This window comes from Triturus cristatus, chromosome 5_2 (genome assembly GCF_964204655.1).
Source record: "Triturus cristatus chromosome 5_2, aTriCri1.1, whole genome shotgun sequence".
NCBI lineage: Eukaryota > Metazoa > Chordata > Amphibia > Caudata > Salamandridae > Triturus > Triturus cristatus.
The window spans coordinates 475688862-475977219 of NC_140588.1; the positions used below are offsets into that span (position 1 = coordinate 475688862).

Sequence of the window (288358 nt, forward strand, 5' to 3'; positions counted from 1 at the left end):
TAAGTTTGAAATTCCCTGCAATTCTCTCTTTATTGAGTAGACCCTAAAATCTGCACTATGATAAGTAGGCGGGGTTAAATTATGCTAATTATGTTGGTTAGGCCGAGCGGGCGGAGCTTTGGGGCAGTGGGTGTGGTCAATTTTCAAGTAAGTAATTGATAGCTAGATCCTCGGGCTACATTGTCCCCACCAGCGGACTGCCCAGTGTGGCAGCCCAAGCGCCTTACTGAACTGCCTCCACCGACACCGATGCAGCCGGAGGCCTCGCCGTGGCCCCGGACCGCCTACCAGCAATAGCGCCGTCAGCTGGCGGGATCTGGACAGCGGTCTCCTTCCAGCATGCCTCAGGGGGGCATCCACACTCTGGTGGAACCCTAGACCGGACTCCACAGGATGGGGAAGGATATTTCACGTGCCCCGGCCGAATCTCAAATAGCACAGCTACCTCGAGTCGGGCCCCATCTTGGCCTCGTCCCCCATATTGTTATAATCTGATAAAATAAATCGTCTTTATATATTTTCTCTACGTCATATTTAAACTGTAGGCTCCGCTAAACGTATTGCTCTTCAAGGGAACAAGAATGCAGGTGCACTTCGCCGTGCGTCAGTGACTAGGGCAGCCCTCGAATTTCAAATTAATATCAATGGCGCAGGCGTTTACCTTGAAGGTGGGCTTCAGTTTACGTCTCCAGGTGTCATGAGCTTTCTGCGAGCGACCATAAATGCACCCACACAGAAAGGGCAAGAGTGTGGTGATTTGAAAAGACTAGCCAAGAAAACAATTTCATTGACCCTTCAGTGACTTCACGGCAGCCCAAACAAATCGACGCGGGGAATGAATAATTAATATCCTACCAGTAAAACTAATCTTAATTGATTGAGGTGCTGAAGGGGAAACATGTGCAGCACCCGTCAATCCAGTCAAGACATCAAGTGCAAACACTGGGTGATCGTAGTACAACTTTCTCGTGTCTGTGGGCTTCTTTTCCTCCCCACAGTAATTGATTTATATAGGGATGAGGTACAGTAAGTAGAATTGCCCCATGTAGTCTCTTTCAGCAAAAAATCAGGCAGCAATACAGCAGGTCCTCTGCAAGCAACTTTTTTAAAGCCTCTCTTGTGCGATCTTTAATTGCACCCTGGAGAGGAACACTGGTTGCTGCTAAAATAACACACAATCTATCAGTTACCTTTGCGTTTTCGATGCTAGATTTGCTCGTATGTTTCAAAAACGTGAAACTGCATAAATACATCTTGGACAAATTAGAAGGAAGTCTTAGCCCCCTTCCGGCGAGGGAAAGAAAAACAGGATAAAAGACTGGAAAAGTTTATGTTCTGACACTTTTGGAAATCCAGCATATGCGAGAGGGGAAAGAGGAAAAAAAGTCAGACTACAGCACAAGAAAGACTGCCTTTGCAGTTTGTGCATCACTAACATTTTTCAGTTTCTTTTTTTTTCATTCGCACGAGCTGCAAAATCGAAATTGAGTGGGAGGGCCATTTCTCTTCTTTATTGCAGACATCAAAAAGAACGACTGAACTTCGGGATGGGAGCTGATGAGAAATTTAGTGATGTCGACATGGGATTAAAACCAATAGAGATGATGTCACCCTGGCTGAGAAGGGGAAAAAAAGGTGAATGATGCATCCCCCGAAGAAATGGATTGACCCCACGTCACTTTTGGCTCTGGTATAAAAGTCTTCCTGCAGTTTCCATGGCTGTCTGCAATCAGATCGCTCCTAAAAGACCGAGCAACAAAAAAGTTCCTTGTGATGAACACAAGGGCGAGGCGTCCTCTTAGTCTGCTTGTCGTCTTTCAGACTGAGTGACAGTTCGCAGCATCAAACAGCAACCAGCCACATCTCTAGAACAAGCAACAGAGTTCCCACCTGCAGTTTTGTTGTTTTTGTTTTTGGAACAGAGCAGACCTGGAAGGTTTGAGCAGGCTGAGCGTTTCAAAGATGCTGACAGCATTCGCCACAGTGGTCCTGTGGATCAGGTTTGACCTGGGAGTGCATGCTGCTGCTTGCGAGGCCATTCGGATCCCGATGTGCAGGAACATGCCATGGAACATCACCCGGATGCCCAACCACCTGCATCACAGCACGCAGGAGAATGCCATCCTGGCGATTGAGCAGTACGAAGAGCTGGTGAACATCAACTGTAGCCCAGTGCTCGGTTTCTTCCTCTGTGCAATGTACTCACCCATCTGTACCCTGGAGTTCCTGCACGACCCCATCAAGCCCTGTAAATCCTTGTGCCAGAGGGCAAGGGATGGGTGTGAGCCCCTCATGAAAAGATACAACCACGTGTGGCCTGAGAGCTTGGCTTGTGATGATCTGCCGGTGTATGACCGGGGTGTATGCATATCACCGGAAGCCATAGTGACCGACCTCCCTGAAGGTAAGTGAATGCAAAGAGTGTGCATCAGTAGGTGCATGTGAGGGCGCTCTGTACAAGTGTAGTAGTCTTTATACTTAATTGCAGTCAGTAGAATAAGAATTGTTTCTGCAGAAGTCATTGATATGTCTCAGTAGTCCACTTCAAGGAGTTGCACTATTTCAAAGCAAAACGAGTTCCTTAAAAGAGCACAGTTACTCCTCAAAGTCTAAATACAAACAGATCAAAATTTCTAAAGTACCCAAGGATGTGCCGATTTATTTTTTAGTCATTTCGAAAATCTCACACGAGTGCATTCAAGTGAGGGAGGTGAATGTAAAGAGGTGGCCAAACAAATGACTTTTTTCCCAATGATAAATGAAGAAACAGATGTTTGAGAATCTCAAACATGCATATTTCTGCCACCTGTTCTTCGGCAGTAAAAGCAACCGGGGTTGCATTTTCCAGCCAGGCATTAGTTCCAAAGTGAAGCGCCAAACTATATACTTGCAAAAATCGTGTTGTGCCACAGCAACTAAGCTGCACTCCTGAATCAAAGTGTGGCATGCTGACTACCACGTGAAGGTTTACGGTAACAGGGCAGTTGTTTATATTTTGTGATCTGCTTTGCTTGCATTCTGTTGCTTAACACACTCTAGCGTGTTACACAAGGGTACAGAGAGATAAAGTGACAACCACAGCGGTCAGTGCAAGATTTATTACAGAAACTGCTGAATTCAGCCACGCCGGTATAAGAATTTAGGGTCAGATTTACAAGCCCCTTGCGCCACTTTTGCGTCACTTTTCCCGCGTTAAAAGTGTCGCAAAAGTGGCGCAAGGGGTTTGTAAATAAGCCCCTTAGTCTCTTCTGGGCGTCACTTTAATGAGATACCATGGCATTTTCAGTGCGTGAAAACATCAGTAGCACTACACTGTGGGGCAATCAAAGATTTCAATGCACTTGGCTTATTCCTTAGAACCTAGTATAACAACATTGTTTCAGGGTCGGTATGGATTTTCATGAACTTTCCCTTATGATTTGAATTTGCCTTAGTCCTCTTTACAATATTGACGAGTTGTTGTTTTTTGTTTTAGATGCGAAGGTTTCGAATTTCACCGATGAACTGATGGTCCAGGAGGGACCCCATGAGAGTGACTGCAAGAACGCAAACCCCGGTAAACCGCGCACCATATGCTTGCTGCATGGTAATGTTCCATGCGTGTGCACACACCTGCTGACCTCAAGAGAGAGTCTGACTGCCTCTTTTCTTTTTCATTCCCTGTTAAGATCGGTGCAGATGTAAAAAGACAAAACCTTCGCTAACAACCTACCTGGCAAGAAACTACAATTATGGTAAGTGTTCACCTTTTCAGATAATCTAATCTTTCGGCGTTTAAAGGATTGTTTTTTTAACCGTTTTTGAAGACAAGATTTCAGGACTCTTCCTCAAGAATTGTAGGGACAGGAACATTATACCTACTCAGTTGTGGGGAGAGAGAAAATACTGTTCACGAATTCATGGTCTGCACACATCTGAACACTTAACATGTCTCAAGTTCATGAACCGTGAGAGCCAATGAAGCCTCTCACTGTTCTGAGATCGATTAGTAATTACTACTTTGCTGGATATTAGTAACATAGGTAATGTATTGTGTAATTTGCATACGGGATTCCAAAGTCTGGGTAACCTCATGGTGTCAGATTTAAATGCCCTTAGAGATATTACAGCCTTTTATCCTAGTGATAACGATAACAATTTAAAACAAGAGCACAAATGAACAGACCAGAGAATATCAGATATGTGCAAATTATGGCATTTATGCTGTAATGACTAAGGAAACTGTGACAGTGCTAATGTATGCCAGATGCTGGATACCATCTGTTCCTGTGCAACATAGTGCATGTATTGCTGAAGCATTCCAATCCATATTGTAGTTGCTTACATTTCCTTCTTTGTTTAAATTTTAAATATAACCTAGATCCACTCTGATATTTTCCTAGCTGCCATATTAGACGTGACCATCCTCTGTACAGAATGAATGAGTTGTAGATCAATTCTTTTACGGGAAGTAAATCTCCCTGAGGCATGAAGTCCTAGATATAGATTCAGTATGTAGGCACCATAACCATTTGCGCATGTCCTTCTGCCTACTGCTAACAAGATATCCCAAATTCTTCTTCTGGAAAAGAGGATGGCAGCAGTATCACTTGAATGGTCACACAAGCTGAAAAATCAATTAGGATGTAATGCGAATGCCTAGTTATGTTCAAATGTGTGTTCTTAATGATTGTACATCAAGGGAAAATTAGTATATCATGTCAAGCTCAAATACACTCATTTTTCTAGCAGAGCTCTCAGTAAAACATATCTGGGGTAAATCTTGCAGCTGTAGTTTCAATTTTAAATTTCAAATGGAACTTTTGAGGACAACTTCCACTGGAAAGCTCGGGTGTGTGTGTGTGTGTGTGTGGTGTGCAGGTATTCATGTATATTCAATGAAAAAGAAAATGTAAATGTTAAAGTAACATTATAGTTCTTGTTGAAATAAGAACAAACGGTTAAAAACCAAAAAAGACTGAAAAGCGCCAGTTATAGTTTAGTCAAATAATTTAAACTTGCTCCCCAATCATGCACTGCTTTTTGTTGATTACATCACAAATAACATCATTAATAATACTGCTATTCACATTACTCCATAAACACTTAAATCATTTAAAAAAGAGAAAGTTTAGTGAAAATGAGCGCACCTGAAGTGAGTTACAGAGGCATGTTTTAAAGTAAGTGAGGCTTAAAGCCAAAGCATGTTGCAAATATCTGTCAGAGAAGGTAAAGCATCTGTTGAGAATAGACTATCCACAAGTGGTTTTTGGGCACATGCCCAAGTTAAATATTTGGAATACTGCGTTACAGCCAAATGTATGTACCAAGGAATTTAATAAGGAATAGATTTGTATTTTCAGAATTTTGCAGAAGATTTGGATGCACTGCTGATTGTTGAATAATGTAAAATGTAGGGGTGGACCTCCAAGAGGTGGTTTAACCCATACTGGGTTTGTTAACATGGCTCTAAGGTTGTATGCCATTGTGCTTATCTAAAGATGGTTGTCCATAGTGCATAAGTGAAGGTGTTTTATTAGAGGCAAATGCATACCTGTCAATCAACCTCTTGACTTAAAATTGCAGATCATGTGAAGCGTTTAAGACGTGATCCTGTTACTGTTAAGATGAATAGAGTAAAACTCTTTTTTGTTTGTTTCAAGTCCCCGGGTGGGCTAGGTCCCGGGGGCAATTCTTAATTATGGTGTGAGGGCCCGTGGGGGCCCCCACAGCCCGGGAACCACCACCTCCTGGGGCTTTGTTTATCAAATGCGGGGGGCACGCGGACCCCCCGCTGCCCCGGGGACCGACACCTCCCTGGGGCATTCCTAATCATGTGCGGGGGGCCTCGCGGGTCCCTCTAAGTCCCAGGGACCGCCACCCCCGGGGCTTAAATGTATGTAAATAAGTGTGTGGGGGAGCTCCTTCCCCCCCACACTGCCCCGGGGACCACCACCTCCCCGGGGCTTAGAAATGTAGGGAGGAGGGCCGTGCGGCCCCCCTCCTGGAGCCCTTGATGGCCCTGGGGACCGCCACTCCCCAGGGCTGGCTCCTGCAATGTCCCGGGGTGCCCATCCCCGGGACATTGCTGTTTGCTATGGCAGGGCAGGAGTACGGCTCCCGCCCTGTCATAGCAAATTCTGTTTTGCTTCGTTGAAGCAAGAGCAGGAAACGTGCTCTCGCTTCAACGAAGCAAAGCAGAATTGCTTTTTGGCAAAGGGAGCTGCATGTTAGCAGCTCCCATTGCCCAAAAGCAATGCTAACTCTCGCAGGAGGCGAGGAGCTGGCAGGGACCATGGGGGCATTGGGGCTCCCCCAACGGTCCCCAACTTGAGGGCCAACCCAGGGGGATGGGGTCCCCGGGGCCAGAAGTGGCCCAGGAGGCGGGGGGGGCACGTGGCCCCCCTCCATTTAATGGAAAAAAAATGGCCGGACCCCTGGGGATGGGGTCCCAGGGACCAAAATTGACCTGGGGAGGGAGACCCCGCTCCTCATATACAAATAAATAAAAAAATGGCCAAGCCCCGGGGGATGGGGTCCCTGGGGCCTATAGTGGCCCAGGGAAGGGGGGCTATGCGGCCCCCCTTCCCTATAAATATATTAAAAAAAGGAGGCCCCCTTAAAAAATGGGTCAGGCCTGGGGGATGGGGTCCCCAGGGCCCCAAAAATACTAAATGAAGGGGGGCCACACAGCCCCCGTAAAATATATTTAAAAAAGCTGGCATTTCTCCGGAGCACCACACCCTCCCTGCACCACTCTGCAAACGCGCCGCCCCCTGGCCCGTTCTAAGTTGGGGAATTAAGTCCCTTTGAATACTGAGGGTCCCTGGGGGCCAACTAGCCCACCAGGTACCTCCAGTAAGCTCCACACAGCTGGATTGCAGAGAGGTGGTCCGAGGCCACGCCCCTTTTTACACCACTCTGCAAACACGCCTCTTTGCGCACTGCTGGTGGGGCGATGAGGTCCTCTTGTGTCCTGAGGACCTCAGGACACAAGTGGACTTCACCCCCCGAGCAGCAGTGCGCCAGGAGCCACGTTTGCAGAGTGGTGTAAAAGGGGGTGTGGCCTCAGACCACTCTCAGCAATCTAGGTGTGTGGCGCTTACTGGAGGTTCCTGGTGGGCCAGGGACCCTCAGGAATGAAGGGGACTTAGAACGTGCCAGGAGGCGCGTTTGCAGAGTGGTGGGGAAAGGGGACGTGGCCTTTGTCCACCTCTCAGCAATCCCACTGTGTGGGGCTTACTGGACGTAAGAGGTAGGCTAGTTGGCCCCTAAAGGACTCCCAGCAGTCCCCAGCCAAGAGCACACGGGGAGCGCATTTGCAGAGTGGTGGGCAAAGGGGGTATGGCCTGCTATGATAATTTAGCAATCCTGCTGTTTGGGACTTACTGGAGGTAATAGGAGGGGTAGTTGGCCCCCAAGGATGTCCTTGGGGGGCAACTATCCTTCTTGTTACCTCCAGTAAGTCCCACACAGTGGGATTGTTAAGACGCCTTCGGAGGCCATGCTCCCCTTTCTCCACCACTCTGCAAATGCACCACCTGGCAGACTACGGGATTGGGGATAAAGTCCAATTTACTCCTCAGGGACTTTGGGGGCCAAGAAGCCCTCCTGGTACCTCCTGTAAGTCCTACGCAGCGAAATTCCTGAGTGCTGGTCGGCGGCCCAGCAGACTTTCTCCATCACTCTGTAAACGCGATTACTAGTTAAAGACGTGTTTGCAATGTAATAGGTTTCACATTTGTGAGAATTAGAGCTATTAGCATTGTAAATGTAAACGTTTTTTACTAATTTTTTTTGGAGTGGAGTGGGTGTATGTTGTGTGTGGTGGAATTATGTGGTATTGTTAGATCTGGGGGTCTCTAGTTGGCAGAGGTAAGTACCTTAGACCAAATAGGGACCCTTGTTTCTTAGTCAGGGTACAGGGACATACTGTAGATAACCCCTGCTCACCCTCTAGGTAGCTTGGCTCGAGCAGACAGGCTTATCCCCAAGGTAATGTGTTAAGTATTTGCAAGTAACAACCACAATGACCCCCCAGTACACCACAAATGCAGACCACACAGGTGAGTATATTAAAAATATAGCTTTATCTAGTTTCAGCAATAAAAATCAACTACCATAGCATTGCACATTAGTTTCCGGTTCTCTTCAGCTTTCTCTGGTTGCTAGGAAAATAAAAAGATAGTCTCTAGTCTCTTGTGTGAATTAGTATTCAAAAAGAATAAGTTTGTAGGCTCTCAGTACTTAAAACACGTTTCTCCATCTGTGCCCTGCGCTTATAACCGAAGCGCTCCTCTCAGGCTGCTCTTCTCGTTTGTAATCACAAGATTGCACCATGGGCGGCAGTCCCGGGCCCCAGGCGCTATGCGGGACGTTCGGGGATTGAGATGTGACTTAAAAATGCCCCTACAGTTAACGAGGTTCCCGGCAAGGTTCCTCCTCCTGGCACAGACTCACCAGGATGCGGGCAGGGGCGCGATGACTCGGCGCTTCGGAGCAACTTTTCCGGTGCAGGGTTTCTGCAGCTCTCAAGCGATGGGCCAATCAGGTCGCGGATCCCTCGACGAGCCCCCAGTGACGATGTCAGATGCTACCGGGAGTCAGCCACTCGCAGCGCGGCTCCTCCGGCCAAGCCCCCACCAGCAACCAATCAGGTCGCGGCCTCCTCGCTTCTTTCTCCGCGGCTTTGCGGGGCGGGGAAAAGCAGCTCTTGATCGATTTCGGGCCCCCAGGCCGCGGCGGTGAAGTGCGGGCAGGGGTATTTTAAGGTGCCCCTTGTCAGCAGGTCGATCGAGACGCCGCCAAGCCTCACAGCAGCTCAGTTAGCACTGGGGACGGCCACAATCTTTTGGCCACAGCAATACACGTGCCGATGAGCACGTCGGTCTTCTCAACGCGGCAGCCGGTTTCAGGCAAAGATCAGCGCGGCGCTCTCAAGCGAAGCAGAGAGCAGCCAGCGCACTTCACGGGGCAGATGTTTAAAAACAGCCCACGATCTCTGCGGTACACAGCAGCCCAGGGGGACACAGCAGAGTCTTGAAGTCTTGGCAACCTTTCTGTCCCTGGGTTGCAAAACAGGAGGCCAGCTCTTCTCGGGCCCTTGGAGATTCAAAGTTGAAGACACAGCACACAGCAAAGTCTTGTTAGGTCAAGTAGGCAGGGTCACAGCACACAGCAAGGTCCCTTCTCCTCCTCAGCTTCAGTTGCACAGCAGAACAGGTCAGCCCTTAGAGCACACAGCAAGGCAATCTTCCTTCAGGCCTTCAGCGGTCCGTCTTCCAGCAGAGGTTCCTCTTGATTGTAGAATCTGCTTTTCTGTTGTCAGGGGTCCTTTACTTATACCCCTAAAAGTCTTTGAAGTCTTTGTGCAAGTGGGTCCTGAGCCCGGTCTGATCCAGTTCTGGGTGTTGCTGGAGCACTTTGTTTTCCTGGCTTCTTCTTTCCTTTCAGAGTGAGGGGCAGAGTCGTCAGCCACCCAGCAGGAGGTGGAGCCAGCATTGTGGCAGGCAGGCACAGCCCTATTCACTCCCAGGTGCTTTCTCCTCCCTTCACTCTACTTGCAAATGCAGTCAGTCAGCAAGGGGCTGACTCATCCAACCTCCTGGGGGCTCCCCAGCCCCTGTCACTCTCAAACCAGACAGTCAATCCACAAGCATGCCCAGGCACACAGAAGGGTCAGACAAGAGAACAGCTACTCTCTAAAAAGTACTGTTCTCCAACTCAGGATTTAAAAACAACCTCTCCTAAAAGATGTGTTATTAAATGCTGAGCTCAGGGATATCAAACACTCATGTCTTATCTTGTTCCTATGAGAAGATAGTCTGATGGCCATTGGCACCAGCCTCCCCCATGTTAGCCTATGGAGCAAGATAATCTTGCAGCAGTGAACACACAAAATGGCCGCTGTTCACTACCAGAGCATGGTACCTGCACTAGTACATGCTCTACCTTTTACATACACTGCACCCTGCCCAGGGGGGTACCTTGGGCCTTCCATAGGGATGACTGATGTGCACGAAAAGGGAAGGGTTAGGCCTGGCCAGTGTGGACACTGGCCAGGAGGACATGGCAGTCCAGGGACTGCAGGCAGGCCTGCGGTGGCAGGCCTGAGACACCATTTTAGGGCTGCTCATGTGGGTAGCGCAACCAGCGCTGCAGGCCCACTAGTAGCATCTGTCATCACCAGCCCTGGCACACATAGTGCACTTTACTAGGGACTTCATGGTGATACAAATATGCCAATCAGGTATATCCAATCAATATGCTATTTTACACAGGGAGCATATGCACTTTAGCACTGATCAGCAGTGGTAAAGTGCCCAGAGTCCTATTGCCAACAACCACAGGTCAGAAAAACTAGAGGAGGAAGAAGCAAAAAGTTTGGGGATAACCCTGCAAAAAGGGCCAGTTCCAACACAACCCCCTTCCAGCGTAAAGCCAGGGTAGACCAAGCGATACCTCAATGGGATTCCCTGCTTAGGGCGATAGAACACGGAAACTGGCCCAAACAGCAGGGCATTATTCCTGTTCTACGCCTTCCTGAACCCGGTTGGATCTCTTCATCCGTACTCTCAGGGTCCACCAAGCCAATCCATGTGGAACCCTTCTCTTCACCTGTGGACACCACCTGTGCAGCACTTAGCCTTAACTGGCTCACAGGTGTGTCCCAACAGACAGACAGCAGGTCGCAGTGACCACTGACAGTGGTCAGGGATGAGACCCAGGCCTTATGCCTCTCAGGGCCCTCAAACTCCTGCGGCGTCAGAGGGTGGGGGGCAGTAGCCCCAGGTGCTTGGCACCCTTTGTCCACTTCCTTCCCTGTCAGGTCGGGTCTGACAACCTGGCACTGACCCACCAGCCCCGGGCCTGTATCCGGTGGCTGGACAGGAGGCTGGGGTGGGCCTTTCCATACCCGGTCCTCCTCTTCCTTGGGGCTCTGTACCCCCCCAACTGGAGCGGTACCCCCTTCTAGAATAGTCAGGGCACCTGGGGCAGGTGTCCTGCAACATTCGCCCACCAGTTCAGGGGTTCTATCCCGCAACTGGGATTCCAGGTCAGGGGGGACACCCCGGACCTGGCCCTCCAACCTATGGTCTAAACCCTTCAGGTGAACCGGGGTCAGAGGCGAGGGCTTCCTCCCTCTGCACCCCCTTCCAGAATGCTGCACCCTCCCCACTGGAGTGGTACCCCTGGAAGCCAAACCGGTCAGGACACTGCTTACAGATGTCCTTCCCTCCAGGTCAGGCAGATCCTGAACCTGGCCTCCCAACCCAGGGACTAAACCCTGCGGCTGCACACCTGCCTGGAATGCCAGGACTTCTGGGGACTCACACAGTATCTCCCCGAGGGTGACACATGACTCATGTGTCTCGTGACAGTCTGCCTGGCGCAGGTCTCCCGGCCCCTGTCCGCCTGACAGTGCATGAAGAACCCCCAGGACAGAAGTGGTGTCCCCATGGTCACTCCTAGGGGACTCAGCCCTTCTGGCTGGTCCCTGACCCACTGGTTCTCCCACTGGGGAACACATACCCTCTCACCCCTCAGTCTGGACTTCTGCACCCTCCCAACTGGAGCGGTACCGCCAGACACCAGAACCACTGGAGCTCTGTTTACAGAGGCTCCAGGTCCTCCTGACACTAGGAGATCCTCCTCAAATGGCCTACTAGCACTGTCTAGGCCCCCAACCTGGTGTTCCCTTAAGGAACCCTCCAGGCCCTGAGACTGGGTTTCGGGCACCTGGGGACCCACAGTCCCACACTCACCCCTTCTCCACTGAGACAGGACGTGAGCCCCTACACCCTCCCACTTCATTGGGACCTAACTGGGCTACATAGAACCTCTTCCACCTCACAGGTCTGGAAGATATCTGCGCCACTGCTTTTGGGATCACTCCCCAATGCCTCTTCAGACCCTCTGGCATCCAACCAAAGGTCTACCTCCAACGCAAGCTCTCTGGAACCAGAGAACTCACACTCCACCGGGTGTTGGCATAGCTCTGGAAAACAGGGACTTAAATTATGCTCTCCAACAAATGAATCATACAGCCCCCCACAGTTGTTAACCAAGCTACCTTTTGCCTCACCCTCCAGTGCCTCGCACAAGTACCCCACACCACTCTCCTGAGATTGGCAAGACAGTATCTGACTGTCTCTGTCACACAACTCACACTCTTCTGGGCGGTCTTCACACTCACACACCAAGGTGTCTACCATGGGGGAACCCCTCTCCCTGTACCTCTCATCTAGGGTCAGTAGAGTGTCCCTTTCACCACTAGGAATATGGTCCCCTGTGCCAGTTCCCCAATCTACTTCAGGGACACTGCACCCCACTGGAACTACATCATAAACCTGAACCCCCTGGTGTATGTCAACCCCCTCCTTCAAGTCAGGTGCCACATCTCTGGGTGTTTGTACCTTTCTCTCAGCACTAGAAACCACAATCTTGCTGCCACCATCTGAGCTGGACTCCACCTCCAACTCAGCAAAGCTCACTTCTTGAGCTACCCATTTTCCCTCTTCAGCTGAGACCCTCATGGCCTCAAGCCTCTCGAGCTCCAAATCAAGCTCCCTCATCCTCAACTCATGAGCCAACTGGAGTTTTCTCTCTTCCAAAGCGAGAGCATTCCTCCTCTCCTCCGCCTTCTGTTCACTGTCAAGGCGCAGTTTCCTCTCTTCTGCTTGAGATTTGAGCTTAAAAAGTTCAATCTCATGGGCCCTAATCCTCTGATTTTCCTCCAGCTCCTCTGGAGAAAGGCCCCTACTGGAATGGGTGCTGCCTGCCCTAGAAGGAGGCACATTTACTGGCAAATCATTGGATCCAAATCCATGCTCCTGTGTACCATCCTCTCCAGTAGCATCTTCTGTTACAACATTTTTGGCCTCCCACCAGGCCCTTAGAGCTTTCTGTAGCTCTTCCTTGTTAGCGCTGCCCTTCATTGGGCATCCAAGCTGCTTGCAGAATTGCTTCAGCTGCTCCTTTTTGTATGTTAGCAACTCCTTTACTTCAAATTGCAATTCCACCTCCTCGCCTACTCCCTTCAGAGACATGATGCTTCCTAGGTCTTCCAAAAATAGGTTTTAATTTTGTGCAATATGTAGCTGCTGACTAGACTAGTGATGTACAAAGAATCACTGCAGGTCAAGTGCAAATTCTGGTTCTAATCCGCACCGCTGACCACCAATGTTAGATCTGGGGGTCTCTAGTTGGCAGAGGTAAGTACCTTAGACCAAATAGGGACCCTTGCTTCTTAGTCAGGGTACAGGGACACACTGTAGATAACCCCTGCTCACCCTCTAGGTAGCTTGGCTCGAGCAGACAGGATTATCCCCAAGGCAATGTGTTAAGTATTTGCAAGTAACAACCACAATGACCCCCCAGTACACCACAAATGCAGACCACACAGGTGAGTATATTAAAAATATAGCTTTATCTAGTTTCAGCAATAAAAATCGACTACCATAGCATTGCACATTAGTTTCCGGTTCTCTTCAGCTTTCTCTGGTTGCTAGAAAAATAAAAAGATAGTCTCTAGTCTCTTGTGTGAATTAGTATTCAAAAAGAATAAGTTTGTAGGCTCTCAGTACTTAAAACACGTTTCTCCAGCTGTGCCCTGCGCTTATAACCGAAGCGCTCCTCTCAGGCTGCTCTTCTCGTTTGTAATCACAAGATTGCACCATGGGAGGCAGTCCCCGGGCCCCACGCGCTATGTGGGACGTTCAGGGATTGAGATGTGACTTAAAAATGCCCCTACAGTTAATGAGGTTCCCGGCAAGGTTCCTCCTCCCGGCACAGACTCACCAGGATGCGGGCAGGGGCGCGATGACTCGGCGCTTCGGAGCAACTTTTCCGGTGCAGGGTTTCTGCAGCTCTCGGGCGATGGGCCAATCAGGTCGCGGCTCCCTCGACGAGCCCCCAGTGACGATGTCAGATGCTACCGGGAGTCAGCCACTCACAGCGCGGCTCCTCCGGCCAAGCCCCCACCAGCAACCAATCAGGTCGCGCCCTCCTCGCTTCTTTCTCCGCGGCTTTGCGGGGTGGGGAAAAGCAGCTCTTGATCGATTTTGGGCCCCCAGGCCGCGGCGGTGAATTGTGGGCAGGGGTATTTTAAGGCGCCCCGTGTCAGCGGGTCGATCGAGACGCCGCCAAGCCTCACAGCAGCTCAGTTAGCACTGGGGACGCCCACAATCTTTTGGCCACAGCAATGCACGTGCCGATGAGCACGTCGGTCTTCTCAACGCGGCAGCCGGTTTCAGGCAAAGATCAGCGCGGCGCTCTCAAGCGAAGCAGAGAGCAGCCAGCGCACTTCACGGGGCAGATGTTTAAAAACAGCCCACGATCTCTGCGGTACACAGCAGCCCAGGGGGACACAGCAGAGTCTTGAAGTCTTGGCAACCATTCTGTCCCTGGGTTGCAAAACAGGAGGCCAGCTCTTCTCGGACCCTTGGAGATTCAAAGTTGAAGACACAGCACACAGCAAAGTCTTGTTAGGTCAAGTAGGCAGGGTCACAGCACACAGCAAGGTCCCTTCTCCTCCTCAGCTTCAGTTGCACAGCAGAACAGGTCAGCCCTTAGAGCCCACAGCAAGGCAATCTTCCTTCAGTCCTTCAGCGGTCCGTCTTCCAGCAGAGGTTCCTCTTGATTGTAGAATCTGCTTTTCTGTTGTCAGGGGTCCTTTACTTATACCCCTAAAAGTCTTTTAAGTCTTTGTGCAAGTGGGTCATGAGCCCGGTCTGATACAGTTCTGGGTGTTGCTGGAGCACTTTGTTTTCCTGGCTTCTTCTTTCCTTTCAGAGTGAGGGGCAGAGTCGTCAGCCACCCAGCAGGAGGTGGAGCCAGCATTGTGGCAGGCAGGCACAGCCCTATTCACTCCCAGGTGCTATCTCCTCCCTCCACTCTACTTGCAAATGCAGTCAGTCAGCAAGGGGCTGACTCATCCAACCTCCTGGGGGCTCCCCAGCCCCTGTCACTCTCAAACCAGACAGTCAATCCACAAGCATGCCCAGGCACACAGAAGGGTCAGACAAGAGAACAGCTACTCTCTAAAAAGTACTGTTCTCCAACTCAGGATTTAAAAACAACCTCTCTTAAAAGATGTGTTATTAAATGCTGAGCTCAGGGATATCAAACACTCATGTCTTATCTTGTTCCTATGAGAAGATAGGCTGATTGCCATTGGCACCAGCCTCCCCCATGTTAGCCTATGGAGCAAGATAACCTTGCTGCAGTGAACACACAAAATGGCCGCTGTTCACTACCAGAGCATGGTACCTGCACTAGTACATGCTCTACCTTTTACATACACTGCACCCTGCCCAGGGGGGTTCCTTGGGCCTTCCATAGGGATGACTGATGTGCACCGAAAGGGAAGGGTTAGGCCCAGCCAGTGTGGACACTGGCCAGGAGGACATGGCAGTCCAGGGACTGCAGGCAGGCCTGCGGTGGCAGGCCTGAGACACCATTTTAGGGCTACTCATGTGGGTGGCGCAACCAGCGCTGCAGGCCCACTAGTAGCATCTGTCATCACCAGCCCTGGCACACATAGTGCACTTTACTAGGTACTTCATGGTGATACAACTATGCCAATCAGGTATATCCAATCAATATGATATTTTACACAGGGAGCATATGCACTTTAGCACTGATCTGCAGTGGTAAAGTGCCCAGAGTCCTATTGCTAACAACCACAGGTCAGAAAAACTAGAGGAGGAAGAAGCAAAAAGTTTGGGGATAACCTTGCAAAAAGGGCCAGTTCCAACAGGTATGTTGTGCAGTGAAATTATGTGGATAGAAAAAATTTGGTATTTAGTGTATAGGAATCATGTAGAGTGGGAATATGAGTTATGGAGAGTAATTATGTGGTATGGTAGTCTTTGTTGTGGAGTGGTAATGTCAGGTTTAGTCTTCCTCGTTTCCATAGAAGCTCATCTATGAACTCAGTGAGACAAAAAAAGAAGGAATCTTTGAGGAGCACTTGTGGACCTAGTCAGAGGTATGACCAGGGCCACTGGAATTATGCAACTGTTTGGCTGCACCGACTTTCGCACAGATATACATTTTCTGCATTAGCCACATAATTCATCATCTCCTCCCTAATCTGCAGATTTGAACAAAAAACCATTGTTTCTAGCTCAAACGGCTCAAACGTTACCAAAAATGCAGCGACAAGTGTTACAGCGTGGTGGAAGGCCCTTTGCAAACCTAGAATGCTCACCTGTTACTTGTTGCTAAATATGGGTGTTAAATTAGTACTAATGGTGTGTAAGCCACTCTTGCTTCCTTCTGGGCCTCTCTTGCCTCTTTCTGCATTTCTGTTGCTTCTTTCTGTACATTTCTTTCTTATTCTGCACTTCTCTTGCCTCTTTCTGCAAATCTCTTCTACTTTCTGAACCTCTCTTCCCTCTTTCTGCACGTCTGTTTCCTCTTTCTGCACCTCATTTGCTTCTTTCTGTACCCCTCTTGCCTCTTTCTGTACTCTTATTCCCTCTTTCTGCACCTCTTGTGCCTTTTTCTGTACCCCTCTTACGCTTTTCTGCCCCCTTTATGCCTCTTTCTGCACTTCTGTTCCTTCTTTCTGCACTTCTTTTGTTTCTTTCTGCACCTGTCCTGCTTCTTTCTGCACCCTTCTTGCCTCTCTCTCCACCCCTCTTCCCTCTTTCTGCACCTCTATTGCCACTTTCTGCAGTTCTCTTACCTCCTTCTGCACTTCACTTGCCTCTTTCTGTAACTCTTGCCACTTTCTGCACATCTCTTGCCTCTTTCTGTACCTCACTTGCTTCTTTATTCACCCCTTTTGCCTCTTTCTGCACCACTCTTCCCTTTCTGTACCTCTGTTCCTTCCTTCTTCACCTGTCTTGTCACCTTTCTGCACCATTCGTGCCTCTTTTAGCACCTCTGTTGCTTCTTTCTGCAGTTCTTTTCCTCTTTCTGCACCCCTCCTGCCTCTTTCTGTACCCCTCTTGCCTCTTTGTGCACCTCTCCTACCCCTTTCTGCAAACCTCTTGCCTCTTTTTCCATCTCTGTTGGTTCTTTTTGCACCTCTTCTGCTTCATTCTGCACTTCAATTGCCTCTTTCTGTACCCTTCCTGCCTCTTTCTGCACCTCTGTTGGTTATTTCTGCACTGCTCTGGCTTTTTCCTGTACCTCTGTTCCAAATTTCTGCACCCCTCTTCCCTCTTTCTGCACCTCTCTTGCCTCAGTCTGCCCACCTGTTCCCTCTTTCTGCACCCCTTTTGTCTGTGTCTGCAACTCTCTTGCCTCTTTCTGCAGTTCTCTTGCCTCCTTCTCCACCTCACTTGCCTCTTTTTGCACCTCTGTTGCAAATTACTGCACCCTGCTTGCCTCTTTCTGCACCCCTTTTACCTGTTTCTGCACCTCTCTTGCCTCTGTCTGCACCTCTGTTTCCTCTTTCTGTACCTCTTTTGCCTGTTTCTGCAACTCCCTTGCCTCTTTTTGTAGTTCTCTTGCCTCCTTCTGCACCTCTTGCTTCATTCTGCACTTTACATGCTTCTTTCTGTACCTGTCTTGCTCCTTTCTTTGCCCCTGTTGTCTCTTTATGTACCTCTTTTGCCTGTTTCTGCATCTCACTTGCCTCTTTCTGCACTTTTCTTGCTTCTTTCTACACCTCTGTTGCTTCTTTCAGCAATTCTCTTGCCTCTTTCTGCACTTCTCTTGCCTGTTTCTGCACCCCTCTTGCCTCTTTCTGCACCCGTCTTCCCTCTTTGTCCAAATTTCTTGCCTCTTTCTCCACCTCTCTTCCCTCTTTGTGCACCACTCTTGCCTCTTTCAGCACCTCTGTTGCTTCTATATGCACTTCTCTTCCTTCTTTCTGCACCCCTCCTGCCTCTTTCTGTACCTCTCTTGCCTCTTTGTGCACCTCTCCTACCTTTTTTGCACCCCTCCTATCTTTTTCTGCACCCCTCTTGCCTCTTTTTGCACCTCTGTTGGTTCTTTCTGCGCTGCTCTATCTTCTTTCTGCATATCACTTGCCTCCTTCTGCACCTTTCTTGCTTCTTTCTACAGCTCTTTTGCTTATTTCATCAATTCTCTTGCCTCTTTCTGCACTTCTCTTCCTTCTTTCTGCACCCCTCCTGTCTATTTCTGCACCTCTCTTGCCTCTTTCTACACTTCACTTGCTTCTTTCTGCACCTCTCTTGCCTCTTTCGGCACCTCTGTTGCTTCTTTCTGCACTTCTCTTGCCTCTTTCGGCACCTCTGAGTTAGAGGTAGTTTTAATCCCCCTGCCCTATTATGTACTAGGGCCTTACAGGGGAGGTCATGCCAATCACAGGTGAACCCCAACCCACAGTGTACCCTAATGTATGTAGGTGTTTTCACTGTATTCTAAGTGTCTTTCAGCATAGCGCTGGCTCTGAGACTGGTTAGTCAGAGTCAGTTACCACCAGTACCAGTCAGCAAATAGTTGGATGATTTTGCAACAAGGCCTCTTTCTGCACCTCTGTTGTTTCTTTCTGCATATCTCTTGCTTCTTTCTGCACTTTTCTTCGTCTTTTTGGACTTCTGTTGCCTCTTTCTGTATTTCTCTTGCTTCTTTCTGCACCTTTCTTCCTCTTTCTGTACATGTCCTACCTCTGTAGGCATAGTTAGAAATTAGCATTTAAAAAACCTTTGAAATTCACTGAAAACAACATAGGTTTCAGGGACGTTATAGTTAGAAATTAGCATTTAAAAAACCTTTGAAATTCACTGAAAACTTCAGGGACGTTATAGTTTGAAATTAGCATTTAAAACACCTTTGAAATTCACTGAAAAAAACATAGGTTTCAGGGACGTTATAGTTAGAAATTAGCATTTAAAAAACCTTTGAAATTCACTGAAAACTTCAGGGACGTTATAGTTTGAAATTAGCATTTAAAAAACCTTAGAAATGCACTGAAAAAACCATAGGTTTCAGGGACATTATAGTTAGAAATTATCATTTAAAAAACATTTGAAATTCACTGAAAAAAACCATAGGTTTCAAGGACATTATAGTTATAAATCAGCATTTAAAAAAGCATAGAAATTCACTGAAAAAAACACAGGTTTTAGGGACGTTATAGTTAGTTGGACATTTTACTCATACAAAACCAGAGAAATTCGGCCGTTATAATAAGTTGAGCTAAGTATAACTCGCGCCCCCGCAATGCACCGCTGATGACATCACATATTACATCACTCATGACATGGTCAGTGACAACACTGATGACATCACAGATGACATCTCAAATGACATCACTGATGACATCATCTACGTGATCCTCTGATGCACCTCCTCACAACCTAATATAACCTTTGATACACACACTCTAAAATACAGACTGCCATTCTCGAAACCATAGACACACCAATACCAGTTACTACATACCCACTGATTCCTAGGTCTACACACACATCCACTCACTCACCCATACAGTCACTCATACATGCAGTCACTCATCAATACAGCCACTATCATATGCACTCATATACCTATACACTCACATACCACCACTCACCCATAGAGTTACTTACACAGCTAGTTAGTCATGCAAATAATTAATTACACTCCCATTTACTCACCTATACAGTTATACACACACCACCTCACTTATTAACTCAGATACTAACACATACTTACTCTCTTATACAATCACTGACAAAAGCACACACTCATCCACACATCCACTCTCACAATCACTCACTCTCACATATAGTCATTTGTATACTCTAACACTCACATATACTGCCTTTCACATATGTAGTTACTCACACATGCACCACTGAGACATCCATTCACTCACCAACACAGCCATACACACACTCACCCACCCATACACCTTTTGAACCCATACACCCAGTAATTCACCCACGCACATATCCATGCAGTGAGTCACACACACCCCACCCACCCACACAGACACTCAGGCACCCATACAGATACTCAGACAAGCAATCAATAACCCATTTAGACACTCATGTAGCTACTCACCGACCTATGTAACTGCTTACACACCAACAGACAGACTGATACAGACATTCACACAGTTTAGTCACTAACCCATGCATTCAGTAATACACGTTTAATCACTCACTTATACAGTCAGTCATGCACCTACTAAATCATCCATTCAGGCAGTCATACACCCACTCATTCTTCAATACACCTTGGTCTATATATATATAAAACATATTTAAACTTTACAGAAACACACAGTCACTGGATGATGTCATCAGTGATGTCATTTGAGATGTCATGAGTGATGTCATCAGTGATGTCACTGACCATGTCATGAGTGATGTAATATGTGATGTCAGCTGTGCATTGCGGATGGCGCGAGGTATACTTAGCTCAACTAACTATCACGGCCGAATTTCTCTGGTTTTGTACGAGTGAAATGTCCAACTAACTATAACGTCCCTGAAGCCTGTGGTTTTTTTCAGTGAATATATATATATATATATATATATATATATATATATATATATATATATATATATATATATATGTATATTATCTACTGGCGGTCGCCAGTAGATAGTTATAGTTAGGACCGTGTTTCCATAGGAAATCCGCAACATTCTATTTGGAATAACTTTGGCGCCGGTCGACGAATCCTTGCGAAATTTTCAAAACTAATGGGGCGCTATGTTCCGCTCCTACCCTGAAAGTCTCGGGGGGGTTCGTCAAGCGGGGGCTGAGAAAAAAGGGGTGTCCCAAAACGCGTTTTCCCCATGCATTTTTCCATAGGACCTTTAGACACAGCTACAGCCCGAACGGCTGAACAGAATTACTTGAAATTTGGCAGAGAGGTAGTCCTCAGGTCGAGGATGTGCCTTTTGTAGGTCTGGTGTAAATCTGTTCAGTAGGTCCTGAGAAAATAGCATTTAAATCAATATATATATCTGTAAGCGCGCTCCGTGCGCTTACCGTAAGCTTACCGTACGCGTACGGTGCCGTGCGCGAGCTCAATTCTGATTGGTGGTTACATGACTGTAAACATTCGAATCGGTCGAAATCAGGAAGTGTCGGCCGCCATTTTCTGTCTCTCGCACTGAGAAACAAAGGTGGGGAACGTGAAACGGGGGCAACGAAGAGAGTTGCAGACCCCCTAGTGTTTGTCAGGGGGTCCAAGAAGGACCCAAAAGTACGAAAAATAAATTTAATAATTTTAAAAAAAAATCGCGGGGTACGCGTACGGTAAGCTTACCGTACGCGCACGGCAAAAAAAATAAAAAAATAAAAATAAAGAAGTAACAATCACATTTATTAAATAAATTAAAGGACCCACAAGGGAGAAAAAACAAATGTTACTGCGTAAAAAAAGGCGAGGCGCGCACGGCATGGACTGCGCAAAGTGGGTGCTCGGTGCGCGAAGCACACCGAGCGCCCACAGCGCGCGCAGGGTCCGCGAAGCGCACCGCGCGCGCAGGGTGTGCGCATAGTGAAAAACCGGGAAAAAAAATAAAAAATAAATACATAACTTAGCATTTAAAAAACCGTACAAATTCACTGAAAAAACCATAGGTTTCACACACGTTATAGTTAGGAATTATCATTTACAAAACCTTGCAAATTCACTTAAAAAACCATAGGTTTCACACATGTTATAGTTAGCTGTACATTTCACTCGTAAAAAAACAATGAAATTCCACGTTATAGTTAGATCAGGTAACTATAACTTGCGCGACCGCAATCCACAATGTGTAATTTCAGATGTCATCATTGATGTCATGAGTGATGTCACTGACCATGTCATGAGTGATGTACTATGTGACGTCATCAGCAGTTTATTGTGGGCGCGCAAGTTATAGTTACCTGATCTAACTATAACGTGGAATTTCATTAGTTTTATACGAGTGAAATGTACAGCTAACTATAACATGTGTGAAACCTATGGTTTTATAAGTGAATATATATATATATATATATATATATATATATATATATATATATATATATATATTCAAACACGTTTACCGCCCAAAAGGTTACTTCACTCCACACGGCAGGTGTCACAGCTCATGATGGCGGTCCCATGCACCAAATAGAACCAGCAGTCCAAAAAATAACGCAGCGCACTCAGTCTCTTTGAAGTTTAAAATATTTATTTTTCCATGCCCCTCGAAAGAGGAAGAAGGACTGACAAATCCATTTCAGCCACCTGGCCTTCGTCTGTGTTAGTGGCAGCCCGTGGCATCGAGCCTTTTAACAATAATTAATTTCATTGGATCGCACTAGTCATTGAGATAGTAAAAGGACCAAAATTAAACAGGGCATACAAACACAGATGCGGCCATCTTAGACTGCCTTATAATTGACATATTCCTATTTACAAGTGGAGAGATTTATGACTCATGTAAGTACCGATATATTTACATTTGATTAAGGACAAGATATACATCATAATTTCATGTTGTCCCTTATTACCATCAATTTTCAGCACAAAACATTAAACATTATTAACTTTGATGTTGACCAGTTGTAACACTATATTGGAATATTTGATTTCAATTAGGTGTATAAGTTATCCTGCTCAGTGTTGCCCTATTGGGCCTGGTGTCACATCCAATAGTGCCGTTTTCATAACCTTATTGTTATTCAAACATGTTTAATCTGCATGTCAATCATGCCCTGCATGGGCTATTTCATTATCTGAATTCCCCTTATACTGTGTTCGAAATATCTACAATGTGAATGGGGAATGGTTACTACTTAACCAATGAAGGACCATAATTTTTCTTCGGTATTGAGGCCCCAAGGTGTACGAGTTCTTAGTTCGACTATGTATCTAGCGTCCAGCTGTCTGACGAGGTTAACTCTGTGTGGGCAAGTTGTTGGACCACGGAGTGTAAGAGAACACGGGACACATAGAAAAGTGGATTTTAAGGCTTTTTATTTGGCTCTTCTTGGTCCTTCGTTTTAAATTCTCTGGGCAATATGAAGCCAATAATAACTGTAACAAACAAAACATAGGGGTACTCTACTATTCTTCCCGATTCCTTCCTTTGTGCCTTGGGGTCTTGTCACAACAGGTTCTCTGGGCGTCTGTCTCCTCTCTTTGGCCCGGGGTACGGGAAAAAAAGGAGAAATACAAGCCGGGGTTACTGTTGGGTTTGTTTGGCCTTCTGCTGTGTGCGCCCACCACCGTTCTTGTGAAGTGGGGGGGGGAAGTGAGGGTATCCCACAGTACATGAATCAAAAACAACTCACACGTGAACAAATTCCCCGTGCTACCCCACCAAAATGATCTCCTCCCTGGTACTTGCCGTAGGCCACGACCCGTGTCCAGGGCCATGGCGGTGGGACCCGGGCGTTCTCTCCCTCCTTCGGGCCGCCAGGCTCTAGTGCAGTGTATACCAAATTCTCTTGTTCTATGGGTCTTCTGATTCCTTTCTCCTCGTCATCGTCTTGCTCGCCGCTCTTCTACGTCATCTCCGTCTCCGCACTCCTCTCTTCTGTACTCTCGCCGCCTTCCCTCACGTGCTCGATGCCTTTTCTTCTGTCCTCCGCGGGTGACGTCAGCTGCTTCACCTTGACATTCTGTGCTGCCACTAGACCGCTTGGGTCTTTTGGCGTGTGTAGCGCGTCCCAACCGCCTGCCGGCCACTTCCGGTCTGTTTCTCCGCTGTACTCCTCACACTCTGTCTCCCCCTCTTTCTGTTAGAAGAACCTGATCTAAACAGAAGTAGCGTAATTTGTCTCCTCTCGATAATGAAATTCAATGAAATGCCTGGCTACGGGATACGAGGCATATTTGTTGGTGATTGCCCGTGTGTTCTCCAGCACTTGCTTTTTGGCCAGATGAATGGTGCTGCCAATGTACTGGAGACCATACGGACACACCAAACAGTATACAACGCAGCTGGAGTTACAGTTAAGCAATTTGTTAATACACCGCTTGGCCTTCTTTCCTGGGACTATATAGTCCTTCACCTTGGAACTGTTTTTACAAGCCTTGCAACTAGTACAAAGAAAAAATCCTGTAATTGACATTCTCTTATTTGCAGGTTTCTCCATGAAATGGCTATGAACTAGAATGTCTTTCAAAGAAGCATTTTTCTTATATGTAATAACGCGTCTGTCAGATATTAAGTGCCCGATTACACTGTCAGTTTGAAGAATCCCCCAATTATTTTGGACCAGACCCCTGATCTTTGATGATTCTGCTGAGAAACCAAGAATTAAACTGACTGTCGCAATGTTTTCCTCTGCGCTCGAACTATTGACAGATCTCTTAGTCAATAATTCCTGTCTATCTGTGGAATGTACCTTCTCCATGGCACACTTCAAAATTGTCTGTTGGTACCCCCTAGCCCTGAATCTTGCAAGGGATTCTTTTTCAGCTTCTTCATAATTCCCAGGGAGTGAACAATTCCATTTTAGCCTCAACAGTTCCCCATAAGGGATGCTGTTGATCAGACAGCGCGGATGTTGGCTCTGTGAATGCAAAACTGTATTACCTGAAGTCGGTTTCCTATAGAGTTTGGTGTAGAGTTTGTCATCCGACTTAAAAACTAACAGATGTAAAAAAGCAATTTCCTCACTGTTAATGTTGCCAGTAAATTTAAGATTTAAATCATTGCTGTTCAGATGTCGGATGTATTCTTCTGCTTCAGTGAGTGTTCCTCTCCACACAATGAAGAGATTATCGATATATCTCGCCCAAAGCGCTATTTTCTCTACCCATTCTCCACAGTCATCCGCTCAGGCCAAGTGCTTCTCCCACCAGCCCACAAAAAGATTTGCGTAGCTGGGGGCGAAGCACGTGCCCATGGTGGTGACTTGTGTTTGCCGGCATAACTGGCCAGCAAATAAAAAGATGTTATTATTTAAACAAAACCTCACAATTTTGAGCATCATTTTGCTATGTGTTTGGAATTTCAAAGGTCTCATTTTTATCCACGATTCAAGAGCAGACAAACCCTGGGAATTTAGGATAACTTATACACCTAATTGAAATCAAATATTCCAATATAGTGTTACAGCTGGTCAACCTCAGAGTTAATAATGTTTAATGTTTTGTGCTGAAAATTGATGCTAATAAGGGACAACATGAAATTATGATGTATATCTTGCCCCTAATCAAATGTAAATATATTGATACTTACATGAGTCATAAATCTCTCCACTTGTAAATAGGAATATGTGAATTATAAGGCAGTCTAAGATGTCCGACATCTGTTTTGGTATTCACTGTTTAATTTTGGTCCTTTTACTATCTCGATGACTAGTGCGATCCAATGAAATTAATTATTGTTAAAAGGCTCGATGCCATGGGCCGCCACTGACACAGACGAAGGCCAGGTGGCTGAAACGTGTTTGTCAGTTCTTCCTTTTTCGAGTGACATGAAAAAAAAAATCATTTAAACTTCAAAGGGCCTGAGTTTGCAGTGTTGTTTTTTGGACTGCTGGTGATATACATATATATACATATTTTTTTTCCACTGTAAAAATCAATTTGAATATTCCAGTGACAACATTAACAGCTAGATGAATATATCAGTGACAACATTAACATTTTGAACTAAAAAACACAACATCACCTGTTATAGTTAGCAGAGCTAACTATAACTTGCTCCCCCGCCATGCACTGCTTACGACCTCACCTATTAAATCACTCATGACATGTTCTATGATATCATTTATGAACTCACTGATGACAACTCAAATGACAGTAATGACAACATCCAATGAGTTTGTTATTTTGTTTTATAGTCTGTGTAGTGGCGGGCAAGTGCTATATTACTTCTCTACCTAATTTTGTACAGCCTGTATCTAGCTCATGGGTGTAAGTGTCTACAAAACACATTTGCTCCTAATGCATCATTTATGTGAAAAGGTATTGAACACTTGATCAATATTTGTATTCAAGAGTAACTATAAGTGGAGATGACTTGTTTCAGTATGCTCCACACAGGTGTTTTGGGTCTGCAGAAAAAGTTTCCAACAGGATAAATATTTTGCATACTAGATACTGAGTATTGTAAGCAGCCTTGTGTGAGGACAGGCACAGACCTATTCATGCGTCAGTGATAACTCTTCCCACCACTCTAGCTCAGGAAGGCCCATCAGCCTGGTAATGGGCCATCAAGATATGCAAAGCACACCTCAGCTTCCTTTGTGGGACTGTGTAGAGTGAATACACAAGAGCCCAACTGCCAGCCAACCCAGACATGTATTCTACAGAAAGGCAGAGGCACAGAATGGTTAAGCAAGCAAATACTCACTTTCTAAAAGTAGCATTTTTAAACATGCAAATAAAATAGAAACTTTACCAAAAGATGTATTTTTAAATTGTGAATTCAGAGACCCCACCAGAGGTCCAACCACCCTATTACGAGTTTGGCAGTCGGACCACCACAGGACTGCTGCTACCGCCTGGAATCCACAATCCCTGGTGGTCTTGAAGCGGTCTGAGGCCCATAATATGCTGACATTGCCGCTGCTGCACCACCAAGCAGATTTTGAGTTTCCTCACTGCCACAGTTTACAGAGCCCCATGTTGCCTCAGGACCAGGGGTGCATGTATGGGGGCACATTTGTACCTCCTATATGCATGCACCCACAGTTCCTACAGGGCATGGACTTAACAGTGCCGAAGCATGCCGCCGCATTGGCACTGCTGCTAGAGCACCTCCAGCCCAGAAGTAAAATCGTAATGCAGCAGTCAGGATGCCACCAGCTTGAATGAATTCTCCCGACAGCCGTAATGGCGTTCCAGTAGTTGTACTGTCAAACTCGTAATCGGGACCTTAGTTTCTCTGGGAAAACCTTGAAGGATCTAAATGAATGACCCTTTATTGAATTTCTTGTTGAACAATATGTGTGTTTTATTGTTCTCCTATGCATAAACTCAATAAAATTGGTTTATCAAAAGAAATCTTTTAAAAGTGATGTTTTGACATGCGTATGTTGGATTTTTGTCATTTTGGTCTTATTATTTTGAAGAGTGGGTCGTCAGCTCCACTCCGCCAGCGGAGTTCACAGAGTTTTTCCACTCTTCTTGGAGCATGAAGTTGTGAAAAAAAACTCTGCCCACCCCTACTTATTTCTTCTTCAAGGGTACTTAGGCTGTCTGACTTGATGGAAACATTGCTGGTAAACGCCTATATTCTTTATTTTAAATGTAAAAGGTACTGACTGCACTCGGACATCCCAGTTACCTGTGCACAAATGGTAACAGACCTCCAGATGACATCCAATTCCGTACTTTACTTCTGATGAGTTCCATGCTTTTGACCGTGTTTATAAAATTGAGGTTTTGGTGGAACACAGTTTCGCAAAGCTTCTACATGGTTTGTGAATTTAAGGCTTCTGTGACTTACTTTATAACATGGGCGGACTGTGCAAAATGCAGGGCAGTCAAATAGCATTAGACAACTTAGACAGGGGCATGTTCAGAGTCCATAGCAAATCAGCACCCTCGTAATTCTCTGCATCTCACTATGATTGGCTGAGGTACTCTTGATGTTTATATAACTAGCAATACCTCCCACTCACATTTGACTCTGATGATACATTCGACCGCATGATTGGTTGGTAATATGGGACCCGGTATTGCCCATGTTATTGGATTATTGACATACGCTAAAAGATATGGCGGGTAGAGCAAAGATGGTTTTACAGAACAGCAGGCAGGCGTCTTGGAGGAGCCCAGGATGACAAGGAAAATTAAATGTGAGTAGTGTTGCAGTTTGATTCTATCTTTATTCAGCCCCGTGTCCAATTCCAAAGTAAAACAAAATGCATTTGTAAAGACAGCAGGTCTACTTTGATTGTGCAAACGGAGCTATGCACACAGGCACCCTATTTTCTATTTCATATATTTGCAGTGCTTATGCAGCCCAGCAAACTTGAGAAATAAAAAGAGAGTACATATATGTGAGCCAGATGGAGATATTGCATGGAGATGCAGAACTAAAACTTATTTGAATGTGCAAGCCTGGCCATGGGTCGGTGTATGGTTGTGCCTGTCTGGTTTTGTGGTACCTGCTTATGAACAGACTTGTAGCTTTGTGGGGTTAACAACAGCTGCTTAGACGTGTATAAGAGCTACAGATCACAAGTTCAAATCCATGTGGGGTGCACAATGTTGTTCACACTCCCGAGGTCGAATCAATGAGTATATTGACTTGTCTTAGGTGATGAATTGAAAAAACCTCGAATATATAGGTGAAAAGACAAAAAAGAACACACATCCACTCAAAGGAATCCAATCCAGTAGCATGCTATCTGTCCATAAATGCATAGTGTGACGTCAGAAGGTGCTTTATACATGCACGAGCAGGGCGCGGCGATCTAATTAGGGGCAGGCCGGACCTCCATGGAATTCCACAGAGGTTTTATGCAATTCCACGGAATTCTGGTAGTGCAACTCCACAAACTCCACACACCCCTGGTTAGATTTAGATAAATAATGGCTATTTTTCTAAATTGGTGTGGACTCCTTTTGTAGTATTTTCACTGTATTACTGTGTGTGGGTATAAATACTTTACACATTGCCTTTGAAATAAACCTGACTGCTCGTGTCAGGCTACCAAGGGGGTGAGCAAGGGTTATCTTAGCTGTGTGACTCCCTTACCCTGACTAGAGTGAGGGTCACTACTTGGACAGGGTGCAAACTACTGCCAACTTGAGACCCCATTTCTAACATTACTTTTACACAGATTAATGGTAGTCAGTTTAGGGACTGAGAAAGGTTGTCCTTGCTTGGACTCGAACTTTACAGAGGAAAATAGATGTTAGTGGCGAGCATTTTAACTGACTGAGTGATGCTGCTGGCTGACAATAAGCAAAGTCGGATTTTATTGGCTTTGATAATAAGCAAATATGGGATTATTTCAGCTAAGAAGACACTTCTGTAAAGAACAAATGAAACCTTACCGGTCTAACGGTCTTTTTTTTTCATCGGTGCATTTTGGGAACATTGGTTATTCCATAATGATACGGGCAAGCACGCGTTTTTGTTTTGTTATATCTCTTACGATAATTAAATAAACGTTTATTTCTAGATTAATGATAATGGAGCTACAAATAACAGAGAGCTATAATTACATTTAGGGATTACAAAGACTAATAAACTATGTTTTATTTCATACAGATATGTACTGTATAACATAATTCATTTTGTTATCCCAGATGATCTTGTTTCATTTGTAAAGGCGCATTTCTGAATGTAGAGCCAATTTCAAAGGCACATTTCTCTATCCAGTTTATCCTCCGGATATCCCAATGTCCTGTGTATTATCTAACTAGGGTCATGCCCTTCCCACATGCATTGTTCCCGAAGTGAACTATCATCATAGTAGGAATGCGGGAGAAATGTGACTTTTTTAAGTTCAGATTTGTATGCAAATGGTAGGCATACTGATATTAACTTAACTGCGAAGTTGGCCATTTCTACACATCACCTAGAAGATGCCATACAGGTGCACGTATTTTACTTTCCCATCCATGCTTTTCAATGTTGCTTCAAACACCCAGCTCTCTGCATTTTACACTTTGAAATGACTTGATTCAATCATATTATCAGTATTAATCATGTCCGGTCATGTGTATTCATGTATTGTGACTTATTGTGTTGATACGTTAAGCTCCTTTAGAACAGCTTTCCTGATAGCTAAACGACCGCCAATGTGCCCCTTCACCATTGCACTAAGATAAAGTCTCTGGGATTTCTCTCTTCCAAAAACAGGAAGGACAGTGCTGCTTTGGCCATGAGTATACAAGGACATTGATGGCCAGACATCATAATCGTGCCACTTGGCAGTGTCAGTACTCCCTTTATTTCACTTTTATGTACGCCTTAAGGCAGGGCGTTGTCTGCTTGCAGTAGCGTAGCAAGGATGCCATGGGTCCGGATGCAAGCAAGGAAAATGGTCCATTTCACTTCTGTTGGGGTGGTAAAATGCAGCAATAATCAGGGCTCAAAGGTTCCTTGGGAGCCGTGGGCACCGGTGCTATTGCACCTGCTATACAAATGATAGAAGTTTGTCCCTCCACAAGAACTGCTTGAAATAAAATGTGAAACGTGCATGGACTCCACTAAACCGACACGAAGGGTGAAGCTGAATTGACACCATGTGCTCCTTAACACTACCGATGACATCATAAGAAATGACATTGCATGTCCATTTCATTCCCCTTCTAATGGTATCACAGGTCGTGATACACCATGTCATTTGATGCTGATCACATCACGGGAAGCGACATTACTGCAGTAAAGAAGCCTACAATAAGGTGCAATAGTGTAACAGCAATTAAATCGGATGAAAGTCTATGATAGGGACCACCCATGAATATACTCTAATACGTGAGGCATGAAGCCATGATAAGCTAGCAGTGCTTCAGTCACATACCTTAGAACAGTAACCCGAACTTCAAAGCACCTCATTACAGCCTCAAATTCCAAGGCAAACGTTCAGATTGAAATACACAATCTTTATTTCTTAGTTACAGCGTCAAATGCTAAGCACAGTCACAAATGTCCAGACACAACATCTTCTTCCCAAGTACCGCCTCACCCATCAGGCACAACTTTATCTGAGTTGCAGGTGAATAGAGCGGCTGAGATCTTAAGAGTCCAATTCACTAAGGTTGACTTACACTTTTGTGTATGTTTACTACTTTTCGGTATTCACAAAGGTAAACTTAGACCAAAAGTCTAACTTTACTATTTTTCGGTATTCACAGAGGTAAGTAACTACTAGTAAAGTTAGACGACTTCAAGCATCAGTAGCATGTAAAAGAATTAAATGTTCATTGTGGAATAAAAATGTATAATTTTTTACGTTGCAGTGACATTAGAAATTATCTTTAATCAAACATTAGATAGAAACGTGTTTTATTGTACACTTATTTAAAATCATTACAAACATTTAATTTTCACTACAAATTGCATAGCTGATAGATAAATAAATAGCAAGAAAATAGAAAAACAAGTTGGGCACAGCAAAAATGTCCTTAGTGCATGTAGCTTCTTACAAACACACGCTATATAGCATAATAATTCAGGGATGAACAGCATAGTCTGTACAGACGATACTATCTGCATTGCCGCTCAATCTCTCGTACCAATAGGCTTTCTGGGGTATCAGACTGAATCTTAGCCTGATAAGTTGCCATTTCTATTTATTTGCCAATGTTTGTATTAGATAAATTGGTTAATTCAGGGGAGTCATACGAATTGACTACCAATTCGCCATGCAACTTTTTGGCAAGGTTCTTCATTCTAAATATGTGGATATGATTTTAGCTTGCTTCACCAACAGACTTGTACAATCTAGTAAGTGGAAGAGTTGATGATAACAGTTGCATTGGGCTTTTTTCAGCCAGGAGTCTAGACTATCTTTAGAGGGGATCGCCCAGAAAGACAACTGGCATCAATTTACAATGAACTACCTTTGTCAGCGAAGTTATGTCTACACAGGTCATTTGAAAAGCAAAAGTCAGAATTTGGGCTGAGCTGTTTTGGGCTTTCACATGCGCCGTGGATCGACCTCTTTCATCTATCCAAACTCCTAGATATTTGTAGGACACAAACGACTCCAGTTTTTCTTTGTTTATGAACAATGAGCCATTTTTATTTAATTATGCAACCAAAAATAATGATTTAAGTTTTTAAGAGATTAATTTGGATGTTGTTTATTTCGCAGTAGCGGACAAGAGCCTCCAAAGATTTCTGCAACCCAATGGCCGTCTGATCTAATGAGACAGTATCATCCTGATACTGTGAAATGTGGATTTTAGTATCAATTAGCGGTGGTGGAACTGCTCTTGTTGAATCGAGTATAGGTTTTAAGTCAGCTAAATGTAGATAAAATTGATGAGCCGCTAGAATGCAGCCTTATTTTAATCCTTTAGTATTATTATTATTATTATTTGGAGTTTTATACCGCGCACGGTTACCCTTGGGCATCCCAGCGCTGTCAATAGATCGGAGCAGCACCCAGCGCATGTCATCTCAAACCGGGAACAAGTGAGTTTTTAATAGTTTGCGGAAACGCAGAGTGTTGGTAGTAGGAAGCATGGTCCAACATGGCTCATCTTGCTGTTACCTTGATCTTTACCCAGGTATCAGAGTATAAGTTTATAAAGGCATTTAATAGGGGCGATGGACTTCCCCACTTAGCCAGTTTAGCCCAGAGATTGCCTCTGACAACAATATTGAATGCTGTGAGTAAATGCAGTGTATAACGATTTCCCCTTGGTCTCCATTGTTTGCTCTACCAATGTGGTTATACATAACGGATGTTCCTCGATGTTATAACCTTTCTGAAACACAGTTTTAAAATAAGGAATTTATTGCTTTTCCATAGCCCATTCAGCAAGCTCCTCATTTACAATTTGAGCAAAAACATGTGCCTTCTACATCCAGTGTTAATGATCTCTGTGATGATTAATGGGTGTAGGCCACATGAGGGTCGTTTGGCATTCTGCGATTTAATAAATGTAGTCCCATATCTTTATTGCATTGGCAGTGGCTGTCCCATGATGATCCTTTTCTTGGAACTAGGTTAACTTAGGCAATATTTTCCTGTAGAAGGTATCCTAATCATGACATGATGAGCCATTTAAAAGAGGTTTGCTTTGAAATCCCGGGCTATTAGCCAAATTGCGTATACTTACTTAATTTTTATTGATCACATTTTTTACATCAGAGTTGCTATACTATCTGTTCTTATATAGGTGATGGGATTTATATTAACACTGCCAACTATCTGGAGAGGGGGGTCTCACCTTATTGATTTTTGAGATCACTTCAATTTTCGTCAAAGATGTAACCCCCACATCGTGAGTCAATTATTCAGGTATCAACCACTAGTTCATACCCAACTTAGATCGAGACACTACCTGATGTATGACCGCCCTTTAAGGACTTCTTAGCAGGAGAAGAAAATTCTGTAAAATCGGACCATGGGCAGAATCCAAAAAACCTTGTCCCCTGTTGACATATATTATCCTTTCTCCTCAAATATGAATCCACTGTACCGTGAGCACACTCGTACAGGTGCCACTCAGAGCACATCCTGACAGTTAATAGCTATCCTATTGTTTGCACAAGTAACTTCAGTGTGCGCATTAACCTCTCCCATTGCTGGCGGCTTGAATGCATTGGTTTCAATGTCACTTGAGGTCAGTGTATCTGAGCCAGTGAAAGATTAATGATATTACCCCTTTTGAGAATTTCCATTTTGCCACAGGATTGTAATCAGGATATATGGTGATTTTATTATTGTCTAGCTTGCCCCTCCTAGTGGACATCATAGTTTATGTTTCTATGGCCTCGAAATCCACACGACCATCAGATTTGTGGGATGTTTTTTTTGGGCTGGTTGGATTTAATTTTGTAGTATTTTACTTCCAATCACATTCCCCTGGCCCATAATCTTTTCTCTCACATACTTATGAGGGGGTTGTTTGAGTACTTTATGACCGCTTACTGAGTGGGACATATTCAAGTATGGGTTCCAAGGATTGTCATCGATTAATACTTATACATTTCTCAGTTTAGAAGAAAATATGTCTCTCCAGCTGTTACTAATTGGAAGTCTTTGATAAAATTGTGAAATTATGGAGTGATACTGAGTGTAAAGGGAAGAGTAATTGGTGATGTTCTTTTAAATTGTTGATCAAAAGGCTTTAACTGATGACATTTTGAATTTGTAATGCTCATGGCTACTCAAAAGTATCCTTGTGCTAAGGTAAATGCAGGTCAGGTGCACCCTGTTATAAGCTAAACAAGTAGGTTTTTAACACTTCTGGAATTAAGTCTCATCTGGGATAGTTCTGAGTTGCAATGGGAGCTGATTCTAGATCATGGTAACTAGGACAGAGAAGGCGGAGCCGTTAGTCTCTTACTTTTGAAGGGTGAAACCACTAACAGATGTGCATCTCCTCAGCTCAAGGTCCTTGAAGGACAATATTCTCGGATCCTGTCACTGAGGTATTTAGGTCTTGTTTCATGGAAGGCTCAGTGTGCAATAGTTTTTTTTGTGACTTTTTTTATTGATTTTTGGCTTTGCAGAATATAACATACATCAACATCTCATGATTATTTCAACATCTCATGATTATATTCCACAGTACAACGTCACTTTGAGTCCGTTTCTCAACATATATCAATATAACAATGGGTAAATCTACAAATAGTGAAAGGGGGAGTATGGACATCCTGAATATATCGAGCATTTTACAAAAGCTGAATGTGGCCGGTGTCTTGCAGCCTATCTGAAGGAGTCAGTGAGGTGTAGAGGGAGATGAGGTTCAGCTGCCAGTGGCATCCTGTTCAAGAGTATGTAGATATTTATGCTGGGGTTGCCAGAAATCGACAGGGCGTGATGCCTGAGGTTGAAGGGTAGCGTAGTCCATGCTAACGCTGTCACAGTGTGACATGTATTTGAGGCAGGTAGCAGGGGAGGGGGATATTCCCTTGCCCCAATGTATTGCTATCTCACATTTCGCCATCAATAGGGCCATTGAGGCGAGTCTGTGTGCTGATCGGGGAAGGTCGGCAGTGTGCCCCCTGAGTGCCATTGCTGGTTCCGGTTGTAGCGCAATATTTAGTATTTTAGTGATGTGCGAGTAGATAGAGATCCAATATGTGGAAATAATGGGGCATATCCATGTATGGTGGGCAAAGTCCGCCTCAGTAGCCTGTCATTTGGGGCAACATGGTGCTCTACTGGAATCATACTTGGCGATGTCCAATGGGTTGAGGTAAGTTCTACATAGAAACTTGAAATGTAATAGTTTGTGTCTATAGTTAATCGAGATTTTTTGATTTGAGTGCAGCAATAGGACCACATTTTGTCAGTTACGGTCGTGCCGAGTGTGATACCAGCAATGCGAATACTGGCACTGGGCTACCAGATAGGATATCTGTAGGTCCGGCACTCCCAGGCCGCCACGTTCATATGGTAATGTCAGAGCAACCCAGTGCACACGGAGGTGGCAGTCTGCCCAGATTAATCAGAGGCGATGACTGCGTAGGGTTCAGAAAAAGGAAATTGGGAGCGGTATTGGGATATTTAGGAAGAGATATGGAAATTGGGGGATCACAATCATTTTAATGATTGCTACCCGGGCAGCCAGTGTGAGTTTCAGCTTAATCCATCTCTACACTTGAACCTCCAGGTTCGCTATCGCAGCCCATAATTTATTTGCAGTATTTGGTGTTTGTCCCTGTGTAATTGAATACCAAGGTATCTGGTATGTCCCTCCATCCATTTGAGAGGATGCCCAGTCGCTACTGGTTGGGTAGAACTTGTGAGTGGGAAAAGTTCAGACTTGGCCCAGTTAATCTGCAGGCATGGGATGTTACTGAATCTCACTATGTCCTCCACCAGGGGAGAGAGATTATCGGCGGGGTGCCTTATGAAAAGAAGGATGTCGTCAGTGTATAACGAGACTAGCAAAGGCCCCCACTCGAGTTGCTGCCCTCGATGAAGATGTCTAGCCTGTATTCAAAATACCAAGAGTCCATTCATTGCAATAATGAAAAGTAGGGGGATAGTGGACATCCCTGCCTTGTTCCTCTGGTAATAGGGAGGGTTCAGTTAATGAGCCATTGATTCGTATGTGAGCCAGTGGCTCAGAGTACAGCAACATAATCATATCCAGGAAGGAAGGGGGTGTCCCGAGCGTCTTCAATACTGCAGTCAAGAACAGCCATTCCAGAGAGTCGAAAGCCTTTTCGGCATTTAGGAGGGGTACTGCTGCTGGTATGGTCGGCGATATCCTGTAAAGAACCGCGAACAGTGTATGGAGGTTGAGGGAAGTCGATCTATGGGGTACAAAACCAGACTGCGCTGGCAAGATTAGTTGTTCCATTAAAAGGGCCAGCCTAGTTGTCAGGGCCTTGGCGAATATTTTGTTACTGAGATTAAGGAGTGAGATGTGCTTATAAGAGGCGTAGAGAGTGGGGTGTTTACCAGGTTTTAATAACAGTGTAAGCACTGCTTCTCGCAAAGTGGGTGGCAGCAGACCAATAGACAAGGCTTCATTATACAATGTTAGCAGCTGCAGGGCTAGGTACTCTTTAAAGGCCTCATAGAAAGCACCTGTGAGGCCATCAAGCCCAGTTGCCTAAGAGCCATCAAGTGCATCTATGGCTTCCTTAATTTCGTCACGTGTGATGGGTTCGCCGAGGTACTGCCACTGGCTGTCCTCCAGCCAGACCATTGCTATCTCCTCTAAACGTGAAGAGAGTTTTGGGGGTGGGGGGTCCGAGACGTGGGATGTGTATAAGCGCTTATAATAGTCTAGGAATGTAGTCTTTCCTACTTCGGTACCGAGCATGCGCATGTCTGTATCTGTTTGAACTTCTGTTATGTAGTCTGCTGCTTGGTTGGGACGTAGCATTCTGGCCAGCGTGCATCCAGGTCTTTCTCCCTCCCCATACTGATGTGCTCTATCGTAATTCCCTACATATAGAGTCACCCAGTCAGCTAGTGCATGGAATTATGTCATTAGTAGTGCCCGACGGTGGAGTCTTAGATCCCCATCCATCTCTGCCATTGTGTCCAGACCCCTTAACTCCAACTCAGTGCGTTTAATTTGCCGGCGTATGTCACGCAGTTTGCCGCATTATTTGGAAATGCTTACTCCACAAATGTAGGCCTCAAATGCCTCCCAGAGTGTGGCTTGTGTAGTAACAGTGCCAGAGTTGATTGTGAAGCATTCTACTACTGCCTCCAGCATTTCTCCCTTCAATACCTGATCATGGAGAGCGTCACAAGGGAATCGCCTGCGTTTATTTTGCTTCGTAGGCATACGGAATATGGAGGTGCAGTAGGACAGGGCTGTGATCGGAGAAGGTGCAAGGTAACACTGTGACCTTAAAAGTCCAATGTAGGATATTGGCCGGTAAGAGCCAGTAGTCCAGCCTTGTCCAAACTGCATGTGGTGATGAAAAGAAGGTAAAGCTTGGGTCAGAGGGGCGATGAGAATACCAGGAATCGCGCAGCACATACGTGTCGGAGAAGCGTCTTGGCCTTCGGCTTGTCACTGGGGCGTACACTGGAGGAATCTAGTTGTGGACATTGGATCAAGTTGAAGTCGTCTCACATTATTATCTGGTCGACATCAGCATGACCCATGTGATTATATATGTTTTGAAAAAAGGTTGGGTCGTCCATAGTGGGCCCATACACATCTATCAATAGGACCTGCTTATCGGCAAATAGACCGTGAAGTACAACATATCAGATGTCTGGGTCAGAGTGGGCTGTGTATAAGTGAAAAGGAATGCTTTTATGTATGCCACTGAAGTATGAGCTGTATGAGGAAAAGTAGAGGTGCGTGCCCCAGGACTTGCAAATGCGAGGCTAGAGCCATGGCCTGCAGGAAAGCTATTTTGACACCGTGTCTGCTCAGGTATGCCAAAACTTGTTTGCCCTTGTGTAGATTATTTATGCCACAAATATTCCAGGTAATGCAGGATGTCCATTGATTTAGCTAAGTCATGTGCCAGAGTGGAAACTAGATTGGGGACATAGTATATGCATGATTATAATATGGGACGTAGGTGTTGGTAGGGTTATTTGTGGCGTCGCATGACCATGAGATGGGGATAGGAAAAAAACATTTAAACATCATCCATTCCAAAACATACAGATACACCCCTTCCTCCTCTCACACTAGATACCTGAACATCCAGTGAATCCCAACTATAGAAACTAACAACTAAAAACCTTCAAACTTGTAGTTATCGTGTACACCAATGGGGCGCTGAGGTGACCCAGCAGGCAGTGGCCAGTTTGAAGCAAAAGTAGGAAGCAGAATAGAAAAAGATTCTTTTGTATGGTCAATTACAAGTGGTAATAATAAAGGAGGGGCAAGTGTCTTTGTAGGTAAAGTCTTTTTCCAGCGTTCATGCTCCCCGAGCACGTATCACCTGTGCTGGTATGATTATTCAATACTGACCAACGTTAATATTTCCTGGACGTTCTATGGCAGAGTAGGTATGCTCAGCCATCAGTCCAGCACTGGGGAGCCTCGCGGATGGGTAGCAGTGTCATTTGGTAGTTTCTTGTAGAAGTTAGCAATGTCCGTGGGGGATTCGGAGATCTTGGGCTTCCCATTGTATTCAATTTTCAGACGGCCCGAATATAGCATTGCATATCGTATGTTCAGCTTGGCAGAGTGTTCTTCAAGTCACCAAACTTGCGTCTAGCCTCCTGCACTGCGGGGGTAAAATCTGGATAGATAGAGATAGCAGATCCCTGGTACTGTAGCTCACCACGTTCCCAGGCCAGGCGCATGGCGGTGTCCCTATCTTTGTAGTTAAGGAGCCACGCAATAAGGAAGCGGGGCGGGGCTCCGGAAGTGGGTCAGGGACCCTCAGTGTGCAAAAGTTAGTTCTTTAAAAGTGATTCTATTGCTCACTTCGGTACAGAGACACAGAGGACCATTTCATAAATTTGAACAGAAGACTGACTGCGGAGTTCTGTACTCCTTGGAGCAAATGTATTAGATATTCCGGTAGGCTCAAATAAAGAGCGTTAGAATAATACAACTTGGATAAAATTTGTGCCTGGACCACTGATCCAATTATCAATAATATCATCAATGTGAGGAACAGGTTAAAATAATGGTGAATGCAGGGAATCTTTAAAGATGAAACGTCTAAATTATTACAGATAACTGTATATTTAGGGATTTTCTTGTTTGCTTAAAGTCCCCCCATATCTGAATTGTTTAATGTATATTTGTCATTTTTTGTATATATATGTATGAGAGTTGTGATGCATCAGAAAACATAATGGTAATGAAATATATATCAAATCCTTTGCATACTGAAATGATTTAACATCCTTTACATACTGAAATGTTTTACTTCTGTGGGCAGCAAGTAGAAACCGTACAGAATGTAGTCATGAAGCCCAATTACGTTTTTTCAAAATCAGTTTTTGCGGGATCCTGCTGCTCCTGTAAATAAAGAGAAAGCAAATGTAGGCATCCTATTCTCCCAAATAAAATGTTCAAGATGAAAGTCTAACTTATTAAAAAAGGAATTTAGGAATATAGAAAGGAAGATGCAAAACTAGGTACATTATCTTCAGGAGAATGGCCATTTTAATATAATTCATCAGTCCTGTTAATGAAATAGAACGTTTCGGATTGGAGTATAATAGCTGTTTAATCTCTGCACGTTTTCTTAAGATAATTAACTAAGAGTTACCTGCATTTTTTAGGATAATGACACCAACATTTTCAACCTTTTCTGAGCTAATAGCTGCCCAGTTATTTACCATTTCAATATTCCATGCCAAGAAGCATAAAGTTGCATCAACACTAGATGGCATTAATATTCAGCAACCTAAACATTTAGGGCCTTATTCCGAGTCTGGCGGTCCGAGGACCACCAGACACATGGCAATGCAGCAGTGGCGATCCGACTGCCCAATTACAACTTTGAAGGTCGGACCGCCATTGCAACCCCACAAGTGAGTGATACCATTGTGTTTATTAGTGTATAAGGAATTAGTGCAGGGTCAGATTGGTAAAGTGGGCAATCGGGCAATGGCCGAGAAGCCAGTATCAGAGTTCAGCTGTGGGCTGCTTTTTTGGGCAGCCTGCGGGGGTCGATTTGTGCGGTGTCTGCATTGTTTGTTGCTCGGATGCCACCAGTGGCCCAGTGGGTGCCTGAGTGACCTATCTGGAGGCAGATGGGCCTCCATTACCTCCCTTTTACCAATGGTGCAGAGGTGTCACTCCCCCTTCTCTCGCTGGGCTGGCCCATTAATGTATGCAGATTGAACCGGGGCAGGGGGCCTTAGCAGAAGTGGCCTCACTTGTATTCAGGTGTGTTTCACCAGTGTAAACTAATCTGTGCATTTGTTTGTATCTATGTGACGTTAAGAAAACATGCCTCTGTCAGAAACCCCCCCACTTCTTTTCAAGAAACTTTGCGGAAGCAGTGTTTTGCGGAAAGGCAATCGGCAAATGTTGGCCACTTTTTTTTGCGTGCCTGGGCCTATTTATGATCCCAATCCAACCCTGAATTAGTGTAAATAATTCCCACACTTTCTAAAGAAGCATTTTTACCTACCCCGAGGCCTAGCGCTCATGAAAAAATTCACCATCAGTAAGCGGTTGCCCAGTGCCTTTCAAATTTAGTGCAATAGGATGTTTGGTAAGCCTGGGCAAAGCACTACGCTAAGTTTGCGCTACTACGCACTACGCGAATTGCACGTAGCACAGTGCAAAAAACCGTAGCGTAATGCAGCGGTCATGTTTTGCTTGCTCGCGGTCCTCAACGTCAAGTTGGCAACCGCGAGCAAGCAAAATGACATCCCGGCGAGACTTTTTCCTCATTCGCGATCAGCAACATCAAGTTGCCGATCGCAAGCGTGGAAAATAAACCTCCCGGTGAGATTCTCAACACGGGGAGGTCAGGTTTCTCATTGCGAGTGGTCGCGTATGCTCGTGACCGCTCGCGATGAGAAACTACCAGTCCGAGTTGAGAAAGCTGCCGCTCGAGTAAAAATCTACTCGAGTGGCAGAAAACTACAGCTCGCACTGTGCAAGATGTCGTTTTCAATGATTGCACAGTGCCGGATGCTTGTCCGCACTGTGCAATCATTGAAAACGGCATCTTGCACAGTGCGAACAGGGTACTACGCAGTTCGTGAAGTGCTACGCGTAGCTCGCATAGTGCGAAGTGCACTTTGCGTAGCTACGCGTAGCGCTACTTCGCGAGCTACGCCCAGGGTTAATGTTTGGTACATTTTCAGCATGAGTTGGACCATGCCCCTTTAAATGAAGACACAGTAAATAATTGTATTTCTGATCTACTTCTGCCAGAAGACTAGGCCCACCTTACCTGGGCGAGGGAATGTGCTACAGGATCCTCAGTAGTCTTTATACTGACACTGCTTTGTTGATGGAACAGGAGCCGTACGGCTGGCATGACTCACAGGTGTGGGGCTGGAGGGAAAGGTCACGCGGGAGTTCGGGCAGGGGGTAAATTAAAAATAAAATATACTTACCTTCCCGGGTCCCGCGCCGTTTCTGCTCCTCAACTGCTTTCCAGCAGAAGCAGGAAGCAGGCAACCTCCCTCCCCTCCCCCAAGCCAATCACAACTCTGCATGGCAGCGTTGTGATTGGTCGGGCCGCCAACCAGCCAGGCATCTATGGGGAGGCCATTTCCTCCATGTAGGCTGCATGCAGCCTAAATGGAGGAAAGGCAGAGTGCACATGACTTGTTTGGTCAGCCCCAGAGGGCTGTCCAAACAGTCAGCGCCCTCAGGAGTGGGCAAAGACTCCTCCCCTGCTCTAGAGCAGGACCGCCCACCCCCACCAAACACTTCTGCTTTCTCGCAGTGCGAGAAGCAGAAACATAAAATGGTAGTTTTACTATTTTATGTTTCTGCTTCTCGCACTGTGAGAAAGCAGTGGGGCGATGCTCCTCCGCCCTAGTGGAGGAGCCGCCCCTGAACACGAGACAGTGGACTATAACATCTTGCTCGAATCGAGTGAAACACTTCTTCCTCTGCCTCGTTGTTGTTTGAATTCTCCGTTGGGCACGTGTTCTCCCCACAGGCTGTTTATTCATGAATGTTTCCCTTATCTAATAGACTGCCAAGGACAGCGTTCACCTAATTGGCAAAAAATGTGTCATCACCACCACATAGGAAAACAAAATAATACTACCGTGCATCATGAAAATATCTACCCAATCCACTTTTGCTCTTCTCAGGGCAACTAGTCCTCAACAACAGCTGGTGAATTTGCAAACGAGAGGAACTATAATTGGGCTGCTTTCTGTCCCTAGGAGCCCATAGAGGCTGCATGTGGATAGGAAATGAACCAGATAATTAATTTAAACAAGCAAGGTAGCACGGTGGACAAACCAATTCAATGAAAAGGGAAATAACATAAATCACAGTATTACAGACCAAGCATTGGTAATTGCATTAGGTTTCGCCTATGTGGTTAATAATAAGCAGTTTTTTGTTGTACGTTGTAGCTAGCTGAGTAGTTGTACAATATACGTTACAGAAAGTCTGTTAAAGTGTAATGACTTTTTATGTACAAAAAGGCAATATATTGTGCTGTTGCTAGTGGTATAGTGCGGGTAAGTAATAGCAACATTTTTAAAAATGACATAAAAGAGGGATATATTAGAATTAATTGATGTAATAGCAATATTATGTGTTATCATGCCCCCAGTGCCTGCAAGCTAACTGCATTTGTGACTGCTTGTTTAGTAGTAAAATATAGCAATATTTGGCGTTTAGATGAGTTATGCAACTGCACCTGCTGCACCATTGAAATCATGACTCTATTGCCTGTAAGGTAACTGCACTTGTGACTGCCTATTTAGTGGTAAAAAATTGCAATATTTGGTGTTTAGATCTTTGTGCCCGGTGTCACTGCACCTGCTGCACCATTGCAATCATGACCCGAGTGCCTGCAAGCTAACTGCACCTCTGACTGCTTATTTAGTAGTTAAATATAGCATTATTTGGTGTTTAGTGGAGTGCCTAGAGCTTTTGATCCTGTTGCTACTATACCTGTTGCACCATTCAAATCATGACCCTATTGCCTGCCATATAAATTAACTTTTGGCTGTCTTGTTTAGTAGTACAATTTAGCAATAATCTGGGTTTAGTGGGGTCACTAGAGCTTCTGACCCCAGAGCCAATGCACCTGCTGCACCATTCAAATCATGACCCTGTTGTCTATAAGGTAATTGCACTTGTGGTTGCCTATTTAGGAATGAAATTTGGCAATGTTAGGTGTTTAGTGGGATGCCTGGAGCTTTTGGACCTGGCGCCACTGCACCTGCTGTACTATTGAAATCATGACAATAGCGCTTGTATGAAAACTGTACTTATGACTGCCTGTTTAGTGGTATAATATAACAATATTTGGTGTTTAGTGGAGTTCTGACAACTTTTGGAATCAGTGACACTGCACCTGCTGCACCATTCAAATAATGACCCAGCTACCGGCAAAATACCTGCACTTGTGACTGCCTGTTTAGTAGTAATAAATAGCAATCTTTGGTGTTTAGTGGAGTTATGACAACTTTTGGCTCCGCTGCCACTTCACCTGCTGCACATTCAGATCAAGCCCCCTTCAGTTGCATGATAACTGCAATTGTGACTGCTGTTTAGTTGTAAATTATAGCAATATTAGGTGTTTTGAGGAGTTCTGACAACTTTTTGGCCCAGTGTTGCTGCTGTACCATTCAAATTACGAACCTAGTGCCTGAAAGATTACTGCACTTTTGACTGCCTGTTTAGTTGTAAAATATAGCAATAATCATTGTTTAGTGGGGTGCCTGGAGCTTTTGGACCCGGTGTCACTGCACCTGCTGCACCATTCAAATATTGTCCCTGTTGCCTGCAAGATAACTGCACTTGGGACTGCCTGTTTAGTTGTAAAATACAGCAATATGTGGTGTTTAGTGGAGTTATGACAACTTTTTGCCCCAGTGCCACTGCACCTGCTGCACCATTTAAATCAAGCCCCTTTTAACTGCAAGGTAACTGCAATTTTGACTACCTGTATAGTAGTAAAATATTGCAATATTAGTTGTTTAGAGGAGTCCTGACTATGGAATTGGCCTTGGACCCTCATCGTGAAAATCCTAAACTACGGTTACATAGACTTTATCCTGCAACACACCAGAAATGCTGTGAAACTGCGATTTGAAAACTAAACTCTACAACAAGAATATTTCCAAACTATACTCAAAAGGTTCAAAGACTTAATAAATGCTATGAACCTTTAAAGCAAAACTCCTGAGCAGTGAAACTTAAATACATGTTATTGTTCCCATCAAAGTTTTTTTATTAAAAAAAAATGTTATTGCAATTTTCAGGTAAACAATGCTACATTACCAAACAAAAGATAGCAGATGTGCGTTGCAGGGAATACATCAACCGACATATAAGTCAAACACAAAGAGAAAAGTACGCTTGCAGGGAGGAGGGGTTACGTTCCCCTGGGTTCTCCATCTTAATAATGGGAGTAGTTTTCAAGAGTTCCAAATGTCCTGAATGGGAAGACCCCTAATCCATTGAAACAAGGGATTTGGTTTAGGAAGGTGGACTGAGCTAGAAGAAATCTTGTTTTAATAAAATTCCCAATGCATTTGTATTTTGTAGAATCTGTTTAATGTTGTTCTTGCAAAGGCAGGAAAAATGTGCACAAGGACAGCCAAAACGTGTTTCGCCCACAATGGCGTGCAGGCCTGTGTCTTTTTCAAGGCATAATGACTGTTTTAGAGACTAGTAAAGCACTCAAATGGCGCGTTTGTGGTACTGTAGTTTTGGTAATGTAGGTTTTCATTCAAAGTAAGGGCTGAAGACCCAAAGCATGAGCACTAGATGTATTGAAGTGTTGACTGTGGGTTGTAATTTTGAGGTCGGTTGGGCAAAATGTAAGATTGCTGTTGTCGGGACACCACTCCGTTCAGTATACTGCTGCTGTCAACACTTCAATATGTCAAGTGCTCATGCTGTGGGTCTTGAGCCCTTACTTTGAAAGAGAACCTATGTTACTAAAAATACCAGTACAATACCACAAGCACGCCTTTCGAGTGCTTTACTATCCTCTAAAACAGTTCTTACACGTTAAAAAAAACCCCAGGTCTGTACATGATTGAGGGCGAAATACGTGTCAACAGTCCTTGTGCACATTTGTTCCTGCCTTTGAAAGAACAACATTAAAGAGATACTACATAATTCTAATCAGTGACCTATAATTCTTTTTCTATTGGGAATTTCATTAAACCAGAAGATTTCTTTCAACTCTGTCCACTTTCCTAAAACAAACAGAAAAGTATGGAAACCGCGGATGTTCAATGTCAGGGTGTAGCTGAAGCAGCAGCACGCAGCGGTAATCCATTGGATTTTCAAAGAGCTGAAGGCACAATAACAAATAGAAACTCAGGATCCATCGGCCAGTTCCGCATTGCACACTTCAAGAAATCAGGTATGAATCCTTCTCAGGACCACGCCAGCACCAGATCAGACAACAGAAGCAGGATCAAGCGACAACCGGGACACACTAGAATCTGATGATGGGGCCCCAGAAATCTCCTCCTCAACTAGAATGTGTCCCTGGGCATCTACTCTGGGCAGGCCCCTAGAATCTTGTCCCAGGCAGGCAAAATTGGCACCCTACACCTGGCCTCCTCTTCCTGATCGCCTCCCTCTAACAGTCCGGCCACTTGGACAGCTCCTTCCCTCATCTATACAGGTCAGAGTCACCAACAGATTTCAAGCTCATCGTCAACTGCCTATGGGCAAGTATAAGTGCTAAGTCCGCAAACCTGTCTGTCACTTTTTGGGACATATTTTGATTATAAAAGGCCAATGAGCACAACTGTGGGGAGCAATCACATGGTCTGCCTGTAGCTCAACTGATATTTTGCAAGACTGTGTCCCAATATGGAGCTAGCACCGGGCATGCCAAGCGATATGGTAGAAACCTGCATAATCTGCATGGAATTGGGGGCATACTGATGAAGCTCCAGGGAACATGGCGTGGATAAGCCTAGGTGTGAGGTATGCCCAGTGCAAGAAATAAAACTGGATCAGTTTAAACCTAGTATTACGAGGCACTGTGGGGGCAAAGGCCAGGGCTCCTTTCCAGGCTGAATCATCAAATGTATGCCCCAGATCTACCCCCCCAGCACTGGTACAACTGGGACAGATTCACCTGGGCTCCTTGCAGCAGTGTCCTATAGAAAAGTATGACCGCCTTTGTTCTCCTCGTCATGAGGAATAAATAGCGAAGGCCTTTATGTTCTGGGGACTCTGCTGAACCCATCCTCCACCAAGCACAAACTTTGCCCAGCAGGGCCCCATGAAAGAGGAAATGCCCCTCTGGGACGTCATATGTCTCCCTCAGGTCCAGAAAGGAGCTAGCTTCACTCCCCATGAACGGGAACCCATTACAGTAAACCCTGCTTCATTCCACAGCTGCAGGCCAGCCCAACCTCCCGGGTGCTGCCTGTTCCACGCAATCATCAAGGAGAGCTTGCACGTGTATGGAACTCTGGTTGGTACAAGTCCTCTGCATGCATTCTTCCACATGTATATCGCCGTCCTAACTTACACATTCCTGACGGGGTGCATAGAATCAGTCTGGCACCATCCCAACGGTTATGCTGTCCACAAACGTGCAGTTCCTACCATAGGGGGAAACTAGACAACACTAGTAAATCTGATGGGAGGTGTTCCCGCACATCCAGGATGTACATCAACTGGCGGATAGTAGGCATGGTGCTACCGGTAGGAAGGAACCCTGTGTGATCCGTTTGTATCAGATTACCAACATACAGCAAGATCCTATTATCTAAGATCTTACTCTGGATTTTATAATCAGCGTCAACCATAGAGAGGGGGTGGTAGGAGTCAACTAGCACCGGGTCCTTGTTCTTCTTGGGTAAAGATACAATTGTAGCCTCTTGCAGGGAGTGCGGGAGCAGTCCCTGCTTCTTCGCTCCATTAACTTTCACTTATTTAGGGGCAAGGGCAGCAGAATAGATGCCATAAAACTCTATTTGCAGTCAATCTGACCCGGGGACATTATCCTGAGCCATCTCCTTAATTGTGCTCGTACCTCCTGAATGGTAATATCAGCACCCAGATGCTCTGCCACAATGGGGTCTAAGACCGAAGGAGAGTTATCAGCAATGTATCACAAAATATCTGCCTCATTAACCTCAGTGCCCATAGAATATAGCGCACAGTAGTACTGTGTGACTGCAGCATTGATTTCCTCCTGCGTGAATATGTCCTGACTGACCGAGTTACGAATTTTGAGGTTGGTGTGCCCCCTGGTCTCCTCCTGGAGGAGCCAGGCTATCATGCTCCCCGACTTATCTCTCTCAGCGTGAGCCCTTGGAATATAGTTGTATTGCCACACGTGCTCCACCAAACAATTTCTCTTTTTCAGCAAGTACCCATTCCCTGCCCTCTGATGTCTCTCCCAGTTCTGGGGACAGACTATTCAAAACTACCGCTTTCTCCCTGATATCCGCATGTAGTTGGTTGCACACTCCTAGCTTACTGGAGATACAATAGGCCCATTCAACCACCTTCAGGGCCTCCCATTCGCCCCCCCACGACGACGCTCACCCCAGGCTTGCCAGCCAAAAGTTGGTAATCATCTTGTAATCATCTCCCCAAGCGCAGCCCAGGAAGCCGGGTTGTCAATCAGGGTCGGTTCTAGCCACCATGTTGGGACACAAGATCTCATTGGCAAAAGCCTTCAAGTGCGTACTAAAGGGCAGTGATCGGAATAGGTTCTCAGTAGATACTCTGCAGCCATCATCCGTTCATACATTACATCAAAACGGAGCACCCCATCCAAGCGAAACTCCAAATCATGTATGCCAGACCAAAAAGAGTAAACACAGACCCAGAGTACCACGCCCTGCAGCAATCGATAAGACCTCACTGCAGAACCCCTACATGAAATGCTCCCACCACTTTATGCGCAGACTTTGAGTGCAACGGGGAATAGGACCTGGCACAGTGAGATCCACCATGCAGTTGATGTCCCCCCCAACTATCTTCAAGTAAGGCAGTGCTGCCGCCTGAGGGGCTTTCAGCTAGTCAAAAAGGAGGGTTGGTCCGTATTTGGGGCATAAACGTTAAGTAGAGTGACATCTCTGCCATCTAACCAACCCAACACCAGGACTAATGGCCCTCAGGGTCAATGACCACCATATGCACTTGGAAGGTCACCCTGTGTCTGATCCCTCACAAATGCAGAGTAAGCAGTACAGTGTAATTGTCCTTTCTGCCTCTTGTGGAAGGTCCTGCCCTCAGAATCCGACAGACGTTTCTCCTGTAGAAACTCAACCTGCGTCCCCCCTCTTTTTTAAGTAAGCCAGAATGTTGTAGTGCTTGGAGGGTATGGGCAGGATCCGGACATTCCAGGTAATCAATTGGATCCAGTCAGCCACTGAAGTGTGCATACATGGAGCTCAATGCACCACGGCACACGCCACCAGGCACACACTCCAAGGTCAATGGCCAACCACACAGCGCAGTCACACTCACCGGACACATACAAAAAGAAAAAAACAAAAGAAACAGTCAAGAAAGAACAACAAAACTCACACAACCCCCACCCCATACTGTGATATGGGTACTTCCTGTCAAAACAGTATTAGGTGATAAGCCTACAAACTAAAGCCCATACAAGGAGGCTAAACAAGTCCATAACAGAAAGTTCAGTTGGGGAAGGAGTCGTGCCAGCCTAGACTCAAGCAAGCTGTGAGTCAATAAAAAGGTCACATGTATTACCAACCCCCTGTACTCACCCAGCTCCCCAAGCCAAACAGTGAGACACAGTAGCACACGTGAGGATATAATACAGCCACCACAGCACAGTACCACCAACGAGGCCTAGGCCTCACAGTACGCAGCCTCCATCCAAGCGAGGGTGAAATGATGTCATCAGCCATGCCAGTAGTGACACCTGAGAGGTTATTCTCAAGCCCAGGCACTTTCAAGCCCACCAAGCTTGAGGTGGACCCCCTGCGGACAATGTTTCAGGACATGACAAGCATCCACCAGATGTCAAGGAGTCCGCAGTCTCCACCACCCTCGTCTGCTCCTTGGCCTCCTGCTTTCTGGTAGGTCAGTTTGTCCCCCTTCTACAGGACGGTCCATATTCAGCATCTCGGGTCATAGGGTTTAGACTGAGCCTCCAAGGCAGACACCTGCTCTGACATCTTCTTAGAGTCTTCACGAAGGAGGCCCAGTTCGACCGCTATAGAGTCATTCTTACACTCCAGTCACTCTCCAGTGGTGTCAATTGCAGCCATTAGTTTATAATTGTTTTTGTCTAAGTGGGAGGCATCCCCACCTGCTGTGTCCTGCTTGATACCCTCCTGGGAGGCACCCACCAAAGCATCATCCTTAAGTCTTCGGGTGCGACCAATGGCGAAGGCAAGCAAGGAAAAGCAAGACGCCTCCAAGATCAACAACCAGGGTTACCAGTGGCATGCTCAGAAGTAAGTCCAGGCCGAGTACTCCGCTCCACCTGCAGAGTTGGCAGAGTTTTACCAACTCCGCGCTCTGCTGGGAACGCAAAGTTGCGGCAAAACTCCGACTCCGTGGCGAAGCAGAGTACGCCCCTCAGCCCAAGCGCCCCCTGCAAATTTATTTTTAAAAACCCACTTGTCTTCTCCTCTGTAGGAACAAGGCAGGACAGCAACCCTCCTCACTGGCGGGGCATAGTATAATGGATTCCACAGAGGGAGTACCTCAAGACTCCCAGCAATCCTCACAGTAAACAAAGAATCAGCCAGTGGTCCTTGAGGGTAGACCTGAGTGTCCCGGGTGATCCTCCAAAGCCCAACAGCATGTCCTCAGGCCCCCAATATCTCCAGAGGCAGCCGGCAATGCTGCTGTTCTGCAGGGCTGCTGCTTTAGGCATCGACTGAACACACCTCCTAGTGGCTCAGGGGGTGCTCTGGCAGTCACTAGGCCCCCGCGGTGCACTTGTGTCAGCCAGGGGCAGCCGCTGACAGTACACCCCATGAGCCCCACCCCTGCAATCAAAGGGCCAAGGGCGGCGTCCCACTTCCTCCTCGCCGGTTGGGGCACAGGGGAAATCTCTTCTGCAGAGGATGCCGTGGCTTCATCCTGCTGCATGCCCTCCTCCCATAGCAGGCACGATGACGAGCGCTGCAGGCACCACTCCTTGGGCCCCCATCTTGTTGCTGCCCTGGAGCCTGGGAGCTTCCCATGATCGTTCTTTTCAGCCCCATGTGGGTCTCACTCACCTGTGACCCTCACCAAAGGTGTCTGCAGTTCGGGAGCACCAGGGCTGGCATCTAATGCTAGGAGTGGAGCTTTCATTTCGTTAAATGCATTGTTGGTCTTCAAATTCAACATTAAATCTTTACCATTTCACTCCCTGCTGATTCCTTTTATATCTACAGAATTTATTAGTCAACAACATCAGCATTTTGCACAAAGAGATTGCCACTAATGGTCTCAAGATAAAAGTCACTAGTCCATTACCTAGATTACCCATCCAGCTGCTACCAGTTGACAATCCCTTCCCTATCATTTCCCAGGTACCATCAGATTTTAATTCTTTCAGATCTTTGTTTAAATCAGTAATCTTTTTTATCTAGTTTTCTAAATCTCTGCTCTTATTTGGTACGTAGGTGCAGCATTATTGAACCTTTAACAACCATAGACTCCACCCTCCTACGTGAGAAGGAGTTTAGGGAAAGTCAATTTTGCATCACCATCGATATTATACAGATCAATTCAGTATCTACAACAGAAAAACCAGTTGTACTGGTAGCTAATTTATCAAATATGGTAGAAAGTTTCCTAATTTTATGTGAGTTTAGTGCTACTCCTACAGAAGGTATTAAGGCTTCAAAAATATCACCCACTATCTCACTTACACTTGCACCTTTATTCGTTCCTCCGTTTCGCTCTTTAAATCCATACCATACCATCCTCTCCGTAGTTTATGAAAAGTATTCTTCCTACAAATATAATACAGTCTAAGAAAGATAGGATCGACTCCTTCTAGGTATCTTCCCCAGTTTTCATAAGCATCAAATGTATGTTCACATTAGCTAATACCTACAACATTTTATGTTAATATTTGACATTTTTGCTATATATACAAAGCCAGTTGCCAGTCTAAAGCTAATGTAGCCATTCCTTCTATTACCTTATGTTCTTTTTCTGGTAAATTCCAAGGAGCTAGTTTTGCAGGTGCAGTTGTTTTATTTGTCATATTATCTCGTCTTCTATCTACTAAATCTATGTATTTCTTTTCAGCTCTCCCTAATTTACATATTATGTTCTGTGTATGTGCACAAGCCATGTCCAAAGATTGAGTTGGTCTAAATAGATAGCCCATAGTCTCAACTAATGAATATCCAGGATGTGGATTTAAGTGTTTTAGCACAGGAAGTCCCGATAAGATCAGATCATTATTCGAATAATAATATTATAAATGATCAATTCCAGAAAATAAACTGGTTAATACACTGCAAGAAATTCCATATGCTAACGGTAAACTATGATATGTAACACCTTCAGCAACTGATGGAGGTAATTGCATACATACGTAGAAATCCTTAGCATCCATTGTGTCAATGTATTGATTCAATAATCTAGTATATACATTTAGTGAAAGATCATTTTTGGGGAAAATCAAGATGCAAAGTTTTGTCATTTAAAGAAATTGAATCAGTGCTATTAGTTTTCGCAGTTTTGAAGGAAGTTGTGAGCTTAGGATTTTCTATGGGTACATAATGTGGCAGGTTTAAAATATTAAGCAATAAGTACCCCCAGGCAGAGGTTCTGTGAGTGGCGACTGCGGGTGTGCCAGGAGAAGATGTGTGGCAGAGAAGGAAGGAGCCCATCACATTAGGAGCAATATTACTCCTAATGTGTGGCGGACCAGTCACCTATTGAAAGCAAAATACAAGAAGTAGTGCCGAAGCAATGGCTAAAAAATATCCGCTGCGTTAGTAAACAGTAGTTGGCCGGTGCTCTCTGGGAGGGGTTAAATCACAGAAAGGGCATTACGTATGCATGCCCTTGACATTAGGGGATCCTCCAAAATGGAGTGACGATGGTGGCAGCAAATGGGAAGGCTATGGGTGAGCTGAAGCCCAGTCTGTAGATATAGCATGTCTCGGTTCGAGACAGCGCATGCACTCCGTCTAGAGCTGAGACCTTAAAAGAGTGTTTTTAACAGGAGGCCAATGAGGTCACGTCTAAGAAAAAAGGTGCAGTGCAGACAAGGGTAAATGAGGGAGGCAAATTTAGTTGAATGTATAGTCCATTTGACCTGTTGTGTCGTAAGCGGAATCAGGCTTGGCAGGGCTGCCCCCAAAGAAGTTGAGAAGGGCACACTAGTGCGCGTTGCGGGGAGAAATTAAGATAAACACTCTTGATCTAATCAAAGAAGTACCTAGAAATTTCAGAGCAGATGTCCTGGGATGAGATGGTGGAGTAAGAATAGGGAGTGGTAAATTATTTTACAGTGGTGAAAATTTCAGAGTTGGTGTTTCCTGGATCCGGGAAGTCAGGGAAAAGCGTCTGGTTTGTCTTAGGTACTTGTGATGATTACGGACCGCTGACTTAAAGGTCCATTTATCATAAATATTATGTAATCTATGCCAGCACTGTTCAAGTTGTATGCATTAGTGTTTAAGCTGCCTGAGGTCCTCTGTATACCAACAAGTGTGGGGGCGGGGGTAGGTTGTGATGGCTCATTGACGTACAAACTTTAAGACAATCAAAAAGAGAATGGAGTTTCAGTGAAGAACTCAAATATACCATTCGAGACCTTCGCAATAGGAATACAATTTCCTGTTTGACTTTTCCTTGTTCCAAATGTTTCCCTCCATAATTCCTATTTCTCTCTGTTTTTATTTTTTGTTTCCACGTTTTTTCAGTGTCTTTGCAGTATGGATATTTATTTATACCTCTCATTACGAAATGTCTTGTAAATGTTGGTTTTATATCTGTGCTATTGTGCTTTTATCTTTTTAACAGTTTAATAATACCCACAAATCCCGGAAATACCGGAAGTTCATACATCTTTGGTGAACTGCACGTAGTACCCCCCTGCCCTCTTCGCAGCCCATCCGATGTTTATACCTCCATTTTCTTTTTGGTACCGCATTATTTCAGGGTAATTTCATAAGCGGGTGAGACAGAAAATGTTGTCAATTGTTTGTGTCAACATTCCAAACTCTTTTCCCCATTCTTTTGAATACACACTGAGTGAAGCAGACAAATACAGGGTTTTCGAGAAATCATCAAATAAGTACACCATAGCGGAGAAATGTTACAACGTGGAGGGAAAGATTAATCTGGAAAATGTATACACTGCCAGCTTGCCTTCTTGTAGAAAATGAGTTATGTTTATGATTGCGGAGAAGTGGAAAAGGGTAAGCAGAAGAAAGTGACTGCCAGCGACATGAAAAAGAAGGGGAGGGATGCTGACAAATGACTGGCTTCATCGAGTATGTATAAATTATGAGACAATAAAAGAATGAAGAGAAAGGGAAGGGTTGATGAGTGTTCCCAGGCCATGTTGCAAATTGTTCAGAATTGAAGCTTAGATGCAGTTTATTTTGGGTTCATGCAAAGCCTGAACTAGAATGTTAATGTAATCAGAAATCCTAAGAAGGATTAGTGGCTGGATTTACAAGTGCAAGGCATAAACAAAAGGTGACCTTTAAAGTCATGCATCAGTTTATTCCAGCATGATCTTATCCCAATTCTCTCGCAAGGGGTTAGGATTGAGATGTTGAAGCCGTGGTTATCCTTTTTTTTTTTGTTAAATGTTATTGGTATTTTCAGTTACGTTAATGATGCACTTGCATATGCAACAACAGACATTTGCAATCTTCCAACAGTATATCATCATAAAGCCACTTCAACCATGCTTCTACAGATCTTCTGTATAGATGCAAACTGTTACCCTTTAAATGTGTTCATAGCTGCAAAGAGGGGGAACAGAGAAGCTTTTCACTGGAGAGGCATTTTTCTCCACTGAAGTAATTCCCAGGGCTATATCCAGTACACTGTTTAATCGCCATCTATTTAATATATGTGGGTGTTTTTGTGGACAGTATACATTTTGGCATGTGAACCATGCAGCTATCCATCCTTGTAGCAAAGCACTCAAGTCCAGCAGGGGCTGTATCACTCTGCTTCAGAGTAAAGTCCCTCTAGGCAAGGATAATGCCTATATGAAGGAAAGCTTGGGTGTAATTATTTGCAGTTAGGTCAGAAATGATATTAAGCAAGGCTGTTTTGAGGGCAATGTAAAGTAGCCAACCAATTACTTTTGATAGGGATTTGTCTCAATCCTTCCAGTAGGGGTGAAGCTCATTACACATTCCTTCTCAACATTCACGTCAGACATGCAGGAGAGGAGTCTTTCCCTAACCACCAGAGTGTGTGATGGGACAGGTATGTGGGTGCAGATATTTACATTGGATTAGTATAAATTGGATTGCAATTGCGGTTTCTTGTGTCACCAGTGCCTCCCTCCAATCATCATCAGATGGGGGTCTCAAGTCTGGCTCCCAAGCCACTCTAACAGCAGAGAAACGGTTGTGTTATTCACCAGAGATCAGTGGAGCTACATAATCATAAGCCTACCTGTTTCGCACATCAGCAGTTTAGCTTTTAGGGAAGTGAAGTCTGGGAGATGCTTAAAGGTATGGGTATGGGGGAAGAGGACTTGACAAAACTGTAGGTAGTGAAAGAATTGGTCCTTGTGTAAGGCAGATTCTGTTTGGAGATATGGATGCGTAGAGGGTCATATGGAAGTCTGGACCACAACATCTATGAGTTTTGTGCTATCAAAGTTGTCCCCACCCTAAAAACTCTGTAAGGTCATCACTTTGCCAAACATGGTTTCTAACCACACTGGATTCTCCTTTGTAAATCTACCCTTCCATTTATTTGCCCACAGGGTTTCGTGCCACTCTTTCAATTTTATGTCTGTAGCCTGTTACAGTTTAGCTGGAATGCACCCCCTATATAGTATGGAACGTAGAAGGTGTGACTCTTCCATAAACCACCTCTCATATGCAAATACAGGGTCATAGTGGGTCCCAAAGTACCAGTTTCACTAACAGTTGTGAGGCACAGCAATATGATACCATGTCTGCATGGTCCAGGTCATCTTCAAAGGGGGACTTGAAAGTCCATATGATCATTGATACGCTAGTTTCACAGAAATCTTCACACCAGGCCAGGGCAATGAGAGGAGCAGCAAAATCATGGGAGATAGTGTGGGTGTAATTTATTTAAATGTTTGAGGACAGCAATCTTTTTAACATTGTCAATTTAGTCAATTCATCGTAGTGGTGGGGCAACACTCAAGGCGAGGTTACCCTCACAAATTTGTGAAAAAACAGTGATTTGTGCTCTCTAACCTTTTCCCACAACCTTTTCCCACACTGGAATTAGTTTGAGATTTTCTTCTGTTAAGGAGAGAAGGAAATTACCTCTAAGGGTGGGAAGCAGAGTAGAATACCCTTACATTTCATTCATGTGTAGGGGAAGGAGTTTCTGCTTGGGGAAAATATTTTTCCCATGGACAAAAAAGCTAAGGACAAAAAGTATGCCATTTAACATCGATGCTGGCTGTCTACGATGTGGAGAGGAAGCCTTGTTACTTTTCCAGGACTACACCTGGAAAGCTAGAAACCTGGAAAGTTTTTGTGAAAGTACATGCATATCTGGCCATTGTGTCACGTGTTACTTTGTGAATCTGGTCAAGAGCCTGTAACTTGAAGAGTCCCATTGTTAGGTGCTGCAATGGGTGTTTGGTTATAAGAGAGTAAGCACATTTTGTATTCTTTACTTCCATGTGCAAAGATTTGTTCTGTTGCCTACGATGAGACTGTATATCTTTTATTACCAACTAAGGGCCTGATTACAATGGTGGCAGACGGACCACCAACAGGTTGTCGGTAACGGTCCGACTGCCGACAGCCCTTCGGTCCAACTGCTGTATTCTGATACTGGCAGTTGGCCCCTAAGCTGTCGGATGCAAGACTGCTGGCTCCGCCAGGATCATAGAGCCCAACGGGGCAGCGGTCAGAGCAGCGTCCCTGAATGGCGGTGGTGCCGAAGAAGGCACTTCCGTAGGGACTACAATATCCCTTTCCGACAGCCTTATCATGGCAGGATTCCCGCCATGAAAAGGTTGTCGGAAAGGGACAGGGGCCCCTGTCATAGGCCACTGAAAGTGTCCCTGGAGGCACATGTAGTACCCTCACTCACCTCCGTGCACTTTGTTTCATGCATAATATGGTGCATGGCACACAGTGCACGGATATGCAGGAGGTGCTGCATGACGTCGGCATGTGCTGCTGCCCTTTACGACAGCATACCCCCGGTGAGTTTCCGACCGCCAGCCCAGAGGTTGAACTTCCCGTATGCTTGTTGGCGGTTTCCTGACCTCCACAATAGCGGCTGGTGGTCCGACTATATGATGCCCTAACTTATTTCAGTGGTAGGGACATTTTAACTCATTTCTTACCCTGTGATAGCTGAAGCTGGAACTCGGTGGGTCTGCTGCTTTGTATAATGGAGTAAAGAAGAGTTCACACTGTTCTTTTTTATATGACAACACTGTATAAATTGTATATGTAGGGAGGAGCGATGCTATATATAGTTTCATTCTGTATTTCCGTTTGGGATCTTTAGATACTTCTCTGTAGAAAACTATATGGTAGTAGTTGGCAAAGCACCTTAATTTTTATGATTATTTTCCATTATTATTAATACTCATCTTATCTACAGGATTTACAATGATTAATGGGTGATTTGTTTTAAGCTTTATTTGCATGTATTTATCATGGTGACCAGTAGTAAGAATGTTACCTTTGAATGATTACTGTGGCTGCATGGATACACTGTTGTGTATTTTTTCAGAGCTCTTTGAAGTGGCTGTAGCATGGTAATATAAAATAGTAAAAACAAGCAAACTAACATCCTAACAACTGAAGAATTGGAGGTAATTGACACATTTAACTCCAGCACAGCAGGCTTAATTTGCATTATGCCTAAATTAGACTGTATACACACATGTAAGGAATGCCTTTGAAGTCTGCAATTTTTCAATCCTCTTCAGAGACTGTGGTGATCATAGATTTCCCCCCAGATTTAGATGAGAGGATATTAAGCAAGAACACATTCAAATCAGCCAGCAAGAGGAGCCTTACACCCCAGAAAGAAAATAAATTGCACCCAGCTATTGTATTTTGGAACCATAAACTCATTTAGAATGGTACTTTCTAAAGGGCTATTGGTCTATTATATATGAACAAAATTTTTTTTTTTGCTGTGAAACAGAGAGACTGAAGCATTCACCAGTGCCTGTTAACTTACACAACTGTCAATAACTCTCTCTCTCTCTGCCAAACCCCAACTCCCAACCTGCCTCTTCTCCTTAGGGACTATTCACCAAAGCCCTCTAGTAAAACTATGTTACCTGCTCACTACCTTTGAGTCAGAGATATCTGCTAATGACTTCCTTATACCATGAGCGAAGGAGAGTGGTAGGAAAATGGGGCTGTTTATTACAAAATGGATGGAGTAAAGGGAACGTTAAGGAGGGGTTTAAGGAGGCACATGCAGATACTAAAACACACCCACCAAACAGTAAGCCACTTGCTGTCCACCAGTGATACTACTGATCAAAAATACTCCAGCTAAACCTTGAAGTAGGTCATACAACACACACCGGCAATCACTGATATTGCAATGCTCTCTCACAGAAATATAATAGGAAAATAAAGCAAAAATATTTTTATTTCCTCAAAAAAATAGTTACTTTTTTTTTCTAAATAAAATGTAACGTAGTCACACAACAGTAAATATGACTGCAAATAGTGAAAAACACATATTGCCAAAAGGCTTCAATAACAATCCACACACCTGCTAATCAAGGGGAGTGAACAGTCAGGATTCCAACACAGCCATGAACAGTTGAAACACTGTACAACATCAACAAATCACACATAAACTGCGTAGATAGAAAGGCAGGACGCAAAAAAAAATGTCATCATGTTGTTAAGTATCTTTGTCACCTTGCCTGTCATTTTGAGAAAAAAATACTTGATGAGATTTCAGGTGATTTACAGGCAGAGGATCAGTATATTTGGGACGCTCAAAGGAGCATTTGTTGCTAGATATCACTTCTCTCCAGATGCGATCCATGACATTGTTGTAGACTGAGAGTAGGAGCTCAATTTATCTGAAGTCTCTCCCAGGTCTTCCCTGCACAGATACTGGCTGCACTGCATTTCTTAGCGACTGGATCTTTCCAGAGGTTCAGTGGGGAAACAATGGGCCTCTAACAGCTAATTGAATTATGGTGTTTGTGATAGGTGCTGATATGCATCTCCAGCAGAGTGCAACAGGTACTGAGATGCATCACAAGCAGAGTAGTTTATGACTGTGCTGTAGTCACTGGAGGACAGGTAACAGCTGGTAAGTAAATTCTCTGCCATTGCCCACTTTCCTAGGGTAATAAAAGCGCCATTCATTGCACCCATATGGTACTTCAGCTACACCACCACAGAGAATACCATTTCCACAACAAACACCACTGGCACTCCTTCAATGTGCAAGCTGTCTGTGATGCCAGGTGCTGCTTCATTGTTGTGTATTTCCTGAGGTGAATTCAACATCTATATTTTCTGAGTGGTTGCTCTTGTGTGTCAGTTTGTTGCTGGGGGTTTTGGCGCAATGGGATCACAAACACAGCCCCTCATCATTTCGATCCATTATAAACATATACATGAGAGTAACATTGAAAGCATGCAGAGATGGAGTTTTCAAGATAACTACTTTATAAGGAATATTACATGTTTTTGTTGACAGTGATGGTGGGTATGCCCTCTCTTGCTAACTCGTCATCCCCCTGTGTCCAACCACACAGCCTTAACAGAGGACACATATGTACGTGAGCCTTCATTGAGTGTACTGTTGATAATCCTCAAATGGCGCTTGATATGTCAAGACCATACAGGAGGGAGGAGGGTGCTCCAGTACTCCCCAGAAGTAGTGTGCAAGATTATTATAACCTTTTGTGAGTTGCAAAACATTGGCATGTGAGGGGGCGTAACTGATGATCTTATCCCCTGCACAGTAGCCCCATCCAGGCTCCAGGGTTGGGACACAGAACAGAGATCAGGGTCTGCAGTTGCTTGTCCAACTAGTGGCCTTACCTTTCTCCTGGGCTGCTAGTTTAGTTGCTGCATCATTATGGTTAGATAGTGTTGAGTAAATGATGAATGATGGGTACCATCTTTATACATCTTCCTGAGGCACCACTGTTGATACACAATGATGTCATCTCCAGACTTGCAAGTCTCAATACAATATAATTCCACTAACTTATCACTCACTTGTTCATCCAGATATTCCCTCTTTCAACTACATTCATTATTTACACAAACATGCAAGCATGACTCATAACACTTCGAATGCAGTGCCTGCACAATTATACATAATGTATGTATGATGGCATCCCCACATCCTCATACTCTCTTACATTTACTTAGATCTTGTTGTAAATCCACCTTTTCTGCTTCGTCACTCCAGTTTTTGGCTTTTGCTGGGTACTACATTTTTGCTGGCTTTAGGACTCTGGGGACTTTAATCCTGCTAACCAGTAAGTAGTCAAGTGTATGTGCTCCCCTTTCAAACTTGGTTGAATTGGCATACTCCAAACTGGCATATATAACTTGCCTGTAAATCCCTAGTGCATGGGGTAAAAGGGCACTTAGGGTCTGGAAGTTTAATTAAACTTATTTAAAATACTAATAGTGTATCTCGGGGAATAGAAATAACTAGAAAGAAATTAAACAGCTATTTGTAACAGGTATTAAAAATCAAATTTAACGGTGAAGTAGGATTGTTAATAAATGCTAAGGAAAAGTGACTTTCACAAAGTTACCGTTTACCTGCCTACACTGTCCCAAACCTGATTACCATAAGTTTCTACCAGCTATCAGCCTCTGCTGTGCTTTGAATAGGTCTGATAAAGGTGTAATGCCTCCCAAGAGCAGAGATGACTCCTCTGAAATCCACAAAAGATGGAGGGTAGGGGCTGTAGGTGTCTCTTTTGACACTACATTGCCAAATTCTGCTTGACAGGTTCATTCAGCCACATGTAATACTTGGCGCACATTTGAAAGGGCGAGAACAGGATGCCAAGACAATTCTTGTGGATCCACTGTCTGGTTGCTGGAGGACCCTGCTTTTGTCCCACCAGATTTCTGTGTCTTGGTTTGTTGTGAGTACAGAGCCTAACTCAAACTGGATTTTAATATTTTAGTGTCAGATGTGGGAGGATACCAGGATTATAGTAGTACGCTCCCCACACATCCCCCAGCCCTCAGAGACTAGGATTAGTGTGGTCGAGAACTTTTGCCATCTTGAAAATTATCTGACATGTGTCATTTTAGCCTGTTTTCTGTAAGGCAAACAGGAACTACTGAAATTAGGTAGTGTTGGCCATGGGAACTTTACCCCCATAGCTTAGGGAATGCCCATGAGTCACCCTCACCTCCAGCTGGTTCCAAGCACCTCCAGGCACCCACTTCAAAACACTCTCTGGACTTGCGGAAGATCAGAAGAGGACTGAACCTGCTGTCAATGAAATGAGAGGAGTCATGGAGGGTTGGTTCTGCTCTTTCCTGTACAAAGGACACAGAAGTGGACTTCAAGGATTAGTTAAGTGACCTCCTTTGTGGCTGCATGAAAACAACAAGCTGCATTTTCTGGTAGTACCCGCTGACCAGTGGCAACTGGACCTGGATGAACCCTGCTGTTGCCTCTGTCTGAGTCTCTATCGGCCTGATTACGATGGCAGTCGGTCAGTCCGCCGCCCACTATTGCAGAATTCAGGAGACTGCCCAACAAGCAGGAGGCAGTCCGTCTGCCTCATTTTGATATGGCCGCCCGCTGTTGGTCGGAAAGTGCTCCGTATCACGGCTACTTATGCTGAGGCCAAGGAAAAGGGCTGCAGCACAAGCCGCCATGGTACGGAGCACTTTCTGCACATTCATGGTCTGTATGCCATGCACCATGCAGTGCATAGCACACGGTGCATGAATGTGAGAGGGGGCACTACATGTGCCCCCAGGTCCACTTTACTGTAGCCAATGACAGACGGGGGCCCTGTTTGGACTCCTCATATCCCTTTCTGACAGCCTTTTCATGCCGGTTTTACCACCATGAAAAGACTGTCAGAAAGGGATATTGTAATCCCGACGGTGATGCCTCCCTTGGCACCACTGTCATTCAGGGATACGACTCTAACCGCTGCCCCGTTTGGATCTCTGATTCTGTTGGAGGCGGCGGTCTCTCTTCCGACCGCTGTGGGTCCGACCACCAGAATTGTAATCCGGAGGTTCGACTGAAGGGCCGTTGGACCGCCACCGATGGCCTGTCGGTGGCAGTTCAACTGCCACTGTAATCAGGCCCTAAGTGCCTTCCTTAAGGTCCTGGGAGGCTAGAGAAGTGTACTCCTGTGGTGTACTGAGACTTAAAAAATATGTTGGATGGTAAAATCTTTGACCAGGACAAACATGGTTGATGTATCAATCCAACGCTCCATTACAGTCAGCCTTCATTTGTGCCTAGGTCCCTGTCTACTTCAACCATTTAATATATTTGGTGCTTTGTACTTTTTGGTGCTGTTTCTACTTAAAACTTAAAAACAAAATCTTTCTTGTTCCCCGTATTGTAATTTTGTAATTTAAGTGTTATTTTGTTTATTACATTTTACTCTATTTTTCTAATTCCGTTTTGGATTTTTATATTTTTCATTTGACCTTATTACTGTTTTGGTACTGCATAAATGCTTTACTCATTGCCCTAATTTAAGCATGTCTGTTCTGTGCCATGGCTACCAGGGAGTTGAGCTCAGGCTAATTTAGTGACTTTTAGGGCTCACTCTGAAAAGTGTTGTGATTATTCCTGGAGGTGGTGTAGTCTCCAGCTCCAAATAATAATCCAATTTCTTACAGATATTATATAAATTCATGAACTTAATTGTTTTCTTGTAGCACTAGAGACACTTTCACAACACAGATATATTTTACCCTTCATGTTCAGTATATTTGTACCCGGTCGTGGATTTCTCAAACTCTACTCTTTAGATGGAGAACTCCAGTTGCAATGAAGTTCACTACCAACCATGACAAACATGATATGAAATGGAGGAATAGGAATTAAATAATTCCTGAGCCACCCAAAGACGCCCCATACAATCCTCCTTCCTGCTGTTGCTTTTGATACAGAAATATCCACATTGCTGAGAGTTGAGAAGGCCCTTAGTTTTTCCCAAGAGGAATTGGAGATCAACTGGGATGAGATCTTCAGAAGTATTCTCAGCTTTATAGGGGACATGAAACCCAGCTATGTAAAGCACCAAAGATAGACATCTGGCAGGACATCATCATGCACTGCAGAGGAGTGGTTGTGCACATCCAATGAGTCATAGAGTGACACAAGTGCTGATCGTGCTGAGATACTAGGCAAGATTGAAATCAGAGGGTGTGTTGAGGGTATCCTCCCAGCCCCAAATGTGGTACCCCTGGCTCTTTGCGCTGCAAAGAAGGCTCCCGAGTGAAGGACGGCTGACCTTACAAGCTCATTAGGAAGACCCACAACCAGCAGCAGTCAATTGGTAAGCCTGAGGATTTAAAACGTAACTTGTCGTCTGAAGGTCTTGTAGTTTCATGCCTGATATTTAACTTGTTCCGCCCATGTTTTCCGTATTATATGTTGTTGAATAAAATGTGTAGTTTAATGATTGTTTTTAATGTCAATAATTGTACCTCTTATGTATTTTCATTTTACTAAATAATTAAAATTAATAGAATATTATGTTAAAACACATACAACTTTTTTTAAAGAAATTTGCTTCTTTAAATTAAAAATGTACCTCAACATTGTGATATGCCTTTCTTTAGTGTAATGAGTGACTTCTTAATGTTAAATGCACACAACACATGTAATCTAGGTACATCATAATACGTCAGACACATATCGTAGTCTACAATTCACAACTTCAATTTTTTCATAGTTACACACATAAAAAGGCCATTGAAATGTACATGCATTGTATGATTACAAGTATTAGCTGTCACATGTCCACATAATGCCCATACATGCTGTACCATTCAATAATATTTTTTCCTGGCCTTCAAATCATGCATATGTTTCTTTTTGCTATCATAAGAGAATGTTTGGACCAGAACGCCTTGCTACATGTAGGCATCCTATATGCTACAACGACATTACTTATTCTATATGATAGATAATTGATATTGTATAATTTTTAATTATTATGCACGTTTGGGTACTGTGCTACTCCTTGTTCATAATCTTGGTAAGTGATAATGGTGTATTTAGGTTTGTCATTCTTTGTAATGTTTAATGCACTAATGTTGAAATATGGTTTTAGTTACATGAAGTAGTGGACATATGCGCTCATGAGTTTTTTATTTTCTTACATTTCCTTTTCAGTGGACAGCTAAGGGTAAAGTGGGGTACTTCAGGACCAGGGTGAAGGAGGAGTACCCCAGCAGCTAGGCATGATTGGGTAGATGATACCATCTCTCTTTCCTGGGGAGTGATTTCTTTTTAGTCTAAGAAACCCCTGAGTATGTGACCATGGCTGCTTTCCAGTAGGCCGTGAGCCAGCTGATTGCTGGTCGCAAGCAATCAAAGCTCACTGAGAGACACGTTGACCAGCTTCAACAGCTCTGCACTTTGCTGGAGTACAGCCATTTCTTTCATTCTGTTTCCCAACCATTCCTACCGGTGTTATTTCCACAAGTATGTCATGCCCCTCTGTCGCCTAAACTACCTTGTGCATCCTGATTCTCAAGCGCTGTCCTGTCCTTCCACAACCCTGCATCCCTGTTCCTGAGGAGGACCTGAAAGTGGTCTAGCCTGATGAATATGATGGGCAGCAAATTTGTCCATCAACTGAAGATAGGTTGGGCGATTGCCTTTGAGTTCATTTTGTTCTTTTACTTTGTATTTGAACTTTAGTTTAGGACTTTTTAAATTTCTTGGGACTATATATATATTTTTAAGTTGCCCACCCCCTCCAGGTTAAATGTACATCAACGTGTTTGTTCTTTCTCTCTTTCCCATGGACAGTTGACTTTACCCTAAAAAAGAAAGTAACATTCATTCTGAAGGATACTTATAACCACAGATTGCTCATGTTTAGAATATCCCCAGGTGCTAGGATGGATCTAGGTACTTTAATTAGTAATCCTCCCATGTTATGGTAGCTGGTGTTGTGAGGCTTTGTGGTGGCTCCTCACCATCCTGAAAGTGACAGATATATATCCACCAAAAATTCAGTTATTAACGCAAATATAGTTCTAGCTCATACGTGAGATCCCACAGAAATTTTCCAGTTATTGTTCCCAGCACAAACTTTGCTTGTGTCACTGCCTTGCACTGTGTATGACATCACTCATGACATCTTTAATGACATCACGTGGCATCATTGATAAAATCTAATTGAAGGCGTAAGCTGCCCACAAGGCCCCTGGTTTAGATGGCCTCCCGCTGGAATTTTGCCAGGCCTTCGCGTCCCAATTGGTCCCCCAGCTGGAGTCGCAATTCCAGGAAGTCCTAGATGGGGGTGCTTTACCCCAATCCATGTGCGAATCCGTCATTGTGTCCCTTCTTAAGCCAGACAGGGACCCTCACCGGCTGGGCTCCTATCGCCCATAGCCTTACTGCCGGCATACTATAAAATCTACGGGAAAATCCTGGCAGATAGCTACGCCACGGTCCTTCCGCAGCTGATCCACCCGGATCAGAAATGGCTTCATTCCGGGCAGACATACCTCTTACAATATCCGGCGGCTGTTGCACGTGCAGGACCAGACACGTGATCGATTCCCCGGGCAGCGTGTCTGGTGTTGGACCTCGAAAAAGCTTTTGACAACCTCTTGTGGGCCTACTTATTTCGGGTCCTGCAACTCATGGGCATAGGACCCCGGCTACTAGCCTACACTAAGCTCATTTACTCTGCACCCAGCTCCAGAGCGAGGCTCCCTTATTTCTGCCTCATTTCCAGTCCGTCGAGGCACCAGGCAAGGTTGCCCACTCTCCCCCTTACTTTTTGCCATGGCAATGGAGCCTTTGGCGACCCTCCTCCGTGCCGCGGGCGAGGAGTGGGGTATCCCAATCGACAATTCCACCCATGAAGTGTCGCTATACACTTATGACGTGCTCATTTATGTCCGGGATATTACGGCGGATTTGTCCCCTATACTACGCATCTTACAAGATTTCGAGGAAGTGGCGGGGCTCAAAGTCAACTGGCCCAAATCCACTGTATATCCCTTGGTACAGGCCATGCCCCAATGTCAGTTACGAATGGGTAACGTGGACATCTCATGGAGCCCCCAAGCGGTCCATTACCTAGGAGTTCGACTATACCATACACCGCAGGACATATACGAGGGTAACTACCGAAAGCTGATGGCTAGCATTCGATCCTCTGTCCGCTTTTGGAAAGATCTCCCACTGGCAGTCACAGGGAAGATAGTGGTCGCAAAAATTATCCTCGTGCCGCGCCTGCTATACTTCTTCTCTAATCTTCCGGTGGTCCCCCCACGATCCCTATTTCATGAGCTAGACACCCTGATGGGGATCCTTCTCTGGGGCTCCGGCCGCAGGCGTATTGCTCTTGCAAAACTGCAATTGCCCCTTGACCAAGGTGGACTACTGGCCCCATCCTTTGAGGCGTACTTTTTGACAGCCCAGTTGTAATGGGTGTCCCGCTGGATGGCGGGCCGGGCGCCAAGGGAACTGATCACCACGACGGGGCACATTCAGAACCCTACTATCCATCGTATGCTGCTACCAGGGGCAGCACCGCTGCCGACTAAGCCGCTTCAGGTGGCGACTGCGCACGCCTATCTGGCACGCATTCATAGAATGAATCGGGCTGCACCTCCGTCCTCCCCGCTTCTACCGCTAGTGGGATTCCCCAAGGGCCGGGTACACTACACAGAGAGAATGCTGCACATATGAACTAACTCTGCCTTAACAGAAGTAGGGGCGTTGTATTTCGTGGGGCAATTGCAGACTTTTGAGGCGCTTGTCAACGACTTTGAACTTCCCAGGGGACAGTTCCTACTGCATAGACAGCTCCTAGAAGACTGCTGCAAGCAGTGGCACATGATTGACACGGAACCCCCCACACATCCGGTGATCCATGCGATCCTGCAGATGGGGCCAGGGTGACGCTTAATAACCTGGATATATAAAGCCATACGAACTCTTAAACAACCCACGCTTGCACCCCTCAGAGAACAATGGGAAACCGACTTTCGCAGACCACTGCATGACAGAGAATGGACTAGGGCCCTTGAACATACCAAAAAAGTATCCCGCAACTACCGCTTCAAGAACAATTGCACATTCTGCATAGGGCTTACCTCACTCCCGAAAAATTACAGAAGTATTTCCCAGACAGCTCCTTTGTCTGCCCCAGATGCCTGGAGCCCAATGCCTCATTTTTACACATGTTATGGGATTGTCCATCACTTCACAGTTACTGGCACACGATCCACATTGCCCTTCGAATGGTCACGGGGTTACAGGTTCCTATTTACATGGGAGGCTAGCGCCCTGGGTATTCATGGGCGACACAAACACACAAAAGTGGAGAGGCAATTTGCTTCCTTGGTGCTCCTCCTGGCCAAACGGTGCAGCACTATGCACTGGAAGGCATCGGGGGGCCCTCCCCTGGCGACATGGGTGGGCACGGTCAAAAAGTTGGGTACGGCGGAAGAAGGACTACTCCGAGCGGAGGAAGTCCAGGGACTTCGCAAACACCCAATTTCCATGCCCTGGGCCATGCTATTACATTCCTTTGTGCAAGAAACAATAACAGAAGCGGGACCGCGGACGATCGGTTCCCCCGGGGCTACCATGGCCCGTGAGACTGCCCGGGGAGACGTACAGGGGGTCCGGGCACCTGACAGGTCGTAACTGCAGGCCACGTCTGATTCTTCACCATGTCCTCTCATGGGCAGTGATCAATGATCCCGACTCCCTCTTCCACCCCCACACCTGCGTTCATCCAGCATGACACCTTGCAATGGTATAGCTCTCAGGCGAAATACTAAAATTAAAAGTAATTATCATCTGCGACACAGTGCACCCCAGTTTTATATATCCCCAGTTTGTTCATGGTTAACATACGGCTGACATCCCATAACTCCTATGATAAAGTACAAGGGGGGAACAGACACACCCCACAACATCGGCAAGGCGCAGCGACCACCATGCAAGTTGGTTAGCTATACTTCGACACAGGCCTCTTAGGGCTGTCGCCAGCTCAAAGACTGAGTGGGGGGCCTACATACTCTAGGTCTACACGCTCTACTGCCAACATAGGGCACGATTGTGCGATCTTGCTTGTAAGTCAATATCAACTGCATTAACAGATGTGTTGTATGTACGATTACATAAATGCCAATAAAAAGGTTTTAAAAAAGAATTCATAACATCTTATATGACATCATCACCGGCATCACTAATAACTGATAAAATTGATGTGCTGAAGACTAACCCGTCTCTACCATCCATATGATAGGGTACTGGTTGGAGCAGAAGAGGGAGTGATGTCTGGTGGTGTATGGTCAGACAACAAAGTGAAAGCCGACATGATATTTATAAACGCATTAGAGGATTATTAAATGACTTTATATATGTCTTTGATGAGTGCATTGTGTCTCTACATTAATAATAAAGTTATAATAATGTCAGTTTTGTGTTATGACAAAGGCATGCAAATGTCTAGAGTGTGTTTTGCCATTGATAACCATGTCACATACTTGTGGGGGTTGTCGAAATTATTTGAGATAAGGGTATCCAGCTTCTTTAATACTGAGAGCTACTTTTGCATAGTAGCAATAATTCAGAGCTGCTACTAAAATTGTTTAGATTGTTTTTTTTTTTTTATAATTGTCGCCACGTGTTATGCAACTGTTTTTATTGTTTTGTATGTGACCACTGCTGATGATATTGTGCATTATACATGCTTAACTAAAATATCAATAAACAAACAAAAAACGAAATATATATATATACAAAACATATACATCAACATAAGCACATATGTACAAAAGACAAATACATTAAATTATAACAGAAGCAACAACTGACACTACTATACAAAAAATTAAAATGTGAGAAAGAGTTGATATGATGGCGAACAATCCAAAGGCTGGCGGTCGATGAAAACATGACGCGCGTTTTGGCGTGTAATCCTTCGTCAGTGGAACCGTCTAAAATTTCTCTATATTCCTCAACAGGAACAGTGGTCATCGATTGAGAGCACCGAGTTTATGAGTCTTTAAATGCGAGGTCACCACACGGGATCTTTTCTTTTTTTTAAATTCTTTTTATTGTTTTTCAAAGCAGACAGTTTTATTCCAAACAGTAATGTGAGCACAATACAGTATACCAGTAGCATGAGTGTTTCATCAGTCGCAATAGCAGTGGACCATCATGAAATATACATTACATCATCACATTCTAGGGGCGACATATCAGGCTGTGCGCGTCCCCCCCTACCCCCCCATGGGCCCCTCTCCCTCTCATCATGCTAGCCATCTCTATCCGCTCTTGCAGGCATGACAGTCTGCATGCGGTTCAGCAATCTGTATGCGTATGACGTAAGTGGTGCCAATAATCACCCCATGGGATCTCCCTCCAGTGACCTCCCCACGCAAGCATGTGCATACTAGGCCAATACCTCCCCTCTCCCCCATAGTTCGCTACTCTATGTCAGTTCTCCCAATTCCATACATATCCCTAGGTGGGGGCTCACGCCCCCCGAAACCGGGCGCTCACTCGGGAAGCAACATTGTGGTTGTGGGGGGGAATCCCCCACGATATCCCATGCGCCCCTACCTATAGTGCAAGTAGAATCTTAGGAAGAACCTTCCGCGTCCGAGGATGCGGTCCTCTGCCTATCTGACAATAGGTAGCACGTCAGGGGGGCCCATATCTCCCTAGGTCTTGAGGCTCTGGGCAGCATCTCGGCATATATGGCCAATCTTTCCTGACAGGTCACCAGGTCCGCAATCCATGTCTTAAACTGAGGTGCCCGCCCCCTACCCCAGCGACAAGCCACCCTTTGCTTGGCCATAAGCAGGGCAAGGGCAACATACTTACGGTGCACCGCCTGTATAGGCTTAACGTAGCTAAGTAGTGCCATCAATGGTGTAGGGTCAATGCGTGTGTTCGTCATCAGCGCCAATGCGGCAAAAACTTCCCTCCAGTACTCATGTACTTCAGGGCATTCCCACGCTATATGGAAAAAGTCCGCCCCTAGCGCACGACATCTATCACACCTATCCGTGTCCCGCAACTTAAATCTATGCATCTTGACTGGAGTGTAGTATAATCTATGGAGAAACTTATAGTGGAGTATGCGGAGCCTCCTACTGGCTGAAACCCTCTCCGTTTGCAAGCAGCAATATTCCCATTGCTCATCCGTCAGAGCTACCTGCAATTCGTCGCTCCAGTGTCCCCGGGAGGACGTGTCTGGTAGTACCCTCTGCTCATGCACCATCCTATATATCTGGGAGACCAGGCGCTTATTTGAGGCGGTTTTCAGCATTGAGTGGAGCGGGGCTGTTGCCTACGGTTCCGACGGGAATTCCGGAACCACGGATCGTATCCCGAGGCGCAGTCGTATGTATAGAAAGACATCCAGCGGCGTCTGTTGTATACCCTGAAATATATGCTCAAGAGTCCGAAAGCGCCCATTATGAAAGAGATCTCCCCAATTGACAATCTTGGTGCGCCTTTGAAAATGCGGAAAGATGGTCTCCTGGAGCAGAGGTATTCGCGGGTGATAACTAAGTGGCAACAGCGGGGAGTAGAGCAACGCCACACCCAACAAGCATCCTATGCGCTGCCAGGCCCTTGCCGTGCAAGTGATTGCGGTCGGATCCCTATGTCTGGGCATGACCGGCTCGTGTATCACTCCTTCCAGTGGCGTGGGATGTGCAAGCCAGTGCTCAGCCGCCACCTGCGGCATGTACCTCGGCTGCTTCACCCAGAACCATGCATAGTGTGCCTGCGCACTGAAATAATAGAGTTCAAAATTTGGTATGCCGAACCCACCTTGCACATATGGTCTTATAAGTATCTTCCATTGTAGCCTTGGCTGTTTCCCTCCCCACATGAGTCGCGCCAGCTCTGATCTCAATGTTTTGAAAAAGTGAGCCCCAGGATAATACGGTATGTTTAAAAACAAATAGAGCAATTGCGGTAGTATTATCATTTTAATTAGGGAGGCCCTCCCTGCCATGGAGAGGGGAAGCGCTATCCAGCGACTGACATCCTCCGATATGCGGGTCATAGCCGTCCCATAATTTAAGCACATGAGCTCCTCCCTGTCATTGGTGACTCGAATACCCAGATATCTCAGCTCCTCCTCGCACCACTCTAAAGGGTAGTCCAGTGAAAATCTTGTCGTCGCCGCCGTCAGCGGAAACACGCAAGACTTCCCCCAGTTAATCTGTATCCCTGAGAGCACCCCGAATGTTATAAATTCCCTCAGTACCGTATTCAAGTTTTGCTGCGGGTCCCGTATATACAGTGTAATATCATCTGCGTACACTGATATGAGAATCTGCCGCATATTGCACCGCAGAGCCCTGTCATTATGGTGCTGTCTCAGTTTTGCCGCTAGTGGCTCCACCGCCAATGCGAACAGTAAAGGTGATAGGGGGCACCCCTGTCGGGTGCCCCTAGTAATATGAAAGGTAGGGGATGCGCACCCATTGATAAGTGCCCTGGCCACTGGCCCATTGTACAGCAACTTTATCCAAGATAAAAAAAGGGGGGGAAAGCCCATCCGCAACATAACTCCAAACATATAATCCCATTCGATGGAATCAAATGCCTTAGTGGCGTCTAAGAATACTGCAGCTAAAGGCAATTCAGGTGACACATTATGTAAGATGGCAAATAGCGTTCTCAGGTTGTGCGAGGTGGCTCTTCCGGGCACAAAACCCGACTGGTCTGGGAGGATCAAATTCTCCATAAGCAGGCTACGACGTGCACAGATAAGTTTAGCCAGAATTTTGGCATCACAGTTGAGGAGAGAAAGCGGCCGATATGAGTCGCAATGTTGGGGTGGCTTCCCCGGCTTCAGAAGAGAGACAATAACGGCCTCCCTCATGGAAGCGGGTAAACTGCCCACCTCGAGGGATTCCTCGTATACCTCTCGCAGTATAGGGGCCATTAGGTCTATGTATGTTTTGTAAAATTCTATCGGAAAGCCATCCGACCCCGCGGCCTTCCCAGACTGCATACTCATGATGGCGTCCTTTACCTCATCCAGCTCGAATGGTGCACACAGAAATTCACGCTGTCTATCACTTAGCCAGCCAAGCGCCACATCCCCCAGAAAGCCGTCCAGGTCCAAGTTACCCCTCCCACTGGTGGTATACAATTTTTGATAATGCTGCACAAACGTCTCCCTGATTTGGTCCGAGTCCCAGTAGGTTGTACCGTCTATATCCTCAAGCTCCATAATGTAGCCAGAGTATCGGGACTTTCCCACCATCTGCGCCAAGGCCCTACCGGGTCTGTCCCCCTTTCCGTAACAGCGCGCCACCCAATATTTACCCCGGAACCGAGTCTCCCTCAGCGTTGCGTCCATATATTCCAAGAGCGTTTCTCGAAACCTGAGCTGGAAGTCACTGCTTGGGTCTAAGGCTCACTGCATTTCCAAGGACCGAAGCTTCCCCTCCAATTTGCTCAACGTGTTTGATATGTCCTTCAACACCCCGGCTCCCTTCGCGATACAGAAACCGCGGAGTGTGGCCTTGAGTGCCTCCCATATAGTCTCCACGCTGTCCACGGAGTCCTTGTTATGAACAAAAAACTCCTTTATCCCATCCCGCAGCTCAGCCTGGAACACAACATCCAGCAATATGGAAGCGTGCATGCGCCAAGCCCCGTGTGGTACGCTAAATGCCGACGAGGCTAATGTGAGCTTGACAGGGGCATGATCCGAGTAGGTACGGGCCAAATGTTGGACCTGTACTATTGCTGAAGCCACACCCCTAGACAATAGCCAATAGTCCAGTCGCGCCCAGGACGCGGCCTGTGTTGCGTAGTGTGTCCCCTCCCTGCCATGCGGATGGGTGTGTCGCCAGGCATCAACTAATTGATAGGTTTCTATGGTGTCTTGAATGACCACCCTCGCCTTAGTGTAATGATGTGGTAAAGGATGTGACCTATCCAGACTGGGATCATACGCTACATTAAAGTCCCCACCCCATATTATGTGACTGGAGCCTATGTCATATATCTTTGCCCATAGTGTAATAAAGAAGTCAGGGGCATCCACATTGGGACCATAACAACAGGCCAGTGTGACCGAAGCCGTGCCCAAACGCCCCCATGCCAGACAGTATCGCCCCTGTGGGTCACAAAAAGCTCCAGCCAATTGAAACGGCACCTGTCGTTTAATAAGAATTGCCGCCCCTCTTGCATACGTGGAATAGGAGGAGAAAATCCTATGCTCCGCCCACCTACTCGCAAAGTTGCATGGGCGCTGGGGAGCGAGATGCGTCTCCTGCAGCATGGCAATGTGTACCCCGTGCCTGTCTAAATATGCTAATATTTGTCTCTTCTTCCTGGGGTCCCCCATGCCTCTGATGTTCCATGTGATGACATTTAATCCTCCAAGACCACTGCATGTCATGTATCAAGACATTCGTTCCCAACCGGGACCGTGATCATTACAAAATCAGCCATGCTCTGTTCCATATAAATCCTCAATCCCTGAGATCGTATTACATGCCCACATTCCAAAACATCAAATAAAATCTCGAAGCTCTCCAGATGGAAGCTATACATGAAGCTCAACATTCGAATAACCCACCAGAACCAACCGCTGCCCTCCCCCTCCCACTGAAGCAACCCCAACCTGCCAGTAATCAACCCCCTCCCACCCCTCCCCAAATCCCCCACACACTAACAAACAACCCTTACATCCCCACATGCATCCTGCAATGAACTTTACCCGGGGTACACCCTCAGGGGGACGTTGCCAGAGGGCAGCACATGTACCTCCCCCCCGCCGAGCCCCTCGCTGGCTCCCATTCCAGGCTCAAGCAGGAGGGGGGGGTGCCCAGTGCATCTTTAATAGTGCTCAAGAAAGATAATCCCCGCCCTAAGAGCAGGGAAAAAGCATATTCATGTCTCTGCCGGAGATGCCACACTCCAGTGTAGCTTACGTGTCGCTGTCTGCGTGGGATACAGATATGTCCCAGAGACTGCTGACCTCCCTATGCCTCTCCCGCTCCAGATTGCGTGGAGCGCTGTTGCGGCTCGCCACTTCCTTCCACACGATTTCCTCGTTTGAGTCTCTTAAGGAAGTACTCCACCTGCTGTGGTTTAGTGAAAAACTGTTGTTTCCCTTGGTGAGTTACTCGGAGCCGAGCTGGATAGAGTAACGCATAATCGATCTGTGCACTTCGCAATTTGGCCTTCACCGCCATAAACTTGCGTCGCTCCTCCTGAACCAACGGCGTAAAATCCGAGAAGATGGTAAATGTATTCCCTTCAAAAGATAGCGGTTGCTTGTTTCTCGCTGCCCTTAGCGCTACATCTCTGTCTCTGTAGTTCAGTAGGCGCGCTATGATGGGTCTCGGTACGCCGCCGGGCGGGGGACGAGGCCCCAGGGCCCGATGAGCGCGCTCCACAATGAACTGACTGGAAAAGGACTCAGCTCCAAAGCAAAGGCCAACATTTTCTCTACATACTCCTCCATTTTCCCTATATTGGTGGATTCGGGAATACCCATTACGGGAATATTGTTGCGCCTACTGCGCGCTTTCAAGTTCTCACTTTTTGCAGCAATGATTTTGAGAAGCTTGTCCATTTGGGCCAGCTCCGTCGTGTGGCTGACCATTGTGTCCTCTGCATCGGAGATGCGCCGTTCCGCTTCCTTTAACCGGTCGTCATGCCCCTCCAATTTGTGTGCTATGGCATCCATCCGAGTTGACATCCTGTCCACCTTGTCAACAATGGTGGCGAATCCCTGCCGCACCTCTTGCAATATACTTTGCACATCCGAATTCGAGGCCGCAGCCCCCCCCCCCCCTGGGCCACCTCCCCCCCGTAAGCGCCGCGGTCATCCGGCAACACCCGGGGAGGTTTCTTCGCCGCCTCGAAATTCAGCTTGGGCTGCTTGTTGTCTGATTTGCCCATGTCCGCGAGGGGCGCTTAGCTTCTGCTACGTGCCAACCTCCGTCTGCCAGGCCCAGTGGAAGACAGCCCGTCACACCACTGGGCCCTCACCTCCACGTCTCTCACACCACCCGGTCCGCAAATGCCAGCTTCCAATTACTTTGTGCGCAACTCTCAGTGCCAGGGATGGGCACGGGCCTCTGGGCACTCCGCCTCCCCCGGGCTACACCTTCAGCCTCCTCCTTCGGTCAAGTGCGGCCAGTGGAGCATCTGCCACCTCCTCCCTTGCCGGACAATCCTGGTCCTCTGCAGCGCTCCAGACAAAGGCACCGACAGCCAGGCGATGCCCACAAGTTCAGCTGAATGCAGAGGGCCCCCAGGGCGAAATCCCCGAAGTCCAGTGCTGAAGCAGCACACACGCCGTGCCTCGGTGTAGATACAGCGGGCCCCTCTGTCCCGCCCGCCGCGCTCCACTTCCCTGGTTTCAGGCTCAGCAGGCTCCAAGGTGAATGAATGAGGGGGGCGCCGCAAGCTCCACCGCCGCACCACTTCTGTTACAGGATGTCCCTGACGGCCCCACTCACCGCCGTTACGTGGCTCCTCACACGGGGGGCAACGTCCCCCCCCAGACCTCTCATCGATGCCAGTGTCTCGCTACCGCTGCCACCGGCACGAGCCACAGACGTAGGCAGTGCCCACTCGCCGTCGGGCCGCGGTCGAATCCCGGCAGGCCTCCGGGCTCCGTCTTCTCCCAGCACCACCGGCAATCACTCCGCCCACCTGTCCGACTCCACCGAGTCGCAGGCCGATTCCTCACCCACCGATGCCACAGCCGGCGAGCGGGACACGTCTCAGGTACGCTGCCACTCGTCGCCCGCAGTGTTCCCTGGCGCCGGCCTAGTCTCCTCGTGGGCAGCAGCGGCCTCGCGTTGCCAGCGAGGCCGCTCTGGGGTTCCACAGCACTTCGTCCGCTCGCACGGGCTGAAGTTCACAAGGTCCGCGCTGGGGCACCATCCACCACACAGCTCCACAAGTCGCAGCGAGTCTGCAGACAGTACCAACCCATCGATGGCATGAGTTTCCAGGCAATCGGATAACTTCTTGTGCAGGATAAATGGTAAATAAGGCACCGGGCCGCCAGAGCCTCACATATGTGCGGCCATCTTGGTTGCGCGCCCTCTAGCGCCCCCTAAAATTGTTTAAATTGTTACCTCACGAGACATAGTCATCAGGTTATTTTTTGTAAGTTCGCGCACTTCAGCCTTTGCAGCCCACATTTGAGGTACTCTACTTTTCCTTCTCAGACCTGAGCTTACACAGCTCTTGGGCTCGCTTCACCAGGGATTTTGCTGCATGGTGATTGGTTATATTGCAAGCTTCATGCTGTCAGTCACATCGTAGGTGTGTTTGAGCATGTGACTTTAGGATTAGTTGGGCTAGCTGCCACTTCTAGTGTCTACAGTATACTGGTGCTCACTCCTGCTCAATGCAGAAGGTAGCAGGTCTAAGTTTCATATCCTCGGAATTATGTATTAGACTGTGCTCCATGCCAAGATCCACCTACTGGCGAGCTACCGGTAACTCCTAAGCTACCTGCTGAATACCCTTGGCATGCTTACGCATGACCTGAATGTTGCCCTGCCACAGAGAATATTATTGATGCACCTAAAATGGGAACTATGTAAAACAAAATTAGATTGTGTAATGATTTTTTTAATCAATTTACACTATCAGAGGAGGGTCAAAGCTGGTGTGAGTGAGATATATCCCTATCTGTTAGAGGTGAGAAGGTAGTGACATGAGCTAGGAGTTGTAGTGGAAATATTAAGGGATTTACGTTCTTATGTGGCCTACATTGGGGATTCCGGGAACCAGGCAGGCCACATAGTAGGTCAGGGTACATGGTGGATAGGATACATTCATTAAGGGTGGTGAGATTGAGACTGGATCCTGGTCAGACTCCAGGACCCTGTATTTTGAAAAACATCTCCTTCACCCATCTCCCCTTGCCCAGCCACATTTTTTTCAGCTACGCACACCTTTCTACAAAGCATTGACAGAGTCTTTCAACTCCTCCTACATGGCCATCTTCTCTTCCCCACTGAGGGTGTATGGAGAGAGGCCATGTAGTTCCCTTCAATGATAAACAACAAAAGTATCAACAAGGTCTGTCTCCTTCTCCGTGAAGTTTCTTTTCCTCTTGAGTTTGTAAGTTGTATCACAGAGGTAGTGGTAGGTCTCTGGTAATATGCATTGTAATGCTATCCAAGGACAAGAGGGCGGAGCCTAAGGTGTAGGCTGTACAAATGCTTGTATGATTAATGTTTGTGAGGTGGGTGTGACTTCGGGCAGGTGAATGCGTGTTTCTCTATATTTTTCAATTGAGAGTTTTCCATATCAGAGGCAAAGGTCTCTATCTCCATTGTGAAGATCTCCCCTATAGGCGTACTGCAAAATAAGATTGTAAAGTTTCTAACAATAACTTCTTCACAGTTGTGAATTCATTTCAAAGAGTCTCCACCTCTCTTGTAAATCTGATTGATTGGCAGATATTACCATCTAGACAGCTGAATACTATCCAGGCAGAGATCTCAGAGTGGACACACACATACATCTAGATATGCAGAGATATCCACCTATAGATTTACCTTTCTTGATGAATAAATCCGCATGTGTTTTTTTGAAAGTTTTATCAGTTCGTACCTGAGAAAGGTTTCTCTGAGATCGCAAAAGCCTAAGCAAGGATGTTTTATAGATTTACCTTTCTTGGTGTATAAATCTGCATGTTTTTTTTGCAAGTTTTATCAGTTCGTACCTGAGAAAGGTTTCTCTGAAATCGCAAAAGCCTAAGCAAGTATGTTTATTATAAAAATATTTCTTGCTATCGTTTTTCTTGATATTGTGCAATGAATCGTCCGTCACCCCAGAGCCATATGTTATCCCTCACCAACAAGAACTTGAAACTTGCATTTCTTGTAAGCGGAGAGAAGTAACAAGTTGTGCTTTAGAAGCTGACGGGAATATTTTGGTATTGCATCTTTTTATAACATTCTGACGGCTAAAAGAATTCCAACTTAGAAACTGGTTGCTCTAAGTTTGGTACACTAATAGCATTGTTACAAAACTTAAGGATGGACTTTTGCACCTAGTACCCTTAGATATTAAGGAGACTGAATTTACTAGAGGCAAATACCACTAACTTCTCCATGAAACTGTTAGCATTTAAGGAGGTTTGTAGTCATTAGGGGCAGCATTGGAAGCATAATTGGATTTCGTCCTGTTGGTTTTGTTTTATGATTTAAAAGTATATTATACTCATTGAATATCTGTTTGTTCTTCTGTATATCAACTATTTAAGTATATTATTGACCATTCAAATCTCGTATAAATGGACAGCAATTAATTTGTAAATCAGGCCCGCAAAATGAAAGCCTTTTTTAAAATGTAGTTCCTTTATTACACCTGAAAGTTGCTACTTGAGTAACCAACTCAATCAATCAAGTAACTTTATTCGGTTACTTTAGAAAAATGACCATAAAGGCACAATACAATTCATAATAAAAAAATAATTTCAATGCCACATAAATATATAATTCCTATTCACATAATAATTGATTTCCGAAAGTTAAAAACATTTTTTTAAAAAGCAATAACAGATGCAATAACAAATTCATTTTCTAAGAGTTGCAAAGCTATAAATGCAGGTCGACACTGTTTAAGTCCATAATTCTTTAGAACAGGGATGATCCATCTCCTTCTTGGTATAAGATAAAATGTACAGAAAAACATAATATGAATGGTTGATTGAGCGGAAGAATCGTCACATGGGCATTTACACAGGACTCTAGCCCAATCGTTAACTTCGGGAAAACTTTGAGATCTATATAAAATGTTCATTCTAAAAGGTACTAGCAGAAAACGGTCATAGTCATTATGTAATAAAGATATATACGGCTGAATGGTTGGAGTCAGTAGAGTTAGATGGTGAGTTTGAACCGTAGATTTACTCAATTCAGTAGTGGCTCTAATTTCGCCCAAAAAACTCATACAAATTGCTTTGAGAGCTTTTCTTGATACAGTACACATTAATGTGGGCTCAGTAAAATATTCAGAATATCCTAATTTTAAAAGAAACATTTTCACGTATTTCAACCATCTTATTTGTCTAACACCATCAATCCTTAGTGCATCTACCAGTATATAACGATTAAAACCAGTTTCTTCTGACGTCCAGATTCTGTGCCAAAGGAGGACAGATTGAATCTTAATAGTGTCCTCCAGAAATGGCATACCCAATTCTTGATGACAGATGTAATTTGAGGTACTTTCTGGTAAAGCCAGGAGGAACTTGATGAATCTATTTTCAGTGATCTGCAGTATATTAACATCAGCGTAGCCCCATATACCTGCTCCATAGATAGCTATGGCTACACATTTAGCCCTATAGATATATAAGAGTTCTGTCGGTGGGCGTCTTCCTAATTTACGACTAAAATTAGCTAATGCCATTAAAGACTTAATAAACAACAGGCGTCTAGTTTTAATTGCCTCCAACCCTAATCCTGTCCTGTCGAAAAGTATTCCCAAATATGAAAATGTTTTTGTGCACTCTATTGGCCTCGAGTGTAAGTAGAGAGGTTTTATCCTTTTATTTGATCTGCATCCACTATTCATTGTAAAAGTTTTAGAGCAGTTGATCGTAAGCCCTAAATTTGACATAAAATTACTAAAAGAGTTAGCAATCCTTTGGAGACCAAGTGATGTGCGGGCCATTAAAACCGCATCATCTGCATAAAGGAGTGCAGGGATAGGACGCTTCACTGCCTTTGGTAAGTCCCTACAATACTTAATTAAAACAGATTCCAATTTATTTATATAAAGGGTGAAGAGAAATGGGGCAAGGACACAGCCTTGTCTCACACCTCTCCTCACCCTAAAGTGACTCGTGCATTCTCCGCCTAGCCCATAACGGACCTTAGCCTTTGCCCCTGAGTAGAGCTGTCTTAAAAATGCAATTATTAAAGCATCCACTCCAAAATCTTCTAAAATAGACCACAGCTTATCGTGAATAACGCAGTCAAAAGCAGCTGTTAGGTCAACAAAAATCATAAAAAAATTTCCCCATTTCACCCTGGTATATTTATCCATTAAGATGTGTAAATTAAGGCCCTATTCAACTGTACCGAGTCCCTTACGGAACCTGTACTGGAGATCACTTATAACATCCTCTTCCTCAGCCCATACCTGCATTCTGTCTAAAAGAACCTGCCCAATGATCTTAACTGTTGAATCCAGCAGTGAGATCAGGTGGTAGCAGGCAGGATTCATTCTGTCACCCTTTTTAAAAATAGGGACAATTATGGATTCGTACCAAGTTGGTAAGAAACCGCATGTGCTACATGCATTAAAAACCTGTGTTAAAAGAGGTCCCCATAAAACAACATTTGACTTAAAAAGATCGACAGGAATACCATCGGGCCCAGGGGCCTTGCCACCCAGACTTGAATTAATTGCCGCAGTAACCTCACTAAGTTTAAAATCTAGTGGAATATCTTTTGAATTATCATCCATGTTATTTATAGTTCCCTGGGCAACCAATACCGAGTTATTATATAGCTTTGAGTAATGTTGTATCCACTCTATTTCAGTGATGGCAATTTCAATGGTTGCTATGTCATTATCAACTAGGAAGGGTGCATTAACAGCTATCCAAAAGGCAGAAGAATCACGAATTTCAGAAGCGTCGTGCAATGCACGCCATGCTTCCTCTTTTAATGCAGTCTTTCTTGCTTTAAGTGCAAGGTTAAAATTTCTTCTGACCTCTCTGATATGATCCTTATTTTTCACTGTGGCATTAGCAGCAAGTTTGAGTTGGGAATATGCCTTTGTACAAGCAGTGTCAAACCAACCTTGTTTAGTAATAGATTTCATCTTTGCTTCTACAAAGAGTGACTTTTATATGTAGTTAGAAATGGCCAAGAAGTTTTCCATAATTTCTTGTCTGGGTGAACTTTCATCCAGACACAAAAGAAACATATTTTTACAATTCAACACAATTTTTGTAATAAATTCCTCTGTATCCACGCTAGCCCATCTAAGTGCGTATCCTTTTTGCCTACTCAACTCAACATTGTCTACAATATTGACATCGTTGGTACTGGCAATAAAGCCCTGTCTATACAACATCACATCTACACTTAGAAGGAAATGATCACTAAGCGCCATCTCGTGAGTCTTAACATTTTTAAAATATTAAGAATATCTACTTGAAGAGATTATAAAATCTATTGTCGAAAATGTGCATCGGCCATGCAAAGTAGAGGTAAAAGGAACCATAGGCAAACACAAAGGATTAACCAACCCTAAATCAAACATAAACATAATTTCATTAAGAAAATCACCATACGGTGTATGGGGGAAATGAGCAAAGCTGGCATTTTTCCCAAAAGTCCAAACCACAAACATCTTGATCAGAATATTTACATATTGAAGAATTGAAATCCCACCCCAGACCACGAGAACCTCCGTCTTTAAACACATATGTACGTTGTGTAGATGGTGGCTTAGAGATTTCAAAATTTCTTTAATCATCTCATTATTATAAAAATTCAATATGACCAGGCAAAAAGTACCATCTATGTGTAAGCTGAATATTTGGTAATGAGGTTCAGTTATGATTGCCTCAATTTTCCCGATGTTCAAATAGTTTGAGATGTATGTACATAGCCCCCCTTTAGCTCTACCATGTGGAGATGTAATAGCTGGGGTGTGAAAAGTTTTATATCCGCTTATGTGGATAGGATCTATCACCCACGTTTCTTGTAAGCTAATGATATTAAAATTTCTCACAAACTCAATCCATATGTTGTTAGTCACCTTAGATTTTAATCCTGCTACATTCCAGAACATTAGCTGGCACGTGTCACCCTGTTCTTTTCCACGGTCCTTACTCCTCCCGGTCGCAAAGTCGTTTAAGTCAATTTGCTGAGTAGGGAAAACAATAGATTCCAGCATGCTGTTATGTGCCATATGATTTTCAGACTCTGCACTTTCTATCATAATGGAGCCATGTTGAATAATTTGATTATTATTATTATACAATGATCCCTGTGTTCCCTGTGGACATGTAATATACGACATACCCACACTACTAGTTGTTACAAAGTAACCAACTCTGCTTTCCAGTATAACTTATTTGTAGCTCAAATGTAGCACTGGATCCGACATGAAGTCTGGAAGTATTTTTAAAGGTTGTTTAGAAGTTAGATGTCCAAACCTTGCTGCTGTTAGCGATTAGGGACCAAACAGTTCTTATCATGGTTTTGGTGAACATTAGGTGACTTGTGAGTTGTATTTTGTTCTCTGCCTTTTATCCAAAAATTGATGTTTAGAGGAAGTGGGCTCTAAAGACTTGGGAACAGTATTTTCAGTTTTTCATCATCGCGCTTCAATGATAAACAGCGACGTTTGTTTATAATATAGTTACCTGTGCATTAAATGAAGTGTATTCATTTTTCTGTTTTTAGGTTTTGTGGCTACTTTGTCTTCCAGTGTCATTTCCTACATTGTTTAGTGTCTGTGCCTAAAGGGATGTTTCCTTGGTTGGAGCAAAATGATGATAAAGAGATGACCACTTTTAGAAATTTGAAAATAATTTCAGCAGATATTGTAACTTGAATCCAAACAATGCTCTAGATTTTCAGGAGGAAGCTAGCGAGTGGCTCACTACAAATATGTTGCATATACTGCAGTGTGATAAAGAGCTACAATCTTGTTTGTTTAGATCCTGATTGTATTTTTAGGGTGGATTATATAAAGTGCAGAACATTTGACGATTTGCTTCAGTGATAGGCACACTCAAACTTTCTCGTTTGTGAATACAAACTAGCTAGAAATACCAACACTACAGAATATTTATCCACTGATTCAGTCATGTTGGATGGTGCTCCAAAATGTGAGGTCCAGCAATATTTGAATCTCTGCTGCTGGTCTGTGGTTGTTTATAATTAGGACTCCCGGTTTTATGGTATTATTTTTTTAACATTTCCATATTTATTTTTTGGCCATTTGTTCTGTATTTATCCATATTTCTTTTGTGTTTTAAATGATAGACGCGCACTCATACTTTGATGTCCGTCGTGTTTTAGCTATTTAAGTTGCCAAATATTACATAGCAGTACATCCACTGGCAAATATTAGCATTATTCCACAAATGTATGTTGACACATGCAGTTATTTAAAGAAATTTCATCTTGTTTTTAATTTTCCATGCTGTCCATCTGCTCAGCTGTTGGGCTATAATCCATGAAAGACAGCACGAAGAGTCACTTAAAAGAAACACATGTTCTGTATTTATTCACTTTAAAAAATAAGTGCAGACAGAAAACTCATTGTTTTTTGTCTGTATTTATCTGTAAAAATCTGTAAAAATCAGTAAAAACTGAAAACAGGGAGCATTATTTATAATACCTTATTGATATGAAAAGCTGTTGGCCATAAGATCGATCAGAGTTCTGGAATTAAGGTTATCATAGTAGACTAAAACTGACCAAATATGAGAGGCTCCAAGTTTTGGCGAGTCAGAAGTTGCACCTGCATGTTAGCTGGGAGTGTACCAGTCCATATATACAAATCATGATGAGGCAGGATTTGATTTGCGACCTACTTGGGTCATATGGACAAGCCATCTGGGAAGCTCTAGTCTCTGAAGAAATTAGCCTTAATAGGCAGGACAGGAGGAAAACCTAGACGACCGAGAAGCAGAAGAAGGTTTGCAGGCCCATGGATGTAATACAAAATTCTGCACATTGTGTACAGATTTAGATCAGAGGTGTCCAACTTTGCTCGAGTAGGGCCAGAACAAAGCCAACATTTCAGGACATTCATGTATAATAAATGCAAATACAAAAATTACATAGTGGGTGGTTATCTTGAAAATATGTCCTGGATCCAACCCTTCTGGGACAAAGTTGGATACCCCTGCTGTTAGACCTGTCAGCCTGAGCGTCGTTTTTACCCAAACTTTTTGCCTTACACCTCTTTATTTTTCTGATCTTGTTTTTGTTGGCCTTAGGACACTGCACTTTACCACTGCTAACCAGTGCTTAAGTGTGTGTGCTCACCCCTTAAAACATTCCCAGTTGTCATATTTAATATACTTATAAGTCCCTATTTAAAATGGTACTACGTGTACCAAGGGCCTGTAAATTAAATGCTACTAGTGGGACTGCAGCACTGGTTGTGCCACTCACTCACTTAAGTACCCTTGCAAACCTTCTCTCGGGCCTGCCATTGCCGCCTGTGTGTGCAGTTTTAAACTGCCATTTCGACCTGGTAAAATCAACCTTTTGTAAAGCTTAAACCTTAATTTTTAATACATATAAGTCCCCCCTAGTGTAGGCCCTAAAAAGCCCATAGGCAGTAGCAGCTGGTGTGCCATTGGAGTGGCGAGGTGGGGGTGGGATGGACAAAAGAAACAGTAAAACAAAAGTAAAAAGAAAAATACTTACCTGCCGCATCGCGCCCGCCATAACGCCGCTCTTTTGTTTCTTCCTCGCTGCAGCACAGGCTCCCAGCCTACCCTGCGACCAATTCTGAAGCTGCTCTCATGCATGAGGAGCAGCATCAGGATTGGTCTGAGCGCCCTCGATTTACGCTCCCACGGAGACTGGGAGCCTGTGACTGCTGTCTCCAACCCAGCAATGCAGCTGTGATTGGTGAGAGCTTCACTGTGCATGATGCTTTGGCCAGTCGGAAACGGCCGGCCAAACCATTATGCCCACTAAATCACAGTGCTCACCACCCTCCCTCCTGCTTGCCCCACGATGGTCCAGCCCCCAAGCCTCATTCAATGGAATAAAAATAAAATGATAACAAACACGTTTTATTATCGTTTTATTTTTCAAATATTATGGCTGGCGGGGGGGTGATGCTCCTCCACTATAGCAGAGGAGCTGCAACTGCCCGACACATCCTTGACAAATGCCCACCCATCGCAAGCCCCTCGATGATGGCAGCCTCGAGGGCGATGCAGAACTCCACATCAGAAGAACCCGTAGCTTCTTTGGAACCAGCTGGTGCACCACGCATCCTCGACACAAGACTTACCATCACAAGCCCCCTCTTCGGAGGCCTTCTTGATGATGATGCAGTACCTCACATCACAGCCTCGCAGCTCACTAGAAAGGCCTCTGCGCGATATATCTCTGACCCGGACCTCCCATTGACTCTGCTTCACAAAGCATCCTCATTGTGGGACCTCGCATCACTCTGCAACCAGGTTTTACACTCTTCTTCTTATGCGGCCCTAGCTGGGTCCCTGTAGGTGGCCTGTGCTCCATCATGGTCAGCCTGAACTTGTGAGTTTGCCCCGGTCCTGTGGGGTGAGATAACCAACATTGGAGCTTTGTGTTTTTTAGTACTATATTCACTGAAATCTTTAACATTGCATATCTCAGGTTCCACTGATTGGACTTTTGGCATTTTGGTCTTGTTTTATTTATTAAAATTGACTTTATTTTTCTAATTTGATGTAGAATTATTCTTGTGTTGTTCTGTCACTTTTTTACTGTTTGAAGTACTGCATAAATACTTTACACATTTCTTCTAAGTTAAGCCTGACTGCTCTGTACCAAGCTACCAGAGAGTTGAGCACAGGTTCATTTGGGGTTTGCTTGTGACTTCACCTAGATAACGATTGTGGTTTCTGCTTGTGTAGGGTTTCACCCCCTTCAACCAGTAAACCAATTTCTTACACTGGTGTTCAGCATTGAGTATTTGGACTTGGGTTTATGCAGTGACATACAGTAATCTTGGTTACACTACCATCCCAGATAAATAATTTAAGACCAATTTGAGGTTTTTAAATTCTCATTGATTGGTTCTTTTGCTTTTTCCAAATCTACTTTCATGGCTACCTGACTGTCCATCACCATGTCTGCAGTAATGGAATTCAAGCTGGCCAACTTGAAAAATTACACTGTGATTGAGCTCAACCAGTTCTGCAAGGAAATTGAAATCTGCATCAAGAAGGGTATCAAGAAGTTGGAGCTTCAGAAAGCTCTGAGGGCCTGGTGGGAGGTTCACCAGTTGCCAACAGCAACCAAGGGGCATTATGAGATTTTTTTTTATTTAATGCCTTTTTATATAGCGCAGACTTTACCCGAAGGTGTCAGAGCGCTGTACAATAGAACTAGTTACGTTACATGAGAGAAATATTACAAAATAGAACGTTGCAAAAATAAACAGGAGACCAGAAGAGGTAGGGTAAAACCATAGAAGGCAAGAACACAATATCAAACACAGCAAGCAAGGGTGAGGAATGTACAAGAAAAAATATTACAAATTTACAATGATGAACGAACTTCCTAGAGGGGTCTGAGAATTAAGTTATTAGTTCTGAAAGTGTCTTTGGAAGAGAAGAGATTTGAGGTCAGCTTTGAAGATTTGGGTAGAGGTGGTGGCTCGGAGCAATGGAGGAAATGAGTTCCAGATTCTCACCGCATTACCTGAGAACGATTGAGCCATTGATCTTTCCCTTTTGAAGGAGGGGGGCTCAAACAGAAACTTTTCCGCATTCCGAGAAGGTCTCGAGCCTCCAAACAGAGAAGGATGCTCGAGATCAGGACCTGGTTTATCAGCCTTGAAATGCAGCCTTCAGGGGAGGGGAATGACTCAACTCCTGAGTTGGAACTCCCTACCAGAGCAGGGAGCAGTGTATCTTCAGATGGCCTATACCAGAGGAGCTGGCAGATAGGAGAGCAGAGAGTGAGTTCAGGCTACAGTGGCACAATTCAAGATGGAGAAAAAAAACTGGCCCTGGAGAAGAAAAGATTGGCTCAGAGATAAGCCTCGGAGTGCTGGGCCGTAAAGGCAAACAAACAAGAGCCCAGCAGCAATGCTGGCAGCACATATAGTGTCTGAAGGAGACGTGAAGGTCTGCATCCCTAAAGTACTGGTGCCCAATTATGTGGTGGGAGATGACAAAGATAAATGGTTTTCTGCTTATGAGGTGACCCTGAGGGTACAAACGATCCCAGAGGAGCATTGAGGGAGGGGTAATCTTGTGGAAACATATGCCTCTAGTTGGGAGGTACTTCGGGGTGGTCTTTCCCCAAACTTTTTGCCTTACTCCTCCATATATTTTGAGCTCATTTTTGTTGGCCTTATGGCTAACCAATGCTGAAGTACATGTACTCACTCCTTAAAACTTTCTAACATTGGCTTATCCTCAAATGGCATAATTAGTTTACTTTTAGGTCCCTAGTGAAGTGTTACTACATGTACTAAAGGCCTGTAAGTTAAATTCTACTTGTGGGCCTGCAACACATGTTGTGCCACCCTCTTATGTAGCCTTTCAAACCTGTCTCAGGCCTGCCATTGCAGCCTGTGTGTACAGTTTTAAACTGCTGTTTCGACCTGGCAAACTCAACCTTTTGCCTGGCCTTAACCTTCCTCTTTAATAAATATATGTCACCCCTAGGGTGCTCCCTAAACAGTTCACAGGGCAGGATGCAATGTATTTAAAAAGCATGAGATGTGTCAGCGAATAGATGGCTGAAAATTGCCTTAAGTTGAACTCAAATAAAACAGAGGTTCTACTTTTTGGCAAAGACACAACATTTTCGTCCTCAGAATGGCGGCCATCTGAATTAGGTACTGTTCCCATCCCAATCAGCAAGGCCAAAAACCTTGGAGTTATTATGGATTCCACCCTAAACTTCTCCCAGCATGTAAAAAAGCTTACTGCTTCCATATATTACACTATGAAAATTCTGAGGAAAGTGCTCCCATTTATTCCAACAAATCTGCAGAAAACGGTGGTGTCAGCCCTGGTGTTATCGAAACTCGATTACTGTAACGGGCTACTGGTTGGAGTAAATAAATCGGTAATGGCTAAGCTGCAGGTACTTCAGAATTCCGCTGCGAGATAGCTTTTTGGACTAGCCAAATACTCGTTGGCTAAACACAGTCTCAGCACTCTGCATTGGCTACCAATGGAAAAGCGCATCAGGTTTAAAGCCTTATGTATTGCCTTTAAGGCACTACAAAATTCAGGACCCAGTTACCTGATAAAGGGCTTCAAATGGCATATCCCAGCATGCACACTTCGGTTGGCTTCACTGAAGTTGGTGATAGAGCCTACTTTCCGTCTCCAAAGATGGGGTGGTAAAAGCTTCATGAGTATCACTACAAGATGGTGGAATAAGCTACCTTTTTATTTAAAGAATGATCTATTGTCCTTTAGGAAGGGACTTAAGACATGGCTCTTTACTCTGTAAATCTGTCCAAGGATAGGAAATTAATCATTTCAGTGTGCTCTTTGTGCCCATTCTGCAAGCGCCTAGACGCCCTCGGGTAGTAGTGCGCTATATAAATATATAAATGAATAAATAAGACGGTACTCCCTAAACAGTTCACAGGGCAGGGTGCAATGTATTTAAAAAGTAAGACGTACTTTTAAGTTTTCCATGTCCTGATAGTGAAAATCTCTTACATTTGATTTTCACTATTGCAAGGCCTACCTCTCCCATAGGATAAAATTGGAGTTACCCTATCACATTCAATAAGGATATCTTCCAAATGGGAACAGGTAAACAATTCATGTTTGGTCTCTTTGGAATTGTAATGAAAAAGCCTCTTTGATGGTAAAGTCGGATTTTGAATTACAATTTTGGAAATGCCACTTTTAGAAAGTTACAAATGCAAAAAGAACGATTGATGGACAGAATGCTGCACAATGTCAAACATTCACCCCAGTACAGAGATCTGGGCCTAAAGCTATAGTTTTTTGCTCCCCATGCCATTTCAGTTCAGACCCAGGCATATGCAAATCAGTCTTAACCCTGTTCCCCATGGGACAAGTCCAGCCCGAACTGCCAGGCCAGGTCCTCCCTGGACTGGAAACAAGCATCCTGGGACCGGTTTTGAGCATCATCCCACATCAGCCAGGCTAGCTTGACTCCAGTGGCATGGGGAGCACGGGACCCACGTCTGGGCATATCACGTCCCACTCGGGTGACATATGCAAAAACAATTGATGGACAGAATGCTGCACAATGTCAGACATTCACCCCAGTACAGAGATCTGGGCCTAAATCCATCTTTTGTTTGCTCCCCATGCCATTCCAGTTCAGACCCAGCCATGTGCAAATCAGTCTTGATCCTGTTCCCCATGGGAACAGTCCAGCCCAAATGTCCAGGCCAGGACCTCCCTGGACTAGAAGCAACCATCCTAGGACCAGTTTTGGGGAATCACCCCTCATCAGCCAGGCTAGCTTGACTCCAGTGGCATGAAGAGCACAGGACTCACGTCTAGGCATACTCGTCCCACTCTGGTGACAAATGCAAAAACCATTGATGGACAGAATGGTGCACAATGTCAAACATTCACCCCAGTACAGAGGTCTGGGCCTAAAGCCATCATTTCTTTGCTTCCCATGCCATTCCAGTTCCGACCCAGCCATATCCAAATCCATCTTGACCTTGTTCCCCATGGAAACAGTCCAGCCCGAACTGCCAGGCCAGGTCCTCCCTGGACTGGAAACAAGTATCCTAGGACCGGTTTCGGGGCATCGTCCCTCTTCAGCCAGGCTGGCTTGACTCCAGTGGCATGGAGAACACAGAACCCACGTCTGGGCTTACCCGTCTCACTCGGGGTGACAAATGCAAAAAAAACAATTGATGGACAGAATGCTGCACAATGTCAGTCATTCATCCCAGTACAGCGATCTGGGCCTAAATCCATCGTTTTTTTTAAAGTTAGCATTTTCCTCCCTTAACCATTTAGGCCCACATGCATGACGGAAACATTTTGTTAGTTCCTAATTGCGACATTTTGCAACTTGTAATGAGGAACTCACAAAATACGAGGTACAACAGTGTCTCAAACACTGTTTTCAATTGACATGACTCATCAATATTCATTAGGCAGGTCGCAATTTGTGACCCACTGGGAATGGACTGTAATGACAGAGATTGTGGCCTGCTGGGATCAGCAGATCACCATGTCTGTGATTGCTTTTTAAATAAAGCAATTTCTGTTATTGAAATGCAGCCAGTTTTCCTTAAAGAAAAACGAGATGCATTTTCAAAATATAAATGAAAAGCTACCATTTCTTTTTTTAATTGTTGGCAGTGGCCCGTTCTCCTTTAACAACCACTAAAATGTGTCGTACATGTGGCCCTATGTGCCTGCAGCCTGTCTCTTGGTCACATGACTAGGTGTAGTTGGCAGTTGGTCTTTGTGTATTCCTTCCAGACAGCCACACAATACAGAAGTTAGGAGTGCCTGGATGGGGGGGGGGGGGGGGCGAAGCTGGGCACAGCCCCACTTGCACCTGAATATGCTTTGTTCTGGCTTCACACAAAGGACTGCATATCCCCTGCGACTAGTCTTGATAGTCTTGAGCCAGGCTGGGGGCGACTGCAAATCTGAGCACTTCAGAGGGAAGCCTCTGGAAATTTCTCCCATTTCAAAGAAGGCACCTTGTAAAAATATTGGACCTCAGACACCAACTCTTCAGTACAGTTGTGGACCTGTTGACGACTCTGCCAGGAAGAAGGACTACTGTGCTGCTGAAAGGACTGCCATTCCACTGAAAGGACTGCCACGCTGCTGGACTGCTGCCCTTAAGGACTGCTTCCATGCTGTGCTAACCTGCTGTCATCTTGCCTGGGTGAGAAGAACTGGTACCAGCAAACTGTACCCAGGACCACCAGAGTGACTCCAAGGGCAAGTCTCTTGTAACCAGCACCAGGACTCCTCAATTGTGAGTCCTACTCTGCCAAGTGGTGCCACCCTGGTTCTGGACCATTGGAAGTGGTCCTGAAGGTGCTCTGCCAGCTCATCTGTAGACCCAGCAGAATCGAACAATCTTGTCTGCTGCATGGCGCAACCCCGGGCAGAACTGACGCATCGCCTCCACTGTATGGACTTTCCCGGAGCCAGGACTTTGCATCGCCCCTGCAACCTCATCGGAGCCACCTTTGCATGATGCACCCTCGACACACTCCTCGAATTGCAAGCCCCTCATCGATGGTGGCATCGAGGATGACGCAGGACTCCTCAGCACAAGCCCCGCAACTCCTTCGGAAACAACTGGTGCACGTGCATCCTCAACACAGGAGTTCGCATCACATGCTCCCTCATTGATGGCCTCCTTGACGACGATGCAGGACCTTGCATCGTAGCCTTGCAGCTTGCTGGAGCTGACACTGCACGACGCATCTCCAACCAGGACCTTGCATTGCCTCGACTGCGTGACGAATACTTGCCGCTGGACCTTGCACCACAGCCAGAATGTAAGGCACTGTTGTTTAGCGGACCTAGCTGGGTCCCTGTAGCTCGCCTGCACCATGGTCGGCCTGAACATTTGACTTTGTCCCACTCCAGCATGGCCAAATAAGCACAGTTGGCACTTAGTGCTTTTTAACACTATATTCACGGAAATCTTTAAAATTGGAGGTCTGTTCATTTGGTCTTATTGTATTTATTAAAATGTACTCCATGTTTCTAATTTGGTGTGTGGTTATATTTGTGTTGTGTTTTCACTTTATTACTGTTTGAAGTTCTGCATAAAGACTTTACACATTGCCTCTAAGTTAAGCCTGACTGCTCTGTGCAATGCTACCAGAGACCTGAGCACAGGTTAATTTGGGGTTCAGTCGTGACTTCACTCTGACAAAGACAGTTTCTGGTTGAGTAGGGTTTCACCCCCTTCCAACAGTAACTCAATTTCTTGCACCTGCTATAAATTGTAAGAGTGCATTGTTATTTGATTATAAAATACAACTTTCCTGGCTGTTTTCACTAAATGTGATGTTTCATCCCCATTTAACAGCTTTTTTGTATTTTTTAGAGCTGGGAGTTGGAATATAATTCTTGATAATATATCTTAAATGCATAATTCATGTCCTTTTTCTGAGGGGAAATGTTCCATCTGGGATTTTTTTAAACTTTATTGAAATGTTTTCAACTGTAATTGTATTAAACTACAGTACAGCGATCAACTAATTATAGAAGAGCCAAGTATCATATTCTATGTAGAAAATTTAAAAAAACACATCTTACTGCAATGTGTAGAGTTCATTTACCATTTTAGCTGTCATTCACATTTGCCAATATCAGCTAGCATAAGTATAGAGTTGCCAGAGGTAATCTCAAGGGTTATTGGTATAATATGGGTCGAAACCCACTCCATATTTAGTATGGCAATTATCTTAAAGAATTTAAAACTGCAGACCAGAGGGCTACAAACATGTTTGCTCTGAGCCCCACTAAGTAAAATGTTTTGAAGTCGGGCCCTCCTCTAAAACGCTATGAGAGGCAGGCAGAGCTCAAGGGGTGGATCATATGAGATAATTCCAAGGATACGTTTTCTGTATCTCAGAGTCACACTAAATGTCAGACATAGAAAAGAACACAGGCATCATACAAAAACAGAAATTGATCAAAAAGTGCAGCTCACCATACTTGGAGTGTTCTGAGTGTCTCACCCTCCCCGGCCCCAGTACAATTCCACCTACAGCACTAATGATAGCTGGGGCCCTTAGTATCAGGCTGTGTCCTCTGCCTCTTTACTTTTTGCCTCACCATGCCTGACCATCACTGTAATCTTGAAACAGACATTCTGTCTCCTTCAGAAAAAATTAGCTTCCAGAGTTTGTCCCCTCTGTGCAGCAAGGGTGCCTTCAGCCCTAATGCTAGCAAGGAAAATGGTCCCCAATACCCCTTTTGTAAGGACAGTCATAGTTGTGATGCAGTGGGCCCCTCACACCCCTGTGTTCCAGTGCCATGGGACTTACATCACTAATGGTGCCTACTGCTGTGGGAAGCAGGTGGTCTCCCCAGCTCTTTGTTAAATACATGAGTCTCCATTCTGCCGCACCCACCTCGCCATCTCTCTGTGGCCTAAACTGTGTGTCTCGTTTGCTTATATTTTCTCCTTTCTTGGGCCATTGGGCTGAGCACAAAGCAACACTGGCACAGCACAGGTGCACTGTGCCCTAATGCAGGCAAGGAAGGACAGTAAAACAGACAGACATACGTGATGTTTCATTGGCCCCTCACACACCTGAGCCCTGGTGCCACTGTACTTGCAGCACCAGTGATACAGCCCTGCTGTCCCTTCTGCCCACTCCACTGACCATCACTCTTAGAGCTGAGGCCAAAGCATGCTATCTGCGCCTCTGAGTAAAATAAAATATAAGCCCCAGTCTGACCCCCTCCCCCCCCCTCCTGTTGCTTCGGCCCTGTTCATCAAGGGTGACCCGTGTTCTAATGCTAGCAAGGAAAATCAGCCCCCATTCCCCTGTTTGCTAGAGAGAGACGCATTTGAGGTGTGGCCCTTCATACCCCTGGCCCTAGTGCCCCTGCACCTGCTGCACTAATGGTAGAGATGGCCCTTTAAATATCCCCGTCCCATCTCTCACCCCCTTCCCTTGGACACCTCACTAAGGAAACTGTCTATGTTTATTAGTAAACAAAAAAATAGCCTCTTGAAAGCGCCCCTGCCTCAGGGCCATCTCTGTCATTCTTTCCAAGGATCTCCTTTGCTCTTTCTCCTGGGCCATTGCTCTGGGGCCCTGAGATCCAGACAATCAAGACTCTGTATCTGAAACCAACCTTGCTGGCCTCCTCCCTGCCACCTCCTTAACTCACCTGAAAGGACATCTTCATGTAGACTGAACTCGAAGTAGGCTGGATCTACGAGAACGATGTACCCACGATTTAATAATACTACAGAAAGAGTTGCCATTAAAAAACAACCGTTCCTAGACAGTGACTGCTGACCTTGAAGTGCCTCTTGTTAAAAGCGATGGGGTGGCTTTTGGGGGTCTCCTGCGCTTTGAACCTGAGGTAAGGACAGGCCTTCTCTCCAGGGTAGCTGCTACTTGAAAGAAAAATTAAAGGGGCGGAATTGGTTAATCAACAAATATAAAAGCTGCTTGGGAGCCAGAATAAGCTTGATTTGAAGATTCATGGTGACAACGAAGATCCATGGTGACAACGATTTATTATTTGTGCGACGTAATGCAGGGGCTGTTTTCGCTATGTTCTGGAGTGGGTCCTTTTAATGGACTGTAAAGGTGGAAAATGTATCCAAAATATCCCATGAAATAAAGAGGAGGATTGACTTTAATCCAGGAAGAGGTTTATTTAATATCCCAGCAGATCACGGAGTACCGCTGTTCCCGTCAATGTTCAACAGCTGAATTAATATTAAACTGTTGTATGTTTCACCGAGCAGCCGCATCACGAGAGATGCACCTTCAAACATAAACATGTTTGAAGATACACTCTCGAGCAGCGTTACAACAACGTGGAATACAGAACCATGTTACAGTAATAAGCATAAAAGAAACACTACAATAAACATGACGTGTATAACAATGAAAGAATATGAGTAACTCCTTTACATGGACATTTCTAAAAAAGGTCTGCCTAAGGTACAGATTATGTATTAAGAAAATATGTATTCGGAAAACAGTAAATCATTTAGACGCAGCATTTAGCATACTGTATGTAATATAATTTTCAGATGATATCTTACACATTCACACTGTTTTGAGTAATTGACTTGGACCTCGTAGCACTATAAATAAAGCAGTCTCACTATCCTTCACGACCGCAACCAAGATTCAGTTGGCATTCCGCTGGTCTCACGTGGAAATCTGCGGTGATCACATTAAATATCCGAGGCTTCATAATGTAAAAAGTGCATTTCCCTCTGATTAGTTTAATTCACATTTATTTTTCATTTAAGGTGTGTGCATTATTTTATACGCAGGTACATGAAGAAAAAACATTAGTTAACGAATATTTTCTTTTTCTTAGCCATCTATTAGCCTCTGACACCGAACACAGTTCCCATACTTTTTTATGCACCCCAACCACTGCACATAACCAAAGACAGTCTGGAAAAACGCCAAATAATCCCAGGTCTCAAAGAGCTCCATTAATATCTTCAGTGCTCTCTTTCACTTTGCACCTGGCTAGGGCGGGACAATCCCAAGGCAGCAAGGTGTATAAATCCCTCTCTGTCTAGAGCGCTGACCATAAAATCCAGGCTAGCGGGGGCATCCACCTTGTTCAATAAAACTGGGGTATGGTCATTCTGTTTATGGGTTTAAAATGCAACAACTTGTGTTTGTAATTCATTAATATCAGACTAACCTGGGAACAACAGAATTTCCAGATTATGTCTTCTATAATAATAATAGAAATAATAATTTGTTCACATAGGGGCCAAGTCTGGAAGAAACGGTTGTGTCTTTACTCGGCTTGTGAAGGACTGTAATTATTTCCTATCTTGTACATTGAGAGAAGTTATCTCTTCTTGCTTATCGCAGCAATATTTGGCGACAACGATTAAGGCCTATATTTGCCCTATCTGCTCTTGGGATGGGGAAGCTGTTGAATACACGCAAGGCGAAGGCTTCTCGCATTCAGGCTAAAGAGGCACGGAATGCCGCCAAATTATTAAATAAGGGGTGCCTCGGTGATGGCAAGGCAAAGGAGAGAAGTCATAGTGCGGGAAGTTCGGAAGAGCTCGAGGAATCTATCTGTGAGACTCTTTCTCCATCCCTATCTCCATCTCCATCTCCAGCTTTGAAAGCTTCTCACTGCACAGAAATTGCAGGGTCCTCGTTTCTCAAGGATGGGTCATCTACGCAGGCGAGCCCAGTGGAGGGGCTTAAAGGTACTAAATCATTTCCTCTCTTTGAAAAGAAAAATGTCGCATCTGCCCAAGTTTCTCCTGCTATTTCTCCTTCAATTATTCACCCTCCTAATTCTTTGCCTAAATCTAACTTAGGGGCACCCCTTATGTTATCTATGCCTTCTACGCCTTCGTCTAGAGACAATCCCTCCGCACATTCCCCAACAATTACGGCGGGTGTTTCGACTCCGGGAGGGATGGCTACTGGGACCCCATCTATTGATAAGTCTCTAATTCCCCCCGCTAAATTTGTCTCTAATGTCTCTAATGGGGACCATCTCAGTCCTTTGCTTGATTTAGATACTGAGACCGTGGGGGAGATTAAGATGACAGTCAAGGACATGTTAAATTTAATCCTCGACGAGGTTAGAGAGCTGAAGAGGTTTCAGAGATCTGAGCTTGCTTTAATCCATCAACGTCTGGATAAAATGGAGGATCTCTTTTCCGCATTTCCCGCTCGATTGCAAGAAGCCGAAACCCGCATTTCTAGTTTGGAGGATCAAATGATCAAGGTCAAACAGGACACAAATCAGCTCTCCCTCACTTCACGTGCTCTTGAATCTAAATTGGACGATTTAGAGAACTATAATCGTCGATCTAACCTACGCATAGTGGGGGTTCCGGAGGGTCTTGAAGGGCCCAGCACGCTGCAGTGGGTCACCTCTTTTTTGAAATCTAAAGTCATCCCTAATCATGAGGGCGACCTGACTATTACACGAGCACATCGCGTTCCCGCTCAGCCTTTCCCAAATTCTTCTCTTCCTCGAACAATTCTATTGAATTTCTCGGACACACGGATTAAGGAGACTATTCTTTCAACGGCAACTCAGAAAAGACAATTTTCTGTCAATGAAACCGTGAAGTGTCGCATTTTTTCAGACATGTCTGCGTCTGCTGCTCGCAGAAGAAAAGAGTTTGTCCAGATGCTACAGTTATTCAAAGCTAAAGGAGCTCAAGCCACGATAGCGCAGCAATCCAAACTCAAAGTTTTAGTGAAAGGCAAATTCTTTATGTTGTCTGATATCGCAGCAGCTCAGGAATTACTCCGGGACATCTCCAGCTCTTCATGAGGCTAAATTTGGGGAAAATTTGGGAAATCTATGGACTTTAAGGACTCTGCTTCTGTGGGGTCTTTTTTTTTTTTTTTTTTTTTTTCCCTAAATATAGACTGATAGTTGTGACGGCTGTGCTCAGATGGAGAAACTGTCTTGTTTTCTTCCTGTTGGCTTTTGAGTAGTTGTGACGGTTGTGCTTAGATGGTGAAACCCTGTCTTGTTTTCTTCCTGTTGGTTTTTTTTTTTTTTTTTTCTGAGTAGGGTGAGGGAGGATCAGTTGCACAGGATGGAGTGCGGAATCCAGGGGGTCCAGGGGGTGCAAGATGTCACCCGATTGGCAGGGGGTGGGAACCATTGGTCTGCGTGGGCTGGGGAATCCTGGCCAGTGGTGGGGGTGGGGGGGCCATTGGAGGGTGGGGTTTGGGGGGGTGGTGGGGGTGTTGTTGGGGGTGCTCGGGAAATGGGTAAAGTAAAAATAATGAAGTCTTTAGTGCTATGTTTATTATTAACTATTCTATGCCTGATAGGTGATTCTTTGTTTACAAAAGATAAAATGAGAGATTCCTCCAGAAAATATGTAATCTATCTAAATACTGAGTAGCGACTGTTTGAAAATTATTTCTTTCAATGTGAACGGCTTAAATAACAAAAAGAAACTACGGGCCATAGAGCTATGGATTAAGTCGGAAAATCCTTCGGTAATATTGCTGCAGGAGACTCATATCCCAAATGTAAAATTGGATCAATTCTCTATGTTTAAAAAATGGGCCTCATATCGTGGTTTCTCCTCATTTTCAGAGGCTCAGCGAGGGGTTGCCATATTTCTGAATAAGAATATTTATCCTGAGATCATACAAACAAATGAGGATGGCTCAGGACGTTGGTGCTGGGCCTCCTGTAGAATAAAAAACAGATTGAGACCTATTACATTCGTCAGTTTATACGCTCCGGTAGACGATTGCTCCTCAGTTTATGAGGATCTATTTCAATCTTTACTGATGGTGGTAGGAGATATCATTATTGGAGGAGATTTTAATCTAATTATGAACTTAAGGCTGGATAAGACCACGCAATCTAGGAAACAAGTCAAACCTAAATCATTGAAAGTTATTCTTAATTATAAAAAAACTTTAGACCTTTGTGATCCATGGCGCACTGAATACCCGTTAAAAAAAGAATACACATGTTGGTCAGGCAGGTTTAAGTCTTTTTCGCGGATTGACTTTTTTCTAGCCTCTAGACAGCTTAATATGTTGAATCAAAGGCCTATCCATAATGGGTTCTCAGATCATGCAATGTTGGTTATTAACTTTGCTTTGGATCCAAACTTAAAGACTCCTAAGCGTTGGGTATTCAACAAAACATACTTGAATGATGAAATGTGGGTAACGTCTTTGAAAACAGAGATCAATGATTTTGTATCTCGTAATGCCAATTCGGCCCCGATTAATATTATCTGGGATGCTATGAAAGCCTTTATTCGCGGTATAATTATAAGTAAAGATGCAGCAGTATTTAAAGCAATTAAAAGTAAAAAAGAGGCGCTGGAACAAAGAATACAAGCTTTAAACAAATTAAGACAGGCGAACTCATCCAATACGATCTCACATCAATTAGATGAAGCCAAAAGGGCATTAAGTGCACATTATTATGCTCAAAGCGAGGAGATTTTTCGCAGACATTCTCAAAAAATATACGAAGACAGTAATTTTACTGGGAAGTTTCTAGCTTGGCAGGTGAGAGAACAAGTAGCGGCTAATTTGATTAGAGGATTAAGATGCCCAGCGACTCAAATAGATACATTAGACTCGATTGGGGTAGGGAAGATAATGCTCGCTCACTATAATAGAATCTATAGTCAGCAACATAATATTGATCAAATAAAACTATCGGATTTTTTAGAAAATTGTGCATTGCCCTGCCTTTCTCAAACCGATCAGGAAGCATTGTTATGTCCTTTCTCATTGGAAGAGGTAGAATTGGTGGTTAAAAACCTACCAAATGGGAAGGCTTCTGGCCCAGACGGATTGCCAGCGGAATTTTTTAAAATGTTTTTTTGCACTTTTTCAAATATTTTTTTGCTATTATTAAATTCGATGTTGGAAGGAGGCCCGATCCCGGACTCTTTTAGAGAAGGAACGGTGGTGAGTTTTCTGAAGAAGGGGAAGGATGCTAAAGATCCAAACTCGTACCGACCAATTACCTTACTAAACACAGATTATAAAATCGTTACTAAATTAATATCAATGCGCATGAATCAAATCTCAACAGAATTGATCCACCCGGATCAGAACGGTTTTATTCCAGGAAGGCAACTGTTTACAAACACACATTATTTAGTTGATGCCTTAGATTATTTTGAGACACGAGGGATCCCAGCATTGATTTTGTTATTAGATGCAGAAAAAGCTTTTGATTTGGAGGTTTGGGAGACACTTTTTATTATTTTAAGGCACTTTGGTATTCCGCATAAAATTGTAAATTTAATTCGAAATCTGTATACTATGGCCAAAGCAAATATTATTATAAATATGGTAATGGTCGGCACTGTTTTCGTTAAGAGAGGTACGAGACAGGGATGCCCCTTATCCCCAGTCTTGTTTGCGTTCTTTATTGAGCCCCTTGCGGCTGCAATAAGGAACTGTGTTAATATCTCTCCCCCAATTCCTTCAATAAGTAAGATCAAACTTTATGCGGATGATATTATGTTATTAATTAAACCTGAGCTTCATTCGCAAGTTAAGATGCTTCAGATCTTCGAAGAGTTCGAAGCCTTAGGGGGTTACCGGATCAACAAAAAGAAAACAGAGATTATGATTTGTGGGAATAGAGATCCAGAAATACATCCCGATCTAAAGTGTTGCATTAATTAATACTAAACCCAAAAGATATCTCGGGGTCTATTTCTCACAGTCAGTTAAGGATTTATATATGCTTAACTTTTATCCCCTTCTTTTAAAGATCCGCTTAATGTTTACACGTTGGAATTCCTTGCCACTATCAATCCTGGGTCGGGTTGCCCTGATAAAAATGTCTATTCTTCCGTTATTTAATTTTTTGTTTTCTACTATTCCTTGTTTTTTATCAGGAACGTATTTTTCCAAGATTGAATCTATGTTCTCTGCATTCGTATGGGCAAAGAAGCCTCCTCGTATAGCAATTAATACTCTCTATGCGGATTTAGATCAAGGAGGACTTTCTCTGCCAAATATTAGAGATTATTATAATGCTTATTTTATACAGTATCTGTCGAGATTTAGGAATCAAACTCAAGGTCAAAACTTGTTTATTAATTGTTTCTTCGACTTAATTTGTTTTGAAAATGAGCTACCCCCTCCCCCGCAGATTTTTAAATCTCCCAAATTAGTTCGCTATAAAATTCTCTTATGGTTTCTTAAAACACGTACTGTTATGTTTAATAGATATTCACTCCCACTATTTAATGCAACAACTCCACTGTCCAGTATTTTTCCACTGATGGGTATTAAAGGTGGATCTGATATAGCGGACAATCGGGCCAGAGTAGGATTTAGTAAAGTAACTGATTTTTTTAAAAATGGAGGCTGGATAACTCCTAGAGAGATGGCAAGTCTTGTTCAGACAAATTTTTTGTTGGTTTTGTCATATAATACTATTTTTAAATTTTTGGGCCAACTTGATATTGAACAGCTTAATCAACCAACGCAATTGGTTAAAGATCTCCTTATAAATGAGTGTATAAAGAGACCAGGGGAATGGAAACGTTGCTTAGCATATAGTAGGGAAACGGATTTAAGTCAAAAAGTAATTAAAAAATGGAAGGAACAAGAAAACCATGTACTATCTATGAATACTTGGAAGACTATTAACCATTTTAATTTTAATATACTTCGGGGAGCTAATTGGCGAAGAATGTTATTTTTGGGGAAATGGTTATTATATCGTACTCCTGCTGCTATTTCCAAAATGTATTCAAACTATCCTTCAAACTGTTTCAGATGTACACAACACATATCCGCCAACTGGTCTCATGTAATGGCTCATTGTACCAATATAAGGGAATTTTGGGACGATATTTTTGTGTTCTGCCAGATTTATTTTAAAATTACGCTCCCTTTTAATGAAAAACTGATACTATATGGTTTTGATTCAGATCTTAAAATATCCGCCCAATTGACTAAACTACTGTATATAGCAACGGCAGTTGCAAGATCTTTACTACTGCAAAACTGGCGGTCAAAACAGATTCCAAGTAAATTAGAGTGGATACAGAAAATGAGGAGAGTAAGAAAGAGTGAACAAATTTATGCTCTGCGGGTGGGAGGAGGGAGAAAATTTGATAAAATTTGGGGTTCTTTTTTTGATTCGGACTGATGGTTATTTAGTGGATGATGCTTAACTTTATTATTTGAGAATCCTTTATGCTGAAGCTGTCTTTTATGGTGTTTGATACTGTATATGTTTGACCAGCAGTCTTTATTGTCACTAAAGTACTTCAATAAAAATAAAAATTTAATAAAAAAAAAAAAAAGAGAGAAGTTATCTTGACTCAAACACCTTAGTATGTACTTTTAATAGATGGGGGCCAGTATGTCTCTGTATTATTTATTAAAATTCTGTATTTTGACCATCAGACGCCGGGGACTTCCCTCCAGGGAAACTTTCTATAGCTTTGATAATTTCAGGTCCAGTAATTGGAGTGAACAGTGGCTCACCCCTCACTCAGGCAAGTGCTACACCATTAAGATAATCAGAAAAAGCTTCTGGTGTAAGTGCAGCCATTGAGGCTTATAGTAATGTATAGTATGTAACACATTTATTAGGAATTTCCTCCCTTATGGATAACCTTTCGCCCTCTTGGGTATTAGGAACTGCAGCCATCAGGGGTGTTGGGATGTTCTTCTAGGCGGCTGAGCAAGAGTCTTCCCAGGTCACTCCCCTTCCCCCATATAGCTTTGTCTGGGCGTATTTGCAAAGATATATTACTTCATGCACTCTATCTTCTAGCAATAATTTAATGATCTTTCTTATTATGTTATGGTGAGACATGCCTATAAGTTGTTTTTCTAAAGTAGTAATTTCAGACTCATATCTTATATCCCTCAACACATCAGCATGAGTAGCTATTGTCACCCCCTCACATGGACTTTAAAAGCCTCCCACACACAGTATATAGTGATCTACACAGTCTAGATTATTGTCAAAGAATGCAGTGATCAGTTTTCTCATTCCCATCTCTAAACCCCCTGTCATGTATTATCATTGTGAGTCGCCAATCAACAATATATGGCAGTGTCACTGCCACAGTGGGATCCAATTTTATAGGTGAGTGGTCAAAAAATGTGCATGGTGCGTATGTCATGGGCTTTTTAAACAGCAGTGCTCTAAACAGTTCCTAATATGTGGAGCACACTTCTCTTCTCCTTTACCCTTGGTCGTTTCAGCTGTTTTTGTAATGCAGGAAATTATGTCATATGAAGACTGTGCACATACTCAAGGTCAGAAATGCGTTGCTCAGGTTCGTCCTATCCTATTTGCTTGCCTGTCCAGGATTTCTTTCAGTTGGTCGAGCCTCAGCATCATGGTGTCAATATTTGATCTGTTGTTTTGAGTTTATTCTTAAGGACCATCAGTATGCCTTTCATGTCCACCTTGGAAGTGCTGGTTCTGTTTGCGTATGGTCAGGATTAGTTATTTCCAAATTCTTGCCACCCCTCATGGATTACTGCCTTCAAAAATGAGTTTTGTCTGTTTGGCATCGCTTTTACTCATTTTGTATGCTCATCAAGAGGCGCCACTTCTTTGTGATATATTATCACCTCAGTGGTAGAGGGCCTAGGTTACCTGCCACTAACAGGCCTCATCGCATTTGCAATCTCATTGGTTGTGCATAACGTTCATCATGTTTTAGGAAGTTGTCCTCCACCGTATCTGTCCAACATATTGACATACCTGAGGGAGCTATTCTTGCCCACTGCTAAGTGAGGCAGCAGCTCATATAAGGATGGTCTTGATTAGAGGAAGTTCAAAAATTACCTTAAATAGCATTAACATGCCCATCATCCTGAGGTTGAATTCAGTTTAGCATTTACAGGTAGCAGATAAAGTGTCAGTATCCCATGTTGCCTGCATCATGTGGTCAGCCTGGTGTGCTTCTTTGGTATTTTCATAGTTACTGCTCTACATTGGAGTCTGAAATACAGTGGGGCCCAATTGCCAGACAGGATTGCTGAGAAGGCCTCACATGCCTACCATTTTCGGACCACACGCAGTCTTAGAAAAGAGCGACTGCCTCTATTTAGGTCCTCTACTCCCCAGCCACCACAGTGGAAGCCACGAATACCTAACAGCTTCTGTTCTCGGGTCGCTGTGGTAGTACCGCTGATCTCACAGGCTGCTGACCTCAATTCCGCTCCTCTGCCCATGCCGCTCAGGATTTTGGTTACCAGCCAAGAAGCGCAACATCAGCAGTGCGTTCTTTGGACATCCAGGCTCACAGGACCCTTCATTCGGGCATTCTCTAAAAATGGAACAGGAGCTGAAGGCTTAGGTTGGTTATCTTGGTTGGGGATCTGATGCACCCCCACCCATCTGATGTTTAACCGAAAACATTTTTATCTGTGTGTCTCTGATCCCTAGCCAAGCAAGAAGCCTGCCACGTGTCCCATGTCCCATGTTGTCCCTATCTGTTCCCTATCATTTACTTTACCTAGTTCATTTAAATTAAGATCCACCCCTCTTACATTTCTCCCAATATCTATACCTCCAGTTCCTTTTTATTTCCACATAGGTTTTGTCAGTTAGTTAGTTTCTGATAGAAACGTTAGTATTCTTGTTAATGATACATATTCTGCAGTCTCCTCTGTCGCTGCATCCACACTCTTGGTATGTTCCAAACCCACAGCCCTTCTGAGAGAACATGTCCACTTTTAGTTTCTTTCGGACAGGTTTAGTGCATCTGACTACCCTCATGCCTGTTTGCAGTATTTCTATGTGTGATCTCCAAATAGTAATTAAGAAATAGGTAAAGGGAAAGCATGGCTAATGGAACAGCCATACCTTGATTAATGTAGTTGTGGCATCAAGGGATAGAGATGATACCCTTTTGTCCCAGGGCATAGATGAATAAGAGGCCTTTGACAGAGGACAACGTGTTTTTTACGTAGCATGTCGAATAGGTTTGTTTTTCCTAAGTTGTTTTGTAAGCTTATTAGGACTGTACTTCAGATGTTGTTATGTGGGAATTACAAATGGATGCACATCGAATTCCTGGCTTTTGAGAAGAGCGGTACATCAGAGATTTTTGATTTGACCCCTAGCCATTAGTTTCTGCTGTCCACTGAAACTTGAATATTAAGGGGGTGGAAGTTTAGGGGTATACTTTTAAGGATTGTTTTATATATATGTGATTTGTTCAGTGCTTAATTTGTAAAATATTAAGTGCCGGGGCTCTGACCAGGAGGCCACTGCAGCTTGCACCAGCCATCGCCCCTGTCATCGCTGCCAAATCAACTACTAACCATCTCTCTAGCATGTAAATGCGACAGTTCAGATAATTTCAGGTCCCCAAAGCTAAAGGAATGGCTGGGGAGGCAGGTATTACCACCGGAAACCAATTAAGTGCTGGTGCTCAGCACCGGAAAGCACCAGCTCAAATTAAGCACTGGATTTGTTTTGTTAGACCTTCGAGCATATATAGAAGTATTTTTAGCCCTGACTGAGGAGGTTGACAATTTTTTTGAAGTACAGAATTAATATGAAGAAAACTGAAGAATTTCCAGTTTGAAGATTTGTTTTTAGGCTAGTGGTAATGTAACCACATCTCTGTTTTTTTTCTTACCCATGCTCTGTTTTGCTTTGTTCTCTTCCTATGCTCTAATGTTTTATGAGGCTTATTCCCCCTCCAGCTTCCACAGTTAGCCGATGGAAAGCTAACTTCTTTCAGATCTATGTAGCTTCTTATTTTGCTAATCTTTATTATAATGATTACTAGGCCTGACATCCTTGGCATTGTAGTACCTCGACTTTTCGCCTCCACTCCCCTATTTTTGCTAAACTTGTTTTTGTTGGTTTTAGGCTCTGTGCACTTTACCCCACTAAGCAGTAATAAAATATTTGTACTCTCTGCCTTAAACATGGAAAAATTGGCATACACCTAATTGGTACATTTAATTTACAGAGTCCCTAGTATATGGTACTACCTGTACACATGGCCTGTAAATTAAATGCTACAAGTAAGCTGCAGCACTCATTCTGCCACCCACTAACGTAGCACTGTAAAACGTATCTCAGGCCTGCCACTGCAGCCTGTATTGCAGTTTGTAAACAGCCATTTCAACCTGGCAAAATAAACCTTTTTGCCTGAACGAAACCTTCTTTTTCAATGCTTATAACTCACCAGAGTCAAAGCTCATAGGGCAGGGTGCACGGTAAATAGGACATGTGTACTTACGTTTTACATGTCCTGACGGGGAAAAACTCCTAAAGTTGTTTTACACTGTAGCAAGGCTATTTTTCCCATAGACTAACACTGGGCTACCTTATTACACTTAATAAGCAATAACATTACTTTGGGAACAGATAGAGAAATAATTCTTCCACTCATTTGAATGGTAATTTTAAATCGTCTTTAATGGTAAAGTTGGATTTTAAGTTACTATTCTGAACATGGCTCTTCTAGAAAGTTGTTTTTATTCCTGGCTATAACTAAATGTGTCTTTCTGCCAGTGTCCAGGGTATCATGACTGTGAATGACTCTCCTGTGGTGTGGTGTGTACTCCTTCCGTGCATGGGGGGCAAAAGAGGCCTGCGTGTAGAGTGAGTGGGTCTTTCTGATAGGATGGCTTGGGAATTTTCCCAGCCCTGATTACTCTTCAAAGCACACTGCCTGCAGCACACACAAAGGAACCTGTCATCATGCCTGCCCATGCCTTTGTCACCCAAGTCATCTTGGAGCCAAACCCTTTGAAGAGGGGAGTACTGGCTAGAACTAGTTTGGGAGAAGTCCAGGGGTTACTCCCCACACAAGGTTTGGCACCGGGAATTAAACTGGCACCCTAAGAACCACTCATCAGAACACGCCTGGGCTTGTAGAATATTCAGAAGAAGGACAGCTGTGCTGTATGAAGGAAGAAGATTGGGCCTGCTTGCTTGAACCAGGATCCCCAGAACTTACTCCAATTGCTGACCTCCTGTTTGAGAAGCTGACCAGCACCAACTGAACCTGCCTAAGCCCTGCTGCTGAACTCTGCTGGAGTGAGTCCTGATCCCCAAGAAGCGCCCCCCAGGTCCTGCACCCATGGCTGACATCAGTCTGTATGCCTCCTGCTTCAAAACCAAGGTCCAGGTGAAAATCTGAAAGTTTGGGGCTCTTCTCATCCACGAGCAGCCTCCACCCATTACCAACAATCGCAGTGTTTCCCATCAACAGGAACGTCGGTCAGCGACCTGTTCATCATGCCATACAGCAAACGCCCGCGTCTCCTGCCAACGTGCAACTCCAGCGACGACCTGTACCTTGTGCCGACAGCGATCTTATTGCAGCTCCCGCTAACTTGTAGCTCCGGTTGATGCTCCTCTCGTGGACTTGGACTTTAAGCAGGTAAACTCTTTACTCAGCCGTTCAGATTAAAATGGTTTTAGGCCGTTCAGATTAAAACGGTCTAAACATCATATGGTGGTTTTAAACGAGTAGGGACACTAAAAATTAAAGGCAGGAGCAATGTGTTGCTGTAAATCAGTTTTAGCTTTATAGGAGCCTCCTTTGTATAACAGGGATCTTTAGGTTTCAATCTTTGGTTTGATTTTTCTTCCCTTGTTACACCCTTTTCTTTGTGATACACATTTGGGAGTTTGGTTACGTTGCCTTTTGTATCAAGAAAGCACCAATGATGACACAGTGAGCTAACTGGTGACTATCTACCAGTAGCTCCCCTGGTGTAGGTTACGTGAGGCGCTTTCTTGTTCACTTCACTTTTTTGTACCCGCTTAGTTGTCAAAGTTCTGTGGGTTCCCAGCCTGCACTGATTGGTTTTAATATACTAAATATGACATATATGGGGGGGTATATGACTAGACAGCAAACCCTGTCCCACCAAGATAAGAAATGGTGCGACTTTCCCTTACAGGTTAAAACTTTCTATATGTAATCTGTAACCAGGACTATGTTTATTGACAAACTCTTCACTGGGACAAACCTGGTCCCTCTATCTGACCTGTCCTCATTTGAGCCGGTACAGCCTGTTCAGATACCAGCGAGTGCCGCTTTGTGCTTTTTGATGCTTTTTTCACCTGGAAATTCATAACTTCGGTTCTACTTATTGGATTTTTGTCGCTTTGGTGTTATTTTATTTATTTCATTTTCTCTGTTTGCTAAATTAATTTGGGAATTTTCTTGTGTTGTGTTTTTACATTATTACTTTACACAGTGCCTCTAAGTTACGTCTCACTGCTTATGTGCCAGCCTACCAGAGGGTTAAACACAGGCTTATTTAGAGACTTTTTTCGTGGTTCACCCTGGAAAGAAGTGTGCTTAGTTTTTGAGTGGAAATCTCAACTCCCCCTGCACCTATCAACTTATAACCGAATTTCTTACACTGGTGTTTCAGTTCAGGAGACTACAACTTTAATCTTTCATCTCAGTAGTGCTTTGGCTAATCGAGGTTATAGCTATGGCTATCTCGTGTTCCTCATTCAAAGTTAGAACTGTCTTAACTGTTTCTATATTCCTTTACAGTAGACTGGATTACAGAACCTCTATTTTAATTTGAAATCCTGTAGCAGGACTTTTTACCCCCGGTACCCATCTGAGATCAACCTTGTTCTATGTCTGATCTGGTACTTCAATTATGGCTTCTTCATTTATGGGACCTCACCCATAAATATCTGTGAAATAAATATAACCAATTCTTAGGCATACATTCTGTGTGCAGGGTGAAGCACTCAATCTCAGAATTTGCGGTACAAGGCAACTTGTTTGGGTGGGATGGGTCCAAAGGCTTGGTCCTGTGCTCGTGCTCTGTGCAGCTGCTATGGATGGGACAGAGGTTGAACAGAAGGCTGGGGACTGCTTAAGGTCGTAGGCCAATCACAGCTCATTTGTTGGGCACGGGTGCTGAGCTTAGGTCCTTCCAGAAGACTTGGCATAGAGGCATCCATGCACAGCCTCCTATCATGTGCAGGTGGTATGGGTAGCCAACACCAAAACCTGTTGTGCAATGATTTTGGTCCCGGACTGGCATAAGGGCCAAGCCTTGCAACTAGTGGGTGCTGCACATGGCTGAAGGCCTTTCACAGAGCTGCTTTTAGTGGGGCATAAGATGTGAGTAGATCCTGGCCATAATTCAAGCTTTCCTCTGAGAAGTTGCTGTGCAAAGCAGATGAAGGAGGAACGTGGGCCTTATTCAACGCCTGGTTGTAGGCCACTGCTCATAACCAAAGGCTGTGTGCAGCTAGTTTGGGTAAAATGGGCATGATACAGGACCTGGCTAAAGGCCAGGCACTACATTCAGAGGCCCCTAAACAGGGCCATGTGCAACTGTTTTTAGGTCTCGCCTGACCCAGCGCATGCGCTGGTCTGGCGAGACTTTTTGAGAGGGCTCCAAAAAGTGCTACCAGGCCAGCCTAGAGCTACAGTGCATGTGTGCGGGTGCGCGCGCCGCGCTTGACCGCAATTACTTTCACTTTCGCGGCTGCACGGCTGCTTTGATGTTTGATCGCATAGCCAATAGGTTTCTCTTTTGGGACCTTATAAGTATTTAGTTATGCAAATGTTGCATGGGTAAACACTTATAAGGGCCCAAAGGCGATAGCCAATGCTTGTTATTTTTGATCTTCAGTCAGTGAGGTGCCCCGGCCCTGAACTGTCGGGTGCGTATTTTTGTGCCAAGCCATCATTTTCCTTTGACTAGAAGAGTGTTTAGGGAGTTCCGTCAAGTATGAAAAAGAATCTGTCGTTTAGGAACAGTGCATCTTTAGAAGAGACACTCGGCGGGGCTAGGAAGCTTTCAAATTTGAACTTCACTGTATACGCTTTAAAGTCGGGCATTATATCTGCCTCCCACTTCGCACTGTACGTTAAAACATGTCATCTTATTTAAATATGAAATGTTGAGTAATATTGTTACATTTCCCATCCCCAGGACAGCATTCGGGTCCCTATCGACGCTCTCTGTTGACTTCTTCTGGCTGAGTACACAAAATGTGTAGTTAGAGTGTAGTGCCACTGTGAGTGCAAGAAGATAATGTAATATTTGACATACATTTCAAAGGTAATTCACATTTAATTTCAGATTACTAAAGTTATTCTAGGCAGAATGGGTCCTCCCTGCGACAGACAGACGAGGGATGGCCTGCTGTTTCATTTTACAACCCTTATTTAGGTCTCGCTGAGCCCAGTGCATGCGCTTGCTCGAAGAGACATTTTGTATGTGCGCTTTTTCAAGTGCTGCTTGCTGGCCTAGCGCTTGTGTGCACGTCAGCGTGCACGCGCGCAGCCGCCATGCGCTAGACCGGCCAGCAGCACTCAGGAACGCCTTTAGCGCGTCATCGCGATCACTTTTGCTTTCACAGCGATCGTGATCGCGATGACTTTCGTGGCCAATGCTTGCATCCTTGTTTTTTGGGAAAGCATTGGCTGCGCGCGCACACAACTCCCTTTTCTCCTGCCGCGCGCGCGGCCAATGCTTGTTTTTTATCTATCTTCAAATGCAAAATTTCCTCGAGGGGCATTTGAAAGGCTGCAGGGAGCAGGTGGCTGGAACTGGCCTGTAAGTTTCGGATTCGTGTTGACTTAGTCCAAGTTGAACTCTGTCCTGATGGGATGTCCACAAATACAGGCTTTCCTGTACCACACTCTGCATCCCAGACTCTAATTGAAATAGTTTTTGTTGGGAATGTACAGTTTCTCCTCAGTCCCTGCGAATTTAGGGAACGTTATGTATTAGTCTGACACCTCTAAATAATCCTGCAACGTGTTCCGGTGGGCATTGTAACGCCAAACTTGCACTTCAGCACACACATCAAGTTGCAGGCGAAAATGCCAACGCCGCCCTAGTGTGAAACACTGTTTTTAACAGACTAATTATTTCTGACCTATGCCATATATCCCACCGTTTAGATGCTTGATCTACTTTACATTTACCACTTTTCTGCTGTGGTTCCTGTTAAACTCCTTAAAGTGGTGCTGGAAAACATTTACAGGCATGCATTGTGAATGCGATGACATCAGACATGGCAACATAATGACGAGACGATTACGCCCAGCCAGCGCTTCTTCGGCAGCTGCTCGTCGTGTTTCATGCAGACCGGTGGCCTTGTGTGTTTGAATGAGTTTTCAGCTGGCACCTTAAAATTGCACCTACACGCATCTTTGCAGGACAACTTGACAAGGACGCAGAAATTGCTTTGAGCGCTACAAGCTCGTGTATTATCGTGCTTGGACTATGAGGAATAAGACCAGGGACATCACGAGCATGCAGTGGCACACAGGTTCAGATCTAGCTTCTTTTATGGTCTCAAATAACAGTTAAGAATTGGTGGCGTACCGTTAAACAGCGATTCCTTAGCAGTGGTGTTTTTGTTTAAACGAGTAGGTTTAATACCTACGCAACCTGTCAAAATAGATTTGTTTAGCGAAAAATAGTTTATTACTCCGTGTCTTGTGCTGTCACTTGGTTGTTAACAGTATTTTTTGTTGGAGAACCATCCCATGTCTTGATTTCAAGCCATACAGAAATACCCGTGGCAAACATAACATGCATTGGCATAGCCAATAGGTCTCGCTTTTGGGACCTTATAAGTGTTTAGCCATGCAACAGTTGATGATGTTCCACCAAGGATATTGTGCTGCATAACTAAATACTTATAAGGTCCCAAGTGCGAGACCTATTGGCTATGCCAATGCTTGTTTTAGTATGGGAATTTGTGGACTGCATACCCACTATGGTGATCTCTGCCCTATCCAACTCCTTTTACTTGCCCACTCTTAGCCAAGAGAGAGGGTTTTCTCAGAGCAGGGCCAGGGGGCGTAACTACAATTGGTGCAGCAGATGCCGTGCACCGGGCCCAGAGCTCTGAGGGGCCCACTGAACCCTGATGATTGCTGTATTTTTGATCCCCAACAGCAGTCAAAGGAGCATTTTCCTTGCTTACACCAGGGCCCCTGGCATCCAAGCGAAGCTACTGAGCAGGGCAAAGACAGGTTGCTCTCAGATACTGCAGCATTTGACAACCTAGCCTGACCACCTGATACTTTGAGGGGAGAGGAAAGCTATGCCAGTGGCTTCAGGAGTAATGAACTTTCAGTATCTTATTATGTCTCTTGTCTCGTGGTTTTCGGAAAACATTGTCAAGCACTTTACCTTCCTGAGGTGCTCCAGCTTGCAGCAGATAAATGACTAACTAGCATTTTAAGTTATTTCACTATGTCAGACATGTTGCATAAATTATGTCAAAGATCTCTTTCTGAATCACTGTTGATTGACAATAGGCACGCATTTTTGTAAATTGGTACCTGATTGTCTATGCTTTTCTCCGCAGTTATCCATGCAAAAGTGAAAAGTGTGAGCAGGAGCAACTGCAACGAAATAGTCACAGTGGTTGATGTGAAAGAGACTCTCAAGTCCTCAACAACAATCCCTCGTACCCAAGTTCCACTTTATACCAATTCCTCCTGCCAGTGTCCTCAACTCTTCCCGAATCAAGATGTCCTCATTATGTGTTATGAGTGGCGCTCCAGGTAAGTGGCAGTGATTGAAAACATATCTTAAAAGGAATAGCTTGGTCATTTAAGCTAAGTACGCTCTGTATGGCAGAGACAATGGAGGGGCTAAGCAGACTAGAATATCAAGAAAAATAGTTTCCTGTGAAGTGAAATAGAACATGCTATGTTTTGACAACGAGATTCAGTCAGCCAGCGAGCATGGTATTGTAGACTACATGGAGGTCATTTCTAATGTTGTTTGCCTCTGGTCAAGTGCGGTAATGTACACTGACAGAAACAAAAGGTGAGCAATGGTCGTGGTCTGCAGTATGCTTGCCTTAACAGAGTAGCAGTGTGCAGACATATTTTGAATTTCAGTATGTAAGATTGCCCAAAAGGCAGGAATGGTATGCTGCTGTGCTTTTGGGAGAAAATTTAATTAACAGTTATACGAAGGGAGAGTGGAAAAGTGTAATATACTTCGTACTTCCAAAAATTGTCATAAATAAATAAAACGATATAACCTCCCTGACGGAATGGAGAAGTCCGCTATATAGGATCAATTTATATAGATCCCTGCGTTTTGCTGTCACTTGAAATTTCTATTCAGTGGGAGGCATAACTCTCTGCCACTAAGGAGCCACGCTTCATCATCGCGTCCAATATACGCATTACAAGAAAAAAGGTACACGTTGCCAAGCGTGCTCCAGTTACAGTAGCTCCTATGGAGATGCATTTACTCGTGGATTAATTATTCCCGGCAGTTGAATACTATGAATCCTAGGAGGTGGGACCCTGATGTAAATGGAGCAAAATTACCTGAAGGTGAACTGAGGAATTTATTGTTGTTCCCTGCGGTAACGTTAAGAACATGAAAAAGTGTAAGGACATTAAGGGTTTCTATTGTCCCTAATGTCCAGAGGTCATTATGTTTCTGCCAATTACTCTGCTGTCCCTAATGTCAAGAGGTCAATATGTTTCTGCCAATTACTCATGCCCCATGCGGGTCAATGGTATTCATCAGGACTGGTGGGGGGTTAGGGAGTAAAACGTTCTTCTTACATTGACGCTTTATCTATAATGTGTATGCAAAGTGATGTGGAAAAAGTGTAATCAAGGTTATTACCCTAAACCAAGTAAAATCCTTGTATATGAATCCTAGATTTGCCAAAACGCTGTCCCTAGAAGAGGGAGTCTAGGTAACCTTCTGAGAATGGCTTTCTTTTGGTCGATTTCCCAAGGCTAATTTCTACCGGGCTGTCACTAAAATTGTTGTGATTTAGACAAATTGTTATACTTTTAACGAGATATGTAAATTCTGTGCAGCAGGTCTGTGCTCAGTTTCACTTGTATCCTACAGTTGTCGACATGGAGCCATCAGGGTGTATTGCAATAATTTCCAAAAGGTATATTTGCCCTGAGAAGTTAACTAATATACGCACACCCTGGTATCTGTACCTAGGCACATGTTTGATAGTTGGTATGTTTCTTAAAATCCAACTATTGCTCTACTAGGTGGAAATTGTTTTAATAGTGCGTTGTAGGACATTCTTTTTCCATTTGCAGTTTATTTTTTTACATAATAGCTAGACTAGATTAAATTAAATCAAATAGATGATGTGCAGAGAGTAGCATTTTATGAGCTGTATCCAGGTTGTTCTAAGTTCATATGAAATGCGTTTGTTTTTACGTTATGTGTTGAAAATGTCAGTGTTTTAACTGTTATGGCATAAATTGCTGAACAATTAACGTATTTGAATGTTTAAACCCTCTGAGTAATTGCACCAAGGGCAAGATATACGGCCATTCCATTTTGCGAATCGCAACTTGCTATTTTTTGCAACTTGCAATTTGCGACTCTCAAAATAGAATGTGCAACAGTGTCTGAGACACTGTTTGCGATTCCCAAATGGGTTACAAGGGACCTGCCTCATTAATAATCATGAGGCAGGTCGCAAATTGCGACGAATTAGGAACGGCCGGCACTAACGGGGATGGTAGCCTGCTGGGGTCAGCAGACCACCATGTCTGTGACTGCTTTTTCAATAAAGCAGTTTTTTTTAAAATGCAACCTGTTTTCCTTAAAGGAAAATGGGATGCGTTTCAAAAAGAAAAATTAAGCGTTGGAAACATAAAAATTAAACGTTTATTTAAAAAAAATATTTTTGCTGCCCAACACAAAGGGGAAGTGCGACTGGTTTACCACCTACTTGAAATAGGTGGTAACTGTGATTCTTTTGTGACCGCATTTGTAGTCGCAAAACAATTGTACATACCAGTGAGACTCGCTATTAGGAAGAGATGCCCTTGGCACGCCCCTCCATAATAGCGACTCGCAAACCCTAGTTTGCGAGTCGGTAATTTGTATTTGTATTTGTCATTTGTAAAGCGCTACTTTTGATCAGGAAGGTAATAGGTTACAGACTCGCAAAATAGGATTTGAATATACCACAACCCTTTCCGACGGTCGCAAACGGGTTGATTTTCCACTTGTGACCGCTAAAACGGGTCATACATCTCGCCCCTAGTATGGAGGCTCCGCATCTGCAGTGATCCACAGTTTATATTTGTATCAAGTAGGCAAGAAGAAGAATTGTACCTTGAGCTAGGAAAACTGTGGGACCAAAAACATGTGAAACACAGATGCAGTCGGCAGAGAGCAGTGTCAAAATGCAGTTATTTAATTTATTCGGGAAAAAGCATACACTACTCTGCTAAGCTCTCTGTCTTTCGATGGTTTTGTAAGTATATTGGAGACACCAATATTAGCATTGTTGTAGGCCTTCAGACAATCGCACACTGCAGGTTTATCTGTGACCTCAAGCAAATATGCATGAAGCCAAGAATCATAAATGATCCAGAGAAGCCCGAACTGGTGGAAAATAAATTTACTCTAAAACTGTTGAAAGGCTTCCTCATTGTCAGCTAAGCAGAGTTGTGGATTTTTCCGTTCAACAGAAAACAGCACCTGATGGGACTGTAAGGTGGTTTTGGCTTGGTGCCTGGCTAGGTAGTTGGCCTGATTGTGATCCCTTTTTTCTTTCTGTTTCCCGTGTTCGCCGCGTCACCCCCTCGCTGCCCGTTTCCCGCCGCCGCGTCCCAGTAGCTCCGCCCCCTTGCACCGCATTGGCCGCCCCGCTCCCACCTCCCAGCTGCTCCTCCCTCCCTCTTCCACTCATATGGAGGCCGTGCAGCGGCCGCGCCGCTGGCGTGCCGAAGGCGCGCCTAAGGCAAGCCCGTCTGCGCCCGTCCGCGCCTGGACCACGCCCAGCGCCAGACCCCCTAGCCCCCGCAGATGCCAGCCCACCCGCCAGACCTACAACGCCGCCACTCTCATCGCACTCAACACCGGCCGGATCCCCCGCTGCTGCCGAGCCGCCCCAAGACGCACCCACGGACCCTTCACCTGCCAATCCTGCAAGTTCTCCTGCATCCAGACCCGTACTGCACCTGCCAAGCAAAGCACCAGCAGCAACCACCTGAAGTGCATCCTGCTCAACACCCGCTCCGTCCACAGACACGCCGTGGAACTCTGGAACCTGCTCGACACCACATCTCCAGACGTCGCCTTCCTCACGGAAACATGGATGAACGCCTCCTCAGCGCCCGACATCGCCATCGCCATCCCGGACGGATACAAGATCACCCAGAGGGACCGCGCCAACCAGACAGGAGGAGGCATCGCCATCGTCCACAAGAACACCATCCGCATCACGACCAACTCCGACGACACCCTCACAGCCGCCGAACATCTTCACTTCCAGATTCACACCGACCCCAAGACCACACTCAGAGTCACCCTCATCTACAGACCCCCAGGACCCCGCACACAATTCAGCGAAGACATCGCAGACTTCATCAGCCCACACGCCCTCCCCTCCGCTGACTACATCCTCCTAGGGGACCTCAACTTCCACCTGGAGAACAACAGCGACAACAACACCACCACCCTGCTGGACAACCTCACCAACCTCGGACTCAAGCAACTGGTGAACACCCCCAACCACTACGCCGGAAACACGCTTGACCCAGTCTTCTCCTCCAGCGAGTACATATCCTTTAGCCACTCCACCGGACTCCACTGGACAGACCACAGCTGCGTCCACTTCAGCTTCAGAAGAACCACGACTCACCACCACCAGCAACAGGCTCCCCGCAGGAGCTGGAACAAGATCACCACCGACCAGCTCTCCACAGCACTGAGCCAGAACCCTCCCGCCAGCTCAACGGACCCCAACCATGCAGCCAACAACCTCACACAGTGGATCACCAACTGCGCTAACGACCTCGCACCTCTGAAAAACCATCCCAACAGGCCCAAAAGCAAGACAGCCCCCTGGTTCAACAACGACCTCAAGAACTCCAAGAAGACCTGCCGCACCCTCAAGAAAGCCTGGCGAAAAAACCTGACTACAGACAACATGAACGCCCTCAAGCACGCCTCCCGCAAACACCACCAGCTGATCCACACCACCAAGAGGACAGCATTCAAGGAACGACTAGACAACAACGCACACAACAGCAAGGAACTCTTCAGCATCGTCAAAGAGCTCTCCAACCCCAGCGCCGGAAACAACGACATCACTCCCTCACAAGACCTCTGCGACTCACTCGCCTCGTTCTTTCACCGCAAGATCGCCGACATACACAACAGCTTCGGCGCACAGACCACGCACCCAACCACCGAACCGACGCTCCCCACCACCACCCTCCGCGCCTGGACCCCGGTCAGCACCGAAGACACCATCCACACGATGAACACCATCCACTCCGGATCACCAACCGACCCATGCCCCCACCACGTCTTCAACAAGGCCGACTCCGTCATCGCACCCCAACTCCGGGACATCATCAACTGCTCCTTCAACACCGCCACCTTCCCGGAGAGCTGGAAGCATGCCGAACTCAGCGCCCTCCTGAAGAAACCATCAGCAGACCCCACCGACCTCAAGAACTACCGCCCCATCTCGCTCCTCCCGTTTCCTGCCAAAGTTATCGAGAAGACTGTCAACAGACAGCTTGCCGCCTTCCTCGAGATGAACGGATCCCTCGACCACTCGCAGTCCGGCTTCCGAGCCAACCACAGCACCGAGACCACCTTCATCGCAGCCACTGACGACATCCGAGCCCTGCTCGCCAACGGGGAAACAGCGGCCCTCATCCTCCTGGACCTCTCCGCAGCGTTCGACACGGTCTGCCACCGCACCCTAGTGCAGCGCCTCAGCGACATCGGAATCCAAGAGAAGGCACTGGAGTGGATCATCTCGTTCCTCGCCGGAAGAACCCAGAGAGTCCGCCTCCCCCCGTTCAGATCCGAGGCCACCGAAGTCATCTGCGGCGTACCACAAGGATCATCATTCAGCCCCACACTCTTCAACGTCTACATGAGCCCCCTCGCAGCCATCGCACGCCAACACAACCTCAACATCATCTCCTACGCCGACGATACCCAGCTGATCCTCTCCCTCACCAACGACCCAGCCACCGCCAGAACCAACCTACACGAAGGGATAAAAGACGTAGCCGAGTGGATGATGAACAGCCGCCTGAAACTGAACTCAGACAAGACGGAAGTCCTCATCCTTGGACCATCACCCTCTGCCTGGGACGACTCCTGGTGGCCCCCTGCCCTGGGCAGCGCACCTAAACCAACGGACCACGCACGCAACCTGGGCTTCATCCTGGACTCCTCCCTCTCGATGACCAGACAAGTCAATGCCGTCTCATCATCATACTTCAACATCCTACACATGCTCCGAAAGATCTTCCGATGGATCCCCACAGAAACCAGGAAGACGGTCACCCAGGCACTCGTCACCAGCCGTTTGGACTACAGTAACACCCTCTACACCGGAACCACAGCCAAACTACAGAAAAGACTCCAACGCATCCTAAACGCCTCCGCACGACTCATCCTGGACATCCCCCAACACAGCCACATCTCCGGACACCTGAAAGACCTGCACTGGCTCCCCTTCAGCAAGAGAATCACGTTCCGACTCCTCACCCACGCACACAAAGCCCTCCACGACCTGGGCCCCAGGTACCTCAACAACCGCCTGACCTTCTACACTCCCACCCGCCAGCTTCGATCGTCCAGCCACGCCCTCGCCGCCGTTCCACGCATTCGAAGAGCCACCATGGGAGGAAGATCCTTCTCCTACCTGGCAGCCAAGACATGGAACTCCCTCCCATCCACCTCCGTCTTACCCAAGACCACCTCTCCTTCAGGAAGCATCTCAAGGCCTGGCTGTTCGAGCAGTAGCGGACCCCCCTTTCCCTAGCGCCTTGAGACCCTCCGGGTGAGTAGCGCGCTTTACAAATTTCTTGATTGATTGATTAATTGAACAGATTGGGCAATTGCAGAAATGTCGCCTGGATGCGTCGGTTGAAGGATAATGCTTTATTACAGTGAGCATAAGTATACCATGTCCGACAGGCTTCTCAGGTTAGCAGCCACTCCTGACTGCCGCTCGGAGTCTAACTTATGCTTCCCAACACTCTGTATCCCAGCACTTCTCATTGCGGCTCCAGTTCATGTTGCTGCCCGGGCTGACCTTGGCGAAGGGATGAAAAGGGAACGCTCCTGCTGTTCATTGCACCTGTCAGCTTTCTGATCCTGCTGCCTGGCTACTGGTCTGGCTTGTAATTCAGAATGCAAGAAGCCAGGCCTATTGACTTTGATAAATTCTCCCGAATTAAGACAGTTGTACACCGACGCTCTAGCTCTCTACAAACGGGAGATCTGATCAGCCAAATATAAATAATATTGGCTATGGATCATTCAAGCCTCTAAAACAACTAGGGCACAGTTCCGATTTATAGATGTTCTTTCAGCCCCTGGGGCAAAATAGACTGAGTCCCCACTTTAACAACATCTTCGTGTGAGTCCCTATTAAATATTTTCATTGATAAAATCACCAAATTCAGGGACGTAATAAGGAAAGACACTGTGGTTCAACATGGTTCTAGTGGTGCATCCGACTCTGACATACCCCACAGTTCTCCTTTAGGGAATACTCAGCGGCTGAAGTTCTGCAGCTTATTGCCTGCTCAAAACCGGCTCTCTCAAACATAGCTCATATTTTGAAACAATTTACTCCACTCAGCACTTCATTGTTCAACCTTTTTTCGCTTAATCTCGGTAGGCTGTCAGGTGATTGGAAAACAGCCATGATTCACATTTCTCCTAAAAACGCCTCTGTTTTCCTCTTGGAATCCTAATGCTTTCCGTCCTATTTCTCTCTTACCATTCCCTGCAGAAGTGTCAGAAAAAGCTTTTGTTTAATGTCCGCAGCCCTCCTTTCACGCTGGGTTGGGCATTGCCGATTTTAAGCGTTATTATTGAGTGGCTAATTTGCTCCTTATTAGCCACTGTTTATTTTTTTGGTTTAAATTTCTTTTATTGATTTTGTACACGGAAAGAACAGACGAGCCATTGTGTTCCACAATCATCTGGTTGCAACCCGGCATAGCACTGTCGCATATATCAGGCGTGGACAAGTAACAAAAGAGAGAACAAACCCCCCTCCTCCCCTTCTCCTCCTCTAAAGAAGGTCGACTGAACAAAAGAAAGGGCAGTTTGTCGGGTCAGTGGTCGGTCCCCATAGTTTAGTGGAGATGGGAGCAGTAGAGGCAGGCTTCGATGGAGAATCCGCCAATCTCAGCAGTCAAAGGTATTTGGGACAGGTGAGTTCTGTAAATTCGGAGGTTAATAGTGCAAGGAAGGGCGCCCACAGGTCGTGGAAGGAAGCCCCTGGGTTAGTTAAGGAGAGAGAAATCTTCTCCATTCCTAGAATGGACCACAGTTTATGAAGCCATCCTAAGCGCGTAGAGACTGTCGTAGAACCCCAGTGTGTCAGGATATTCTGGACCGCCATCCCCAGTGTTAGAGCTATTTGTTTGCCTCTCCTAGATGTAAGTGGGAAAGAGATAGCATTGGGAAGTCCCAGGAGGGTGTACACCGGGAATCTTGGGACCTGAGTATCAAAGTGGGAATCAACCTCATCTAAGATTTGTTGCCAGTAAGTCCCCAGGGCGGGGCAGTCCCAGAGTAAGTGTGTGAGGGTGCCCTGCGAGCCCCAGGCTCGCCAGCACAACTGGCTGCACGAGGGGTTACCCTTGTGGAGTCGCACCGGAGTTAAGTACCAATAAGTGGGGTCTCTATTCAGCCGCCGCTCCCTTCACGGACGAAGTACGTTGGGCTTTCCCTCCTCTGCCACATCGCCCCTGGTTGCCTGAAGCTGTGTGTCTCCCCTGCAGCCGCTGGCCGACATCGCGCGGCCGTCGCAGGGGGAGACTACAGCTCCCAGAGGGCTCAGCGTTTCACCAGCTGCCTGCAATCTTCGCGCCCGGAGGCGCTTAAGTGAAGGCTCACCCCTCCGCGTCGCGGGACGCGCGCGGGTGTCGCCGGGCTGAGCCCGGGCAGAGGGCGGGCCGTCTGTGGCCGTCAGGGGCCAAAGGAGGCCGGGCTGGGCCACCCCCCTAACTCTGGGTCTGAAATTACCATCGAACGGATCTCTCGTGGAGATTGCTATCAACTGTGTTTGCTACTTTGAAGGTAAATGGGAGTACTGCCACGCTCGTTTTGCTTCTAAGGATTGTGACGATATCTTCAGCAGTATTTGTGTGCACCACTGCTTAAACTGGTTGTTTTTGTTCCTTGGTCCGGCTAGCTTGCCTCTATGGCTAAAAATATTTTCAAAGTTGTGGCCAAGGGGGGCGTGGGGACCCTGGATGCCTTTTTGAAGAAAGCTGAAACTGTTGTTGCCAGAGAAATTGCAAGTGTTGAGAGGAGGCTTTCTCTGGAACCAGTACTATCGTCTAACCATGGATCGCAATTGAATACCCTTATTGATGACATTGATGTGAGCTTGCCTAGTTGTCCATCTATTGTAGAGCCTGCACTAGAAGTGAGAGATATTGTTGTTCCTTTTGTAGTAGATTGTGCTGATGGTCCTCCTCTCTCACCCCGAACCACTCGCTCTGGACAATCTCGAGTATCAATGTCCGCCACTACTAATTTAAAAAATGGTAAAAGAAAAGCGACCAAGGGTCCAAATGGAACGCGTCAAAAAGTAAAACAATCTAGGACTGTAAAGTCTGCTATTGAGTTAGTTCCACAGGATTCCACATTGGCCCCTTTGGCTCAGGGGAATAAGACGCTTGGGGCAGGTGCGAACGTTGCTCAGGTTTCTGTTGTTTCTGCTGGTTTTAATTTGATTGAAATTTTAAAACTCATGGATGAGCAATTGAAGGTTTCTCTGTCCCCGGTTTTGAATAGACTTGATAAAATTGAGAACAGACTTACTTCGATTGAGCGCCACATAGCTGGTCAGGAAACAATTTTAGCAAATCGTAATTTACTGGAGAGACCCACCTTAGCAGGAGCTATTTCCAGAGTATCCGACCTAGCTGATTCCATGATACTTACCACTGTAGGTGTTACTAACCAATCTGCAGTGGCTGCTGATCCACCTGGGGGTGTTAACTTGAGTTCTCGGGATGTCCCAAGGAGAGTAAGCTTGCCCCCCACACAGGTAATCAAAGAATATCCTTTGCACTTGCCACCGGAGGCTTGTCCGTATACTGTCATTTTGGCAAATGTCCCTCCATCTACTGATGGAAAGGAAGAAAATTGGTCCTGTTTGAGGAACAAAGCCCTACATTTTTTAGCTGAAAAGACAGTTTTGGGGAGCCACCTTTTTGAGTGTTTTAAAATGGTAAGAAGGGTTCCCTGGGTGGGGAAGTTAAATAAGACACTTAAGGGCGACTGTGTAGTCGTGAGTTTTAGCTCCCTGGATTTGGTAGCTAACATTTTTAGGCAGGCAGGAACGTCTAGATTACATGATGAATATGTGAACATCCTCCCATTGGGGTTCTTCTATCCACCTCACTTACAGAGACGGGGCGGGAATAGTGGTTACAACGCCCAACCTGTTCCTGCGATCAGAACACTGGCCTTGAGTAACAGATATGAGGTCCTTAGTTCTCTGGACACAAATGACTGACTTCATGTAGCGCACAGCCAGTCTTTGGACATTGAAGCCAGTGGGGTGTGTATGGAAGATGAGGGAAGTGCGATGCCTGTCAATGATAATACCGTTTCTTATGGTCCGGGTGTTAGTCCCGTTACCCAAATGAATTACCGGGTTAATGGTATCAATCGCCCAAAAATTACGTTCACTCAAGATGAACAGGTTAATGCTCCCGTTGGCACGCTTAATTATGTGCCTGAAAGGGCTTTTGCTAGGGAGGAGATAGCGGACTCCTCCTCCCAACCTTCGGTTATGGGTAATAGTGTGGCTAATGTATTAGCAAATAGGGTTATTGCCTTGTCATGGAATATAGCTGGGTTGAGAGCAAAAAGAGAGGATACATGTTGGAAGTCATTTCTCTCTTCCTTCCATATAATTGCTTTACAAGAGACGTGGGAGGCCAGAGATTCCTTTTACTTGGATGGGTTCCAGTCTTTTATTAAATATGCTGTGCCTTCTTCCTCGGGGAGACCCAGTGGTGGTCTCTTGTTATTATTTAGTCTTAAGCTATTGTATAGCACAGAACTTGTTAAGACTAGTTCACCCAATATATTGGCGGTTAAAGTTGTAGGTGTCAACCTTCCATCAATGTTAGTTGTGAACTTTTATAATTCATTTACGAGGATGGACGAATTGGAGCACTTAAAGGTCTTATTCACCTTTTTAGAGGATTTCGATGCAAATAATGTTACCCCTTATTATTTGTTATTGTTTGGCGATTTTAATATTCATTTAAGACAATCCAATTGTTTTGGAAATTTTAAGCAGGCTTATTGCCCGCAGGAGGAAGCCCACTTTGATCTTTCAAAAGGTGGGATGTTTCTAGACAGTATTGTATCTGCTCTTAATTTATTTGTGCCAACGCAGAACTTAGTATCTCCTGTGCCTACATTCACTGGGCAGGGTCACAACAGCATTATTGATCATATACTAATTTCCTGTACTATGAAGGGACTGGTAGGACCATTTTGTGTCACTGCAAACGTCCTTAGTGACCACAATCCATTATCTTTGGAATTAAATATTAATGATGTCTTTAGGCCTAATCATATGTCTACAATCTCTAATTCAAACATAGTCCCTATTAAACAGGGAACTCGTTTGAGATGGGACGTTATTACCCCTAGTGATTTTTTCGAGAAACTTTATCACAGTAATTTGGAGGATTTTAATATTTGCCTAGCGATAGAATCTAAACCAGGGGATATTCTTGGTGCCTTTGAGCGAATAACCAACCAGATTATGGATAATCTAACTCTCGTTGGGAAACCAAGACCTAAGAAGCATAAAATCTGGTTTGATCAGGCATGTAGTAGCGCGCACTCTATTCTCTTACTGGCCTTAAAAGATGGCGCTAAAGATATCAGCAGGATTGTGGAGGCAAGAAGATCCTTCAAGAAAACACTAAAGGCAAGGAAAACTTGTCTGAAAAATTTGGCGTGGGAAGAATTGTCAGACGCTAGTCTCTTAAAAAGTAGTTCCCAATTTTGGAAAGTAATTAACAGCCCACTTTTTAATGAAATGGAAAATATTATTAATGACTGTCTTATTGCCCCAGATAAATGGGTGTCTCATTTTAGTGGGCTTTATTCTGAGATTCCTGACCAGAATCCTGTAAATTTTGGGGATACTAATCTGTCATCGAAAATTAATTTTACTGAGGCTGAAGTTCAGGACGCCATTGAATCAATGGCAAAGGGTAAAGCACCCGGCCCCGATGGTGTCCCTGCAGATTTGTACAAGGCAGATTCAAATTACTGGGCGAAACTTCTAACCTTAGTTTTTAACGCGGTAGCAAAGGAGGGTGTCCCCCGTTCTTGGGGTAAGGCCGTGATAGTACCAATATTTAAAAAAGGTGCTAGAGAGGATCCGGCATGTTATCGGCCTATTTCTCTTCTCGATTCTGCGATGAAAATAATGGGTAAAGTTGTCCTAGCACGGTTAACATCATGGCTGGAGGACAACTCCATTATTTCGGACCTACAGTATGGTTTCAGAAAGGGAAGGAGCACGGTAGGTCAATGCCTTAATTTGCATCTCATCATTGGGAAGTATACGATTGCGAAGCAGGGGGTCTTACACTTAGCATTCATGGACCTATCTACTGCTTTTGATTTGGTTAATCGTCAAAAACTATGGGCATCCCTGGCAACTATGGGTCTTGACCCTGTGCTGATTTCCTTTTTAGCACTTATACATGAAGATACTACTGCGGCGGTCCGTTACAATAAGGACGGGAATCTAACTGATGCCTGGCAGGTGAAGCGTGGGGTAAGACAGGGGTGCATTCTTGCCCCCCTGCTTTTCTCACTTTATATTAATAACCTGGGGGAAGTTTTGTCTTCATCTTGTAAAGACATCCCAAGAGTAGGTACTAAGTTGATTCCCGCTTTGTTGTATGCGGATGACACGGTCTTATTGGCTAGAACTGCAAGAGGCCTTCAAGCCCTTTTAAATGGTTTTAACGATTTTATGGTCTCCTTGGACTTAGTAATTAATTTTAAAAAATCCCACTCAATGACAATAGGAGATGGAGCTGCTAAAAAGGTTAAATTCTTCTGCAATCAGCAGGAGCTAACAAAAGTCCAGACCTTTCCATATTTGGGGGTCACTTTTGATGACCGAGGATCATGGGTCGCGCAACGCGCACAGAAACAGAATATTCTCGCTAGGGCAACAGGAGCATTGTTGGGTTTTGCAAAACGGCTGGGATGCAAGCCCTTGCCCGCGATTTTGAAGATATATAACGCTAAGTGCGTGCCTATGGCCCTGTATGGTAGTGAGGTCTGGGGCTATGCGTCGGCAGTGGAGATTCAATTAATTGAGAATGCCTTTTTTCGGAAACTTTTGTCATTGCCTGTTTCTACTTCAATCTTTAATATCCATGAAGATTTGGGGGCTGAGTATCTAGTGGATCAGATTTCCGTTGCCCCATTAATGGGTTGGTTAAGGGTTTGGGCGCAGCATCCACCAACCCTAAACCAGCTCATTATACAAGATTGTCTGGTCCTTGACAAAGCCATGTGTATTCCTTGGCTAAGATATATCAAATCTAAGATGGAGACTCTTGGCTGCTTAGAATTATTTGAGAGACCATGTGAGCTGTCTAAATTGGAAATAAAAGACTTAAAGTCGCAGTTCATGTGCAGGGCAAAGTTGCAGAGAGAAGGCGAGGAAGTGTGTAAACCGTCTGTTAGGAGATTTGTCATGTTAAGTATGGGCAATGAGATCCAGCCATACTTGACTTATATAAATAACCCTTTTCATCTATTTTTATTGATTAGGTTTAAACATGACATGTTACCTTGGCTCCTAGCACACCCGAAGTTTTTTTTTAAAGAGGGCACTTTGGGCCCCTGTCCCTGTGATAACGCCTCCGAACAAAATACGCTGCATATGATTTTTTACTGTAAATTTTACACTCTGTTACGTAAGAAATTTATTTGCCCCATTCTTAAGAACTATCACTTTGACCAAGTAAGGCCCGCCTTGGTATTTCTGCAAATGCTGGGCTCTCCTCTTGTCTGTTTTGGAGTTGCCAGCTATCTTTCAGGGGCAATTAGAAGTAGAAATCGAATGTAGTTTAATATATTTTAGCTCTATTTTTTAGCATGTTTGACAGTCCGAGACCGGGCCTTTTTATCCCTTTCTCTTGAAATCATGAAATAGTTTTATAAATTTTGGCCTGCCTTACTTTTTAATGTTCACATTCGCCAATTATTTGTTTAAACTTATTTTTATGTATATTTGTGCACTGTGTATTGTTTGAAATTCCTTTGTTAATTCTTTTTACATGTAACTATTTGCAAATGAAATTTTGTGTATGCTTTGATGGTTTTAATTATTAACCGAATAAAGCTATTGTTGACTGACTGACTGAGTCCCCACTTTAACAACATCTTCGTGTGAGTCCCTATTAAATATTTTCATTGATAAAATCACCAAATTCAGGGACGTAATAAGGAAAGACACTGTGGTTCAACATGGTTCTAGTGGTGCATCCGACTCTGACATACCCCACAGTTCTCCTTTAGGGAATACTCAGCGGCTGAAGTTCTGCAGCTTATTGCCTGCTCAAAACCGGCTCTCTCAAACATAGCTCATATTTTGAAACAATTTACTCCACTCAGCACTTCATTGTTCAACCTTTTTTCGCTTAATCTCGGTAGGCTGTCAGGTGATTGGAAAACAGCCATGATTCACATTTCTCCTAAAAACGCCTCTGTTTTCCTCTTGGAATCCTAATGCTTTCCGTCCTATTTCTCTCTTACCATTCCCTGCAGAAGTGTCAGAAAAAGCTTTTGTTTAATGTCCGCAGCCCTCCTTTCATGCTGGGTTGGGCATTGCCGATTTTAAGCGTTATTATTGAGTGGCTAATTTGCTCCTTATTAGCCACTGTTTATTTTTTTGGTTTAAATTTCTTTTATTGATTTTGTACACGGAAAGAACAGACGAGCCATTGTGTTCCACAATCATCTGGTTGCAACCCGGCATAGCACTGTCGCATATATCAGGCGTGGACAAGTAACAAAAGAGAGAACAAACCCCCCTCCTCCCCTTCTCCTCCTCTAAAGAAGGTCGACTGAACAAAAGAAAGGGCAGTTTGTCGGGTCAGTGGTCGGTCCCCATAGTTTAGTGGAGATGGGAGCAGTAGAGGCAGGCTTCGATGGAGAATCCGCCAATCTCAGCAGTCAAAGGTATTTGGGACAGGTGAGTTCTGTAAATTCGGAGGTTAATAGTGCAAGGAAGGGCGCCCACAGGTCGTGGAAGGAAGCCCCTGGGTTAGTTAAGGAGAGAGAAATCTTCTCCATTCCTAGAATGGACCACAGTTTATGAAGCCATCCTAAGCGCGTAGAGACTGTCGTAGAACCCCAGTGTGTCAGGATATTCTGGACCGCCATCCCCAGTGTTAGAGCTATTTGTTTGCCTCTCCTAGATGTAAGTGGGAAAGAGATAGCATTGGGAAGTCCCAGGAGGGTGTACACCGGGAATCTTGGGACCTGAGTATCAAAGTGGGAATCAACCTCATCTAAGATTTGTTGCCAGTAAGTCCCCAGGGCGGGGCAGTCCCAGAGTAAGTGTGTGAGGGTGCCCTGCGAGCCCCAGGCTCGCCAGCACAACTGGCTGCACGAGGGGTTACCCTTGTGGAGTCGCACCGGAGTTAAGTACCAATAAGTGGGTAGCTTAGTGGCCGTTTAGATAGATGCAACATTGTGGGCATACGTCGGGCCCGGTAGTAAATATCCCTCCATTCTTTCTGTGTGAGTTCCCTACCCAACTCACCCTTCCAGCGCAACTGGCCCGGGGATTTCCCAGTGTCGAAGGTGTGTTGAGTGAATTTATATAGGTCTGAGGTTAGTCGTACGTCGCTATGTCGGGTAATTAACCACTTCTCAAACGGCGTAAGCAATCTCTCTGCACCCCCTCTCACCTCTTTCTGGAGTATCCAATGTCTAATTTGTAGATATCAGTAGCGCTCCGTCTTGGAAAGGCCATGATCTGTACTAAACTCGGCGAATGGGCGCGGGCCAGAAAGGTCAAAGGAATGCCCTATGGAGCGGCTATCTTCGGTCATCCAGTGGTGAAATTCCCCATAATCTAGGCCAGGTGAAAAGTCTGGATAGTGGACAATGGGCGTAATAGGAGATGGGACGGTCGTGAGACCCCTGGTGGTAGCTGTCTTGTCCCAAGCCGACATTATGGGCCAGGTTACCTCTGAGAGATATAGGTTGCGAGGGCATCCCTTGCGTGAAAGGAAGGGGACTCCCCACAGTGGCTGGGATGCTAGGGACCTATCCATAAACAACCAGTGTTTCTCGGACTCGGGACGCAACCATTCCACTAGTGGTCGTAACTGAGCTGCCCGCCAATATGCCGAAAGGTCGGTAACACCCAGACCCCCATCCACCGGGTCCCTGTATGTGAGGTCGCGATGCATCCGGGCCCTCTGATCTCGCCAGATGAAGCGTTCTATGTCCCGTTGTATTGCCCGTAGAACTCCGGACGGGGGCATCAGAAGAAGGGTGTGGAATAGGTAAAGAATATGGGGCAGTAGTACCATCTTCACCGCCGCAAAACGGCCCAACCACGAGAGGGAGTGGGGTCTCCATCTGCGTAGGGAATCCCGGACGTGTTTCAAAAGTGTCGTGTAGTTCGACTGTCTAGTGGCAGAGATGGTGGGAGCCACCCGAAGGCGTAAGTAAGTAATAGAGTCATGTACCCATTGAATCTGAAAATCGCGCTGTAGGAGCTCCAGCGTCTCGGGCTCTAATGACAAATTAAGAGCTTGTGACTTGTGCACATTGATCTGAAAGCCCGAGGCGAGTGCAAACTGGGCCAGTTCATCTAAGAACGCCGGCAAAGATTCCAAGGTCACCACTACGTCATCAGCATATAGACAGAGTTTATGTTCCGCGTTGCCGAAGCGCGCGCCTTTAATGAAGGGATCGTCACGGACCTTTTGAGCTAGAGGCTCCATATAGGAGCTGCAGAGACGAGTATCTTGCCCTGGTTTCGGGATCACTGTTATTAAAGCCTCTAACATTGAAGGCAGAAAGGAAGAGGTCGGCGACGACCCAACCAAGTTAAAAACGCGTACTAAAAGCGGGGCCAGTGTCCTACAGAGCTTTTTATAAAAACCGTAGGTGAACCCATCGGGTCTGGGCGATTTGTTAAGTTTCAGATGAGCGATCGCCGAAATGACCTCCTCCAGTCGGATAGGGGCTTCTAGGTCAGCTGTCTGGGACGGTAGTAGTTTGGTTGTGGCTACCCCATGAAGGTATCGAGCCAGTTCAGTCTCAGGTAGAGTTTGAGCCATGTTGCGTAAAAGTGTCGGAAGGCCCCCACAATCTCAGTGACCTCCCTACAGTCTCCCCCCCAAGGCTCCTGTACCTCAGCGACTCTATGAGCCTGCCTTTGCGCTCGGAGTCGGTTAGTGAGAAGGCGTCCACAGCGGTCTCCACCTACATAAAATGCATGCTTAAGGTGCAGGGCCGCATATTCAGATCGGTCCACATCCAACCCTGCTAACTGTGCCCGGGCCACTTTTAGAAGCTTCCAGTCTCTAGGAGTGCCAGTCCGCTGATGAATACGTTCCAACTCCGTGACCTCGCTCATCAAGCGGTCTCGCTTTTCCAATCTATCCCTGTTGTCAGCGGACGCTATGCCAATGAAGACTCCTCTGATCACCGCCTTCATCGCCTCCCATAAGGTCTTCAAGGTATCTTATCGTTTGTAGCTAAATAGTCGGCTATGCTCTCCTGGATTTGTTGCACTACGGAGGGACGCTGAAGCATAGTTTCCCGAAGGCGCCAAAAGCGGCGGGTGGGACGCCGCGGGGTAGGGTCAGTGTAAGACGTAGCGCGGAGTGGTCAGATAGGGGGCAGAGGAGGATCTCCACGTCGTGAACCTGTTGTGTGAGGGTGTCCGAAGTAAAGAAATAATCAATTCAGTTGTACGTCTTATGGGGGAGGGAGTAAAATGTAAATGCCCTAGTGGTAGGATGTCAGTGTCTCCAGATGCCGGTAAGGCCCGGCTCAGCCAGTAGTCGCTTGCCCGAATTGGACAGGGTCCCCGTTTGGCCCCATCGCTGCCCAGAGCGGTAAAGGTTGCCATCTAGCACTATATTAAAGTACCCTCCTAACTAACGTTTTGTGGGCAAGCCCGTAAGTTCCTGAATTACCGTCTTAAGAAAGCCTTCTTGTCCACTGTTGGGAACATAAACCGAAGCCACAGAGAATGTGTGTTTGTCCAGGATAAAGGTGTGAGCCAAGAACCTCCCCTTGATTTCAGCCTGTTTGCTACCAACGTGCCCCAGAAATTTAGAAGATACCAAGATGGCTACCCCAGCAGTTTTAGAAGTGGCGGAGGAGAACATCTGGTGGGGAAATACCTTCGACCTCAGTCAGTGGGTATCGGCAGGGAGCAGGTGTGTTTCCTGAAGTAGGCAAATATGGGCATCTGAGCGCTCCAGTTAGGACAGAAGGGCTCGGCGCTTAATGGGATTATTCAGCCCTTTCACATTCAGGGACACAATATGGATTTCAGGAGCCAAAGGAATGTGGACTCAGACTCCCCAAGCTGGACGGCGCTGCCCCTGTAGGGAAGGAAGGCATGATGGGATAGCGTGATGTAGCCCCCAACAAGAAAAAATAACCCCAAACAAAGAACATGAAAAGGGAACAATTATGTAAAAAGTTCACAAGTGTCCCAGGCGAATCGCCCGTGGTGAGACGTGGGATGGATAGTAGGCACCCCCGCCACCCCTCCCCCCCCAGACCTGGCCCTAACAGCCAGAAAACAAAAGTCGGCACCTTAAAGGTTGTGGATCAGTCTGAGGTGTTGGAGTCCTCCGACAGGGTCTGAAGAACTGCTGAGCGTTCTTTGGCCATCTCTTCTGGATCTGGGCGCGAGCTCAGTGGCACACTGCCGACCCTCTGCCAGCGGTGATTGTCAGCACGGCGGATGGAAGCAGCAAGTTTCTCTGGTCCGGAGAGGTCAGCCTCCGGCAGTCGAAGGAGAGCTGTCGCTTCCTCCAGGGAACGCAACTGGCAGAGTCTATCCTCCCATTTGATGATGAGGTGAAATGGGTGCCCTCAGGAGTAGGCGATGTCCTTGGAACATAGAAATGCTGTAATGGGGCGAAAGTCGCGTTGTTTCTGTAAAGTGGAGGTCGCCAAGTCCTGGAAGAGTAGAGGCCTACAAGAGCGAAACTCAATGGGGTGGTGGGACCGTGCTTCGGCAGGATACGCTCCTTGAGCTTGAAATTGTGGACGCATGTCAGGATGTCGGGTGGGGGGGCTGTTGGTGATCATTTGAGGCCCACCCGATGCGTCCGGTCAAGTCGGATCTCTTGGTCTGTTTGACCTGCCAGAATGTGGCAGAATAGATCCACGACAAAGGCCTCAATGTGCTGCTCTTCTGCCCCCTGAGGAACCGCCCGAATCCGTATATTATTGCGACGAGAACGGTTCTCCAGATCCTCTGCATGTGATTTAAGGTCCAGTTGCTGGTCTCGCAGCCGGAGCACCTCCTGTTGGAGCCTGGACACCTCTTCATCTCTGGCTGCTGTCTGGTTCTCTAGGTCGTCCACGTGCTCCCCCACAGAATCGATGTCTTTGCGCATCTCGCGGAGTTTGACAGTAAGGTCTTTCTTCATAGTGTGGAACTCTCTAATGAGGTCTGCGAAGAGCGATTCCAAGATGCTACGGTTGACCGGTTTGCCGTGCTCCTCCAATTCCCTCCGCTCAGCGCCCCCTCCGGTGCACGGCATCATCTCCGGTCCACCAGTCCCTGCCTTAAGCAACAAGTCTTTAATAGATCTGTCCTTGCGGACCCTGGCAGCGGCCTTTGTAAGCACCTCCACTCCCAGCCTGTAGTTAAGGGGTCCCAGGCAGGGACAGTGCACGGCGATGAGAGCAGTATGGAAGGCCTCAAAGCTCAGCCCGCAAGAGAGTCCTAACCATCCAGAGCCACCCTGCGAAGATGGAGCGCAGTGCAGGCTGTAGTCCCTGAGTGTTACGTCACACGTGGCGAATCTCGCGGTGGAGGCCCCCCTCGCTCGGCGCCTGCTGTCAATGTCCGGAGTCGGAGTACACCCACGTCTGTGGTGATATCCCCAGGGGTGGTGAGACAGTGTTGAGGCCTTGTTCAACAAGCGTGCCCTCCGATAATTGCCCCCCTCCTGGGCCAATGTTGGTGGGGGTCTCGGGGCATGCGGGCAGGGTAGGGCACCCAGGCGGCACACCACTGAATCTGCTAGGCCCACACTCACCGCGTACCACTCGCCTTCACAGGGCTTCCCAGTCTGTGCTCCCAGGGCCCAGCACTGTTATATGGCTCCTCCAGCCACCCACTCGTCGTCAGCCAGGCCTCACGTGTTGCTGGTGAATGTCCTCTCAGGCAGTTAGGCCTCACTTCACTCGGGAGCCGGCTCCAGCCCCCGTTGCCCTTCTCCGCTGCTGCAAAAGGTTCAATCACCAACCAGTGGAGAGGCCAGGGCCCAAGATAGCGTAGGCAGCCGCCACAGCCGCAACGGTAGCTGTATTCCGGGGTCCACCGGCAGCCGCCAATTGCCGGATTGCGGCGTCAAAGGTCACTGCCGCTACTGGGTCTTCCAAGCTGCCGGAGCTTGCACCACCTCGCTCTGACAGGTATGTTGCTCCGTTATGTGTGGCGCCATCGTGCTCTGAACTCGCCAAGTCCCTAATGCCACCAGCACTCAGGAGGCGAGCTCCGCCCGCCGCGCTGCACTGTGCGGCCCGGGCCTTCTAACGCGGCTTCGCCGTCCGGCCTCCAATGCTGCCGTTTCGGGTCTCCGCTTCCTCCAGGAGTCCAAATGTGCCTGGGTGGTGTCCGGACCCCAGGAAGGTCCGTGGATGTGTACTGGGTCGTGCTGGTCAACGCTGTATGGCAGGAAGGAGCGGCGAGTAGCTGCGTCCTACTCAACCGCCATCTTGGCCACGCCCGCGACTGTTTTTTTAAAGACAGAAGTGACCTAACATTCAGGCTCGAAATTGAGGTATTTTAAAAATATGGCCTACTATATCAAATAGACAGTAGGAAACCTACAAACACACTATTCCCCATAAATAGAATCCCTGTTGAACGCTTGCATAGTGCCTTGAAGTGGATCAAATGTGAAGGTACCCTTTTGATTGAAACACCCCTTTAACATAGCAAGTTGCTTGCCTGTACAACACGACTAGAAGGCCTCACATCCTGCTTGGGATTTCACGACTGTGGAATGTCTGGGAATCTACCCACATTAAATGCTTTGAACAAGTTTTGTCAAAGTGTATGCTTCATAAATCTGAATTAATCCGCTATTTACAGTTGTGCCTTGCGTGTAAAACTAGGATGTTCCCTGTCTTGATGGCCAAGACCTTAGTCTCCATGATAATTGTAGAGTAACTGGAAAAGAAAGGCATTTCACAACTATTCAAGTCCCTTGCAGTAAATTCTCCCAAACAAAAAAGGATTTCCATATTCATTTACTGCTGTAAATTCTCCTTGTTCTCACTATCTGAAGGTTAAAACCAATTGATAGCGCTGTTTCACTCTATAGGGACCACCAGCTAACCTAAACGGTTTGTTTGATTACTGACAAAAAGAATGGAAACCTCTACACAGCAAATTTCACAGTCACAGTAAACAATACTGTCTAGCTGGCTTTCAAGCACATTACTTAAAGAGTCTTAAAAATTAGTATAATCTCGTGAGGCTATGTAAGGCAACCATCACGTGCTGTTTAAATTATTTAAATGGATCAGATCTAATCAGAGTATTGAAACACAATTCAATCCCCATGCTCACCATAACTAAGTTGTTGGCCACATTTTTAAACTTCAACAATTACTTTTATTTCCAATGGTCTTTTCACTTAGCAAATAATAGTTTTCCTACAAAAAACGTATGCACTCATATATATGTCTCAAAGCATTAGAATCGGGCAGTGGTGTAGCTTAGTCAGTGAGATTCAGGTGGGGTGAATCACAAGTTTCCTAACTAAAAATGCAGTAGGAATAATGTGTCAGGTGACCGTATTGACTGTTCCCATGAGGGCTAATACATTTTTTGCATCAGGTGGACCTCTGGGGCTGATTTAGAGTTTGCCGGACAGCTACTCCATTGCAATGGTGACAAATACCTTGTCTGCCAAGCCCAAGGATGCCCGTCCGATTTTGAGTCCAGTGCACTGCAAGTTTTATGCCTAGGGAGGCCAATTTATTCCGTCAACGTAAAACTTCCTTCAACAGTCCGACGGAGTAGGTGCCATCAGCAGTAAGCCATCTGACCTATGTAGCATGGACAGTCAGAAAGCTTTTTTCTAATTATCCCTCACCGCCAGGATACAACTGGTATGTCCTGGCAGTGAGGAACTGTTATTATTCAAGCACAAACTCCAGTTGGAATTTGTTTTTGAGAACGTAAAAACTTTGGAAAAGTTTGATGGTAAGCAGTCATGTTTGAAAGAGCCTTTCCTTAAATGTTTCCTATTCTGACAGGAACCTAAATTCTAAATTTGGAGGGTGGAGTAAAGGCAGTAAAGTATTCTGCCACCCTGTCTTACTTTACTCTGTCTGCTAACTCCTAAATCAGGCCCTCTGTCTACAGTGGCACGGTGGGCGAAAAACAAAGGTTTGGGATGCTACCCCCGAAAGAGTGCCAGTTAGACTACTTGTAAGCATTCATCCCATGTTTTGGGTGTTGAATTGCCAGTAGTATTTCTGAAAACCTGAGACTGGCATAGCTTTCCATGCCTACTACTGCCAATGTTTGTGAATTCAAAAAGTAGTACATATGCATGTTTCTATGGGTGCTGTTTTGCTACTTTTTAGGTCTCGCTGAGGCCAGCGCATGCGCTGGCTCGGAGAGACATTTTGTAGTTGGATTTTTAAAGTGCTGCCTGTGGCCTAAAGCTTGAGTGCACGTGAGCGTGCACGCGCGCAGCCGCCAATCATTGCTGCGCGCGCACCACTCACTTGCACTCAAGCTTTAGGCCACAGGCAGTGTGCTCTCGCCGTCCGTCAACCATCCGCTTCCTTATCCGTTAACCACCTCCGCTTTATCTGTATCACGTCCATCTTTAACTTTCATTTCAGAACCCCCACTTCTACCCTCCCCCCCCCCTTCCCCCGCCGATCGCGTCTCGCGGCCGCTCGCACGCCAATGCTTGTTTCCTTTGCCAGCCCACTGACTAGTCTGACTTCCGTTGCCGTCAGCCAGGACAGTGGATAAGAGACGGATGCAAAACGTTGCAGAGCGCGTTTGCTTTCATACTCACAGTGTTCATTGCAGTCCCTCGTGTTTTGTGCTCCATCATGGCATGCTTCTCGTTTCTATATTTCCAAGCAAACCCCCACTTCTACCCTCCCCCCCCCCCCCCGCCGATCGCGTCTCGCGGCCGCTCGCACGCCAATGCTTGTTTCCTTTGCCAGCCCACTGACTAGTCTGACTTCCGTTGCCGTCAGCCAGGACAGTGGATAAGAGACGGATGCAAAACGTTGCAGAGCGCGTTTGCTTTCATACTCACAGTGTTCATTGCAGTCCCTCGTGTTTTGTGCTCCATCATGGCATGCTTCTCGTTTCTATATTTCCAAGCACCATAGTTTTGTCTTGAAACCATCCCGTTTCAGCCATTTACATCCGAACTGAGGCTGAGCCTGTAGGCGTGTCCACCGTTTCCCATTCAGAAGCTTCTTGGATTAAAAAGGCAATTTTACCCAGAGATAGTTTAAGCATTATTTCACCAACTAGACTCATATAGCTCAACGATGTTCATCAATCACAGACACGATTTCGGCAAGTTCGGCCAGAGAAAAATGCATACCATCAGGCATTCGAGCCCATCACACTCGACCTTTTTGGTTTTTAGGGCCACTTGGGTTGTATCCTCCATCCAGGAATAATGATGACACAACCTTATGTCCTGCACAAATTTGTATGTACAGTATTTCTTTTCAGAATACTTGTGTAAGCACAATACATTAGGTGCCAGGAGTGGCCATTCCCTTAACTCCGTGTCAGTTCCTCCTCGGTGACATTCTCTTTTCTTTCTCAACAGATACATATTAAAAAAAAAATCCTGGCTCACGATTCACCTAGCTGATATTATTGAAGCAGCCGAAACCCTGTATTTCCCTGTATTTCCAAAGCCTTCTAATTTGTCCAGCATTCTTTTATTCCGCAACGGAACAAGAGACAAACACAACCTTCGTTCCCTTCAGCACCCCCTCCCAGCTCCTTCCCAAAATGTAGGGTTGTGTTTGTGTACCCACCCTACCTCTCTACCCATTGGGCGGCATGTCTCGACTCCAGACTCTCATACCAACCGCCTTACTCTAGGGACTGACTCCCCCGACAGGAAACTTTAAACGTGCAGTACTCGTTTTCATCCAAGCAGATCTCACTGCATCTGAATGCTGTCACTCGGAGCACACCAAGGCTTTGTTCTTGTGCTTTGTAGGCCCAAAGGCAGATCTGTTTTCTAGGCACTGCACTGCCACAGCAGTGTCTGTGAAGCTCCCTCTTTGCCACCACTGAGACACATCTTACTGCAACGAGCAACATGCAGAGCACGTGTATATTAGAACAAACCTACTCAGTTTTCCTCACTCGAGGGCACTTTTGAGACTACTGAAGCCTGTTGATTTGCTGAGTTAGGAAAGCAGAGAAACGCCCTTTAAAGTACTGTAGAAACGATACTGTCAATAGTTCATCCACACTGCCCTAAATATTCAGTACTGATTTATTTGCTTTAAAATGAATCCTCCCTCAAAGGAGATTCTGAAGATATTTTGTTAGTGCCATGTATGCGATTCTTTAGTGTATATTACTTTTTTCGATTTTGTGGCCTTGCGTTCAAACCCAGCAGTTTGCAGGGTTAGTTGGCACATTTGTTTTGTTTTTAATCATTGCATTCCTAGAAAAGCTTAGGGCTTTTTGCTGTGTGTTGCGGCTGAACTCCTTCACCTACTTCTTAAAAGATCACATTTCTTGAACCAGATTGGTAGAAAAATGCAGAAGGTAATTGCAGTCAAACTTCTACATGCTTGGGTTGATATGCATTAGTGCACCTGCCTAAGGGTAGTGGATTTTTCCAAGGCTACTCAAACTTGCAAGGCTTGGATATTTCTTCTTCTTAATCCGTTTTCTTGTGGACCGCAACATGCATGTACATGGAATATATACAGCAATAGCATGTGTCTGTGAGCATATGGCACCTTGTATATTGTGCGATTGCTGTGTGTGATGCACATGAAAGTGTACCTTTTCAGGAGAAGCTTGTGGTGTTTTCAATGTAGTTCTTCAGAAAGAATGGACAACACCTACCACCTCCCCCACCCCGACAGAATTCTGATATTTCTTGTGACCTTAACATTAGTGTGGTGCCGGTCTCAACAAATTCAGGAGAGCAACTGACTGCCGCCTCCTCATAATTTCCCACTCATCTGACGGGCAGGTGCCATTGACAAACCAATCTCCACTCACTAGTTGAGAGTGTAGCGTGAATACCACTCCCACCATATCCCCTCTCAGAGTATGGCAGCAGGGGGAGTGCCACTTCCTACACCATACACTACTCAGATAGGTATAAGAGGGGTGAGTCTATTCTCACAGCTTCTTCTTTTACTCATTAGCAGGTAAATATGGCAGGTTTTACATCCATACTGTACCCCATTCTGCAACGTGTGCCTCTCCCAAACCATTGTTAGCTCGGCAACGGGTCCAGTACTTCTTCACAGCCCACCACTGAAGATCCGGTTGAGTGCCACTCAAGATGCAGGAAAGAGCCCCTTCCACACTAACTCCCTTCCAAAAACGCAAGAGAGGCTCAGACATTATTATATAAAAGTAGAATACATTGAAGGTGCTGGGCGCTGATAACACACCTCTAGTTTTTGCCTACTCACTCCCCGAAAGGAATTTTTAGAGTTTATAGAATTTGTGCAACCATGATGAATAGGGTAGCTAAGGGGATCCTGGCTTGGGATTGTCGAGTTCAGGTCTATTTTGCCACGTTTTCAGGGCAGATGACTGGCACCCATTGTCCTTGCCCTTTTATTGTTAGGGCACCCTCCTGGGTGGATGGGGCATTATGCTAATCAGTGGACAAGCAGTGTTATAAAGTGGCTATGGTTAAAGGGCAGATCTAGTAAGTCGTGTTACTAGGGCATGGCATTGGCCTCACCTCACTCTGGCTGTGCTTCCCCTTGCTGGCTAGAAGGTCAGATATTTCATCTATGAGCTGATGGCAGTGCAATCTGATTTTATCGCAATCCTTCCTCCTAAGGCAAGGTCAGTATTTATGTTGAAACCACAGTGGATGGATAAGGATTGAAAGCAAAAGAGAACAAGCATTTGCAATCCACGTGATTCTGTGCCTTTTTTTCTTCTGTCCCCTTCGCTGCCCCCGTGATTCTGTGCCTTTTTCTCCTTTTGTCCCCTTCACTGCCCCCGTGATTCTGTGCCTTTCTCCTTCTGTCCCCTTTGCTGCCCCGTAACACAAACACACACACAACCACACACACAAACACACAAGCACACAACCACACACAACCAAACACACACAACCACACACACACAACCAAACACACACAACCACACACACACAACCAACCACACACACACACACACACCCACAACCACACCCAACCACACTCAGTGCTCGCTTCCACCAGGCACATACCACTAGCCGCCAGTGCACGCTTTCACAAGGCACACACACCACCAGCCGGCAGTGCACGCTTCCACCAGGCACACACACCAACAGCCGGCAGTGCACACTTCCACCAGGCACACACACCACCAGCCATCAGTGCACAATTTCTACCGACACACACACCACCAGCCATCAAGGCACACATCAATTGTTAGCGCGTACACAATTAACTATTGTAGCAATCCTAGTATGGCACACTTTACTTTTCAACATATTCTACTAAAGCGCAGCATGCCACCATTGCTACAAAAATAAATACACATTTTTTTGGCCTACAATTTATAGACTTTGGTTGCAATTGGTGTTGCAAGATTTCGCAATGCCAATAGCTCAAACTTAATTAATGCGAGACCTAGTGCATTGCAAATGCTTGTTTGGTAAGGAGCAATGCAGAGCACCAAGCAAAGTTGCTGCAATGCGTCACCTGAATGGAACAGAATAGCGTCATATCATCAAAGAAATTGTGCAATTCTCTCTGTGTGCTGCTGCATCAAAGCAGGCACCTTGTGTCACAGTGCAAGGGTGTTTTCGTAAGGATAGTTTTTTTTAACAGGAAGTGGTACCTTCCTGCACAGAACTATCCTTTGAGACTTTTTCATGTTTGTATGTGTGTTACAGAATTCAGCACACATGTAAAGAGGAAATAATGCCTCAGGCAGGATCACCAATTTGGCACAAACCCATGTCTACAACTCTTTGTATTTACAGGTTTGAATTAAGGTCCATGGAATGCCTACCTGACGCAAAGTAACTCAAGGCAGCGCAATGCGCTGCATTACTTTTTCTTACAAAGTCACACAAATCAATAGTTGTGTAGTTTTGTAAATACCAAAAAGGATTTTGCCTTGAGCTGTGTCAAAAAAGTGATGCAACCCAGACACAAAATCTGTAAATTTGGCCCTATGTAAATATGGGTTTGCGTCAAAATCCTTGGGTGTATGCACGTGAATCCCTAGCACAACCCATGGAATGCAATGGAATGAGCTGTGTTGTGTTACTTTTTCTTAAAAAGGATTTTATTTTTGGCTTGCCTCAAACAAGTGATACCACCGCAACGCTAAATCTTTGTGAATCTGGACCCAAAGATATATACGTTCCTGATCCAAAAAATAAACATGTTAAAAACACATAGTCAAATCAGGATAACATGAAAAAACAACTCAGCCAAAGCAGACCCAACTCAGGGTCCCCAGACCTAACTGCCAATAAAAGAATGTATTTATCAGGGGTGTTACACCCCCAGGAAGGAATGCCCCTGCATTTGGAACTACAGCGCAGCGCTCACTAAAGAATTCAAAACCAAACTATGAAAACTGTGTTTCATGACCACATGCAGCTGGCTGCTCCCATCAACCAAACTAGCACTCTGGGAAGCAAATAGCTTTTGTACTGTTCCAGGATTGCTGAATGCCTAGTGATTCAAGACCTAATTACCACCATGTGTCCACATAGACTGTGTCTAGAATGTAAATTATCATAATGGAATAGCCTAAACTAACGGCTACCACATCAGGTTGTTGCAAGTCCATTCAACTCCTATAGAAGTGTTCTGTCTGAGTGCAACTTCCTTAACCCCTTTCCTTGCGGGGATAATTCCCCCGCGGCGCGGGGGGCGGCGGCGGCGCTGTGCTTGTGACGAGCCCAGCTCGTCATGAGGCACAGTGGAGCTGTGCTCATGACGAGCTGAGCTCGTCACGACTCCGCCCACTGATTGATTCTCCCACACAGGCGGGGAATCAATCGCGCATGAGTGGAGCGCGACCGTTATGACGAGCCCAGCTCGTCATGAGCACAGCTCCACTGTGCCTCATGACGAGAAGGGGTTAATATACCATGCTGGTTATTTAAGTGCTATGCAAAACATTCATCATATTAACAAACGCCTTTTTCCGTATTCCAAAAAGTGGTAGGCTGTTTGTGAGCTATATATACACCCATTCCTTTAAAATACTGCACCTTACGTTTATTAAGGATGTAAGAGGAAGCTCACGCCATATTGTGCAGTTACACATAGTTCTACATGTTTGTTCATAACCAAGTAATTCCAAACAGTTCACTTAATTATCACAAGATAATTTGGACAATAATTATAGTTAAAACACCAGTGATGATGTCAGCATATCTTCTAAATAAGCCACCTTCTTAAGCTAATATAAGGCGATGATAATGGCTGCAATGCAATATTTATGATTATAATTTATCAAGTATTTTCTACCACTGTAAAAAATACATACCATACCAATTTTACAAAATACACATATAATCAACATTTTTTATTAATGGGGAAACAGATCTCAAAAACAGTTGTATTATCGGAGCAATTTTGAGCCTTTTATCGTACAGCAATAGCGCACCATTGTACAATTCAATTCGGACCACAATTAACTGTATCAAGTTTCCACATCCACTTATTTTCCTTAAATGCTAAAAAGTTGGCAAATGTTTGGCCCCACTATGATCCCCGAGAAAGAATCCTGCATGAATGGGTGCCATTAGAAACAGGTACTCTTCGCTTCTCCGTGGTGCCTCTCGCCAAATAATCTGCTGGTTGGGCAGTCCTCGACTGAAGTTAAATAAAATGACAGGTGTAATTTTCCTTTGTATCTAGGAGGGTGTTCTTGTCCCTGGGTAGAGGATTCATTGTGGGGGTGCTCCTTCTGAGCTCTCGTATCCTGATTGACGTCTGGTCTTGTGGTCTCATTACATCCAGCCGCCCTGAATCATGGTTAGCTAATCGCCCCTATGCTCTGAACCAGCCCCTATTTAGAAAATCTTGTGCATTTGACCTTTTGGCCTATACCTTACTAATTTAGAATACTTCCATCTTCCACAAGGTGTAATCTGCATACAGGGAGGCTAATATATGACTGTATTCCTGACATAGCCTCTTCCAAGGAAGCACTCCTGTCTTCTCTTTCCCTTCTCCGTTTCCCCCTTTTTTCTCTGGTGAGGCATTTGAGTTCTCAATTCCTTCAGGGAAGGTAGGGTGTCTTAGTGGATCTACATCCTTGGTCAAGGGTAGACAGTTCCCTTGCAGCTAGACCTAAGAAAAAAAGGAAAACATAGCTGCCTTCAAGAGGAGGTGGACTGCACCTTCCAGGAAAACTGATTTGGTCCCCATGAAGAAAGCTCAACTGTATAGCTGGATCTGAATGAGGGCAGCTTGGTAGGCTGAAACTGGCCAAGTAACATGAGGTAGCCTCAGCACAGCTTCCCAGGAAAAGTAAGAACAAGTGGTTGGAGGTGCTGCTCTTTATGTTCCAGTACGGGGAAGGTGAAGCTTTCATGATCCCCAATCCATCATGGGCCCATAGGGTGCTAATACCAACCCTTTCTCTACAACGGGGGAGGGGAGGGAACCAAGAGACAGTCAGTCTTCACATTCCCAGTATGGGGTCCCTCTCCACTAGAAGAGATTCTGCTGATTTTGAAACTGTGTAAACCATGGTTTAACCCTTCAGTTTTTCAAAGTTTACACAGAGTAAACATGCTGACAAATAGACAATGCTACTAATGTCACCCTGGATAGTTGTGGTTTTCCACAGTCCCCAATGGTGCTCAACCACTGCAAAATATTTGCTGCAACTGATAGAAACAGAGATAGATGGAGGCACCTGGACCTTTTGGCACCTCCTTGTGCACTTGCAACTGGCCACCTATTTTCTGTTGGTCCCCACCATAAGTCAGAGTGCCCTTAACTGATCTCTGGATAATAATAACTGTGCTCTAGCCATCTGGACATTTATAGGAGCACCCAAGACTTATTCTTGAGGATTTTAATCTTGTTTCTGTGGTAAGGTTTTGAGATAGTCATTTTTTAATTGTTGCATAAAGGGTTATTTAGGATGCCTCCTTTTATCTAATAGAATATTTAAGCTTCAGTTTTATATAAACTAGTCCCCATTTGCTTCTTTTCTTTTACCAGGAAACATTTCCTATTACTCCTTTTTTTCCTTATTTGGATATATTGCTTATTAGAACCTTTCTTCCAAATAGGTCACATGTTGTTAATCTAAACCTCTATATTTTGTTGCAAGAGTTTTTAATGTGAGCCACTGAACTTCCACTGTGTTAGACCTGTGAGCCTTAGGGTGATCTTTCCCTAAACCTTTTGCCATCCTCCTCCATTTTTGCTGATCTCGTTTTCCTGGTCTTAGGACTCTAGGCACTTAACGAACTCTAACCAGTGCTCAAGTGCATGTGCTCACTCCTTAAAACATGGTAACATTGGTTTATCCCCAATTGGCATATTTAATTTACTTAAAAGTCCCTAGTAAAGTGATACTATGTGTACCCAGGGCCTGTAAATTAAATGCTACTAGTGGGACTTCAGCACTGGTTGTAGCACCCTCCTAAGTAGCCCTTCAAACATGTTTCAGGGCTGCCATTGCAGCCTGTGTGTGCAGTTATGAGCTGTCATTCCTACCTGGCAAAATAAACCTTTGTCAAGGCCCAAACCTTCCTTTTTAATACATAAAAGCCATCGCTAAAGTAGGTCCCAAACAGCTCAGGGGCCAGGCTGCAGTGTATTTAAAAAGTAGGACATGTACTTTGTAGTTTTACTTGTCCTGCGAGTTGAAAACTCTTACATTTGTTGTAAGGTCTACCTCTCCCATAGGATAACATTGTAGTTACCTTATTACCTTTAACAAGCTGTAATTTCTAATTGGTAACAGGTTTGGTGCCTTTGGAATTGTAATTAAAAATCCTATTTCATGGAGAATTCGCATTTTTGATTAGAACTTTGAAAATGCCACATTTTGAAAGTTTGGAGCATACGGACTAACAAGGGATACAATTCAGTAAACACAATCTTATCTATGTTCAGTCTTCGGGTATCTGTCCCCATAGATCACAATATCAAATCCAACACGGGTTAATTAAATTCATAAAAATAGTGATCTCACCAAAAGAAAAAAAATCAATTCATTACAAGAAAACAAGCGCATACTGTATAAGTGTTAAGAAACAAAATGTATTCAATAGATGAAATTTCTTAAGAGTACATGTTTTAAGATTCCAATTAATCTTGCAATACACAATCCAGGGATTATACACATCAAAGATTAATCTCTATAAAGTCCATTTAAATTTTTATCAATCCTTCGCACATGATTAATCAATGTGATGATGTGGATCCAGAGATTGTCATTGAATAGAGTTGGACTTGGGATCTGTGTTTCTGTCTCAATGTACAGAGTCTGCGAGACCATCCTCAGGACAATCAAAAAGGAATTGTAACGAAGACCCCATAAGAACTAAAATGTATTCAAACAGATGCATGGAGTTAAAAATAGCAGTACGCGCCAGAATCTAAACTAAATATCACTATGATGTCAAAATGCGCGAGTGCCAAATGCTGCTACAGAACAGGGGGAATGGGAGAAGAGGGGGAGAGGCACTTTGTACAGCACTCTGATACCCGCAAGAGTCATTTTCGCCCTTTATAAAATATTTAAAATAAAAAATAGGGGGCGAGGGGATGGAGGGATAGGGACAGAGCGAAAGGAAAGAAGGGGAACAGGGAAACAGTGAAAGTGCTCTAGGACACTCTTAAAAATCCCGATATGTACTTTTAAGGAAAACTAATGTACTCCAAGAGCACCAAATGAACTGACTTCATAGAGTAAATAAAGGATTCTTATGGTTAGCAATAACAAGAAATTGAAGTCAGTCCGTGAACCAAGAAATACTCTCATTCCAAGTTCCCACCAGACACCTTCGCTCCCCCCAACTGGCCCTGGCCACCATCCCATGGATCCACAAGACCAAAACCGAAGGTAGATCTTTCTCCCACCTCGCCTCCAAGAGCTGGAACACCCTGCCTCTCCACCGCAGGCAATCCCTGTTGCTGACTCAATTCAGGAAAATCTCAACACCTGGCTCTTTGACTGAAAACCTGCGCCCAGACAGATCAGCAGCACCCCCTGCACCTTGAGACCCTCACAGTGAGTAGTTACGTTATATAAACCCCTGATTGATTGATTGATTTATTGATTGATTGATTGATTGATTGATTGATTGAATCATTGTCCCAGAATTATTTGAAACCCACAAGACAAAATTAAGGTAAAAAAAAGGAGCTTACCTAAACTTATAGATTGTTATAGGTTGAGCCATTCAGCATATAAATCAAGCCGAAAATGTTGCAAAAAACGATATAATCAAGAACTACTTACTGCATCACTCTGTAAAGAAACAGTGGCTAAAACAAAAGTACTATGGAGACAAAGTATCCTTACCTTAGCAGAGTAAATCAATGCATGCGGCATCTCCTGCGCATAGTTCGAGTGAAATGGCGCATGAAAAATTGCTTCCGTATGAATATGATTTGGCGTCTGACCAATTAAAAAAAACTTGAACATTATAGTGGGGCAGTCATATTCCTTGAGGCCCAGTGGGATACCTCTGCATCTTCCTAATTTATCTTTGGTGGCCATCTTAGTCTGGTTTAGGATAACATACAATTATATATAACGATAACGAGTATTTAAAAAAAAAACAAGCTTGTGAGTTAAACACCGATCTTGAATTTGATAACCCGGCACTTGGTGCTCTTGAACTATGATATCACGTGTAATGCTTAACTTAGATCGTGGTGCATACTGCTATTTTCAGCTCCATGCATTCCGTTTGAATACAGTTTAGTTCTTATGGAGTCTTCGTTACAATTTCTTTAATTAGATTGTTGTGAGGAAGGTCTTGCGGACTCTTTACATTTGAGACCAAAACCTTGATGCCAAGTCCCACTCTAGCCAATAACAACTTCCTAATCCACATCATCACACTGATTCATCATATGTGAAGGACAGATAATAATTTAGGTGGGCTTTGCAGCTATTAATCTGTTTTGCAAGATTAATGTTGATATGGAACCTTAAGACCTGTACCTTTAAGAAATGTCATCTATTGAATACAATTTTTTTTTATATCTCCTCACTAGTATGCACTTGTTTTCTTGTCTTTAGTTGATTTTCGTTATTTTCATGGGTTTAATTAACCCATGTTTGATTCAATACTGTGACCGGTTGGGACAGATAACTGAAAATTGAAGATAGATAAGATTGTGTTTACTGAATTGATTCTCTTGTTAGCTTGTTACCTTCCACAATAGTCTGCAGCCATGTTCACAAGGGTTTATTGGGTTGCCCTCTTTTTATACCTCAGCATTTAGTACTTGCATCCTGTCTCTGGGTCACATGACTGGGTGTAGTTGGCAGTTGGTGTTTGTGTATTCCTCCTAGACAGCCACACACAATAGAGAGCTCAGTGTGTGCCTGGATGGGCCATATCTGGCAGGATGGGAGGTTGAAGCTAGGCACAGCCCCACTTACGCCCGAATTAGCTGCGTCCTGTCTTCACACTAAGGATTGCATACCCCTGTAGTTAGTCTGGAGCCAGGGCAGGAGAGGCAGGAAACCTGTGCACTTCAAAGGGAAACCTCTTGAAGCTTCTCCCACATCAAAGGAGGCACAAGGTATAAATATTGGACCTCAGACACCACCACTTCATTACACTTCTGGACCTGTGGAATACTCTGCCAGGATGAAGTACTGCTGCAAGGGCTGCCACTGTACGGGACTGCTACTCTGAATTACTGCCTGCTCTGCTGTTCTGCCCTCCTGATGAGTGAGAAGGACTGGACTTGCAACCTGTACCCCCTGAGTGAGTCCAAGCGCCAAGAGTCTTGTAACTAGCACCTGAACTCTGCAACTGTGAGTCCTACCTTGCCAAGTGGTGCCACCTCAGTCCTGGACCCGTGGAAGTGGGCGTAAAGAGGTCTGCCAGCCCATCTGTGGATCCAGCAGAACCCACACATCTCCTTTTCTGCATGGCACAACCCTGAGCAGAACTGACCCATAGCTTCTACTGCATGGACTTGTTGGTGCCATGACTCTGCAGCGCTACCGAAATGCTCCATTAACCGATGCATCTCCTCCGCTGCGCAACGCATTCTTGACGCCATACTCCACATTGCAAGCCCTCGTCAACTGGATCCTTGATGACACAGGGTCTTGCATCTCAGGCCCGCAGCTCATCAGAAACAATGCATCGCCTCGTCTGCGTAACGCATCCTTGATGCTTCACTTCACATGACAAGCCCTGGTCGACAGAATCCCCAACGACCAAGTAGGACCTTGCATTGCAGTCTTGCAGCTTCTCGGACCCAACACATTGCCTGGACAGAGCAACACATCCTCAACGCAGGACTTTTCAACACTCTACAACAAGGATATAAAGTACTCTTGTTCAGTGGGCCTAACTGGGCCTCTCTTGCTGGTCAATGCTACATCATGGTTGGCCTGAACTTGTGACATTGTCCTGGTCTGGTGAGATCAGATATTCACAGTTGGCGCTTTGTACTTTTTGTCGTTGTTTTCACCTAAATCTTTGAAATTGCATATCTGCGGTTCTACTGATTGGATTATTGCCATTTTGGTCTTGTTTTCTTAATTAAAATTCACTCAATCGTTATAAACTGGTGTAGCAGAGTTTATATGGTGTGTGTTCACTTTGATACTGTTTGAAGTGTTGCACAAATACTTTACACTTTGCTTCTGAGCTAACCCTGACTGGTCTGTGCCAAGCTATCAGAGGGGTGAGCACAGGCTAATTTAGGGTTTACTTGTGACTTCACACTGACAAAGTTACTGCTTGAGTAGAGTTATACCCCCTCAGTCAGTAACCCAATTTCTGACACACTGTATTTTAATCGGTGTATTCAAAGCTTCTTCCTCAAATTTGATAATTTAGAGTCATTGGTATACTTCTTCTGCGCCCCTTATGATTCATCTTATGATAATCTTGTCACTTTCTGTGGCTTCATCATCCTTTGCAAAATCTTGAAAACTGAGAGAATTTCAGGAATTCTAGATACCGCTCCTTTGTTTATGTATTTCACCCACTAATACGATGATTAGGTGCTTTTCATAGCCCTCACCTTTATTATTGCTAAAGAAGGTAATACATTTATATTGTCCATGTTTAGCTATGTGATTTTACATCTAAGGTTGTGTAGCTTTTAAAATTTTAATTTACAGCAATAGCTTTGATGCTCTCCATTATTTGCAAAAGAGATGTCAACCAGACATTATGGAATAATCGACCTATACTAAGCATGTGTTTTTTCTTGGGCAAAACTGTTCACATGTAATGTTTCAACATTCCAACCTCTCCTTGTGCTTTCATCTCACATTCTCTTGTTTCTTACTATATTTAAGATGTGTTTACAAGACAGTTACCAATCATGTTACTCCTCAAATTCAATACTGATACCAATATTGTATGAATTGCCAGCATTATAGTAGGCACTGTTGCATTTTGGACTGACAGTAGCTTGTTTTACTGAAGAGTTTACAAGTTCTCCACCTGTAGTTCATTGTATAGCAGGAGTCAATATCATACCAACCTTTAGTAATGGTTTGTCAGAGAAGGACAAAAATGACTATAACTTTCAGCTTTATGATTCTCATTTATGCTACTTCTTTCTAATGCGGCCGGCAGTTTGGGGTTCTGAGATAGCTTAGATTGCTGTGCTTCATTTAGGAGTGATTGGAGTAGCAGAAGAGTTCCATATGGGGATACATATGTCAAAACATGGCTATATTTTTGTATTCTTTACATAATTATTGGATTTCCATGGTATAGTAGGAGTGTTATTCAATGACTTTTTTTTAATAAAGAATTATTTCCCATCTTGCATGGTGACCAAATAGTGAATAATTCTGGCATATATCCGCACTTATTTCTAACTTAATGCTACACACTAGGTTGTATGCTTCAGCAACTGGTACACTTTTTTCTTCACAGCGCCATTTTCCATAGATACCACATTTCCTTTTCATGAGATAATTTGATGCACTACTTTTTACGAATGTACTTATGCTAAATTTGTTCCTCGAAAAATTCAATGAAGAGTTATTTATAAAATGTAAAGAATGTCGGTGCATAATCTGCTTGCTAAAAGGCAAATTTGCTTTATTTGGTGGTTGAACACAGACTCTGTTAATCTTTCAGTGCAAAATATAGTTCCCTTCACTCGCTCTTCTCTACCTTGCAAATCCATTTTGAAATCAACGCAATACCCATATAGGAACAAAACATGTGTCTTCTTAAAATACATACACCTTTTCTGATGGACAGCTTTGTAGGAATCTTCCTCCCTTTTTCTTGATTAGCAAGTCATGCAGCGCTTATGTCCTTCATCAGTGGTCCTTTCCCAACAGCACTATACAGTTTTTATGTTGGTCCGAAACAGGGTTTTAGCTCATTCGGTTGATGTGGGCGCTTGTGAAGAAGAGTGTTATATGGCGTGATTCAAATTGCTGTGCGAGTCAGGAATTAATGTCTGACTTGTGGTGCAGCAGGGACAGTTATGCCCTGGTCCACGATTTTCTATTTTTCATTTCAGTGTGCAGGGCAGCCAGAGGCAGAGGAGGAATGAAGTCTCACTTTCAATGTTGTTCTGCCTAGTGGCGCTTCTGTGTGTGAGCACCACAGAGGGTTTAACTTATATGCGTACCGACCCTTCTTTCCAGGACCTGATTTTAACCATTTGTTGTTTTTTTCTGAATTGCACAGTTACATGTTTTAATACTTAAATTGTGCTTCCTTCAGTGGTGACCATATTGGAATATTGTTTTTTCTTTTAATGAAAATTCATTCAAAGATGGCCACCACCTGTGATTACAAACAAATACAAGTGTAGTCTCTTATGCAACAAAATAAAATGTTTTCTCCATTAATAATCATTCACATTCGTACTCTGCATGCCCTTTAGGACAATATTTGTGACTATTATTTTCAATTTCAGGTTGATGCTTCTTGAAAATTGTTTGGTTGAAAAATGGAAAGAACAGCTATACAGAAGGTTTAAGGTAAGTCTGAGAATTTCTTACATTTATAGGAAATATATATAACAACATATAAAATTCATGCTGCGTTTTATGGAGGTGCAGATATAAGCAATTAGCATCACAAGTGTGCATGGTGCCTCATATGATGGTTGACAACCCATTTTTGGTAGTGCTAAAATAAATAGTTGTCCACTATGAGCACTAACACATCTTCCCAGTGATTGAAAATGGCTATGCAGAAATTTCTTGATCCAGTCTGGAATGGGGTAAGGTAAGGAATCTGCAGGACTTTATATCCATTACAAGCATCTCTTTCTTGTTTTTAGTTCTGGATTCGTGAATGCCTCGCAATATTCATGCATATTAAGTGTTTTGGAAATATAATAACTGGAATACATCAGAGTGTACTATGTGGAATTACAGACTTTATCATTGGCTGAGTGAGAGGTGGATGCAAGCGCTCTGTTTCAGGAGTAGTTTAGCTTTCTCACCACAATAAGGGATTTATTTAGGATCTAATGTACAAAGACTACATTTACAAAAGTGGTCACAAGTTGCACCCCAACTTTTTGCAAATGCCATTTCATTTGCAAACTGAACTACGTACTAGTATGTCCCTTCACAAATTACTTAATTGCAGAGGTTTGGAGAACAATTTATCTCGCTAAAAATCCATGTGAACCAGGGCAACTTTAAAAAAAAGTTTTCCACTTTGAAAAACTTTAGTGAAAACATGCAGTGGTCCCCTGGGTGTACAGTGTTTCTGTCTCACTGTCATGCCATTGGCTATATGGTGTCTCATTCAGCCTACAAGTGAGTGCTAAAAATTCAGCCCATGAGACATTCAGAGGACTATTATACATCCTAAAAGTACAATGAATCATCACACTCGGATTGATTACGATGGTCTGAGTCTTTCCGACTTACATCATTGGTTTTGAATCCGACAGCCTTATTACGTTGAAGGCCGCTAGGTTTGAAACCGGCCGGTTGGACGACTGGCTTCTGACGGGATCAAGGAGCCAGCCGGCCAGTCGGAGGCTGCTCATTATCCCCTATGTATGGCCAGAGCCAGACTGGCTGTTGCGGGCACCAGGCGTTTCCCCGGTGGGCCGGTAGGGTGGGGGCCGTTTTTGGGCCCCTGGGGACCGTTTTTGTTACCGAAGGTCAGCAATATTGGCCCCCTGTAAAAAAATCAGCTGAAAACAGCCCTAGCAAACATCTTGGCCGCACCACCCCGGCCACCCCAGGGGCGCTGGCCGAGCAGTTTGCCAGGCCCGGTTTCTCTTCCCAGTCAGGCCCTGTGTACGGCATTATTATGACGATTTCCAACATGCTTTAGATTCCGGGCTTTCCTACATGAAAAGCCTGTCGGGAAGTGACTTTGGGGGCCCCTAGCAGGACCCCCTTGCCACAGTGGCCTTCGATTGTAAGCCTGAAGGGCACCTATGGTGTCCCCCGTTAATCCCTGCACCGCGTGGCAGGCACAGTCAGGTGTCTGCAGGCGGTGCAGAGATTAACAAAGCACCCAAGCTCCATCCGGTTTACTGCCGCAGCACAAGCTCCCATAGAGATATGGGTCTGTGCGACCGCACCATGTGTGGTCGCATCCAGATAATGCAGTCAGTCGGACCCGATTCTGCAACGTCTGCCCAACATCATAATGAGGGTCTCAGTCTTTTATCTCACGTATAGATTCTAAGCACAAAGCAAAACTTGTTTTCACTGAAGCACATAAAATGCATTTATTGTATATATTTCTCAGCATTCAAGGGCAAACCTGACTCAAAAAAATGACCTCTTCAATATTGCCTATTTTGTGTAGACAAGAATGTCTGACCTCACAATTGAAGATTTCACAAAAAACAACACACTCTGTCTAGATTTTTAGGTGACCATCTTAGGAACAGCCTTCCCAACTGCTGGGGAGCTTAATCAAAATACAATTAGGACCCGATTCTGATGCGGTTTGGAAAGCTTCCCGACTGAATTGGTTTGGAAATGGTTTCCGACACACTCGGATCGGGAGAGTCCAACCGACCGAGTACGATGCATCCGGATGCTTCCAGATATGATTTAGTTGGACTGCCATTGACTTCAATGGGAGCATATGTTCCTAACCGCATGGTAATTGGGCCCTCGGTAGGGAAGACACGTTCCCGATCCGATGTGGAAGGAGCAAATGCTGTTAGGAGGCCTTCCTAACCGCATCGTAATCGGGCCCTAGGTGGGAATGCATTCCTAACCGCATCAGAATCAGGCCCTAAGTGTTACATTTTGACAAACTATTATGATTATTTTAACCACTCTGGTTCAGGAGTGAAAAAAAGCCGAAATGTATCTCTTGCAGCATTAAATTATACCACAGCTATAGAGTGCCAAGTTCACCTTTTCCTTCAAACTATTTATTGATATACAATCAGAGGGATCGTACATGTCTCTCAGTTATTCACTTTTTGTTAACCAAATCTGATACAGGATGTTATGGTTCATCCAGGCCTTATATCAGTTAGCATCTAATAATTAATGTTAAGGTAGAAATTAACAGTTCACATTGCAACTCCCTTATTACCTAGCACAAATGGCAAAAATATGAAAAATAATGGAAAGGACCAGCAGCCAGACACCAAAGTGCACTTTCTTTAGTTAGCCTTGCACATGTGATCAGGCATTATGCTGTCACTTGCGGGGCAAGTGATCCAGCGCAAAATCGGGTAACGGGGAAACAACCCGTACCAATATCCTCCCTGCATCACAGACCCAACATCACACTAGCTCATTCACACATGCAGTCATTGGTGGGGCCCATAACACCAACACTCACACGTTACTTCCACACTGGTCTGCACACACAGGAGGGATGAGTGATTCAAGCGCCGGACATGTCGCGTCGATGCGATCAGCAGCGGCGTCGAGACGGGGTCGCTTGGAGCTGGAGCCGAACTCACTACTCACTGGCGTCGATACCGGCGTCAAGACGCGGTCACTTGGAGCTGGAGCCGAACTCACTACTCACTGGCGTCGCTACTGGCGTCCATCCGGCCCGGCGGCCGGCGTCGAAGGCTCGGAACACTGGAGCCGTTACTCACGATGTCGAGTTGGATTCGGCGGCGTCGGCGACGTCGAGACTGCAGATTTTCCCTGTGCACTGGAAATAACACTTTCCAGCTACCAGCAATTCAGTAGAGGGTGAAGTCATTTGGCCCTGTGACTTCAACAGGAGGCTGGCACTCTTCCAGCCCTTGGAGATTTTCTTGCAAGCTTGAGAGTACACACCAAGTTCCTCTCTCCTTGTCCCTTGGCAAAAATAAAGAAGCAGCTTCAGGTTCCCCCCAGCAAACAGCACACTGGCAGAAGGGGGAGGCAAGTCCTTGGATCAGCAGGCTTCTTGTCCTTGGTAGAGGTTTTCTTGTCAGAAGTGATCTAAGTTCTTTGGTTCAGGGGTCCTTTTTTTATACCCCTTTTCTGCTTTGTTCCCTTTGTCCAAGCAGGGAAATTCCCCCCATCCTAGGTTTGTTGTGGGTGTTGCCAGGCCGAGGCACCTGGCATATTCATTGAGCAGGGCAGGGTCATCAGCCGCCCAGCAGGAGGTGGAGCCAGTATTGTCACTGGCAGGAGCAGGGCTATCAGTCGCCCGGCAGGAGGTTGAGCCAGCATTGTGTCAGGCAGGGCAGGCTATCAGGGACTACTCTTCCCCCACTCTAAGTGTAGATGCCTCATTCACCCCATACTGACTCATTCAGACCTCTGGAGCCACCCAGCCCCGCCCTGACACACACACCAAACCAGCAGAGACCGGTGGATAGTTGGACAAGAAAATAGCCACTTTCTAAAAGGGCTATTTTCAAACACAGAATTTAAAAACCATCCATCCTAAAGGGTGTGTTATTAAATTCTGAGTTCAGGGACACTAAACTCGACCTGCTACCATGCTCCCTGGGTCAGATAGATAATAATGGAGTTAATAATCCGTCTGCCCATTCTGGCCTATGGGAGGCAGGTAGCCCTTCAATAGTGAAAAATGAAAATGGCTGTAATTCCCTATTAGGTCATGCCACACACAACAGGGCATGACCTACCTTTTACCAACAATGCACCCAGCCCTAGGGCCTACCATGGAGGTGTCTGCAATGTGGCAAAGTGAAGGTTTTAGAGACTGGCAAGTAGGTTTCCTTGCCAAGTCGACATGGCAGTCAGGGACTGCACGCAGGCTCTGCGATGGCAGGCCTGGGACACATTTTATAAGCTGCTTCTGTGGGTGGCACAACCAGTGCTGCAAGCCCACCAGCAGCAGTTAACTTACATGCCCTTGGCACACGCGGTGCACTAGACTAGGGTCTGAACAGTAAGTCAACCAAGCCAATCATGGTAACACCAATCAATGTATTAATTTAACATAGGGAGCACTTGCACTGTGGCACTGATCAGCAGTGGCACAGTGCCCAAAGCAATATTCCAGCAAAAACATCGTAAACAGAGGAGGTCACCAGAAAAAAATGGAGGAGGGACTCATGCCAATGATGCCAGGTCTAACATTAATATACATGCAAACTCGTTTAATAATATTATAGTTAATAGATGCGCCTTTGACAAAACTGAACTTTATTGAGCACCAAGCACTTTTACATCAATCCCTGCCCCTGGAGTATTGCACGAAGCACTTTTTGCTTGCTCCCTTGGATCCTGTTGGCGAGGGGAGGGGCACACAGAGGCTCGTCGTGGATGAGGCCGGGCCGGGCTAATCCCCTGATCTGACGACCCCGGGACTTGCCGCCGCTCTTGTCACGAAGGAAGTACGTTGGGTATTCCCTCTTCTGCCACTTCACCCCTGGTTGCCTGAAGCTGTGTGTCTCCCCTGCAGCCGCTGGTCGACATCGCGCGGCCGTCGCAGGGGGAGACTACAGCTCCCAGAGGGCTCAGCGTTTCATCAGCTGCCTGCAATCTTCGCGCCCGGAGGCGCTTAAGTGAAGGTTCATCCCTCGGTGGAGCGGGTCTCTATCCAGCCGCCGCTCTTGTCACGAAGGAAGTACGTTGGGTATTCCCTCTTCTGCCACTTCGCCCCTGGTTGCCTGAAGCTGTGTGTCTCCCCTGCAGCCGCTGGTCGACATCGCGCGGCCGTCGCAGGGGGAGACTACAGCTCCCAGAGGGCTCAGCGTTTCATCAGCTGCCTGCAATCTTCGCGCCCGGAGGCGCTTAAGTGAAGGTTCATCCCTCCGCGTCGCGGGACGCGCGCGGGCGGTGCCGGGCTAAGCCCGGGCAAAGGGCGGGCCGTCTGTGGCCGTCAGGGGCCAAAGGAGGCCGGGCCGGGCCATACCTCTTTCTTCTGAAACACAACCAGCCCAGGAGGATGCCCTCACCAGGACTTTGCAAATTTACTGCCAGGGAAGGGGGCTGCAACGCAGGGACGTTGGACAAGTACTTCAAACCTACCAAAGAAGATGTAGGTAAGGAAAACTCTTTGGAGAAACGCAGGGCCGAGCGGCGGCGCTCCATTGATTCCATGAAGAATACGCCCCTACCAGAAATCATCCCGTATCCCATTACCCAAGAGGATGGCACGCCCCCACTTAGTCTAAAACCTCTGACCCCTGAGGACTTCCCTCTCTTATTGCGGGACATCCCCACTTCCCCTGAGTTGGCCCCTGGAAAACATCTAGATACAACCCCTTCTGGGACTTCTACTACCCCTGTCAACCTGGTTACTCAAACCCCACCTCCGCAGGCAGCTAAGAAAAGCAAGCCTAAACAAAGAGTTGAGGTAGAGTTGCACAGGCCCCCACCGAGTAAACGCAGTAAAAAGTCAATGGGGGGCAGGGGGAAAGCCAAACCGTCACATCTAGATTTTGGCAAAAAACACACACTTGTACCCCAACCTGGGAGGGATAATAAGACCGTCCCTACTGCTCCTCTCTCAAAGGCCCCTAGTCCCATTAGAGCTACTATCCCAAACGTCTCAGTGGCTGACACACTTAACCCTTTTACATCTATAGGGAGCCTAGAATCGCTACTGCGTTCTCTTCTGCAGCCCATTAGCGATAGTTTGATAAAAGTGGAGAGCAGGCTCACTTCATTGGAAACATCTCTTACTAATCTGAACACCTTAGTTAGTAAGCAATCCAATAACACGGGACCTTATCCCCCCGCAGGAAACCTTACTAAAAAAGGAAGTACGAAGGGCAATAACAAAGTTTCCCCCCAGAGTGCGACTACTGCCCCTCCTTTGCAACCATTAATGGCTGTCTTAGACCAGGCACCGCGCTGCAATGCATCTAATAGGCCCATACAGACAATGCACTCTGCCCCCCAAAGTTCCCATTCGGGGACTATTGATGGCAACCTAGAAGTTGGTGGTATCCCTCTACCTTCCCCGGGTCGGCCGGCTCCAAGTCCACGGAGACCAGACTTGCCGCCAGAGGCTAATAGTCTAACGGTGGTCCTAGCAGGCGTCCCCCGCTTAAGACTAGGGGAGAACGAAGATTACCAATCACTAAAATACAAGGTCATTAAATGGCTAAATTGGAATCGACCCTTACCGTCTCATTTTAATAATGAGATTATTATGGTAAGAAGGGTCCCCTGGTTAGGTAAAACTAGGAAATCAATTATAGGGGACTGTATCCTGACAAGCTTTAAGGACCCGGGCACTGTGCGGCACATTTGCAAAGGAATAAATAGGTCACTGGATTCTACTATCCAGACCATGCCAGTATCCTTTTTTTTCCCCCCTACCCATATACATTACACTCCGACACAAGATGAGTGGGTGAGGGTGGAACAGAGACATAGACAAAAGGATCATGTACATCGTCCAAGTTTTCAAGTGCAGGACAGGCCCTACTTCCATTTTAATCGCTTTAATTGCCTGAACAGTTTGGATGGGGTTGATTGACTTTCTAGTCACAAGCCAATGGCTTTGGATTGCGGTGTTTGCAGTTCCCCCAAGCTACCTACCTTGACTGCTGTTAAATTGCATGGGCCACTGAACAATCTGGCGGTCTTGGACAATTTATTGGCCCATAATGTTCCCAATGCCTTTGGAACTCCGATCAACCCATCACTGGTGGAGAATGTCTACAATGGACCTTTTGATTTACCGGCCCCCACTGTTAGTAGTACGTTAGAACCCCCGATTTCAGTGGAGCCCGGAATTTCATTTCTTAATTCTCCTGGTCCGGCACCTAACACCACTGGATTTTTGAGGCTAATCTGTTGGAATATCGCTGGCCTCGCTAACAAACTGGAGGACTCGGACTGGGCAAATTACATCGAGTCGGGGGACATATGTATGTTCCAGGAGACTTGGGCCAGAGAGGAACATGGCCATCAAGGCTACATGTCATTCTCCATTCCAGCGAGATGGGAGGGCAAAGGCCGGCCGTCAGGAGGGCTCACGACTTGGGTTGCATCCCATCTGGGTTGTGTGGCAACTCGGATGCCGACCAACTCTGAGGACATCCTTGCAATTTCTCTATTATGGCCCAACCAAGTTAAACTGATGTTTATTAACATTTATTCCAGGCCAATGGGGAATGTAAAGGAATCGCCGACCATAGATGAACTCTCCAATTTTCTAACTGACCTATCGAGTGACTCATATTATGTTGTGGGAGGGGATTTTAATTCTCACTTTGAGCCACTCCCTGGTCTATTGGATGGGTTATCATCTGATGAAGAAGTTAAATGGGCAGTCCCTATGGTGGAAGCCCCACCTCCAAAGGCGTGGACCCCTTTAGCGGTGCAAATCACAGCCCTCACCCTGAAGTTTGGACTCAGAGCTTGTAATGGGCGAATAAAATCTGACATACCCAGTAAAACCACCTTCAACAGGCTGGGAAGAGAGTCCCGCCTGGATTATGTCTTGGCTCAAATAGTGAAGTGGCCGACAATCCAGGACTTCAGGGTGATGGAAAGGTCTGATAGTGACCATAATGCACTTGAGCTCGACCTTGTCCATCCCGGCCCCCAAGCTCCTCTGAATAATGTGGTAGAAAATACCCCTGTACTTCTCCTTGACAACAACCGCAGAAGGATCAGGTGGGAGCACTTGGCCACGAGCAAGAATAAACTCCCTAGGCTCTATGATGGGATAATTCCCATTTTGGAAACTGTGGGTTGCTTGGACGCCGAACCATACAATAAAGACTCCCAGGGTAAATTATTCAAAGCCCATGAGGAACTTATAAAAGCTGCGGCACCCCATCTCACTTGTAGCCCGCGAGAGGCAAAAGGGGGGCGTCCAGGAAAAACACTATGGTACAACCTGGCCTGTAGAAGGGCAAAAACAGAGCTCCTCAAACTAATCAAGGAGGGTCTTGGTGGGGATACTCTAAAACAAAGCAGGCGAGTATATAAGAAACTCACTGCCCATGCTAAGGCAGAATGGGAGGAAGAACAGTGGGAAAAACTCACTAAGGCACTAGCAACCCAAGACCATCGGTTGTTCTGGAGGATTGTGAATGGGGGATCGGGGAACTTAAAATCGGCACTAGAGCCCAATATTGCTCCTGGGGTATGGCAGGCCCACTTTCAGACTCTATATAGCCCTGACTCGGAAGAATCCCCTGTTGCTGAAGCGGTAGGCCTCCCGGACTATCAAGGGGAGCTGATAACGCTCGGTGAAGTGATTGCTGCCATTTCAGGACTTGCCCCTGGAAAGGCGCCGGGACTGGACGGACTACCAGGGGATATGTTTAAGCAGGAACCTGTTGTATGGGCCCCTTATCTTACCGCCCTCTTCAATGGAGTTATCGGTGGTATGGAGATCCCTAGCACTTGGCTGGGGGCTGAGGTGGTCCCCATCTTTAAAAAGGGCTCACCTCTCCTCCCAGCCAACTATAGACCAATCAGCTTGATAGACGTGACGCAGAAGCTGTTTGGGAGGGTGATGTTGAATAGGCTACAGGACTGGATTGAGGAGGTGGGAGCCCTTAGCCCCTACCAGGCGGGATTCAGGAGGGGGGTATCCACAGTGGACCAGGTTTTTAGATTGAATCTGGTCTACTGGCGGGTAGCGACAATCGAGGGCGGTAGTTTGTACACAATTTTTGTGGACCTACGGGCCGCTTTTGATTTGGTGCCCAGGGGGAAACTTTGGAGCATCTTGGCAGAGATGGGCGTCCCCCCGGACATCCTCTTGATCTTACAGAGATTGCATCACAATAACTATGCCCGAGTGAGGTGTGGGAGGGCGGGGGAACTGACCGATAGATTCCCCGTTGACAGGGGGGTAAGGCAGGGCTGTGTATTGGCACCGACCCTGTTCTGCCTCTTTGTCAACGGGGTAATCGCCCATTTGAATGCCACTGAATACACTGACGCCCCGAAATTGAATGGCAGCAGGGTGCCCGCAATTATGTTTGCGGACGACACCCTGCTGCTATCCAAAACCCCCATGGGTATTCAGAGGATTCTTGACTCCTTCGTGGCCTTCTGTAACGATAGGGGGCTCGAAATTAATGCGGCAAAAACCAAATATATGGTTCTGAACCCGAGGCAAAAACTCCGCCCAAATCCGCAATTGGGAGCTGGACGGCTGGAGAGAGTGACTACCTTTGAATACCTTGGTGTGACTATCAACGAGACCATGACTTGGGGATCCCACCAGAGCAGGGCAAGCCTCAAACTCACGCAGATCACTGGGGGTATTGCTCGTATGATGAATGGTTCATCATATCGTCCATTGGGGGCATTGATCCAGATATATAAAGCACAGGCTCGGGGAGCAATAATGTATGGGGCGGAAATTTGGGGCCACACGTCTTCTAAGAGTCTGTCATTGGTGGAAAACAAGTTTATTAGACAGATAGCCGCACTCCCTCCCAGTACTCCGCTCCTCCCCCTGAGGCTAGATCTGGGCCTACGACCATTAGCTGACGAAATAAGCCTGAGACCTCTAGCACTCTGGCGTAGGCTGTGGAGCAGTACTGATCTCGTAGAATATAGGGCGGAATTGGCTGAACTTTTGAAAGAACCAATGGCGCTCAGTATTCCCTGGGTCAAAAACATCCAAGCCATTTGTGTGGGAATAGGGCTCCCCGACCTATGGAATGACCCGGCGAGAGCCGCACCGAAAATATCCAAAAGGTCCCTGGCTAAGGTTTACCATGAATATAAACTAGACAGGACTCAAGCTACCCAGGCAGAAGGGTCCCTAGCTTCTGTGTTCATGCAGAGCAAGGATGTCTACAGACTGGAGAGGGTGCTGGATCCCATCTCCCCCGTACTCACCAGGAAGCTGTTTCTCCAATGGAGATACGGCACATTGCCGTTCAGATTTTTAACAAGTACCTGGTCATCGGGTCCCACCCTAAAGCAGTGTCCGGCTTGTGACGCCATGGAAGAAACTGATTTGCACGTGGTTTTCTTCTGCCCTGCCTATAAAATAGCACGAAAATACTGGCTCCTCCCGTTGATAAGGAATATGGGTTGTAGGGAATACGCACCAATGTACAGAATCTTAAAAACTGATCTCTCTGGCCCAATTGTTTTCGCACTAGCAAAATTTTTGACCAATGTTTGGCACACGCGCAACCGGATCTTAAAGACGTTAGGACCCCTATAAATGTTTTTACCTCTCACCAGAGATTGAATATGTATATTCTTCTCTTGATCGTTTTCACTTTGATAACTGCTGTTTAATAACTTTTTATCTTTAATTCTGAATTATTTATGTATTTTATGCTTGTATATATTTTACCTGTGCTTTTATGGTCATCTGACCGAAATAAAGCTATCAAAGAAGAAGTTAATAGATTATATAATTAGTATTTTCATGCAGAATAGAGGAGGTATACAACATTTTGCACTACCCGCTCCATCACAAGAGAGCCAATGGATGAAGTGGTATGCATTCTGTATGCTGTGCTGTGACAAAGCAGAAGATACATTTCCTAACTATCGAAACAGAAAGTTTCAGTTCTTTTAAGGACACGGAGGCAAAGATTAGGCTTTACTTTCTCCACTTGTATTCACCAGTAGCCATTAACTTCATGGAGATTTAACAGTAAACCACATTTCCCTTACGATCTTGGCAAAGAAACAAAATAGTCCATCCAATCAGGATGCTGCACATCCATATAACATTCACTGGAGACTCTCTATCCTCCTCTTTCGTTTCGTTCATGAGAAAAACAAACATAGTGTAAGGTTTTCTGTTTTCAGGTGACAAGGATTCAAATATCAACCAGCAATATGGAAATATCAACTTAAACATGTCTAACAAGATGAACAAACCATAATAAATTATAATATGCATAATTTACATGGCTTTAAATGAGCCAAAGCATATTGGACTCTCATATCTCGTTGGTGGGTATGCTAACCTTGTTGGGAAAATGGGTGGGCTAATCCTCACACCATGTCCTTAATAGAATTGAAACTTTCTGCTACGATAGCTAGGGCATTTTTCATTCTATGTCAGGACCGGGAGGTGAGGATTAGGCTAGTTTAAAACATTTCCACCTCTAAAGTTGCCAGATTTGAGACTGGTATAAAGTAGCATCTTTTAAAAGTAGAATCTGATTCCCAATCTGCTGCACCGAGTACGTCCTATAATCTAGCTCTCAAAGAAAAGGCTTTAAATTCCATGGTCCCTCTCACCGAATGAGCCCCGAACCGGGAAATATCCATACCAGCCTCTTGCATAGTCCATCTGGCCCATCTGGCAATAGCAGGGGAAGAAATTGCTTTATGTGGTTTAGTGAGAGCAATCAACAACTGTCTATCTCCTTGAGGGTGAAGGTCCTCTGTCATAGTCTCATACATCTTTATTGCCTTAACAGCACATAGTTTTGGAACATTCGGAAATGCTGGGTTTGACACAATCTTCAAATTAGTTTTTGTTCTTCAAGCAAAATGAAAAATTACCCCTTCTGGGGGTTTCACCCTACCCGTTACATCCAGAGCCTGCACTTCTGAGACTCTTCAGCAGGAGATCAGGCACAATAAGGTGGCTAACTTTGACAACATTTGTTTCCTCGACAAGTATTTATTTGAGGGCCACGACATGAAAAGGCCTAAAACCTTGTTTACGTCCCACAACATGGAATATCTGGGTTCAGGTAGAACAGATAACCTAACACCCCACAGGAGTTTGCAGACCAAAAGGTGTTCCCCAACTGGATGTCTGTCTATCAGCAGATGGCCCACTGAAATAGCCGATTGAAATATATTGATTGACCTGTAGGCCAGAGCCACCAGGAAATTCAAGACGTGGACAACATCCTGCCCAAGGGATCAAATTAGACCAGGCAGAACGATATAATTTATTTGGGCTATCTGCCTAGGCTTTGGCGAGTAAAGAGGCAGCCTCTCGTGAAATGACTGGGACTTTTCAGCTGTCCTGGTAATTCTCCAGGCCATGAGATAAAGAGAACCCACTAGGACCAGGTGATGAGGATTCCCTTGGGGATCCCGGAGGAGATCCAGAACTAGGAGTAGAGGGATTGGAAAATCCCAAGAAAGTTCCATCAGGGCTGGAAACCAGACTTGAGACCTCCAGATCACAGTGATCACCGCCAGATCCACCCACTGTCTCCAAACTTGTGTGGCTTATCTAATTATCATCACAAATGGATCGAAACGCATACCCCATCTCCATGTTCCAATCCTGGAGAAACGCATTGGTTGACTGCAAGTTGGGGTCCAGTCGCCAACTGCAATATCTATCCAGTTGGAAATCCAGCCAAGAAGCAAACACATCTATGGACAAAGGGCCCAACCTGTCCTAGATCTGCTGAAACAGTCGCAGGGGTAGTTTCCACAGACTGACACCCTTCCAGTTGCGGGAATGCCAATCTGCCACTTAATTGGACCTCCCTGGAAGATGTTCTGCTGATACCGAGATCTGGTTGGCCAGACAATAATTCCAAAATGTTCAGAGCCAGATCCAAAAGGGTTTTTAACCTTGTTCCCCCAGGTGGTTGACATAGCGAACCACCACCACATTGTCCCTATTGAGAAGACACAACATTTAACCTTGCCTTTGGTCTAGCATATTACTGCAAAAGAACCTGCCATTAGTTCAAGACAGTTTATGTAGTGGGCCTGTTCTGTGGAAGACCATTTTCCACCTATTGAGTATTCTCCGCATCGTGCTCCCCAACCCGATCTGCTTGCATCCAATACTATCACGAGGTCAGGATGGGAGCCAAAGATTGCTCGGCCATTACAGGCTTCCATATGGGAAAACCACCACTGCAGCCCCATCTTTCGCCTCCGCTGAGAGGGGACGAGATTGGGAATATATAAGACCCCGCTGAAGATGGGAAATCTTCAGGCATTGGAACGCCTGATAGTCAAGGGGGCCTGGGAAGATGGCCTGTATGAGGATGAGAGTAGCCCCACGATTCATGTTAACTGACGCAGTGATATCAATGGTCTCGACAGTGTTGTCCTGAGCTTTTCTTTTATCTAGGTCAGTTTGTGAGATGGGAGACAGAGGGTAGCTTTGATAGAGTCTATTATGAACCCCAGGAACTGCAGAGATTGGGATGGGGAGGAGGAAGACTTCTTCTCGTTGACCACAAACTCGAGACATTCCAGCAGGTCAATATTATCTGCAAGTGCTCAGCTGGACATACTGGGCATTGATTCATTTTTAGGTCTCTCCTGACCCAGCGCATGCGCTGGTCTGGCGAGACTTATTGAGAGGGCTCCCAAAAGTGCTACCAGGCCAGCCTAGAGCTACAATGCATGTGCGCGGGCGCGCGTGCCACGTTTTACCGCGATTGCTTTCACTTTCGCGGCCGCTTTGCATAGCCAATAGGTCTCGCTTTTGGGACCTTATAAGTATTTAGTTATGCAACTGTTGCATGGCTAAACACTTAGAAGGTCCCAAAGGCAAGACCTATTGGCTATGCCAATGCTTGTTTATTTTATTTTTTTAAATTCATTTTAACAAGAGTAGCATTTACCATATACAAGATATAAGGTTCCACAAGCATTAACTCGGCAGTAAGGTAAGGTCACATTTTTAGTATGCTATATATGTCCGGACTGCTGCAATATATATCGTTACAAATCATTAGTACATGATATTCCATAGCAGTTCCAATAGTAGAGCTGGACATTTATATCTGCACAGATGTGACATTGATCAAGTCAATAACAGTAGTGGAACATATATAGATTAATACCAACTCAATCCTGTCCTCCCCCACCCATAAGATCCCCCCCCTTCCCTCCCTCTCCCTCCAGACATGGCACATAAGCCATGCAGATCCAATAACAGCAGTATCTAGTTACATCAGGGCTATCAACTACAACATGTTTACACAGTCCTATGGATAGCTGTAAGGTCTATGGTAAACATTGTATAATTACAGGTAATGTCTCAGCTTCCTCTTGTGTATTGTACTTGGGTGGCCTTCACGTAGTGACATTCAGTTCGCTCGCAGTGGAGTCATCATCAGAGTCTAGCTCTGATGTTTTCAGCAATAATGTAAGCTCTTCCCAGGCTCTTGCAGCCTTTAGTGTTTTTCCGCTATGTGAGTGGCTTGCTGCTTGCAGTCTAGCAGTACCCTCGCACTCCACCCATCTAATAAAAACTGCCCTCCACCTTTGAAAGCTCGGGCCCCTCTTTGCCTTCCAGTGTGCTGAAATCTCCTGTTTAGCTAAAACAAGCCCCAGGTCAAGGAACGTGCTGGTTACCTTAGTTTTGGAGGTGTGAGTGAACCAGTGAACCAAACAAGTGCCCGGTGCCAGGTCAATATGCCTCTCAGTAATATCCCTAAGCAGTTCTAGTACATCCTCCCAGTACGTCATTAGATTGGTACAGTCCCAGAGCATATGCCTAAAATCTGCTCCTTCTTTGGCACGTCGGGGCACTGTGCCGTGGTCACTTTAAAGTATTTGTTGTTTTTGCTGGAGTCAGGTATGCCCTGTGTAGTATGAAAAATTAGACCAGCTGAAATCTAGCGTTCCTAGTGCATTTCCAATTCAGCCCATTCCTTCTCAGATATCTCACCACCCAAATCCTCCTCCCATTTCTGTTTCAAGACCACTAGAGGGACAAGTCTCTCCTGTGTCATTCGACGATATAAACACGTAACTGCCTTTATTGTGCCTGCCGCCAGTACTATGTATTGGCAGACCATGGAGGTGTTTGACTCAGAGAGCCCCTCCCCCCAGTATTTTTGTATGGCCGATATTAGAGCCGAATGGATCAGATAGTCCACCCGGGGCAAGTCATACCGGTCTCTCAAAGTCTCAAAAGACAACAGGGCATTGTCTTCAAATAAATCTCCTATCGCTGTCAGGCCCAAGTCATACAGGGCATTGATTCATGATAAGGATATTGTCTAGGTAGACGATCAGACACACCCTGAGCTCTCAAGTATTTGATCATGGGTTTCAACATCTTGGTGAAACCCCCTAGAGCAGAAGATAGACTGAAAGGTTCAGTGACTAAACATCCAGGGACAGAATATAGACTGCCCAAAATATCGACTCCAAAATATCGAGGGACAGAATATCGAATGCCTATCTACCAACAGGTAAGTACTAAAATATTGAGTACAAAATATAGAATGTTAAAATATAGTTAACTAAAATATCAAATTTTTTAAATGTAATAAAAATACTATAAAAGTAATTAAATAATAAACACAATTAAATAAAACATAGTTAAAATAAGGTAAACAAGCTTAAAATGTAAAAATAAATGTAATGTACACATTTAAAAAAATATATATATATTTACTTAATATTATTATAAAATAATTATTAATCTTAATTATAAAATATTTAGAACATTATTAAAAATATATTGACATATCTATATAAATAAACATATTATCTAAATATAAAAATAAATAATATATGATAATTACAATATTTAAAGTAATAATTTTTATGTTAATTAATAATGAGTGCAACAGTAAGGAAAGCGTTGGATAGCGTAGGGGTAAAAATTACTATTCCCACTCCAGGAAGTGCAACAGTAGAGAAAACGTTGGATAGCGGGAGGGTAAAAATTACTATTACCACTCCAGAGACTGCAACAGTAGGGAAAGCGTTGGATAGCGTAGAGGTAAAATTTACTATTCCCACTCCAGTGAGTGCAACAGTAGGGAAAGCGTTGGATAGCGTAGAGGTAAAAATTACAATTCCCATCACAGAGAGTGCAACAGTAGGGAAAGCGTTGGATAGCATAGGGGTAAAATTTACTATTCCCACTCCAGTGAGTGCAACAGTAGGGAAAGCATTGGATAGCGTAGGGGTAAGAATTACTATTCCCACTCCAGAGAGTGCAACAGTAGAGAAAACATTGGATAACGGGATGGTAAAAATTACTATTACCACTCCAGACAGTGCAACAGTAGGGAAAGCGTTGGATAGCGTAGGGGTAAAAAATACTATTCCCACTCCAGAGAGTGCAACAGTAGGGAAAGCGTTGGATAGCGGGAGGGTAAACATTTCTATTCCCACTCCAGAGAGTGCAACAGTAGGGAAAGCGATGGATAGCGTAGAGGTAAAAATTACTATTCCCACTCCAGTGAGTGCAACAGTAGGGAAAGCGTTGGATAGCGTAGGGGTACAAATTACTATTCCCCCGCCAGAGAATGCAACAGTAGGGAAAGTAATGATTTAATATGTAAATAAAAATAAATTAATTATCATTACCAATTTAAAATTAATTAAATTTAATTACCAATTAATAATTAATTAACAATTAATTAATTGTCAATACATATAAATAAAAATAAATATTTACTTAATTACAATTAAATTACTTCCCACCCTATTCCCCTATAAACCCACAACCCGCTACAGAACTAAAACGCAAAATTAAATTAAAAATAATTATGAATTCATAAAAACTAATATTTAATTTACTATAATTAAATTACTTCCCACCCTCTAAACCCACAACCCGCTACGGAATTAAATTACGCAAAAATTAAATAACATAACATTCATTATTTTAAAAATATTAAACATACATTACAAAAATAATATATATTTTTAACACATGTACTAACATACATAACACAAAAAAATCGATATTATGGAAAACAATATTTTAAATTCAATATTACAATATTACAGCAATCGATATTTCTTACCTTAATTTCGATATTCTGACCTACTATATTTTGGTAATTTGATATTCTGTCCACTCTATATTTTAACTTTTATATTCTGGGCAGTCGATATTTCTGAATCTATATTTAGGGTGTTCACCAGACTGAAAGGAAAGGAAGTAAACTCTAATATTTGTGACTTCCATTGGATCTTAAAAAAATGTCTGTGAGGTGGAATGATGGATATTGCTATGTAGGCGTCCTTAAAGCCCAGGCTGTCCATCCAATCGGCTATCGGCAAAATAGCTCTATGGAGATGTATGCCCTCCATCTTGAAGTGACGGTAAATGAGCCACTCATTGAATTCTTTTAGATTGATAACTGGGAGCTGGCCTCCGACCCTCTTTTTCACCAGGAAAAGGTTGCTGAGGAAACCTATAGGATGTAAGGCAGTTGGAACAATTGCGCCCTTCTCCAAAACCTACACCATTTCCTGCTCCACTAACTTTGATTGTTCCTGAGAAAAAATCTGGGGTTTTGGTCTTTGTGGTTGAGAGGGAACAATGTACATTTCTATCTGAAACCCTTTTATGGTCTGGAGAACCCACGCAACTGAGGAAAGAGCCTCTCAATTTTGCAAAAAATATTCCAACCGGCCCCCAAGCTTTAACCTCTTGGAGTTCTGTACGCTCACCGTGGGAATTGTTGTAGGCGGCATTATATCTGGAACTGCCTCTCGCACCCTGGCGATAGGAATAGGTCCTCGTTGGGTCTAAGTTGCCAAATTTTGAGGAGTCCTGCCATTGTTCACGACAGGAATTTGCACCTCTAGCGGATAGATGATGAAAATTGCAGCCGGTCAAGCGCCCCCACCACGACCATCTCCGGCAAAAACACTGGGTGTAAAAATTAGGCCTGGGTGGTAAATTCCGTTCCGCTCGCGGAATTTGGGTAATTTCGCACTCTGCGGAGAACGCGGAATTGCCAAAAATACCGCAATCCGTGGCTTTGCAGAATTTATTGCTTGTTCGCGCTTTCAAAATGCGTGTTCACGAGATATTTCTCCCAAGCATGCAAACAGCATTCGCGAACAGGAAAAAAGCATTGCAAACGGGCGGAACAAGCAATTCTGCGTGTTTGCGGAACTCTGCGTGCTCGCGGAGACTTTTTACCGTTTCGCAGAGCTTTGCGAATCGCGACTATGCAAATTCTGCCCACCCCTAGTAAAAATTATTTTAATGGACGTTTGGGCCTTGTCAAAGAAGTTGAATGTATTTACAAGCTTGCCCAGATTCCGAATAAATGGGTCCCCAAAGGGATTTCCTTGGTCTATAGGATCTGTCTCCGAAGTAGATAGCTCCCCCAATTTCAGGTCTATTTTGATCAGGAGCGATCTACACTGCTCTGTTGACATTGTACAGTTGCCATTCCCAAGGGAAATTATGGCTCTTTGAGCCCAGCTATACAGGCCCTCTGAGGAGACTAGGGATCCAGATGCCTTAGCATCTTCAGCCATATCCAATATCTTGGCTAGGGGTTCCTGCCACGTCAAGAAGGTTGTCCTGGCATGAGCGCCATGAACGATCTATGCCCTTTTTGGGGACACAGGCAAATTTCATGAGAAAAGTGGCCATCTTGGTATCTATCTCGGGAGTGAGGGACACTTTACCCTCCAAAGAGGGCCACGGGCATTCGGCCCGGAGGCAGCTCCTTACCTCCTTGTCTAGGGGTTTTTGCAATCTGCCTGCAATATAAGAGGCCACCTTGGGCACTGGGCACCATTTCACAGAGCACGGATGTAAAAGGTCATTCGGGTCTAACATATTCGACTCATGGTCCGCCTTAGAATTGCTCTCAGATTGATAGGGTTTGCTGGCTGGGAGCCAGGCCCTGGAAGGGTTCTCATCCTCGTCAGAGGTGTTGGTAGAGTCATCTCCATCTCCAGGGTCAGTGGTGGGATGGTGAAAGGGGAATCCCTCAGGGTACCAAGGATCTGCGTGTCAGTAGGGAGGGGTTGTGAATCCATAATGACCTTTTTAAGGAGTGCAAAGGCACTAAGATCAACCCATGGGTCGTCTGCATGCTTGTGCTTACTGTCTGGGTTGGGTGTAGCTAGCTGCCCCAGAGGTTTTGGGGCCAGGGACCTAGAAGTGTCTTCCCTCTGCTCAAGGGGTCTTTGTCATTTCCCCCGCAGATGCATAATTTTCCCCTCTAAGGGCACCACAACCTGTGAAACAGCCTTAAATATAGAGACATACATGATCTGACAAAACTGATGGTCAGTGGTGAGGTAAGTCACGTCCTCCTCCTCCTCCATATACTCCTCAGAGTCTTCAAAACCCTCTATACGGATGATTAATTCTATAGTATAGGGAGCAGGTGATAGCTAAGGCAAGCTCTGTGACAATTGACTAAAATTCCCCAAGGGAATTGACAAATGTAGGCACCCTGAAGGACCTGGGACCAACGCCCTGTATAAAGGGTTTATCTGCCGCCTAGGACATGTCCCAATTAATTCTTCAATCGAGGTCGTTCTTAACCGCACGGCAGGTGTTATTCTCCAGGTGTTGGCTCTGTGAGAAATGTCAATAATCTTGAAAAAATCAGCCCCCAAAATAGATTGCAGCCAGACGTGCTTTACTCTGGTAGCCAACAAGTAAAATTGATGTTCCAGCCGCTGGGAGGTTGGTCTAAATGGCCACGTAGGAGTGAGAATGTTTCCAGAGCCGCAACGTGAAATGAAAGGCAAATTAGCACATGTAAACACACTGAAAGAAAGCAGCATGTGTTCCAGCTGGAACTGTTATCTTCCACACTTGGTGCAGCAGCAAAACTACAGCATTAAAGCAGTAATTTAAAGAGACAGTCAAAAGCAGCGAAGAAAGAGGAGGGTAGAGAGTCTCCACTGAATGTTATATGGATGTGCAGTTTCCTAATTGGATAGACTGTTTTGTTTCTTTCCAAGGACTTATGGGAAATGGGGTTTACTTTACTGTTAAATCTTCATGAAATTAATGGCTGCTGGTGAATAAAAGCGAAGAAAGTAAAGCCAGATGTAATACTGGAGGATCCTCGAACTCACCGAGATCTTGTGCAGGATTGTGATTGGCTGCCAACCCTGTAAACCAGGAAGTGTTGGCAGCCATCTTGTGACTCGGTTGAACCGAGCCACAGGAAAAAACATTTAAAAAAAAGAAAAGGGGGCAGGGGGGCAAAACAGCTCCAGCACTTCGTTAGTAATTAGCCCCTGGGTGGGCCAGGTCCCGGGGCAGTTTTTATAGTAAAGCAGGGGGTGCCAGTTGCAGCACCCCTGCACCCCAGTGACTGCCACCTCCCCACGGCAAACATATGTAAGCTGATGCGAGGGCCTGCATGGCCCCCCGCAGCAGGCCCCTGTAAGTCCTCCTCCGCAGCCTCGGCGACCGCCACCTCCCTGGGGCTAATAATGTATTAATGAGGGGGACCCACTAGGGCCCCCGCAGTCCTAGGGAGTACCACCTCCCGGGGCAATGAATGATAAATAAAAATGAGGGGAGCCACGTGGCCTCCCCGCAGTCCCGGGGACCGCCACCTCTTGAGGAAATCACTAATAATAATGTCAGGGCCCGCTAGGCCCCCCCAGCCCTGGTGATCACCACCATACTGGGCTTAAATTATATATATGCATGGGGTCCATTGTGGATCCCCCCCCAGGGATCACATGGGGTTGAAAATGGCCCAGGGAAGGGGGGCCCTGTAGCTCCCCTCCATAAAAAACAGCTCCTTCACCATCACTCTGCAAACGCGGCTCCTGGCGCTTTGGTGGTTGTGGGATAAAGTCCCCTTAAATGCTGAGGGTCCTTGGGTTCCAGGAATCTCTTCTATTACCTCCAGTAAGTCCCAGACAGTGGGATTGCTAGGAGGACTTGGAGGTCATGCCCCCTTTGTTCACCACTGTGCAACTGTGCCTCCTGGTGCTGCTGGTTGGAGAAGATGTCCACTTTAGTCCTGAGACCCTCAGGATTTAAGTTCCAGGAGGCATGTTTGCAGAGTGGTGGAGAAAGGGGGCGTGGCCTCTGATGACCTCTCTGCAGTCCAGCTGTGTGGTTCTTAATGGGAGTAACAGGAGGGGTAGTTGGACCCTAAGGACCCTCAAAAGCCTGGGGCACTTCATCCGCCTACTAGTAGTGCATCAGCAGGCGCGTTTGAAGAGTGGTGGAGAAAGTGGTCGTGGCCTCCAACAACTTTTCAGTAATCCTGCTGTGTGGGACTTACTGGAGGTAACAGTGGCGTAGTTGGCCCCCAAGGATGTCCATGGGGACCAACTACCCCTCCTGTTGCCTCCAGTAAGTCCCACAGAGTGGGATTGCTAAGAGGTGTTTGGAGGCCACATCCCTCTTTCCACCACTCTGCAAACGCAGCTCCTGGCACACTGCTGGTTGGGGGATGAAGTCTACTCTTGAGGGACCTTAGGAGCAAAGAAACCTTCTTGGTACCTTCTGTAAGTCCTACACAGCGGGATTCCTGAGAGCTAGTTAGAAGCCCACCCCCTTTCTCCACCACTCTACAAACACGACTACTATTTGAAAAAACCCATAGAAATTTACTTTAAAAAAAACGAAGGTTACAGGGATGTTATAGTTAGTAGTTAGGAATTAGCATTTGCCCCCCCCCTTCAATGCACTGCTCATGATCTCACATTTTACTTCATTGTTGACATCTCAAATGACATCACTCATGGTGTCATTCATGACTTCATCCACAGAATCACTGATGCACCCAGTCATACCCCTATAGAACCTTTCATAGGCCCACTCCCATACAACCATTCACAAACCCATACCAGTATACACACACCATCTCAATGATTCATAGATCTACACACACATCCACTCACTCACCCATAAAGTCACTCATATACCCCATCACTCACCTATACTGCCTTTCACATGCCCAGTTACTCACCTATATACCACTGACCCATCCACTTACTCACCCACACAGCCATAAACACTCACTGACCCATACAGCCCCTCACACATACTCACTAACCCTTACAGCCACTGACTCACCCACTCACTCATCTATACAGGCAGTCACACACCCCCTCACCCACCTACACAGACACTCAGACAACCATACAGGTACTCAGACAACCAATCCCTCACTAAAACAGCCACTCATGTACCCACTCACACACCCATACACCCACTTAGACACCAACTGACTGACTGAAACAGACATTCACACAACCAATCACACCCATACATTCACTAAGACACCTAATCACTCAAGTCAAGTCAAGTCAAAGTAAGCTTTATTCGAAAACACATCGTGTATCATAAAAGCTGCATGAAACAACATCTCTGATTTAAAAATATCTAGTTAAAATAGAAGAACAGGCCGCTAAAATGGAGAAGTAATAAACACAAAGAATAAAAACAGCCATAGTCCTCCCCAGCAGATGGTAGAATACCTACAGCTGCTTCCTATGCCTTAACACAGCCAATAGGTATTGTGACAACACAGCACATATGTACAGACTCTGTAGCATTTGCAGATAGGTAAAAGCTGGGCGACATTGTACAAATCCAAGTTGTTTTAATAACAGCTTAATAAGACAATTTTGCAGCTCTGTATAAAACAAACAAAAAAACTGAATATGTATGGTACTGTGCTTGGAAACATTGTCAAATGGGCATGGCGGAAAATTAGAAGCCCAATTATTAGTGCTTGGAAAAGTCGATAGATGGTAAAAACTATCCAACCTAAACCTAGTCAGGACGAATCTGTCCCGATGATTAATAACGTAAGATAGGTAAGGTTGCATATCATAACTAGTCAAAATTAGCTGGTTTTTCCACACAGAGGGATTCATGATCTCAGAAGATAGCCTCAATTCCTCTAGTAAGGAGGAGCATTTTAGTTTTAGGGCTTTTCTTTGGTTATAGATATTAAGCTCTGGGTGGTCAAAATGTTCAAGGTGACCTATGTCGGCCAAAAAGTCTTGCACGTATCTCAGCCAAGGGATTTTCAATGCCAAAGAAGATTTTAGACAGTCCTCTATTATAGAGTGACTAAGCGTAGCATGTTCCGAGGACCAGATCTTGTGCCAGAGCAAAACTGGCTGATCCTTAATCAAATCGGTCAGGTGTGCAACTCCCAGTTCGGAGGCCACACATATGTAGAACCTCTTTTTGGGAGGGCAAGAAGATTCTTTAGAAAAGCATTTTCTACATGCTGTAATAGTTCGCATAACCCCAAATCTCAGATCCGTATGTGGCGGTTGGTCTACATTTGGCATTATATACGTGCAGCATTTCCCTCGGCTGCTTTATACTCAGTGCCCTGGCAAATTCTAACAGAGCTCAGGTACTCTTAACAAATTGGAGCCTCCTTGATTTGATTGCATTAGACCAGCTCCCGTCTTTACTAAATAAAATACCTAGATAGGAAAATGTGGGTGTTAAAAGTATCTTTGGGCCCTCTATAAAAATGTCTCTACAGTATGAGGACCTCTTCCCAAGCTTCGTAATAAAAGTTTTACTAATGGTTATTTTTAAACCCAGACCCTGCAGGAACTGGATACATTTGTCTAATACTCGCTGTAAACCTAATGGAGTATGGGCCATTAGTACCGCGTCATCGGCATATAGCAATGCCGTAATTGGGCGCTGTCCTATTTGGGCTAGATCCATACACTTAGTTGCAAGGGTGTCGCTAAGACTATTAAGATAAAGATTGAATAAGAATGGGGCTAACACACAGCCTTGCCGTATGCCTCTTTCTATCGTTCTATCGGAAATGATGGACTACATTCACCTTGCAGACCATAACGCACTCTGCCCGAGCCCGTGCAGATAAATCTCTAAGGAAAATAACAATAGAGTGATCTTCTCCCATGCTAACCATCCCCAACCATAGTTTCTCATGAACCATGAAATCAAATGCAGAGGTTAAATCAATAAATGCTAAAAACAAACTCCCTTCTTTAATGAGCACATATTTTCCAATGAGTAAGTTTAAATTGATAGCCTGTGCATTAGTCCCCAAACCAGTGCGGAATCCATACTGCAAGTCAGAGATAACACTGTTGGAATCTGCCCAGTCCTGCAATCTGCCTAATAGAATATGTCCTGACACTTTAATTAGTGAGTACAGCAGAGAAATCTGTCTATACTGTGCTGGCCTGTTGCGATTGCATTTCTTAAATATGGGGACTATCAGAGACTCGGACCAGGTCTGTAAAAAACCTTTGCTGCGACAGCCCCTAAAAAGTAGAGTTTATAGGGGGACCCAAAGATGTTAGATTTGAATACATCGATAGGGATAGGGATCCCATCTGGGCCCGGTGCTTTACCAACTCTACTCTCTTTTAAAGCCATAACTACCTCATCAAAGGAAAAATCAGGGTAAGTCTGCCCAAGTACAGGAGAAGAAGAATGGGAAACAATACAAATAGAGATAGAACTAGTGGGTGGGGCGGTAGAAGTAACCTCCTGTTTAGAATACAAAGTAGTGAAATGATTAGGCCATTCAGATTCTGTAATGGCAATCTCAATTCGAGGACTATCAACTGTGTTAAAAAAAGGAGGATGAATAATACGCCAGAAAGATGTATTGTCGTTTGACAAGCTGGCCTCAAGTGGCTGCTTCCAAGGTACCTCCTTCAAGGTCTTTTTGTGATGTTTAATCGAAGTCTGTAGGGGAGCCTGCGCTCCTACACTTCCTGGGTGGACCTAGGTTGATTACCTAGTGCTAACTTTAGATTTCTCAAGGCCTTCGAGCAGGTAGTATCGAACCAGCCAGGTTTCCCAGGTCCGGTTTCAATCCTATACGCAGTAAGACCTTCAATAATAAAAATGTTTATTTGCTCGAAGGTTCCAATAAATCTGCGTTTTCGTTTAAACAGGTATCGAAAGCTGTCTTCTGTTTGGTAAGTAATTGTTCTAGACAGCTGCTAGGGTTAACCAAAGACCATCTTAAGGCATACCCATTATGCCGTTAGATCACAATGTTCACCATAGTAGGCAGACATGGAGTATCCCTCCGTTGGGAAAGCAGATTGATGTTGAAAACAACACTCTGTGGAAAGTGGTCACTGATTACAGAATCATGGATGGAAAAATCTAGAATCAGCTCAGAATAAGGTAAGGGAAACAACACAAAATCAATAACGCTGTACAAGCCTCTACCGTTAAGGTGGACTTTACTTCAATTGGTGGGTTAGTCAACTCATTACAGAAGGACAAGTTAAACTTAAAAAGTAGATCATTTAACAGGTCTTCATATTCAGTATGTAAAAAACGAGTAACATCACCATTATAAATTGCAGGTAGCCCACAAAACTTATTAGATGGTTGGCGACAAGTACGTAAATGAAAATCGCCACCCCACAGAACAATAGGATCTCTACACCCAGTAGGAAAAGCTGATTCCAAGTCAATGTCTAGTTGGCGAAGGGCAATAAGGGTGCATTACTATAAAAATTTACTATGACCAGGGTAGCATGTTGAATAATTTGAATTGAAATAATATGATAATACACTCTGGACACAACCCCTACTGTATTTTGTAGAGGCATCTTATTGGATACATAGATACATAGGCCCCCTTTAGGTCTCCCACAGGTCGAGGCAATTGCTGGGTTATGAAATGCTTTAAAACCGTTAAGGTGTTTTGGGTCCACAACCCATTTTTCCTGGGCACAAAAAACATGAAACCTAGCCACAAACTCAAATCACTCGGTCATAGTACATTTAGACCGTAACCCAGCTACATTCCAAAAGAGCACAGAAATTGCACAGTCAGTGCCAGCAACCTGGGGAAGTAATGACTGATTGACATTAAAAGCCTTCTTAACATTAGTATGAGGGGGAAGGACAATCACCATCAGTACCAGGCAAACATCCAAATTGTGCTCAGGTAAATTAGATCTCCCATGCTGAGTGCCCTAGCTTATGGATGGAGAATCAGTCAGTCAATCCACTGTGTTAAGGGTAGTCAGACACTCAAACCTATTGTGAGTTGTAAAAGAAGGTAAGGGGGCAGTAAACTGGGTGTGGTTAAATCGAGCTGGCTGTTGGAAGTGGGTACCTAATCACTCACTTATACAGTCAGTTACACAGCCACTGATTCATCAATACAGACACGCATTCACTGATACACCTTGGTATCTATATTTAACACTGATAAAAAATGTTTTGATAAACACTCACAGTCACTAGATGATGTCCTCAGTGATGTAATTTGAGATGTCGTGAGTGATGTCACTGACCATGTCCTGAGTGATGTAATATGTGAGGTCAGAATCCGTGAATTACAGGGTCGCAAGTTATTTTTCCAAATGGGAAGAGATAACCAGATGTTTGGTGTCTCTGGAAACAAACTTTAAAATCCTAACTCATGGTGAAGTCAGGTTTTAAATTCCAATCTGAAAATGCCAGTTTTAGAAAGGTGGCATTTTCCTGCCTTACTAATTTAGTGCCTGTAGCCTGTCTCTGGTCACATCACTGAGTGTAGATGTCAGATGGGCTTTGTGTATTTCTCCGATATACCCACACACAATAGGGAGCTTAGGTGTGCCTGGATGGGCCATCACTGGCAGTATGGGAGGGAGAAGTTGGGCACAGCACCACCTACACTTGAATAGGCTGAGTCCTGCCTCCACACAAAGGGTTGCATACCCCCTGTAGTTAGTCTGGGGCCAGGACAGGGAAGGCAGAATGCCTGGAGACTACAGAGGGAAACCTCTATGACTTAATCTTCCACCCAAGTGTGGGTTTTTTCAATGAGGTGGATGTGCTACTAAATAGATGTTGTTGTTTCATTTTAACCAGTATACTGTTATTTTAATGTACCGGGGATTCCCAGCCTGACAACGGGAAATGATTCAAGCATGTTAATATATAAATATACCAATGTTGGATAACTGGAGTTACAGGTAAGCAACCAATTTCATATACACTTTGATTTATTTGGAAAACATGAGGCTGGTGAGACAGCTAAGCTGTCTCCAGCCAAGAACTTATCTTTAAGAGGTGGTAAGGATGAAAATATTGCTGAATAACTTATACATTGGTCTTGCCTCATTTTATATGTTATTGGTTGCATTATTTATGAATTGACAGACTTGTGTAACTATTCTTATTGCTGATCTGACATTGCAAACTGAATTGAACTGAAAAACCCCTCAACCAAACCTTTTTAGGTGCATCACCTAGAACCTGGAATCATATGCCTCAGTCTGAGGCGGTTTGTCCCATTATATATTTCTTTAACCTCTTCAGTGCCCATGACGAGATAGTCTCGTCATGGAGCACGGTTGCGCTGTGCCCATGACGAGACTATCTCGTCATGAACCCCACCCACTAGTGCAACGCCCGGCACAGGAGGGGGAAAGGGCGTGGCACTGAAGGGGTTAAGAGAGGAATGATCAAATGATTACATTATCGCTAAAACAATCCCTTTTACTAACAGTTCAGTGTTCCCTAAACACAAATTACTAACTTCTTCAAGTGCACAGGTCTGTTCACACTAAAACTAAACTCTTTATATAAAATGCAGGTGTTTAAATATTTAAATCAGTGAATACACTTGACTCACCTGTGAAGCTCATCTGATTAGCATTTTTTCTTTGATTAAAACATTTATGTGTTCCTGATTCAATTCCAACCTAAAATCTTATATGAAATGACAATCTTAGGTCTATTTTAAATCTGAGGTTGGGATTGTACATATTCATAAATTCTGTATTGTTTGTTTTTCTTGAAGTTTATATTTTCGTGCCCAACCCAAAAGTAAGCAGCTCTGATGTTGGCTTGACCCAGTTTGCGCTACATACAACTTCACATAATAAGTAAATAAAAATCTAGCGGCCTCTCAGCATTCGGAGTGGTCTGGGTGCTCTCGGGTTCTCTGTTCTCCTCACTCGCATGACTCTTGCTCTCATTACCAAGGATGGTTCTATTGAGATCTTTGACTTCAGGCGGATTATTTTCCTGAAAGTCACTTTCTACTGCTTCTTTGGATGACACCTGCTGAATGGGGGCATCTACCTTCCTGAACCATGAGGTGTTTCTCCCGACTCTTGCTGCCCTTGTTTGCTGTGACCATGGTGCTGTCAACTCTTAGTAGTGGCCACACTCCTGGTTCAAAAGGTGTCTGGAATTTCCCCATGGCCTGCAGTCCCTAATGATGACTCTGTCTCTTGGCAAGATCAGCCCAGATTTTGCCCACTGTTGCTGGCCATTGCGCATGGTGTTCTCTGTGTGCTGAGCTTGAGTCATTTGGGGGTCATAGAGTGTTTAGGTCTACCTGGGCACACTGGTCGGGTGTCTTGCCTGGAACCATTGAACATCAGATTCTAAGGAGGTGGGTGGTGCATTGCAGGAACTTCTGGAGGATAAGTTCAGGGTTTGCTCTCTCAGCCACCGCAATCCTAAGCGCCTTGTTTAGGATGCGCATAAATCTTTCAGCCTCGCCGATCACCTGAAACCATTGTGGCGTGACACAGCGGTGATGTTCCTAGGTGACTTAGTAAGTCATTGAACTCTGTTCCCTGGAACGGTGGTCTGTTGTCAGTTTTGACTTCTGGTTGGCAGGCAAAACATTGCGAAGACTGTTTCCAGGACAGGTGCAACATTAATAAACGCTGTTGACTCGATTCCTTCGACAATGGGTTATTTGGAATATCCGGACCATCATGATTCTTCCATCTTGAAAACTCCCAAATTCGAGACTCATTTTGTACCATGGCAGTTTACAGGGTTCCTCTGTGATGATAGGCGCCTGGGCTTCTTGAGAGGTCATGAGTGGGAACATGGGGCTGACATACAATCGCATCCACTGTGACCTCAAGGTTAGGGAACCACACGTTTTTTTCTCGCATGCAGGACTTCAGCTGCACCGTTCCTTGGTGCCCACCGTGGGCCAATAGTGTTACTTGACGCTGTAAACTGGCTGGTATCACTAGCTGGTGGCTTCTCAGCAGGATGCCTGCTTGAGTGCTGCTAAACCTTTTGTGCACCCTCCACGTCTTGGTCAACCTATCTTTGACCTGCCCTACCCGGTCATTGGCATCACGCAGGAAGGTCTGCCAGGAGCCATTCTGCATGGCATCTTTCACTCTAATGCGTACTGCTTAATCCTTCATTGCTTCCTTGATGTCATGGAGGCTAAGCGCTCTTGGGCAAACTTTCTGTGAGACCATGTTAATGTACGTCTCTATGGCATCCCCACTGTTGGTTCCATGTTCAGGCACTTGGGTAGGGTGGTGTGAGAGGAAATCCGTGGGATTTTTGGAGCCGGGCATTACTTCCATGCAATAGGGTTGTATTGCAACTAGATGGCCCACCCTCCGATGTACATGGAAGATGGGGTGCTGAGCAACGAAAGAGCAGAACTGAGTGGTTAATGCTCTGTAACCACTTTGAATGGCCTGCTGCACAGATATAAGTGGAAATGCCTGCATGCCCACTTCATTGTCAAAGCCTCTGTCAGTGTCTGGTTGGGGTCAGCACCTTGCTGGCGAATGCTAGCGGAGCCCACCTTCCGGGTTCCACCTTGTGGGTGAGGACTGCTCCCCAGCCCACTGGACTTGCATCAACGAGCAGTTATGTTTGCTTCATGGGGTCAAAATAGGCCATGGTGATCTTGTTCCGGAGAGCATCCTTCACCCTTTGGAATGCGTCTTTTTTTTTTTTGACCCCTAGCCAGCATTTACTTTGGTCAGGCCCCTTAGCGGTTCGGCGATGGTCGCAAGGTTTGGAATGAAGAAGCACAGTATGTGGCCATGCCCAGGAAACTGTGCATATCGGAAATGGTAGTCGATGCAGGAGCCTGCTTTATGGCTTGTGACTTTCATGAGTTGACTTGTACCCTATCCTGGTTGAAGACATAGCCGAAAAACTCAATATAATTTTTGAAAAACTACCAATAATACACTCACACACACTGTAGTCTTGCATGGGCAGTATGACCATGTGCGACCTATGCCCCTTTATTATGTAGCATCTGGCTACGCCTGGCTAGAGGATTTGATAGGTTCACATCCGGGTGAAGGCCTCACGCAGTAGGGTCCCGAGTGGCTCGCTACATTCACCTGCGGATCTGAAGAAAAACATCTGACCCTACAGTGACACAAATGGGGTTGGCACCTTTGCCAGAGACAAATACCAACCATTTGTTCACATTTTAAGGTTGTGCAAAGGCCAGAATAATTTTTTTTAAATAGGACCTTAAATAACTGTCGGACTTTGTTCATAAAGGCAGCTCTAGAACACATTTCGAAGTGCTTTCTTCGTATATTTGCTTTTTTACAGTAGCCACAGAGAAGAGGAGGAAATACTGGCCTTCAATGATTTTCTTACGTTTTCTTTACCGTCTGTTCCATTAAAATACTGGTTATGGCAGTAGAAAAAGAACTGGATGGCAACTATAGACAAAGGAAACACAGGTGCACAGGATTGTGCAAACGTTGTATTTATGTAAGTAATCAGTACTCTGAGGAGCTCAACAGGGAACTATAGTGATAAACAGTTGTTTTGGTGCCCTACCAGCATATAGTTGGTGCACCAGGCACATTTCATGGAGATGATCCCTACAATGATGCCTCCGGTGTTTCGGAACCTCCTATAGTCACTCAAACAACCCACAGCTGCTTCTACAGTTTAGGCTTCACTGCTCAAGGAAATATGAGTCTGCAACAGCATTAAATGAGCCAGTGGCTGAGGAGGGGGGGAATACATTGCCCTGTGGTGTTTACTGTGGTGTGTGGAAGTAAAATTTGAAATACACTAAACAAAACCAGTGGATGAAGTGGACTGACAGAAATCCCCACGTTCCATCATCTTATGATCTTTTAGGATGACATGCTGCTGTTTCTCCGAGATGTTGGGATGGATTTTCCTGGTTGTATAGACTTATTAAACCGCTTTGGTGTAGTATCTGGCTACATATTAATTGTCAAAAATCTCACTTGTTTCCACTTTGCTGAGATGCTGCACAGCCCCTGGATTTACATGGGCTCCATTGGAGTCCTACCTGAATTAAATATTTAGGTTTAAAGATATATCATAGCCAGTAGGATTTATTAGCTGGGAATATTGGAGCAGCTGTTAGAACACTTAGAACTAGTATTAATTTTTGGACGAGCTTACCATTATCTGTGGCTGGCAGAATAGCTGTAGCTAAGATGGTGGCGCTACCAAGATTACTCTATTTCTTCAACACGTTGCCCATTGGTGGTACCTCGCCAATTATTTAGGAAATTGGAATCGCTACTTTGGAAATTGTTTTGGGGAACAGGTAGGCGTAGAGTAGCACTAACAAAACTACAGCGCCCTGTAATGGAAGAAGGGTTGACCGCTCCTTATCTTGAATCTTATTATCTGGCGGCTCAACTGCAATGGTTAAATAAGTGGGTTTACTGTCAAATGAACCCTGGGGAGGGTGTTATTGGCTCACTGCCTGATTTGCAGGACTTATTTAAAGTCTTCTTGCTTTCTCGGTGGAGACTGCCTGCTATTTCTCAAGAGCTGCCTGTGATACAGCAGTGCTGGCGACGTTGCTTGCAGAAAATCTGAGTCCAGGTACCCTATAAGCCTGATATGCCATTAAAATGGATGAAAACAGTGGTAGGAGTGGTAGTAGTGTTAGCACGGATTTAAAGATGGACTACCTTTGGGTTTAGCAGTTTTGGAGACCTATATCCGGTTGGAGTATTGATTAGGCTTGAAGACTTTAATACACCTAGAGGACAATTTTTAGCACACAGGGAATTGGTTGCAACAATAAGGAATTATTTGAGAAATGGAGATAGATGCTGAACCTTCCACATATCAGGTGTGTTAGCAGCTGTGTACAACAACAGGGTATATAAGAGTGGTCTCCTATCTATATCATGTGATTTGTGTAAATATTCTTTCTCCTCTTGCTGAGTTGAAATTAAAATGGGAGAGAGGCTTTGAGCTCCAAATTAATGATTTGGACTGGTACAGGATTGTACGGCATATACCAGCTGTTTCTAGAAATGCTAGGTTCAAATTAATTAATTTCTATATCCTACATAGAGCTTATTTTACACCTGGCAGGATTAACAAGTTCTATGGGACTGCTGCTGAAAAATGCCCTAGATGTGGGAAGTTGGGGGCAGAAATGTTCCACATGGTATTGTCCTGCCCTTCATTAGTGGGGTTCTGGAATGAAGTAATAGAATATATGAATGGAATACCCTTGCTGGATATCTCTTGTACACCCTTGGTCTACCTCTCAGGGGGATACCCTCACCCGAACAATAAGAGAACTACTACTCGATTTACAGTCTTAGGTTTGGTTTTGGCAAAACAAGAATTGACTATGCACTAGAAATCAGCTCAAGGACCTCAAATTGCTAGATGGAGTAAAGAAATGGTTAAATGGCCTAGTTTGAAAAATGCTGTGTTGTTTTTTGAGATGAAAAGAGGAAGAAGTAAAATTGAAAGGGTTAAAGTGTGGGAACACCAGGTGGATAGTTTGTTGGCCCAGGAAGCAGACACAGATTCGTCTAATAGTTCCCTGAGTCCTAGCGGGTAAGAGAAGATAAATCTGTTTAATACTGATAAATTGGGTGATAATGGGTACTACTGTGATATACTTGACCATGTAGAATATTTAGAAAATTTATTTATGACTTCTTTTCTTGATTAGGGGTAACTGTGGGTGGGGGGATTGATGTTATAGTTTTATTGTACTAATTTTAGTAGCTCTAAGATATATATGAAATTTATAGTAGTTTGAATATGCGTGAATGCTTGAGGATGCTTGTCACATGAGATATATTGATCATCCCTTTTAATCTGTAAATTATAGTTATCTGGGTTTTTCTCATTTTAACCTTTATTTTAATATTTTTATTGTAATTATCTGTGTACCTTTTTAAAGCAAATTACTGTATATGTAGTGCACATCATTTATGATCTGTATTATATGTCTATCACTATTGCACTAAGGTCTATTTAATGAAACTAGTAAACATTATTTAAACTAAATTAACATCTTTTATGAAGATTTCTTTGGAAAAATAAAAGAATTTGGCTAAAGCTAGAACTAAAATCAGTTAATTATTTCAAGATGGCTGCTACATATTGCCTTTCCCATATACTTTCTTTTATTTAGTAAAATTGCTTCATCCTTCCTTTCTTTTCCATGTCACTGTTATTTTTAATCCCTTTCAACTCATTCATAACCAGCGCACCTTGTATTGCATATCAGTGACACCGCTCAGCACCTCACTAACTGCTCAGGACAGTGAACTGGACAGGTACAGAGGAATTGCAGAATTCAAGGGTTACGGTGATGTACACGGATGTTGGAGGCAGTTGCAGCCGGCATGGCTCGCGGGATGGCTCGTGCGCGGCGGAGGGGTCATGGTGAGGGGGAGGAGGGGTCGCGCAGGAGGGAGCTCTTTAAAAGAAAACATACCTTGAGGCCAGGTCCCTGGTCTTCTCTACTCCTGCTCTCCTGCCTCCGACTTGGACAGGAACAGGTAGCAGACAGCCAGGCTCATTCCCCTAAGCCAATCACAGCGCTGCAATGCAGCAATGTGATGGGTCTGAACGCCAGGGGCTGGAGGGGTGGGCATGTTCTCCATGCAGGCTGTAATGCAACCTGCATGGAGAAGGGGAAAATGCACATGACTGGTTTGGTCGGCCCAAGAGGACTAACCAAACAGTCACTGGGCACTTAGGAGTGGGAAAACCACTCCTCCCCTGCTTCAGTGGCAGGAAAGCCCTGCCCGCAAATGACACATAAAATGGTAATAACTAAAAGTTATTGCCATTTTATGTTTTTGCTTCTCGCACTGCGAGAAAGTGGGGCCAATCTCCTCCGCCATAGTGGAGGAGGCGCCACTGGTTAGAGGTCTGTGGTAGGGGACGAACTGGTGTTTCCAAGATGCTTCACATCACACCAGGGGCCTGCTTTGGGTGCCTCCGGGGCTCTTTGGTATTACAGAAGGGGTTGCAGACGCTTGTGTGGCCCCTTCTGTACTACAGATAGCGCTGCCATCCCTATCGTGCCAGTGCTATCATCCGAGGGTGTTCTCTCATTTGCACATTTGCATGGGGGCATGGCCTCACACAAATAAGGGAATCTATTTGCCTCTGAGTCTGCGCCGTATTATAGATGCAGGCGCAAAGGCAAAGAAGCCACGATGAGGTGCACTGACAGTGTGCCACAAAAAGGTGGTGCACTGTCAGTACACCCTCTGATGGCAGCCATCTGGAGGGGATGAAGAGGGTCCTACACACCCCACTAGACATCTCCTTGGTCACTCATTGGACCCTCCTGCAAGGGGATCTCTCACCCCTCTTAAAAGTTCAGGCGGGTTGTAGTCTGCACAGTGAAACACGGAGCGGTTGTTTCAAAGCCGCTTCGTATTTCACTTCAATGCACTGCCCCTAGGGTTGCATGATTTTCCAGTTGCCTTGGGGGCAGCACATTCAATTTAGTATGCTGCATTTTCCTTGTTTGAATAGTGCACACCTTTTGAAAGGTGCGCCTGGCACAAACAAGGAAAATGCACTGCATTTTGTAATACGGCCCTTTGGCCCGTATTAGAGATAGGGTGCACTTTCCATATTTGCACCACGGTGCACCTTTAACATGGTGCATCAGGTGCTAACATGGAAAGTGCACCCTATCAAGAAGGATGCCCTGCCCTCAGGGAAGCTATGAACTCGTGCTGCCCCCATGGCAGCGCATTCAAGAGAAATACGGAGCAGCTGTTTTAAAGGTGTTGCATGTTTCTCTGTGCAGGCGACAACCCGCCTGCACTTTTGTAGGGATCAGAGATCCCCTTGCACGCGGTTGCAGTGAGTGACTGCACCTGCCTGCAAGGGGAATTCTGGGGGTGTATGGGACCCCCTTTTTCCCTTTAGAGGGCTGCATTTAGAAGGCATACTGATAGTGCGCTACCTTTTTATGGTGCACTTTCAATGCACCTTCTAAAGGCATGCTTGCCACTGCACCCACGTCAGTAATACAGCGCGGACGCAGAGGCAAAGTGACTCCCTTATTCGCATGGGGTCCCACCCCCATGCAAATGATGGAACACCCTCTAATGATAGCACTGATGCTATATGTGCGTCACTATCTGTATTACAGAAGGGGTCGGACGGTTATTTGCAGCCCCTTCTGTAATACCAAAGTACCCCCAGGGCATAGAAAGTGGGTGCAAACTGTGTAATACGGCCCCTGAAGTAAAATCTCTCTCGAAGAAATCCATGTATATGTCATTATAAAATATTTAGATACACTGTAATGCTGTGTGAATGACAAACAAAGCTCAAGAAATTAGCAAAGCGTTTATCATGTTGCCCTTTTAATACGTGTTTCTAGGCTGTGTGTTATTTGCTCTATTCATGTTTGGTAAGTTGTGTGTTATAGTTTAGATGATGGAATAGCACTGAGTGCTCCTACAGGAACATAAAACAAGCAATGTAAAGACATAGATCTGACTTTACTGTGCTATTGAATGCAAACACAGGCATGCACAAATGCAACAAAGCCAAACAATCTGCCTTTGCCACTGCTTACTTTTCTTCGATTCTGATTGAACTGCAGTTCAAAGCCCGCAAAATAAAATAGGAATGTGATTTATTTTCTGGAATTACACACTGGCTATGAATATATTTCTAGTATCCATTATTTGTGCTTAATTTCTTGTCCTTCACTTCTGGCAATGTTTTCTTTCATTTGACAGGAGGGTAAACTGGAAGATGAATGAAACTGCTTGGCAAACGCTGTCAGTGGTTGAGTTTTAGATTGCAAAGGATTTGCCGCCACTGATATGCATATGAGGCTTTTGAACATTGCAGAGGCAGACATTTGAGACTGACTAATGTTGCCCAAACTAGTATGCTCAGCTTCAACTGATCCTCTCTGGTTATTTGCCCAAACTTTTTCCCTTGGAATTTATGGCTCGAGAGGTCCTGGCTCTTTTGTTTGAAGATTGAGCGAGAAAGGTGTATGTTGCTGATTATGGGCCTTGCTATGAGTACGTACTTGTGGTGGCGGTCCAACCACTGCCACACTGGTGGTATACCTGCCGTATTATGAGTGTGGTGGTTGGATTGCCACGAGAACACTGGCTCTGCCGGGATCTAGGATCCCTCTGTGCCGGTGGTCTGGAAATGGGCAGGAATATGCTGGAGGTGCCGCTACAGCACTGCCAAGCCTACTCCGACTTTCATTTCCACTGCCCTTCTCAGGGCGGTGACAAAAGAATTAGAAATTCTAGACTAATGTCCAGAAATACCGAGTGCACTACAAAATGCCCCCAAGGGGGCGTACTCACATATTCAGAATTACCAACAGCAAGTTTTCAAAACATTTGCGAACAAAATGTTATCAAATTCAGGCACAGTCCTTTGTACAGTGTATCAAAATTAAATGAAACACATTAATAGAAATAAACTTCAAGAGGATAAATGAAGTCTTCTGCCTTTATTCTTGGTGAATGCAGATAGCTTCTCGTTTAAAATCAACAGAACGTTGCTTGTAGTCAGCAGTATTACATTCTTTAAACTCCAAAAATCAACAGAAAATCCCAATGCATTTCGGGCTGTAGAATGAGCCCTTCGTCAGGGAAATCTACAAGTATAAACAATAATCATGTATGATTTACACACATCAAAAATAACTACAATGAAATGCTTTACAAGTTGTGGGCACAAAAGAAGTCAGGGGTTTATGAATTATGATATTTAATTAGCAGACAAAGAAAGAATCCACCGTGAAAAGCTACGAGTTAAGGCCCACAACCGAAAGAAAACTGAAAATTCATAAAGATCAACACCCGTGTATATTTAACAAATACGTTCTAATACTAATCTAGTGACTAAGAAGCGTACCTTTAGATTACTGAAGTACATGGATTCAAGTACAAATGTGTTGAGTCAATCTGTACGCAATTTATGTGGTTGTAACAAGACTGTCCTCGTCTTTAATTGTCTGTAATCCGAAAATCACTATATCAATAAAAGGTGCCGATGACCAAAACTATACGTATCAATGAACAACAAGGTCCTCTTACCAACAAGCAGCCTATCGTAACGTTAAGAATGAATTCCCAACACCTGTCGTAAGCGTCAAACGAATTCCCAACCAAAATATCTGTAGCAAAAAAATAAGTGAAATAAATTGCTTGCCTCAAAACCAAGGTTTCAAAGAGATATCAATCCTCGAACCAACTTCGGATAACGTTAACAAAATCACACTTACCAGCAAGATCTGAGTACAGAGTCGACTCCGCGAACAAGCACGCCGGGTTTCTGGCTCGAGAACCACGGAGTGATCACGTGTTTTTAAGCAGTGCATCGAAACAAACATAAAAACAGGACTACATGGATAGTACAATTTACAGACCACCAGCCCATACCAAAAGTCATGCAGCGCTCAACCTCAGGAGCAAGCTGTAAAACAGCCGCCATATTGGAACGGGAAAACCACCACCACGCGAAAATAAAAAATGAAGAGTGTCGAGAGACGACCTTAACCCTTTCGCTGTGGCGGGAATTCCGCCGCAGCGCTGGGGGGTGCGGGGGGGCAGCGCGGTGGCGCTGTGCTCATGACGGAGCCACTCCGTCATGAGCCACGGTTGAGCTGTGCTCATGACGGAGCGGTTCCGTCATGACTCCGCCCAGTTGCGTTGTCCCCCCGCACAGGCGGGGAAACAGCGCCGCGTGGGCGGAGTGGCCGCCAACGGTCGTGGCATGACGGAACCGCTCCGTCATGAGCACACGGCAACTGTGGCTCATGACGGAGCGGTTCCGTCATGAGCGGGGAAGGGGTTAAACAAAAACAATAAAGTTTGAGATGAAAGAAATGAAAAGAAATAAGAGACCTAAAAGCAAATAAAAGTACCTGATAAAAAAACTCTACATAAAAAATCAAATATCACAATGTCAACTTTGTTACAAAATACATCATCATCACAGTATCAGCTTTGTTACAGAATACATGAACAACACAATATCAACTTGAAGTGAGCTATTAACAACTACTCACTAAGTGATGTGAATAATGCACAGTAAGAATCAACCATGAAAAAACTGTTTTAAAGAAAGCATGCCAATTCAAATTTATCATTTAACCCCTTTGGAAGTAAGGTTTGCAAAAACCAAATCCAATAGGATTCACGTTGTAACAAGAATTTCGTCATATCCTTGTCTAAATGTGCTACAACTTTTTCCAAAACACAGAATCTCAATTGAGCAATAGAGTGCTTCTTCTCTGACCAGTGTAATGCTAAAGGTGAGCTTGTGGTTTTAGTACGTATTCTACTCTTATGTTCGGTGATACGAATACGTAGAGCCCTCTCAGTTTTGCCAACATAATACAAATCACAAGGACATTTGATCAAGTAAATCACATGGTGACTGTTACAATTCGCATCAAAATTCAGCTTAATCTTTTTCCCAGTCCAAGGGTGTGTAACATACCTGCCAATGATGACATTGTTGCAGTGAGAGCAATTCATGCATTTCGTCATGCCTCTAGAAGCAATATCAGAGCAGAATGTGGTGCGACTCAAAATTTCCTTAAGATTACTAGATCTTCTATATACAAACAGAGGTGGCTCAGAAAAGATTCCTTTGAAGTCAGATTCTGTTTGCAGCAAATCCCATCTTAGTAGAATACTTTTTTAACAGAATCAGAGTTAGTAGAAAAAGTAGATACATATACTTCACGATTAGGTCCTGGTGGCTTGTCTTGCTTTTGTAATAAAGCATCACGACTTTTCATCAATGCTCTTGTTTCGGCTTCATTAATTACTTTCAAAGGGTAACCCCTCGCTAAAAACTTGTTTTTAGAATCTTGAATAGTCTGCACGCATGACTCCGGTTTAGAAGAGATACGTCTGATTCTTAGAAATTGAGAAAAAGGTAGATGTATTTTCAATGACCATGGGTGAAAACTTTTGTATTGCAAGGCGTTGTTACGATCAGTCGATTTTTTGAATACTGATGTCTCAATGATGTCTCCCAATCTGTTTAATACAACATCAAGATAAGCAATACTATGAGACTCAATAAGATAGGTGAATTGAATTCTCGGGTTAATCTCATTAAGTTTATGAATTTGCAATTCGGTGAGCATGCCATGAAAAAGGTGGTGGAGGACATGGAAGTAAGGGTGGTCCTAGGACCCCTGCTGCTTCTGGGCCTGGGGGTGCTTGCAGGGGGACTCATGCTGAGCCCCCTGGAATTGCACCCCTGTTCCTGCACAGTGTGGCATGCATGACATGGTGCATACCACACCACGCAGGAACGGACTGCAAATGCTGTAACGGCAGCGGTCTGCTTTTAAGGCTCTCCTATGAGCCTAACAGACCACCGCAGTGAGACCCACCCTCCCGCCAACCATGGCTGGCTGAATGGAGGATCGCCAAACTCATAATAAGGCCCTATGTCTCGCGCCCTTGTTCTTCTGAGAGGTTACCAAATCTGGTATTTTATGCAGCTCCGCTTCCAGGTTCACAATCTCATTTTTTGGTGTATTACCTACGGCTTCCAATTCTACATTTGGTCATTTGGAAGAAACAAATGGTGATTTGGGTCTCTACAATCAATTCATCAAAGCAGTTCTTTGGTCAGCATTTTCAGTTTTCCTCCTTTAGCTTGAAATTGAGAGCTTTTGGGGTAACATCTTCCTTTTCACTGTGCTAAATTGACAAATTAAAATTACTATGATGCCCCCAGTTCTCTTCTTGATGTCTCTTGTTTTAAATAGGATTGCATTTCTTAACTCCTTTCCAACTTAGAAAATAACAAGGTTCAAGATATAGGCTGTTCCCATGGGGAATTTTCAGTTGATTTCCTTTGCATAACTTATCAATGCCTTCTCACAAGGTGTAATTTTCACCTCCTCTATTGATTACTAGCTGCTATGGATGGGTGCCATGATCAGTCCCATCTGTAAAATACAGAGGAAGTACTCCAGCCTCTTTATTTCTCATTTCTCTTGATGCTCTGATGCATACTCCTATAATGACCTCTGACCTGGGAATCATGGGTCCAGAAAGATCATGGAAGCTGGTGGAGCTTCGTGTTGACAAGAGGCCAGGATTGGTAAGCAGCTGTAAAACGCGCATATGCCATATGTGTGAATTTCAGCCAGAACTGGTGATTTAGTTAATAGCTTTTTGCATTCTGAGGGGTGCAGATTCAGTTTTCCTTTCATAAGTATGATCTAGAATGCCTTAAATGCTTAGTGCATTGGCTATGAAACCAAGACTGACTCAAAGTCACACCTGTGAAATGATGCCATTTACCGTTATGCTTCTAGTTTACCAATCTTGGTACAAGCTATATTATCAAAGTTCATAATCCAGAAATCTGTCCGCGTTATCACACTAGAATTATTTTCCTCTTTTGTCTTATTTTAACAAAGTGGAGTAATATTGAGGGCAGATAAGGCCTGCAGGTTCCAGGACACATATTTGTCTGGTGGTTGAGCCACACTCTAGCTAGGGACCATCCCCTTCTTTGCTCAGTTATACAGAGACTAATGTGCTCCCTCTGACTCACATTGTGCTCTAATACTGCCCCACTGACATTTAGCTAATGAGGAGCATAAGTGACTTTGCAACCCAGAAATAAAACTGCAGAAAAGTAGACAAAATATTCCTCCAACTTTTGCCAGGTAGGTGAAGGAGCCAATAACCCCACACACCAGCAGAACAACTAAAATAGAGCCTTAAAGTGAGTGCATGACAATCCAGTCACTGAGGTAAAGCCTCGCTATTTCAGTAGCTCAGTTGTAAATAAGCAAATACAAAGGGCTGTCTCTTTAGCTTATAATGAATCCCGAGGAGAAAAATAAACAAGCAGCAAGGCCTCCACAAGTAGAGCATGAGGAGTAAGGTAGATGTTGAATAAAGTAGGGCTTAGAGTAGAGCTACACACATACATTTTCAAGTACCTTTCAGAATTGTTTCAGTGTGTTTTCTGTAATAAAAACCTCTCCAGGTATCAGGAAAAGTGCTTTACAATAATGTCAGAAAGTTTCTCAATTGCTTTGCTTACTTAGCAGCTGCTTTGACTTGAAAGGCAGAATAGTATTATTCTAAGTCATTCTTATCATTTTCATGCTATACAGCAAAATAAAATATAGGTTGAAGAAAGCCTTTCATAGCAATAGAGATAAAGTGAGAGGATGAAAAGTTCACAAATCACCTCAGCACTTCTTCCAAAACATGACAGACATGACACACTCACAAAAAGAAACACTGTAGCTACTCCACAGAACTATTTCACATTTCTGTAGAATAGATAAACTTGTTCACCCTCCAGTAAACCTGCCACCACGTGTTTCTTTTAATTGTTAAGTTATAAATCTCCACAGCAGTGCTTGAAAAGCTGACTAAACTAAAGTGCAAGTGCTTATTAGACAAACACATCCTGTCTTTTCCTACATGTCAGCCAGAAGGCAAGAAAATAATATTTTTCTTAAAGGAAACTGCTGCCTCAACTTGCCTTAATACCTATTCTATTTTGTGAAGTCACAAATTATCCTAAGGCCATTTAATTCCAAAGGTCTTCTCTATCAGAGTGGAGCCTCACTAGGCTGCATGTGTCATCTCGGGCATGCACCATCTCAAGGTCTCAAGCCACGTCCCTGAAATGTGTTGTTTTAAAAGCTTGAATTTTCTATAGGCAGGCTGGCTATTCATTCGTTGATGAAGTCTTTTACCCTCAGCGAGTAAACTTGAACATATATTGAGGGTTCAGTTGTTATAGATGGTGTATAATACATTGATTAAATTCATAATGACCTAGATGGCCCGGAATTTGTTATTATAGAGTACCATTTGATATCTCACTGACTTTTTTTCTGTTTGCATTCACAGAGGTGGGAACAGAGATTGCAAGAACAATTGAGAACCGCCCACGCGAGAAATCCAAACTCCGGGCGTAGTGGTCGCAGTGGCATGCCAAAAGTGAATGCAAAGAATAACACCCCTTCTTCCGGAAACCCCAAAAAAACAAATAGGAGCGGACATGACCAGAAAGACAAAAACCCCAAAAGAGGATGATCAGTGACATTTTCCAAGCAAAAGACATTTGTGCATGATGAGAGTCACAAGCTGGTGTCAGTGGCATGTATGTTATCCCGGACTCATCGGCCTGAAAAACTGCAGTTATCTGCATAGGCCTTTTTGCAGCACTTTACTTTAAATGGTTTGCTTTACATTTGCAGCCACTATGAGCCATAGATCTTGGTTGACACTAGTATGCCGTTTGTATAACACATTGATTCAGCTTATCGTGCCCAGTTTCATAGCGGCCAGCAGCATACCTACCAATAAGCAACTGGATATGCCTTAGGTGGTGTTAGGTGTGTGCCAAAATGGGAATTTCTATTATAATTAGTATTAGATCTGTGTGTGCGTGTGTGTATGCGTGTATATTGGCAAGACCATGGTAAAAGCAAATCTTACCATATTTTCATCTTGTACTTCAGGCTGGCTTCTGTTGTTCTAATGTTAACTATATTTAAAATGTAGTGCCCTATCCACAGTTCATGTCATTCTACATAAATTAAATTGACTCTGAGCCATTGAATGGTTCCAGATCTTAAAGTTAAAGTTTTGCAAAAATGTGTATTGTTTGGTCATTATTAATAATGTTTCAAAAGTATTTGGTATTTACCGGTATTAATTAGCCAACAACAGTGTTAACACCACTCAAGGTTAAAAGAAGTGTTTTATTGTTTATAGCAACTATGTGGCTTCCTACACATGTGTCATGTGAGATGTGAGAACTCTTATGAACCAAAAGGAGAACTCTGATTGATAAAGTGCATCTATTTAATGGTCAGGGTGTTTACCTTAGTTTACTAATTCTTAAATCATTACATAGTCAACCAAAAAGCACTGTACAAAAATAAAGAGCTTAAAAGCTTTAAAACTAAGGGTGCTATATAGAGTTGGGCAGACAGGATACTCTCTCAAAATGTTACGGATATTAGAAGTGGCATAGGCTTTAATTAAACTTTCCTATTTTCAGTTTCCATGTGTTGTAGATTCCAACTGGGTTTTGGCAGGATTTTTCAGTGTTTTAGAAAAAGGGGAAATTCAAATGTTATCAGAATGTAGTCCTTTTTGTTCCATAAAATGCCCTATGACTGATGTTTTCCAGTGCTTATATAAAGAATTTAGTTTTTTCTCCTCCCATCTCACATTCAGTCACATTGTAATTACCGCCAAACCTCCAGGCTATTCTCAACTCCCTTCTTTTCACCCTTTACTTAAATGTTCTCTTTCAAGTAGCATTTGGTTTTTTCTTTCACCTTGATACCTGTCTCATTTCCCAGCACTGAAACTTCTCTTCCAGGAGTCGAGTCCTGACCCATTTCAAGGATGTGCATGGATGGAGATATGTTTTCACCTCATTAAGATTTGATTGCAACAAATAAAAAGTTAATAGTGGACCTGTAAACATGTTAACTATACATCCGTTGGTGACAGCATACTGTGCTGGTGTATGAAGGTGATGTGCTAAAGAAACCTAATAATCTGTAACATGCCTTGGAGCACTTATCTGTGCAGTTCACATTATGAATGGATGTTAATATACATTGTTGGACCGACCTTTGGGATTTTGTGTTTATATCAAAGCCAGCACAAGGTCTACTAAGCATTGATTTTCTCTGAGCACAGGGGGCCTTTGTTTTTTTAAAGTAGTGCGGGGACTGTGAACTTGCCAGGCATATGTGAAAGTAGCACATGGCAGTATATTTTTGAGTTACATGCAGCTTAAAATGTTTAGTGCATTTACAGGCTCCAGTTTCCATCTTTCATGGAAAGAATGAGCACAGCACAATATGTTTCCAATAAATGCAACCACAATGGTTTGTATGTTTGTTGTTGGCAAGTGTCATGCCTTGTTTCTGCACCATAAATTCCAAGTTTCTTTTGACTTAGTCAATAGGAATGGATGTTGAACTTGGTGATGCTCCGATGAATCATAAATTAATTATACACAAGTGTGCAGTCTCAGGAATGGTCATGTTTTTGCTGAAATTGTGCTATATGAAGTGCACTCCAGAAAATACATTACAGCAGTTGCTGTTCATGTTTCTTAGTTGTCCTGTGTACACTTGATGCACTAACCATTAAGTAATGTATGCAGTGTAGGCAATGCAGTTTCAGCAAAACCAGCACTTGGACCTCTTCTGGGCCTGTTCATAGACACTGAAAATGTTTTTATGGCCCCTGATATTTTTGCAAGATGGGATGTGGCTTCTATATTTGCATGCTTTTCAGATCATCATGATGTAAAACTAAAATCTGGATCCAAAGTTATATTTGCACAGCAATCCTAATAAATGAGCTTTCAGAAAGCAAAGCTCTGTCCCACTCTTAGTGAAGGAGGATAACTTCTTAGTGGTGCCACTTGCTTTCCTACTGAGACCCAACTCAGAGTTCAGATGCAATCCTGCTGGCCACTACACAATAACGTGAAGTGACCAGTGAGCTGACTTCATATTGTAGTGAGCCATGCTCACAAAATGGGAGTAGATGTAGATCCTGCAGTTCCAGGGACCTTGTGAATGGTCACAAAGACATATTATATGGCATGCCATGGCCGGCCTAGATCATAGCTGGAGCATCCAGCACAGAAAAGTGCTTAACTGTTGTGGCTGTGCATCTACGGCTTTAACACTGTAACACACAATAGGGCAACCCAATCTTCCCTCAGGAAATGGATACGTAAAGCAAACAACCTAAAATATCCTGAAGGAATTGTTTGATAAAAGCTTTCAAATATACGTTGGATGATTGATCAAATAGATGGGGTCAAGGGAGTCGATGAAAAACAAAACACAATGATAGAAAATAGTAAATAGTAAGAGGCGTACTCAATGCTGGGATTCTATTAAACATATTTTTATATATTAATATAATTATACAGTCTATGAAAGCCGATAACATACATAAATCAAAATCACTAACAGTTTGTTTCCTATAGAAAACTAACAAATATTATCAAACAGTTGAATACAGTTTCCTTGTAGGGTCACATACAAATTAGTTACGCAAAAACGTCTTAAAGTATATCCATGAGTGTTTCTGAGACTAAACCTGGCATTATTGAGAACAACCACTCAACCACATCACAAAAGACTCTGGGGTATATTCACAAGAACGTGTGCTAAACATCACCAAAGAATGCTAACGCAACTTTACACATCGCAGCCTATCGTGGGAAAATAACCCTGTGTCAATGTGGAATTCACACCACGGCGGTACCATGTGATAGTCCGCCGAAAACGCAGCCAATGTCCGTGATACAACCGCCTTGACGGAGATAAAAACACAAACCTCAGCGCAAAAAAAATGCGATGTGACCAAACGAGATAAGAAAACAGTAATAACCAGCGAGAGGCCAGCAATATCCACGCGTAATGTGGGAAAAAGCACAAGAACAGCATACGGAAAATGCCACTAAAAACGATATCAACTGCGGAGTACCACGGATGCACCCTGACCAACTGCAGAGGACAACATGAATCCCACAACCCCCATGGAGGAACACCCAGGAGTACAGGGCCCATGGAAGGCCAATGACAAGAGGAAGAGGAAGACGAGTACAGTCGCCAGGAAAACCCGATTATCGCCACGGATGAGCCAGAATACCACCACCAACTGCATGTCACCTCCAATGTGTCATTGGCAACAAAGAGGCAAAGATGGCACACCGCCTCGGACTATGTGAATGCCGGCGCATGGTAGAGGAGGACAATGGAAGAGCATAAGAGGCCCTGGACTGATGTGAATGGCAAAACCAAGCAGAAACTCGCTGCCAACATGAAAGTAGCAACGCACCCGGGAGGATGGGTGCCAGCAGAACACCAGGAGCTGAATGACATGGAGAATATGGTGGCCACAGTCACCAGTCGGAAGACGGTGACAGGATTCGGGGATCCGGACACTGTCCAACATGACCAGACACCACATTAACAGGGTGCGCACCCACCAGGGAGTGGGTGGACGTTGGAAGATGGGCCCAATGGCACACAGGCACAACTAAGCAGAGCACACTGCACACCCACAATGACTCAGGATCATGTCCCTGATCCCACGGGAATACTTCAGCACACACACAAACACCAAGTAGTCCCACGTACACCATGTGCCCAAAGGGGCACCCACACAACACATTAACAAGCACACAGCCAACACATGCACACTTGCGAAACACAGCAAACATGCATATACGTCAGCCACACTGACAATGCAAGAGACACCACATGACGAGTAGCATGACTACAGTCCAATCTCCATGACAATGTACACGGCACGACACTGAGGTGGCTGAGTGCGGACCACAACCGGAAAGGAGCAGGTCACACTCTGACACAACCGCCTGCACAAAGAACCCCTGACGTCAACGACGCATCTGTGGACAAACCATGCCCAAGGGTCACAACTCGACAAAGAGCACAAGTTAGCCAAGTCTTCCACACCCCAGCACAGTGGAAGCACAAAACTGACAGGCACACCGCATGAAAGGGACCAGTAGCTGACAAATCAGAGCCGCAGGAGCGAATCACCCACCATGAAGAATACGCACATAAGTCTAAGTGCACCTCGACATTGACAACATCCCGGTACAAACAGCAACACCTCCACAACGGAACACAGGACACAACTGGTGCCCCAAATGTGCACAACATAGCAAATCACATCTGGCACAGCAGGAAACTGTGACATGACAATGTACAAGTACGACCTGTAACCTGCATATATGTTTTATTCACACATGCTGTGCTTATGGACATTTATTACTGTCCCGTGATTGCCAGGGATGGCCACATTGTCACGTGCTCATGAGAAGTAATTGTCAATAATGGTGTTCCTATGGGCCATTCCTGCCGCAGCTGCAGTGGGATGTGGGCCACCTGTCCCATCGTCCCCATCATCGTCCGGTACTTCTGGAACTGAGATCTATGGGGCATGGGTGCGTACACAGATGTTGTGCAACACACAACATGCAATGATCATCTTGCACACGATGTCCGGGTTGTAGAGGAGCTTTCCACCTGTGCCGTCCTGGCACCTGAAACGTGACTTCAACACGCCAAATGTGCGTTCAATGATTCCCCTGGTGCATATGTGGACTGCATTGTACTGCCTCTGGGCGGGTGTATTCGGGTCTCAGAGGCGTGTCATCATCCAAGGGCAGAGTGCATATCCTTGATCACCTGTGACAGTGCAGGGAGAAAAGAGTTAATACTTGGTTCGGCAGGATGTGATGCAGGTCCACTAATCCAGTGATGGGGTGAGTGTAAGCCAGCCCTCATGGAGTAGCTGGTGCTGCCAACAACTCCAACAGTCATCAGGCACACAGAAATGCAATGTCAGAACAGCAAGGGGGGATGACTTGAATCGCACAGGTTTAGTGGCCCTGGATGCACAGCGGCTGACACGGGCCCACCGCCACGGGACGCTGACCTGTGGGAGACTGGGGTAGGGTCATGAGGGCAGAGCAGGGTCTCGTATGTGTCATAGGTGCCTTCCGCGGAGTGTCACGGGGGAGAATGAGAGGTCTACCCCCAGAGCATGATGCAGAGGGCACATGCCAGCTATGTCCGGCAACATGGCGGATATGAATGCAGCAGACTCATGCCAGACACCAAGTCCGTACCTGCCCATTGCTGATGTCAACCCTCAGGCCACAGGCTCAGACACCAACGATGTTCCGCCGGAGGCTGACGGTCACTCACGGCACACAGGGGTAATGGCACCACGTGTCGCAGGCTTGCTTTGAACAGGGTTAGTGGCACCACGTGTCGCAGGCCTGCGATATGGAATTATGCCTCACTGATCAAAGAGAGTCTGGTGCTGTGGCCGTTGCCACGGACTTGGGGTCACTGCCATTCAGGACTCAGGACACAGTTCCACATGTGTTACCTACTGTCACGAAGAGGACGCTTGTGGAGTATGTCAATGAGAAAGGAGTGATGTGGGCCAGCATCGTGGGTGCCAGCAATGGTCTGCGGAGGGTGCACAGGTCGCGGGACTGGGACTTGGAGCTTGCCCCGGCACATGGTGAGCCCTCTTTGACACACAACATTGTCGGCAAGTGAGCAGTGCTGCCTTGGGGTCTGGGACGGGCAGGCCTGGCCTGGGTATCAGCGTCCTGGGATGCAGCAGGTGCACAGGGTGGCAGGAACCGCTGCTCATGGCTTCGGCCTCGTGACGGACTGCGAGGTGCCACCCTGTCAGTGGCATTGGTCTTTCTGGGAGAGAACCATGCTCTGCGCCACGGGGTTTTTGTCCACACCCCTGCGCAGCCCTGGCGTACTCAGGGCCAACCCACTACGCTCACTCACACAGGGGGGACACAGCGAGCGACATTTCCGTTATCTGACCCACAGCCTGGGGTGACATGGTTGCGTCCACTGTTCACTACTCTCCAGTCACCAGCAGTTGTGGTCTGCATAACATAACATGTACTTATGTATAGCGCACGTATCACCCGAAAGTCTCAAGGCGCTGAATAACAGATGTATATTGTTACCCAACTCAATGGTACTCATTTTATCGACCTCAGATGGATGAAAGGCTGAGTGGACCCGCCGGGATTAGAACCTGTAACCATGAGGTCGAACACAGGCTCCTCGAGTGGATGCATTTGTCCACTGTGCCACCAGACCCAGCATGGACATATCTGTGGTTTGCATACCCATGTCTTTCATGCACATCCACGCCTCACTTGTCGTTGTGTACATTTCCATTCACTGGTCACTTGCATCCTTCGCACATGGCTGCATTCCGCATCTACACACGTTCAGCTGTTGTGTGGCTGTGGTGGCATGATATAGCTGTATTGTGTGCAGGGGTAGCCCAGGATCACCATGGAGTAGTGTTGTCATGTCTGGTAGGTGGGCATGTTGATCGACATGTTGTATGTTGTTTGGTCACTTGTGCATTCCCACAGTTGTACATTGTGTGATGATAGCTTTGAGGTGTGTGGTGTGTTGATTTGGCACTTACCAACGAACAGTCCAGTTCCGTATGTGCCATCCTGGAAGCACTGGTTGATGATGGACTGTCAGAAGATGTAGGAATCGTGCACACTGCCGGGGTAGTTTGCGACGACATTGGTGAACATTCCCCGATGGTCCACTATTGCCTGCACATTGATTGAATGCGTGTGCTTTCTGTTACGGTAGTATCCGCAGAGGGCACAAGTGGGACATGTGTGCAGTCTTTTGCCCCCAACACGGCCGGGAATACAGCTATGGCGTAGAGGCCTTGCTTGGTCTCCTACTGTTCTTGTGCAGTGTAGAGGAAGTGAAGTACTGGGGTATGAAGCTGAGGATGGCATCAAGGACAGGTGTGATGAACTTTGATAAGGCTGGCTGTGAGACCCCTCCGACTCTGGCAGTTGTTGGTTGGAAGGTACCAGAGGCCAACAGGTGCAGCACAGCCAGCAGCTTTGTCTGCGGAGGGATGTTGGTTCTCTGCTGTGTTGGGACCATCAACCTGTGGGCGATGTGGGTCAGGATGCAGATGATGGTTGTCCTTTTGAGCCTGTAGTGGGCAATGAATTCCTCGGGCATTAAGTCTGTGAGAGTGGTGCATTTTCGGTAGGTCCGCTGTCTTACTCTGCGCTGCCTCTATGGTGGTCCGGGGGGAGTGGGTCTGGGTCCTGGGGGTGGTGGTGGTGGGTGTTGTGGCCTTGTTGGGGCTACGAGCTTCATGATGAGTAGCTCCATGGCATCGTTTGTTCTTCGGGTGTGGCTGTGTGCGGGGCTCCGTTGCCTACTGCAGGTAGTCGTCCGGCTTTACACCTGCAGGAGGCAGATGTTAAATACCTGCTGCTACAGCAGCTTATTGTGTGGTTTTGACTCACATCGCAGATCTGGCAGTTCGTTGTGAAAGTGGTGTTGTGGTTTTTTCGTGTGTTTTTGCACGGGCACGCCTACTCTGCATCTTATTAGGGTTAGTTGGTGGTGTCCACTGTGGAGATACATTTTGGGGCAATTATCGTGGGAATACCGGTGTTGTCTGCAGTTTGCACGAGCTTGTGAATGGGGTGTTAAATCTATCTTCACTTATGATGCGTTAAGGTGGTAATAAATCAGAGATCAGTCCTTGTGAACATATCCCTGTATGTGTAGAGTACATGTGATATGTTGTATCCAAATTGTAAGGTTGATGGGGGGGACAGGTCGACGTTTCAGTCTCCTAGTGGATCAAAACCATGAGACCATCCTCAGGACAGAAGAAATTGAATAGGACCCTTATTTGTACACAAAGACCTTACATTTTATGGACATAAGTTGGGGGTGCAGAGTAAAAAAACAAATTAGGTCGGCAAGTTATGACCCTATATAAAATGGAAAGACCAGAGGCACTTCTTTGAAATAAAAAGTGAACAGGGGTATTGAATTACCCTGGTGAAAGTAGCTGAACAATTGGCTAACAGTAGGGTGCAGGAGTCATAGAGTATCCCATGCACAAGACTCCAAATAAGATCCCAAGTCTCTCTCAGAGCATTTAAAACAATCTACTCAGCATCTTAACAAAATATTTAAATAATGTTACTGATTTGGCTGTCAGATTCCACTAACTTGAATTTTGGACCCAAGAGGATTGTGGAAGTGTTCCACGCTTCTACCTATCAGTGACCTATATAGCTGAGGAATATGTAGGTTAATAGTAGACCGCGGAAAGGGGAATGATGTACAAGAGAAAAGAGTAACATTGGTTATTACCACTCTAACTTAGCACTCTGTTTGATGCTTATTCCTGCGGGTCTTAGAGGATATCTGAAAACAAGATTGGTTTTCTTAGTATCTTCTACCTGTATAGAATCATCTAACACTTGCAAATGAATTTGACTATACTTCAAACCCTCTGAGATATTGGTGGAACATTGGCATTCCTGAAACTGAATCATAAATAGCATCCATGTACATGAGATTACTTGGGTTTTGCCATAACTACACTCCCTTAACTAATAAGGAGAACTAACTGTGGTTTTGTGAATAAACGCTTTCTGCTTCTGGTATCTCAATTCAAAATAACTTTACTCGTTCCATGATTGAACCATAAAAACGTACACACTAATAAAATGCATATAATAATGTAAAGCAGCTGTAGTGACTCCAATACATTGTAGTATTGCATTATATATACAAATAATAAGAATACAATTAATCTGATTGAGTAAGGCTTGTTTTCACTTTGTTGCCAATTTAGTTTTTTTTTTGCAGTTCTTATATAGCGTGAACTTGGGGAGATAATGGAGCACTTTACATGAGCTCCCATTTCAATTCACATGGAAACATTCATATTTTTTAGACACAGGTGGTGCACAGTCAATTAAGTTGATCTCTGGCACTGCACTAAAGCTGTCTGGTTCTAAGAGGGCCAGTATGAGGTGTGCCTCCTGTCAGGCAGCCTCTATGTATGGCAGCTGCTTGTCATTGTTGTCCATCCAAGCTGGCAGACCACCAGTGGCAGGCACTTTTTAAGTTTGCACTTGTGTCAAGAGTACAGATGTCCTAGTCATACTGTACACATTCCCTGAGGTGATGTCAAGCTAACTCGAAACTTGTTGACACACCACAGTATCAACAACATAATTTATAAATTGGTCGGCAAGTTTGAAGTGGGTCGGGTGAGGGGGGGTTGGGGCCCAGGAGTGAGGGTAGAGCACGCTGTGTGAGATAGTGCTCTGACCTTGCTAAAGCCCAAAAACATCCTGTGTCACACACTCACTGCAGAGTCCCTCCACTAGCACACACAGTTCGTTGCAGCACCAGGCTATTTCAGTTGGTGGCATGGGCAGAGGGCATAAAGATAAACAATCTGAGTGCTGTCACAAGCACATTGAAAAAGGCATCAGATCCATGAGAGGTTGGTTCTGATGCTCTTGTCCATTTATTTTATTTTATGACATCGTTACTCTCACGTGACGCAAAGAGACTGAGCATGAGACCACAGCACCCAGGCCTGGCTAAGAATGATACGCAGCACTGATTATTAAAACGCATATTTTGTTAGAAAAGCAGAGAATATCTCACTCCACCGGGCACTTGCTCTTTGTGAGGCAAGCAAGCGCGACAGTTTTGTATGGCATGCTGCCTCATGGCCCAGGAGTACGACTCAAATCTCCCACAGCAACGCTGGGCATTATTCAGGGTGGTTCAGCTGCACAGACTGGACTGTGCTCAGATGGGCTACTGGGTGAGGAACCACTCTCTGGCGGCTGTTGTGGTCCGTGGCTCACTCTCAGCTGACTGCCGGTGGGCGACGGGTTAGGGCCAGTCAAGGAATGATCATTTTTTTTAGGAACGATTGCCGAGCTGCCTTGCTAGCAGCCAAAAAAAACTTTATTGAACTGCCGCTCACTCGGCTCACACCGCTAGCATCAGAAGTCCTGCCTATACAAACTTGTCCTGATCTCACCATCACTGACTTTCTTGGTAGTAGCAATTGGGCGCACGGATTCCTGAGTCAGTCGCAGTATCTCAGGTGATGAATCCTGTGAAATGACATTGTTACAGAGCAGCTACAGCTGCCTGCGAGCAGCTAAGCCAGTCCCCAAGCCTATCGAGAGCAGCATCACTCGAGGCTTTCAGTAATGGTGCATTAACAGCGCTCCGGCTTGACAGCTGAGGAGGCACTATGATGCCGAATACCACTCTGAAATGCCCTGATCTAATGCCTAATGCATGGTACTTGACAGGACTGCACATAGACTTGTGTTCAAAATAGTTTATTAAATTTTATAATAAACAAATAGCAATACAAAAAATAGTACTATATAAGTACCCAATGAAAATAAAAGAGTATTCAGGACAGTGAGTAAATTTCAACAGGCAAAATACAATATAATATAATATACCTAAAAAGCAAAAGGGAAGGAGAAGAAACATGTAGAAATATATTATTAATAATGATAAAATAGAGCTACTATGAAATAAAATCTAGATTATTATAAGAGCAATAAATAACTAGAGAAAGATACGTATTTAAGAAGATAAATATTTATCAGCAGGTTTCCAAAATAGATGAGAAGAATTACAAATATGATTAATACCATTCAAAGATAAATGAGCTCCTCTTATAGTAAAAATAACCCATGACCACCAAACATGAACAAATAACAATGAACCATCTTTCCCACATGTTATAATGGATTTTACAGCTGCTGATAACAGAAAATTAAAACGTTTATCTTCAAAGTCACTTAATTTTTGAAAAAGAACAACAGATTTGCAAATTAACAATTTGAATAAAAAATGATCATGTATATTAAGTATCTTTTTTATAATATCCCAAACATCAGTCCAAAATTTAAAAACAGAAGAACAATCATAAAGCATATGTTTTAACGAACCAGTGTGTAAATTACAGTGCCAATAATTTGAAGAAGTAGAGAGAAGTTTAGCTTGAAACAAATGCAATGGAGACCATAAACAATTATATATAATATAGGAGTTTGTTTGATAAAGCAAAACAGGTAACCATCCAGAAATATTATTAAGCCAAATAATTTTCCATGTATCAAGAGATAAAGAAGTTGAAAGTTCGTTAGTCCAGAATGTTGAGATCACAATAATGTTAGTACCTTGAGAGATGTTCATCTTTTTATATAATATAGAAGCACCATGAGACAAAGTGGACACAGTTTGAATATAATTTGATAGATCTGAATTAACATTAGAAGGAATATAATGAGGAAATGAATTTAAAATAGAATTACATAAAATTTCATATTTGAGAAAATCAGAAGGAGGTAAAAGAAATGTTGTTTGTAAAAGCTCAAAAGATATAAAAGCATTATTATAGTACACATCTTTGAGGTAAATAAATACCAGATTTAATCCATGAATGCCAAAATCTAACATTTCTACTAAGTTTTAGGCATGGATTATACCATAATGACATATCTTCAGTAATGGACATGGGTGATTGAAAAATTTAATCAAATTCATTTAAAATTAGCTTAGTGGATTTTAAAATGAGTGATTTATGAAAAAATTGAAATTTATTGGACATGGTTAACAAAGTAGGTAATGGAAACGGTTCTATTAAAGTGTTTTCTATAATAAGCCATGTAAGAGGATTATTCAAATGAGAGTGATTAAACCAAAGAGAACTTTGTTTTAATATAAAAGCTTTGTGATAGTAACAAAAGTCTGGTAAACCAAATCCTCTGTTATATTTAGGCAATTTTAGTTTTTTATAACCAATACAAGGTGATTTATTGTAACAAAGAAATTTGGAAAGGAGTTTATCTACAACTTTATAAAACTTTAAAGGAAATTGAGTAGGAATCATGGCCAGGGTATATAAAAATGTTGGTGCTATAGTCATTTTTATTCTTCCCCACCATGCGAGATGAAGTGAAGACCATTTGGATATTTTATCCTTAACATAATTTAAGATAGAGTCACAATTCAATGATATTGTTGTTTTCATAGATGAAGAAAACAAAATGCCAAGGTACTTAAATGTATCTCTTTGTCAAATTATTTCTTTCATGGGTAACATATCAGGAGTACAGTAAATGTTTTATTAGTATTAAATTTGTAACCAGAAACCTTGGAATAGGATGAAATAGTCTCAAATAAGGGAGGAAATGAGGATAAAGGACTGCTAATAAATAAAAGTACATCATCTGAATATGCTAATGTTTTAAAATTAACCTCCTTAATATTAATTCCAGTAATTTCATTAAATTTAAATTTTATGATGGAAACAAGCAAAGGTTTGATAACAAGAAGAAACAAAAGCGGGGAGAGAGGGCATCCTTGTCTTGTATCTCTGAAAAGAGGAAAATGGTTCGAAATTTGGCCATTAATAAATAAACGAGCAGTAGGAATAGAATATAGAGCAGATATCATACGAATAAATAACTCACCAACATTATATGCTATTAAAGTATGAAATAAAAATTGCAAATGAACTTTATCAAAAGCTTTTTCAGCATCTAATGCAAGTACTCCTGATGGTAAAGATAGAGTGGATCCTTGTTCTATAACATGTAGTAAAGTTCTGTATTATTTGCAGAATATCTGTTCTTCATAAATCCTGACTGATCTGGATGAATAATAGAATCTAAAACAGAGGTTAACCTAGTGGCAAGTATTTTGGCATAAAGTTTACAATCTTGGTTTACTAAGAAAATCGGAAGGTAATTTGACACAAGTGTAGGGTCTTTGTTAGGTTTGGGTAGTACAACAATTACAGCCTCAGTAAAAGAACCCGTAGTAACCCCTGTAGCACTAAAAAAGGTAAATACTTTAAATAAATGAGGAATAAGTTGTTACTGAAATTCTTTATAAAATTCTGCTGGAATGCCAGCAGGACTTGGGGATTTATTTTGTTTAAGAGACTTAATGGCTAATAAAATTTCATCTTCTGTAATGGGTAAATCCAATTCAGTTTTATTCAATTGGGAAATCTTGGGTAATCCATACTTAGATAAAAAAGAATCAATTAAAGAAGAATCATCAAAGTTAGGTTTGTTATATAGAGTAGCGTAGTAGTTCGGAAATTCATTAACGAGATAATTTTGCGATAAAGCAATTTTACCATTAGAGCCATGAATTGAATTTATTTGTGTTTTATCTTTCTTAAAACGTAAATAGTTGGCTAAAAGTCATCCAGATCTATTAACAATAAAACAAAATTTGCCTTTAGAATTTGAAAGTTGAATGCCAGCTCTTCTACTAGGGATTGAATCAAACTCATATCGAAGTTTTTGCAATTTCAGTCTATATTGAGGATCATTGGATGTAGTAAAAATATTGTGCAATTTGTTTATCTAGATCTTTAATTTTTGCATTAAAAATTTTATTTTCCTGTGCCAAGAGAGAAATAGATGCTCCTCTAATATGAGCTTTAAAAGCATCCCATCTATTCACCATGGAAGTAGAGCCTTCTGGGTTGAGAAAAAAGTAATCATGAAGAGCATTTAAGATTTTTGGTTTATTTTGTTCATTAAGAACAATACTAGTATTCATTTGCCACCTGGATTGTGTTTTAAAATTTGAATTACATTTCGAAACAAAGGAAATTAAGGCATGATCCGAAATATCAATATTACCAATAGTAGGAGTGACAACAGAATTCATTGATTGTCTAGAAATTAATAAATAATCAAGTCTTGAGTAAGAGTTATGTGGATTAGAAAAAAATGTAAACATTTTTTCTGTTGGAAATTGTAATCGCCAAATATCTACCAATTTGTAGTTCTAAGAAAAGATTTAAAAGCAAAAAATGCTTTAGGAAGTCGAAATTTAGTGAGAGAAAAACTATCTAATAAAGGATCAGATATAATGTTGAAATCTTCTCCAACTATAAGAGGATTGATACCTAACTTGATTACTTCAGTAGTTAGATTAGACCAAAATATCGGATCATCAGCAGTCAGACCATATACATTCTGTATCTGAAAATTTACTTAAAATTTGACAATGTAGTATTTTCGCAAAAAGAATAGCAACACCATTTGTTTTGCCCTTTGCAGGAGAAGATATAATGTTATCAACCTACTTTTTTTCATATAATTCAAAACTTTGTCATCAATATGTGTTTCCTGTATAAAACAAATATCTGCTTTACAACTTCCTAAGTAATCCAAATCTTTGTACGTTTAACAGGATGGCGTAAACCCCTTGACATTTAAAGAAATTATTTTAACATTATGGACATTAGCCATAGTGAAAAAGAGAGAAAGAAAAAATTAAGAAGAGGAGAAAAAAGTTAAGAATATAAAAAATAGTAGCTCCAGAACAGAGTAAAAGAAAAGAGCAGGGAAAAGAAAAAAACAGACAGACAAGAAAAGACGACAACAATTAAACATCAATAACAGGTGTGAAATGCACACACACTTTACAAGCATGACCAAAACCGTTGGAGCCTCGTGTGAAAATAAACAGTAAATTTGTCAGAAATACGAGTAACAGTAATATTCAAGTAGCAGAATCATGTGTATCCATTGAATGCCATGAATGCTGAAACAGAAATAATCTTAAATCTTCAGGTCGTTAGAAGGACTTTGACAAATTATCTTTCCAAATGCGCATTGTTGAAGGGTAAATAGACCATATTTAAATCCATAACTGTGGGCGAAAGTCAGTGAATTTCTTGGGAGTCTTAACAGTATCTTTAGCAAAGTCTTGGTGATTGCAATTTTTATTACCATTGACCATTAAGGAGGGAATTTTTCTTGCTGCTTTCCTTGTCAAGACCAAATGTTGGTGACGTAACACTTTAAAAATCATTTGCCGTGGTTTTGTGTGGTGAGGATTACGATTAGATGGAATCCTATGAGATTTATCTATTTCAAATTTCTCTGGAAATGTAATGTTTAGAAGGCCAGGAATCAGATTTTCCAAGTATAATCTGCGATTAGAACCGTCAACATCTTCCGCTAAATAAAAAATGCTTAAATTATATTGCCTGTTACGATTTTCCATATCCAGATGGAGGGCAGACATAAGGAATATTTTCGCCACAACTGGAGTAAATGCTTCAATTTTGACTTTATTGTCTTGTATTTTAATTGAATTATACGAAATTTTCATTGACATACTAGCCATGTCTTTGCGCAATTTCTTTCATCTCTGACGCAATTGTATCCGTGTTAGCATGAAGTGCTTGAATTTCGTCAAGAATTAATGTCAAAGAAGACTCATTGGATTCTACCACTTTAGATTTTATTGGAGGCGGAGAAACCTGTTGTTTCCTCTTATTATGAGGTGTTTGCAAATTTTTATTATCCATTTTCCTTTTAGAAAAATTAAGTATGTTGTAAAATGTAAATTTGAGTAAAAGGAAGATATTGCAGGCAAAATGCTATAAAAAACGATTGGTACTAAATCAGACTGTCGGAGTGGCTAGGCCCAAGCCAGGCCCTCTCTTGAACACTTACACCGCCCCCCTGACAGAAAAGCTGGGTAATACTTCGAGGCAGAGCTATGAGATGGAGCAGGAGGGAAGAAAACACCAGGAAAAACACCACAGCAGCAGGTAAGGACTGCGGAGCACATTTACCACATTTCAGTACTGACAGGAATAGCTGAGCTAATCGACGAAAAACGGGCTGCTAAAGACGGAGCTCACCGGGAGGCGGCCATTTTGTTTTGTGCTCATCTCTGCACATAGACTTGTGTCATCAATGTGTGGAGGGCTTTCTTTTAAAGCTGGCAAAAATAATCATGTGATCTCTTTCTTTTACCTTAGTGCTCGATTTCTGTAGCTAATCAAGCACTAAGGTAAGCTAAGGTGATGTAGTACAGTAGTAGCGTTGTCTCTCCATGGGCTTGTCAAGGATATAGTTCTTATCATATGTGTGTTTATGATTGAATTTCTTTAAACCTATATTGCTAGATGGGCTCTGGTCTCTTGCTTCCTGTCTGACTTAGTATCAAATTGTTGACTGCCATTAAACAAAGAGTTTTAAGACAAATTGAAAGTTCAATTGCTTATTCAATCACTTTCACTTTCACTTTCACCATAAAACACCTGAAACAAAAAGTTTAGGCACGTTTTTACTTGTAAATCAAGAAGGCCATACACAGTCATTTCCAACACTATCTAAAAATGATATACACAAACTTCAACAATAAAATAATCAGATAAAGTGCTAATTTATCAGTGTTTCATCAAGTTAAAGCAATTTAAAAAAATGTACTTAATGTTCCATGCAAGATAAAAACATTCATTTTATACACTGACGCTTTATTAACTGTTTGATTTTGCTTTTTCTTTAGATAAAGACTGGCAACTGGTCTTGCTCAGGAGCATGGCAATTACAGAAAGCATATTGATGGCTAGAGATTATAGCATTAGGAAGCACGTGAATATTTTTCAAGGCCCTTGTTTCTTCTACCCTAAGTTCGATATTGATTATTGAGTAAATATTTTTAAGAGTCTATAAAGGGCTATGCCTGTCAGCTCCTGTCGCTCTTGTAACCTCGGTTGGTACCTGGGAGTTGGTACGATGCACAACAGGGGTCCACCTCTTGATCGTCCCAATTCTGTATGCTACTATTGCACAGAAGGTTGATGAGATCAAGCGAGGGAAGGGAAGGATGGGAACAGCAGGGAGGGAGACCTGGAAGACGAAAGAACGTCAATCAGTTCTAACCCTTTACTTCCTGTGGACACAGACAATAATAACAATTATGAGATATATTCTGCTAAGTACCTGTAAAAGAAAATAACAGCACCTTCTTCTATTCTGTGTTAAGGATAGACTCTGATGGATGGTTTCCATAAACAATAATATCAATGATGAATCTAAACAATAAAGACGTGGTTGCTAACAGTCTATGGTCCTCTTTTAGTAAAACAACGACTCGCCATCTCCTTTCATACCCACCATTACATGTGCCTTTCTGAACATCACAGGGGTTGGCGTCACCAATCCTATAAGGACCCCTGTTACAAATAGGCATAAACAGTATTTTTCAAGCATCATTGACTGACATCATGTATACAACATAGCATCTGAATATATATATATCCTCTGCAAGTAGTACAGATAACCACTCTGTACCTTCCGGAATCAATTCAGGTAAAAAGTTATATACCAGAGAGATATTCCAACATATATATCTCTGATGAATGAATCGCAAACTGTATGCCGGTTCTCAACCCGGCTTCGGCAAGATATGGTAATCAGCAAAATCACCCAGCACGTTTCGAAACACGGTTCGCCAAATCTAAAACAAATATATACCAAAAACAGGTCCCCAGCCGTTGCCCTCACGGCATATGACCTGACTGTTATAGGAGTCACAGAGTTCTCTCCATCCGGAGAAATGCGTAAAGCACACCGATTTCCTCTGCACCCAGCATTCGCAAAGTCATGCGATTAAAATATAGACAGAATTCCACAAAAGCAACAGTACCGGTGCAAAGGCACTCTTACTAGACCTCAACCTGATGCAAGTACGACCGCTTCTGGAACTTCAGCTGTGACGCTCTCCGAGGGAATAATCTGCAGTGTCCTGCCACCACAGCGAGGATTAAGTGCCGCCTAAACCGGAAGCGTCAATGAACAAACCTCCAATCCGGAAGTGCAAGGCATGCTGGGAGTCGTAGTTCAGCTCCCGCAAACCGCTGCTGAAACTTGACAAAGTTCCGAGCCGCTGAAGATCGTAACAGTACACCCCACCCCAAGGGAATGTTGTCAGGGCCTTGGTTTTGAAGGATTGGCTGCATGGAATCTTTTGACCAATCTGGGTGCATGTACCCCAGAGGCAGGTTCCCACAAATTCTCTTCTGGTCCAAACCCCTTCCAGGAGAGCAGATACCACAACTTGCTACCCCGTTTCTTAGAGTCCACAATAGCTTGCACCTCATACTCTAGCTCCTGATCCACCCACACGGGTGCTGTCTGCTTTTTCACAGGAGTGAAAGAGGGTTTAACCAAAGAGACGTGAAAAACTGGATGCAATTTCATGTGTTTGGGCAAAGCGAGTTTAACAGCTGCAGGGTTTACCTCCTTCATGATTTTGTAGGGGCCAATGTACCTGGGATTGAATACACTGTATTTTCTGAAACATGTATTCCAGGTGGACAACCAAACGCCATCCCCTACCTTGTACTGTGGTTCTTTTCTCCGTTGTTTATCAGCCTGGACTTTATATTTTCCTTTAGCTCTTTTGATGTTTATTTGAGTGTCTTTCATGAGCTGCTGTATCTGTTTTACTCTCGCTTGCACTTCAGGAATGTTATGACCCCCTTCAGGATAACTTAGGGGTAAGAAGCATGGATGGAACCCATGGGTACTATAAAACGGTGTCAACTTGGTGGTGCTGTGTTGAGCACTGTTATACGCCACCTCCGCTATCCAAAGCCAATCCACCCATGCCCCCTGTGTTACTGTCTACCTAACTCCTAACGTATTGTTTTAGAGTTTGGTTTAGCCGTTCGGTTTGCCCATCAGTCTGTGGATGGAAACTCGTGGACATATTGGATGACATCTGTAGAGCTGACCACCATACTCTCCAAAAGTGGGTAGTGAACTGTGTTTCCCTGTCAGAGACTATGACTCTAGGAAGGCCGTGTAGTCTTACAATGTGTTGCAATAATAGTTGTGCTACCTGTCCTGAAGTAGGGGTATCTGTACAAGCTATAAAATGCCCTAATTTAGTTAGACTGTCTATCACTACAAGGATGGTGGTACATCCTTGATCTTTAGGCATACCAATGATGAAATCCACTGAGATATGAGCCCACGGAATTTCCGGTGTGGGTAAGGGATGGAGTAATCCATAAGGTCTACCTCGATCTGGCTTCACCTGCAGCAGGAATGCCCTGCATTGAGACATCGGGGGAGAGGAAACACTGTTTCCTCTCCCCGATGCCTCAATGCGTGAGAATCTGGCCCCCCGTCCCACCGGAGCACCAAACCTCACCCCTTGCTCGTCTGGATGCCTGGAAACAAATGGTTTCCAGGCGTCCAGCACTTCCCGATGACGTCAGCGCACGCTGTGCGCGCTGACATCACAGGATCGCCGAGGGGGGGCTCGGGGGTGGCAGCGGAAACTCTTCAGCTGCCATCCCACTCTTTGGGTGCAAGAACGGCTGCCCATGGGGGCGCGCCAGCGCTTCCCCCATGGGTTGGTGCTTGACGGAGCGGTTCCATCAGGAGCACACGCTGACCGTGGCTCATGACGGAACCGCTCCGTCATGAGCACCAAAAGGGTTAACATGTCCTTACAGTGACCCCCATAATGTATTTTTTACTGTTGTAGTCCTAGCTGTTTTATGTAAAAATCAGAGTACTGATTAAACACCTAATACTGCATCTTGGAAATAGAACTAACTAGAAAAATAATTAAACAATTATTTTTAATAGTTATTAAAAATGCTATTCAGTGGTGATGTCAGATTTTGAATGGATATTAAACTTCTCCCATTTAAGTATTAGCATTTGAATAGGTGTGAAAATGGTAAGAAATACCTCCCAGGAGCTTCACAATAGGCTGACCTGAATGGACAGAGATCACTCCTAATAAAATATGCAGGGTGTAACCTCTCCGCATCTTTTTTTACATAATAATGCCAAATACTGCTTGAGTGTCAAGTCAACAGGTATTCTGGGGTTACATATAATACTGAGGCCGCACTTGAAAGGACGGGAGACAGGGTGACAAGACAAATATTGTATATCCACTATCTGATTGCTGGAAAGCCCTACTTTTGTTCTACCAGTCTTTTGTCTTTGGGTTTATTGAGAGTACACTAGATGCTTGAAACGGAACATTGGTGTTAGATGTTGAAGGAAACTAGGAATGCCACATATAAACTCCCAGCCCTCAAAGCCCAAGTTAACGGTGGCCGAAGAGTTACTGTATCTTGAAAATGCTCAAAATGGACATTGTTGGCCCCGGGAACCTATACCCTATTTGTTAGGGCATGCCCAGGAGTAATTCCTACCCACTAGCTAGTGCTAGGTATAAATGTGAGTACTCCAGATTCCCACTAGCCCTGCTGTCTGTGACCTTTGAGGACTCAGAAGGACTGGACTTGTTCCCTTTTGTACTCAGTACAAAGAAATGGACTCCAAAGTTTAGTTGGCTGGCCTATTGTGTGGTTACAGGGAGGTAAGAAGCTTAAATAGGCCTTTCCTGCAACTGACCAGTGGCAATTGGACCTGGATTGGACACTTCTGTTTGCTTCTGCCTGACACCCTATGAGTCTCCAAGTGCCTTCCCTGAGGTCCAGGGGGCTTTTAAAGTGTACCCATGTGGTGGATTGGGACTTAAAAGACTAAGGGGCCAATTTATAATTTGTCAGACAGAAGTTTGGCAGTCAGGGCGACATAGTAATTTACTTCATCACCTTGTCTGCTCCTCTGCCCACCAAATTATGAAAATGACTACCAAGCTAGTGGTCATTTATTAAAGCATTGCCAGGAACTGCAGTCACAGAGATTACTGTCAATGCTCTTTGCAGTTTGAGGCGCAACTCTCTTAAGCATGACAAAGCCGTACAGTAAAACGCTTTCTTTTTTTTATTTTCAAAAAAAAATCCAGAAGATGAAAAATAAAAAAGACAATGCTTCCCTCACCATGGGAGCATTTTGTACTTCTTTACTCCATTTCTTCTTAAAACTTAAAAAAAAGTATTTCCCAGTCCTCTTATTGGATTGAATATTAAATATTACTCTATTTTTCTAATTCATTTTGGGATTTTTCTTGTTTAGCATTTTGCCTTTATTACTATTTTAGCACTGAATAAATACTTTACACATTGCCTTAAGTTAAGCCTCTCTGCTTTGTGCTATTTTACCCAGTGGCTTGAGCTAAGATTCATTTATTAACTTTTCAGGGTTCACCCTGACAAATGTTATGAACATTCCTTGAGAAGGGTAGACGCCCACCGCAAATAATAATCACATTTCTTACACTCACATAAAGAGACGTTTTGCCCAAATATAGTGTGGGTGGTGATAGACTCAAGGCCAATCTGGAGTTAGTTCAACCATTTAGCAGCTAGGTATGGGAAGAACGTGTGCCTACCTAAGATTCGTTGATAGGTGGTACTGTAACAATTTTGCAGAGTGAGATTGAAGACTGCATGTGGGAATGGTGCTCGAATTTCTTACTGAGATATAGCAGGCCTTGATTCAGGAGGGATCTGTGCACTAGGCATAGCTCTTTGCTCTTAGTATGTCTCCCAGTGGGCAGTCAGAGAAGATAAATGAAGTGAGAACAGGTGGAAAAAGTGAATAAGTCCGACTGCTGAGTTCTGGATGATCTGGAGACAGTTAAGAATATAGTTAGACAGACCTAGGTAGAAAGATTTACAGTAGACTACGTAAAATGTAATGAGAGAATATATTACTGCTTAGCAAGCAGATAAAGACTGTAGGGATGCTAGTTTCCTGAACATTCTCAATGAGTTGAGACAGATTTGTTTTGTGACCTGAGTGATCTGCCTTCTGAAGGATTGTGGATATTTAAAGAAGATACCTACATTCTTTGCAGAATCTACTGGGACAGGGAAGGCCCAAGGTCAGCCAACCACCATCTTGAAGGTGAATTAATGAATTGGTGACTTAATAGAAATGACTTCTATTTTGTCTCTATTTAGTTTCAAACAGTGTTATGTATCTGTAAAGCAACAGCACTCAAGCATGCACACAAGTAGAACAGAGCTAGGTCACGGTTGCTGGAGATGGAAAGCATATTCTGTGTCATTGACATAGTTTAGTATATCAGGACTGAATGAGCAGATGAGTAAAGCAAAGGGGAGAGATGTAGACACTGAATAAGATTGGATTAAAGAGGATCACTGAGGTATACAGTTGGTCATAGGAACAGTTGCACCTCTTTGCGACTGGTTGCCAATGGAGTTTCCTGAGGTGAGGGGTGATGTGTGCCTGTCTGTGGAGGTCGAGTATGAGTCTGGCTACTGTGTTCTGGATGGCCTGTTGTTTCCTCAAGAGTTGTGTGGTGATTCCTACGTGGAGGGAGTATGCTAGTGATGAGAGTATGTGTGACAGTTCGCCTGGTGTTGGGCAGGAGCCATCTCAAGCACTACCTGAGCATTCGTAAGGTGAGGTGAGGAATCAGGTGGAGGAGATGGCGCTTACCTGTTTTTTCATGGATCGCTGGCTGTCGAGGATTATGCCGATTTTGCAGGTGTGTTTGGTTGGTTTGGGGGTAGGGCCCAGTTCAGGTGGCTACCATTCGTTGTTGCATAGGGTTTCCTTGCCTTTCCCAAACATGAGAACTTCCGTCTTGTCTGTGTTGAGTTTGAGACAGTTGTTCATCCAGATGGCCACATCCTTTATGCATTTTTAGAACATGTCTTCGATGGTCATTGGGTCATTTTTAAGGGAGAGGATGAGTTGGGGGTCGTCAACGTAGGGGATGATGTTGAGTCCATGGCTCCTGACGATGTTGGCCAGGGGTATCATGTATACGTTAAAGAGGGTTGGACTGAGGGATAAGCCTTGCGCTATACCGCAGATTAAGTTCTTTGGGATTGAAGAGAAGGAAGGGATGATGTTCTTCTGCATCATTCATGTGTAGGAAGCAATCCACTTGAGGGCTGCTCCTTGGATTCCGATCTGATTCCAATTCTGATAACTTCTTTATAGAGTGGTATACCATATACACAGGGCCTAAAATGTAAATGCTACCAGTGGGCCTGCAGCACCTTTTGTGCACTTCAAAACATGCCCTAAGCCATTGCAGCCTGAATGCAGTTTAAACTGCCATGTCAACTTGGCAATAAAATCCCCTTGCCAAGCCTTAATCTCCCCTTTCATAACCCATGTGCAGGTACTTGCACAATCTGCACGGTTTGCACACTCCCAGGACAATGATTCCAGCTAATGGATGCTCAGTAATTGTTTACCCCCCGTATAGACACTGGTAATGTTGACTTGATTGTAGAAGCGGCCCCCTTCTGTACTGGCAGTGCCTTGTTCTAATTGGTTTTCCACTCTGGAGGTTCAGGATCCTGAAATACTTCCCCAGCCCCCATGCAAAACAAATCTTTCCTGAGACTTGCTGATCCGTTCTGACAAAACAAGCCTTTAAGTCTCTAGCGAGGCCTAACATAATCAAGTTTGTGATGCTTTGAAAACAGAATTTGAGGAGCTAAGGTCCCAGCTCAAAATCCTATCAGGACAAATTACTGCAATCATTTTAGTATTAAAACAGCTGGTTATGAACCAGTCCCAAATGGCATCTTCTGCTAATCAGTTACAATCAATTATTTCAGATAGCCACTTATTGTTTCCTCCCCGGGATGGGGAGGGAGGAAGAAACGTGTATCTACCAGTTCCACCAGCTTGCCAAACTAGGCTAGGTGGCTGCTTTGGCCCCTTAATGCCACTTACCAGACCCCTCTTGCATAAGATCACATCAGCAAATTGCCTTACGAGATAGCAGAAACCCAACACTCTGAACGCACACAGGAGAAGTTTATATACCCGCCCATGGTTCCCAAGGTGTAATTGTCCCTGGCCTATAAAGCTCCTTACATACTTTCTAATAAATCCCAACAACACTACTAATGAAGTCTCACTGTCACGCAGGGTGGGTTCGTAGTGATGCACAATGTACCAAGACTACAGCAGGGTGCTCATGTGGACCAAGAATCGCTAAAAACTAAAGTAATCTATAAGCTTTGATCTGTTTGACAATGTGCAGTGATCAAGTGCTGTAATACGACTGGTGAAGTGCCGGATTATATGGAATTTTCTCTCTGTTCTAATGCCTTGGCCATGATGTAGTTAAATACTAAGGGCAGGATTCTGATGCGGTTTGGAAAGCTTTCCGACCGAATGGGTTTGGGAATGGTTTCTGACCGAATCAGGAGAGCCCAATCGACTGAGTACGATACATCCGGATGCTTCTAGATACGATTTGGTTGGACTCCCATTGACTTCTATGGGAGCCTTTGGTCCGACCGAATGCAAAGGCTCCCATTGAAGAAAGGGCTGGCTGGGGAAAATCGGGCACCCTGTGGCGGGCACCCTCTGGTGCCTGCCACTCTTTGCCAGGCTGCTAAGGGTGGGCCCATGAGTAACCCCACAGGCCGATTGTGTATGCTCTGGGTGCAGAGGGGCCCACTATGGTCCCCAAAGTCTGATTCAGACTGCTGATTCGAGTCAGACAGCACGATTCAGAAAGGCTGTCCAAATCCAGCATCGTACTCGGTAATTCGGAAACGCAGCCCGTAGAGACGTACGATTCTGCTCTGTACGGCTCGGTCATTCCAAATGCATTCGGGTTGGTATTGGGATATTTCTAACGCCTAACTCGCATTATACTCGGTCGGTTGGAAACCTTTCCGAGCCGGTCGAAAAGACACGTTCTCGATCCGATTTAGATGGAGCAAATGCCGTTTGGAGGCCTTCCTAACCGCATCAGAATCAGGCCCTATATGTTCGCTTTCCTTGTACATCTGCAACGGGAATTAGCCTAAAGTATAATATCCCGTCTCCGGGTGATGGCGTTCCAATGCTAGCTCAAGAACTCCCTTCTGTTCATCCTGATCCAGAGGGATTTTGAAAATCATAATATTCTACACATTTATATGTAGAGAGCACGAAAAGTTGGAATTTTACATTCACATGATAGATAGTGATACATGAAACAGAGACAAGTTTAGTAGAAGCACAGTAAAAGTGTGCTTTAAAAGGTGAGATGAAGAATACATACGTAGAGTAATATTAATGCATACAAATCGAAGTTGCACTAATGATTCTTCTGCTTATTAATGGCATTTATGTTAAATGAAGTGGACTAGTGTTTTGGTGCCTATTGCTAACATGCACTAGTTAGAAAAATCAATGCAAAAGTGTGTAAGCAATGAAGTATAAACTTGATATTTTACAGTATTACATTAGAGATATTATAGATTATGAAAGTATCAGAAATATTTTTTTTTGCAAAAAGTGCAGTTATATGAGTATGTGAAAATATGTGGTAGTAGGATATACCTAACATTAGTCATTTCCGTATAATAATATTTTGTGAAGTTTATACATTTCTATGCAAATTGATTTTAATTTCATTTATTTAACTGTGCGATGCTAACTTAAAGGCCTTCTTTTCAAGATGCTTATTCTCTGGTATTGACCTTTCCCTTGATTAAAAAAAATGGACCGTTTGTTGCAAAGAGTAATGTAAATTGTTTGTTCTGTACACTACTGTCCCATGACATATTTCATTTCTTTTTTGAATGTTTACAGCGAAATTCTCCTGTTGGGATAGAATTTGCAACTTTGTATTTCTTTTTAGCAACGTTAGGCCTGTGTGGACTTGCAAAGTTTAGATTTCTCATGACAAGCATGAGAAACCAGCTCGATGTTTCAATCATTTTAGGTGAGATGATGTGACCAAAGCAATGTGCTGGTTTTTCGATGGTGGTGTACTGCTACTCCACTAGGACTTTACCAAAGAACTTATAAAAGAAGAAAAGAAACCATAAAGGAGGGGAAACTGAAACAAAGGCAGATACGCAGATGAATGCAGACAGCTCAACGCACACAGCTCATGAACATTGCTCTTTTAGATGCTTTTTGAAGTGCATTATTTTGCATTGTGGACTTGGATGCTATTCAACTTTTTTATCTTTTTACTAACTTTGGACCTCCTGGTCTGTGCTACAGTCTTTGGCATATGGACTGAGCCTCTTTGCCAAACTTTCTTATTTTTTATTTTGATTATGTTAACCCCTTGCGTGCGTACGGTGGGCGTGTGTGCGTCGGATGGCTCCCGGCCGTCCTAGCACCCACCCACGCGGGAAGCGCTGTGCCGACCTTCAAGATGCCCCCACCGGGGAAGGCAGGGGAAGTCCTTCTGCTGCCCCCCCCCCTCCCCGTCATTTAATGGTGTCAGCACGCAAGGCTGGCTGTCGTCATTAGAGGATACCAGACGCACTGGAAGCCATTTGCTTCTAGTGCGTCTGGAGGAGAGGAAGTGAGTTTCTCCTCGGGGAGGGTGGGGGCAGTGTTTAAAAAGGCATGGAAAGGGTTTTCCTTTCCTCCGATGTCTCTTTAAGCATTCCTGCTGCATGATCGCGCCTGGGGCGCGATCGTGTAGCAGGAATGACCCTTTTTTTGTTTTTTTTAAATGCCATTTTGTGTCAGGGAGCGGCCCTTTGGGCAAAGGTCGCCCCCTTGGAGGAGCAATTTTTTTAGCTGGGTCTGGCCCCCTTGGCTGTGTGCCCACTAGGCCACCAGGGATTTTTTTTTTTATATGTTTTTGGGGCGCGGCCCCTTAGGCAAGGGTCACTCCCCTTTGGGGAGCATTTATTTGGGCCATTTCTGCCCCCCTGGAAGGACAGATCGACCCAAATAAACAATTAATTTTATTGTATGCTCACTAGGCCACCAGGGATTGTTTTAGTGTTGTTGGGAGCATCCCCTTGGGCAAGGGTTGCTCCCCTTTATGAGGTGATTATTGTGGCTGTTTCTGCCCCCTTTGTTGGCAGATCGGCCATATGTTTTCAGGCCCATCTGTCCCCAAGGGGGCAGAAGCCACTAGACACCAGGGTTTTTTAAATGTTGGTGTTGGGGAGTGACCTCTTGGGCAAAGGGTCACTCCCCCTTTATGAGGGTGCATTTTTTGGCTGTTTCTGCTCCCTGTGGGGGCAGATCAGCCTTTAAATCCACAAAGTTCCGCTGTGTGTAACGGAGCGCGGTCGCTTCTTAAAAAGACTCGTCTAGAGTCAGAGTCCATTTTCACCTGTGGCCCTCTCTATCTCCATAGCAGCCGAGTAGGCGCTGCTGGGACTCCCGCCACTTACAATTGGACGAGCTGACGAGTGCTTGGCCCCTCCCCGCCCTCACGTCATCGCCAGGACAAAAGCAGGCAACAGCACACCCTCGCTGATTACGAACGAGTGTTGGTGTGTATGAAAGTGTCCTGAGGCGGAAAGCCGGGACAGAATGTTTTAACCTGTATTCCTCTGGTAAAACTGCTAATCATTGGTAAATTGCGCTACTGTCTTACTGGTAACAGACACCTCCCTAGTGTCTTTTAACCTGGACATTCGGTAAGTTTGGGCACTTGAATCTGTGCACTTACCTGATCTTCTTTTAAATCCACAAAGTTCCGCTGTGTGTAACGGAGCGCGGTCGCTTCTTAAAAAGACTCGTCTAGAGTCAGAGTCCATTTTCATCTGTGGCCCTCTCTATCTCCATAGCAGCCGAGTAGGCGCTGCTGGGACTCCCGCCACTTACAATTGGACGAGCTGACGAGTGCTTGGCCCCTCCCCGCCCTCACGTCATCGCCAGGACAAAAGCAGGCAACAGCACACCCTCGCTGATTACGAACGAGTGTTGGTGTGTATGAAAGTGTCCTGAGGCGGAAAGCCGGGACAGAATGTTTTAACCTGTATTCCTCTGGTAAAACTGCTAATCATTGGTAAATTGCGCTACTGTCTTACTGGTAACAGACACCTCCCTAATGTCTTTTAACCTGGACATTCGGTAAGTTTGGGCACTTGAATCTGTGCACTTACCTGATCTTCTTTTAAATCCACAATGTTCCGCTGTGTGTAACGGAGCGCGGTCGCTTCTTAAAAAGACTCGTCTAGAGTCAGAGTCCATTTTCACCTGTGGCCCTCTCTATCTCCATAGCAGCCGAGTAGGCGCTGCTGGGACTCCCGCCACTTACAATTGGACAAGCTGACGAGTGCTTGGCCCCTCCCCGCCCTCACGTCATCGCCAGGACAAAAGCAGGCAACAGCACACCCTCGCTGATTACGAACGAGTGTTGGTGTGTATGAAAGTGTCCTGAGGCGGAAAGCCGGGACAGAATGTTTTAACCTGTATTCCTCTGGTAAAACTGCTAATCATTGGTAAATTGCGCTACTGTCTTACTGGTAACAGACACCTCCCTAGTGTCTTTTAACCTGGACATTCGGTAAGTTTGGGCACTTGAATCTGTGCACTTACCTGATCTTCTTTTAAATCCACAAAGTTCCGCTGTGTGTAACGGAGCGCGGTCGCTTCTTAAAAAGACTCGTCTAGAGTCAGAGTCCATTTTCACCTGTGGCCCTCTCTATCTCCATAGCAGCCGAGTAGGCGCTGCTGGGACTCCCGCCACTTACAATTGGACAAGCTGACGAGTGCTTGGCCCCTCCCCGCCCTCACGTCATCGCCAGGACAAAAGCAGGCAACAGCACACCCTCGCTGATTACGAAAGAGTGTTGGTGTGTATGAAAGTGTCCTGAGGCGGAAAGCCGGGACAGAATGTTTTAACCTGTATTCCTCTGGTAAAACTGCTAATCATTGGTAAATTGCGCTACTGTCTTACTGGTAACAGACACCTCCCTAGTGTCTTTTAACCTGGACATTCGGTAAGTTTGGGCACTTGAATCTGTGCACTTACCTGATCTTCTTTTAAATCCACAAAGTTCCGCTGTGTGTAACGGAGCGCGGTCGCTTCTTAAAAAGACTCGTCTAGAGTCAGAGTCCATTTTCGCCTGTGGCCCTCTCTATCTCCATAGCAGCCGAGTAGGCGCTGCTGGGACTCCCGCCACTTACAATTGGACGAGCTGACGAGTGCTTGGCCCCTCCCCGCCCTCACGTCATCGCCAGGACACAATGACACCCTCCCCCAGGGAGCGCAGCGGACGGGCTCAGCGGCGGCGCCGGCGGAGCGCCGAAGGTGCGCCAAAGGTAAGCCCGTCTGCGCCCGTCCGCGTCACGACCGGGCCAAAGGCCATACCCCCTGGCCGTCTCATACAGTATTCTAGGGAAACTCTGCTTGATCTTAACACTAAATCACCTACCTGCACTCCACCCTTTAACAGGGAAAACTGGGGAGGTTCCCTGGACTGTAATATATGGAAACAAAGTCCTGGCCACAATCAATTAAATAGGCCCCTAAACCATTACAAAACGACAAACCTACGCTGCGGGCTTGTCAACGTTAGGTCCATGAGCAAGCATGCACAACAGATCTTCGACTTAATCTCGGAAAGAGAGCTGGACTGTCTTTTTATGACAGAAACTTGGTTAACCCAAAACAGCAATCCGGATGTAACGACTGCTCTCCCCCAGGGGTACCTCATTGCCAGACAAGACAGACCCCTTCAGAGAGGCGGTGGAATAGCTGTCATCTATAGAGATTCACTGAGCTGCCTGACTTTCCCGATCCCAGGTATCAAAGGTGCGGAAAGCTTAGGCTTCGCCCTTAAGGTTCATGACTCCTTTACCTTCTCAGGAGCACTATTATATCGACCTCCGGGAACACCCTCCGACTTTATAAGTAGTCTAGGAGAAGCAGTAGGGGACCTAGCACTAAAGTCAGCCAACTATACGATCTTAGGAGATACAAATATACATTTAGACTCCCTCACAGACCACGCCACCCTAGATTTTACGGACACAATGAAGATCCTAGGCCTTAACATACTTACCACCAGGCCCACACACAAGGCAGGCCACATCCTTGACTGCATTTGCTCAAATTTGGATACACTTCATGTAAAACCAGCCCAAGACCTAATTTGGTCTGATCACAGCTACATCCCTTTTGAACTCCAAGGGGTAATGGGACACATATCTGGGAATAAGCCATGTGATCCCCATGGAGGGCCAAACTGGAAGAAACTGATAGGACTACCGGGTTTCCTAACTAAGGCATTAGAAACCAGACCACCATCAATAGGGGACCCTGAGAAAGATAGCAAGTCTTTCAGGGAATGGATGGACGTCCTAGCCACGGATAATGACAAAGCAAAGTCTAAACCAAAATATAAAAAGAAACCCAGACCCTCTGCCCCCTGGTTCTCCCAAAGCTTAAAGGAGGAACAAAGGAAGGTCAGAGCACTAGAGCGGAACTGGCGCCGAAACTACGATACAAATGACCAGTCCAGCTACAAAGTGGCCCGCCGTCACTATCACGGGATGATAAAAACTGCTAAAAAGGACTTTTTCACCAATGCCATAACCAACAGTAATAATAAACAAAAAGACATCTTTAATATTGTCAATTCATATATCAATCCTAAAACCATGCAGAGAGACATTCCCCCTTCCCTTACTCTGTGTAATAATATAGCGGAATTTTTTCATGAGAAAATACAGACACTCACTAAAGATTTCCCGCACCCTCTCCCCTTGGAGGAGTCCCAACTTAATAGGCATAGTGCGACCAGCCAGCTAGCCGCCTTCCAGGAAGTCAGCTTAGAAGAGTCACAGACAAAAATCTTAAAAATTAAATCAGGTTCCCCCTTCGACCCATGCCCCCCTTTTGTCCTCCACACTCTGGTGGAGACTGTAAACCCCAGCATTAATAATATCATTAATTCCTCACTCTCCTTGGGAGTAGTCCCAGAGGAATGGAAACTGGCAGCAGTAAGACCCCTACAAAAAAAACCGTTACCGGACCCTACCACCCTCACTAATCTACGACCCATATCCCTGCTTCCCACCTTCTGTAAACTCACAGAAAAGGTAGTTAACCAACAGCTCACATCTTTCTTAGAGGCCAACAACATCTGGCACCCTAACCAGGCTGGTTTCAGAGCAAAGCATTCAACAGAATCAGCTCTAATATTCTCCTCGGAAACACTTAGAGCAGCGCTAGACCAGGGCAAAAAAGCAGTCCTCATACTCCTAGACCTGTCTGCGGCGTTCGATACGGTGTCACATTCCATCCTGATAGACCGTCTAGCCGCGGCAGGGATAATTGGAAAGGCATTGAGCTGGCTAAAAAGCTTCTTAACAAATAGACGACAAGTGGTCACCCTGGGCCAGTTCAGATCGGAAGAGATCCCAATAAAGTCAGGGGTACCGCAGGGCTCCTGCTTGAGCCCGACGCTTTTTAATGTGTACATGGCTCCCCTGATTTCCCTCATATCATCTTTTGGAATAGCTACTATTTCATACGCGGATGACACACAACTCATCCTAGTGATGGAGGATGAAACCACTGAAGCAGAAACAAGACTTAAAAACTGCCTTAAAGCCACTTTCGATTGGATGAGGGTGAATCACCTTAAATGTAACACCGGAAAGACCGAGATTTTGCCGTTCGGTAAGGGAAACTCCTTTAACCCAGCATTATGGTGGCCAGAAGATGCAACCGTTCCTCCTAATACAGCAAACGCAGCCCGAAATCTAGGGGTAAAATTTGATCCTTCCCTTAGCTTTCAACAACAAGCAGTAGCCGTGGCAGGGACCTGCTTCGGCTTAATAAAAGGGCTCAGGAAATGTTTTGACCTAATCCCCCTTGCCGCAAGGAAGACGGTTGCAGTAGCTCTCATCACCTCTCGTATAGATTACTGTAATAGTATATACGCAGGAACTAACAGGACAGTCTGTCATAGACTACAGATGGTGCAGCATGCAGCGGCCAGACTAGTCCTTGGATGGAAAAGAAGGACCTCAGCCACAATTGCTATGGAAACCTTGCATTGGTTGCCCATTCACAAAAGGGTGCTCTTCAAAATTCTGCTAATCACATTTAGGGCAGTTAACAAAATAGGACCCAAATACATTGAGAGCATGTTCCAACGCTACATTCCCTCCAGATGTTTGAGGTCCCAAGGTGACAATCTTCTGACTATCCCCAAGTTTAAACTCAAAACCAGAGGAGGGAAAGCCCTGGCTGTCTTGGGGTCCAGAGCATGGAACTCACTGCCCCCCCCCCCTCCAACATATTACTACAGAAACAATTTTTAGGAAAACTGTTAAAACCTGGATCTACACCCTATCCGAGACAAAATGCAAAAACATGATTTAGTATCTTTAAACCAAGGATCCACCACAAGATCAATGAGTCACCATGGTCTCCCACACTCTGAAGCGCTAAGATGCTCCTTGGAGTGTAATCTGCGCTATACAAATACTAATTACATTACATTACATTACATTATGCTTTTAGGCCCACCTACCACCTTTACTTGGCTGGGGGATAGTGTGTGAACTAGTGCATTATTTGCATATGTGATTGTAATGCTTTATTTTTCCTTTTTATTCTAGTGCAAAGCTTTTGATTCTTGTTTGCCGTTTCAGCAGTGGTTGACCTGCAGTTTTGCGTAGTTGCATTTTTTTGGTAAGGAAAACATTTTTGTTGTGTTTACTCCAAATGAGTATTATTGTCATGCATGAATGATTTTTTTGTAAGTGGTGTCATAATAGTAGTGTTTTGAGCATTACATTCTTTGCGATGTGTTTTGCATTCTTACATGTAATTTTCTTTTCTTTTTTAGTGGGATATTGTTGGTACTTACTATATCTGTGTAGAGTAGGTGTTGGTGAGTCTGGCTGCTTCTGGCAAGTGAGTGGTATAGTGTTGGAGTAAATAGGTCTTTGTGATAAAGCCACATTTTGTTTATTACTTATTTTACAAAGTGTTTGTTGTTGTTGACTTGTTTGACAAGTTACCTTTATTAGTAGGGATTATGGCTAGCTGTAGAATTACTGCTCAGCAGGTGGTTGGTATGCTTTTTGAATCTTCCTCTGAGCAGGATTATGAAACTGACAGTGCGTCTGAGGGAGAGGAGGGAGTGCAAGATTCTGGCAGTGATTTTTCTGTCCACGAGGAAGCATCTGATGATGAAGCTACCCTCAGTGCAGATGAAGCTACTCTCAGTGCAGATGAAGCGCCTGTTTTAGAGGAGGAAACTGATGTGCCAAGGGTGCAGCAAGAGACATCGGGATTTCAGCGTGAGGCTGCAAGGCTTCCTACTGGAAGTGCTGGACTCTGGGTTGATCCAAACATGGTGCCGCCATTTTTGCCTGCCTTTAGTGGTGATGCAGGGTGTAGAGTGGATTGTGAAAATGTTTTGCCTATACAGTTTTTTCAGTTGTTTATGGATGAAGTCTTTTTGGCTGAGATTGTTGAGCAGACTAATTTGTTTGCTGAACAGTTTTTGAGGGACAACAGTGCCAGACGTAGGCGCTGCTCTAGAGCTACCTGGTGGACTCCCACAAATCTGGATGAGATGAAGAAGTTTTTGGGTTTGACTTTTTTGATGGGGTTCATAAGGAAGCCGTCCCTGGCTTCATATTGGTCTACCAGTCCCTTGATGGCAACAGCCATATTTCCTGCAATTATGAATCGTGATCGGTATTTACTTTTGCTTCAGATGCTGCATTTTGTTGATAATGCTTTGGCGTTGCCATGAGATCACCCTGATCAATTTTCAGAGATCTATATTCCAGGGAAAGAAATAGCTGTTGATGAGTCTTTAGTCCGTTTGTTTTTTAGGCAGTACATTCCTAGCAAGAGGGCACGTTATGGAATTAAAATGTATATGTTGTCTGAGAGTAGGACAGGATATTTCTATAATTTCCGGATGTACACTGGTAGGGATTCCACTATTGACTCCCTGTCCACTTTTGGGGTTTCAGAGAAAATTGTGTGGGAACTTGCTAGAGGACTATTTAACAGAGGTCACCATTCGTACCTTGATAACTTCTACACTGCTGTGCAGTTGTTTAAGGAATTGATCAAAGTGGACCCTTTTACTTGTGGCACAATCCGCTCTAACCGTAAAGGTTACCCAAAAGAGCTTGTTTGCAAAAAGCTTCAGAGGGGAGAGAGCAGTGCCTTGCGTAGTGAGGAACTGCTACCTGTGAAATTTGTGGACAGGGGGGATGTGTACATGCTGACTACCATCCATGATGAAAATACTTCACATGTGACTGTTTGGGGTCAGGTTGCTGAAGTGCGCAAACCAGTGTGCATTGTAGACTACAATAACCCCTTGGTTGTGTTGATAGTGTAGATCAGAGGTTGGAACCTTACACTGCTGTTCGTAGGGCTTACATTTGGTATAAGATGTTGGGCATCCATCTCTTCAATTTAGCAACTTTTAATGCTTTTGTTGTGTTCAAGGAGTGTTCTCCTGCGTCAAAGATGACTTTTGTTCAGTTTCAGGAGTCTGTGATAGGCAGCCTTGTTGTAGTGGAACAGGCAAGTGTTTTTACAGTTGGAGTGGTGGAGGATGTGGCTATATTGAAAGATCGTCACTTTCCTGATTTAATTCCTCCCACGCCCCAAAAAAACAATCCCTGTAAGAGATGCAGAGTCTGTTTGCGGAGAGGTATGCAGAAGAAGTGTCGTATGCACTGTGCTGATTGTCCTTCTAATCCTGGGCTGTATGTGCCCACATGTTTCAGATTGTATCACACTCAAAAGGGTTTTTGGGAGTAACCATGAGTCTAATAGTGCACTGCCTGGTCTGTATGGTTTTCTATAGTTGTTCAGTTTCACGGTTGGCATTAGAATGATGTCTTTAGTTACTGTTGTTGTTTTTGTAGTTATAGTTTTGTATCTAGTTCCAATTGGTTTGTGTTTTCTTTCTTGTTAAAAAAAAAATGTATGATGGTGTGCGTGGACTGGCGCTTGGCTGGCTGTGTGCGTGGACTGGCGCTTGGCTGGCTGTGTGTGTGGGCTGGCAGTGTGCATGGGTTGGGGCTTGGCTGAGGGTGTGCGTGGGCTGGTGTTTGGCTAGCAGTTTGCATAGGCTGGCATTTGGCTGGCAGTGTGTGAGTAGTGACTTGCTGCTGGTCATTACACACTCTGCTAGTCAAACGCCACTGCACACACTATGTCAACCACCAGCCGGTGTGATTGCTGTGTCAGTCTTGTGGGCGTATGAAAGTGATGGGCCCTTGAATGGTGCTGTCTCTTGATGTGAATGTTGTAATGTGCTAGGCCCGCGGCTGGTGGTGTGAATGGTCTTGTTTGTCATGTATGAAAGGTGTGTGAATGGCCTGTAAAGAGGTTGGTGCCTTGCAGTGGCTTTACAGCTCACAAGCTGAGTCATTGGCTCAGGTTTTTAACCTTTTAAATATTAACAGTGCATTTCCTTTTTGTGAAATCTCTTGTTAATTGAATATTACGCTTTGAACCTTCTCTCTCCCTCGTGCCAAATCCAACCAGTATGTGTGAATACATAAGGATTTTTTCACTTTGAGGTAATATTTGTCTTTTCTGTCCTTCTCTGCCAGGATGTACATAGTCTCCACATTGTCTGTGGATGGGTGTGTTGTAATGTGCGGATGCTGCGGCTGGTGGTGTGAAAGTGTGTGTCAAAGTATGAAAGGTATGTGAATGGTCTGTAAAGAGATTGGTGCCTTGTCGTGGCTTTACAGATCACGAGCTGTGAGTCATTGGTTCAGGTTTTTAACCTTTTAATTATTAACAGTGCATTTCCTCTTTGTGAAATCTCTTGTTAATAAAATATACATTTAGAACCTTTCACTCACCCTCGTGCCAAATCCAACCAGTATGCATGTGTACTTGAGGAACAGATGGATAGGCAGTCATATTTGTCCCATCTGTCTTTCTGTGCTAAAGTGTAGTCTGTCTATAGGGAAAATGTATCAACTTTAGATATTTCTGTAAAGCAAAAAAAATGGGCAGTGCTGGGTGGTGTGCCTCTCATGGATCCCATCAATTTTCTTTACTCACAATAGCATGCAAACCTCAAAATGAGACTGTAGTCACACATTTATATTGCATTACTGTGTCATAATATTCTGGTGTCTAAAAAAACACAATTTTCCTACCATCCAGCATTCCCCCCAGGTCACTCATGTGGGTGGTCCAAGTACCTGTGACAGGCAAGGACCCAAAATGTATTGAGGAGACATCAAAATGACCTATCGCAAAACAACCTGGTTTTGCAAGAGGAGTCACCTGGGTTTTTGGCCCCGGGCTCGCGGCCATCTTGGGAAACCTACCAAACCCAGACATTTCTGAAAACTAGACACCCGGAGGAGTCCAACGAGGTATGGCTTGCATGGGTCCCCCAACGTTTTCCTACCCAGAATCTCCTGCAAACCTCAAATTTAGCTGAAAAAATACTTTTTTTCTTAAATTTCTGTGTGGGAAAGTTCTGGAATCTGCATGGATCCACAAATTTCCTTCCACCCAGCATTGTCCCAGGTCTCCCAATAATAATGCTACCTCACTCATGTGGGTGGCCCAAATACCCGCGATAGGCAAGGGCCCAAAACGTTTTGAGGAGACATCAAAATGACCTATCATAAAACAACCTGGTTTTGCAAGGGGGGGTACATGGGTTTTTGTCCTCGGGCTCGGCGGCCATCTTGGGAAACCTACCAAACCCACACATTTCTGAAAACTAGACACCCGGGGGAGTCCAGCGAGGCATGGCTTGCATGGCTCTCCCAACGTTTTCCTACCCAGAATCCCCTGCAAACCTCAAATTTAGCTGAAAACCCCCACTTTTTTCTCTAATTTCTGTGTGGAAAAGTTTTGGAATCTGTGTGGATCCACAAATTTCCTTCCACCCAGTGTTACCCCAGGTATCCCGATAAAAATGGTAACTCACTCATGTGGGTGGCCCAAGAACCCACGATAGGCAAGGGCCAAAAATGGATTGAGGAGACATCAAAATGACCTATCACAAAACAACCTGGTTTTGCAAGGGAGGTCACCTGGGTTTTTGGCCTCGGGCTCGGTGGTCATCTTCAGGAATCCACTAAACCCACACATTTCTGAAAACTAGACACCCGGGGGAGTCCAGCAAGGTATGGCTTGCGTGGGTCCCCCAATGTTTCCTTACCCAGAATCCCCAGCAAACCTCAAATTTAGTTGAAAAAACACTTTTTTCCCAAATTTCTGTTCTGTTTCCATTCCCGTCAAACCATCTGACACTGTGGATCCCAGTATAATTATTACGGATGTAAGTCAATATGGTTTAGAAGCTGTTTTGCTTCAAAAGAGAAAGGGGAGAGAAGAAGTTGTTGCTTTTGCCAGCAGTGGTCTCAAGCGAGCTGAGGCATCATACTCGGTCGTGGAATGAGAAACCCTAGCTTGTTGGTGGGGTGTGAACTATTTTTGACAATATTTGTGGGGTGCAGAGTTTGTTGTCCGAGTAGATCATAAGCCTTTGATTGACATTTTTGCTACCAAGGGTGCTGGTAGGGCAACTAATAGGATTGCCAAATGGCAGTATAGGATGCAGGAGTACGTTACAGAATCTAGTACATTCCTGGTATCAAGAATATAATGGCTGACTGTCTATCGAGGATTCCTGTGAATAGTGGAGAGGAGGATCATGGAACCCCAGAGGAGGATGACATGGTAATCAGTGTAATAATGAATATCACGAGTGTCAGAGTGTTATTTCTGAGTCCAAATGGGTTGATGCTTTGAGGAGTGACAGCACTGTGACTAAAGTCATTAAATATACTAGAGAGGACAACTTCAGGATGATCGTATGGATGCTTTCAGGAAGACTGAATCAGAATTATCTGTTGAGGGAGGTTTACTAAGAAGATCTGATTTGTTAGTGGAACCTTGTACTCTGAGAAGTAAAGTTTTGGAGCTTGCTCATGGGGGCCACATTGGCATGAGAACGATAAAAAGAAGGGAGAGAGAAATATTTTGGTGGCCGGGTGTGGAAAGACAGGTTGAACAATAGGTGAGAGAATGCAAGGCTTGTTTCGCTAGTGATAAAACGCAAGTAATGGTTCCCAGTCCTATTGTGGCTGTTCCTGTTCCAGATGTTGCATGGTCAAACCGGGCCATGGATATAATTGGCCCGGAGGGTGTAAGCTGTGGTTACATGAAGTATGGTATAGTGATTGTGGAATTTCACACTAGGTGGTTGGAGGTAGCTTTTGTTAATAACATTACTTGAGCTGTAGTGGAGGATGTGTTGAGGAAGCTAATTTTTCCTGAAGGAGTTCCAGATGAGATTGTCACTGACAGTGGCCCATAGTTCATTTCTCGAGATTTTGAGTCTTTTACATCTAGTTTTGGTGTCAAACATTTTACTACCTCATTGTATCAACCAAGAAGCAATGGTTTAGTTGAGCAGTGCAATAGGAAAATAAAGGAAAATATACAATTGTCTGTTGCGAGTGGTTTGGACTGGATGCAAGAAGTTTGGAATTTGATCTAGGCTCTTCGCACCACACCTAATGCTGAAACCAACATTTCTCCTTATGTGTTACTCAAAGGGAGATTACCAGAATCACTCTTGAATAGATTGTGGATGAAGAAGAAGATGGTCATTGTAGAGGTTTTGCATGAGATGAAAGAGAGGCGGGTAGAAGCTCAGAACAATTACACCACTTCTGTGTCCAAGGCTCTGGATGTGGTGGAAGGAGACTATGTCAGGGTGAAAGTTCCATTGCAGGGAGCAAAGAGGATTTCTCGATTTTTACCACTGAAAAGGGTGGTTCGGGTTAGCAAGTATTCGGTAAGACTGGAGTATTGGAGTGTTGGAACAAAGGCAAGTTATCTGTTGTGCACATATGTGATCCTGGGGTTGTGAAGCAGAAGCAAGAAGTTACACCTGGTGTTTTCTTTAGGAGATCAAGTAGGATTTCCAATCTACCTCCCAAGCTTCAGGACTATGTTTTAAGTTAATGTTAACAATGTCTTAATGGTTGGGTATACCCCCGTATTCTGTATACTGTAATTATATATAAATGTTTGGTTTTGTTTAAGCCTGGGCATAAATCTCTGCTTTAATCGTGGAGTTTGCAGAGTTTTGGCAGAGAGTTGACTATATACTCCGCACTCCACAACAGAGCGGAGTTTTGTTGGTGTTGGCGCGCCCAAAATGTGTTTTCACGTGTGCGAGAGCAACTTACTTGGTGTCTACGATCGCCGATGAGATTTCCAAGCTGTTCGCGAGCGCCACAAGATTTGCTAGGCGGGTGCATGGTCCATTTACGGTCGCCAACACGTCATTCGCACGTACCAGCAGAGTTCCAGCAGAGGTTTTGTGACAACTGCGATCCCAAACACACAGGATCTACCGCAACTGCAATCTGGAGAAGGTTCTCTCCCCGAGCAGAATTAAAGCCTTCTTGAAATAACAATTTGGAGTAACAAAAGCTCCTCAAATTGACATTTGGCTATAGTTTTTTTGTGCAAGGACTCCTTTTTATTTTTTTACTTTTTCTTCAAGAGGAAGGAGTGCCCTAGATGCTTCGACTTCCTGTTCCTGTCCAGCAGGCTCCTCCCAGTGCTTTGTCCATATCCTGGTCACTTTTCATTTGGATTTGGAGCTGGAAGGATCACTCTTTGTGCCAGCTGCATAATATATCATTGGATTTGAGGACTTTGAATTTGAGATTTCAAATGTAAGTTAGAGAACTGGTGCTGTTTGTTTGATTGGGGCCATGCACCTAGATTTATTTGTACTTTTCATCGATTTTTAAAATGTATTTTGGTGGGTGGATTGTAGTTTCAGTAGGGGCCTAGTTGTTTCTTTATAAGTAATTTCTCTTCTTTTATAAAGGAAACATGTTGCACAGTTCACTACATTTTCTATATGTTTTGAAATCAATTCAGTTCAATATTAGTTTAATTCACTATGTAGCCCAGTAGTCGGCCAATAGATCTTTCAGCCAGTTGGCCCAGAGCTACTCATGAGTGCATGAAACAACTGTTTCTGTAGTGTCTGTTGAATTTAAACATCATTTAGGCCATGTATGGCATTGGATTGAAACACAAAATGTGTTTTTTGTGGTATTTCACCTTTTTTTACATGTGTGAATGCCTTTGTCGGATGTGTGTGGTTGTAACTTGCAAACCTTTTTAGCCCTGTAGATTTCCAATTTTGGCTTTGTTGCAATAAAGATGTGTTGTTTAGCATGCCTCCTTTGTCTGGCTAGTGTGTGAGTGTGTTTGCAATAGTAGGCCAGCATTTGCCTTGATTCCCCAAGTAGCCAGGGGCCATTTTGTAAAGACTGCGTCCATAGGACTGCTTGTGTTCATCCTGCTTGTTGTTGTGACTATGTGGCTGGTGGCCATTTTGTGGAGGCAGTCATTGTGCTTTTGCCATAGGCCTGCATGTCTTCCCTTTGCTCCTCTTGGCTTATTGCTTCTTGTTGTGGCCTGGCCATGTGACTGGGGGCCGTTTTGTGAAGGCAGGCAGTGTGCTTTTGACATAGGCCTCCATGTCTTCCCTTTGTAGGCTTATTTCTTCTTGTTGTGGCCTGGCCATGTGGCTGGCAGCCATTTTGTAAAGGCAGGCATCCAGTGTGCTTTTGCCATAGGCCTGTATGTGCTCCCTTTGTAGGCTATTGCTTCTTGTTGTCGCCTGGCCATATGGATGGTGGCCATATTGTGAAGGCAGCCAGTGTGCTTCTGCCATAGGCCTGCATGCCTGCTTTGTTGTGGCCATGTCATCTTCTTGCTGGTTATAGTTTTGCATGCAATTTTTTTTTCTTCTTTTATTCAGCAAAAATGAATGTAGCCCAGTTCACTACATTTTCTCCATGTTTTATAATAAATGTGCAATATTGATTTGAATTGATTCACTCACTATGTGGCCTAGTCTGCCAATGGTGTTTCCAGCCAATAGGCCTAGTGCTACTCATGGGTGCATCAAACAACTGTTTCTCTGGTGTCTGTTGAATCTAAACATCATTTTGGCCATGGATGGCATTAGACTGAAATACAAAATGTGTTTTTTTTGTGGTATTTCACTTTTTTAATGTGTGTTAATGCCTTTGTTGGATGTGTGTGGTTCTAACTCGCAAACCATTTTAGCCCTTTGGGTTTTTGTTTTTGGCATTTTTGCATTAAAGAAAGATGTATTGTTTAGCATGCCTCCTTTGTCTGGCCAGTGTGTGAGTGTGTTTGCATTGCAATAGTAGGTCAGCAATGCATTTTCCTTGGTTCCACATGTAGCGGGGGCCATTTCGTAAAGTCTGTGTCCTTAGGCCTGGTTGTGTTCATTGTTTTCCATGCCTCCTGCTTGTTGATTATTTTTTTCAAATGTTTTTTCTTTTTTTTTCAGTTTCATAAGTAACATGATTTTGCATCAATTTATTTTCCATAACGCCATGTCTGCTGTATGACCTACACAACAGTATTCATTGCCTAGTGATTGCTCCATTGTCATTTGTCAGCTGCAGCTCCCTGAGTGCTGCATCCCACATGATGCACAATATACATAAAGCAAACTGTTACATTTGTATTTTGTTGTTGTTTTTCTTATTTCCTATCCTTCCTGAGTGTACTGTACAGTACACCATGAAAGCCTATGTTGTTGTCAAAGTCTCACAAATGGTTACACTGTATTATTTTTTTTATAACTGAGGTAACAAGTGTGACCACACACTAAATTATATTATATTTGGTTGTACTAGTAATTTAACTACAACAATGCCATGTTTCACTGATGTTCTGCTTGCTTCTTTGCTTTTAAGTGCAAAAAAGGAAGAGACATCATCACTCATAGTACTTCCAGAAAGAAGGCCTGCACACGACGTGATGTGTGACCACAGACATCTCTTCAATTTGTGAATCTAAGACAAGTGCCACTGCATGGTAACTTACAGCTTCAAGATGGCCCTAAAGAAAGGTGCCAGTACCAAGAAAGTCAAAGTTGCCAGTGAGAAGAAGAAGGCACTGCCACTTATCACCACCGGTATATCTACCACAACCTTTTTTGGGAAACCGAAAATTGCCCCTGCAGCAGCGGTGTCTGGGAGCAGCACCCCCGCATCAGCGGATACACCCACCAACCTAGGTCCAAGCCCTTGTCTGTCTCAGAGGCAGCCAGACTAATCACGGCAACACCGACGAGCAGTGTTGTTAAAATTGACTTATCGTTATCGTTAAGTAGCAACCAATCAATGCAGGACACTCAGATAAGTGGGCAACGACAGCCGCAACCACCACTAATAGTAGTAGTTCCTCCCGAAGTAAGGGTAGTTCAGGAAATCGAGCTTCCTGCTGAGTAAGAAAAGCGAGCCACTCTGTCAGAAGATCCATTGTCTTCTATATCCCCAGCAAGAAAAAAGAGGGTTAGTCCATCAACTTCTTCTCCAAGCCCCCTTCTGATGAGCAAGACACCACTCGGATCCCGCCTCAGTCTGAGAGTTAGACACGCTGTGAGTAAAGGCAGGTTCCTGAAAGCCTTAGATTTATGGAGGTAGATGTAGAAGAGGAGGCTGATGACAAGCCAGTCATCATGAATGTTAGCCCCACCCCAGTCGAGACCAACATTACCCCATCCCAAATTACTGTGAGGGATGTGGAACCACAGATACCACCAACACAGATACCACCAACTCCACTTCCAGCTGCCATATTTACAAAGTCCCAGCAGTGACCTACATCCACCACAACTACCTCAGTAGAAGTAGGTACTGTAGAGAGTCAAACGTCACGCCCACCTACCAGTTCATACGACATTGCAAGTGGCACCAGCAGCATCAGAAAGTTGACCTCCCCAGTTTGGGACGTCTTTTCAGTTAACAAGAAGGAGGTGAACATTTCTATATGCTCCATTTGTGGAGCAAGTGTTAGTCGGGGTAAGCTTGATACAAACTATGGTACCTAAGGCCAAAGAACCCAACTGAGAAAAGAAAACTTGATCCAGTGGGAGACACACCTTAGCGGCCCAAAAAGTGTTGTTGTTGGCGGGGGAGAAAGGCTGAGCATGGAATCAGATCCGATCACGATGGAAGGTGAAGAAGAGGAAGACATTTTCTCTGGTACACAACACAGGAGCCCTGTTCCCAGCAGTGCAGTGGTATTGCCCACATCATCATCAGCAACATCGCAATGGCACAAGAGTCAGGTAGAAACACCAAGGGGTCCAAGGCAAGAGAGTAAAGTGACTGCCACACCGAAACGCGCATTGAGCCTACCACTGTCTGCTCTCAAGAAGCCACCTACATCAGTGGCAACAGCAAAGAAAATAATCCAGGCTACCATTATCGGCATGTTTAGGCTGGAGGGGCAGTATGAATGCAACTACCCACCGGCACGTTTGTACAACGCAAAGCTGGCTAAAATTTTAGTGCTGGACCTCCTCCCTTTTTCTTTTGTGAAAGGGGTGGGTTTTCTTGAATTTGTGGCAGCCATCTGCCCGAAATGGAAGGTTGCCAGCCGGTCCTATTTCGGCAGAGTTGCTGTTCCAGCACTACATCACGAAATGCTGGAATTGCTTGGACAAGCTTTGCAGCAGAGTGCTGTTCACCCTATCCACCTGATGACAGACATGTGGACCAGTTGCCAAGCCACAGATTACATGTGCATCACTGCAGACAGGATCTCTTTTGTGGGGGTTAGAGAAAAGATATCTGCAGGTGTTGACACTGCTAAGATTTTTAATGGCGCCCGGAGCGCACAACAGTAGCCATGTTCGCCATGGAGAAATACCATACTGCTTCAAACATTTTGGAAGACATTAACACTAAGGTCTTTGGCTGGCTGCAACCAAGAGGACTTAACATTCCTTTTGTTGCCACAGACAATGGCAGTAATATAGTTCAGGCCATGGCCAATGGTGGCTATTTCAGGGTCCTGTGTTTGGCGCACTGAATTAACATCGTTGTTTAAGACTTTCTTAAAAAAGAAGACTGAGTCAGCAACTTACTGTCCACCTGCAGAATATTCTGCACACATTTCAGCCATTCTTTTAAAGCCCGGAAGCAGCTGAGGATAATTTAATGCGATAATAGAATGCCAGTTAAAGCACTTATACAGGACGTGCCAACACATTGGAACTCGACTTATTACACGCTTGAATGTCTGTTTGAGCAGTACAGACCGATCAGTGAATATGTCATTGAAAGAGGGGACACAATTATGAAAGGCATGAGTATTGAGACAGACCAATTTGGCCTAGTTAAATGCCTGACAGAGATGCTGCTTCCTTTCAAGGTGTTCACATGTGAAGTCAGCAAGGAGGACAGTACCATGGGCCAAGCTATCCCATTGTTGAACTTGCAAACCGGAACATCTAAAGGAAGTGTCTGCAATGTATGCAGGTATGGAGGAAAAGAAAGAAGCATATGATTTGTTGGAGAGATTAATCCTTTGCTTATCTGCAAATACAAGGGTGCAAAGAGACATTGTGTCATCCAGCCATTACATTTGTGCCACAATTCTTGATCCACTGTACAAACCATTACTGGCCACTTTCATTTCTTTTTCAGATGGGGATGATGCCAAACTACAAAACTTGGATAGCTGTGCAAGCCAGTCAGCTAGAAAAAGAACGTCTGGGAAATAGAGGCCCTCTCCTCCAGTACACAAGTACTGCCGGTCAGCCTTCAAGTTCTGAGCCTGAGGGCAGTGCGGTTGGCTCATAGCAACCAAAACCACCAACAGTAAGAACAACATCAACAACAAGAATAGGAGCATCAGCCACAAAATCGGCAAAGGAATGGTTTCTATTGGCAAGGCTTAAGTCCAGTGCTGAGGCAAAGGCTAATCAGATTGAGCAAGGCGGAGCCCCCATGACCATTGAGTGGATGGTCCAGGCCTATCTGGATGACCCAAAAGAGGTCTACTTTGATCAAAACCCATTGCTGTAATGGTATGGGAAAAGGCACCAATGGCCAGTGCTCAGCAGGCTGGTGATAAACTATCTGGCTTGCCCCATAGCCAGTGTCTCTGCTGACTGTGTTTTCAGTGCTGCTTGTGCCATTCTGACAGTGAGAAGGACCAGTCTCTCACCCCAAAATGTGGATTGATCAACCATGATCAAAATGAATCCGCACTTTATACTACCGGATTACACCATATCTGAAGTACCACAGCAGGAAAATGACGGAGACTCAAGTTATGGAAGTAGTATGTTAGATGACCTACTTCTAGGCGAACCACCAGAGTTTGAGGACGAGCTCTACTTCCCTGATTACTAGGCTTTTCTAGTTTCTTTCTTTCTTTGACACCCAAAAGAACCCCCCCCCAAAAAAGATATAGCTAAGGAACATTATTTTTTACTTTATTATATTTGTGTGTGTCTGGTTGACCAATCCATCCCCGCTGTCTTACTCTTAAACACATTTTATTGTCACATTGGCGTTACAACTGTGTGCAGTGAAGAATTCCTGACTCGCCTTAAAGCCATTTCCCTCAAGACAGACCTTGGATGGAAAATGCAAACAAATGTGTGCCTACCTCCAACCCTGGGCCCTGACTATTTATCCTTTCCTAGCCTAGAGGCACTACCCCACATATGACTGTCACGTTAAGGCATAGGTAGGTGTGGAGTACATGGAAGTAATCCAATAAGGAAGTATGTGGTGAAATGAGGAGCGTATGACTTGGGACTATGTCTCCCAGAATGCCAAGGGTGTACTTCCTTTCTTTCCTCTTCATCCTCTGTACTTAAGCTCCACCCTCCCACATCCGGGTTCTTGTCACCTGAAGTCAAATGTATCCTGTAAGCGGTTACCTGAGCTCCTATTTTCCAAATCTTCTCTTACTGCAAGGGAACTTGTCTGCAGGCGAAAGGAACTGCTACAAACAAGTTTTTGCTGGTGAATGCGCTGGAGCGCGATAACGCTCTGCCCTCTTCTCCCGGCAGGAATATCACTAAAAACGCGCTGACGTGCAAGACCATGATAACTTCTTTTTGTATACGCGCTGGAGCGCTTACAGTGGAGCCAAACCGAGTCAGTTTCCAAACGCTGGAGTACAAGCTAGAGCCAAATAGGCTTGGATATTTCCAAGAGCTGTTGAGAGGCTCGGAGTGCTTATTTCTCTTTTATTTAGATTTCCTTCTTTTTTGGCTGCTTGCTAACACATGCTGGAGTTGTGTGTAATAGGAGAAAGACTCGTTGGACCCAAAGAGAATACTCACCACTACCAGAAGATTGTCTGGATTAAGATAAGTACTAGTACAGTGGCTTCTTGCTGAATTATACTACAGTGTGTACTTTATTCCTGATATCCAGGGTGAAGAACTACCTTGATTTCTTTTCTTTATTTTTTCCTTTTGTACTTTTTGTATTGGGATGAGTGCAGCAGTAGTAACTGTAAGTGTTTTACATCACATATTGAATAGTGATATAATGTTGTGACTTAGGAGGGAGCTCTCATGTGTGTTGTGTTGTGTCTCTCCTGCAGGGAACACAGGGCAGCTGTAGGAATGAGGTCTACAACTCCCGATCATCTCCCCATTGAGGGTTTTTTTCCACAGCTGCACCTTTATTGTTTTGTTTGTCCCTTTTTTCCCCTTCCCCTACTGTGGTGTGACCTGTGGAGTGGATATATACATACTCGCAGGTGGTTCCATACAGGGGCAAAGGGTTATTTGGCATCCTTCATTGCTCCCGCTGTATCCGGCTTTCAAGGTTAGTGGTTAACCTTATTCTGTCACGACAGTAACATTATTACAATTACAGTGAACAAATGGAGGTTCTGCATTCTGCCATGTGCCACCAATCGAATCACGGTGAGCAGTGAGAACACCGGAAGAACAGGTAAATGATGGAATGCATTGCACTCTTAGTGATTGGTGTTTGTTGTGAATGATGCGAACTTGTTTTGAATGGTATGTCATCATCATGTGTGTTGAGACGAGATGATTCATGTGGTGGGTGGCAGGCATTGTGAGACTGGGTGTTTGTTTATTACACTTAATGCGTTAGTGATGATGATTGAGATTCACAATGTTGGTGGCCTGCCGATGGCTGAGCAATAATTTCACCCTGAAGGTTATTTTTTTCCCTTCCCCTTTGAGAGATCAGATAGCGAGATTCCTTTACCTGGTCCACTCCACACTGTCCACACTCCTTTGTATTATTGGTTTATGCTTTATTTATACTCCTCAAAGACAGACCCGACAAGTCACTTAGATAATGCAAAGCTTGCAAACACAAATCAGTCTAGTCTACTCTACACACAAAAAGTGAATCAAGTCAATCTTTTCCTTCTTGTTGTTAAATAACAAAATTGTACTACTATAGGCCAATCCATTGCATTTTGAGTCCAGACGAGTCAGGATTCCCTCAGGACACTGTTGATACGGAGTTGGAGTTGAACACCATACTCGGAGTCAGACTCAGGAGGATCAGAGATGATTGAATGACTCATAGCGTGGGCGTGTCTGCTTTGAGAAATGCCACCAGAAAAAGATGGAAGTTTTGTAATTCACTGAAACCAACCGATTTAGATTATGATTACTTTGAAGGGGCCTAAAGGTAAACAACAACACCAGACCTACATGTCTGTGTACTGGTGGTGGTGAGTGTGGTGTGACTGACAGCGGTGCATTGATTTTTTACTTTATTTGAAAAATGCTATGTTGCTGTGTGTGTGTTCTCAGTGCTGTCTGGCTCAAATTCGAATCTAAGTGGAGATTGGGTGGGGAGCCTGTTGTTGGAGCTAACTGCAGGAAACAGACATGATTTAGCCATGCTGCCTCTGAAAGTCTTATTGTTGCACTTCTTGTGCAGTTTACCTTTTCTCCTTGATATTTCAATATAATTTTTGTTTTTGCTTCTACAGACCCTTTACCCTGCACCATACTGGAAAAACAACTCACACTTACACTACCTTACTTAACCACATCCTCCAGGCACCCAAGATTGATGGACAGTCAAAGAGGAATGCAGAGATACTACACCCAATTTGGCAATACAGTATCATTTTTTTCTCTTCAATCATTACAACTGTGTGTGTTGTTTATGTTTGTTTATTTGACTCCTACAGATATTTTAATTGTATTTGCTATCTAAGCTCAATACAACAGAACATAATGTAACTTGGGTCTCTCTGGGGCAGACAGACAATTTTATATACCTTTACTAGTCTAGTACTCATTATCATGCATGCATTTCCTTTTCCTCCCATAACAGATTTATGATGGTCGGCTGCCACGATGAATGTTTTGTTCTTGTGTAGTGTTTGTCTTTGTCAAACCTTTCCCACAAATCCCCCTTCCCATTCATTCATTGAACCCCTAACTCTCTTCTCCAGGGCTGTGTGATTTATGGAGGTATGACTAAATTAAATTTACACCATTGATTGACCACACAGTTGCTGGGGCAGATGTGGTGATAGCAACACCAACTCAAGGCAGAGCGAGGATCTTCTTCTACTCTAAGGACAGCCCAGACTGGCAATATTATATATATATATTAGATTGCCCACCCGTCCCATGCACAGTATTCAATATTCACATTTTTTCCAGAGGAGCATAATCCATCATAATTGCCAGCATCATCATCCTTCCAGCACTAAAGGTTGTGCTTGTCCACTTCATAGCTTGAGTCGGCTTCAGTTTGTTGTAACTTGTAGTAGCCAACCATTCTGATTTATTTTACTTTAGCATTGCTTATCACGGTTTCTCGTTTGGCAGTCTTCTTCTTATGTACTGTACTACTAGTCGTACTCTAGTCTCCCTCAGGTGACTGTCTCATTTTCTTGTGTGCAAATCTTGCATATAAAATGGCATACGTCAGTTTTAAATATGTCAATTTAATTGGTTCCCTGTAATCATTATTCATTCCTCATCCTACAGTTTGAGTTCGGCTAGGAGGGAGTCGAACCTTGCTACAGAATCTGGTGCTTTCACTAGTATTTGACTAGTCTGCTAGCATGCTGCTACTACTGTCTACTACTACCACCACAATGGCACCTTGGGAAACCAAACCATCACCATGCAGCCATCACTTCACCTAATCACAGGTAAGAGAAGAACTGTGGGGGATTCATTGAATATGCAATAATCTATATACTATGGAAATTAATTCACACACCCACACCCCTTCGGAGTCCATAGGGGTCAATATATTTGCAGACTGCATAGACTAGGAGTAAAGAGTAGTGGGACAAGTGAGGGTACCGCACCTATCTGTTGGTGTATTACACCATCAGCAGATTTCAAGAACTGGCTGCGGCCCTGCTGCAAAGGAAACAGTGTGAAGTAAAAGAGTAACCCCCCAAAAAAGATTTACATCATAAGTAAAACTAAAAATGTATTCCCCTAACAAATAAACTAGAAGAAAAGCCCACAACACCTGGCTCACCCCCTCCCTAACCCCAACAAATGTCCAACGAAAGCGTAAAATCCAAATAGTCCAAACAAATGTCTGTAAAAAAGATTCCAAACTCCAATCCGACTTCCCCACCTCCCACATTCCCACCCTCTCCCCAACATGTCCCACTCACCAAACAAAAGATTAAAAAAGGGGCAAGAGACTGAAGCCTAGCGGCAGGCTAGGAGTCGGATCTCCCTCCCAGCTGGTCAAAACTCTCCTCTATCCTGCTTTCCAGGTGTGCCATCCTCAGGAACATGCGGCGCTGAAAGGCTCGAAGTGTACAAGGGGTATCAGCAGTGGTTGAAGAATGGCAGCGGGCGGCTCCTGGACCTTAGTGCTGTACCACCGGAGACACTACTGTGGCCTTGCTGGGGCCCGGGGCATTGTAGGCTGCAGCTGCTGTCGCCTCCACCTCCTCCTCCTCCTAGGCCACCAGCCGCTACCTTTGTCGGGTCCTGGCTGCTCTCTCCCACCTCTCAGATTGTGGATTGGCAGGAGTATCTATATCCAGAAAGAAAAAGACAAATTGTAACCAATACTATTAGCAAAATAAGTAACACTTAAAATTATATAGTGGCAAAGTAGCACTAGCAGTACATAACCTTTGTGGTATCCTCGATTCCTCTGCCCCTAAGATTTGTAGGTGAATAGAGTTTCAGGCATTAGGCACTATGGTGTAGACACGTATTCTTCTCTCTCTGTCTCTTGTTTAGCTAAATTAATCTTGTAGGCATGCCAGCTCAGCTTGCACCCTAGACAGACATACTCACGTCGCAGACTTGCATTACTTTACTACTGTCTGCAGGTGGGGCAGCTGTACTATACAATTATCTCTTTTTCTATTATGGCCATGCTCTGTCAACTACTCAATTTCACTTTCACCCTGACTAGCCTATACAACAAGGCAGATGAATAGTTACTAATATGAATGATGATAAACGTCATAATGTCACATGAGGTACTACTATTGTAATTGTAACCATGCAGCTGACAGGCCACCCATGGCTGACACTGTCGAAAAATGCCATGGGTAGGGAGTGGGCCTCCGAGGGAGGCGATTGATGATGGGTGAGTACATAATATGTATGTTGTGCTTGGAAACTACTGTGAGTCAAGGGAGCAGTCTGAAATGCAACCTCAATCCTTTGAATCAAAAACCTTGATAAAAAAAACTTTCCTTGTTTATTCTTCTTCCCAGGGATTTTTCCAATTATCATTGATGTGTTCTTCAAGCATTATTTAATCACGCTTGGCTTTGCTACTCAGGCACGGTTTAAGTTTTACATTCTCTTCATCCAGTCTTCACCTATGATTGAATAACATCCATCCATCCAAACATGGCTAGCATTCTCAACAAACCTTTCACCAACACACACTTGGCATTTAACCACCCATGTGTCCTTGCTTTGAGTTGACCCATCAAACCCCAAGGATTAATTTCACCCATACATTTTCAGCCATCCAGGCAGGCATCCTGTCTTTCTCCTTTCACCTATTCTTTAACCACGCATGCATCCTATCAGCCACCTATATCATCCTTTCACCCACGCATCCTCCTCTGCCAGTCATATTACATTTCACCCATCCTTCCTCCTTCCAGCTTTATTTCCCTTTTCCATCAACCCATCAAGGTCTGAGTCTTCTTCATAAAACTCTCTCTGCTGAGTTGAAGATAGAAGAGGCCATTAGTTACCCGACTCCCACTGTATATGCTAATGCTAAGTAAGGGGTGTCTTCTTCAACTGTTCACAACTTAGACTCAACAGTACAGTGAACAGTGTACACCCTTGCAGCCAGTGTATAAATTGTCACTAAGTAAGCAATATGACTTGCAACCACCCGCCACTGCTTTTGGCTCACCCCCTGCAGCTGTCGCATCTGCTCCCTGCTGGCTGGCATCGCCATCCCTGCTGGCCCCGGCATTGGTGGTCGGTGATGCTAGAAAAAACATTACACATTTTTAGAGGCCATATACTCCTCCCCCTATTTATTTTTTTCCATAGCAAGATTGAAAATACTTACACCACACATATCACTACAATTCGGGTATAGGCAGTATATCCTATCAAAAATAATAAAATATCCGGTTGGGCATTTTGTTGGTGGCAATTTTTGAAATGCCTCTCAAGAAGACAACCTGTAAAGGACTGGACTGAGTGGCTAGAGCTATTGGCGAATCTGAGTTTTTTTTAAAAAAATAAATAAGAGTGGGCAACTGGGTGGACAATCGGACATAAAATCTTCTTGGTTGGAAATGTACTTGTGCTGTCCTCCTCCTCATGCTTCCTTCCAGCCATGGTGCACGGTAATCAGTTCACTCTCAACTGCTACTAACATATATATAATGCTAGGCCTAGATGAGAAGAAGACACAACTTTTGGGTGTCCAACCTGACCATGGCCACTCTCTCGTTTTACTGATTGAGCATGTGAAAGTAAAAGAAAGCCTTCTCATCTCAACAAACATGCGTAGAATACTTTACTTGGGCATGCAATCTGTACGGCAGAGTAGTAGTACTAGTAATAGTAGTAGTAAGGACCAATGGGTTCTCTGATTCCCTAAGCTTAAGAAAACCATAATATATCATCATACCGGCTGCGTCAGGAGCACTATTAGAGGAGGTGTGGGCGAATTGGGCCTAACCAGGGATGTCGGAGGACACTAGGGATCAATAGCTTTGAATGCCTCAACAACTGATCCCACTCTATAGATAGAGGGATCCTACGCAGACCACGGAGTTCTTCTTGCCCAATAATAATTGTGCTCTCTGCAGTACACCACCGTGTCATTTCTGTGTGCCAGGAAAGTGGTGTAGGGGAAGTGGATTTCCATCTCATGGTGATGGCACGTTTCGCCAGTAATACTGCTAAGTCCGCAAATCTAAACTGGACCTTCTGCCTCTTTGGACGTCTATGCAGTCCCAACAGGCAACTATCTTTTGTCGTCCAGACATCCATGCCAGTGACCTCTTGCACTCTGTAACTGACTATGCGCCAAAAGACTCGCAGTCGTGGGCACTCCCATAACATATGAAGCAGGTCCACGTCTACCTCCCGACATCTAGGACAAGAGACTTGCGCATTCGGGTACATACTGTTGAGGCGGTGCGGTGTGAGATATGCCCTATGTAAAATCATATATTGTATATATTTGAATTTAACATTGCGGGATACTTTCTTGGGAAATTCCACCATGGAGGCCCACTCTTTATCCGTCAATTCCTTGTAAAGTTCCAGTGACCATTTGGCTCAGAATGGGGTTAGTGGTGTTTTCGAGTGTACCCTGATACTCCTGTATAACCAGCGGGTGAGATGGCGTCCTGTTCCCATGCGATACATTGCATATACTAGCTCATGGCTAGGAGGTTCAACCCCAGGAGGGGACCAGCGGCGTTTAATGTAGTGAGATATTGTAGCGTGGAGGAGAAACAGTGTCGGGGGAACCCCTTGAGTGTGAGTAAAGTTATCATGATCAGCTAGAGTACCTTATTCGAATAACGAACCAATCGTCGTCACACCCTCTTTGCCCATGGGGCCACAACATTTTTAGAGATTAACCCGGTTGCAGTGGGTATTCCAATCAAGGGAATGTTAGGTGAGTATGGGGAGGCCTCTTTAGTGTACTGTAGTGCTTTCTTCCAGTACATTAATGATTTCTTAAGCAGGGGAGGGGCAGCAGATGGAATCCTAACATATGGCAGCAATAGGGAGTGGAGGATACCCTGGTCAAGGAGCTGTGCTGTATAACCTATTCCTTGGATATGTCGGCCTGCGAGCCAGTAAGATAACCATTGTAATTGACTGGCCATACAATATGCCCAAAAGTCGGTGTGCCAAGACCCCCTTCTTCAGGACCCACATGTAGTTTAGCCAAACTCACTCTTCTGCGTCCTCTACCCCAGAAAAGTTCTGATGGAAGTGTGTCAAGTGTACTAAAGATTTTGGCTGGGATCATGACTGGTATATTGGTAAAGAAATATAAGAGTCGAGGGAGCATGACCATTTTAGAGATGGCGATTCTGCCTTTCACAGACAATGGCAACGAATTCCAAAAAGAAACCTGGGCCCGAAGTGATCCTATTGTTTTCAACAAGTTGCCATCTAGTAGGTCCTGGGATGTCCTAAATATTTGTACAGCCAAATATTTAAAAGTGTGTGGGGCAGTCGATAGGGTGAGAGCGCCGAATGTAACTGGATCTAGGGTGTTTGTATACCGCATATAGAAGGCATGCAACTTATTTGTGTTAATTGCGCGGACAGATACCTGTTCAAAGTGTTTAAATATAGATGGAATAGGTTCCAAATCTGTAGTAAGGTCTTTTAAATAAAGTATATTATCGTCTGCATATGTGTACACCACATATGTTGAACTCCTAATAGGTATCCCCAGGTTGGTAGCTTCTTTGCGGTGTTTAATGTGTTGTAGACTTGTAAAGCGCACAGCTGCCCCAGCAACGGGGCGTCCCGGCGCTGTAGACCGCTGGGGAACCCGTCCTGGCTATCCCTGTGAGATGGTCCCTTTCTGGGTATCTCCAAGGTGAAACCAGGCATCCCCGGCGTCTGTGGGGGGCCGTTGTAGAGATGAGGCAAGCTTAATGCCCAGAGTTGCCGAGTGTGTTCCTGGTTAGAGTAGGTACCGAGGCGAGAATTATCGAGTCCGTTTTGACCCTGGTCCACGACCCTGCCGCGTCGGGAATTGAACCCAGGTCCCTGGCCGATTCTCTGCTTACGGGTCTGCCGCCTCTAACCAGTGAGCCACACCTCTCCACTGTGAGTGGGGGCTCTAGCGCTAGGACAAATAACAATGGCGATAGGGGACAGGCCTGCTTAGTGCCCCTTGTTATGGAATAGACGGCGGAAATATGAGAGCCAGTCCTGGCTGGGCTGTGGGGGCAGTATATAGAACTTCAACCCAAACTAAATAACCTCTCGGAATGCCACATTTTTCCATGAAGGCCAGCATATACGTCCAGTTGAGTGCATCGAATGCTTGTTGCATATCGAGGGAGATACAACCAGTTTTACATGAGAAATCCACAACAGTTTCCATGATATAATGGAGGTGTCTAATATTAAGGGATGTATTATAGCCAGGTATGAAGCCACATTGGTCAAAATGGATCAATTTTGGAAGGTAGGGAAGGAGACGTTTGGCTAGTATTTTACTAAGTATTTTATATTCGGTTGCTAACAATGAAAGTCGGCGATAGCCTGACATGTCCCTGGGATCTCTTTTCTTTTTGGGGAGCGAGACAACCAGTGCTTGCATGGTTGTTAACGGGAGAGTGCGCTTTTCTAAGGCTGTTTTATATAGATTCTCTAGGCACGGAGCTAGTTTCTCAGTGTGTGCCGAGTAAAATTCGGCCGGCAGGCCATCCAATCCAGGAGACTTCTTTTTGAGGAGGTCCTTGATGGCCTCTTTGATGTCAGTTTTAGTGATAGGAGCTTCTAATTGTGCTTGAGCGTCTGCTGTCAATTTAGGGTATGTGTTGTCATTCAAAAATGTAGTCATATATTCATGTGATGGAGCAGGTGGAGCACTATATCATTTTTTGTAGTATGAATAGAATGCAAGATTAATCTTTGCTTGAGTAATAGCAGCAGTACCATCTGAGAAAGATATTTCTGATATCGGGATTGGGGGGGAGCATCACGTAGGAGATGTGCCAAAAGAGTCCCTGATTTATCTGCGTCTTTATGACAATGCAGAGAGTATGTACTGTAATCTATACAGAGAAGTTGTTTGAGTAGCTCTGCGTGTTTGATCCTAGCCTCCGGTAACTGTGTTTGTTTAGTCGGGTCTGCAATGGCTGCTGTTTCTAAGTTTTATAAGGGAGTCTTCTACTTTGGCAAGGTTCTTGTGTGTTTCCTGTCAGGCTCCCACGATAGCCCCTATTGCCGTGCTCCTAATTACCATTTTAAAGGCATCCCACTCAACCAGACGGGATGATGCAGTGTTTTCATTTTCTGTAAAGTAATTAGTGATGGTTGTGCCTAAAGTGTCGCGGAAGACCGCGTCCACAAGAGTTTGTGGCCAAAGCCGCCAGGTTGGGACTGGGGTGGGTATCCTCCCCCATTCAATAAGTATTTCATGCGGGTTGTGGTTAGACAATGTTTTCCCTAGATATGTGGATTCAGAAATCTGGGGTATCAAGGACAGAGAGCAAAAAATTCTGTCAATCCTGGTGTGCAGCTGATGCGGAGGGGAGTAGAATGAGTATTCCTGGCTAGTGGGATGCTGCAGGTGCCACACATCTTGGAGGGTCCCTCTCACGGATAATGCATGCAGGAAGTCCACGTTTTTAGTGGATACTGCTCCCCTGACTGGGGGGTGAGAACGATCTAAGTGGACATCTAAGATAGAGTTAAAGCCTCCACCAATAACCCACGGATAGATCACCCAGTCTGATAAAACTGTATTCAAATTGGTGAGGTAAGTATTTTGTTCATAATTAGGGGAATATACAAAACCAATGACTATCGGGATACCATCTAATCTGCCCTGTAGCAGTACATATCGTCCCTCCGTGTCTATCTGCTGTTCCACAAGAACAAAAGGTACCCCATGTCTAATCCATATCAAAGACCCTCTTGGAATGGCAGAATAGGATGTGTTGAAAATTTGGCCTTTCCATTTTTTGCGCCTTTTGGTTACTTCTGAATTACTTAAATGTGTTTTCTGGATCAAAGCTATTTGAATGTTTCGCCTGTTCAGTTGGGCATACATTCTATCACGTTTATGGACAGCCCCATACCCCAGACATTCAATTTCAGAACTTTGTATTTACCCAACACAGCCATTGCATATTAGACAGGTAGTAGGTAATGCCCTAGGGAAACACAGGGAGTACATTGCATTGGATAAAATAGGACAAGTCAGGAACCAGTAAACCTCCCATAAACCACAACACCCAATACTAGGGCCAACAATTGAACTATGTTGGTCCAAACACATTCTATAACTAACTGAGTCCAAACGGTTACACAATGCAGCAAATGCAGCGGGGTGGGTGCTACGCTGAGCATGATGCTACATTTTGCAAATAGAGCTACAATTGTGGCGGGCCCCTATAATATGTTGGAAAACAAGCAGAAATCTGAGGAGGAAAAAAACAAATCATATAAGACACAGAATGTGAATGCAAGAGTAATGTCTTACTTCCCTTTACTACGGTAGGTTAAATCCACATTCGTAATTATTCCGTGGATAGTGAGTGGTAGTATTAACCAAATAAGGGGCATATCTACAAGGCGGCGATATAAAAATAAAATGTAATCGCTATATCAGCAAGGTCACGCTATTGCGTGAAACCTTGCCTTAGTGCGTGAATTCCTAACGCCCATCTTTGCATCTCGACATTTCTCCTATTATCAAGCCTCACGCAAAGCAGCATAGCGACAAGAAAAGTAGCGATAACCTCTGTTATCGCTACTTTCCTTACGCCTGCTTTGAAACTGACTTAGCCATGATATCTTATGGAAGGTGGATATCATGGCTAAGTATGTGAGGCCCTATCAGCAAGCTATCGCCAAATTTAGTGGGATTATCGCTGGGTTTCCAGCGATACTCTCACGTTTGGCAGTTAGAGCTAGGATTTTTATAGCTTTTGAGATAAGCGTTGCCAATAGCACGTTATCTCAGCGATAAAAATCCACGCTAGCCGGCTATAATTATCCTAGCACTAAGTGCGCTTAGCGATAATTATCGCCGGTTGTTGCTGATATGCCCCTTAGTCTTTTACAATCTGTGGGGTGATCGAGAGGAACAAGATATCATTGCTCTCTGAGTCAGAATGTTCCACATTGTCATCCGAGTGTTCCGGAGACGTGAGCAGTGTATGGTCACGCATAGAGGCAACTGCCGACACCTGCTCCAGTAGAGTTTGTTCCGGTGTTGGTCTTTTGGTGGATAAAGTTCTCGTAGTTCTATTGCGACGGTACCCAGGCTGTTTCGGCTGTGTTTGAACTCGTCGTATACGTTGCTCCAGGTTATTAAGGGATTGAGAGGGAATGGTGGACTTCAGCGAGTCCTTTGCTGCCTCAGGGCATTAAAAAAAGTGTGATTTTTGATTGTAGATTATTTTCAGATGTATTGGAAATAACAGGGCATATTTCAGATTGAGTGCCTGGAGTTTTTTTTTTAATGTTTGATAGGATGCTCCTTGACGCTGCACTTGCACAGTGTAATCCAGATAAAGAGAGATGTGAGTGTTTTCGTAGAGTATGGGAGCATTTTCACGAACCTTTAGAAGTAAACAATCCCGGTCTCTAGAAGGATACCGGTTCTGAGAGGCCTGGGCAGCAATCCTGCTGTTAGTCTACCTGTTGGGATCCGGTGTGCTCGCTCCACACAGAAGATGGTAGAAAGACCTTCCAGGGCTATATGCTCTCTCAACCATGTATCTACAAATTGGGTCTCATTGGTACCTTCCGAGCGTTCCGACATGCCAATAATGGGAATATCATTGCGCCTGGCCCTGCCTTCTGCATCCTCAACCCTGTTGAGGAGGGTAGTCAGTTGTTTTTGCATCTGCAACAGTTGGCTAGAATGTTCCTTATGCTGTGGTACAATTTCTAGTAGCGTTTGTGCGTGGCCCTTGACCGTGTCGGAGAGTTTATTATAGTCCGCCCGTAAGACGGTAAAGCCAGTGGTGAGAGAGCCAATCTGATGTTCGATAGACTGACGCAAGTCTCTAATCTCCTGAAGGAATTGATCCAGCTTATCAGGAGGAGGTGTCAAGGCCGTCGGTGGTACACAACTTATCGAGGACATTTGAGAGGCTGAGTCTGAGGCCCCCTGAAATGGCAGTTCCTACGAGGGCATGCCAGATGGTTTCCACTTCCTACACCCCATTGTAATATTTATGATGTGGCTATATGAATAGAAAAAAGCTCGTAGGGATGCCGGCACAGGTTGCATGACGTCAGAAGGGGACACAGTATTTCAACTAGCGATGCTGCCTCCAACCATCAGCAGCCTTCCATGCAGAGTCTTTAGGGGGTGTGCATCATACAGTACTTACAGCTCTGTCAGACTCGCTAGTGCTCGAAACCATCCGACATCCCAAATACCCACCCTAGAGCTCAGGCAATAGGAACAAACCAGTAATCAAGCCGGATGGGGCCCGGGGCCAGCCAGTCTTGCAGCAAGAGTCCAGCACGAATAGGAGATGAACCAACACTCCCTACAATACATCATGCCCACCACAGAAGTGTTGAGAGGGGACCCCATTTGTTGTATTCCACACAGAGGGGGGGTGAGGCAGAAATCAGGAATATATTGGGCCCCCCTTCAGCAGACCACACATACGCCACCTTACCTCTGTTACAGGAGGCAGTCATGGCCTCCCCGCTGTATCCAGGATCAGCACGTCTCCAGCGGGAAGTAAAAGGAGGGGAGGCGCACAGAAACTGCACCGGCCAACACCCCGGGCGAGGGCATCCCGCCGTCACCAGCTCACAGATCTCGGCCCCCGGACGGAGGCGGGAATCTCACCACGATCTCAGGCCTCAGTGACGCAGTATGCCCAGTGCGTTATGGCGGCTTGTCTACAAATATGGAGTGGTCGCTGCGATGAAGTCACCGGATCCAAGCAGGGTGGACAGGTGAGTGGATGGCGCTGGCAGAAACCATAAGCCCGGACAGTGGGAGCAGCCGCTCATTCAGGTAGAAAGTGCGTGGTGCTCAGTCCGTGGTCAGGGTAAAGCACTTGTAGATCCCCAGGACTGGGAATCCCTCCTATGCAGTGGGGCCAGGTAGCACGTCTCACCGGACAGGCCCCAAGTGAGCAGCGGTCTTTTCAGCCGCCGCTCGAGGTAGGAGCCCAGCATAGTCAGGGAGTGGCCCAAGGATGCTTCTCTTTGGGAGGCCTCACCCTCCGTCCTGGCAAGGCCAGGTAGTACGATAGCAAACTCCCTCAGCTCCGTCCAGTAATCGCGGGACTCCGCACAGCTATTTCCACTGTCGAGTGACCTCCATGTTCTCACGCTAAGCAGGGGGAGGATTGGGGCAATATTACCCCAGATTCCACAAATAATGGCAGGATTATGCGGGTCCCAGCCGGGAACTCCGTTAAGACGCGACCGCCATGCTAGGCAGCTAAGTTATTAAATAGGATAATGCAGGGATAACAAAAATTTAGAAACAGTAGATAGATCGTAGAGGATTTGGGAAAAAATCAAATTAGGAAATGAAAATAATAGTTCAAAATAAGGAGCGGTAAAAGTTAGGGAAATATATATATTAATATTAACAACAGGAGGACTTATTGGGGCCAGCAGAGCCATCGGATGAGGAGCGTTCTTGCTCTTGGGAAGCACCTCCAGCTCTCGCACCCGCCTTGGACGACCTCCTCTGACTCTTGCCCCTGGATGCTGATGATCATGTAAGACATAATTAAAGAGACAAAAAATGATTAGTGTTAAATAAATATTAAATAATCGCTCTAAAAAGATTTTGGGACAGGAAACGGCAATTGCAATAACATTGACATTTTCTAAATCAGATCGACTAGTAGTAGACTAGTATCATGGTTGCGGACCGTACTAACTTTATTATTCCACAGTTACAAACAATTGGATTCCTGAATCCTAAACCTACCTAGACCGCGTATTCAAAGACTTTGGAATGAATTGCAAAAAATGATATTTGCTTTTAATGTCCGATCTCAACCGCCTTTGACGGGCAAATTCACTAAGTCTGCATTTAGTCTTTAAATGCATAGATGTATGTATGCATATTGCATACACCAAATTGGTTGGTTGTAACTTGCTAGTCACTATACAAACTACAAAAAAGGTTCTATTAAGGACTGAAGTGAGAGGATGCAGGCTGCTCAATTACTCATACTATTAAGTAACTAACTAACTACCACTATCTTAGTGACATGACAAAGGAAAGGAACCTCTCTAGTCTGCATTACCTAACTTAAGTTCTTCCATTATCTGCGCAAGCGAGCGCAAAGTTGCAAACAAAAGTACGATTAGGTAGCGCCGAGCACGAGCACCTGTCTAGAATAACGATCATATAATATAAGGTTTGTAAACGTAACTTACCAGCATGTGAGCAGCATGCTTGCTATTTGGGAAAAAATATTAGCAATAACATAGTACAAACAAGTAATAATAATAATATTAATAATTAGCTACTCACCAAACCCTGCGACCTCAACCCATAGCAGGTCCAGCTGGTCCTGCTCTCTGATCAGGATGTTGGACCTCCAGTGTGTCAGCTGGTTGTGGGTGCGCCGGACCCCAGAGCAGAGATACACTGCCCGGCGCACCCTTGCTTACTGGCGCTGGCGCTACCGGAGCCTGTACTGAGACCCAGTCCTGCCACCTGCTGCCAGGGTGGAGGGGAGGTGGTGCTGCATAAAAAAAAACAGTGCTGCCACCACCACCTGAGAAAACAAGACCCGAACCTATACCCCTTCCGGGCACCGGCTTCCGCAAGGAAGGCGGCTCCTCTTTGCCACCTTGACCCGGCTTTCTTTCTATGCATTGATGCTGGGGGGGCAGTGGGGTGGAAAGTATAAAAATAACAGGGAGAAGAAGGAAGGAAGAAAAACAATTAGTAAGGAAGTAATTAGTACAGAGAAAAATAGTATAAAGAGCAAAACTCACAAAAAAACACACACAAAGTAGAAAAAACGCAAAATATATACTTAAGAGAGAGCGATAGATAATTAATAAAAAAGATCCGAAAACTTTTCAGGGGAACAAAGGATTGGAAAGATTTAGGGAGGATTCAAAACAGGCCCCAGAACCATAACAGAGAAGAAAAACAAGATGGCCGAACCCGTGCACATCCGCGTGGTGCAGTCATGTGATATTTAAGCCCATCAGGCAATCTGCATTGCTGTATGGCAGGAAGCATCATGCGAAAAGGCGGAAAAGCAACTCTGCCAACTTGCGGAACTCCCTGTAGCACAGCTGAGTTTTTTTGCAGCATTGTGGAGTTCCGCGGAGTTCCGCATAGCTCCGCTACGCAAACTCCGCCGGGGCTAAGTGTTGTCACTTCATCATATTCATGATTCTTTTTATGTGGATGTTGGTATTATTTCAAAATGTATGTTTTGTTGTTTTACACTGTGTAAGGTGAACATGTGTTGGGATCCTGGTTTATGGAATGCAGGGCCAGATGTACGATCCTAAATTGTGGTTGCAAATGGGCAATTGGCCAGTTTACGACCACAATTAAGGGCATGGCCATGTACAAACCTCATTTTGCGAATCAGTAAATTTGACCGATTTGCAAAATGAGGTTTGCGACTCGCTGTTAGGAAGGAGCGTGCCAAGGTCGTCTCTTCCTAATAGCGACTCGAATTTGTATGTATGAATGTTTTGTGACCGCAATTGCGGTCGCAAAACACTCGCAATTTACCACCTACTTCAAGTAGGTGGTAAACCATTCGCAAGCAGGAAGGGGTCCCAAGGGGACCCTTCCCCTTTGAGAATGGATCAAAAAATATTTTTTTAGGGCAGACAGTGGTCCCAGGGACCACTGCCCGCCCTTAAAAAATGAAACTGAAAAGTTTCATTTTTCTTTTTTTAAAATGCATCCCGTTTTCCTTTAAGGAATACGGGCTGCATTTAAAAAAAAGACTGCTTTATTTCACAGCAGTCAGAGACATGGTGGTATGCTGGCCCCAGCAGGCCACCAGCCATATGAGTGCTAGCCATTCCTAATGGGGCCGCAAATTGTGCCTGCCTCATCAATATAAATGAGGCATGCAATTTGCGACCCCATTAGGAATCGCAAACTGTGTGTGCATCCCAATTTGCGAGTCACAAATTGTAAGTCGCAAATGTGACGCAATTTGCGATTCGCAAATTGAAGGGTCGTACATCTGGCCCTCAGAATGTAGAATGAGTATTCATTGTGTGTGTTTAATTTGGAATGTGTATGCTTGGACAGGGATCGGCATTGGATGTGAGCCTGCTTCACTGTCAGCTCATACTTACAGGTGCTCTACAATAAATAATTATTTGGAGAAGTACTAACCTGACTAACCATCTTTATACTGTTATGTTTCAATATTATTTACTGAAAAACAGTAGTGCTAGGGAAAGTTCATTTATATGTGTCTCTGTGTATTTTAAATCAGCATTTGACCTGGTTCCTCGCCTCAAACTCTGAGAGATGCTGAATAGGATGGGGTCCAGGAACACATCGTGGAAGCACTTATTAGACTCCATGTAGATAATTGCGGACGTGTTAGGTTTGGGAACAATGGAGAGCTAAATGATTTCTTGAAAAATGGGAAAGTTTGACAGGGCTGTATTTTGACCCACACTTTTTTTTCTTTATACATTCATGATTTAGTTCAGTTTCTTACATTTTCTTGTAATGATGCCCCAAAAATAGCTGCAATTTAAACTCCCACGTTATTATTTGGGGACAACACTCTCCTTATATCCAAAAACCCTGCACGTCTTCTTGCTATAGTAAATTGCTTTTTAGTGTTTTGTGCTGACAAAGGGCTCGAGTTAATAGATAAAACCAAATTTAAGGTGTTAAATCCATACAATACTGGGAGAACTAGCATTTGCGTTCAAAATACACCTCTTGAGCAAGTCCGAGACTTTGTTTACTTGGGACTGAACCTGATCCAGAATTTAGTTGGAGGGCACAAACAAGTAAGAGTTCATTAAAATTACAACAGGAATCAGGGGCGGTCCTTAAGGTAGTAAAGAGAATGAACTCTAGAAATCTCTCTCCAGCTTCTGAAATCTATAATACCAAAGCAAAAAAGTTCAGCCCTATATGCTGCAAAACTTTGGGGCCACTCAAGTGGTTAAGAGTTAACTACGGTGGAAAATAAGTTTCTTAGGTCATTAGTTAATCTCCCACAAAGTACCGCTCGGCTTCTACTGTTTCTAGATATAGGATTGTACCCAATTTCTTTTAACATGCAATTGAGGCCTTTGTCATTCTGGCATAGGCTTTGGTCTACCGAAGAGTTAGAATCTTATAGACTATCTCTTAGGGAATTAATAAGTATCCAGGGTCATTTAAGAATCCCCTGGCTGGCATATATTAAGAACATGCTATAATCAATAGATCTTCATTATGTTTGGGATTCTCTGGATGAAGCAGTAACGAGAGGCAAACAATTTATTAAGGGCAGGCTTTGGCAACACCTATGGAGGAAGGAGCTCAAGAGCTGCAAGATAGACAGTTTAACAGATAGATTCCTTGATCATAATAATGTTGGAGCATATGATGTTTCTTTCGAAAAGATCCAATGCATTATACCTAAACAGCTATATCTAAAACTTAGGTATGGGTCCATCCCTATCAATAGCTTTACTATTACTTAGGCAAATAATTCTGGCCTGAACAATTTAAATCCAGCATGCAGGCTCCTACCTAAAACTATAAATCACTTATTCTTCTTTTACAACGCATATAAAAAGTGGATTAAACCAGTGTGTAAATTGCTAGGCTCAGACAATATGAGACCGTCCTAAGAATATTGAGATCTGATACTAGAGAGGTGATAATTATCAGTGTTGCTAAATGTTTGCATGCTGTAGGGCTTACATGAGAAAGGTATTCAAAGAGCAACCATTGTAGTGTCTCTACCAGCATCTCATAGAACGAGAAGAGCCTGTCTTGAACCCCTAGAGGCCAGGCCTGCTGTTGAGGCCTACATCTTCACCTGCACCAGGAACACCAGAGTGACTCCAAGGGCTAGTTTGTTGACCTCTCATTCAGAGCCACAGGGAGATAAATGGTTCCCACCATCTTAAACCAGCACCTGGACCCATCCTGAGTGAGTCCTGAAGCCCTAAGAGATGTCTCACCAGTCCTGAATCCTTGGTTGTGGTGTTAAAGGTGCCCAGATCGACAAATTCCATCACTGAGGACTTTGAAAAATGTTGGCCAATAAACTGCTCTGAGAACCAGAAAGAGACCAGGACCAACCTGCTTGATTAACCTCCTTAGGTGTTTTGCCAGTCGGATTGACTTCACTGCTTCTCCTGCTACGTTCTTCTCCTCAGCAACAAAGCCTTTTCAGCGGTCCATCGCCAAAGGGATATCCGGCCTTGTGGTACTGCAATCAGCTATAGCCCTCTGCCTTGTCCCAATGGAGATTTTTGACTTCTATTTTGATGAATAAGTCTGAACATAGAAATCTTCACCGCCACTTTGGCCCAAGGCCATCTGAGGACAGCACTCCCTCCGAGGACACCTCCTGCAGCCTTGCCCTGCTGAACTTTACATTCTCAGACATGTTTTCTCAGAATTTCTTTGGTAAGAGCTGACTGGGTTCAATCCACTTCTTGTATTCAAACCACGCTCCATCTCAGTTGGCCATATTTTTTTACTTTACTCGGTCTCATGCGTCTAGATGTCCACAGTTGGCACTTTGATCTTTTAGGTGCTTGTTTTTGCTAAAAACTTTAAAAATTCATAACTCCAGTTGACTGATTAGATTTTTGTTGTTTTGGTGTCAAATAATGTATTAAAATGTGCTCTATTTTTCTAAATTGGTTGGGATTTTTCATGTGTTGTGTTTTTACTTCATTGCAGTTTGTGTGCTGCATAAATACTTTACACATTGTCTCTAAGTTAAGCCTGACTGCTTTTTGTGCCAAGCTACCCAAGGTTAAGCACAGGTTAATTTGGTGACTTTTGTTTGTTTGCCCTGCAAGGGTTTGTGGCTGTTGCTTGCCCAGGGCTCACACCTCAGTCAACCAACAACCCAATTCCTACAGGCAGTAGAGCATCCTTGATCAAGAAGCATTCTATGGTTATCCATAACTGTTACCAGGGCAGTGTCTGAACTATGTGCTGGTCTCAACTCAGATTTGATATTGAAGGAGGCAGTTTGACTCTAAATAGTTAGTTGAGTGTTAATGACTTTGTAAACAATTTAGGTTTTTGGTTGAGAGGGTAGAAACTTTTCTCAAGCAATAACTACAATCCTTGACTGGTTGGGCCACAAAAGTCACTGAAGCAGCCTGTGCTAAAACCTTTGGTAGCTTGGCATAGAAGCAGTCAGTCTTAACTCAGAGGCGCTGTGTGAAGTATTTATAAAGCACATAAACAGTAATAAGGTGAAAACACAATGCAGGAAAAATCCCACACCAATTTAGCAAAATAGAGTACAATTTATTATAAAAATCACCCAAAAAATGAAATCCAAAACAGTAGAACCAGAGATATACATTTTTAAAGTTTTATGTGAAGAATAGAGTCAAAAAGAACAAAGCACCACTTACTGTAATCAGGTAGTGCGAGATCGTTGCAAATTCAAAAGTTAAGGTTGACAGCGATGGAGCGCTGGAGGCCCGATCTCAGTTTACCTTCAGACTTAGAAGAAATTTTACAGATACGTTCCTGGCAAGCTAAAGTTCAGAGACACAAGGAAACTGGTGTGTTCAAGGAGAAGGTGTCATCTTTGGGAAGCGGCTGGTCACAGTCATGGTGAAGATTTCTACTTTCAGATTTTGAAACTTTTTTGAAAGTCGAAAATCTCCAGTGGAACAAAGCTGCAGGCTGTAGCCAGCGAGGGCTCCATGAGGCTGGCTACTCTTCCGAAGAGGAATCTGTTGAACCAGATTTGCTGCTGCAGAAAAGTACATTCGTACCAATCACACGTGGCACTCATAGTGATTGTAAAACAAATATACATTTATTTTTTGTGTGTTTTTTGTCTGTTTTAAAGAACTAATTGAAAAAGAACGGGTTCATGTTATTATTTTAATGAACATTCCTGATACTTGTAGCACCACATAACAATACAACCATATAATACAAATCACAAATATGATACTACATTACATTTCATATTTAAAAACATTTAAGACATGTGAGCAAGCTCAGATTCCAACGAAAGCTGAAAAAGATAGATCAAAGAAAAAGAAAAGATGGAGAAGAAACCCAAAGGAAAGGTTTGAAAGATACACCAATATATCTGGAATATGTGAGATAAACTCACACCCAGGGAAACAGTAAGCCAAACAGTATTGTATTCAGGTCAACAAGAAAAGAAACTCAAAATCATTAGTTGGCATAATCAACTTTGGACCCGATACTCAAATCATTTTGCAGAACACTTGTTTGGTCACAAAAAACGGTCTACGCGTTTCAAACCCCAATAATGTATTGCGGGGTTATCCTCAGGACCTGGAAAATGAGCTTGAGTAGACCTTGTCCTGGCACCAACTGTGCCACTAGGTGATATGAAGAATGCCAATATCAATATCACTGTCACTGTTTGGAGATTAAACGAGAATATTTCATTCAATGCAGCCAGGGCGAACTCCAGCGAACAACCTTCAAGAAATGCCGTGATTGCCCAAGAATGAATCCATCATTTTACACACCGTCACGCTGCCATATGCGAATATTAATCTCATGTTGGTGTTTTCAGATGCAACAAGTCGCCCCTGGGCATGCACAGTTGGTGCCAGGACAAGGTCTACACAAGCTCATTTTCCAGGTCCTGGTGCATTGCTAGTTGGGGGATTAACTCTTCTTGGATGCTGAGTGTTCTTGGGGGCCCAGACGCCCTCCTGTTACCTCCAGTAAGTCCGACACAGCAGGATTCCTAAGAGCTGGTCAGAGGCCCGCCAACTTTCTCCACCACTCTGCAAAAGCAGTCACTAGTTAAAAAAACATAGAAATTTAATTAAAAAACCAAAGGTTGCATGGACGTTATAGTTCGGAAATATAATTTGAAAATACTCAGAAATTCACTAAAAAAACAAAGGGTACAGTGCTGTTATAGTTAGGAAATTGAATTTAAAAAAACCTTAGAAAGTCATTGAAAAGACAAAGGTTACAGGAACGTTATAGTTAGGCTCAGATTTCACTCACACAAAACCTGAGAAATTCAGCAGTTTTAATTACCTGAGTATAACTATAATGTACCCCTCTGCAATGCACTGCTTATGACCTCACATATTTTTACATCACTCATGACATGGTTAGTGACATCGCAGGCGACAGCTCAAATTACATCATCAAATGAGTGTTAGTGTTTCTAATAGTTTATGAATGTTAAACATATACACTAACCAACTACAAACACTGCCGGCGAAGTGACCTGTTGGCACCGCAAAGAGCACCGCCCTGTTTCACACCACAACCCTGGTCTTACCAACGATGTCAACCAACACGCCACTGCTTGCACCGTGACCTGAGGGCACTGCACGTCGCACTGCCTCACTTCACATTGTTTCCCTGGTAGTCCCGACGACGCCAATCCACGCCAACATCGATGCCACTGCCTGCATCGTGGCCTAGGGGCAGCGGTCCTTAGTAACTCAATGCACCACCAATCCCACACCGCAGCCTTGGCCTGCCAACGCCAGCACCACCAACTTTAGATCATCTATTGATGACAGCCCTTCAGCAACAATGCCACCACTGCTTGCACTGTGACCTGCCAGCACCTGCCAGCACCGTGATGAGCACTGCAGCCCTGGTCTAACCAACTGCGCTGGATGCCATCACCGAGCTGCTGCCTGCACCGCGACTTGAGGGCACCACACCCCATACTGCTCCACTTCGCACCATTGCCCCTATGCCTGGCAATGCCGGCGCTCCTGACTTCACCGTTACAGAGTTCAATTTGCAACGCATGTGACTTCTGGGGCCCAACGACTCCTACACTGATCTCCGAAGCCGATGCTGCATCTTCGGATCTCATCACAAGGTCCACATCGCCCTGCATTTGGAAGTTACAGTTTGTGAGCGTTCCTGACACAATGGCTGTTGGGTTTGTTTGTTCATGGCGCCGTGATAGCCCCAGAGGAGCTATCGACTTTTAGGAACTGTATTTTAAGTCTATTATTGTAATATTCTTATTTTGATTACTGTATGTTGAATTTTTATCATTTTGGTCCTATTTTACACAGATAAATATTGGCTATTTTTCTAAAACTGGTGTGGCGTTCCTTTGTAGTGTTTTCACTGTATTACTTTGTGTTATGTGCAAATGCTTTACACATTTCCTCTTAGATAAGCGTGACTGCTTGTGCCAAGCTACCAAGGGGGTGAGCAGGGATGATTTTATAAGTGTAATCCCCTTACCGTGATTAGAAGGAAGGGTCCCTACTGGGACAAGGTGCATACCTCTGCCAACTAAACACCTTCATTTCTAACATTGATTGTTAGCGGTAAGGATAGGACTTGCATTTGCACTTGACGTACAGTGATTGGTATACACTACTACCACATACTGTTTTCTTTTGGTCTATTTTTGGTCTTGCCATTTGTTGAGCTTGAACTTTCTACTGCATCATACCTGAACCAATACCATCATCAGTTGCATTCATAGACATGGTTTTTGAGGAGGAGCTGTTGGATAACTACACTGTAAAGGAACTGAAGGCAATTTGCAAAAACCTCAGAGTCCAAGTTAGAGGACTCACCAAAAAAGAAGAGCTACAAAAAGAGCAGAGGGCCTGGGTAGCAGCCAGAAATGCCAGTGAGCAGTCTGGAGATCTTAGTGTGGAGGCTGAGGAGCCTATTTCTAGGGTGAATGTGCTTTTAGAAGGAGAGGGGCCCTCCAGGTCTGGAAGCAATGGCTTGTCCCCAGAGGAGCTGGAGGACAGGCGGGAAGCTAGGAAAGAAGCAATGGAGCTGGAGAGGCCCAAGGTGGCAAAGGAAGAGAAAAGTATGCAGTTAGACCATGAACTTAAAGTAAAGAGCTGGATCATGGAAGTGGGTCCAGCACAGATTGTTGCAGCAATTCCTAAGTGCACTCAAATAAATAGTACACATTTCCAAGAATGTATGAAAAGATACAAGAAGGGAGATGACATACAGAGGTGGGTTTCAGGGCTATGAGGCATCTATCCACATGAGAAGAATTGGGAGCAGGATTGTGGCCTCACTTCTCCAAGGAGGTGAGGGACACATTGTTGGTTTTGAGTAAGGGGTACAATCTCAGCTACACTGACATGAAGGAGGCCCTTCTCACCCTGTATGGTCTCACTCCTGAAAAGTACGGGGATCAGCTTAAAACCAGTAAGAAAACTGATGCCCACACCTGGTTAGAATGTGTAGATTATTTTTGCAGGTCACTGGGTGGTTGGGTGAAGGGCAGTAATGTGATAGATTTATAGGGACTGTTCAATTTGATTGCGTGGAAGCACTTGTCTAGTCTGTGTTTTGTAGAGCTGTGTCAGCACTTGACAGATAATAAACTGACCGACCCAGGAAGTGTAATCCCCTTACCTTGCCTAGAAGGAAGGGTCCCTATTTGGACAAGGTGCATTCCTTTGCCACCTAGAGACCCCCTTTTCTAACACACTGAAATACTGGATAGCAAGGGTATTAATAAGCGGGTTTGGGTAGGCTGGTACCTGCTATATTGGAGACCATGTGTCTCTGCCTAACAAATTTAGGCCCTGTGCTCTCTGTGGATTGGAAAGGAAATGGGCTCTGCTGTCATGAAGAAAGTACATGTCTGCCCAAAACAGAAAGCAATCAAAGTAATACTAGTGACTGAATGTGGATTCAGCTTGGGGGAGGAAGTAAGTAGTACTGTCACTATATATTTTTGTTGCAGAAATTCCAATAAAGTCCTTTCACTGCCCAAGACAGAAGCAGCCACTGTGGGCCAATACAGAAAAGCACACAGCAAAGTGGCATTTCCTCCCGACCGCTTCTTCAGCTCCTTTTCTTGGCAGGTTCCTTATTAGAAAAGAGTTTTAAAGTTCTGGGGTCAGAGCCCCAATATTTGTACTACTTTTCCTTTAGAAGCTTTAGACAGCAAGTCCCTCTTGCTCGGTAGAAACCAGTTCTGTCCTCCCTGGTCCAGCTTCACTACAGGTGGTGGAGACAGCATTGTGCAGAGCAGACACAGCCTATTTAGGTACTAGTGAAAACTCCTCCCATCATTCTAAATGCAAAAAGGTCTGTTCGGCTTGGCTCTGAGTAACCCAGGAAAGGCAGGACACACCTCAGCCCCCCTTGTGACTGTCTAGTGTGAATGCCCATCCCCAGCTCCTGTCACTACAAAACCAGACGGTGAATACACAAACAAGCGGAGGCACACAGGATGGTTAGACAAGAACATGCCCACATTCTTAAAGTGCCATTTTCCATTTAAAAACCACCTTTGCTAAAAGATTTGTTATTAAATTATGAGCTCAGGGAACCTAAACTTCATTTCTCTATATCTTTTCCCCATTGAAAGTTGCACTTGTAAAATGTTACAAGTGAGCTCCAATGATCACCCAAGGGAAAGCTAGCCTTTTAACAGTGAAAAACAAAATGCACAGTATTTCACTATCAGGACATGTAACAAACACTACTTCATGTCCTACCTTTCACATAGATGTGTCCTGCCCATGGGGCTACCTTGGGCATTACTCTAGGGGTGACTTACATGTAAGAAAAGGGAAGGTTAGGGCTTGGGAAGTGGGTGCACTTGTCAGGTCGACATGGCAGTAAAAACTGTGTGCAGACACTGCCGTGGCTGGTCTGAGACATCTTTGAAAGGCTACATGTGTGGGTGGCTGAACCAGTGCTGCAGGTCCACTAGCAGCATTTGATTTACAGGCCCTGGCACTCACAGTGCACTGTACTAGGGACTTACTAGTAAATCAAATATACCAATCATGGAAAACCAATCATAATACAATTTACAGTAGAAGCACTTGCACTTTAGCACTGAATAGCAGTTAAAAAGTGCGTAGAGACACTAACCCAGCAAAAATGAAGTCCAGCATACCATCAAAAGAGGAAGTCAGAAAGCAAAAAAGACAGGGGAAACATGCCAAAAGGTGCTAGGTCTAACACAGTGTTTGACCCGTTTTTACAGCCTTTCTCAAACAATTCTGATACTGCTTACTGGTATTGGGAATCCTCCCACAAACAGCTTCCCCCGTCGACCAACCATTGTTTCTAGGATGGGTGGTGTTCCAAAATGGTGGATATGCCATCTTCTTACAAACTGTTTATTAAGATACCACCCTTATGCTCTTCAGAGAACACATTCTTGTGATTAGTAAGTTCAAAAGCTTCTCGGTAATTCAAATATTTTGCAGCCTATCTTATATGTAGCAAAGGTGTAACTGGGAGCATAAGGACAGTACGATGCTGAGTCACTTGTCAGTTAAACCACATCTCACTGGGTGCAGTGATTACCAGCCGAGAAGAGCTCTTCTGACCCAAAATGTCATCATCTTCATTTTCTCTAAATCAACCACCATTTTCTCATTGGGTGCAGTTTCTCTTCAAACGACGGAGATTATTTGTGTTCCATGTGCCTTCTCCCAAGAGCATATTGCGGTGGCCCATCTTTGGGTCCTGGGGATGGCTACACGGGCTTCCAGGAAAAAAGAGAGTAAGAGGTCTTATTTCACTAGGTTAATCAATAGAACCTCAAGCAGTATGAGCCAAGGAGGTGACTCTGACGCATTTCCGTTTTCTGCATGCCCGTTGCTGTAGCATTCTTTTTTTTGTTTTTTTTTTGCATCTTTTATATAGCGCGAACTCGACCCGAAGGTATTGGAGCTCTCTCTGTACATGAGCACCGTATTTACATTACATATTCAGGCACGGGGAGATGTGATTTGCCCAGAATCACAGGATGTGGACGCGACCTCTTACTACCTGCTTTATCTTTGTCTCACTCTTCTTCCCCGCTTCTGCTGTTCTTTAGCCGTTTGTTCCTTCTCTTCTCTTATTAAAGAGAATCCACCAGAATTTCCATGCTCCTTGCATACTTTGGTGAACTTGGGGACCTTGAGCTGTTGAAAATATTACACAACAAAGCTGCTTTGCTGCATCCAGATTTTATTTCCGCGGATTCACAGAACACTGTTTATTTTGTACCATAACCAACTCCCAATTTATGATTATGACTATTTTTATCTGTAAAATGTCATTGGAAGGATGAGTGAAGGCCTACATGGGAGAATGCCTGAACTCCCGCCAAGAACAGGCTTTCATAGTCAGCACAAAAAGGGAACGCTGGCTTCTAAAAGTTACTCTTGCACAACTGAGTAGCAGCCCAAGCCCGACCCTCTCTCTTTTATAAGAGAAGAGAAGGCAAAGTTAATGACAAACACTATTCAGATAGTTATTAAATAAAATAAGCAAGCGCAGCCTTGTGAAAGGAATGAGTATGTTTTAAACCAAAAGTATTTAAAACAAAAATACTCTGACTGCCAAAACTTCCACTGTAACGAACTGAGCACCCCGCAGTAAGCCAAAGCAATACTTTTAGATGATGGAAAGGATAGATATTAGCAAAGGTAGAAAGCTAAAAAAATATTTTTCGGTCCGAATATAGGAGGTAATTAAATGCACAGAATTATCAGTTGTGAAATCTGCTTCCATAAATGTAAGCCAAGATTCTATGCACGGCCAAGGTGGGCCGATATGCTACAGGATCAACCAAGCAAGAAAATAGGGGCCTCACGTTGGAGTGACCCCCTTACCGTACCAGCTCAGCGCATGGAAACCTTTGGTAGGTAGCCATGCGCTCTACAAAATACGCATAATAATGATTATAATAGTAATAATAGCAAGATCAGTGTAGCCCATTCATTTGCTCTATATTCAAAACAACAAGAGCAACCCTTATGTCCTTGTGAACCGGGTAGGTACTGAGTACAAAACAATATCCACAAGGAACTCACTCGTAATCATAATACACAGTTTGTGACTAAATATGTCACTCTAATTTAATCACAGCCAAAAATAGCTTTTCTTTTTTAGAAAGCCTATCAAATCAATTTTACGTCCACTTTCATAATAAGCCCACACCAAGGCCTATATCTTTATTTGTAAAACCTAACCTCAGCCGAGGTAGGTGTTTATTTTATTCAAAAGTTCATTTGTTTCATAAAGGCTATATCAAAAAAATATACATTTCTAAAGTTAAACATATATACACAATTCAATATTTACAGTGATGTGTGACCCCAAGTGAAAGAACCATAACCTATTACATTACATATGTATAAACAAGGAAAAAGGAATTAAAAGGGTTATTGGTAATTTATATAAGGACAGATTTTGTAATTTGCAAATAATTCAACCCGAAACTGTCTCTATTATATGTGTTGTCGACGGCGTTTCGACCCACTCTAGATACCGGGTCTCTTCAGGACTGTATTTCTGGGGACCAGATATGTACACTCGAGTCCAATGGATCCCGTATGAAGTGGTAAAGGAAGAATACTCTCAACTTCAATTCACTGTCTCACTAGTGACGGCCAAGACACAGATCGTAATATTCCAGTGTGTTTCCATCGGGAATATAACCTCTCAATCGGTAATTTTTAGTTTCTTTTAATTTCGCATAAAGAGAGAATGTCGCTGATATGCTGGACTACTCCCGTAGCGACTGGGGCGTCTATCAATTAATGAGGACGATAGCCAGAAAAACGATGTAGCCAGGCGGGACGCAATCCGTCGAATACCGCGGTATTCGACGGCATATTTGCAAATTACAAAATCTGTCCATATATAAATTACCAATAACCCTTTTAATTCCTTTTTCCTTGTTTATACATATGTAATGTAATAGTTTATGGTTCTTTCACTTGGGGTCACACATCACTGTAAATATTGAATTGTGTATATATGTTTAACTTTAGAAATGTATATTTTTTTGATATAGCCTTTATGAAACAAATGAACTTTTGAATAAAATAAACACCTACCTCGGCTGAGGTTAGGTTTTACAAATAAAGATATAGGCCTTGGTGTGGGCTTATTATGAAAGTGGACGTAAAATTGATTTGATAGGCTTTCTAAAAAAGAAAAGCTATTTTTGGCTGTGATTAAATTAGAGTGACATATTTAGTCACAAACTGTGTATTATGATTACGAGTGAGTTCCTTGTGGATATTGTTTTGTACTCATTCATTTGCTCTAGGCAGCACACTCAGGTTGAGCTCACTAATGAGTTTGTTCCCGTAGAATTCCAGTAGTAGCATCGTCCAACGTCTACCCTTTAGCGGAGGACGTGCCATTTAAACATCTTAGATGTAGTTGAAGAAATGCATTTGAATGACGAGTGACTTAAGTCAAAGTGTCTGGATAAACAAGAAGAGTAACAAGATGGGCTATGCAAGGAGGTGTAGTAATCCAACCATTCCTCAAGCTCAGATTTAGGTGCCCTTGACCTCAGTTCCTAGATGGAGAGTTTATATGCAACATTTTTGCAGCAAGACTTCAAAATGGCTATCACCCTTGAAGGGCAGTCAACTCTCTATGTCTAATGCCCAGTGGTGGTATAGCTGTTGTGGGACTCACATGATACCAAGTGCCCATCACTCATCTTCTAGGTCAAAAGTTGGCTTCCTGTCCATGAGCACCAGGGGCGTGACACAGGCGGTGCGAGGGGGCCCCTGAGCTGCAGGGGTCACCCTCAGCACAGTACTCAGGCGTGAGAGCTCTGGATTAAATCTGAAGCGGGGGGCCCTCCATGTACCCTGCAGGGGGCCCGCTCAACTTTCCTTACACCACTGATGGGCACTTCCCTCAACCAGCAAGAAAATGGGCATTCTATTTGTTCTCCATGTCCATGGCCAGCATTGGACCACTGCATTACAGCTCCTCAGCCCAATACTGTGAGTATCCATTCCGGACCATCACGTGCTGCTACTTAGATTCCAGATACATTGGATAAAGCTTGCTTACTGAGAAATACGAAAACAGCCAAGGCCTGTGAACCCAGCACAGCACTCCACCCCTGTACTCATCTCAGCTGCTAGTGGCCGGCTGCTATCGAAAAACGTCCCGCACTGACTGGCGCAGCCCATCAGGTTGACAGAGGAGCAGGACTGTAGATTTCCGATATCTTCATATTTAGAAGTGTCTTGGTTATGCTACATAGGATCTGAGGCATGGAAACTCTGGTGAGCTATAGAGGAATGCAGCTATGCTCCTCATCTGTTAGCCCTGCCTGCCTTAAACTTATGAATTGAAAATTACATTTTTATGGTTTTATGGCTTACTGGGCTATGAAGATTTCCATTAAGATGGGGTTTAATCATTACTGGATTAACGATTTCCAAATAGCAGATCCATAGAAATCACTATTTGGGAATTGCAAAACGGTATGTATGCGCAATAGTGGTTCCTACGGATTCGCATTTGCAATTAGGAACTCGCAAAATTAAATCAATAAATTAGTCAGGTGTCTTATAAAGCGCGACTATTTACCTGTAAGGGTCTCAAGGCACTTAGTGGGGGAGGGGGGTGGATCTGCGGTTCAGACAAAGAGCCAGGTCTTGAGCTCCTTCCTGATTGTGGCAGCTATGGTGATTGCAGGAGGTGCAGAGGCAAGGAGTTACAGGTCTTTGCAGTGAAGTAGAAGGCTCTTACTCCATCAGTGGCCTTGTGGATTCGTGGGATGGTGGCCAGGGCCAGCTTGGCAGAGCTGAGATGTCTGGTGCGAGTGTATAAGGAGAGGCAGTGGTTGAGGTATGCAGGTCCAGTGCTATGGTGGGCTTTGTAGGCATGTGTGAGGAGTTTGATGGAAATCCTTTTGTTGATAGGTAGCCAGTGAAGGTCTCTCAGGTGGCTGGTGATGTGGCTGCAGCATGAGATGTTCAGCATGAGTCTGGCAGAGGCGTTCTGGATATTCTGCAGTTTGTTTAGGGGTGTCTGGGTGGTGCCGACTTGGAGTGCATTGCTGCAGTCGAGTCTGCTGCTGATGAGCACATGGGTGACCATTTTCCTGGACTTTGTGGGGATCCACTTGAAGATCTTATGAAGCAGCCTGAGCGTGTGGAAGCAGGAAGACGAAACAGTGTTGATTTGGCGGTCATTGAGAGAAAGGAGTTCGGGATGATGCTGAGGTTTTGTGCATGTTCTGTCGGTGTGGGGGGAGGTTCTGAGCACTGCGGGCCACCTGGAGTCATCCCAGGCAGAGGGGGTGAGCCCAGGATGAGGACTTAGGTCTTGTCTGAGTTAAGTTTTAGGCAGCTGTCCTTCATCCAGGTGGCGACTGCCTTCATCACATTGTGGAAGTTGCTGTTGATGGCTGTGGGTTTATCTGTGAGGGAGCTAATCAGCTGAGTGTCATCTGCGTAGGCGACAATGTTGAGTCTTTGGCTTCTGATGATGGCTGAAAGAGGGCTATGTAGATGTTGAAGAGAGTGGGGCTCAAGAAGGATTAGTGAGGCACACAGCTGATCTCTGTGGGTTCTGAGCTGAATGGTGGGAGTCTGACTCTCTGTGTTCCACCGATGAGTAAGGAGTGGATCCATTCTAGGGCTTTGTCTTGGAAGCCAGTGTTGTGGAGTCGTGTGCAGAGGTTGTGGTGGCAGATGGCGTTGAAGCCAGCAGAGAGGTCCAGGAGGATGAGGACAGCAGTTTTGCCTCATTCGAGTAGGGTGCAGATGTCAATTGTAGCAGCTAGGAGAGCGGACTCGGTGCTGTGATTGCTTCTAACGCCTGATGGGGAGAGGTCCAGGATGTGGTTCATTTTTTTTATGAACTTGGAGAATTGTGTGTTGATGGCTTTCCCGATGAATTTGGCTGAGAAGTGGAGCAGAGAGATGGGTCTGTAGTTCTTGTGGTCTGTCGGGCTGGCAGAGGGTTTCTTCAGCTGGAGGTTGATCTCTGCATGCTTCCAGTCTTCAGGGAAGGTGGCCGACTTGATGGAGCAGTTGATGGTGTGGCAGAGTTCGGGTGCGATGGAGGTGCCAGGTCTGTTGAAGATGTGGTGAGGTCAGGGATCCGAGAGGGCTCCGTAGTGGATGCTCCTCAAGATCCTGAGGGTGTCGTCAGAGGTGAGGGCAGTCCAGTTGGGCAAGGTCTGTGGGGGTCTGGAGCCACTGGGTCCAGCGGTTGTGGATGGGGTGAGTGGGTCTTGGGTTGTGAAGCTGCCATAGATCTCCTTGATCTTGCGATGTAAGAAGGTGGCGTGGTTGTCGCAGAGGCCTTGGGAGGGGGGAATGTCTGCTGTCACTGTACTGGGTTTGGCCAATTCTTTGACCACTGTGAAGTGTTCTTTGCTGTTGAGTGCATTGGCTTTGATGTATTCCTGTATGGCTGTTGTTCTGATGAGGTGGTGGTGTGTGGTGAAGGCTGTGTGGACTGCCATTATCTTGATGCTACTCCAGCTTTTTCCGAGCCATCTGCAGGTGTGTCTGGACTCTTGAAGGGCAGGGGAGAACCAGCTGGCTGTCTTGGGGGGCTGCTTGTCTGAGGTTTTCCTGAGGGGAGCCAGTGTGTTGGCGCAGTCAGAGATTCAACAGTGGAGGTTGAGTGCTGAGGTGTTGGTGTCCGTGGATGTCGGTGGAGGGGTTTTGCTGAGGGAGGTGGTGAGCTGGTCTTCAGTGATCTTGTTCCAGCCTCTGCAAAAATTGCAGTGGGCATCGTGGAGTATGGTGGGTTTTGTGAAGGAGAAGTCAACGCAGTGGTGGTCGGTCCGGTGTGGCTCAAAGGTGTGGCTGACGGAAAAGTTGTTGCTTGCGGAGAAGATAGGGTCGAGTGTGTGTCTTGCTGAGTGGGTTGGAGATGTGACCAATTGTTTGAGTCTGATGGTCGCGAGGTTACCCAGTAGGGGTGAGGCGTTGTGGTCGTCAAGGTTGTCCAAGTGGAAATTGAGGTTGCCAAGGAGTATGTAGTCCGTTGAGGTGAGAGTGTGTTGAGTGCTGAAGTCGGCTATGGCTTCACTGAAGGGGCGGCGGAGTCTGGGAGGTCTGTAGACAAGGGTGCCACAGAGGGTGGCATTCAGGTTGGTCTGAATCTGGAAGTGGAGGTGCTCCATGTCAGCTGAGCGGGCGTCGGAGTTCGTTGTGAGGCGGAGGGTGTTTTTATGTACAATGGAGACTCCTCCTCCCAGTCATTTGAAGCGGTACTTATGGATGATTGTGCAGCCTTCGGGGATGGAGGTTGTGATGCCTGTGGCTGAGGTGGGGTTCATCTAGGTTTCCGTAATGAAGGCGATTTCAGGGAAGATGGAGTCAGGTCCCAGATCTCCACGCCATGGCTTTTGAGGGAGCTGGTGTTGAGTAGGATGCATCTGAGGTGGTCGGGTCCAGTCATGCAGTTGGTGGGTCTGGTGAGCGGAGGGAGGAGAAGGCGCTGTTGCGGCAGGTGAACGGATCTTTGGGTGTTCTTCGATGATGTGCGGTGGCAGGCTGGGGACCGTCTGGGTTGAGTGCGTGGAGGTTGCAGGAGTTATAGCTGTGGATGGTCCAAGGACAAGGGTCTGTGGTGCTGGGCACGGTTCAGGCGCATTCAGGCGCAGACGGGCTTGCCTTTGGCATACCTTCTGAGCACCAGCAGTGCAGCCACGCTGCAGCCGCCATTAAGTAGTGATTGGGGAAGGGTGGACAGCTGGGAGGTGGAAAGCAGGAAAACATCACTGGAGGGGAATGGGCCTCGTGGGACAAGCAGAGGCAAGGGCATGGAAAGGGAAAATAGGTGCAAAAAACAGGAGAAATTAGAGAAGGTGAAAAAAGCAGTACCTTTGTGCATGCAGTCAGCGATTCGCTATTTGGAAATCCTTATTTGCAGTTTCCTATTTAGCAATTTCTAAAATGTGTTTTTTTACATGGTAGAAATCTCATTTTGCACCACCGCAAATGCTTTTTGTACATACGGAAATGGCATTTTGCATTTCCCAATTACCCGAGAAAGCAATTCCCAACATTAAGAAATGTAAAATACCTTCGTACATATAGTCCTAAGACCCTACAACACAAAGACCATCTATTATGATAACTAAACCTGGTCATGAAAGTTCATCGGGCATAGGAAGAGGGCATTTCTGTAGGAAACTCTATCTAGATTTAGCATTCCTGGGCACTTTATTGAGTTGACTTGTCACCTATACCACAATCTGTGAGTCTGTATTTGGGGTAATACAAATATACTGGTATGTTTGCTATCATACAGGGATCAATCATGGAATCCTACTCTCCCCGATGTTATTTGCTGTCTGCCCGAAGCCATATTTTCTGCCTTCCAGCAAGGAGTCCTGCTCTGGGGTTGGAAAACAGATAGCATTATTACTGAGGGAGTTGAAAGGAGACTAGGGGAATAATAAGTAAAATGTTCTTACAGTACAATGTGAGTATATGTTCTTAGTAATTCACCTCCCACCCAACTGCCACACCGCTGCCAAGTTTCTCAGAGTAAAATAATTGATCCAGAATACACCGCTGCTCAAAATGTGCATCACCAGCAGAAAATGTAGAGAAAAGTTGATGATGTTTGAAAGTGCTACATCGATAGATTACCATAACAGTCTAATGTATACAGTAGAGGACATTACGCCCGAGGATATCCAGAATAACTCAAATAGAGTTTATGCAAATTTGCTTTTGTTTATTCTCACTCATCATTGTATCTCAAACTAGTTAGGACAGTCATGTTTTATTTTTCAACAGATTCAAACACAGATGGATTTGAGAGGAGGAGCCAAGATGACTGCCTGATCAGTTGCAACTTGCTGCAGCTCCACCTATTTTCATCAGGGCACTGTGGCATGAAAGTTCATGTGGTGCCTGCCACATAGTGCAGGGAAAAGCAAAACCTGCCTTTTTTCCATTGCGGCGGGGGCTGCAGCCAGCAGCACCCGCTGCAATGGAAAAAATGCCTTTTGCGGCCGCCGTCGTAGTGGCCGCATTGTAATTTGATATGTGGGACCGCCGCCATACAGACGGGCGATCCCCATTCCCAGGACGATGGCGGATGGACAGAAGTCCCTCCGCCATCGTAATTAGCCCCTTGGTTCCCACCAACAATTTATGATGAGTGGCCAAGAGTTGGGCTAGGACCTTTTGCACTGATTGCGCACTGAAAGTGCGCAAATGCCATGTATTGCCAGGCACCTTTTCGGAAAAACAAATCAAAAGATGTGGAACGGTGATTGGCATTTCCAAAGGGGACTGAGGTGGCGTGCCAGAGATAACTAAGTCTGCAATTCAAGGACATTTCTCTTGTCTTTGGCACCCGTGCATTATAACACTCAAGGCACAACATTTCTTTTATATGATGGAAATCTGTCCTTATTTAAATGCACCGAGCAACGTATACCTCTTGTGTAAAATTTCATTTTGACCCATTCTTAAGGTCAGCTTCTCAATATGTGGAAAATATGCATGTGATTTACATTAGTGAAGGAGCTTAAATGTTCTTTTCACATTTCCATTAGGAATTATATCATATTTATGTTTTTATAGTGTTCGAATATTCAAGAGGCCTTTTCAGGACACCAGTAAACACAAAACATGACAATACACCTCTTAGATCCTACATATGGTTTACATATTAAAAAGTGAACTGTATAAAATGAATAGTTGCTTATTTTTTGTTCTTGACTTAGGGTACTTTCATTCCTGAGTCTTTTCCATGGATCATCATGGATGTTAGCAAAGACATCTTGCAGGGCACGCTCGCCATCTCACCTCCCCATAGAATTGCTCAGATGATCTGGACCCCACAGATAATTTAGCGATTGTGGTTTCTATATCACAGTATTCGACTTTTCCCTTGAAGCATAACCATGCCTGTTGCAAATAACTCCAGGGAGATAAAGAAAGTGGCAGAGGAACTGGGAGCAAGCATCCTCGGCCTTCAAAACTGTGGCAATGCTCAGGGGCGTAGCTTCAGGGGGAGGTTTGGGGTGTTACACCCCCCTAATAAATGTACTTTCAGATAAATAGTTGGGTACAGGTGCTTTCAGTCGTGTAGGGTGAGATATCTTACGGATTTGAAGAGGAATTTTTACATATACAGAGACAAAAACACACACACTCTCTCCCTCTCTGTTTTGAAAGTAAGATGGGACAATGAGACCATGAACCCTCAAATGCATACACAGCTGCTTTTTTCTTAGTTATTAATTTTATTTCAATTCCAATTTAATGTATTTTACCCTAAACTATAGTTTTGCACCTGGAAATCTAAAAGTATATGAAATGGTAGTATGCTTTCACAGTTGCAGAGTTGTACAACATAGAACCCATCAATCTCTTTCTACTGTAGAAATTATATAGATACAGCTTTTACTGTAAGCTATACACTTTGGGGGCTATTCACAGAGGCAACTTACACTTGTGAGTAATTTACACGTGTAATTTACTCTTACACTATTGAGTGACTTTGCTACTTTGAGCTAGTTACAAAATATAAGTGTAAGGTTACACGTCTCCACCTACTAAAAAAGGGGATTGGAGCCATACTTGTGAGTGTTTACTACTGAAAAAAAGACAGTAGTACGTCCAGCACCACACATGGCCAACCACTGGTACTGCAACACCCTCCCATAGAAAATAAATCAGGCAGGCACTTTGGTGAATAATTTTAGATTAAATTAAGTTATTTAAATAGTTTATAATATAAGAAATTATAATTTATGGTTTAAATCTTTTTATTGAAGTTTATCAACATACAGCATGTTCAATATTGCATAGATTTGTCACATGTGACATGGCAAGCTGAATAGAGAACATTCCAAAATGAAGGACAAAACATAAAATAACATATCCAGAAAGGAAACCTATAATAGTCCCTCCCCGCCACCCCCCACCCCGTTTCTTATCCACCCATTAAGCGTTCCTAAGGAGTGCCCAGGTCCTGCCACGTGACCTTAAGTATTACTCCGGTCGGTGATGGGTCCGATAGCCGTAACAAACAGACATACCGGGAACAGGTGATTTCCCTAAATTCGGAGGAAAGGAGGGATAAAAATGGCTGCCAAAGCTCATTCAACAGCGATCCCCTTCCCTCCAGTGTCAAGGTCATTTTCTCCATCCCCAGAACGTGCCATAAGTGGTGAAGCCACCCAGTGATGGTGGGTATGTGTGGAGTGTGCCAGTGTGTTAGTATGTTTTGTACAGCGGAGCCTAGCGCTATTGCCATCAGTCGACCTCTGCGGGATCTTAGTGGGTAGGTCAAGAGGTCCGCAGGGAAGTGTGGAATTTCTGTGTCGAAGTGTTTGTCCACCTCGTCTAGAACCTGTTTCCAATATGTCTGGAGGTGTGCGCATTCCCACAACAGGTGTACTAGAGTGCCTATGCTCGCACATCCCTGCCAGCATGTGGCCTCCTGAGAAGGATCCATGGAATGGAGGCGTTCTGGCGTGTAATACCATTAAGTGACTAGTTTGGTGAGAGTTTTGATAAGCCACATGTGGTATGCTGAGTGACGAGCTCTATGGTACACCCCCTCCCACTCCTTGTGACTAAGTGTTCTACCCAGCTCCCTCTCCCATCTCGGGCAGCCGGCGTTATATATATATGTGTTTTTAGTCAACAGCATATTGTACAAATCGAAGTTTTTTATCTGATGTGCGGGTAACCAGCCACTTCTCGTAAGAGGTGAGGAGTCGGCAGGCGGACGGTTTAACTGTGTTGTGCAGCACCCAATGCCTAAGCTGGAAGTACCAGATCCACTCATTTTCGGGTAGCCCAAAGTCCAGCTTAAGCTGCTGGAATGGTAGGATGCAGTTTGCGTCAAAGAGCTGGCCGATGGCACGGCAACTCGAGGAGCTCCACCGTTCGTAGGTCGCCTCCTCCATACCGGGCTGGAAGTCAGGGTTGGTAAATGATGGAGTGAGTGGTGAGGAGAAGGTAGTGAGATTATGCTTAAGGCTGGTGTGATCCCACGTTTCAAGGAGGACCCAGGTGATATGGGACGCGTATAAGTTAGGCGGTCTGTGCTTCTTCTGGAGGAAGGGGACACCCTGGAGGGGCCTAGCCGTAACCGCCTGGTCCTGAAATAGCCAGTCCTTCTGCGACTCCCACCGGCTCCACTCGACCAGATGCGCAGTTGAGCTGCTTGGAAATAGAGCTGGAGATCGGGGATACCCAGGCTCCCCCTCTCCGGCGGAAGCATCGCTAGTGCCTGCTTTGTCCTAGGCTTACGGCCATTCCAAATGAATTGTGTGAGGTCTGATTGGGTCTGTTGTATCCAAACCTTCGGAGGTCGGAGGGGCAGAGTTTGAAACAAATATAAAATCTGGAGTAAGATGGTCATCTTGACCGCTGCCGAGCCAGGAAAGGGGGTGATGCTTCCATTGGCACAGCTCTTTGCGAATTGTCTGCCTGAGGCACGCGTAATTAGTAGCCACTACGCTGGGTAACGAGGGAGCCAAGTGGATCCCCAGATAGGGAATCTTGTCTGTTACCCACTGAATGGAGTGATGGTTCTGAAGGTGTGTGCGAGTGGAGGGTGTGAGAGACAGGTCTAGTGCCACCGATTTGTCCATGTTCACCTTGAACCCAGAGGCAAGCACGAAGGAGTTTAGTTCTGTGAGGCACGCGGGTAGTGCGGAGGCAGGGTTCGACAATGAGATCAAGACATCATCCACGTAGAGACTAATCGTATGGGTGTAGCTTCCAAATTTAATCCCAGTTATCGCTGGTGTGTGCCTGATACGGTGGGCCAGGGGTTCCATGCGGAACGCAAAAAGGAGGGGAGACACCCCTGTCTCGTGCCCCTTTCTATGGGCAATCGGGAAGACGTGTGCCCGTTTACGCGGACCCTAGCTGTCGGGTGTCTGTAGCAGTTGAAAATACAAGTGCAAAACTTCTCTCCCATCCCCTTGCGCTCAAGGACCTGTTCTAAATAAGGCCAGTGGACCCTATCGAAGGCTTTCTCAGCATCAATGGTGAGCATCATAAACTCCCCTCGCGTCCGCGAGGCCTTTTCAATAAGGTGGAGGGCCCGTTTCGTATTATCGCTAGTTTGGCGCTGGGGGATGAAGCCTGCCTGATCTGGGTCAATCAGTCCAGCCATATGAGGAGCCAGGCAAGCCGCCAATATCCCAGTATATAGTTTGAGATCGATATTAAGAAGAGATATGGGACGATAAGCCCCGCACTCGGTCTTGTCCTTCCCCGGTTTCAGGATGACTACTATGGCCGCCTCGAGCATCTCTCCTAGTATGGCCCCAGGATCAGCGAATTAGTTGAATAGATTGGTGAGGACAGGGGCCACCAAGGCACAGAATGTCTTGTAAAAAATGGCTGAGAATCCATCTCGCCCCGAGGCCTTTGCAGGCTTGAGGCGTGAGATGGCCGAGACAACCTCTTCTATTCTAATGTCCCTGTCTAAATGATCGGCTTGAGCTTTAGTCAAGGTAGGTAAGTCTGCAGACTCGAGAAAGCCAGCTCCGTCCGCAGCGGACAGTGGTGTGCTGGCGTATAGACGGGCGTAAAAGTCACGGAAAGTCTCAGCAATCTCGGAGACTCGCCGACCGTCTCCCCGTTGGATCTCCCAGACCTCCTGTCTCTGTTGGGCTTCTCTCAATCGGTGGGCAAGGAGGTGACCACACCTGCCCCTCCGGTGTAGTATATATGGCGCAGCCGAAGGGCCGCGTATTCTGCTCTGTCCTGGTGCAAGGCCGTGAGCTGTTGTCGCGCAGCCTTCAATTGGCGCCAAAACCGCGGCGCCCCCGTTCGTTGGTGTATGTGTTCTAATTCCTTAGTTTTTTGTGTAAGATCATCCCTCTTGTGTCTACGTTCTGTGTTTTCCGCCGCAGATATAGCCACCAATTTCTATCTTATAACCGCTTTGAGTGCTGCCCACTGTGTGGAGAGGGAGGTGTCATTGTTAGCGTTGTGGGAGAGAAAGTCTTTTATGGAGTGCTGTATCTGTTTGACAACCGCTGCGCGGTGTAAGAGGGTGTCGTGCAGACGCCACAGACGCGGGGGTCGCTGCCGGGAGGGTTGAGTAAGGGTGATGACGACTGGAGCATGATCAGAAAGGGAGGCTACCCCAATCTCCACCCCGGTGGTCAATGCGTGTAGAGGAGTTGACGTCAGCATGTAGTCAAGCCTAGCATATGTTTTGTGAGCGCTAGAGTAATAAGAGTATTCACGACTGTGGGGGTGGAAGCCTCGCCAAACATCCCTGAAATCTAATTCATGAATTCGGGCTAAACCCTTCACAGCCAATGCGCCCGCCTGTGTGCTGCGTTGACATGATCTGTCTGCATCATTATCAAATACAAGGTTTAGGTCACCCCCTAGGAGAATCCTGTGTTCCGTTGTGGCTGTCGCCTCAGTGAGCACGGTTTGGAGAAACTTTTTTTGTCCCTCGTTAGGAGAATACACTGTGCCTATGGTGAGCGTCAACACTCCCTGCGCAAAATCGTAAGAAAGGAGCTTGCCCTTAATTTCGGCCTCCATGTGAAGGACCTCCCCCTGAAACCTCTGGGCAACTAGTATGGCTACCCCGGATGATTTGGTGGGACCTGAGGAAAATAGTTGGATTGGGAACTTGCAGGACTTGAGGCGATGGCAATCTTTTGGCAATAAGTGTGTTTCCTGTAAGAGGCATATGTCTGCTTGGGCATTTTCTAAATATGACAGCACCGCTTTACGCTTCACTGGATTATTTAGGCCCCGTACATTCAAGGTGAGTATTTAAAGTATGGTAGGGGACATTTAACCAGGTGAGAAGAGATATGAGCAAAAGCGGAGGCGCAGATCCAGTGCCGTGAAGGTCATGAGTGGAAGGTGACCCGTAGGGATGCCTCCTGTGCGCACTAGCTTGTGTGTTAAAAAGGGTGGACAAGAATCCCCAGAACCCCTAAAAAACCACCCCAAACAAACCATCATTAAGATTCCTTCTGCAACAAGCAGAAAGGGTAGAGAAAAACCATATGAGATGTGTTATAGTCAGCCATCCTCAGACGATCGGGAAGAAAGGTCGATGGGGTAGGTATCATGGTCAAGGAGACCCTCCCGCCTCCCCTCCAGCTACCTCTAAATAGAAGGGCCCTTGAAAAGATCAAAAGGGCACAGGGGTCTCAACTTGGCTATGGTTTCGCCAGTTCCGAGGACAGAGTCTCAAGAGCAGCTTGCTGTCCCTTGGAGATTTCAGTGAGTTCGGGATGCAGGGATCGCCGCGGTCGTTTCTGTTGTCTCCAGAGTGGTCTCCCGTTGTCCGTGATGGTTGCCGGGCCCTCATCTCCACTGTCCTCCGTTGGGGGGTCAATGCCCAGTAGGTGGCAGGCTTCTGAGAGAGAGCGGAGCTGAAAGAGTTTGCCATCCATGCGGAAGACTAGACGGAACGGGTGGCCCCAGCTATAAGAGATGCCGCGTTGGCAGAGGTATGAGGTGACAGGCCTGAAGGTCTTCTGTTTATGGAGGGTGAGTGCTGCCAGGTCTTGCTAAAGGACAGGAGTCTGTCCACGGAACTGTAGAGGGTGCATCTGTCGAGCATTCTGCAGGATGTCTTCTTTAGTTCGAAAATCCTGAACACAGACCAGGATGACGGCTAGTGTGGCTGTGTTAGGGCGCGGAGGGCCCACCCTGTGTGCCCTGTCTAATTTCAGTTCGGAGTCCTGAGGGTTGCCCAGGATATGATTAAAGAGATCGCTAGTGTATTGGAAGATGTCGCCCGCCTCTTCACCCGTCTTCACCCCCCGGATTCTGATGTTGTGGCGGCGAGAGCGGTTCTCCAAATCCTCAAGGTGGGTTTGCAAGTCCACTTATTGATCATGGATGCGAATGATCTCTTGTTGAAGTGCCGACAGTTCTGTATCCCTCCCGTCACCTTTCTCCTCCAGCTCAGCGACCCTCTTATCTATGCTGTCCACATCTCTCCGGACCTCTTCACTGCGACTTTTGTTTGCGAGGCGGACACTTGCCTGGTGCTCGATGGTGGGCCAGCAGTCCAAAAGCCCGCGGCACCGCCGATCGGCCCCGATCTCACTGTGCCTTCCTTCAAAATGGCGGGCAGGCCGCCGGCGCGTCGCAGAAGCTGCTGCTGCGGGAGGCCACTAGTCTCTACCGCGATGGGTGTGCGGGAAGCGTCAGCCACTCCCAGGTTTCCTTGAGCATCAGCTCGGTCCTCCACCTCCGCTGCACCCCCGAGGACTCACAGGCAATTCAGGTCGCTCCAGGGTTCACCCTGCGGCCGCACCCACATCTGCGTGGAACCGCTGCTGAGGTAGGCCACCCCGGCACAAGGCCGCGTCCGGCGTCGCGGCCGATCGAGACTCTGCGGGCAGGGATCACCACAATTTCTCCCCTCCGCTACAACGGCCATGTCAGCTGCAGTCTCTGGGCACCGGTACACGTGCGTCCGGCTGCTGATGGCGGCGAATGCTAGTGCTTTGGCGGATGGCCGGCGGGGAGACAGTTCGACATGTCCTAGTGAGTCGCCATCTTGGCCACGCTCCAAGCAATTATAATTTAATCTTACAATTCATTTTAATTAAAAAAAGAAATTACTTTTAATTATTCTATTCATCACTTTTATTAATTATTCATTCATAATAAAAACATTTTTTTGTACTTTAGGTGGGTATTTAATTTTTTTACTTACCTGCAGATATCTTTGTATGGTAAAGTATTGGGAGTGTTCCCCTATACTTTACCTATTCGAGGTCTCTGCCCCGACTACAGAGTTTACCATTGGTAAGGTATAGTGAAATGTAAAAAAGTTCATTAAACTTGAATAAAATGTATTAAAACATTTTAATGCTAAATTATAATGTAAATTAATGTTATATATTTATTTTAAATGCAGAACTGAAGAAACAAATGCAACAGTAGTATTACCTTGATTTTGAATTAAAATGCATTTAATTTAAATCTATAAAGTGATTTGTTTTTTAAAGTTTAAATAAAAAAATAATTTCCCACCTAAAGTAAAAACTAAATTTTTTTAAATTATGCATTGATAATTATTACTCATGAGAGGATAGCAATCTCCAAAATTTTGGTCATGCCCTGATTACTTTCTTTCTTTTCAGCCCTTCTAGTCAAGCTGCTCAGGAGGGTTTTTACAGACCTGCATAAGATCGTTTCGGAGCTGATATCGGGCCCTGGAAGAGGACTATGAAGTATATTAGGCTGCAGCCCAATTAATGTGGGTGGCTAAGTGGCTGGGTCCAGAGCCAGACGCAGAACATGGAAGTGTATTCAGGAAGATACATGTTACACTGGCTTATATCACCGGCAGTAAGGAGATGAGGTGGTCAGCAACATGATGCCATGCAGTCTAATAAGTTCCCAAAGTCTCACAAAATGTGTGTCTAAATTATACCCAATTTCACTAATTACATCAGACCAATTTCACCGCCAAATGCAAATATAAGAGGGTGTTGACGCCATGTGACTCTGATGCCCACACTTATAGGCCAGATTTATTCACATGGTGTGGCAATGTCCTGTAATAATGTGGAACTGGAAAGAAGTGCTCAGGCTACTTGTAGAACTGTCAGGGAAAAGGATACCACTGACCAAAAAGTCTGCTTGCTGGACTTAATGCCCAGACTGAAAGGATCCAAATACCTCATGAGATTTATAGACCTAGTGCTCATCTTAGTGAAGCAGCACATTGCAATGGCATAGAAGTACCCCAAAGCCCCGAAGCAGAGCTAATGTTTGAGGGACATGCTGAAGTGGGCCAAGAATGAAGTTGCTTCAGTTGATACCCTCAGGACGCTTTAGGTAAATAGGCAGGTGAGTGCGCAGTAGGACACATTTGCAATGGAGCTGGAGGCCACGTCAGATAAACGAAAGAAATAATAATGGCAACTACCACCAGACATATTGTGTTGAAATCAGGATGCTTAAGGAGCTTCTTGCCCTCTTGTGTCAAAAGTTGGGAACTAGTTTCAAATTAAGACAGGAACGTATACAACAGATGTAGAAGATACCGCAGAGCCAGTGGGGGAAGTGGGAGGGTTGGTTGGACAGAATGAAGTAATCATTGGATAAAGTTCAGGAAGATACCAGATGACAGCCTAAAGTTAAAGTTGAATTAAAAAAATTGCCTAAGTTATATGGTGTGGGATTTTTTGCCATCTAGTTTTTATTGCTCTCGTTTAAGCTCAACTGGAGACACCCGAGGCCTGACTTGCGTATCTTATCTCCTCTTCATTTCAACTGCATTACATATTATTCATCTTTCATTAATGTTGTGGGTGCCCAACATAAGGGTTGCTTACAGCAGACAAAATGTATCCTTGTTTTTTCTCTTTTAGTAAGATAATTTATCAGGTAATGCTACATTGCGTACAATGCTGCATACAACACGAAAATGAAAGAACAATTAAAAAAATGCATTATCGTTTTTAAATGTTCTGTATAGAAATAATTCAAAGTATTAAAATTGTATCTTACATTAATTTTAAATACAAAAATACTGTATGATTGAATAATAAATATGTATTATTTTTACATATTGTTTAAATTAAACTATATTTATTTATATTTTTAACTATTGTAAATAATTACAATTTTGTAATATTTCCTATGGGGATTTATTTTAAGTCTCTACCTCAACTTATTTTAATGGGAGGGACTTGTAATACAAATGGTTAGCCAAGCGCGATGCTGGACCAATTCAAGTCTGAGCTACAGTAATTTACTACAATTTTGGATCCCTTTTTGGCTGTAGTAACTTTTGAAAGGCAGTTTGTGAATAGCATTGAGCTTACTCATTTGTAGGTGGGCACGCATCCCTCCCAAAACACCTCCCTCTGTGTACTTTTTCTTAAACCCCTCACCTTTATTAGTAAGTATTCCCCATTTTCCAGCCACTCCACCTCTCCCTCCCACATTTACTACTAGACAGCTGCGGCCCATCCATGTGGGCGACGGGCTATGCCCCCTCACCCTTTTCTGGAGAACAAATTGTCTGTTGGACTTAGCAAAGGTCAGTCTCACAGACACTCTTTTTGTTTAGGTCAAGGCGTAGGTCAAGCAGCCAGGAGCTGCACTAAATGTGCAAGCTCCTGGCTGCCTGATCTGAAATTTGCCAGGCTGAGGAATTCACAGCCCTGTGGGCGTGACCACCTCGGCCTGGCAAAGGGACTCGAGGACCTCCCCCTTGTGACAAGGGAGAGCATCATTGATTGCCTCGGACCTGGCGCTTCAGTTTTAAGCCCTGAAGTGGCCAAGTGTCAATCAGTGACATTTCATCACAGAGTGGGTGGGGTCAGCTAGTCTCACTCACCCATACCACTCTGTGACAAGTGAGGGACGGATGAGGGACTGCTGCTTCCCCTCATTGGCTCACCTAAGGTCAGCCAATTAGAGGAGGCAGTAGTCTCAACCCTCCTGGGACCTCTAAGGTTTTCCTCTCCAAGAGTTGCAGGGCAGATAAGTTTTAGGTTTTTGAATGATTGGTGCGTGCATGCATGTATGTACACATTTGTTGTGAGTGAGTGTTGTTAATAGGTGTGTGCACGGTCTTGTGCAGGAATGGGTATGAGTGAGTGTATATGTGTGCATGTGTGGCTCACCCCACAACCAAAATTAACAGCTGCCACTGCTACTAAAATATATACCTAAATGTGTGGAGGCCCCCAGTCAGGGTGGACATGTGCACACAGAAAGAGAGAGGCAAGGCAGAAACGTCACACCTAGGTTTGTGAACAGTATTTTGTAGAACGCTTAGAATACTACTGTATTACAACAAAAGGCATCTACAAAATGTAGTTTGTGAATAGTCCCTTTATGTGTTTGTTTTCAGAAATCAAACAGAACATTTCAATGCACTGAAATATCCACTGTGAATGTACCTCCCTGCCCTGACACATCTCACCTGAATACAACCAATATCTTAAAAGGAGTGGGTCTTTACCACCCAATATGCAGCAGAGGATTTCAAACAGCTCCATATGCATTTTAATTTATTATTTGTTTTACTAAAGTTTCAATCATGTTATATTGTGTGGACGAAATGCGGACGTATGTCAAATACTGTACAGCACACCTAAAATACTCATAAAAGTAACGGGCAAAGCAATACTTTTATCTAAGCCAATCTTTATGATTATAGCCGTGCAAGGTTATGTTCTCTTGAAACTGATGCATGCTTATAATATGATGTAACTGCTTGATTTGTTTTACTTTGGGCTCCACCTAATAGAAATAACACAACCAAAATAGATTTTCTAAGGCCGCTTTCCAAAATAACTCGTTCCAAATGACTCTTTCTCAAAGATTCATAATGTGGACAGAGTAGAAAAATATACTTCGAAAAGCTTTAATAAAATTCAAGCCATAACTGCAGACATGATTGCCCCCTGAGCTCTTATTCCTTCTTCCATACAAACTTTGAAGTGGGAGCCGATTTACCTGAAATCTCTCACAAAATGTTTTTTTTATAAGGTTTTATTATTTCCAACTAACTTCTTTCCAGATAATTCTAACGAAACTTAGTAGAAATGCTTTCACTTGTGCATTAAGACAAACTGTCTTTGAACATAGGCATCCATATCAGTGAGGTATTACTTTGTCTATTCTCCTTCTCATTGCAAAGATGAATGTTGATGTATGGAGGCATCACCATATCCATTTCACACCAGCCACCTGCTTCTAAACCCAGGAGTCCTTTCTACTGCTTTTGCTCTCGCTCTCTCTTGCTAATCTACTAATATGCAATCGCTACCATTTCCCACTCGTCTGTATGTCCAGGTTAATTCTACCCCTCCATTCCGTAATGGGACACATTTTACATAATCATCAATTATAGTTTGGCTGGTTTTACTTTTGAGCAAGGCCACCAGCGAGTAGAGTGTGGTTCTCTGTAAGCAAACCTGCAGTAGTGACAGACATGGCCTCCTACTGACAGACCTTCTCTGCCAACATGCAGCAGCACCTGTCAGTGAGTGGGACAGAATTTCGATGTTATCATTTATTTATTTAATGCGATTTTATATAGCGCGAACATTACCCGAAGGTGTCAGAGCGCTTTACAAAAGAACCAGTTGCGTTACATAAGGAGTTTGGATGACATGAGTTACACACAGAAAAAGAAAAAACTTGCAAATGTACAAGTTGTAAAGTCACTCAAGGAAGAGATACAAACGTAAAAACTCTAAAATCATATAGGAATGGTAGTGAGTACAAAGGCCTACTACATATACTAGTGGTTAGTGTTCTATATATACAAATAGTAAATTCACTCAGGATTACATTTTAACAGCGATTAGGCTTGGAGAATTATATATATTTATGAGTTATAGGAGCATGACTCAGGCATATGGAAAAAAGCAGACAAGGGGAGAGATATTCAGGGGAGAGAGGAAAGGAATAGGGGAGGTAGAAAGAGAGTGAGGGAGGGAAGAGGCGGGGGAGGGGGTGATGAGTGATGGGATGAGGGGCATCAGCATTAATCGCAAATGATGAGTAGATCCGTGGAGAAGATAGACGATCGATCGAAAGGTCGCCCAGCTAGAGACTAGAAGAGTGTCTTTAGGAGATAGTCCCAAAATGGCAGGGTGCATATGAGTCCTAGTCCAAAAGTTTGCAGTGCGAACTCATCTGGAGCTCATGAGGGAGACACGCTCAGGGACACAAGCCGGTAATTATTTAGCCCCAGGAGATCCTCGTACCTGACTCAGCTGAGTCTCCTAGGTTGGGAATGCATGGGGGCCCAGCTCACCTCTTACGCATCAGTAGTGCAGCAAAGACCTCCGACGTAAACCGGAGCGTCATTGAGAACCCACTGGTCCTCAGGGCTCAGCAGGGCGTCTCGCTGCATCGGACTGCTTGCCCTATGCAGGATACCACAAACGGGGCTCTTCCCGCGGTACCACTCCAGCCGCTGTGAGTCCGGATCGAGGGAGACCGCCCAGCGGGATCTGCGCTGCACGAAGGATTCAGTTGGGCCTTACTGCTGCTTGCCGCCAGTCTGCGGGGGAGTTTACTTGCCTATCTCGCTCAAGACCGCAACCTCCGACATCCTCTCCTCTCGTGCCGGGGTGCCGCCGAGCCCTCCCGGCTGCCTCAGGCTGCCGACCCTCGGGAGACCGGCGCCATTTTTCATTGTTGCCGCCGATGGCGTCCAGGGTTCCTCCGTGCCTCTGCTCGCACGTAGCAAACTCGACCGCCGGGTGTTTCGGCAGCCGTCAAGCACACTGGGGGTTCTTTGTTGGTGTTTGGAGACCCGAGGGCAGACTCTTGCTGTGATGTATCGGTGGGGGGAAGCGGAGCTCATGAAGGTCGCAACCGCTCCACTGCCATCTTGGCTACTTATCCACCCAATCGATGGGATGTTCCTATGCAAATATGACCCTGCTGTGGTCACAGTTTCATACCAATATTGATTAGGATGTTTGCCATAAACACATATTTACCTCAGAAAGCAAAACATAGACCAGAGTGCAACTCCTTTATGTCTGTGAAAGTCAAGGGTGACAGAGGGCAGAGGGATGGCAAGGGAGGAGGTAGGAAGGTAGCAATCTAAAGTTTTAGAAAGGTTGTTCCAAAGCTCAAACTGAATACATGCATTAGCAAATTGAGGCATAGCTCTAGTGAGTGAGAATCAAGTCGAGGTTCCTTGAACTTGATGTGGAAGGCACAGGTGAGACTCTACAAGACTCGTTATCATTGGGAAGGATTTGCTAGTGAACTCCGTCCACCATTAGTGAAGAGACCACAGAGGCTTAGAAGGATGTACTCTAATTCTGCCCCTGAACCCTTTCTTTTTCACCTAGCTGTAGCCAATGTTCTCATTTGATTATCCCCTGTGACAATGTATTACTGCTTACCACACACCTAACTTTCCCCTCTGCTCCTCCAGCGCATATATTCTCCTTTCGCTCTTTTCTTGTTATTGAATTTTCTCTTACACTACTCTATCTATCCGGTCTTCTCATTCTCTGCCACATCCAATCTCTGTTTATCCGCTTTTTTACATATCATCGCCTTCTTGGGCAATCCCCTTCTTTCTCATCTTACTCACACACTATATTTTCTTTTCCCTTCCCTCAAGAGTCGTGCCTCCTCCATCACACCTTTATTGTTGTAAAGGATCTACCCATTTAACTGCTTCTGTGAAACATACGTCCTCATCCAGTGTCTAAATGTTTTTGATTTCCACCTTTTGCCAGGTCCACCATTTTCAATCTCCTCACTGTTGCTCTCATATTCATGCTAGACGTAATCCTCTTCTTCCAAGTTGATGTAAGCATAAATACTGAAGCAATTGATGCATGCTGTGCCTGACCACAGGCAAGGGACAATATAAGCATGGTCCAAGTGTCCTGCATGCTTAACTTTGTTTTCCCCATATTGAATAACAGTAGGTATGCTAGCAATAGAAGAGTAGGGTGTAAAATATGTGGATGCCTTGGATGTCAGCAAATATAATGCGTTGGCGTGATAAGCCAGTTGAGTTAGAGGGAGGTGTTGATGTCTTCCTTGTCAGAAAGTGTTTTGGAAGCCTAAAGAGAATTAGAACTCTTCTTTTTCTTTCAGTAGAGTCCCTAAGGACTGGAAAACGTGTTGTGAAGCCCATACTGAAGAAACACAATCTAAAGCCCCCTTCAGGACCTAGTTATAGGCTTATTTCACTGCTCTCCTTCATCATATAAATGGGGTAAATGTACTTGGACAAGAGGTTATCCAACCACCATGAGCACAAAAATCTTTTAAACATAGCAAAAACTGGAGTTTAGCCTGAAATGGGCACTGAGACAGCTTTAGTATCTGTCTTGGATGACGTTAAAATTTACCATGATGATTGATGACCTGTGGGTCTCATTCTACTCGACCTCTCTGCTGCACTTGATATGGTCGACCATTCGAACCTTGTTGACCATCTGGTAGATGTGGGTCTTTGAGGAACTGCCCTAACTTGGTTTTCCTCTTTCTTGCTTGATCATAGACCTAAATATAATGATGTGAGCAATTGGATCCCTCAGGCATCATCATCTCTCTCAATTTTGATTACATTTTACATACCGCCACTCATTAATATCATTTGAGCTTTTGATGTTGATTGCATTTCATTTGCATCCAACACCGGCTCCTCCTTATCTTAGAGTGTCCTATTGAGGAGGTCCGCCAAACCCTTCAACCTTCTGTCCTAGCTGTTCAGTCTTGGATGAGCAGAAAAATGCTTCTAAGAAAAGCAGATAACATGGCAGCGCTTATCTGTGGCCTACATATGTTTAGAATGCTAATCCTTGGTCCAGTAAATTACAGAACCCTCGCTCCCAGCCAACATGTTAAATAATCTAGGTTTTAAACGGGATAAAATTCTGTTGTGTCAGCCTGCTTCCTTCAACTGAAGCTTCTAAGGAAAAGTTTAAAGGTAATTCCTCTCGAATATCAAGCTGTGGCTGCCACTATTTGTCATACGACGATTAACACCAATGCCTGGTATTTAAGCTTCCCTACAAAGTTTCTGGCTAGATTGCAACTTATTCACAACATGGCCATAACACTGGATTTTGCTTAATGTCAAACTGATCATGTCACTGAGGACAAGCATAAAGTGCACTGGCTACCAGTGGAACAAATAATTTGCTTTAAGTCTTTGTATCTGATCCATCAAACAATATATCTTACCGGGACTCCTGCAATTAAGGTTCAGAAACCTATGTATGTCCCAGCTCGTCTCCTTCATCTTATTCATGCTGGCTCTCAAGCCTGGAACTCAGATCCTCAATTTAGGCAAGTGCACTTAGAAGGCAAATCATTCTCTGTTTTGGCCTCCAAAGGTTGCAATCAACTTCTTATGACTCTGTCGATTATTCCTGATCACGTGACTTTTCGTAAAAGAAATACATTGCTGCAAAGGGCTGAGTATATTTCTATACCCGTATGTTATTGTCAGGTTTGCTTTCTTCATTCCTTTCTTACTTTCAGCTTCATTATGGCCAAGATGCTTTAGATGTATGATGAACTTGTAATTAATTAATTCATTCATTCATTCACTAATTCATATTGTTACAGTGTGGTGGGCCGTTACCAAGGCCAACTTCTGTTAATGTATACCCTAAGGTCTCTTACCTGGAGTATCCCTGTGTGATCTCCCATTGTGTGGTTAGGATCTAATTGGGGACTTTTAGGGGTTCTGGTGCATTAACAATGAAGGCCGTCTGGGCAATAGGTAAATGGATCCTGAAGGAGTGTCAATCCCCACCACTTCAGTGAAATTGGAGAGGGCTTGTATCTGAGTTGCCGTATAGAACATGGTATTTGAGAAGAACAGAAGCAAATGGGCAAGATGTTTAGGTCACCAACTTTAGGGATGGGTTAGAGCACTACTGGCAGCTCCATAGGCTTTTGGGATCTAAACTGGGGTACAGCTATGAGTGATCACTCAAGAGTAGAAATCAACTGTGGGAGATAAGCATTTCAGATCCTATATATCTTAATGTCCTTGAAAAAGCCACTAGGATTGAATTTGAAAGAGATGCCATAATGAACATTTGCATCAATGGCTATGTGATATGCTTCAGGATTTTCCATGTCGTTTATGTGTGATTGAACCCCTCCCCTCCACCCTGAAAAGCATCACCTAATTGCAGATGATCGATATCAGCCTTGCCAATTTTGTAAGCTATGACCCTGCATAAAGTGTTACGATACTCAGACGACGACAGTCGGGAGCTGATTCATAAAGGTAACTTATACTTTTGAGTCATTCACACTTTTGAGTATGTTTGCTACTTCATGTCTATTCACAAAATCTGAGGGTACATTTACTCCAAGAGTCTAACTTACATGCTTCTACCAAACTGAAGGGCCTGGAGGTTATGCAGTTTTGAGTAAGGTTATTACTTTTTGAGAATTTTCACAATCCGAGTGTAAATTACACCTTTATACTCGGATGTTGTGAATAGCCAAAAGTAGTAATCTTACTTAAAAGTGCAGAATACTCAATAGTGTAAAATAAAACCCCATTAGGAATGACGTTAAACTTAAATTATTTAAAATAGTTAAAATATCAATACTAATAAATAAATGAATGTTAAAAATATATATTACATATTTGTTATTTAACTATTGACTGCCTGAGTCACAAAGTAAGTTACACGTTTGAGTATGTTTACACTTTTAAATATGTTTACTACTTTTAGGTATTCACAAACTGCACTTTTGTAGTACCATACACTTTAAAACAAAAATTAAGTTACTGCATTGAATTACATATATTGGTACACTATGTTAATACAATATATTAATACAATCTATGCCTGTGACAACATTGCAAATAGTCAGCATAATTTATTCTACAGTTAAAAAAAAAAGATAAATGAAGAAGGGAGGAATCGAAAAATAAAAGTACTGTATACTCTGATTGCTACTGATATGAGAAATCCCCCAGAATTTAATCAATTAACAGCTAATTCCTGTGTCAACAATTCATTTTGTGTCATTCATTCATCACCATTGGTCCTGAAGATTTTATAAAGGCAATTAAAGAGTGACTTACACTTTTATAGTCAGTCCAGCACTACACATATCCAAACAGTGGTACTGCATAACCCTTCCAGAGAAAATAATGGAGGTAGGGATTTAAAATAAAACCCCATAGAAAATGTTCAGGGAAAATAAATTATTTAACATAGTTAGAAATATAAATGTAAATCAATGTTAAAAATATTAAAAAGTCCATCTTTATTATTTAAATATAACATATTTCATAAACTATTTTGAATTTGAAAAATAATGTAAGACTTAAGGGCTGATTACGAGTCCGGTGGTCCACATCTGCCAGACCCGAAGGGGGCGCGGCAGTGGCGGTCTTCCCCCCACCCTATTATGAGATGGGGCGGTGGGACTGCCACAGCCCTGCAACAGTTTCCAGGGAGCGGCCGTTCCCTGGTGGTTCAGCTGTGGTCTTGATGCGTCCATATGCTTGGTGGGACCGCATCGGTCCGCCAAGCATATTATGAGTTTCCTCTCCACCAGGGTTTACATGGTAGTTCCTCCTCTATGTAAGCCCTGGCAAAGAGGTAACAAAGGGGGCCCTACAGGATCCTCTGGTGCCTCTGCGCCCTGTGGATGCACACAAGGTGCACAACATGTGCCGCCCTGTGTGCATGCACACCAGTTCCTTTTTTTGTAATTTTCAGTCCATGCTGTGCAGGAACTGTTTTTGGCATTCCCATTGAGGTGCTTGTTTTTAAAGGCACCACCATGGGAACACCAAAATAAAGCCTGCCAGACATAAGAAACACTTGTAATCTAACAGGGGGCCTCACCACGGGTTTGGCGGTGAGGCGGTGGGATGGACCCAGCGCCACAACGTCAAACTCGTAATTGGACCCTAAATGTTAATAATTATTCAAGTATTAAGAGAATCAACTTTGTGGAAAATTCACAAGACAAAATAAACAGTAGAAAAGCATAATTTGGTGGTGAAACCAGCACCATTAGCTTTGTTCAGTAGATACAGATCGTCATCACTAATTATTTCTGAACATCTGCACAATCAACGTTTGGAACCAAAGATATGTGGAATGTGATGAGTCCTAACTGTTCTTATTGCAGCTGGTCCCAGTTCTCTACCAGATGAATTTGTAAAGAGGGCAGACTGAGTTTTGGCGGCTGGACACCATTTAAGTTTGATCAGTAAGAAAAGTTTCAAATAATTTTCGAGACATTCCTTCTCCCTTAGCCAAAAGGCCCTAAGCTGTTTGAGCAGGATGGCATGGTTGAAGGTCTCAGACTCTGCCGAGAAGTCTCTAAGAACCAGGACACTGGCATACTGGCATAAGTGGCCTTCAGTAAATCATCCGCTACTACCAATAAGACAGTGTCATAATCTCATTTGAAAATCCTCCAAAGGAATATTATGTGCAAAGAACTCACAGATTTGACCATTTATTGATGCATCTATGATTTTGACATAGCAGAAAGAAGAGAAAAAGGCATTTGGTAATGCATTTGGAAATCGTTTACATGATTTTCTTTTTACCTCAGTGAATATCAGCGAGCAAGCTTTGAATATCATTCTGAATTTCCCACTCAGATCATAGTACGTTACACTGATGAGTCTAAAGTCAAAGTAACCCATCAATAGTGATCCAGCATATAAAATGGCTAATCTTTACACAAAATAAAAATTGATTTGGACAATGAAACACTAATGAGCACTTTGCACTCATCTCGAAAAATTACATCAAAAA

General features: G+C 44.6%; 1 protein-coding gene across 1 annotated transcript; it reads left to right on the plus strand.

The window, feature by feature from the left end:
- Positions 1-1507: 1507 nt before the first annotated feature.
- Positions 1508-191227, plus strand: SFRP4 (secreted frizzled related protein 4). The gene is made up of 6 exons (XM_085607458.1): positions 1508-2404; positions 3476-3556; positions 3669-3734; positions 110037-110235; positions 147272-147335; positions 189210-191227. The coding sequence occupies exons 1-6, from the start codon at positions 1963-1965 to the stop codon at positions 189393-189395; spliced, it is 1038 nt and encodes a 345-aa protein (XP_085463584.1). The 5' UTR covers positions 1508-1962; the 3' UTR covers positions 189396-191227.
- Positions 191228-288358: the final 97131 nt, after the last annotated feature.

Bases quoted from the DNA above. Each gene is read 5' to 3' on its own strand.
- SFRP4 (XM_085607458.1), top strand. From the start codon at position 1,963: ATGCTGACAGCATTCGCCACAGTGGTCCTGTGGATCAGGTTTGACCTG. The intron at 2,405-3,475 runs GTAAGTGAATGC...TTTTTGTTTTAG, and splicing joins AGTGACCGACCTCCCTGAAG to ATGCGAAGGTTTCGAATTTC. The intron at 147,336-189,209 runs GTAAGTCTGAGA...TTGCATTCACAG, and splicing joins AGCTATACAGAAGGTTTAAG to AGGTGGGAACAGAGATTGCA.